Source organism: Chiloscyllium plagiosum, unplaced genomic scaffold (assembly GCF_037043375.1).
Source record: "Chiloscyllium plagiosum isolate Xiang-an unplaced genomic scaffold, Cpla_swu_hap1 HiC_scaffold_12, whole genome shotgun sequence".
Classification (NCBI taxonomy): domain Eukaryota; kingdom Metazoa; phylum Chordata; class Chondrichthyes; order Orectolobiformes; family Hemiscylliidae; genus Chiloscyllium; species Chiloscyllium plagiosum.
This window is the reverse complement of record NW_028270150.1, coordinates 85,509,389-85,797,746: the sequence shown is the minus strand read 5'-3', so window position 1 is coordinate 85,797,746 and position 288,358 is coordinate 85,509,389. Positions and strand designations below refer to the sequence as shown.

Here is a 288,358-nt window from a genome sequence, read left to right as displayed (position 1 = left end):
GTGCTGTACTGTTCTACGGTCCTGTGCTGTACTGTTCTACGTTCCTGTGCTGAACTGTTCTATGATCCGTTGCTGAACTGTTCTACGTTCCTGTGCTGTACTGTTCTATGTTCCTGTGCTGTACTCTTCTATATTCCTGTGCTGAACTGTTCTACGTTCCAGTGCTGAACTGTTCTATGTTCCTGTGCTGAACTGTTCTACGTTCTATTGCTGAACTGTTCTACGTTCCTGTGTTGAACTGTTCTACGTTCCTGTGCTTTCCTGTTCTATATCCTGTGCTGTACTGTTCTACGTTCCTGTGCTGTACTGTTCTACGATCCTTTGCTGAACTGTTCTACGTCCTTGTGCTGAACTGTTCTACGTTCCTGTGCTATACTATTCTATATTCCTGTGCTGTACTGTTCAATGTTCCTGTGCTGAACTGTTCTGTGTTCCTGTGCAGTACTGTTCTCCGTTTCTGTGTTATATTGTTCCATGTTCCTGTACTGTACTGTTCAATGTTCCTGTGCTGTACTGTTCTATGTTCCTGTGCTGTACTGTTCGACATTCCTGTGCTGTACTGTTCTATGTTCCTGTGCTATACTGTTCTACGTTCCTGTGCTGTACTGTTCTACGTTCCTGTGCTGTACTGTTCTATGTTCCTGTGCTATACTGTTCTATGTTCCTGTGCTGTACTGTTCTACGTTCCTGTGCTGTACTGTTCTACGTTCCTGTGCTGTACTGTTCTACGTTCCTGTGATGTTTTGTTCTACGGTTCCTGTGCTGTACTGTTCTACGTTCCTGTTCTGTACTGTTCTACGTTCCTGTGCTGTACTATTCAATGTTCCTGTGCTGCACTGTTCTACGTTCCTGTGCTGTACTGTTCTATGTTCCTGTGCTGTAATATTCTACGTTCCTGTGCTGTAATATTCAATGTTCCTGTGCTGTACTATTCTACATTCCTGTGCTGTCCTGTTCTATGTTCCTGTGCTGAACTGTTCTACGTTCCTGTGCTGTCCTGTTCTATGTTCCTGTGTTGTACTTTTCTACGTTCCTGTGCTGTACTGTTCTACGTTCCTGTGCTGTACTGTTCTATGTTCCTGTGATGTACTGTTCTACGTTCCTGTGCTGTACTGTTCAATGATCCTGTGCTGAACTGTTCTACGTTCCTGTGCTGTACTGTTCTACGTTCCTGTGCTGAACTGTTCTAAGTTCCTGTATTACTCTACGTTCCTGTGCTGTACTATTCAATGTTTTTGTGCTGTACTGTTCTACGTTCCTGTACTGTATTGTTCTCCGTTCCTGTGCTGTACTGTTCTATTTTCCTGTGCTGTACTGTTCAATGTTCCTGTACTGAACATTTCTACGTTCCTGTGCTATACTGTTCTATGTTCCTGTGCTGAACTGTTCTACGTTCCTGTGCTGTACTGCTAAATGTTCCTGTGCTGAACTTTTCTCCGTTCCTGTGGTGTACTGTTCTACAGTTCCTGTGCTGTACTGTTCTAGGTTCCTGTGATGTATTATTCTACGTTCCTGTGCTGTACTATTCAATGTTTCTGTGCTGTCCTGTTCTACGTTCCTGTTCTGAACTGTTCTACGTTCCTGTGCTGTACTGTTCAACGTTCCTGTGCTGTACTGTTCTACGTTCCTATGCTGTACTGTTCTACGTTCCTGTGCTGTACTGTTCTACGTTCCTGTGCTGTACTGTTCAATGTTCCTGTGCTGTACTGTTCTATGTTCCTGTGCTGTACTGTTCTACGTTCCTGTGCTTTTATATTTAATGTTCCTGTGCTGTACTATTCTACATTCCTGTGCTGTCCTGTTCTATGTTCCTGTGCTGAACTGTTCTACGTTCCTGTGCTGTCCTGTTCTATGTTCCTGTGTTGTACTTTTCTACGTTCCTGTGCTGTACTGTTCTACGTTCCTGTGCTGTACTGTTCTATGTTCCTGTGCTGTACTGTTCTACGTTCCTGTGCTGTACTGTTCAATGTTCCTGTGCTGAACTGTTCTACGTTCCTGTGCTGTACTGTTCTACGTTCCTGTGCTGCACTGTTCTGTGTTCCTGTGCTGTAATATTCAATGTTCCTGTGCTGAACTGTTCTACGTTCCTGTGCTGTACTGTTCTACGTTCCTGTTCTGTACTGTTCTATGTTCCTGTGTTGTATTGTTCTACGTTCCTGTGCTGTACCGTTCTACGTTCCTGTGCTGTACTGTACTATGTTCTTGTGCTGTACTGTTCTACGTTCCTGTGCTGTACTGTTCTACGTTCCTCTGCTATATTGTTCTATATTCCTGTGCTGTACTGTTCAATGCTCCTGTGCTGAACTTTTCTATGTTCCTGTGCTGTACTGTTCTACGTTCCTGTGATGTTTTGTTCTACGGTTCCTGTGCTGTACTGTTCTACGTTCCTGTTCTGTACTGTTCTACGTTCCTGTGCTGTACTATTCAATGTTCCTGTGCTGTACTGTTCTACGTTCCTGTGCTGTCCTGTTCTACGTTCCTGTGCTGTAATATTCTACATTCCTGTGCTGTAATATTCAATGTTCCTGTGCTGTACTATTCTACATTCCTGTGATGTCCTGTTCTATGTTCCTGTGCTGAACTGTTCTACGTTCCTGTGCTATACTGTTCTATGTTCCTGTGCTGTACTGTTCTACGTTCGTGTGCTGTACTGTTCTATGTTCCTGTGCTATACTGTTCTACGTTCCTGTGCTGTAGTGTTCTACGTTCCTGTGCTATACTGTTCTATGTTCCTGTGCTGTACTGTTCTACGTTCGTGTGCTGTACTGTTCTATGTTCCTGTGCTATACTGTTCTACGTTCCTGTGCTGTAGTGTTCTACATTCCTGTGCTGTACTGTTCTATGTTCCTGTGCTGAACTTTTCTATGTTCCTGTGCTGTACTGTTCTACGTTCCTGTGATGTTTTGTTCTACGGTTCCTGTGCTGTACTGTTCTACGTTCCTGTTCTGTACTGTTCTACGTTCCTGTGCTGTACTATTCAATGTTCCTGTGCTGTACTGTTCTACGTTCCTGTGCTGTCCTGTTCTACGTTCCTGTGCTGTAATATTCTACATTCCTGTGCTGTAATATTCAATGTTCCTGTGCTGTACTATTCTACATTCCTGTGCTGTCCTGTTCTATGTTCCTGTGCTGAACTGTTCTACGTTCCTGTGCTGTCCTGTTCTATGTTCCTGTGTTGTACTTTTCTACGTTCCTGTGCTGTACTGTTCTACGTTCCTGTGCTGTACTGTTCTATGTTCCTGTGATGTACTGTTCTACGTTCCTGTGCTGTACTGTTCAATGATCCTGTGCTGAACTGTTCTACGTTCCTGTGCTGTACTGTTCTACGTTCCTGTGCTGAACTGTTCTAAGTTCCTGTATTACTCTACGTTCCTGTGCTGTACTATTCAATGTTTTTGTGCTGTACTGTTCTACGTTCCTGTACTGTATTGTTCTCCGTTCCTGTGCTGTACTGTTCTATTTTCCTGTGCTGTACTGTTCAATGTTCCTGTACTGAACATTTCTACGTTCCTGTGCTATACTGTTCTATGTTCCTGTGCTGAACTGTTCTACGTTCCTGTGCTGTACTGCTAAATGTTCCTGTGCTGAACTTTTCTCCGTTCCTGTGGTGTACTGTTCTACAGTTCCTGTGCTGTACTGTTCTAGGTTCCTGTGATGTATTATTCTACGTTCCTGTGCTGTACTATTCAATGTTTCTGTGCTGTCCTGTTCTACGTTCCTGTTCTGAACTGTTCTACGTTCCTGTGCTGTACTGTTCAACGTTCCTGTGCTGTACTGTTCTACGTTCCTATGCTGTACTGTTCTACGTTCCTGTGCTGTACTGTTCTACGTTCCTGTGCTGTACTGTTCAATGTTCCTGTGCTGTACTGTTCTATGTTCCTGTGCTGTACTGTTCTACGTTCCTGTGCTTTTATATTTAATGTTCCTGTGCTGTACTATTCTACATTCCTGTGCTGTCCTGTTCTATGTTCCTGTGCTGAACTGTTCTACGTTCCTGTGCTGTCCTGTTCTATGTTCCTGTGTTGTACTTTTCTACGTTCCTGTGCTGTACTGTTCTACGTTCCTGTGCTGTACTGTTCTATGTTCCTGTGCTGTACTGTTCTACGTTCCTGTGCTGTACTGTTCAATGTTCCTGTGCTGAACTGTTCTACGTTCCTGTGCTGTACTGTTCTACGTTCCTGTGCTGTAATATTCTACATTCCTGTGCTGTAATATTCAATGTTCCTGTGCTGAACTGTTCTACGTTCCTGTGCTGTACTGTTCTACGTTCCTGTTCTGTACTGTTCTATGTTCCTGTGTTGTATTGTTCTACGTTCCTGTGATGTATTGTTCTACGTTCCTGTGCTGTACTGTTCTACGTTCCTGTGCTGTACTGTTCTAGTTTTCTGTGCTGTATTGTTCTACGTTCCTGTGCTGTACTATTTAATGTTCCTGTGCTGTACTGTTCTACGTTCCTGTGCTGTACTGTTCAATGTTCCTATGCTGTACTGTTCTACATTCCTGTGCTGGAATGTTCAATGTTCCTGTGCTGTACTGTTCAATGTTCCTGTGCTGTCCTGTTCTACATTCCTGTGCTGTAATGTTCAATGTTCCTGTGCTGTACTGTTCTACGTTCCTGTGCTGTACTGTTCTACGTTCCTGTGCTGTACTGTTCTACGTTCCTGTGCTGTGCTATTCAATGTTCCTGTGCTGAACTGTTCTATGGTCCTGTGCTGTTCTATTCGAAGTTCCTGTGCTGTACTGTTCTACATTCCTGTGCTGTACTGTCCTATGTTCCTGTGCTGTACTGTTCTACGTTCATGTGCTGTAATATTCTGTGTTCCTGTGTTGTACTGTTATACGTTCCTGTGCTGTACTGTTCTACGTTCCTGTGCTGAACTGTTCTACGTTCCTATACTGTACTGTTCTACGTTCCTGTGCTGTACTGTTCTCTGTTCCTGTGCTGTACTGTTCTACATTCCTGTGCTGTGCTGTTCTATGTTCCTGTGCTGTACTGTTCTACGTTCCTGTGATGATTTGTTCTACAGTTCCTGTGATGTACTGTTCAATGTTCCTGTGCTGTACTGTTCAATGCTCCTGTGCTGTACTGTTCTACGTTCCTGTGCTGAACTGATCTATGTTCCTGTGCTGTACTGTTCAATGTTCCTGTGCTGTAATGTTCTGTGTTCCTGTGCTGTAATTTTCAATGTTACTCTGCTGTTCTGTTCTACGTTCCTGTGCTGTACTGTTCTATGTTCCTGTCCTGTATTGTTCTACGTTCCTGTGCTGTACCATTCTACGTTCCTGTGCTGTATGGTTCAATGTTCCTGTGCTGAACTGTTCAATGTTCCTGTGCTGCACTGTTCTACGTTCCTGTGCTGTACTGTACTATGTTCCTGTGCTGTACTGTTCTACGTTCCTGTGCTGTAGTGTACTATGTTCTTGTGCTGTACTATTCTACGTTCCTGTGCTATACGGTTCAATGTTCCTGTGCTGTACTGTTCCACGTTTCTCTGATGTATTGTTCTACGTTTCTGTGCTGTACTGTTCTACGTTCCTGTGCTGTACTGTTCTATGTTCCTGTGCTATACTGTTCTATGTTCCTGTGCTGTACTGTTCTACGTTCCTGTGCTGTACTGTTCTACGTTCCTGTGCAGTACTGTTCTCCGTTTCTGTGTTATACTGTTCCATGTTCCTGTACTGTACTGTTCAATGTTGCTGTGCTGTACTGTTCTATGTTACTGTGCTGAACTGTTCTATATTCCTGTGCTATACTGATCAATGTTCCTTTGCTGAACTGTTCTGTGTTCCTGTGCAGTACTGTTCTCCGTTTCTGTGTTATACTATTCTATATTCCTGTGCTGTACTGCTCAATGTTCCTGTGCTGAACTGTTCTGTGTTCCTGTGCAGTACTGTTCTCCGTTTCTGTGTTATACTGTTCCATGTTCCTGTACTGTACTGTTCAATGTTGCTGTGCTGTACTGTTCTATGTTACTGTGCTGAACTGTTCTATATTCCTGTGCTATACTGATCAATGTTCCTTTGCTGAACTGTTGTATGTTCTTGTGCTGTACTGTTCAATGTTCCTGTGCTGAATGTTTCTACGTTCCTGTGCTGTACTGTTCAATGTTCCTGTGCTGTACTGTTCCCTGTTCCTGTTCTGTACTGTTCTACGTTCCTGTGCTGTACTGTTCAATGTTCCTGTGCTGTACTGTTCCCTGTTCCTGTTCTGTACTGTTCTACGTTCCTGTGCTGTACTGTTCAATTTTCCTGTGCTGCACTGTTCTGTGTTCCTGTGCTGTACTGTTCTATGTTCCTATGCAGTACTATTCTGTATTCCTGTGCTGTACTGTTCAATGTTCCTGTGCTGTACTTTTCTATGTTCCTGTGCTGTACTGTTCTACGTTCCTGTGCTGTACGGTTCTATGTTCCTGTGCTGTACTGTTCAATGTTCCTGTGCTATACTGTTCTACGTTCCTGTGCTGTACTGTTCTACGTTCCTCTGCTATATTGTTCTATATTCCTGTGCTGTACTGTTCAATGCTCCTGTGCTGAACTTTTCTATGTTCCTGTGCTGTACTGTTCTACGTTCCTGTGATGTTTTGTTCTACGGTTCCTGTGCTGTACTGTTCTACGTTCCTGTTCTGTACTGTTCTACGTTCCTGTGCTGTACTATTCAATGTTCCTGTGCTGTACTGTTCTACGTTCCTGTGCTGTCCTGTTCTACGTTCCTGTGCTGTAATATTCTACATTCCTGTGCTGTAATATTCAATGTTCCTGTGCTGTACTATTCTACATTCCTGTGATGTCCTGTTCTATGTTCCTGTGCTGAACTGTTCTACGTTCCTGTGCTATACTGTTCTATGTTCCTGTGCTGTACTGTTCTACGTTCGTGTGCTGTACTGTTCTATGTTCCTGTGCTATACTGTTCTACGTTCCTGTGCTGTAGTGTTCTACGTTCCTGTGCTATACTGTTCTATGTTCCTGTGCTGTACTGTTCTACGTTCGTGTGCTGTACTGTTCTATGTTCCTGTGCTATACTGTTCTACGTTCCTGTGCTGTAGTGTTCTACATTCCTGTGCTGTACTGTTCTATGTTCCTGTGCTGAACTTTTCTATGTTCCTGTGCTGTACTGTTCTACGTTCCTGTGATGTTTTGTTCTACGGTTCCTGTGCTGTACTGTTCTACGTTCCTGTTCTGTACTGTTCTACGTTCCTGTGCTGTACTGTTCTACGATTCTTTGCTGAACTGTTCTACGTCCTTGTGCTGAACTGTTCTACGTTCCTGTGCTATACTATTCTATATTCCTGTGCTGTACTGCTCAATGTTCCTGTGCTGAACTGTTCTGTGTTCCTGTGCAGTACTGTTCTCCGTTTCTGTGTTATACTGTTCCATGTTCCTGTGCTATACTGTTCTACGTTCCTGTGCTGTACTGTTCTAGGTTCCTGTGATGTATTGTTCTCCGTTCCTGTGCTGTACTGTTCTATTTTCCTGTGCTGTACTGTTCGATGTTCCTGTGCTGAACATTTCTACGTTCCTGTGCGATACTGTTCTATGTTCCTGTGCTGAACTGTTCTACGTTCCTGTGCTGAAATGTTTTACGTTCCTGTGCTGTACTGCTAAATGTTCCTGTGCTGAACATTTCTACGTTCCTGTGCTGTCCTGTTCTACGTTCCTGTTCTGTACTGCTCTACGTTCCTGTGCTGTACTGTTCTACGTTCCTGTGCTGTACCGTTCTACGTTCCTGTTCTGTACTGTTCTATGTTCCTGTGCTGTACTATTCAATGTTCCTGTGCAGTACTGTTCTACGTTCCTGTGCTGTACTGTTCTATGTTCCTGTGCTGTACTGTTCTACGTTCCTGTGCTGTACTGTTCTATGTTCCTGTGCTCTACTGTTCTACGTTCCTGTGCTGTGCTGTTCTCCGTTCCTGTGCTGTACTGTTCTATGTTCCTGTGCTATACTGTTCTATGTTCCTGTGCTGTACTGTTCTACGTTCCTGTGCTGTACTGTTCTACGTTCCTGTGCTGAACTGTTCTATGATCCGTTGCTGAACTGTTCTACGTTCCTGTGCTGTACTGTTTTATGTTCCTGTGCTGTACTCTTCTATATTCCTGTGCTGAACTGTTCTACGTTCCAGTGCTGAACTGTTCTATGTTCCTGTGCTGAACTGTTCTACGATCTATTGCTGAACTGTTCTACGTTCCTGTGTTGAACTGTTCTACGTTCCTGTGCTTTCCTGTTCTATATCCTGTGCTGTACTGTTCTACGTTCCTGTGCTGTACTGTTCTACGTTCCTCTGCTGTCTTGTTCTATATTCCTGTGCTGCACTGTTCAATGCTCCTGTGCTGAACCTTTCTACGTTCCTGTGCTCTCCTGTTCTACGTTCCTTTGCTGAAGTGTTCTATGTTCCTGTGCTGTACTGTTCGACATTCCTGTGCTGTACTGGTCTATGTTCCTGTGCTATACTGTTCTACGTTCCTGTGCTGTACTGTTCTACGTTCCTGTGCTGTACTGTTCTATGTTCCTGTGCTATACTGTTCTATGTTCCTGTGCTGTACTGTTCTACGTTCCTGTGCTGTAATATTCTACATTCCTGTGCTGTAATATTCAATGTTCCTGTGCTGTACTATTCTACATTCCTGTGCTGTCCTGTTCTATGTTCCTGTGCTGAACTGTTCTACGTTCCTGTGCTGTCCTGTTCTATGTTCCTGTGTTGTACTTTTCTACGTTCCTGTGCTGTACTGTTCTACGTTCCTGTGCTGTACTGTTCTATGTTCCTGTGATGTACTGTTCTACGTTCCTGTGCTGTACTGTTCAATGATCCTGTGCTGAACTGTTCTACGTTCCTGTGCTGTACTGTTCTACGTTCCTGTGCTGAACTGTTCTAAGTTCCTGTATTACTCTACGTTCCTGTGCTGTACTATTCAATGTTTTTGTGCTGTACTGTTCTACGTTCCTGTACTGTATTGTTCTCTGTTCCTGTGCTGTACTGTTCTATTTTCCTGTTCTGTACTGTTCAATGTTCCTGTGCTGAACATTTCTACGTTCCTGTGCTATACTGTTCTATGTTCCTGTGCTGAACTGTTCTAAGTTCCTGTGCTGAACTGTTCTACGTTCCTGTGCTGTCCTGCTAAATGTTCCTGTGCTGAACTTTTCTCCGTTCCTGTGGTGTACTGTTCTACAGTTCCTGTGCTGTACTGTTCTAGGTTCCTGTGATGTATTATTCTACGTTCCTGTGCTGTACTATTCAATGTTTCTGTGCTGTCCTGTTCTACGTTCCTGTTCTGAACTGTTCTACGTTCCTGTGCTGTACTGTTCAACGTTCCTGTGCTGTACTGTTCTACGTTCCTATGCTGTACTGTTCTACGTTCCTGTGCTGTACTGTTCTACGTTCCTGTGCTGTACTGTTCAATGTTCCTGTGCTGTACTGTTCTATGTTCCTGTGCTGTACTGTTCTACGTTCCTGTGCTTTTATATTTAATGTTCCTGTGCTGTACTATTCTACATTCCTGTGCTGTCCTGTTCTATGTTCCTGTGCTGAACTGTTCTACGTTCCTGTGCTGTCCTGTTCTATGTTCCTGTGTTGTACTTTTCTATGTTCCTGTGCTGTACTGTTCTACGTTCCTGTGCTGTACTGTTCTATGTTCCTGTGCTGTACTGTTCTACGTTCCTGTGCTGTACTGTTCAATGTTCCTGTGCTGAACTGTTCTACGTTCCTGTGCTGTAATATTCTACATTCCTGTGCTGTAATATTCAATGTTCCTGTGCTGAACTGTTCTACGTTCCTGTGCTGTACTGTTCTACGTTCCGGTTCTGTACAGTTCTATGTTCCTGTGTTGTATTGTTCTACGTTCCTGTGCTGTACCGTTCTACGTTCCTGTGCTGTATGGTTCAATGTTCCTGTGCTGTACTGTTCAATGTTCCTGTGCTGAACTGTTCTACGTTCCTGTGCTGTACTGTACTATGTTCTTGTGCTGTACTGTTCTACGTTCCTGTGCTGTTCTGTACTATGTTCCTGTGCTGTACTATTCTACGTTTCTGTGCTATACGGTTCAATGTTCCTGTGCTGTACTGTTCTACGTTTCTGTGATGTATTGTTCTATGTTCCTGTGCTGTACTGTTCTACGTTCCTGTGCTGTACTGTTCTAGTTTTCTGTGCTGTATTGTTCTACGTTCCTGTGCTGTACTATTTAATGTTCCTGTGCTGTACTGTTCTACGTTCCTGTGCTGTACTGTTCAATGTTCCTATGCTGTAAAGTTCTACATTCCTGTGCTGGAATGTTCAATGTTCCTGTGCTGTACTGTTCAATGTTCCTGTGCTGTCCTGTTCTACATTCCTGTGCTGTAATGTTCAATGTCCCTGTGCTGTACTGTTCTACGTTCCTGTGCTGTACTGTTCTACGTTCCTGTGCTGTGCTATTCAATGTTCCTGTGCTGAACTGTTCTATGGTCCTGTGCTGTACTATTCGAAGTTCCTGTGCTGTACTGTTCTACATTCCTGTGCTGTACTGTCCTATGTTCCTGTGCTGTACTGTTCTACGTTCATGTGCTGTAATATTCTGTGTTTCTGTGTTGTACTGTTATCCGTTCCTGTGCTGTACTGTTCTACGTTCCTGTGCTGTACTGTTCTACGTTCCTGTGCTGAACTGTTCTACGTTCCTATACTGTACTGTTCTACGTTCCTGTGCTGTACTGTTCTCTGTTCCTGTGCTGTACTGTTCTACATTCCTGTGCTGTGATGTTCTATGTTCCTGTGCTGTACTGTTCTACGTTCCTGTGATGTTTTGTTCTACAGTTCCTGTGATGTACTGTTCAATGTTCCTGTGCTGTACTGTTCAATGCTCCTGTGCTGTACTGTTCTACGTTCCTGTGCTGTACTGATCTATGTTCCTGTGCTGTACTGTTCAATGTTCCTGTGCTGTAATGTTCTGTGTTCCTGTGCTGTAATTTTCAATGTTACTCTGCTGTTCTGTTCTACGTTCCTGTGCTGTACTGTTCTATGTTCCTGTCCTGTATTGTTCTACGTTCCTGTGCTGTATGGTTCAATGTTCCTGTGCTGAACTGTTCAATGTTCCTGTGCTGCACTGTTCTACGTTCCTGTGCTGTACTGTACTATGTTCCTGTGCTGTACTGTTCTACGTTCCTGTGCTGTAGTGTACTATGTTCTTGTGCTGTACTATTCTACGTTCCTGTGCTATACGGTTCAATGTTCCTGTGCTGTACTGTTCCACGTTTCTGTGATGTATTGTTCTACGTTTCTGTGCTGTACTGTTCTACGTTCCTGTGCTGTACTGTTCTAGTTTTCTGTGCTGTATTGTTCTACGTTCCTGTGCTGTACTATTAAATGTTCCTGTGCTGTACTGTTCTACGTTCCTGTGCTGTACTGTTCAATGTTCCTGTGCTGTAGTGTTCTACATTCCTGTGCTGTAATGTTCAATGTTCCTATGCTGTACTGTTCTACGTTCCTGTGCTGTACTGTTCTACGTTCCTGTGCTGTACTGTTCTAGGTTCCTGTGCTGTACTGTTCTACGTTCCTGTGCTGTGCTATTCAATGTTCCTGTGCTGAACTGTTCTATGGTCCTGTGCTGTACTATTCGAAGTTCCTGTGCTGTACTGTTCTACATTCCTGTGCTGTACTGTCCTATGTTCCTGTGCTGTACTGTTCTACGTTCATGTGCTGTACTATTCTGTGTTCCTGTGTTGTACTGTTATACGTACCTGTGCTGTACTGTTCTACGTTCCTTTGCTGTACTGTTCTATGTTCCTGTGCGGTACTGTTCTATGTTCCTGTGCTGTACTGTTCTACGTTCCTGTGCTGAACTGTTCTACGTTCCTACACTGTACTGTTCTACATTCCTGTGCTGTACTGTTTTATGTTCCTGTGCTGTACTGTTCTACATTCCTGTGCTGTGCTGTTCTACGTTCCTGTGCTGTACTGTTCTACGTTCCTGTGATGTACTGTTCAATGTTCCTGTGCTGTACTGTTCGACGTTCCTGTGCAGTACTATCCTACGTTCCTCTGCTGTCCTGTTCTATGTTCCTCTGCTGAACTGTTCAATGTTCCTGTGCTGTACTGTTCTACGTTCCTGTGCTGTACTGTTCTATGTTCCTGTGCTGTACTGTTCTACATTCCTGTGCTGTCCTGTTCTATGTTCCTGTGCTGTACTGTTCTACGTTCCTGTGCTGTTTTATTCTGTGTTCCTGTGCTGTACTGTTCTACGTTCAGGTACTGTACTGTTCAATGTTCCTGTGTTGTGCTGTTCTACATTCCTGTGATGTACTGTTCAACGTTCCTGTGATGTATTGTTCTACCATTCCTGTGATGTGCTGTTCAATGTTCCTGTGCTGTACTGTTGTACGTTCCTGTGCTGTAATGTTCTATGTTCCTGTGCTGTACTGTTCTACGTTCCTGTGCTGTACCGTTCTACGTTCCTGTGCTGTACTGTTCTAGGTTCCTGTGCTGTACTGTTCTACGTTCCAGTGCTGTACTATTCAATGTTCCTGTGCTGTACTGTTCTATGGTCCTGTGCTGTACTATTCTACGTTCCTGTGCTGTACTGTTCTACATTCCTGTGCTGTACTGTCCTACGTTCCTGTGCTATACTGTTCTACGTTCCTGTACTGTACTGTTCTACGTTCCTGTGCTGTACTGTTCTATGTTCCTGTGCTGTACTGTTCTACGTTCCTGTGCGGTACTGTTCTATGTTCCTGTGTTGTACTGTTATACGTTCCTGTGCTGTACGGTTCTGTGTTCCTGTGCTGTACTGTTCTACGTTCCTGTGCGGTACTGTTCTATGTTCCTGTGCTGTACTGTGCTACGTTCCTGTGCGGTACTGTTCTATGTTCCTGTGCTGTACTGTTCTAGGTTCCTGTGCTGTACTGTTCTCCGTTCCAGTGCTGTACTATTCAATGTTGCTGTGCTGTACTGTTCTATGGTCCTGTGCTGTACTATTCTACGTTCCTGTGCTGTACTGTTCTACATTCCTGTGCTGTACTGTCCTACGTTCCTGTGCTGTACTGTTCTACGTTCCTGTACTGTACTGTTCTACGTTCCTGTGCTGTCCTGTTCTATGTTCCTGTGCTGTACTGTTCTACGTTCCTGTGCGGTACTGTTCTATGTTCCTGTGTTGTACTGTTATACGTTCCTGTGCTGTACGGTTCTGTGTTCCTGTGCTGTACTGTTCTACGTTCCTGTGCGGTACTGTTCTATGTTCCTGTGCTGTACTGTGCTACGTTCCTGTGCGGTACTGTTCTATGTTCCTGTGCTGTACTGTTCTACGTTCCTGTACTGTACTGTTCTAAGTTCCTGTGCTGTACTGTTCTATGTTCCTGTGATGTACTGTTCTACGTTCCTGTGCTGTGCTGTTCTACGTTCCTGTGCTGTACTGTTCCACGTTCCTGTGATGTTTTGTTCTACAGTTCCTGTGATGTACTGTTCTATGTTCCTGTGCTGTACTATTCTACGTTCCTGTGCTATCCGGTTCAATGTTCCTGTGCTGTTCTGTTCTAGTTTTCTGTGATGTATTGTTCTACGTTCCTGTGCTGTACCGTTCTACATTCCTGTGCTGTACTGTTCTATGTTCCTGTGCTGTACTGTTCTACGTTCCTGTGCGGTACTGTTCATTGTTCCTGTGCTGTACTGTTCTACGTTCCTGTGCGGTACTGTTCTATGTTCCTGTGCTGTACTGTTCTACGTTCCTGTGCTGAACTGTTCTACGTTCCTATACTGTACTGTTCTACGTTCCTGTGCTGTACTGTTCTATGTTCCTGTGCTGTACTGTTCTATGTTCCTGTGCTATACTGTTCTACGTTCCTGTGCTACACTGTTCTATGTTCCTGTGCTGTACTGTTCTACGTTCATGTGCTGTAATATTCTGTGTTCCTGTGTTGTACTGTTATACGTTCCTGTGCTGTACTGTTCTACGTTCCTGTGCTGTACTGTTCTACGTTCCTGTGCTGAACTGTTCTACGTTCCTATACTGTACTGTTCTACGTTCCTGTGCTGTACTGTTCTCTGTTCCTGTGCTGTACTGTTCTACATTCCTGTGCTGTGCTGTTCTATGTTCCTGTGCTGTACTGTTCTACGTTCCTGTGATGTTTTGTTCTACAGTTCCTGTGATGTACTGTTCAATGTTCCTGTGCTGTACTGTTCAATGCTCCTGTGCTGTACTGTTCTACGTTCCTGTGCTGTACTGATCTATGTTCCTGTGCTGTACTGTTCAATGTTCCTGTGCTGTAATGTTCTGTGTTCCTGTGCTGTAATTTTCAATGTTACTCTGCTGTTCTGTTCTACGTTCCTGTGCTGTACTGTTCTACGTTCCTGTGCTGTTTTATTCTGTGTTCCTGTGCTGTACTGTTCTACGTTCCTGTGCTGTAGTGATCTACGTTCCTGTGCTGTACTGTTCTACGTTCAGGTACTGTACTGTTCAATGTTCCTGTGTTGTGCTGTTCTACATTCCTGTGATGTACTGTTCAACGTTCCTGTGCTCTACTGTTCAATGTTCCTGTGCTGTTCTGTTGTACGTTCCTGTGCTGTAATGTTCTATGTTCCTGTGCTGTACTGTACTGTTCTACGTTCCTGTGCTGTAATGTTCAATGTTCCTGTGCTGTACTGTTCTACGTTCCTGTGCTGTACCGTTCTACGTTCCTGTGCTGTACTGTTCTAGGTTCCTGTGCTGTACTGTTCTACGTTCCAGTGCTGTACTATTCAATGTTGCTGTGCTGTACTGTTCTATGGTCCTGTGCTGTACTATTCTACGTTCCTGTGCTGTACTGTTCTACATTCCTGTGCTGTACTGTCCTATGTTCCTGTGCTGTACTGTTCTACGTTCCTGTACTGTACTGTTCTACGTTCCTGTGCTGTACTGTTCTATGTTCCTGTGCTGTACTGTTCTACGTTCCTGTGCGGTACTGTTCTATGTTCCTGTGTTGTACTGTTATACGTTCCTGTGCTGTACGGTTCTGTGTTCCTGTGCTGTACTGTTCTACGTTCCTGTGCGGTACTGTTCTATGTTCCTGTGCTGTACTGTGCTACGTTCCTGTGGGGTACTGTTCTATGTTCCTGTGCTGTACTGTTCTACGTTCCTGTACTGTACTGTTCTACGTTCCTGTGCTGTACTGTTCTATGTTCCTGTGATGTACTGTTCTACGTTCCTGTGCTGTGCTGTTCTACGTTCCTGTGCTGTACTGTTCCACGTTCCTGTAATGTTTTGTTCTACAGTTCCTGTGATGTACTGTTCTATGTTCCTGTGCTGTACTATTCTACGTTCCTGTGCTATCCGGTTCAATGTTCCTGTGCTGTACTGTTCTAGTTTTCTGTGATGTATTGTTCTACGTTCCTGTGCTGTACCGTTCTACGTTCCTGTGCTGTACTGTTCTGTGTTCCTGTGCTGTACTGTTCTACGTTCCTGTGCGGTACTGTTCATTGTTCCTGTGCTGTACTGTTCTACGTTCCTGTGCGGTACTGTTCTATGTTCCTGTGCTGTACTGTTCTACGTTCCTGTGCGGTACTGTTCATTGTTCCTGTGCTGTACTGTTCTACGTTCCTGTGCGGTACTGTTCTATGTTCCTGTGCTGTACTGTTCTACGTTCCTGTGCTGAACTATTCTACGTTCCTATACTGTACTGTTCTACGTTCCTGTGCTGTACTGTTCTATGTTCCTGTGCTGTACTGTTCTATGTTCCTGTGCTGTACTGTTCTACGTTCCTTTGCTACACTGTTCTATGTTCCTGTGCTGTGCTGTTCTACGTTCCTGTGATGTTTTGTTCTACAGTTCCTGTGATGTACTGTTCAATGTTCCTGTGCTGTACTGTTCAATGCTCCTGTGCTGTACTGTTCTACGCTCCTGTGCTGTACTGATCTATGTTCCTGTGCTGTACTGTTCAATGTTCCTGTGCTGTAATGTTCTGTGTTCCTGTGCTGTAATTTTCAATGTTACTCTGCTGTTCTGTTCTACGTTCCTGTGCTGTACTGTTCTACGTTCCTGTGCTGTTTTATTCTGTGTTCCTGTGCTGTACTGTTCTACGTTCCTGTGCTGTAGTGATCTACGTTCCTGTGCTGTACTGTTCTACGTTCAGGTACTGTACTGTTCAATGTTCCTGTGATGTTTTGTTCTACAGTTCCTGTGATGTACTGTTCCATGTTCCTGTGCTGTACTATTCTACGTTCCTGTGCTATCCGGTTCAATGTTCCTGTGCTGTACTGTTCTAGTTTTCTGTGATGTATTGTTCTACGTTCCTGTGCTGTACCGTTCTACGTTCCTGTGCTGTACTGTTCTGTGTTCCTGTGCTGTACTGTTCTACGTTCCTGTGCGGTACTGTTCATTGTTCCTGTGCTGTACTGTTCTACGTTCCTGTGCGGTACTGTTCTATGTTCCTGTGCTGTACTGTTCTACGTTCCTGTGCTGAACTGTTCTACGTTCCTATACTGTACTGTTCTACGTTCCTGTGCTGTACTGTTCTATGTTCCTGTGCTGTACTGTTCTATGTTCCTGTGCTGTACTGTTCTACGTTCCTGTGCTACACTGTTCTATGTTCCTGTGTTGTACTGTTATACGTTCCTGTGCTGTACTGTTCTACGTTCCTGTGCTGTACTGTTCTACGTTCCTGTGCTGAACTGTTCTACGTTCCTATACTGTACTGTTCTACGTTCCTGTGCTGTACTGTTCTCTGTTCCTGTGCTGTACTGTTCTACATTCCTGTGCTGTGCTGTTCTATGTTCCTGTGCTGTACTGTTCTACGTTCCTGTGATGTTTTGTTCTACAGTTCCTGTGATGTACTGTTCAATGTTCCTGTGCTGTACTGTTCAATGCTCCTGTGCTGTACTGTTCTACGTTCCTGTGCTGTACTGATCTATGTTCCTGTGCTGTACTGTTCAATGTTCCTGTGCTGTAATGTTCTGTGTTCCTGTGCTGTAATTTTCAATGTTACTCTGCTGTTCTGTTCTACTTTCCTGTGCTGTACTGTTCTATGTTCCTGTCCTGTATTGTTCTACGTTCCTGTGCTGTACCATTCTACGTTCCTGTGCTGTATGGTTCAATGTTCCTGTGCTGAACTGTTCAATGTTCCTGTGCTGCACTGTTCTACGTTCCTGTGCTGTACTGTACTATGTTCCTGTGCTGTACTGTTCTACGTTCCTGTGCTGTAGTGTACTATGTTCTTGTGCTGTACTATTCTACGTTCCTGTGCTATACGGTTCAATGTTCCTGTGCTGTACTGTTCCACGTTTCTGTGATGTATTGTTCTACGTTTCTGTGCTGTACTGTTCTACGTTCCTGTGCTGTACTGTTCTAGTTTTCTGTGCTGTATTGTTCTACGTTCCTGTGCTGTACTATTAAATGTTCCTACACTGTACTGTTCTACGTTCCTGTGCTGTACTGTTCTACGTTCCTGTGCTGTACTGTTCTAGGTTCCTGTGCTGTACTGTTCTACGTTCCTGTGCTGTGCTATTCAATGTTCCTGTGCTGAACTGTTCTATGGTCCTGTGCTGTACTATTCGAAGTTCCTGTGCTGTACTGTCCTATGTTCCTGTGCTGTACTGTTCTACGTTCATGTGCTGTACTATTCTGTGTTCCTGTGTTGTACTGTTATACGTTCCTGTGCTGTACTGTTCTACGTTCCTTTGCTGTACTGTTCTATGTTCCTGTGCGGTACTGTTCTATGTTCCTGTGCTGTACTGATCTACGTTCCTGTGCTGAACTGTTCTACGTTCCTACACTGTACTGTTCTACGTTCCTGTGCTGTACTGTTTTATGTTCCTGTGCTGTACTGTTCTACGTTCCTGTGCTGTGCTGTTCTACATTCCTGTGCTGTACTGTTCTACGTTCCTGTGATGTACTGTTCAATGTTCCTGTGCTGTACTGTTCGACGTTCCTGTGCAGTACTATTCTACGTTCCTCTGCTGTCCTGTTCTATGTTCCTCTGCTGAACTGTTCAATGTTCCTGTGCTGTACTGTTCTACGTTCCTGTGCTGTACTGTGTTCCTGTGCTGTACTGTACTATGTTCCTGTGCTGTACTGTTCTACGTTCCTGTGCTGTACTGTTCTATGTTCCTGTGCTGTACTGTTCTACATTCCTGTGCTGTCCTGTTCTATGTTCCTGTGCTGTACTGTTCTACGTTCCTGTGCTGTTTTATTCTGTGTTCCTGTGCTGTACTGTTCTACGTTCCTGTGCTGTAGTGATCTACGTTCCTGTGCTGTACTGTTCTACGTTCAGGTACTGTACTGTTCAATGTTCCTGTGTTGTGCTGTTCTACATTCCTGTGATGTACTGTTCAACGTTCCTGTGATGTATTGTTCTACCGTTCCTGTGATGTGCTGTTCAATGTTCCTGTGCTGTACTGTTGTACGTTCCTGTGCTGTAATGTTCTATGTTCCTGTGCTGTACTGTACTGTTCTACGTTCCTGTGCTGTAATGTTCAATGTTCCTGTGCTGTACTGTTCTACGTTCCTGTGCTGTACCATTCTACGTTCCTGTGCTGTACTGTTCTAGGTTCCTGTGCTGTACTATTCTACGTTCCAGTGCTGTACTATTCAATGTTCCTGTGCTGTACTGTTCTATAGTCCTGTGCTGTACTATTCTACTTTCCTGAGCTGTACTGTTCTACGTTCCTGTACTGTACTGTTCTACGTTCCTGTGCTGTACTGTTCTATGTTCCTGTGCTGTACTGTTCTACGTTCCTGTGCGGTACTGTTCTATGTTCCTGTGTTGTACTGTTATACGTTCCTGTGCTGTACGTTTCTGTGTTCCTGTGCTGTACTGTTCTACGTTCCTGTGCGGTACTGTTCTATGTTCCTGTGCTGTACTGTGCTACGTTCCTGTGGGGTACTGTTCTATGTTCCTGTGCTGTACTGTTCTACGTTCCTGTACTGTACTGTTCTACGTTCCTGTGCTGTACTGTTCTATGTTCCTGTGATGTACTGTTCTACGTTCCTGTGCTGTGCTGTTCTACGTTCCTGTGCTGTACTGTTCCACGTTCCTGTGATGTTTTGTTCTACAGTTCCTGTGATGTACTGTTCTATGTTCCTGTGCTGTACTATTCTACGTTCCTGTGCTATCCGGTTCAATGTTCCTGTGCTGTACTGTTCTAGTTTTCTGTGATGTATTGTTCTACGTTCCTGTGCTGTACCGTTCTACGTTCCTGTGCTGTACTGTTCTGTGTTCCTGTGCTGTACTGTTCTACGTTCCTGTGCGGTACTGTTCATTGTTCCTGTGCTGTACTGTTCTACGTTCCTGTGCGGTACTGTTCTATGTTCCTGTGCTGTACTGTTCTACGTTCCTGTGCTGAACTGTTCTACGTTCCTATACTGTACTGTTCTACGTTCCTGTGCTGTACTGTTCTATGTTCCTGTGCTGTACTGTTCTATGTTCCTGTGCTGTACTGTTCTACGTTCCTGTGCTACACTGTTCTATGTTCCTGTGCTGTGCTGTTCTACGTTCCTGTGATGTTTTGTTCTACAGTTCCTGTGATGTACTGTTCAATGTTCCTGTGCTGTACTGTTCAATGCTCCTGTGCTGTACTGTTCTACGTTCCTGTGCTGTACTGATCTATGTTCCTGTGCTGTACTGTTCAATGTTCCTGTGCTGTAATGTTCTGTGTTCCTGTGCTGTAATTTTCAATGTTACTCTGCTCTTCTGTTCTACGTTCCTGTGCTGTACTGTTCTATGTTCCTGTGCTGTATTGTTCTACATTCCTGCGCTGTACCGTTCTACTTTCCTGTGCTGTATGGTTCAATGTTCCTGTGCTGAACTGTTCAATGTTCCTGTGCTGCACTGTTCTACGTTACTGTGCTGTACTGTACTATGTTCCTGTGCTGCACTGTTCTACGTTCCTGTGCTGTTCTGTACTATGTTCCTGTGCTGTACTATTCTACGTTTCTGTGCTATACGGTTCAATGTTCCTGTGCTGTACTGTTCTACGTTTCTGTGATGTATTGTTCTACGTTCCTGTGCTGTACTGTTCTAAGTTCCTGTGCTGTACTGTTCTAGTTTTCTGTGCTGTATTGTTCTACGTTCCTGTGCTGTACTATTTAATGTTCCTGTGCTGTACTGTTCTACGTTCCTGTGCTGTACTGTTCAATGTTCCTATGCTGTACTGTTCTACATTCCTGTGCTGGAATGTTCAATGTTCCTGTGCTGTACTGTTCAATGTTCCTGTGCTGTCCTGTTCTACATTCCTGTGCTGTAATGTTCAATGTTCCTGTGCTGTACTGTTCTACGTTCCTGTGCTGTACTGTTCTACGTTCCTGTGCTGTACTGTTCTAGGTTCCTGTGCTGTACTGTTCTACGTTCCTGTGCTGTGCTATTCGAAGTTCCTGTGCTGTACTGTTCTACATTCCTGTGCTGTACTGTCCTATGTTCCTGTGCTGTACTGTTCTACGTTCATGTGCTGTAATATTCTGTGTGTCTGTGCTGTACTGTTCTACGTTCATCTGCTGTACTATTCTGTGTTCCTGTGTTGTACTGTTATACGTTCCTGTGCTGTACTGTTCTACGTTTCTGTGCTGTACTGTTCTACGTTCCTGTGCTGAAATGTTCTACGTTCCTATACTGTACTGTTCTACGTTCCTGTGCTGTACTGTTCTCTGTTCCTGTGCTGTACTGTTCTACATTCCTGTGCTGTGCTGTTCTATGTTCCTGTGCTGTACTGTTCTACGTTCCTGTGATGTTTTGTTCTACAGTTCCTGTGATGTACTGTTCAATGTTCCTGTGCTGTACTGTTCAATGCTCCTGTGCTGTACTGTTCTACGTTCCTGTGCTGTACTGTTCTATGTTCCTGTGCTGTACTGTTCTATGTTCCTGTGCTGTACTGTTCTACGTTCCTGTGCTACACTGTTCTATGTTCCTGTGCTGTGCTGTTCTACGTTCCTGTGATGTTTTGTTCTACAGTTCCTGTGATGTACTGTTCAATGTTCCTGTGCTGTACTGTTCAATGCTCCTGTGCTGTACTGTTCTACGTTCCTGTGCTGTACTGATCTATGTTCCTGTGCTGTACTGTTCAATGTTCCTGTGCTGTAATGTTCTGTGTTCCTGTGCTGTAATTTTCAATGTTACTCTGCTCTTCTGTTCTACGTTCCTGTGCTGTACTGTTCTATGTTCCTGTGCTGTATTGTTCTACATTCCTGCGCTGTACCGTTCTACTTTCCTGTGCTGTATGGTTCAATGTTCCTGTGCTGAACTGTTCAATGTTCCTGTGCCGCACTGTTCTACGTTACTGTGCTGTACTGTACTATGTTCCTGTGCTGCACTGTTCTACGTTCCTGTGCTGTTCTGTACTATGTTCCTGTGCTGTACTATTCTACGTTTCTGTGCTATACGGTTCAATGTTCCTGTGCTGTACTGTTCTACGTTTCTGTGATGTATTGTTCTACGTTCCTGTGCTGTACTGTTCTAAGTTCCTGTGCTGTACTGTTCTAGTTTTCTGTGCTGTATTGTTCTACGTTCCTGTGCTGTACTATTTAATGTTCCTGTGCTGTACTGTTCTACGTTCCTGTGCTGTACTGTTCAATGTTCCTATGCTGTACTGTTCTACATTCCTGTGCTGGAATGTTCAATGTTCCTGTGCTGTACTGTTCAATGTTCCTGTGCTGTCCTGTTCTACATTCCTGTGCTGTAATGTTCAATGTTCCTGTGCTGTACTGTTCTACGTTCCTGTGCTGTACTGTTCTACGTTCCTGTGCTGTACTGTTCTAGGTTCCTGTGCTGTACTGTTCTACGTTCCTGTGCTGTGCTATTCGAAGTTCCTGTGCTGTACTGTTCTACATTCCTGTGCTGTACTGTCCTATGTTCCTGTGCTGTACTGTTCTACGTTCATGTGCTGTAATATTCTGTGTTTCTGTGCTGTACTGTTCTACGTTCATCTGCTGTACTATTCTGTGTTCCTGTGTTGTACTGTTATACGTTCCTGTGCTGTACTGTTCTACGTTTCTGTGCTGTACTGTTCTACGTTCCTGTGCTGAACTGTTCTACGTTCCTATACTGTACTGTTCTACGTTCCTGTGCTGTACTGTTCTCTGTTCCTGTGCTGTACTGTTCTACATTCCTGTGCTGTGCTGTTCTATGTTCCTGTGCTGTACTGTTCTACGTTCCTGTGATGTTTTGTTCTACAGTTCCTGTGATGTACTGTTCAATGTTCCTGTGCTGTACTGTTCAATGCTCCTGTGCTGTACTGTTCTACGTTCCTGTGCTGTACTGATCTATGTTCCTGTGCTGTACTGTTCAATGTTCCTGTGCTGTAATGTTCTGTGTTCCTGTGCTGTAATTTTCAATCTTACTCTGCTGTTCTGTTCTACGTTCCTGTGCTGTACTGTTCTATGTTCCTGTCCTGTATTGTTCTACGTTCCTGTGCTGTACCATTCTACGTTCCTGTGCTGTATGGTTCAATGTTCCTGTGCTGAACTGTTCAATGTTCCTGTGCTGCACTGTTCTACGTTCCTGTGCTGTACAGTACTATGTTCCTGTGCTGTACTGTTCTACGTTCCTGTGCTGTAGTGTACTATGTTCTTGTGCTGTACTATTCTACGTTCCTGTGCTATACGGTTCAATGTTCCTGTGCTGTACTGTTCCACGTTTCTGTGATGTATTGTTCTACGTTTCTGTGCTGTACTGTTCTACGTTCCAGTGCTGTACTGTTCTAGTTTTCTGTGCTGTATTGTTCTACGTTCCTGTGCTGTACTATTAAATGTTCCTGTGCTGTACTGTTCTACGTTCCTGTGCTGTACTGTTCAATGTTCCTGTGCTGTACTGTTCTACATTCCTGTGCTGTAATGTTCAACGTTCCTGTGCTGTACTGTTCTACGTTCCTGTGCTGTACTGTTCCACGTTCCTGTGCTGTACTGTTCTAGGTTCCTGTGCTGTACTGTTCTACGTTCCTGTGCTGTGCTATTCAATGTTCCTGTGCTGAACTGTTCGATGGTCCTGTGCTGTACTATTCGAAGTTCCTGTGCTGTACTGTTCTACATTTCTGTGCTGTACTGTCCTATGTTCCAGTGCTGTACTGTTCTACGTTCATGTGCTGTACTATTCTGTGTTCCTGTGTTGTACTGTTATACGTTCCTGTGCTGTACTGTTCTACGTTCCTTTGCTGTACTGTTCTATGTTCCTGTGCGGTACTGTTCTATGTTTCTGTGCTGTACTGTTCTACGTTCCTGTGCTGAACTGTTCTACGTTCCTACACTGTACTGTTCTACGTTCCTGTGCTGTACTGTTTTATGTTCCTGTGCTGTACTGTTCTACGTTCCTGTGCTGTGCTGTTCTACGTTCCTGTGCTGTACTGTTCTACGTTCCTGTGATGTACTGTTCAATGTTCCTGTGCTGTACTGTTCGACGTTCCTGTGCAGTACTATTCTACGTTCCTCTGCTGTACTGTTCTATGTTCCTCTGCTGAACTGTTCAATGTTCCTGTGCTGTACTGTTCTACGTTCCTGTGCTGTACTGTGTTCCTGTGCTGTACTGTACTATGTTCCTGTGCTGTACTGTTCTACATTCCTGTGCTGTACTGTTCTATGTTCCTGTGCTGTACTGTTCTACATTCCTGTGCTGTCCTGTTCTATGTTCCTGTGCTGTACTGTTCTACGTTCCTGTGCTGTTTTATTCTGTGTTCCTGTGCTGTACTGTTCTACGTTCCTGTGCTATAGTGATCTACGTTCCTGTGCTGTACTGTTCTACGTTCAGGTACTGTACTGTTCAATGTTCCTGTGTTGTGCTGTTCTACATTCCTGTGATGTACTGTTCAACGTTCCTGTGATGTATTGTTCTACCGTTCCTGTGATGTGCTGTTCAATGTTCCTGTGCTGTACTGTTGTACGTTCCTGTGCTGTAATGTTCTATGTTCCTGTGCAGTACTGTACTGTTCTACGTTCCTTTGCTGTAATGTTCAATGTTCCTGTGCTGTACTGTTCTACGTTCCTGTGCTGTACCGTTCTACGTTCCTGTGCTGTACTGTTCTAGGTTCCTGTGCTGTACTGTTCTACGTTCCAGTGCTGTACTATTCAATGTTCCTGTGCTGTACTGTTCTATGGTCCTGTGCTGTACTATTCTACGTTCCTGTGCTGTACTGTTCTACATTCCTGTGCTGTACTGTCCTATGTTCCTGTGCTGTACTGTTCTACGTTCCTGTACTGTACTGTTCTACATTCCTGTGCTGTACTGTTCTACATTCCTGTGCTGTGCTGTTCTATGTTCCTGTCCTGTACTGTTCTACGTTCCTGTGATGTTTTGTTCTACAGTTCCTGTGATGTACTGTTCAATGTTCCTGTGCTGTACTGTTCAATGCTCCTGTGCTGTACTGTTCAACGTTCCTGTGCTGTACTGATCTATGTTCCTGTGCTGTACTGTTCAATGTTCCTGTGCTGTAATGTTCTGTGTTCCTGTGCTGTAATTTTCAATGTTACTCTGCTGTTCTGTTCTACGTTCCTGTGCTGTACTGTTCTATGTTCCTGTCCTGTATTGTTCTACGTTCCTGTGCTGTACCATTCTACGTTCCTGTGCTGTATGGTTCAATGTTCCTGTGCTGAACTGTTCAATGTTCCTGTGCTGCACTGTTCTACGTTCCTGTGCTGTACAGTACTATGTTCCTGTGCTGTACTGTTCTACGTTCCTGTGCTGTCGTGTACTATGTTCTTGTGCTGTACTATTCTACGTTCCTGTGCTATACGGTTCAATGTTCCTGTGCTGTACTGTTCCACGTTTCTGTGATGTATTGTTCTATGTTTCTGTGCTGTACTGTTCTACGTTCCTGTGCTGTACTGTTCTAGCTTTCTGTGCTGTATTGTTCTACGTTCCTGTGCTGTACTATTAAATGTTCCTGTGCTGTACTGTTCTACGTTCCTGTGCTGTACTGTTCAATGTTCCTGTGCTGTACTGTTCTACATTCCTGTGCTGTAATGTTCAATGTTCCTGTGCTGTACTGTTCTATGTTCCTGTGCTGTACTGTTCTACGTTCCTGTGCTGTACTGTTCTAGGTTCCTGTGCTGTACTGTTCTACGTTCCTGTGCTGTGCTATTCAATGTTCCTGTGCTGAACTGTTCTATGGTCCTGTGCTGTACTATTCGAAGTTCCTGTGCTGTACTGTTCTACATTCCTGTGCTGTACTGTCCTATGTTCCTGTGCTGTACTGTTCTACGTTCATGTGCTGTACTATTCTGTGTTCCTGTGTTGTACTGTTATACGTTCCTGTGCTGTACTGTTCTACGTTCCTTTGCTGTACTGTTCTATGTTCCTGTGCTGAACTGTTCTATGTTTCTGTGCTGTACTGTTCTACGTTCCTGTGCTGAACTGTTCTACGTTCCTACACTGTACTGTTCTACGTTCCTGTGCTGTACTGTTATATGTTCCTGTGCTGTACTGTTCTACGTTCCTGTGCTGTGCTGTTCTACGTTCCTGTGCTGTACTGTTCTACGTTCCTGTGCTGTGCTGTTCTATGTTCCTGTGCTGTACTGTTCTACGTTCCTGTGATGTACTGTTCAATGTTCCTGTGCTGTACTGTTCGACGTTCCTGTGCAGTACTATTCTACGTTCCTCTGCTGTACTGTTCTATGTTCCTCTGCTGAACTGTTCAATGTTCCTGTGCTGTACTGTTCTACGTTCCTGTGCTGTACTGTGTTCCTGTGCTGTACTGTACTATGTTCCTGTGCTGTACTGTTCTACGTTCCTGTGCTGTACTGTTCTATGTTCCTGTGCTGTACTGTTCTACATTCCTGTGCTGTCCTGTTCTATGTTCCTGTGCTGTACTGTTCTACGTTCCTGTGCTGTTTTATTCTGTGTTCCTGTGCTGTACTGTTCTACGTTCCTGTGCTGTAGTGATCTACGTTCCTGTGCTGTACTGTTCTACGTTCAGGTACTGTACTGTTCAATGTTCCTGTGTTGTGCTGTTCTACATTCCTGTGATGTACTGTTCAACGTTCCTGTGATGTATTGTTCTACCGTTCCTGTGATGTGCTGTTCAATGTTCCTGTGCTGTACTGTTGTACGTTCCTGTGCTGTAATGTTCTATGTTCCTGTGCAGTACTGTACTGTTCTACGTTCCTGTGCTGTAATGTTCAATGTTCCTGTGCTGTACTGTTCTACGTTCCTGTGCTGTACCGTTCTACGTTCCTGTGCTGTACTGTTCTAGGTTCCTGTGCTGTACTGTTCTCCGTTCCAGTGCTGTACTATTCAATGTTCCTGTGCTGTACTGTTCTATGGTCCTGTGCTGTACTATTCTACGTTCCTGTGCTGTACTGTTCTACATTCCTGTGCTGTACTGTCCTATGTTCCTGTGCTGTACTGTTCTATGTTCCTGTGTTGTACTGTTATACGTTCCTGTGCTGTACGGTTCTGTGTTCCTGTGCTGTACTGTTCTACGTTCCTGTGCGGTACTGTTCTATGTTCCTGTGCTGTACTGTGCTACGTTCCTGTGCGGTACTGTTCTATGTTCCTGTGCTCTACTGTTCTACGTTCCTGTACTGTACTGTTCTACGTTCCTGTGCTGTACTGTTCTATGTTCCTGTGATGTACTGTTCTACGTTCCTGTGCTGTGCTGTTCTACGTTCCTGTGCTGTACTGTTCCACGTTCCTGTGATGTTTTGTTCTACAGTTCCTGTGATGTACTGTTCTAGGTTCCTGTGCTGTACTATTCTACGTTCCTGTGCTATCCGGTTCAATGTTCCTGTGCTGTACTGTTCTACGTTCCTGTACTGTACTGTTCTACGTTCCTGTGCTGTACTGTTCTATGTTCCTGTGCTGTACTGTTCTACGTTCCTGTGCGGTACTGTTCTATGTTCCTGTGCTGTACTGTTCTACGTTCCTGTGCTGAACTGTTCTACGTTCCTATACTGTACTGTTCTAAGTTCCTGTGCTGTACTGTTCTGTGTTCCTGTGCTGTACTGTTCTATGTTCCTGTGCTGTACTGTTCTACGTTCCTGTGCTGTGCTGTTCTATGTTCCTGTGCTGTACTGTTCTACGTTCCTGTGATGTTTTGTTCTGCAGTTCCTGTGATGTACGGTTCAATGTTCCTGTGCTGTACTGTTCAATGCTCCTGTGCTGTACTATTCTACGTTCCTGTGCTATACGGTTCAATGTTCCTGTGCTGTACTGTTCTACGTTTCTGTGATGTATTGTTCTACGTTTCTGTGATGTAATGTTCTACGTTCCTGTGCTGTACTGTTTCTGTTTTCTGTGCTGTACTGTTCTACGTTCCAGTGCTGTACTATTCAATGTTCCTGTGCTGTACTGTTCTATGGTCCTGTGCTGTACTATTCTACGTTCCTGTGCTGTACTGTTCTACATTCCTGTGCTGTACTGTCCTATGTTCCTGTGCTGTACTGTTCTACGTTCCTGTACTGTACTGTTCTACGTTCCTGTGCTGTACTGTTCTACATTCCTGTGCTGTGCTGTTCTATGTTCCTGTGCTGTACTGTTCTACGTTCCTGTGATGTTTTGTTCTACAGTTCCTGTGATGTACTGTTCAATGTTCCTGTGCTGTACTGTTCAATGCTCCTGTGCTGTACTGTTCAACGTTCCTGTGCTGTACTGATCTATGTTCCTGTGCTGTACTGTTCAATGTTCCTGTGCTGTAATGTTCTGTGTTCCTGTGCTGTAATTTTCAATGTTACTCTGCTGTTCTGTTCTACGTTCCTGTGCTGTACTGTTCTATGTTCCTGTCCTGTATTGTTCTACGTTCCTGTGCTGTACCATTCTACGTTCCTGTGCTGTATGGTTCAATGTTCCTGTGCTGAACTGTTCAATGTTCCTGTGCTGCACTGTTCTACGTTCCTGTGCTGTACAGTACTATGTTCCTGTGCTGTACTGTTCTACGTTCCTGTGCTGTCGTGTACTATGTTCTTGTGCTGTACTATTCTACGTTCCTGTGCTATACGGTTCAATGTTCCTGTGCTGTACTGTTCCACGTTTCTGTGATGTATTGTTCTACGTTTCTGTGCTGTACTGTTCTACGTTCCTGTGCTGTACTGTTCTAGTTTTCTGTGCTGTATTGTTCTACGTTCCTGTGCTGTACTATTAAATGTTCCTGTGCTGTACTGTTCTACGTTCCTGTGCTGTACTGTTCAATGTTCCTGTGCTGTACTGTTCTACATTCCTGTGCTGTAATGTTCAATGTTCCTGTGCTGTACTGTTCTACGTTCCTGTGCTGTACTGTTCTACGTTCCTGTGCTGTACTGTTCTAGGTTCCTGTGCTGTACTGTTCTACGTTCCTGTGCTGTGCTATTCAATGTTCCTGTGCTGAACTGTTCTATGGTCCTGTGCTGTACTATTCGAAGTTCCTGTGCTGTACTGTTCTACATTCCTGTGCTGTACTGTCCTATGTTCCTGTGCTGTACTGTTCTACGTTCATGTGCTGTACTATTCTGTGTTCCTGTGTTGTACTGTTATACGTTCCTGTGCTGTACTGTTCTACGTTCCTTTGCTGTACTGTTCTATGTTCCTGTGCGGTACTGTTCTATGTTTCTGTGCTGTACTGTTCTACGTTCCTGTGCTGAACTGTTCTACGTTCCTACACTGTACTGTTCTACGTTCCTGTGCTATACTGTTTTATGTTCCTGTGCTGTACTGTTCTACATTCCTGTGCTGTGCTGTGCTGTTCTACGTTCCTGTGCTGTACTGTTCTACGTTCCTGTGATGTACTGTTCAATGTTCCTGTGCTGTACTGTTCGACGTTCCTGTGCAGTACTATTCTACGTTCCTGTGCTGTACTGTTCTGTGTTCCTGTGCTGTACTGTTCTATGTTCCTGTGCTGTACTGTTCTACGTTCCTGTGCTGTGCTGTTCTATGTTCCTGTGCTGTACTGTTCTACGTTCCTGTGATGTTTTGTTCTGCAGTTCCTGTGATGTACGGTTCAATGTTCCTGTGCTGTACTGTTCAATGCTCCTGTGCTGTACTATTCTACGTTCCTGTGCTATACGGTTCAATGTTCCTGTGCTGTACTGTTCTACGTTTCTGTGATGTATTGTTCTACGTTTCTGTGCTGTAATGTTCTACGTTCCTGTGCTGTACTGTTCTGGTTTTCTGTGCTGTATTGTTCTACATTCCTGTGCTGGACTATTCAATGTTCCTGTGCTGTACTGTTCTACATTCCTGTGCTGTACTGTTCAATGTTCCTGTTCTGTACTGTTCTACATTCCTGTGCTGTAATGTTCAATGTTCCTGTGCTGTACTGTTCTACGTTCCTGTGCTGTACTGTTCTACGTTCCAGTGCTGTACTGTTCTAGGTTCCTGTGCTGTACTGTTCTACGTTCCTGTGCTGTGCTATTCAATGTTCCTGTGCTGAACTGTTCTATGGTCCTGTGCTGTACTATTCGACGTTCCTGTGCTGTACTGTTCTGCATTCCTGTGCTGTACTGTCCTATGTTCCTGTACTGTACTGTTCTACGTTCATGTGCTGTACTATTCTGTGTTCCTGCGTTGTACTGTTATACGTTCCTGTGCTGTACTGTTCTACGTTCCTGTGCTGTACTGTTCTACGTTCCTGTGCGGTACTGTTCTATGTTCCTGTGCTGTACTGTTCTACGTTCCTGTGCTGAACTGTTCTACGTTCCTATACTGTACTGTTCTACGTTCCTGTGCTGTACTGTTCTTTGTTCCTGTGCTGTACTGTTCGACGTTCCTGTGCTGTGCTGTTCTACGTTCCTGTCCTGTAGTGTTCTACGTTCCTGTGATGTTTTGTTCTACAGTTCCTGTGCTGTACTGTTCTATGTTCCTGTGCTGAACTGTTCAATGTTCCTGTGCTGTACTGTTCTACGTTCCTGTGCTGTACTGTGTTCCTGTGCTGTACTGTACTACGTTCCTGTGCTGTACTGTTCTACGTTCCTGTGCTGTACTGTTCTATGTTCCTGTGCTGTACTGTTCTACATTCCTGTGCTGTATTGTTCTATGTTCCTGTGCTGTACTGTTCTACGTTCCTGTGCTGTTTTATTCTGTGTTCCTGTGCTGTACTGTTCTACGTTCCTGTACTGTAGTGATCTACGTTCCTGTGCTGTACTGTTCTACGTTCACGTACTGTACTGTTCAATGTTCCTGTGTTGTGCTGTTCTACATTCCTGTGATGTACTGTTCTACGTTCCTGTGATGTATTGTTCTACCGTTCCTGTGATGTACTGTTCAATGTTCCTGTGCTGTACTGTTCTATGTTCCTGTGCTGTAATGTTCAATGTTCCTGTGCTGTACTGTTCTATGTTCCTGTGCTGTACTGTACTGTTCTACGTTCCTGTGCTGTAATGTTCAATGTTCCTGTGCTGCACTGTTCTACGTTCCTGTGCTGTACTGTTCTACCATCCTGTGCTGTAGTGTCCTAGGTTCCTGTGCTGTACTGTTCTACGTTCCAGTGCTGTATTATTCAATGTTCCTGTGCTGTACTGTTCTATGGTCCTGTTCTGTACTATTCTACGTTCCTGTTCTGTACTTTCTACATTCCTGTGCTGTACTGTCCTATGTTCCTGTGCTGTACTGTTCTACGTTCCTGTACTGTACTGTTCTACGTTCCTGTGCTGTACTGTTCTATGTTCCTGTGCTGTACTGTTCTACGTTCCTGTGCGGTACTGTTCTATGTTCCTGTGTTGTACTGTTATACGTTCCTGTGCTGTACGGTTCTGTGTTCCTCTGCTGTACTGTTCTACGTTCCTGTGCGGTACTGTTCTATGTTCCTGTGCTGTACTGTGCTCCGTTCCTGTGCTGTACTGTTCTACGTTCCTGTGCTGTAATGTTCAATGTTCCTGTGGTGTACTGTTCTACGTTCCTGTGCTGTACTGTTCTACGTTCCTGTGCTGTACTGTTCTAAGTTCCTGTGCTGTACTGTTCTACGTTCCAGTGCTGTACTATTCAATGTTCCTGTGCTGTACGGTTCTATGGTCCTCTGCTGTACTATTCTACGTTCCTGTGCTGTACTGTTCTACATTCCTGTGCTGTACTGTCCTATGTTCCTGTGCTGTACTGTTCTACGTTCCTGTACTGTACTGTTCTACGTTCCTGTGCTGTACTGTTCTATGTTCCTGTGCTGTACTGTTCTACGTTCCTGTGCGGTACTGTTCTATGTTCCTGTGTTGTACTGTTATACGTTCCTGTGCTGTACGGTTCTGTGTTCCTGTGCTGTACTGTTCTATGTTCCTGTGCTGTACTGTTCTACGTTCCTGTGCGGTACTGTTCTATGTTCCTGTGCTGTCCTGATCTACGTTCCTGTACTGTACTGTTCTACGTTCCTGTGCTGTACTGTTCTATGTTCCTGTGCTGTACTGTTCTACGTTCCTGTGCTGTGATGTTCTACGTTCCTGTGCTGTACTGTTCTACGTTCCTGTGATGTTTTGTTCTGCAGTTCCTGTTATGTACTGTTTAATGTTCCTTTGCTGTACTGATCTACGTTCCTGTGCTATACGGTTCAATGTTCCTGTGCTGTACTGTTCTACATTCCTGTGCTGTACTGTGTTCCTGTGCTGTACTGTACTATGTTCCTGTGCTGTACTGTTCTACGTTCCTGTGCGGTACTGTTCTATGTTCCTGTGCTGTACTGTTCTACGTTCCTGAACTGTACTGTTCTACGTTCCTGTGCTGTACTGTTCTATGTTCCTGTGCTGTACTGTTCTACGTTCCTGTGCTGTGATGTTCTACGTTCCTGTGCTGTACTGTTCTACGTTCCTGTGATGTTTTGTTCTGCAGTTCCTGTTATGTACTGTTTAATGTTCCTTTGCTGTACTGATCTACGTTCCTGTGCAGTACTATTCTACGTTCCTGTGCTGTACTGTTCTACATTCCTGTGCTGTACTGTGTTCCTGTGCTGTACTGTACTATGTTCCTGTGCTGTACTGTTCTACGTTCCTGTCCTGTACTGTTCTATGTTCCTGTGCTGTACTGTTCTACATTCCTGTGCTGTACTGTTCTATGTTCCTGTGCTGTACTGTTCTACGTTCCTGTGCTGTTCTATTCTGTGTTCCTGTGCTGTACTGTTCTACGTTCCTGTGCTGTAGTGATCTACGTTCCTGTGCTGTACTGTTCTACGTTCCGGTACTGTACTGTTCAATGTTCCTGTGTTGTGCTGTTCTACATTCCTGTGATGTACTGTTCTACATTCCTGTGATGTATTGTTCTCCCGTTCCTGTGATGTACTGTTCAATGTTCCTGTGCTGTACTGCTCTACGTTCCTGTGCGGTACTGTTCTATGTTCCTGTGCTGTACTGTTCTATGTTCCTGTGCTGTACTGGTCTACGTTCCTGTGCTGTACTGTTCTAGGTTCCAGTGCTGTAGCGTTCTACGTTCCTGTGCTGTACTATTCAATGTTCCTGTGCTGTACTGTTCTATGGTCCTCTGCTGTACTATTTTACATTCCTGTGCAGTACTGTTCTACAGTCCTGTGCTGTACTGTCCTATGTTCCTGTGCTGTACTGTTCTACGTTCCTGTACTGTACTGTTCTACGTTCCTGTGCTGTACTGTTCTATGTTCCTGTGCTGTACTGTTCTACGTTCCTGTGCGGTACTGTTCTATGTTCCTGTGTTGTACTTTTATACGTTCCTGTGCTGTACGGTTCTGTGTTCCTGTGCTGTACTGTTCTACGTTCCTGTGCGGTACTGTTCTGTGTTCCTGTGCTGTACTGTTCTACGTTCCTGTGCGGTACTGTTCATTGTTCCTGTGCTGTACTGTTCTACGTTCATGTGCGGTACTCTTCTATGTTCCTGTGCTGTACTGTTCTACGTTCCTGTGCTGAACTGTTCTACGTTCCGATACTGTACTGTTCTCCGTTCCTGTGCTGTACTGTTCTATGTTCCTGTGCTGTACTGTTCTACGTTCCTGTGCTGTACTGTTCTATGTTCCTGTGCTGTGCTGTTCTACGTTCCTGTGATGTTTTGTTCTACAGTTCCTGTGATGTACTGTTCAATGTTCCTGTGCTGTACTGTTCAATGCTCCTGTGCTGTACTGTTCTACGTTCCTGTGCTGTACTGATCTATGTTCCTGTGCTCTACTGTTCAATGTTCCTGTGCTGTAATGTTCTGTGCTCCTGTGCTGTAATTTTCAATGTTACTCTGCTCTTCTGTTCTACGTTCCTGTGCTGTACTGTTCTATGTTCCTGTGCTGTATTGTTCTACATTCCTGCGCTGTACCGTTCTACTTTCCTATGCTGTATGGTTCAATGTTCCTGTGCTGAACTGTTCAATGTTCCTGTGCTGCACTGTTCTACTTTACTGTGCTGTACTGTACTATGTTCCTGTGCTGCACTGTTCTACGTTCCTGTGCTGTAGTGTACTATGTTCTTGTGCTGTACTATTCTACGTTCCTGTGCTATACGGTTCAATGTTCCTGTGCTGTACTGTTCTACGTTTCTGTGATGTATTGTTCTACGTTTCTGTGCTGTAATGTTCTACGTTCCTGTGCTGTACTGTTCTGGTTTTCTGTGCTGTATTGTTCTACATTCCTGTGCTCGACTGTTCAATGTTCCTGTGCTGTACTGTTCTACATTCCTGTGCTGTACTGTTCAATGTTTCTGTTCTGTACTGTTCTACATTCCTGTGCTGTAATGTTCAATATTCCTGTGCTGTACTGTTCTACGTTCCTGTGCTGTACTGTTCTACGTTCCAGTGCTGTACTGTTCTAGGTTCCTGTGCTGTACTGTTCTACGTTCCTGTGCTGTACTGTTCTAGGTTCCTGTGCTGTACTGTTCTACATTCCTGTGCTGTGCTATTATATATTCCTGTGCTGTACTGTTCTGCATTCCTGTGCTGTACTGTCCTATGTTCCTGTGCTGTACTGTTCTACGTTCATGTGCTGTACTATTCTGTGTTCCTGTGTTGTACTGTTTTACGTTCCTGTGCTGTACTGTTCTACGTTCCTGTGCTGTACTGTTCTACGTTCCTGTGCGGTACTGTTCTATGTTCCTGTGCTGTACTGTTCTACGTTCCTGTGCTGAACTGTTCTACGTTCCTACACTGTACTGTTCTACGTTCCTGTGCTGTACTGTTCTTTGTTCCTGTGCTGTACTGTTCTACTTTCCTGTGCTGTGCTGTTCTACGTTCCTGTGCTGTACTGTTCTACGTTCCTGTGATGTTTTGTTCTACAGTTCCTGTGATGTACTGTTCAATGTTCCTGTGCTGTACTGTTCGACGTTCCTGTGCTGTACTGTTCTACGTTCCTGTGCGGTAATGTTCTATGTTCCTGTGTTGTACTGTTATACGTTCCTGTGCTGTACGGTTCTGTGTTCCTGTGCTGTACTGTTCTACGTTCCTGTGCGGTACAGTTCTATGTTCCTGTGCTGTCCTGTGCTACGTTCCTGTGCGGTACTGTTCTATGTTCCTGTGCTGTACTGTTCTACGTTCCTGTACTGTACTGTTCTACGTCCCTGTGCTGTACTGTTCTATGTTCCTGTGCAGTACTATTCTACGTTCCTGTGCTGTGCTGTTCTACGTTCCTGTGCTGTACTGTTCTACATTCCTGTGATGTTTTGTTCTACAGTTCCTGTGATGTACTGTTCTAGGTTCCTGTGCTGTACTATTCTTCGTTCCTGTACTATACGGTTCAATGTTCCTGTGCTGTACTGTTCTAGTTTTCTGTGATGTATTGTTCTACGTTCCTGTGCTGTACCGTTCTACGTTCCTGTGCTGTACTGTTCTAGTTTTCTGTGATGTATTGTTATACGTTCCTGTGCTGTAATATTCAATGTTCCTGTGCTGTACTGTTCTACATTCCTGTGCTGTACTGTTCAATGTTCCTGTGCTGTACTGTTCTACGTTCCTGTGCTGTAATGTTCAATGTTCCTGTGCTGTACTGTTCTATGTTCCTGTGCTGTACTGTTCTACGATCCTGTGCTGTAATGTTCAATGTTCCTGTGCTGTACTGTTCTACGTTCCTGTGCTGTACTGTTCTACGTTCCTGTGCTGTACTGTTCTAGGTTCCTGTGCTGTACTGTTCTACGTTCCTGTGCTGTACTATTCAATGTTCCTGTGCTGTACTGTTCTATGGTCCTCTGCTGTACTATTCTACGTTCCTGAGCTGTACAGTTCTACATTCCTGTGCTGTACTGTCCTATGTTCCTGTGATGTACTGTTCTACGTTCCTGTACTGTACTGTTCCTGTGATGTTTTGTTCTATCGTTCCTGTGATGTACTGTTCAATGTTCCTGTGCTGTACTGTTCTACGTTCCTGTGCTGTAATGTTCAATGTTCCTGTGTTGTACTGTTCTACGTTCCTGTGCTGTACTGTTCTACGTCCCTGTGCTGTACTGTTCTAAGTTCCTGTGCTGTACTGTTCTACGTTCCAGTGCTGTACTATTCAATGTTCCTGTGCTGTACTGTTCTATGGTCCTCTGCTGTACTATTCTACGTTCCTGTGCTGTCCTGTCCTATGTTCCTGTGCTGTACTGTTCTACGTTCCTGTACTGTACTGTTCTACGTTCCTGTGCTGTACTGTTCTATGTTCCTGTGCTGTACTGTTCTACGTTCCTGTGCGGTACTGTTCTATGTTCCTGTGTTGTACTGTTATACGTTCCTGTGCTGTACGGTTCTGTGTTCCTGTGCTGTACTGTTCTATGATCCTGTGCTGTACTGTTCTACGTTCCTGTGCGGTACTGTTCTATGTTCCTGTGCTGTACTGTTCTACGTTCCTGTGCGGTACTGTTCTATGTTCCTGTGCTGTACTGTTCTACGTTCCTGTACTGTACTGTTCTACGTTCCTGTGCTGTACTGTTCTATGTTCCTGTGCTGTACTGTTCTACGTTCCTGTGCTGTGATGTTCTACGTTCCTCTGCTGTACTGTTCTACGTTCCTGTGATGTTTTGTTCTGCAGTTCCTGTTATGTACTGTTTAATGTTCCTGTGCTGTACTGTTCTACGTTCCTGTGCTGTACTGTGTTCCTGTGCTGTACTGTACTATGTTCCTGTGCTGTACTGTTCTACGTTCCTGTGCTGTACTGTTCTATGTTCCTGTGCTGTACTGTTCTACATTCCTGTGCTGTACTGTTCCATGTTCCTGTGCTGTACTGTTCTACGTTCCTGTGCTGTTCTATTCTGTGTTCCTGTGCTGTACTGTTCTACGTTCCTGTGCTGTAGTGATCTACGTTCCTGTGCTGTACTGTTCTACGTTCCGGTACTGTACTGTTCAATGTTCCTGTGTTGTGCTGTTCTACATTCCTGTGATGTACTGTTCTACGTTCCTGTGATGTATTGTTCTCCTGTTCCTGTGATGTACTGTTCAATGTTCCTGTGCTGTACTGCTCTACGTTCCTGTGCGGTACTGTTCTATGTTCCTGTGCTGTACTGTTCTATGTTCCTGTGCTGTACAGTTCTACGTTCCTGTACTGTACTGTTCAATATTCCTGTGCTGTGCTGTTCTACGTTCCTGTGCTGTACTGTTCTACGTTCCTGTGATGTATTGTTCTACAGTTCCTGTGATGTACTGTTCTATGTTCCTGTGCTGTACTGTTCTATGTTCCTTTGCTGTACTATTCTACGTTCCTGTGCTGTACTGTCCTATGTTCCTGTGCTTTACTGTTCTGTGTTCCTGTGCTGTACTATTCAATGTTACTCTGCTGTACTGTTCTACGTTCCTGTGCTGTACAGTTCTACATTCCTGTGCTGTTATATTCAATGTTCCTGTGCTGTGCTGTTCAATGTTCCTGTGCTGTACTGTTCTACGTTCCTGTGCTGTACTGATCTATGTTCCTGTGCTGTACTGTTCAATGTTCCTGTGCTGTAATATTCTGTGTTCCTGTGCTGTAATTTTCAATGTTACTCTGCTGTTCTGTTCTACGTTCCTGTGCTGTACTGTTCTATGTTCCTGTGCTGTATTGTTCTACGTTCCTGTGCTGTACCGTTCTACGTTCCTGTGCTGTATGGTTCAATGTTCCTGTGCTGTACTGTTCAATGTTCCTGTGCTGCACTGTTCTACGTTCCTGTGCTGTACAGTACTATGTTCCTGTGCTGTACTGTTCTACGTTCCTGTGCTGTACTGTACTATGTTCCTGTGCTGTACTATTCTACGTTCCTGTGCTATACGGTTCAATGTTCCTGTGCTGTACTGTTCTACGTTTCTGTGATGTATTGTTCTACGTTTCTGTGCTGTACTGTTCTACGTTCCTGTGCTGTACTGTTCTAGTTTTCTGTGCTGTATTGTTCTACGTTCCTGTGCTGTACTGTTCAATGTTCCTGTGCTGTACTGTTCTACATTCCTGTGCTGTACTGTTCTAGGTTCCTGTGCTGTACTGTTCTAGGTTCCTGTGCTGTTCTGTTCTACGTTCCTGTGCTGTACTATTCAATGTTCCTGTGCTGTACTGTTCTATGGTCCTGTGCTGTACTATTTGACGTTCCTGTGCTGTACTGTTCTACGTTCCTGTGCTGTACTGTCCTATGTTCCTGTGCTGTACTGTTCTACGTTCATCTGCTGTACTATTCTGTGTTCCTGTGTTGTACTGTTATACGTTCCTGTGCTGTACTGTTCTATGTTCCTGTGCTGTACTGTTCTACGTTCCTGTGCGGTACTGTTCTATATTCCTGTGCTGTACTGTTCTACGTTCCTGTGCTGAACTGTTCTACGTTCCTATACTGTACTGTTCTACGTTCCTGTGCTGTACTGTTCTATGTTCCTGTGCTGTGCTGTTCTACGTTCCTGTGCTGTACTGTTCAATGTTCCTGTGCTGTACTGTTCTATGTTCCTGTGCTGTGCTGTTCTACGTTCCTGTACTGTACTGTTCTACGTTCCTGTGCTGTACTGTTCTATGTTCCTGTGCTGTACTGTTCTACGTTCCTGTGCTGTGATGTTCTACGTTCCTGTGCTGTACTGTTCTACGTTCCTGTGATGTTTTGTTCTGCAGTTCCTGTTATGTACTGTTTAATGTTCCTGTGCTGTACTGTTCTACGTTCCTGTGCAGTACTATTCTACGTTCCTGTGCTGTACTGTTCTACGTTCCTGTGCTGTACTGTGTTCCTGTGCTGTACTGTACTATGTTCCTGTGCTGTACTGTTCTACGTTCCTGTGCTGTACTGTTCTCTGTTCCTGTGCTGTACTGTTCTACATTCCTGTGCTGTACTGTTCTATGTTCCTGTGCTGTACTGTTCTACGTTCCTGTGCTGTTCTATTCTGTGTTCCTGTGCTGTACTGTTCTACGTTCCTGTGCTGTAGTGATCTACGTTCCTGTGCTGTACTGTTCTACGTTCCGGTACTGTACTGTTCAATGTTCCTGTGTTGTGCTGTTCTACATTCCTGTGATGTACTGTTCTACGTTCCTGTGATGTATTGTTCTCCTGTTCCTGTGATGTACTGTTCAATGTTCCTGTGCTGTACTGCTCTACGTTCATGTGCGGTACTGTTCTATGTTCCTGTGCTGTACTGTTCTATGTTCCTGTGCTGTACTGTTCTACATTCCTGTACTGTACTGTTCAATATTCCTGTGCTGTGCTGTTCTACGTTCCTGTGCTGTACTGTTCTACGTTCCTGTGATGTATTGTTCTACAGTTCCTGTGATGTATTGTTCTACAGTTCCTGTGATGTACTGTTCTATGTTCCTGTGCTGTACTGTTCTATGTTCCTTTGCTGTACTATTCTACGTTCCTGTGCTGTACTGTCCTATGTTCCTGTGCTTTACTGTTCTGTGTTCCTGTGCTGTACTATTCAATGTTACTCTGCTGTACTGTTCTACGTTCCTGTGCTGTACAGTTCTACATTCCTGTGCTGTTATATTCAATGTTCCTGTGCTGTGCTGTTCAATGTTCCTGTGCTGTACTGTTCTACGTTCCTGTGCTGTACTGATCTATGTTCCTGTGCTGTACTGTTCAATGTTCCTGTGCTGTAATATTCTGTGTTCCTGTGCTGTAATTTTCAATGTTACTCTGCTGTTCTGTTCTACGTTCCTGTGCTGTACTGTTCTATGTTCCTGTGCTGTATTGTTCTACGTTCCTGTGCTGTACCATTCTACGTTCCTGTGCTGTATGGTTCAATGTTCCTGTGCTGTACTGTTCAATGTTCCTGTGCTGCACTGTTCTACGTTCCTGTGCTGTACTTTACTATGTTCCTGTGCTGTACTGTTCTACGTTCCTGTGCTGTAGTGTACTATGTTCCTGTGCTGTACTATTCTACGTTCCTGTGCTATACGGTTCAATGTTCCTGTGCTGTACTGTTCTACGTTTCTGTGATGTATTGTTCTACGTTTCTGTGCTGTACTGTTCTACGTTCCTGTGCTGTACTGTTCTAGTTTTCTGTGCTGTATTGTTCTACGTTCCTGTGCTGTACTGTTCAATGTTCCTGTGCTGTACTGTTCTACATTCCTGTGCTGTACTGTTCTAGGTTCCTGTGCTGTAATATTCAGTGTTCCTGTGCTGTACTGTTCTACGTTCCTGTGCTGTACTGTTCTAGTTTCCTGTGCTGTACTGTTCTACGTTCCTGTGCTGTACTATTCAATGTTCCTGTGCTGTACTGTTCTATGGTCCTGTGCTGTACTATTCGACGTTCCTGTGCTGTACTGTTCTACATTCCTGTGCTGTACTGTCCTATGTTCCTGTGCTGTACTGTTCTACGTTCATGTGCTGTACTATTCTGTGTTCCTGTGTTGTACTGTTATACGTTCCTGTGCTGTACTGTTCTATGTTCCTGTGCTGTACTGTTCTACGTTCCTGTGCGGTACTGTTATATATTCCTGTGCTGTACTGTTCTACGTTCCTGTGCTGAACTGTTCTACGTTCCTATACTGTACTGTTCTATGTTCCTGTGCTGTACTGTTCTACGTTCCTGTGCTGTACTGTTCTACGTTCCTGTGCTGTACTGTTCTACGTTCCTGTGCGGTACTGTTCTATATTCCTGTGCTGTACTGTTCTACGTTCCTTTGCTGAACTGTTCTACGTTCCTGTGCTGTACTGTTCTATGTTCCTGTGCTGTACTGTTCTACGTTCCTGTGCTGTACTGTTCTATGTTCCTGTGCTGTGCTGTTCTACGTTCCTGTGCTGTACTGTTCTACGTTCCTGAGATGTTTTGTTCTACAGTTCCTGTGATGTACTGTTCAATGTTCCTGTGCTTTACTGTTCTGTGTTCCTGTGCTGTACTATTCAATGTTACTCTGCTGTACTGTTCTACGTTCCTGTGCTGTACAGTTCTACATTCCTGTGCTGTTATATTCAATGTTCCTGTGCTGTGCTGTTCAATGTTCCTGTGCTGTACTGTTCTACGTTCCTGTGCTGTACTGATCTATGTTCCTGTGCTGTACTGTTCAATGTTCCTGTGCTGTAATATTCTGTGTTCCTGTGCTGTAATTTTCAATGTTACTCTGCTGTTCTGTTCTACGTTCCTGTGCTGTACTGTTCTATGTTCCTGTGCTGTATTGTTCTACGTTCCTGTGCTGTACCGTTCTACGTTCCTGTGCTGTATGGTTCAATGTTCCTGTGCTGTCCTGTTCAATGTTCCTGTGCTGCACTGTTCTACGTTCCTGTGCTGTACAGTACTATGTTCCTGTGCTGTACTGTTCTACGTTCCTGTGCTGTACTGTACTATGTTCCTGTGCTGTACTATTCTACGTTCCTGTGCTATACGGTTCAATGTTCCTGTGCTGTACTGTTCTACGTTTCTGTGATGTATTGTTCTACGTTTCTGTGCTGTACTGTTCTACGTTCCTGTGCTGTACTGTTCTAGTTTTCTGTGCTGTATTGTTCTACGTTCCTGTGCTGTACTGTTCAATGTTCCTGTGCTGTACTGTTCTACATTCCTGTGCTGTACTGTTCTAGGTTCCTGTGCTGTACTGTTCTAGGTTCCTGTGCTGTTCTGTTCTACGTTCCTGTGCTGTACTATTCAATGTTCCTGTGCTGTACTGTTCTATGGTCCTGTGCTGTACTATTCGACGTTCCTGTGCTGTACTGTTCTACGTTCCTGTGCTGTACTGTCCTATGTTCCTGTGCTGTACTGTTCTACGTTCATCTGCTGTACTATTCTGTGTTCCTGTGTTGTACTGTTATACGTTCCTGTGCTGTACTGTTCTATGTTCCTGTGCTGTACTGTTCTACGTTCCTGTGCGGTACTGTTCTATATTCCTGTGCTGTACTGTTCTACGTTCCTGTGCTGAACTGTTCTACGTTCCTATACTGTACTGTTCTACGTTCCTGTGCTGTACTGTTCTATGTTCCTGTGCTGTGCTGTTCTACGTTCCTGTGCTGTACTGTTCAATGTTCCTGTGCTGTACTGTTCTATGTTCCTGTGCTGTGCTGTTCTACGTTCCTGTACTGTACTGTTCTACGTTCCTGTGCTGTACTGTTCTATGTTCCTGTGCTGTACTGTTCTACGTTCCTGTGCTGTGATGTTCTACGTTCCTGTGCTGTACTGTTCTACGTTCCTGTGATGTTTTGTTCTGCAGTTCCTGTTATGTACTGTTTAATGTTCCTGTGCTGTACTGTTCTACGTTCCTGTGCAGTACTATTCTACGTTCCTGTGCTGTACTGTTCTACGTTCCTGTGCTGTACTGTGTTCCTGTGCTGTACTGTACTATGTTCCTGTGCTGTACTGTTCTACGTTCCTGTGCTGTACTGTTCTCTGTTCCTGTGCTGTACTGTTCTACATTCCTGTGCTGTACTGTTCTATGTTCCTGTGCTGTACTGTTCTACGTTCCTGTGCTGTTCTATTCTGTGTTCCTGTGCTGTACTGTTCTACGTTCCTGTGCTGTAGTGATCTACGTTCCTGTGCTGTACTGTTCTACGTTCCGGTACTGTACTGTTCAATGTTCCTGTGTTGTGCTGTTCTACATTCCTGTGATGTACTGTTCTACGTTCCTGTGATGTATTGTTCTCCTGTTCCTGTGATGTACTGTTCAATGTTCCTGTGCTGTACTGCTCTACGTTCATGTGCGGTACTGTTCTATGTTCCTGTGCTGTACTTTTCTATGTTCCTGTGCTGTACTGTTCTACGTTCCTGTACTGTACTGTTCAATATTCCTGTGCTGTGCTGTTCTACGTTCCTGTGCTGTACTGTTCTACGTTCCTGTGATGTATTGTTCTACAGTTCCTGTGATGTATTGTTCTACAGTTCCTGTGATGTACTGTTCTATGTTCCTGTGCTGTACTGTTCTATGTTCCTTTGCTGTACTATTCTACGTTCCTGTGCTGTACTGTCCTATGTTCCTGTGCTTTACTGTTCTGTGTTCCTGTGCTGTACTATTCAATGTTACTCTGCTGTACTGTTCTACGTTCCTGTGCTGTACAGTTCTACATTCCTGTGCTGTTATATTCAATGTTCCTGTGCTGTGCTGTTCAATGTTCCTGTGCTGTACTGTTCTACGTTCCTGTGCTGTACTGATCTATGTTCCTGTGCTGTACTGTTCAATGTTCCTGTGCTGTAATATTCTGTGTTCCTGTGCTGTAATTTTCAATGTTACTCTGCTGTTCTGTTCTACGTTCCTGTGCTGTACTGTTCTATGTTCCTGTGCTGTATTGTTCTACGTTCCTGTGCTGTACCGTTCTACGTTCCTGTGCTGTATGGTTCAATGTTCCTGTGCTGTACTGTTCAATGTTCCTGTGCTGCACTGTTCTACGTTCCTGTGCTGTACTGTACTATGTTCCTGTGCTGTACTGTTCTACGTTCCTGTGCTGTAGTGTACTATGTTCCTGTGCTGTACTATTCTACGTTCCTGTGCTATACGGTTCAATGTTCCTGTGCTGTACTGTTCTACGTTTCTGTGATGTATTGTTCTACGTTTCTGTGCTGTACTGTTCTACGTTCCTGTGCTGTACTGTTCTAGTTTTCTGTGCTGTATTGTTCTACGTTCCTGTGCTGTACTGTTCAATGTTCCTGTGCTGTACTGTTCTACATTCCTGTGCTGTACTGTTCTAGGTTCCTGTGCTGTAATATTCAGTGTTCCTGTGCTGTACTGTTCTACGTTCCTGTGCTGTACTGTTCTAGTTTCCTGTGCTGTACTGTTCTACGTTCCTGTGCTGTACTATTCAATGTTCCTGTGCTGTACTGTTCTATGGTCCTGTGCTGTACTATTCGACGTTCCTGTGCTGTACTGTTCTACATTCCTGTGCTGTACTGTCCTATGTTCCTGTGCTGTACTGTTCTACGTTCATCTGCTGTACTATTCTGTGTTCCTGTGTTGTACTGTTATACGTTCCTGTGCTGTACTGTTCTATGTTCCTGTGCTGTACTGTTCTACGTTCCTGTGCGGTACTGTTATATATTCCTGTGCTGTACTGTTCTACGTTCCTGTGCTGAACTGTTCTACGTTCCTATACTGTACTGTTCTATGTTCCTGTGCTGTACTGTTCTACGTTCCTGTGCTGTACTGTTCTACGTTCCTGTGCTGTACTGTTCTACGTTCCTGTGCGGTACTGTTCTATATTCCTGTGCTGTACTGTTCTACGTTCCTGTGCTGAACTGTTCTACGTTCCTGTGCTGTACTGTTCTATGTTCCTGTGCTGTACTGTTCTACGTTCCTGTGCTGTACTGTTCTATGTTCCTGTGCTGTGCTGTTCTACGTTCCTGTGCTGTACTGTTCTACGTTCCTGTGATGTTTTGTTCTACAGTTCCTGTGATGTACTGTTCAATGTTCCTGTGCTGTACTGTTCAATGTTCCTGTGCTGTACTGTTCTACCTTCCTGTGCTGTACTGATCTATGTTCCTGTGCTGTACTGTTCAATGTTCCTGTGCTGTAATGTTCTGTGTTCCTGTGCTGTAATTTTCAATGTTACTCTGCTGTTCTGTTCTACGTTCCTGTGGTGTACTGTACTATATTCCTGTGCTGTATTGTTCTACGTTCCTGTGCTGTACCGTTCTACGTTCCTGTGCTGTATGGTTCAATGTTCCTGTGCTGAACTGTTCAATGTTCCTGTGCTGCACTGTTCTACGTTCCTGTGCTGTACTGTACTATGTTCCTGTGCTGTACTGTTCTATGTTCCTGTGCTGTAGTGTACTATGTTCCTGTGCTGTACTACTCTACGTTCCTGTGCTATACGGTTCAATGTTCCTGTGCTGGACTGTTCAATGTTCCTGTGCTGTACTGTTCTACGTTCCTGTGCTGTATTGTTCTAGGTTCCTGTGCTATACTGTTCTAGGTTCCTGTGCTGTTCTGTTCTACGTTCCTGTGCTGTACTATTCAATGTTCCTGTGCTGTACTGTTCTATGGTCCTGTGCTGTACTATTCGACGTTCCTGTGCTGTACTGTTCTACATTCCTGTGCTGTACTGTCCTATGTTCCTGTGCTGTACTGTTCTACGTTCATGTGCTGTACTATTCTGTGTTCCTGTGTTGTACTCTACTATGTTCCTATACTGTACTGTTCTACGTTCCTGTGCTGTACTGTTCTATGTTCCTGTGCTGTACTGTTCTACGTTCCTGTGCTGTGCTGTTCTACGTTCCTGTGCTGTTCTGTTCTATGTTCCTGTGCTGAACTGTTCAATGTTCCTGTGCTGTACTGTTCTACGTTCCTGTGCTGTACTGTGTTCCTGTGCTGTACTGTTCTACGTTCCTGTGCTGTTCTGTTCTATATTCCTGTGCTGTACTGTTCTACGTTCCTGTGCTGTACTGTGTTCCTGTGCTGTACTGTTCTACGTTCCTGTGCTGTTCTGTTCTATGTTCCTGTGCTGAACTGTTCTACGTTCCTGTGCTGTACTGTGTTCCTGTGCTGTACTGTTCTACGTTCCTGTGCTGTTCTGTTCTATGTTCCTGTGCTGAACTGTTCAATGTTCCTGTGCTGTACTGTTCTATGTTCCTGTGCTGTCCTGTTCTACGTTCCTGTGCTGTTCTATTCTGTGTTCCTGTGCTGTACTGTTCTACGTTCCTGTGCTGTAGTGATCTACGTTCCTGTGCTGTACTGTTCTACGTTCAGGTACTGTACTGTTCAATGTTCCTGTGTTGTGCTGTTCTACATTCCTGTGATGTACTGTTCTATGTTCCTGTGATGTATTGTTCTACCGTTCCTGTGATGTCCTGTTCAATGTTCCTTTGCTGTACTGTTCTACGTTCCTGTCCTGTACTGTTCAATGTTCCTGTGCTGTGCTGTTCTCCGTTCCTGTGCTGTACAGTTCTACGTTCCTGTGATGTATTGTTCTACAGTTCCTGTGATGTACTGTTCAATGTTCCTGTGCTGTACTGTTCTACGTTCCTGTGCACAACTGTTCAATGTTCCTGTGCTGTACTGTACTATGTTCCTGTGCTGTACTGTTCTACGTGCCTGTGCTGTACTGTTCTATGTTTTTGTGCTGTACTGTTCTACGTTCCTGTGCTGTACTGTTCAATGTTCCTGTGCTGTACTGTTCTACATTCCTGTGCTGTACTATTCTGTGTTCCTGTGTTGTACTGTTCTACGTTCCTGTGCTGTACTGTTCTACGTTCCTGTGCACAACTGTTCAATGTTTCTCTACTATATTATGTTCCTGTGCTGTACTGTACTATGTTCCTGTGCTGTACTGTTCTACGTGCCTGTGCTGTACTGTTCTATGTTTTTGTGCTGTACTGTTCTACGTTCCTGTGCTGTACTATTCAATGTTCCTGTGCTGTACTGTTCTACATTCCTGTGCTGTACTATTCTGTGTTCCTGTGTTGTACTGTTCTACGTTCCTGTGCTGTACTGTTCTACGATCCTGTGCTGTAATGTTCAATGTTCCTGTGCTGTACTGTTCTACGTTCCTGTGCTGTACTGTTCTACGTTCCTGTGCTGAACTGTTCTAGGTTCCTGTGCTGTACTGTTCTACGTTCCTGTGCTGTACTATTCAATGTTCCTGTGCTGTACTGTTCTATGGTCCTCTGCTGTACTATTCTACATTCCTGAGCTGTACAGTTCTACATTCCTGTACTGTACTGTCCTATGTTCCTGTGATGTACTGTTCTACGTTCCTGTACTGTACTGTTCCTGTGATGTATTGTTCTATCGTTCCTGTGATGTACTGTTCAATGTTCCTGTGCTGTACTGTTCTACGTTCCTGTGCTGTAATATTCAATGTTCCTGTGTTGTACTGTTCTACGTTCCTGTGCTGTAATTTTCAATGTTACTCTGCTGTTCTGTTCTACGTTCCTGTGGTGTACTGTACTATATTCCTGTGCTGTATTGTTCTACGTTCTTGTGCTGTACCGTTCTACGTTCCTGTGCTGTATGGTTCAATGTTCCTGTGCTGAACTGTTCAATGTTCCTGTGCTGCACTGTTCTACGTTCCTGTGCTGTACTGTACTATGTTCCTGTGCTGTACTGTTCTATGTTCCTGTGCTGTAGTGTACTATGTTCCTGTGCTGTACTACTCTACGTTCCTGTGCTATACGGTTCAATGTTCCTGTGCTGGACTGTTCAATGTTCCTGTGCTGTACTGTTCTACGTTCCTGTGCTGTATTGTTCTAGGTTCCTGTGCTATACTGTTCTAGGTTCCTGTGCTGTTCTGTTCTACGTTCCTGTGCTGTACTATTCAATGTTCCTGTGCTGTACTGTTCTATGGTCCTGTGCTGTACTATTCGACGTTCCTGTGCTGTACTGTTCTACATTCCTGTGCTGTACTGTCCTATGTTCCTGTGCTGTACTGTTCTACGTTCATGTGCTGTACTATTCTGTGTTCCTGTGTTGTACTCTACTATGTTCCTATACTGTACTGTTCTACGTTCCTGTGCTGTACTGTTCTATGTTCCTGTGCTGTACTGTTCTACGTTCCTGTGCTGTGCTGTTCTACGTTCCTGTGCTGTTCTGTTCTATGTTCCTGTGCTGAACTGTTCAATGTTCCTGTGCTGTACTGTTCTACGTTCCTGTGCTGTACTGTGTTCCTGTGCTGTACTGTTCTACGTTCCTGTGCTGTTCTGTTCTATATTCCTGTGCTGTACTGTTCTACGTTCCTGTGCTGTACTGTGTTCCTGTGCTGTACTGTTCTACGTTCCTGTGCTGTTCTGTTCTATGTTCCTGTGCTGAACTGTTCTACGTTCCTGTGCTGTACTGTGTTCCTGTGCTGTACTGTTCTACGTTCCTGTGCTGTTCTGTTCTATGTTCCTGTGCTGAACTGTTCAATGTTCCTGTGCTGTACTGTTCTATGTTCCTGTGCTGTCCTGTTCTACGTTCCTGTGCTGTTCTATTCTGTGTTCCTGTGCTGTACTGTTCTACGTTCCTGTGCTGTAGTGATCTACGTTCCTGTGCTGTACTGTTCTACGTTCAGGTACTGTACTGTTCAATGTTCCTGTGTTGTGCTGTTCTACATTCCTGTGATGTACTGTTCTATGTTCCTGTGATGTATTGTTCTACCGTTCCTGTGATGTCCTGTTCAATGTTCCTTTGCTGTACTGTTCTACGTTCCTGTCCTGTACTGTTCAATGTTCCTGTGCTGTGCTGTTCTCCGTTCCTGTGCTGTACAGTTCTACGTTCCTGTGATGTATTGTTCTACAGTTCCTGTGATGTACTGTTCAATGTTCCTGTGCTGTACTGTTCTACGTTCCTGTGCACAACTGTTCAATGTTCCTGTGCTGTACTGTACTATGTTCCTGTGCTGTACTGTTCTACGTGCCTGTGCTGTACTGTTCTATGTTTTTGTGCTGTACTGTTCTACGTTCCTGTGCTGTACTGTTCAATGTTCCTGTGCTGTACTGTTCTACATTCCTGTGCTGTACTATTCTGTGTTCCTGTGTTGTACTGTTCTACGTTCCTGTGCTGTACTGTTCTACGTTCCTGTGCACAACTGTTCAATGTTTCTCTACTATATTATGTTCCTGTGCTGTACTGTACTATGTTCCTGTGCTGTACTGTTCTACGTGCCTGTGCTGTACTGTTCTATGTTTTTGTGCTGTACTGTTCTACGTTCCTGTGCTGTACTATTCAATGTTCCTGTGCTGTACTGTTCTACATTCCTGTGCTGTACTATTCTGTGTTCCTGTGTTGTACTGTTCTACGTTCCTGTGCTGTACTGTTCTACGATCCTGTGCTGTAATGTTCAATGTTCCTGTGCTGTACTGTTCTACGTTCCTGTGCTGTACTGTTCTACGTTCCTGTGCTGAACTGTTCTAGGTTCCTGTGCTGTACTGTTCTACGTTCCTGTGCTGTACTATTCAATGTTCCTGTGCTGTACTGTTCTATGGTCCTCTGCTGTACTATTCTACATTCCTGAGCTGTACAGTTCTACATTCCTGTGCTGTACTGTCCTATGTTCCTGTGATGTACTGTTCTACGTTCCTGTACTGTACTGTTCCTGTGATGTATTGTTCTATCGTTCCTGTGATGTACTGTTCAATGTTCCTGTGCTGTACTGTTCTACGTTCCTGTGCTGTAATATTCAATGTTCCTGTGTTGTACTGTTCTACGTTCCTGTGCTGTACTGTTCTACGTTCCTGTGCTGTACTGTTCTAAGTTCCTGTGCTGTACTGTTCTACGTTCCAGTGCTGTACTATTCAATGTTCCTGTGCTGTACTGTTCTATGGTCCTCTGCTGTACTATTCTACGTTCCTGTGCTGTACTGTCCTATGTTCCTGTGCTGTACTGTTCTACGTTCCTGTACTGTACTGTTCTACGTTCCTGTGCTGTACTGTTCTATGTTCCTGTGCTGTACTGTTCTACGTTCCTGTGCGGTACTGTTCTATGTTCCTGTGTTGTACTGTTATACATTCCTGTGCTGTACAGTTCTGTGTTCCTGTGCTGTACTGTTCTATGATCCTGTGCTGTACTGTTCTACGTTCCTGTGCGGTACTGTTCTATGTTCCTGTGCTATACTGTTCTACGTTCCTGTGCGGTACTGTTCTATGTTCCTGTGCTGTACTGTTCTACGTTCCTGTACTGTACTGTTCTACGTTCCTGTGCTGTACTGTTCTATGTTCCTGTGCTGTACTGTTCTACGTTCCTGTGCTGTGATGTTCTACGTTCCTGTGCTGTACTGTTCTACGTTCCTGTGATGTTTTGTTCTGCAGTTCCTGTTATGTACTGTTTAATGTTCCTGTGCTGTACTGTTCTACGTTCCTGTGCAGTACTATTCTACGTTCCTGTGCTGTACTGTTCTACGTTCCTGTGCTGTACTGTGTTCCTGTGCTGTACTGTACTATGTTCCTGTGCTGTACTTTTCTACGTTCCTGTGCTGTACTGTTCTATGTTCCTGTGCTGTACTGTTCTACATTCCTGTGCTGTACTGTTCTATGTTCCTGTGCTGTACTGTTCTACGTTCCTGTGCTGTTCTATTCTGTGTTCCTGTGCTGTACTGTTCTACGTTCCTGTGCTGTAATGATCTACGTTCCTGTGCTGTACTGTTCTACGTTCTGGTACTGTACTGTTCAATGTTCCTGTGTTGTGCTGTTCGACATTCCTGTGATGTACTGTTCTACGTTCCTGTGATGTATTGTTCTCCTGTTCCTGTGATGTACTGTTCAATGTTCCTGTGCTGTACTGCTCTACGTTCCTGTGCGGTACTGTTCTATGTTCCTGTGCTGTACTGTTCTATGTTCCTGTGCTGTACAGTTCTACGTTCCTGTACTGTACTGTTCAATATTCCTGTGCTGTGCTGTTCTACGTTCCTGTGCTGTACTGTTCTACGTTCCTGTGATGTATTGTTCTACAGTTCCTGTGATGTACTGTTCTATGTTCCTGTGCTGTATTGTTCTATGTTCCTTTGCTGTACTATTCTACGTTCCTGTGCTGTACTGTCCTATGTTCCTGTGCTTTACTGTTCTGTGTTCCTGTGCTGTACTATTCAATGTTACTCTGCTGTACTGTTCTACGTTCCTGTGCTGTACAGTTCTACATTCCTGTGCTGTTATATTCAATGTTCCTGTGCTGTGCTGTTCAATGTTCCTGTGCTGTACTGTTCTACGTTCCTGTGCTGTACTGATCTATGTTCCTGTGCTGTAATATTCTGTGTTCCTGTGCTGTAATTTTCAATGTTACTCTGCTGTTCTGTTCTACGTTCCTGTGCTGTACTGTTCTATGTTCCTGTGCTGTATTGTTCTACGTTCCTGTGCTGTACCGTTCTACGTTCCTGTGCTGTATGGTTCAATGTTCCTGTGCTGTACTGTTCAATGTTCCTGTGCTGCACTGTTCTACGTTCCTGTGCTGTACAGTACTATGTTCCTGTGCTGTACTGTTCTACGTTCCTGTGCTGTACTGTACTATGTTCCTGTGCTGTACTATTCTACGTTCCTGTGCTATAAGGTTCAATGTTCCTGTGCTGTACTGTTCTACGTTTCTGTGATGTATTGTTCTACGTTTCTGTGCTGTACTGTTCTACGTTCCTGTGCTGTCCTGTTCTAGTTTTCTGTGCTGTATTGTTCTACGTTCCTGTGCTGTACTGTTCAATGTTCCTGTGCTGTACTGTTCTACATTCCTGTGCTGTACTGTTCTAGGTTCCTGTGCTGTAATATTCAGTGTTCCTGTGCTGTACTGTTCTACGTTCCTGTGCTGTACTGTTCTAGTTTCCTGTGCTGTACTGTTCTACGTTCCTGTGCTGTACTATTCAATGTTCCTGTGCTGTACTGTTCTATGGTCCTGTGCTGTACTATTCGACGTTCCTGTGCTGTACTGTTCTACATTCCTGTGCTGTACTGTCCTATGTTCCTGTGCTGTACTGTTCTACGTTCATCTGCTGTACTATTCTGTGTTCCTGTGTTGTACTGTTATACGTTCCTGTGCTGTACTGTTCTACATTCCTGTGCTGTACTGTTCTACGTTCCTGTGCGGTACTGTTCTATATTCCTGTGCTGTACTGTTCTACGTTCCTGTGCTGAACTGTTCTACGTTCCTATACTGTACTGTTCTACGTTCCTGTGCTGTACTGTTCTATGTTCCTGTGCTGTGCTGTTCTACGTTCCTGTGCTGTACTGTTCAATGTTCCTGTGCTGTACTGTTCAATGTTCCTGTGCTGTACTGTTCTACCTTCCTGTGCTGTACTGATCTATGTTCCTGTGCTGTACTGTTCTATGTTCCTGTGCTGTGCTGTTCTACGTTCCTGTACTGTACTGTTCTACGTTCCTGTGCTGTACTGTTCTATGTTCCTGTGCTGTACTGTTCTACGTTCCTGTGCTGTGATGTTCTACGTTCCTGTGCTGTACTGTTCTACGTTCCTGTGATGTTTTGTTCTGCAGTTCCTGTTATGTACTGTTTAATGTTCCTGTGCTGTACTGTTCTACGTTCCTGTGCAGTACTATTCTACGTTCCTGTGCTGTACTGTTCTACGTTCCTGTGCTGTACTGTGTTCCTGTGCTGTACTGTACTATGTTCCTGTGCTGTACTGTTCTACGTTCCTGTGCTGTACTGTTCTCTGTTCCTGTGCTGTACTGTTCTACATTCCTGTGCTGTACTGATCTATGTTCCTGTGCTGTACTGTTCTACGTTCCTGTGCTGTTCTATTCTGTGTTCCTGTGCTGTACTGTTCTACGTTCCTGTGCTGTAGTGATCTACGTTCCTGTGCTGTACTGTTCTACGTTCCTGTACTGTACTGTTCTACGTTCCTGTGCTGTACTGTTCTATGTTCCTGTGCTGTACTGTTCTACGTTCCTGTGCGGTACTGTTCTATGTTCCTGTGTTGTACTGTTATACATTCCTGTGCTGTACAGTTCTGTGTTCCTGTGCTGTACTGTTCTATGATCCTGTGCTGTACTGTTCTACGTTCCTGTGCGGTACTGTTCTATGTTCCTGTGCTGTACTGTTCTACGTTCCTGTGCGGTACTGTTCTATGTTCCTGTGTTGTACTGTTATACGTTCCTGTGCTGTACGGTTCTGTGTTCCTGTGCTGTACTGTTCTATGATCCTGTGCTGTACTGTTCTACGTTCCTGTGCGGTACTGTTCTATGTTCCAGTGCTGTACTGTTCTACGTTCCTGTGCGGTACTGTTCTATGTTCCTGTGCTGTACTGTTCTACGTTCCTGTACTGTACTGTTCTACGTTCCTGTGCTGTACTGTTCTATGTTCCTGTGCTGTACTGTTCTACGTTCCTGTGCTGTACTGTTCTACGTTCCTGTGCTGTACTGTACTATGTTCCTGTGCTGTACTGTTCTACGTTCCTGTGCTGTACTGTTCTATGTTCCTGTGCTGTACTGTTCTACATTCCTGTGCTGTACTGTTCTATGTTCCTGTGCTGTACTGTTCTACGTTCCTGTGCTGTAGTGATCTACGTTCCTGTGCTGTACTGTTCTACGTTCCTGTGCTGTAGTGATCTACGTTCCTGTGCTGTACTGTTCTACGTTCCTGTGCTGTACTGTTCTACGTTCCTGTGCTGTACTGTTCTACGTTCCTGTGCTGTACTGTACTATGTTCCTGTGCTGTACTGTTCTACGTTCCTGTGCTGTACTGTTCTATGTTCCTGTGCTGTACTGTTCTACATTCCTGTGCTGTACTGTTCTATGTTCCTGTGCTGTACTGTTCTACGTTCCTGTGCTGTTCTATTCTGTGTTCCTGTGCTGTACTGTTCTACGTTCCTGTGCTGTAGTGATCTACGTTCCTGTGCTGTACTGTTCTACGTTCCTGTGCTGTACTGTTCTACGTTCCTGTGCTGTAGTGATCTACGTTCCTGTGCTGTACTGTTCTATGGTCCTCTGCTGTACTATTCTACGTTCCTGTGCTGTACTGTCCTATGTTCCTGTGCTGTACTGTTCTACGTTCATGTGCTGTACTATTCTGTGTTCCTGTGTTGTACTCTACTATGTTCCTATACTGTACTGTTCTACGTTCCTGTGCTGTACTGTTCTATGTTCCTGTGCTGTACTGTTCTACGTTCCTGTGCTGTGCTGTTCTACGTTCCTGTGCTGTTCTGTTCTATGTTCCTGTGCTGAACTGTTCAATGTTCCTGTGCTGTACTGTTCTACGTTCCTGTGCTGTACTGTGTTCCTGTGCTGTACTGTTCTACGTTCCTGTGCTGTTCTGTTCTATATTCCTGTGCTGTACTGTTCTACGTTCCTGTGCTGTACTGTGTTCCTGTGCTGTACTGTTCTACGTTCCTGTGCTGTTCTGTTCTATGTTCCTGTGCTGAACTGTTCTACGTTCCTGTGCTGTACTGTGTTCCTGTGCTGTACTGTTCTACGTTCCTGTGCTGTTCTGTTCTATGTTCCTGTGCTGAACTGTTCAATGTTCCTGTGCTGTACTGTTCTATGTTCCTGTGCTGTCCTGTTCTACGTTCCTGTGCTGTTCTATTCTGTGTTCCTGTGCTGTACTGTTCTACGTTCCTGTGCTGTAGTGATCTACGTTCCTGTGCTGTACTGTTCTACGTTCAGGTACTGTACTGTTCAATGTTCCTGTGTTGTGCTGTTCTACATTCCTGTGATGTACTGTTCTATGTTCCTGTGATGTATTGTTCTACCGTTCCTGTGATGTCCTGTTCAATGTTCCTTTGCTGTACTGTTCTACGTTCCTGTCCTGTACTGTTCAATGTTCCTGTGCTGTGCTGTTCTCCGTTCCTGTGCTGTACAGTTCTACGTTCCTGTGATGTATTGTTCTACAGTTCCTGTGATGTACTGTTCAATGTTCCTGTGCTGTACTGTTCTACGTTCCTGTGCACAACTGTTCAATGTTCCTGTGCTGTACTGTACTATGTTCCTGTGCTGTACTGTTCTACGTGCCTGTGCTGTACTGTTCTATGTTTTTGTGCTGTACTGTTCTACGTTCCTGTGCTGTACTGTTCAATGTTCCTGTGCTGTACTGTTCTACATTCCTGTGCTGTACTATTCTGTGTTCCTGTGTTGTACTGTTCTACGTTCCTGTGCTGTACTGTTCTACGTTCCTGTGCACAACTGTTCAATGTTTCTCTACTATATTATGTTCCTGTGCTGTACTGTACTATGTTCCTGTGCTGTACTGTTCTACGTGCCTGTGCTGTACTGTTCTATGTTTTTGTGCTGTACTGTTCTACGTTCCTGTGCTGTACTGTTCAATGTTCCTGTGCTGTACTGTTCTACATTCCTGTGCTGTACTATTCTGTGTTCCTGTGTTGTACTGTTCTACGTTCCTGTGCTGTACTGTTCTACGATCCTGTGCTGTAATGTTCAATGTTCCTGTGCTGTACTGTTCTACGTTCCTGTGCTGTACTGTTCTACGTTCCTGTGCTGAACTGTTCTAGGTTCCTGTGCTGTACTGTTCTACGTTCCTGTGCTGTACTATTCAATGTTCCTGTGCTGTACTGTTCTATGGTCCTCTGCTGTACTATTCTACATTCCTGAGCTGTACAGTTCTACATTCCTGTGCTGTACTGTCCTATGTTCCTGTGATGTACTGTTCTACGTTCCTGTACTGTACTGTTCCTGTGATGTATTGTTCTATCGTTCCTGTGATGTACTGTTCAATGTTCCTGTGCTGTACTGTTCTACGTTCCTGTGCTGTAATATTCAATGTTCCTGTGTTGTACTGTTCTACGTTCCTGTGCTGTACTGTTCTACGTTCCTGTGCTGTACTGTTCTAAGTTCCTGTGCTGTACTGTTCTACGTTCCAGTGCTGTACTATTCAATGTTCCTGTGCTGTACTGTTCTATGGTCCTCTGCTGTACTATTCTACGTTCCTGTGCTGTACTGTCCTATGTTCCTGTGCTGTACTGTTCTACGTTCCTGTACTGTACTGTTCTACGTTCCTGTGCTGTACTGTTCTATGTTCCTGTGCTGTACTGTTCTACGTTCCTGTGCGGTACTGTTCTATGTTCCTGTGTTGTACTGTTATACATTCCTGTGCTGTACAGTTCTGTGTTCCTGTGCTGTACTGTTCTATGATCCTGTGCTGTACTGTTCTACGTTCCTGTGCGGTACTGTTCTATGTTCCTGTGCTGTACTGTTCTACGTTCCTGTGCGGTACTGTTCTATGTTCCTGTGCTGTACTGTTCTACGTTCCTGTACTGTACTGTTCTACGTTCCTGTGCTGTACTGTTCTATGTTCCTGTGCTGTACTGTTCTACGTTCCTGTGCTGTGATGTTCTACGTTCCTGTGCTGTACTGTTCTACGTTCCTGTGATGTTTTGTTCTGCAGTTCCTGTTATGTACTGTTTAATGTTCCTGTGCTGTACTGTTCTACGTTCCTGTGCAGTACTATTCTACGTTCCTGTGCTGTACTGTTCTACGTTCCTGTGCTGTACTGTGTTCCTGTGCTGTACTGTACTATGTTCCTGTGCTGTACTTTTCTACGTTCCTGTGCTGTACTGTTCTATGTTCCTGTGCTGTACTGTTCTACATTCCTGTGCTGTACTGTTCTATGTTCCTGTGCTGTACTGTTCTACGTTCCTGTGCTGTTCTATTCTGTGTTCCTGTGCTGTACTGTTCTACGTTCCTGTGCTGTAGTGATCTACGTTCCTGTGCTGTACTGTTCTACGTTCCGGTACTGTACTGTTCAATGTTCCTGTGTTGTGCTGTTCGACATTCCTGTGATGTACTGTTCTACGTTCCTGTGATGTATTGTTCTCCTGTTCCTGTGATGTACTGTTCAATGTTCCTGTGCTGTACTGCTCTACGTTCCTGTGCGGTACTGTTCTATGTTCCTGTGCTGTACTGTTCTATGTTCCTGTGCTGTACAGTTCTACGTTCCTGTACTGTACTGTTCAATATTCCTGTGCTGTGCTGTTCTACGTTCCTGTGCTGTACTGTTCTACGTTCCTGTGATGTATTGTTCTACAGTTCCTGTGATGTACTGTTCTATGTTCCTGTGCTGTATTGTTCTATGTTCCTTTGCTGTACTATTCTACGTTCCTGTGCTGTACTGCCCTATGTTCCTGTGCTTTACTGTTCTGTGTTCCTGTGCTGTACTATTCAATGTTACTCTGCTGTACTGTTCTACGTTCCTGTGCTGTACAGTTCTACATTCCTGTGCTGTTATATTCAATGTTCCTGTGCTGTGCTGTTCAATGTTCCTGTGCTGTACTGTTCTACGTTCCTGTGCTGTACTGATCTATGTTCCTGTGCTGTACTGTTCAATGTTCCTGTGCTGTAATATTCTGTGTTCCTGTGCTGTAATTTTCAATGTTACTCTGCTGTTCTGTTCTACGTTCCTGTGCTGTACTGTTCTATGTTCCTGTGCTGTATTGTTCTACGTTCCTGTGCTGTACCGTTCTACGTTCCTGTGCTGTATGGTTCAATGTTCCTGTGCTGTACTGTTCAATGTTCCTGTGCTGCACTGTTCTACGTTCCTGTGCTGTACAGTACTATGTTCCTGTGCTGTACTGTTCTACGTTCCTGTGCTGTACTGTACTATGTTCCTGTGCTGTACTATTCTACGTTCCTGTGCTATACGGTTCAATGTTCCTGTGCTGTACTGTTCTACGTTTCTGTGATGTATTGTTCTACGTTTCTGTGCTGTACTGTTCTACGTTCCTGTGCTGTCCTGTTCTAGTTTTCTGTGCTGTATTGTTCTACGTTCCTGTGCTGTACTGTTCAATGTTCCTGTGCTGTACTGTTCTACATTCCTGTGCTGTACTGTTCTAGGTTCCTGTGCTGTAATATTCAGTGTTCCTGTGCTGTACTGTTCTACGTTCCTGTGCTGTACTGTTCTAGTTTCCTGTGCTGTACTGTTCTACGTTCCTGTGCTGTACTATTCAATGTTCCTGTGCTGTACTGTTCTATGGTCCTGTGCTGTACTATTCGGCGTTCCTGTGCTGTACTGTTCTACATTCCTGTGCTGTACTGTCCTATGTTCCTGTGCTGTACTGTTCTACGTTCATCTGCTGTACTATTCTGTGTTCCTGTGTTGTACTGTTATACGTTCCTGTGCTGTACTGTTCTACATTCCTGTGCTGTACTGTTCTACGTTCCTGTGCGGTACTGTTCTATATTCCTGTGCTGTACTGTACTATGTTCCTGTGCTGTACTTTTCTACGTTCCTGTGCTGTACTGTTCTATGTTCCTGTGCTGTACTGTTCTACATTCCTGTGCTGTACTGTTCTATGTTCCTGTGCTGTACTGTTCTACGTTCCTGTGCTGTTCTATTCTGTGTTCCTGTGCTGTACTGTTCTACGTTCCTGTGCTGTAGTGATCTACGTTCCTGTGCTGTACTGTTCTACGTTCCGGTACTGTACTGTTCAATGTTCCTGTGTTGTGCTGTTCGACATTCCTGTGATGTACTGTTCTACGTTCCTGTGATGTATTGTTCTCCTGTTCCTGTGATGTACTGTTCAATGTTCCTGTGCTGTACTGCTCTACGTTCCTGTGCGGTACTGTTCTATGTTCCTGTGCTGTACTGTTCTATGTTCCTGTGCTGTACAGTTCTACGTTCCTGTACTGTACTGTTCAATATTCCTGTGCTGTGCTGTTCTACGTTCCTGTGCTGTACTGTTCTACGTTCCTGTGATGTATTGTTCTACAGTTCCTGTGATGTACTGTTCTATGTTCCTGTGCTGTATTGTTCTATGTTCCTTTGCTGTACTATTCTACGTTCCTGTGCTGTACTGCCCTATGTTCCTGTGCTTTACTGTTCTGTGTTCCTGTGCTGTACTATTCAATGTTACTCTGCTGTACTGTTCTACGTTCCTGTGCTGTACAGTTCTACATTCCTGTGCTGTTATATTCAATGTTCCTGTGCTGTGCTGTTCAATGTTCCTGTGCTGTACTGTTCTACGTTCCTGTGCTGTACTGATCTATGTTCCTGTGCTGTACTGTTCAATGTTCCTGTGCTGTAATATTCTGTGTTCCTGTGCTGTAATTTTCAATGTTACTCTGCTGTTCTGTTCTACGTTCCTGTGCTGTACTGTTCTATGTTCCTGTGCTGTATTGTTCTACGTTCCTGTGCTGTACCGTTCTACGTTCCTGTGCTGTATGGTTCAATGTTCCTGTGCTGTACTGTTCAATGTTCCTGTGCTGCACTGTTCTACGTTCCTGTGCTGTACAGTACTATGTTCCTGTGCTGTACTGTTCTACGTTCCTGTGCTGTACTGTACTATGTTCCTGTGCTGTACTATTCTACGTTCCTGTGCTATACGGTTCAATGTTCCTGTGCTGTACTGTTCTACGTTTCTGTGATGTATTGTTCTACGTTTCTGTGCTGTACTGTTCTACGTTCCTGTGCTGTCCTGTTCTAGTTTTCTGTGCTGTATTGTTCTACGTTCCTGTGCTGTACTGTTCAATGTTCCTGTGCTGTACTGTTCTACATTCCTGTGCTGTACTGTTCTAGGTTCCTGTGCTGTAATATTCAGTGTTCCTGTGCTGTACTGTTCTACGTTCCTGTGCTGTACTGTTCTAGTTTCCTGTGCTGTACTGTTCTACGTTCCTGTGCTGTACTATTCAATGTTCCTGTGCTGTACTGTTCTATGGTCCTGTGCTGTACTATTCGACGTTCCTGTGCTGTACTGTTCTACATTCCTGTGCTGTACTGTCCTATGTTCCTGTGCTGTACTGTTCTACGTTCATCTGCTGTACTATTCTGTGTTCCTGTGTTGTACTGTTATACGTTCCTGTGCTGTACTGTTCTACATTCCTGTGCTGTACTGTTCTACGTTCCTGTGCGGTACTGTTCTATATTCCTGTGCTGTACTGTTCTACGTTCCTGTGCTGAACTGTTCTACGTTCCTATACTGTACTGTTCTACGTTCCTGTGCTGTACTGTTCTATGTTCCTGTGCTGTGCTGTTCTACGTTCCTGTGCTGTACTGTTCAATGTTCCTGTGCTGTACTGTTCAATGTTCCTGTGCTGTACTGTTCTACCTTCCTGTGCTGTACTGATCTATGTTCCTGTGCTGTACTGTTCTATGTTCCTGTGCTGTGCTGTTCTACGTTCCTGTACTGTACTGTTCTACGTTCCTGTGCTGTACTGTTCTATGTTCCTGTGCTGTACTGTTCTACGTTCCTGTGCTGTGATGTTCTACGTTCCTGTGCTGTACTGTTCTACGTTCCTGTGATGTTTTGTTCTGCAGTTCCTGTTATGTACTGTTTAATGTTCCTGTGCTGTACTGTTCTACGTTCCTGTGCAGTACTATTCTACGTTCCTGTGCTGTACTGTTCTACGTTCCTGTGCTGTACTGTGTTCCTGTGCTGTACTGTACTATGTTCCTGTGCTGTACTGTTCTACGTTCCTGTGCTGTACTGTTCTCTGTTCCTGTGCTGTACTGTTCTACATTCCTGTGCTGTACTGATCTATGTTCCTGTGCTGTACTGTTCTACGTTCCTGTGCTGTTCTATTCTGTGTTCCTGTGCTGTACTGTTCTACGTTCCTGTGCTGTAGTGATCTACGTTCCTGTGCTGTACTGTTCTACGTTCCTGTACTGTACTGTTCTACGTTCCTGTGCTGTACTGTTCTATGTTCCTGTGCTGTACTGTTCTACGTTCCTGTGCGGTACTGTTCTATGTTCCTGTGCTGTACTGTCCTATGTTCCTGTGCTGTACTGTTCTACGTTCATCTGCTGTACTATTCTGTGTTCCTGTGTTGTACTGTTATACGTTCCTGTGCTGTACTGTTCTACATTCCTGTGCTGTACTGTTCTACGTTCCTGTGCGGTACTGTTCTATATTCCTGTGCTGTACTGTTCTACGTTCCTGTGCTGAACTGTTCTACGTTCCTATACTGTACTGTTCTATGTTCCTGTGCTGTACTGTTCTACGTGCCTGTGCTGTACTGTTCTATGTTTTTGTGCTGTACTGTTCTACGTTCCTGTGCTGTACTGTTCAATGTTCCTGTGCTGTACTGTTCTACATTCCTGTGCTGTACTATTCTGTGTTCCTGTGTTGTACTGTTCTACGTTCCTGTGCTGTACTGTTCTACGATCCTGTGCTGTAATGTTCAATGTTCCTGTGCTGTACTGTTCTACGTTCCTGTGCTGTACTGTTCTACGTTCCTGTGCTGAACTGTTCTAGGTTCCTGTGCTGTACTGTTCTACGTTCCTGTGCTGTACTATTCAATGTTCCTGTGCTGTACTGTTCTATGGTCCTCTGCTGTACTATTCTACATTCCTGAGCTGTACAGTTCTACATTCCTGTGCTGTACTGTCCTATGTTCCTGTGATGTACTGTTCTACGTTCCTGTACTGTACTGTTCCTGTGATGTATTGTTCTATCGTTCCTGTGATGTACTGTTCAATGTTCCTGTGCTGTACTGTTCTACGTTCCTGTGCTGTAATATTCAATGTTCCTGTGTTGTACTGTTCTACGTTCCTGTGCTGTACTGTTCTACGTTCCTGTGCTGTACTGTTCTAAGTTCCTGTGCTGTACTGTTCTACGTTCCAGTGCTGTACTATTCAATGTTCCTGTGCTGTACTGTTCTATGGTCCTCTGCTGTACTATTCTACGTTCCTGTGCTGTACTGTCCTATGTTCCTGTGCTGTACTGTTCTACGTTCCTGTACTGTACTGTTCTACGTTCCTGTGCTGTACTGTTCTATGTTCCTGTGCTGTACTGTTCTACGTTCCTGTGCGGTACTGTTCTATGTTCCTGTGTTGTACTGTTATACATTCCTGTGCTGTACAGTTCTGTGTTCCTGTGCTGTACTGTTCTATGATCCTGTGCTGTACTGTTCTACGTTCCTGTGCGGTACTGTTCTATGTTCCTGTGCTGTACTGTTCTACGTTCCTGTGCGGTACTGTTCTATGTTCCTGTGCTGTACTGTTCTACGTTCCTGTACTGTACTGTTCTACGTTCCTGTGCTGTACTGTTCTATGTTCCTGTGCTGTACTGTTCTACGTTCCTGTGCTGTGATGTTCTACGTTCCTGTGCTGTACTGTTCTACGTTCCTGTGATGTTTTGTTCTGCAGTTCCTGTTATGTACTGTTTAATGTTCCTGTGCTGTACTGTTCTACGTTCCTGTGCAGTACTATTCTACGTTCCTGTGCTGTACTGTTCTACGTTCCTGTGCTGTACTGTGTTCCTGTGCTGTACTGTACTATGTTCCTGTGCTGTACTTTTCTACGTTCCTGTGCTGTACTGTTCTATGTTCCTGTGCTGTACTGTTCTACATTCCTGTGCTGTACTGTTCTATGTTCCTGTGCTGTACTGTTCTACGTTCCTGTGCTGTTCTATTCTGTGTTCCTGTGCTGTACTGTTCTACGTTCCTGTGCTGTAGTGATCTACGTTCCTGTGCTGTACTGTTCTACGTTCCGGTACTGTACTGTTCAATGTTCCTGTGTTGTGCTGTTCGACATTCCTGTGATGTACTGTTCTACGTTCCTGTGATGTATTGTTCTCCTGTTCCTGTGATGTACTGTTCAATGTTCCTGTGCTGTACTGCTCTACGTTCCTGTGCGGTACTGTTCTATGTTCCTGTGCTGTACTGTTCTATGTTCCTGTGCTGTACAGTTCTACGTTCCTGTACTGTACTGTTCAATATTCCTGTGCTGTGCTGTTCTACGTTCCTGTGCTGTACTGTTCTACGTTCCTGTGATGTATTGTTCTACAGTTCCTGTGATGTACTGTTCTATGTTCCTGTGCTGTATTGTTCTATGTTCCTTTGCTGTACTATTCTACGTTCCTGTGCTGTACTGCCCTATGTTCCTGTGCTTTACTGTTCTGTGTTCCTGTGCTGTACTATTCAATGTTACTCTGCTGTACTGTTCTACGTTCCTGTGCTGTACTGTGTTCCTGTGCTGTACTGTACTATGTTCCTGTGCTGTACTGTTCTACGTTCCTGTGCTGTACTGTTCTCTGTTCCTGTGCTGTACTGTTCTACATTCCTGTGCTGTACTGATCTATGTTCCTGTGCTGTACTGTTCTACGTTCCTGTGCTGTTCTATTCTGTGTTCCTGTGCTGTACTGTTCTACGTTCCTGTGCTGTAGTGATCTACGTTCCTGTGCTGTACTGTTCTACGTTCCTGTACTGTACTGTTCTACGTTCCTGTGCTGTACTGTTCTATGTTCCTGTGCTGTACTGTTCTACGTTCCTGTGCGGTACTGTTCTATGTTCCTGTGCTGTACTGTCCTATGTTCCTGTGCTGTACTGTTCTACGTTCATCTGCTGTACTATTCTGTGTTCCTGTGTTGTACTGTTATACGTTCCTGTGCTGTACTGTTCTACATTCCTGTGCTGTACTGTTCTACGTTCCTGTGCTGTACTGTTCTCTGTTCCTGTGCTGTACTGTTCTACATTCCTGTGCTGTACTGTTCTATGTTCCTGTGCTGTACTGTTCTACGTTCCTGTGCTGTTCTATTCTGTGTTCCTGTGCTGTACTGTTCTATGTTCCTGTGCTGTAGTGATCTACGTTCCTGTGCTGTACTGTTCTACGTTCCGGTACTGTACTGTTCAATGTTCCTGTGTTGTGCTGTTCTACATTCCTGTGATGTACTGTTCTACATTCCTGTGATGTATTGTTCTCCTGTTCCTGTGATGTACTGTTCAATGTTCCTGTGCTGTACTGCTCTACGTTCATGTGCGGTACTGTTCTATGTTCCTGTGCTGTACTGTTCTATGTTCCTGTGCTGTACTGTTCTACGTTCCTGTACTGTACTGTTCAATATTCCTGTGCTGTGCTGTTCTACGTTCCTGTGCTGTACTGTTCTACGTTCCTGTGATGTATTGTTCTACAGTTCCTGTGATGTATTGTTCTACAGTTCCTGTGATGTACTGTTCTATGTTCCTGTGCTGTACTGTTCTATGTTCCTTTGCTGTACTATTCTACGTTCCTGTGCTGTACTCTCCTATGTTCCTGTGCTTTACTGTTCTGTGTTCCTGTGCTGTACTATTCAATGTTACTCTGCTGTACTGTTCTACGTTCCTGTGCTGTACAGTTCTACATTCCTGTGCTGTTATATTCAATGTTCCTGTGCTGTGCTGTTCAATGTTCCTGTGCTGTACTGTTCTACGTTCCTGTGCTGTACTGATCTATGTTCCTGTGCTGTACTGTTCAATGTTCCTGTGCTGTAATATTCTGTGTTCCTGTGCTGTAATTTTCAATGTTACTCTGCTGTTCTGTTCTACGTTCCTGTGCTGTACTGTTCTATGTTCCTGTGCTGTACTGTTCTATGTTCCTGTGCTGTATTGTTCTACGTTCCTGTGCTGTACCGTTCTACGTTCCTGTGCTGTATGGTTCAATGTTCCTGTGCTGTACTGTTCAATGTTCCTGTGCTGCACTGTTCTACGTTCCTGTGCTGTACTGTACTATGTTCCTGTGCTGTACTGTTCTACGTTCCTGTGCTGTACTGTTCAATGTTCCTGTGCTGTACTGTTCTACATTCCTGTGCTGTACTGTTCTAGTTTCCTGTGCTGTACTGTTCTACGTTCCTGTGCTGTACTGTTCTAGTTTCCTGTGCTGTACTGTTCTACGTTCCTGTGCTGTACTATTCAATGTTCCTGTGCTGTACTGTTCTATGGTCCTGTGCTGTACTATTCGACGTTCCTGTGCTGTACTGTTCTACATTCCTGTGCTGTACTGTCCTATGTTCCTGTGCTGTACTGTTCTACGTTCATCTGCTGTACTATTCTGTGTTCCTGTGTTGTACTGTTATACGTTCCTGTGCTGTACTGTTCTATGTTCCTGTGCTGTACTGTTCTACGTTCCTGTGCGGTACTGTTCTATATTCCTGTGCTGTACTGTTCTACGTTCCTGTGCTGAACTGTTCTACGTTCCTATACTGTACTGTTCTACGTTCCTGTGCTGTACTGTTCTATGCTCCTGTGCTGTGCTGTTCTACGTTCCTGTGCTGTACTGTTCTACGTTCCTGTGATGTTTTGTTCTACAGTTCCTGTGATGTACTGTTCAATGTTCCTGTGCTGTACTGTTCAATGTTCCTGTGCTGTACTGTTCTACCTTCCTGTGCTGTACTGATCTATGTTCCTGTGCTGTACTGTTCAATGTTCCTGTGCTGTAATGTTCTGTGTTCCTGTGCTGTAATTTTCAATGTTACTCTGCTGTTCTGTTCTACGTTCCTGTGCTGTACTGTTCTATGTTCCTGTGCTGTATTGTTCTACGTTCCTGTGCTGTACCGTTCTACGTTCCTGTGCTGTATGGTTCAATGTTCCTGTGCTGAACTGTTCAATGTTCCTGTGCTGCACTGTTCTACGTTCCTGTGCTGTACTGTACTATGTTCCTGTGCTGTACTGTTCTATGTTCCTGTGCTGTAGTGTACTATGTTCCTGTGCTGTACTACTCTACGTTCCTGTGCTATACGGTTCAATGTTCCTGTGCTGTACTGTTCTACGTTTCTGTGATGTATTGTTCTACGTTCCTGTGCTGTACTGTTCTACGTTCTTGTGCTGTACTGTTCTAGTTTTCTGTGCTGTACTGTTCTACATTCCTGTGCTGTACTGTTCAATGTTCCTGTGCTGTAATGTTCAATGTTCCTGTGCTGTACTGTTCTACGTTCCTGTGCTGTATTGTTCTAGGTTCCTGTGCTATACTGTTCTAGGTTCCTGTGCTGTTCTGTTCTACGTTCCTGTGCTGTACAATTCAATGTTCCTGTGCTGTACTGTTCTATGGTCCTGTGCTGTACTATTCGACGTTCCTGTGCTGTACTGTTCTACATTCCTGTGCTGTACTGTCCTATGTTCCTGTGCTGTACTGTTCTACGTTCATGTGCTGTACTATTCTGTGTTCCTGTGTTGTACTCTACTATGTTCCTATACTGTACTGTTCTACGTTCCTGTGCTGTACTGTTCTATGTTCCTGTGCTGTACTGTTCTACGTTCCTGTGCTGTGCTGTTCTACGTTCCTGTGCTGTTCTGTTCTATGTTCCTGTGCTGTACTGTTCTACGTTCCTGTGCTGTACTGTGTTCCTGTGCTGTACTGTTCTACGTTCCTGTGCTGTTCTGTTCTATATTCCTGTGCTGTACTGTTCTACGTTCCTGTGCTGTACTGTGTTCCTGTGCTGTACTGTTCTACGTTCCTGTGCTGTTCTGTTCTATGTTCCTGTGCTGAACTGTTCTACGTTCCTGTGCTGTACTGTGTTCCTGTGCTGTACTGTTCTACGTTCCTGTGCTGTTCTGTTCTATGTTCCTGTGCTGAACTGTTCAATGTTCCTGTGCTGTACTGTTCTATGTTCCTGTGCTGTCCTGTTCTATGTTCCTGTGCTGTTCTATTCTGTGTTCCTGTGCTGTACTGTTCTACGTTCCTGTGCTGTAGTGATCTACGTTCCTGTGCTGTACTGTTCTACATTCAGGTACTGTACTGTTCAATGTTCCTGTGTTGTGCTGTTCTACATTCCTGTGATGTACTGTTCTATGTTCCTGTGATGTATTGTTCTACCGTTCCTGTGATGTCCTGTTCAATGTTCCTTTGCTGTACTGTTCTACGTTCCTGTACTGGACTGTTCAATGTTCCTGTGCTGTGCTGTTCTCCGTTCCTGTGCAGTACAGTTCTACGTTCCTGTGATGTATTGTTCTACAGTTCCTGTGATGTACTGTTCAATGTTCCTGTGCTGTACTGTTCTACGTTCCTGTGCACAACTGTTCAATGTTCCTCTACTATATTATGTTCCTGTGCTGTACTGTACTATGTTCCTGTGCTGTACTGTTCTACGTTCCTGTGCTGTACTGTTCAATGTTCCTGTGCTGTACTGTTCTACATTCCTGTGCTGTACTATTCTGTGTTCCTGTGTTGTACTGTTCTACGTTCCTGTGCTGTACTGTTCTACGTTCCTGTCCTGTACTATTCTACGTTCCTGTGCTGTACTGTTCTACATTCCTGTTCTGTACTGTACTATGTTCCTGTGCTGTACTGTTCCACGTTCCTGTGCTGTAATGTTCAATGTTCCTGTGGTGTACTGTTCTACGTTCCTGTGCTGTACTGTTCTACGTTCCTGTGCTTTACTGTTCTACATTCCTGTGCTGTACTGTCCTATGTTCCTGTGCTGTACTGTTCTACGTTCCTGTCCTGTACTATTCTGTGTTCCTGTGTTGTACTGTTACACTTTCCAGTGCTGTACTGTTCTGCGTTCCTGTGCTGTACTGTTCTACGTGCCTGTGCTGTACTGTTCTGCGTTCCTGTGCTGTACTGTTCGATGTTCCTGTGCTGTACTGTTCAACATATCTGTGCTGTACTATTCTGTGTTCCTGTGTTGTACTGTTCTACGTTCCTGTGCTGTACTGTTCTAGGTTCCTGTGCTGTACTATTCTACGTTCCTGTGCAGTACTGTTCTACATTCCTGTTCTGTACTGTACTATGTTCCTGTGCTGTACTGTACTACGTTCCTGTGCTGTAGTGTTCTACGTTCCTGTGCTGTACTGTTCTACATTCCTGTGCTGTACTGTTCAACGTTCCTGTGCTGTACTGTTCTATGGTTCTGTGCTGTGTTATTCTACGTTCCTGTGCTGTACTGTTCTACATTCCTGTGCTGTACTGTACTATGTTCCTGTGCTGTACTGTTCTACGTTCCTGTGCTGTACTATTCTGTGTTCCTGTGCTGTACTGTTATACGTTCCTGTGCTGTACGGTTCTGTGTTCCTGTGCTGTACTGTTCTACGTTCCTGTGCGGTACTGTTCTATGATCCTGTGCTGTACTGTTCTACGTTCCTGTGCTGAACTGTTCTACGTTCCTGTGCTGTACTGTTCTACGTTCCTGTGCTGTACTGTTCTATGTTCCTGTGCTGTACTGTTCTACGTTCCTGTGCTGTGCTGTTCTACGTTCCTGTGCTGTACTGTTCTACGTTCCTGTGATGTTTTGTTCTACAGTTCCTGTGATGTACTGTTCAATGTTCCTGTGCTGTACTGTTCTACGTTCGTGTGCAGTACTATTCTAAGTTCCTGTGCTGTACTGTTCTATGTTCCTGTGCTGTACTGTTCTACATTCCTGTGCTGTGCTGTTCTACGTTCCTGTGCTGTACTGTTCTACGTTCCTGTGATGTTTTGTTCTACAGTTCCTGTGATGTACTGTTCAATGTTCCTGTGCTGTACTGTTCTACGTTCCTGTGCAGTACTATTCTACGTTCCTGTGCTGTACTGTTCTACGTTCCTGTGCTGAACTGTTCAATGTTCCTGTGCTGTACTGTTCTACATTCCTGTGCTGTACTGTTCTATGTTCCTGTGCTGTCCTGTTCTACATTCCTGTGCTGTACTGTTCTATGTTCCTGTGCTGTACTGTTCTACGTTCCTGTGCTGTTCTATTCTACGTTCCTGTGCTGTACTGTTCTACGTTCCTGTGCTGTAGTGATCTACGTTGATGTACTGTACTGTTCTACGTTCCGGTACTGTACTGTTCAATTTTCCTGTGTTGTGCTGTTCTACATTCCTGTGATGTACTGTTCTACGTTCCTGTGATGTATTGTTCTACCGTTCCTGTGCTGCACTGTTCAATGTTCCTGTGCTGTACTGTTCTACGTTCCTGTGCGGTACTGTTCTATGTTTCTGTGCTGTACTGTTCTAGGTTCCTGTGCTATCCTGTTCTAGGTTCCTGTGCTGTACTGTTCTACGTTCCTGTGCTGTACTATTCAATGTTCCTGTGCTGTACTGTTCTATGGTCCTGTGCTGTACTATTCGACATTACTGTGCTGTACTGTTCTACATTCCTGTGCTGTACTGTCCTATGTTCCTGTGCTGTACTGTTCTACGTTCATGTGCTGTACTATTCTGTGTTCCTGTGTTGTACTCTACTATGTTCCTATACTGTACTGTTCTACGTTCCTGTGCTGTACTGTTCTATGTTCCTGTGCTATACTGTTCTATGTTCCTGTGCTGTACTGTTCTACGTTCCTGTGCTGCTCTGTTCTATGTTCCTGTGCTGAACTGTTCAATATTCCTGTGCTGTACTGTTCTACGTTCCTGTGCTGTACTGTGTGCCTGTGCTGTACTGTTCTACGTTCCTGTGCTGTTCTGTTCTATGTTCCTGTGCTGAACTGTTCTACATTCCTGTGCTGTACTGTGTTCCTGTGCTGTACTGTTCTACGTTCCTGTGCTGTTCTGTTCTATATTCCTGTGCTGTACTGTTCTACGTTCCTGTGCTGTACTGTGTTCCTGTGCTGTACTGTTCTACGTTCCTGTGCTGTTCTGTTCTATGTTCCTGTGCTGAACTGTTCTACGTTCCTGCGCTGTACTGTGTTCCTGTGCTGTACTGTTCTACGTTCCTGTGCTGTTCTGTTCTATGTTCCTGTGCTGAACTGTTCAATGTTCCTGTGCTGTACTGTTCTATGTTCCTGTGCTGTCCTGTTCTACGTTCCTGTGCTGTTCTATTCTGTGTTCCTGTGCTGTACTGTTCTACGTTCCTGTGCTGTAGTGATCTACGTTCCTGTGCTGTACTGTTCTACGTTCAGGTACTGTACTGTTCAATGTTCCTGTGTTGTGCTGTTCTACATTCCTGTGATGTACTGTTCTATGTTCCTGTGATGTATTGTTCTACGGTTCCTGTGATGTACTGTTCAATGTTCCTTTGCTGTACTGTTCTACGTTCCTGTACTGTACTGTTCAAGGTTCCTGTGCTGTGCTGTTCTCCGTTCCTGTGCTGTACTGTTCTACGTTCCTGTGATGTATTGATCTACAGTTCCTGTGATGTACTGTTCAATGTTCCTGTGCTGTACTGTTCTACGTTCCTGTGCACAACTGTTCAATGCTCCTCTACTATATTATGTTCCTGTGCTGTACTGTACTATGTTCCTGTGCTGTACTGTTCTACGTGCCTGTGCTGTACTGTTCTATGTTTTTGTGCTGTACTGTTCTCCGTTCCTGTGCTGTACTGTTCAATGTTCCTGTGCTGTACTGTTCTACATTCCTATGCTGTACTATTCTGTGTTCCTGTGTTGTACTGTTCTACGTTCCTGTGCTGTACTGTTCTACGTTCCAGTGCTGTACTATTCTACGTTCCTGTGCTGTCCTGTTCTACATTCCTGTTCTGTACTGTACTATGTTCCTGTGCTGTACTGTTCCACGTACCTGTGCTGTAATGTTCAATGTTCCTGTGGTGTACTGTTCTACGTTCCTGTGCTGTACTGTTCTACGTTCCTGTGCTGTATTATTCAATGTTCCTGTGCTGTACTGTTCTATGGTCCTGTGCTGTACTATTCTACGTTCCTGTGCTGTACTGTTCTACGTTCCTGTGCTGTACTGTTCTACATTCCTGTGCAGTACTGTCCTATGTTCCTGTGCTGTACTGTTCTACGTTCCTGTCCTGTACTATTCTGTGTTCCTGTGTTGTACTGTTATACTTTCCAGTGCTGTACTGTTCTGCATTCCTGTGCTGTACTGTTCTAAGTGCCTGTGCTGTACTGTTCTGCATTCCTGTGCTGTACTGTTCTACGTTCCTGTGCTGTACTGTTCGATGTTCCTGTGCTGTACTGTTCAACATATCTGTGCTGTACTATTCTGTGTTCCTGTGTTGTACTGTTCTACGTTCCTGTGCTGTCCTGTTCTAGGTTCCTGTGCTGTACTATTCTACGTTCCTGTGCAGTACTGTTCTACATTCCTGTTCTGTACTGTGCTATGTTCCTGTGCTGCACTGTTCTACATTCCTGTGCTGTAGTGTTCTACGTTCCTGTGCTGTACTGTTCTACATTCCTGTGCTGTACTGTTCAACGTTCCTGTGCTGTACTCTTCCAGGTTCCTGTGCTGTACTGTTCTACGTTCCTGTGCTGTACTATTCAATGTTCCTGTGCTGTACTATTCTGTGTTCCTGTGCTGTACTGTTATACGTTCCTGTGCTGTACGGTTCTGTGTTCCTGTGCTGTACTGTTCTACGTTCCTGTGCGGTACTGTTCTATGATCCTGTGCTGTACTGTTCTACGTTCCTGTGCTGAACTGTTCTACGTTCCTGTGCTGTACTGTTCTACGTTCCTGTGCTGTACTGTTCTATGTTCCTGTGCTGTACCGTTCTACGTACCTGTGCTGTGCTGTTCTACGTTCCTGTGCTGTACTGTTCTACGTTCCTGTGATGTTTTGTTCTACAGTTCCTGTGATGTACTGTTCAATGTTCCTGTGCTGTACTGTTCTACGTTCGTGTGCAGTACTATTCTAAGTTCCTGTGCTGTACTGTTCTGTGTTCCTGTGCTGTACTGTTCTACATTCCTGTGCTGTGCTGTTCTACATTCCTGTGCTGTACTGTTCTACGTTCCTGTGATGTTTTGTTCTACAGTTCCTGTGATGTACTGTTCAATGTTCCTGTGCTGTACTGTTCTACGTTCCTGTGCAGTACTATTCTACGTTCCTGTGCTGTACTGTTCTACATTCCTGTGCTGTACTGTTCTATGTTCCTGTGCTGTACTGTTTTACATTCCTGTGCTGTACTGTTCTATGTTCCTGTGCTGTACTGTTCAACGTTCCTGTGCTGTTCTCTTCTACGTTCCTGTGCTGTACTGTTCTACATTGCTGTGCTGTAGTGATCTACGTTCCTGTACTGTACTGTTCTACGTTCCGGTACTGTACTGTTCAATGTTCCTGTGTTGTACTGTTCTACGTTCCTGTGCAGTACTATTCTACATTCCTGTGATGTACTGTTCTACATTCCTGTGCTGTACTGTGTTCCTGTGCTGTACTGTACTATGTTCCTGTGCTGTACTGTTCTACGTTCCTGTGCTGTACTGTTCAATGTTCCTGTGCTGTATTGTTCTACATTCCTGTGCTGTACTGTTCTATGTTCCTGTGCTGTACTGTTCTACGTTCCTGTGCTGTAGTGATCTACGTTCCTGTGCTGTACTGTTCTACGTTCCTGTGCTGTACTGTTCTACGTTCCTGTGCTGTAGTGATCTACGTTCCTGTGCTGTACTGTTCTACGTTCCGGTACTGTACTGTTCAATGTTCCTGTGTTGTGCTGTTCTACATTCCTGTGATGTACTGTTCTACGTTCCTGTGATGTATTGTTCTACCGTTCCTATGCTGTACTGTTCAATGTTCCTGTGCTGTACTGTTCTACGTTCCTGTGCGGTACTGTTCTATGTTTCTGTGCTGTACTGTTCTATGTTCCTGTGCTGTACTGTGTTCCTGTGCTGTACTGTACTATGTTCCTGTGCTGTACTGTTCTACGTTCCTGTGCTGTACTGTTCAATGTTCCTGTGCTGTATTGTTCTACATTCCTGTGCTGTACTGTTCTATGTTCCTGTGCTGTACTGTTCTACGTTCCTGTGCTGTAGTGATCTACGTTCCTGTGCTGTACTGTTCTACGTTCCTGTGCTGTACTGTTCTACGTTCCTGTGCTGTAGTGATCTACGTTCCTGTGCTGTACTGTTCTACGTTCCGGTACTGTACTGTTCAATGTTCCTGTGTTGTGCTGTTCTACATTCCTGTGATGTACTGTTCTACGTTCCTGTGATGTATTGTTCTACCGTTCCTATGCTGTACTGTTCAATGTTCCTGTGCTGTACTGTTCTACGTTCCTGTGCGGTACTGTTCTATGTTTCTGTGCTGTACTGTTCTATGTTCCTGTGCTGTACTGTTCTACGTTCCTGTGCTGTACTGTTCTACGTTCCTGTGATGTATTGTTCTTCCGTTCCTGTGCTGCACTGTTCAATGTTCCTGTGCTGTACTGTTCTACGTTCCTGTGCGGTACTGTTCAATGTTTCTGTGCTGTACTGTTCTATGTTCCTGTGCTGTACTGTTCTACGTTCCTGTACTGTACTGTTCAATGTTCCTGTGCTGTGCTGTTCTACGTTCCTGTGCTATACTGTTCTACGTTCCTGTGATGTATTGTTCTACAGTTCCTGTGCTGTACTGTTCTTGGTTCCTATGCTGTACTGCTCTACATTCCTGTGCTGTACTGTTCTACATTCCTGTGCTGTACTGTTCTACGTTCCTGTGCTGAACTGTTCTACGTACCTGTACTGTACTGTTCTACGTTCCTGTGCTGTACTGTTCTATGTTCCTGTGCTGTACTGTTCTACATTCCTGTGCTGTGCTGTTCTACGTTCCTGTGCTGTACTGTTCTACGTTCCTATGATGTTTTGTTCTACAGTTCCTGTGATGTACTGTTCAATGTTCCTGTGCTGTACTGTTCTACGTTCGTGTGCAGTACTATTCTAAGTTCCTGTGCTGTACTGTTCTATGTTCCTGTGCTGTACTGTTCTACATTCCTGTGCTGTGCTGTTCTACGTTCCTGTGCTGTACTGTTCTACGTTCCTGTGATGTTTTGTTCTACAGTTCCTGTGATGTACTGTTCAATGTTCCTGTGCTGTACTGTTCTACGTTCCTGTGCAGTACTATTCTACGTTCCTGTGCTGTACTGTTCTACGTTCCTGTGCTGAACTGTTCAATGTTCCTGTGCTGTACTGTTCTACATTCCTGTGCTGTACTGTTCTATGTTCCTGTGCTGTCCTGTTCTACATTCCTGTGCTGTACTGTTCTATGTTCCTGTGCTGTACTGTTCTACGTTCCTGTGCTGTTCTATTCTACGTTCCTGTGCTGTACTGTTCTACGTTCCTGTGCTGTAGTGATCTACGTTGATGTACTGTACTGTTCTACGTTCCGGTACTGTACTGTTCAATGTTCCTGTGTTGTGCTGTTCTACATTCCTGTGATGTACTGTTCTACGTTCCTGTGATGTATTGTTCTACCGTTCCTGTGCTGCACTGTTCAATGTTCCTGTGCTGTACTGTTCTACGTTCCTGTGCGGTACTGTTCTATGTTTCTGTGCTGTACTGTTCTAGGTTCCTGTGCTATCCTGTTCTAGGTTCCTGTGCTGTACTGTTCTACGTTCCTGTGCTGTACTATTCAATGTTCCTGTGCTGTACTGTTCTATGGTCCTGTGCTGTACTATTCGACATTACTGTGCTGTACTGTTCTACATTCCTGTGCTGTACTGTCCTATGTTCCTGTGCTGTACTGTTCTACACTCATGTGCTGTACTATTCTGTGTTCCTGTGTTGTACTCTACTATGTTCCTATACTGTACTGTTCTACGTTCCTGTGCTGTACTGTTCTATGTTCCTGTGCTATACTGTTCTATGTTCCTGTGCTGTACTGTTCTACGTTCCTGTGCTGCTCTGTTCTATGTTCCTGTGCTGAACTGTTCAATGTTCCTGTGCTGTACTGTTCTACGTTCCTGTGCTGTACTGTGTGCCTGTGCTGTACTGTTCTACGTTCCTGTGCTGTTCTGTTCTATGTTCCTGTGCTGAACTGTTCTACATTCCTGTGCTGTGCTGTGTTCCTGTGCTGTACTGTTCTACGTTCCTGTGCTGTTCTGTTCTATATTCCTGTGCTGTACTGTTCTACGTTCCTGTGCTGTACTGTGTTCCTGTGCTGTACTGTTCTACGTTCCTGTGCTGTTCTGTTCTATGTTCCTGTGCTGAACTGTTCTACGTTCCTGCGCTGTACTGTGTTCCTGTGCTGTACTGTTCTACGTTCCTGTGCTGTTCTGTTCTATGTTCCTGTGCTGAACTGTTCAATGTTCCTGTGCTGTACTGTTCTATGTTCCTGTGCTGTCCTGTTCTACGTTCCTGTGCTGTTCTATTCTGTGTTCCTGTGCTGTACTGTTCTACGTTCCTGTGCTGTAGTGATCTACGTTCCTGTGCTGTACTGTTCTACGTTCAGGTACTGTACTGTTCAATGTTCCTGTGTTGTGCTGTTCTACATTCCTGTGATGTACTGTTCTATGTTCCTGTGATGTATTGTTCTACGGTTCCTGTGATGTACTGTTCAATGTTCCTTTGCTGTACTGTTCTACGTTCCTGTACTGTACTGTTCAAGGTTCCTGTGCTGTGCTGTTCTCCGTTCCTGTGCTGTACTGTTCTACGTTCCTGTGATGTATTGATCTACAGTTCCTGTGATGTACTGTTCAATGTTCCTGTGCTGTACTGTTCTACGTTCCTGTGCACAACTGTTCAATGCTCCTCTACTATATTATGTTCCTGTGCTGTACTGTACTATGTTCCTGTGCTGTACTGTTCTACGTGCCTGTGCTGTACTGTTCTATGTTTTTGTGCTGTACTGTTCTCCGTTCCTGTGCTGTACTGTTCAATGTTCCTGTGCTGTACTGTTCTACATTCCTATGCTGTACTATTCTGTGTTCCTGTGTTGTACTGTTCTACGTTCCTGTGCTGTACTGTTCTACGTTCCAGTGCTGTACTATTCTACGTTCCTGTGCTGTCCTGTTCTACATTCCTGTTCTGTACTGTACTATGTTCCTGTGCTGTACTGTTCCACGTTCCTGTGCTGTAATGTTCAATGTTCCTGTGGTGTACTGTTCTACGTTCCTGTGCTGTACTGTTCTACGTTCCTGTGCTGTATTATTCAATGTTCCTGTGCTGTACTGTTCTATGGTCCTGTGCTGTACTATTCTACGTTCCTGTGCTGTACTGTTCTACGTTCCTGTGCTGTACTGTTCTACATTCCTGTGCAGTACTGTCCTATGTTCCTGTGCTGTACTGTTCTACGTTCCTGTCCTGTACTATTCTGTGTTCCTGTGTTGTACTGTTATACTTTCCAGTGCTGTACTGTTCTGCATTCCTGTGCTGTACTGTTCTAAGTGCCTGTGCTGTACTGTTCTGCGTTCCTGTGCTGTACTGTTCTACGTTCCTGTGCTGTACTGTTCGATGTTCCTGTGCTGTACTGTTCAACATATCTGTGCTGTACTATTCTGTGTTCCTGTGTTGTACTGTTCTACGTTCCTGTGCTGTCCTGTTCTAGGTTCCTGTGCTGTACTATTCTACGTTCCTGTGCAGTACTGTTCTACATTCCTGTTCTGTACTGTGCTATGTTCCTGTGCTGTACTGTTCTACATTCCTGTGCTGTAGTGTTCTACGTTCCTGTGCTGTACTGTTCTACATTCCTGTGCTGTACTGTTCAACGTTCCTGTGCTGTACTCTTCCAGGTTCCTGTGCTGTACTGTTCTACGTTCCTGTGCTGTACTATTCAATGTTCCTGTGCTGTACTATTCTGTGTTCCTGTGCTGTACTGTTATACGTTCCTGTGCTGTACGGTTCTGTGTTCCTGTGCTGTACTGTTCTACGTTCCTGTGCGGTACTGTTCTATGATCCTGTGCTGTACTGTTCTACGTTCCTGTGCTGAACTGTTCTACGTTCCTGTGCTGTACTGTTCTACGTTCCTGTGCTGTACTGTTCTATGTTCCTGTGCTGTACCGTTCTACGTACCTGTGCTGTGCTGTTCTACGTTCCTGTGCTGTACTGTTCTACGTTCCTGTGATGTTTTGTTCTACAGTTCCTGTGATGTACTGTTCAATGTTCCTGTGCTGTACTGTTCTACGTTCGTGTGCAGTACTATTCTAAGTTCCTGTGCTGTACTGTTCTGTGTTCCTGTGCTGTACTGTTCTACATTCCTGTGCTGTGCTGTTCTACATTCCTGTGCTGTACTGTTCTACGTTCCTGTGATGTTTTGTTCTACAGTTCCTGTGATGTACTGTTCAATGTTCCTGTGCTGTACTGTTCTACGTTCCTGTGCAGTACTATTCTACGTTCCTGTGCTGTACTGTTCTACATTCCTGTGCTGTACTGTTCTATGTTCCTGTGCTGTACTGTTTTACATTCCTGTGCTGTACTGTTCTATGTTCCTGTGCTGTACTGTTCAACGTTCCTGTGCTGTTCTCTTCTACGTTCCTGTGCTGTACTGTTCTACATTGCTGTGCTGTAGTGATCTACGTTCCTGTACTGTACTGTTCTACGTTCCGGTACTGTACTGTTCAATGTTCCTGTGTTGTACTGTTCTACATTCCTGTGCAGTACTATTCTACATTCCTGTGATGTACTGTTCTACGTTCCTGTGCAGTACTATTCTACATTCCTGTGATGTACTGTTCTACATTCCTGTGCTGTACTGTGTTCCTGTGCTGTACTGTACTATGTTCCTGTGCTGTACTGTTCTACGTTCCTGTGCTGTACTGTTCAATGTTCCTGTGCTGTATTGTTCTACATTCCTGTGCTGTACTGTTCTATGTTCCTGTGCTGTACTGTTCTACGTTCCTGTGCTGTAGTGATCTACGTTCCTGTGCTGTACTGTTCTACGTTCCTGTGCTGTACTGTTCTACGTTCCTGTGCTGTAGTGATCTACGTTCCTGTGCTGTACTGTTCTACGTTCCGGTACTGTACTGTTCAATGTTCCTGTGTTGTGCTGTTCTACATTCCTGTGATGTACTGTTCTACGTTCCTGTGATGTATTGTTCTACCGTTCCTATGCTGTACTGTTCAATGTTCCTGTGCTGTACTGTTCTACGTTCCTGTGCGGTACTGTTCTATGTTTCTGTGCTGTACTGTTCTATGTTCCTGTGCTGTACTGTTCTACGTTCCTGTGCTGTACTGTTCTACGTTCCTGTGATGTATTGTTCTTCCGTTCCTGTGCTGCACTGTTCAATGTTCCTGTGCTGTACTGTTCTACGTTCCTGTGCGGTACTGTTCAATGTTTCTGTGCTGTACTGTTCTATGTTCCTGTGCTGTACTGTTCTACGTTCCTGTACTGTACTGTTCAATGTTCCTGTGCTGTGCTGTTCTACGTTCCTGTGCTATACTGTTCTACGTTCCTGTGATGTATTGTTCTACAGTTCCTGTGCTGTACTGTTCTTGGTTCCTATGCTGTACTGCTCTACATTCCTGTGCTGTACTGTTCTACATTCCTGTGCTGTACTGTTCTACGTTCCTGTGCTGAACTGTTCTACGTTCCTGTACTGTACTGTTCTACGTTCCTGTGCTGTACTGTTCTATGTTCCTGTGCTGTACTGTTCTACATTCCTGTGCTGTGCTGTTCTACGTTCCTGTGCTGTACTGTTCTACGTTCCTGTGCTGTACTGTTCTACATTCCTGTGCTGTGCTGTTCTACGTTCCTGTGCTGTACTGTTCTACGTTCCTGTGATGTTTTGTACTTCAGTTCCTGTGATGTACTGTTCAATGTTCCTGTGCTGTACTGTTCTACGTTCCTGTGCAGTACTATTCTACGTTCCTGTGCTGTACTGTTCTACGTTCCTGTGCAGTACTATTCTACGTTCCTGTGCTGTACTGTTCTACATTCCTGTGCTGTACTGTGTTCCTGTGCTGTACTGTACTATGTTCCTGTGCTGTACTGTTCTACGTTCCTGTGCTGTAGTGATCTACGTTTCTGTGCTGTACTGTTCTACGTTCCTGTGCTGTACTGTTCTACGTTCCTGTGCTGTAGTGATCTACGTTCCTGTGCTGTACTGTTCTACGTTCCGGTACTGTACTGTTCAATGTTCCTGTGTTGTGCTGTTCTACATTCCTGTGATGTACTGTTCTACGTTCCTGTGATGTATTGTTCTACCGTTCCTATGCTGTACTGTTCAATGTTCCTGTGCTGTACTGTTCTACGTTCCTGTGCGGTACTGTTCTATGTTTCTGTGCTGTACTGTTCTATGTTCCTGTGCTGTACTGTTCTACGTTCCTGTGCTGTACTGTTCTACGTTCCTGTGATGTTTTGTTCTACAGTTCCTGTGCTGTACTGTTCTAGGTTCCTGTGCTGTACTGTTCTACATTCCTGTGCTGTACTGTTCTACGTTCCTGTGCTGTACTGTTCTAGGTTCCTGTGCTGTAATGTTCTACGTTCCTGTGCTGTATTATTCAATGTTCCTGTGCTGTACTTTTCTATGGTCCTGTGCTGTACTATTCGACGTTCCTGTCCAGTACTATTCTACATTCCTGTGCTGAACTGTTCTATGTTCCTGTGCTGTACTGTTCTAAGTTCCTGTACTGTACTGTTAAACGTTCCTGTGCTGTACTGTTCTACGTTCCTGTGCTGTACTGTTCTACGTTCCTGTGCTGTACTCTTCTACGTTCCTGTGATGTTTTGTTCTGCAGTTCCTGTGATGTACTGTTCTACATTCCTGTCCAGTACTATTCGACATTCCTGTGCTGTGCTGTTCTACGTTCCTGTGCTGAACTGTTCAATGTTCCTGTGCTGTACTGTTCTACGTTCCTGTGCTGTACTGTGTACCTGTGCTGTACTGTTCTACGTTCCTGTGCTGTACTGTTCTACGTTCCTGTGATGTATTGTTCTACCGTTCCTGTGATGTACTTTTCAATGTTCCTGTGCTGTACTGTTCTACGTTCCTGTGCGGTACTGTTCTATGTTCCTGTGCTGTACTGTTCTATGTTCCTGTGCTGTACTGTTCTACATTCCTGTGCTGTACTGTTCTACATTCCTGTGCTGAACTGTTCTACGTTCCTTTACTGTACTGTTCTACGTTCCTGTGGTGTACTGTTCTATGTTCCTGTGCTGTACTGTTCTACATTCCTGTGCTGTGCTGTTCTACATTCCTGTGCTGTACTGTTCTACGTTCCTGTGATGTTTTGTACTTCAGTTCCTGTGATGTACTGTTCCATGTTCCTGTGCTGTACTGTTCTACATTCCTGTGCTGTGCTGTTCTACGTTCCTGTGCTGTACTGTTCTACGTTCCTCGGCTGAACTGTTCTACGTTCCTGTACTGTACTGTTCTACGTTCCTGTGCTGTACTGTTCTATGTTCCTGTGCTGTACTGTTCTACATTCCTGTGCTGTGCTGTTCTACGTTCCTGTGCTGTACTGTTCTACGTTCCTGTGATGTTTTGTACTTCAGTTCCTGTGATGTACTGTTCAATGTTCCTGTGCTGTACTGTTCTACCTTCCTGTGCAGTACTATTCTACGTTCCTGTGCTGTACTGTTCTACGTTCCTGTGCAGTACTATTCTACGTTCCTGTGCTGTACTGTTCTACATTCCTGTGCTGTACTGTGTTCCTGTGCTGTACTGTACTATGTTCCTGTGCTGTACTGTTCTACGTTCCTGTGCTGTACTGTTCTATGTTCCTGTGCTGTATTGTTCTACATTCCTGTGCTGTACTGTTCTATGTTCCTGTGCTGTCCTGTTCTACGTTCCTGTGCTGTGGTGATCTACGTTCCTGTGCTGTACTGTTCTACGTTCCTGTGCTGTACTGTTCTACGTTCCTGTGCTGTAGTGATCTACGTTCCTGTGCTGTACTGTTCTACGTTCCGGTACTGTACTGTTCAATGTTCCTGTGTTGTGCTGTTCTACATTCCTGTGATGTACTGTTCTACGTTCCTGTGATGTATTGTTCTACCGTTCCTATGCTGTACTGTTCAATGTTCCTGTGCTGTACTGTTCTACGTTCCTGTGCGGTACTGTTCTATGTTTCTGTGCTGTACTGTTCTATGTTCCTGTGCTGTACTGTTCTACGTTCCTGTGCTGTACTGTTCTACGTTCCTGTGATGTTTTGTTCTACAGTTCCTGTGCTGTACTGTTCTAGGTTCCTGTGCTGTACTGTTCTACATTCCTGTGCTGTACTGTTCTACGTTCCTGTGCTGTACTGTTCTAGGTTCCTGTGCTGTAATGTTCTACGTTCCTGTGCTGTATTATTCAATGTTCCTGTGCTGTACTGTTCTATGGTCCTGTGCTGTACTATTCAACGTTCCTGTCCAGTACTATTCTACATTCCTGTGCTGAACTGTTCTATGTTCCTGTGCTGTACTGTTCTACGTTCCTGTACTGTACTGTTAAACGTTCCTGTGCTGTACTGTTCTACGTTCCTGTGCTGTACTGTTCTACGTTCCTGTGCTGTACTGTTCTACCTTCCTGTGATGTTTTGTTCTGCAGTTCCTGTGATGTACTGATCAATGTTCCTGTGCTGTACTGTTCTACGTTCCTGTCCAGTACTATTCGACATTCCTGTGCTGTGCTGTTCTACGTTCCTGTGCTGAACTGTTCAATGTTCCTGTGCTGTACTGTTCTACGTTCCTGTGCTGTACTGTGTTCCTGTGCTGTACTGTTCTACGTTCCTGTGCTGTACTGTTCTACATTCCTGTGCTGTACTGTTCCATGTTCCTGTGCTGTACTGTTCTATGTTCCTGTGCTGTACTGTTCTATGTTCCTGTGCTGTACTGTTCTACATTCCTGTGCTGTACTGTTCCATGTTCCTGTGCTGTACTGTTCTATGTTCCTGTGCTGTACTGTTCTACATTCCTGTGCTATACTGTTCTACGTTCCTGTGCTGTTCTATTCTGTGTTCCAGTGCTGTACTGTTCTTTGTTCCGGTACTGTACTGTTCTACGTTCCTGTGATGTATTGTTCTACCGTTCCTGTGATGTACTTTTCAATGTTCCTGTGCTGTACTGTTCTACGTTCCTGTGCGGTACTGTTCTATGTTCCTGTGCTGTACTGTTCTATGTTCCTGTGCTGTACTCTTCTACGTTCCTGTGCTGAACTGTTCAATGTTCCTGTGCTGTGTTGTTCTACGTTCCTGTGCTGTACTGTTCTACGTTCCGTGATGTATTGTTCTACAGTTCTTGTGATGTACTATTCTACGTTCCTGTGCTGTACTGTTCTATGTTCCTGTGCTGTACTGTTCTATGTTCCTGTGCTGTAATGTTCTGTGTTCCTGTGCTGTTATATTCGATGTTCCTGTGCTGTACTGTTCAATGTTCCTGTGCTGTACTGTTCTACGTTCCTGTACTGTACTGTTAAACGTTCCTGTGCTGTACTGTTCTACGTTCCTGTGCTGTACTGTTCTACGTTCCTGTGATGTTTTGTTCTGCAGTTCCTGTGATGTACTGATCAATGTTCCTGTGCTGTACTGTTCTACGTTCCTGTCCAGTACTATTCGACATTCCTGTGCTGTACTGTTCTACGTTCCTGTGCTGTACTGTTCTATGTTCCTGTGCTGTATTGTTCTATGTTCCTGTGCTGTACCGTTCTATGTTCCTGTGCTGTATGGTTCAATGTTCCTGTGCTTAACTGTTCAATGTTCCTGTGCTGCACTGTTCTACGTTCCTGTGCTGTACTGTTCTACATTCCTGTGCTGTACTGTTCTAGGTTCCTGTGCTATACTGTTCTACGTTCCTGTGCTGTACTATTCAATGTTCCTGTGCTGTACTGTTCTATGGTCCTGTGCTGTACTATTCTACGTTCCTGTGCTGTACTGTTCTACATTCCTGTACTGTACAGTCCTATGTTCCTGTGCTGTACTGTTCTACGTTCCTGTGCTGTACTATTCTGTGTTCCTGTGTTGTACTGTTATACGTTCCTGTGCTGTACGGTTCTGTGTTCCTGTGCTGTACTGTTCTACGTTCCTATGCGGTACTGTTCTATGTTCCTGTGCTGTACTTTTCTACGTTCCTGTGCTGAAATGTTCTACGTTCCTGTACTGTACTGTTCTATGTTCCTGTGCTGTACTGTTCTATGTTCCTGTGCTGTACTGTTCTACGTTCCTGTGCTGTACTGTTCTACGTTCCTGTGCTGTACTGTTCTACGTTCCTGTGATGTTTTGTTCTACCGTTCCTTTGATGTACTGTTCAATGTTCCTGTGCTGTACTGTTCTACGTTCCTGTGCTGAACTGTTCAATGTTCCTGTGCTGTTCTGTTCTACGTTCCTGTGCTGTACTGTGTTCCTGTGCTGTACTGTACTATGTTCCTGTGCTGTACTGTTCTACGTTCCTGTGCTGTACTGTTCTAAATTCCTGTGCTGTACTGTTCTATGTTCCTGTGCTGTACTGTTCTACGTTCCTGTGCTGTTCTATTCTGTGTTCCTGTGCTGTACTGTTCTTCGTTCCTGCGCTGTAGTGATCTACGTTCCTGTGCTGTACTGTTCTACGTTCCTGTGCGGTACTGTTCTATGTTCCTGTGCTGTACAGTTCTATGTTTTTGTGCTGTACTGTTCTACGTTCCTGTACTGTACTGATCTACGTTCCTGTGCTGTACTGTTCTACGTTCCTGTGCGGTGCTGTTCTACGTTCCTGTGATGTATTGTTCTACAGTTCCTGTGATGTTCTGTTCAATGTTCCTGTGCTGTACTGTTCTACGTTCCTGTGCTCAACTGTTCAATGTTCCTGTGCTGTACTATGTTCCTGTGCTGTACTGTACTATGTTCCTGTGCTGTACTGTTCTACGTGCCTGTGCTGTACTGTTCTATGTTTTTGTGCTGTACTGTTCTACGTTCCTGTGCTGTTGTGTTCGATGTTCCTGTGCTGTACTGTTCTACATTCCTGTGCTGTATTATTCTGTGTTCCTGTGTTGTACTGTTCTACGTTCCTGTGCTGTTCTATTCTGTGTTCCTGTGCTGTACTGAACTATGTTCCTGTGCTGTACAGTTCTACGTTCCTGTGCTGTACTGTTCTACGTTCCTGTGCGGTACTGTTCTACGTTCCTGTGCTGTACTCTTCTACGTTCCTGTGCTGAACTGTTCAATGTTCCTGTGCTGTACTATGTTCCTGTGCTGTACTGTACTATGTTCCTGTGCTGTACTGTTCTACGTGCCTGTGCTGTACTGTTCTATGTTTTTGTGCTGTACTGTTCTACGTTCCTGTGCTGTTGTGTTCGGTGTTCCTGTGCTGTACTGTTCTACATTCCTGTGCTGTACTATTCTGTGTTCCTGTGTTGTACTGTTCTACGTTCCTGTGCTGTACTGTTCTATGTTCCTGTGCTGTACTGTTCTACGTTCCTGTGCTGTACTGTACTATGTTCCTATGCTGTACTGTTCTACGTTCCTGTGCTGTACTGTTCTACGTTCCTGTGCGGTACTGTTCTACGTTCCTGTGCTGTACTCTTCTACGTTCCTGTGCTGAACTGTTCGACGTTCCTGTGCTGTACTGTTCAATGTTCCTGTGCTGTGCTGTTCTACGTTCCTGTGCTGTACTGTTCTATGTTCCTGTGCTGTACTATGTTCCTGTGATGTACTGTTCTACGTTCCTGTGCTATACTGTTCTATGTTCCTGTGCTATACTGTTCTATGTTCCTGTGCTGTACTGTTCTACGTTCCTGTGCTGTACTATTCTGTGTTCCGGTACTGTACTGTTCAATGTTCCTGTGTTGTGCTGTTCTACGTTCCTGTGATGTACTGTTCAACGTTCCTGTGATGTATTGTTCTACATTCCTGTGCTGTACTGTACTATGTTCCTGTGCTGTACTGTTCGACGTTCCTGTGCTGTACTGTTCAATGTTCCTGTGCTGTGTTGTTCTACGTTCCTGTGCTGTACTGTTCTACGTTCCTGTGATGTATTGTTCTACAGTTCCTGTGATGTACTGTTCAATGTTCCTGTGCTGTACTGTTCTACATTCCTGTGCGGTACTGTTCTACGTTCTGTGCTGTACCGGTCTACATTCCTGTGCTGTACTGTTCAATGTTCCTGTGCTGTACTGTTCTACGTTCCTGAGCTGTGCTCTGTTCCTGTGCTGTACTGTACTACGTTCCTGTGCTGTACTGTTCTACGTTCCTGTGCTGTACTATTTTGTGTTGCTGTGTTGTACTGTTCTCCGTTCCTGTGCTGTACTGTTCTATGTTCCTGTGCTGTACCATTCTATGTTCCTGTGCTGTACTGTTCTACGTTCATGTGCTGTACTCTTCTGCGTTCCTGTGCTGTACTGTTCTATGTTCCTGTGCTGTACTGTTCTACGTTCCTGTGCTGTACTATTTTGTGTTCCTGTGCTGTACTATTCTATGTTCCTGTGCTGTACTGTTGTACGTACCTGTGCTGTACTGTTCTACATTGCTATGCTGTACTGTTCAATGTTCCTGTGCTGTACTGTTCTACATTCCTGTTCTGTACTGTTCTATGTTCCTGTGCTGTACTGCTCTACGTTCCTGTGCTGTATTGTTCTGTGTTCGTGTGCTGTACTGTTCTATGTTCCTGTGCTGTACTGTTCTACGTTCCTGTGCTATACTGTTGAATGTTCCTGTGGTGTAAGGTTCTATATTCTATGTTAAAGGTCTTACCATCTCCCAATGCCACACCTGTAGCCAGCGAGGATTAGAAAGTTATAGGTGGAGCCGGACAATTTTCTTCTTCATTTTTCTTACCCGTCTAGGATGCACTTCATTCAGGGTTTCTAAAATACTAAGCCAATTAATATTTCCTCTGTTAACAAATTTGTCCTGTCCAATATTTCACTCCTGCTCCTTTACTGCAATGTCTGCACTGGCCCTCCCTTTTGTGATGTAATGTACTCATTGGTTGTGGTTTGGCTTCACTACTAAATGCTATTTGGATGTCTCACTGGGTAACCTGTGACCTGATATATGTTAGAAAGGTTTCCTCTATCTCAGAGTAACTATGGTGGGGCTGTGGTAGATTTCTTATAAAATACCCCTCTGATTTACACTGTAAATTTTTTTTACATTACATTACAGTGTGGAAACACGCCCTTCGGCCCAACAAGTCCACACCGACCCACCGAAGGGCAACCCACTCATACCCCTACATTTACCCCTTACCTAACACTACAGGCAATTTAGCATGGCCAATTCACCTGACCTGCACATCTTTGGACTGTGGGAGGAAACCGGAGCACCCGGAGGAAACCCACGCAGACACGGGGAGAACGTGCAAGCTCCACACAGTCAGTCACCTGAGGCGGGAATTGCCGCCCACAGTAATGCACACTATACTGTGTGATAGTACATCTCTTTCTGGTACAGCATGTTCCTTCTCTCTTCTCAGACTCCAGTACATGTCATTGTGACATTACAATGGCATTACCCTACTGTGATTAAGATATTAAGGATATCTTGCCCATATCTTCTACTTGCACACATAACCTTCTTGGCCACTATTCAATCTTATTCTTTCCTTCGTTTGCTTTTTGAGCTTATGTATTTATAAAGCAGAGGAAAGACAGAGCGTTTTTCAGACTGCATGAAGATTTGCAGCGGAGGTCTCCAGAGGTTGATATTGGAATCCTTACTTTTCCTGATGCATATATAAATTATCTAGATCCTGGTGTACAAAGGACAATTCATAATTTGTAGATGACGTGAAATTTGGGAGAACTGTAAACTTAATGGGGAGGATGGTGTAGAACTTCAAAAGGACATTGACATGTTAATGGAGTGGGCAGATAAGTGGTATTTGAAGTTCAAAGCAGAGAACTATGACCAGGTACACTTTGGTGCAAAGAACATGGACAAACAGGATAAACTAAAGGGTACTGATCTAAAAGGCAGGCAGGAACAGAGAGACCAGGGTGTATATGTGCAAACATCATTAAAGGTTGGGTTCAGGAGCGGTTGGCGAGGATGTTGCCCGGTATGGAAGGTGTGAGTTCAAAAGAAAGGCTGGACATGCTGGGACTTCTTTCACTGGAGTGTCGGAGGTTGAAAGGCAACGTTATAGAAGTTTATAAAATCATGAGTGGTATAGATAGAGGCAATGGTAGTTGTCTTTTTCCTAGAATGGGGGAATTTCAAGACCACGCGGCACATTTTTAAGGTGAGAGCAAAGAGATTTAAAAAAGACTTGGGGGATAATGTTTTACATAAAGGGTGGCTTGCTTGAGCATTGAACTTCGTGAGGAAGTGATGGATGTGGGTACAATTACAATGTTTAAAAGACATTTAGATAAGTTCATGATTTTGAAAGGTTTGAAGGGATATAGGCCAGGAGCAGGCGGATGGGACTAGTTTAGTTTGAGATTATGTTCAGCATGGACTGGTTGGGCCAAAGGGTCTGTTTCCATGCTGAACATAATCTCTATGACAGGTAGAGAGAGCTATTAATCAAGCATACAGCATTCTGAACTTCATTAATAGGGGCATAGAGTACAGGAGCAAGCAGGTTATGGTGAACTTATATAAGACACTGGTGAGACCTCAGCTGCTAAATTGTGAACAGTTTCAGGCATCGCACTATGGGAAAGGTGGGAATGCAATGGAGAGAGTATGGAAGCAGTTTGTGAGAAGCGTTCCAGCAATGAGGAGAGAGTTGAGAAGTTGGGGTTGTTTTCCTTGGAGAGAAGAGAACTAAGAGGAGATTTGATGAAACTTTTCAAAATTGTTCTATCTACATGCCACCTTTCATGACTTTTACACACAGGCACCCAGGTCTCTCTGCTGGACAGAGTGCTGGACAGACTGGCTAAGGAGAAATTGATCCCACTCATAAATAGTACCAGAGAACACAGTTTTAACTCTGGTCCACAACCCTTGCTCAGTCTCCTTTGGAACTGGTCCTGGATTCTGAACAGTCTCCTCCTCTACCTCTGTCAAAAGTTCAAAACAAAAATCTATTTTCCAATACCTTTCAGTTTTAAAGAAGAATCATAGTAGACTTGAAACATCAACTCCATCTCTCTCACCACAGGAGCTGCCAGACCTGCTGAGTTTCACCAGCATTTGCTGTTTTCAATTCAGGTTTCCGCAGTATTTTGCCTTTATATGATTCACTACCATTATATGATTCACTACCATCTCCACTTGAGGTAAAGACCAGCATTTTAACTAGCTCAGGATATCCCAAACCACTTTAGAGCCAACTCTGCTTTTGATAATCATAGTAGTCTGTAGGAGAGAAATGTGGCAGCTAGTTATGTACAGCAAGCTCCCACATTGAGCAATGGTTGGATGGTCTGTTTCACTCAACTGGGAAAAATCCCAGCCTCTTCGAATAGTGTCACAGAGTTAGTTACATTCAGTTGTTTGCAAATCATCAAAAATTCATGTAGAAAGAGCAAGATGATATTAAAGGGCAGCTTTCAGAGTTATTATCCATTATCATAACTGTCAACACCAGGGATGGAAACATGAGATAAAAACTTGCTTCCACACTCTCTCCAATGCATTCCCATCCTTCCCATAGTGTGGTGCCTGAAACTGATCACAATTCACCAGCTGAGGTCTAACAAGTGTCTTATATAAATTCATCATAGCCTCCCTGCTCCTGTACTCTATGGTCCTGTTAATGAAGCGCAGAATATTGTATGCTTTATTAATAGCTCGTTCTATCTACATGCCACCTTTCATGACTTTTACACACATGCACCCAGGTCTCTCTGCTCTTGCATGCCTTTTACATCAATAGTACTGGAGGAATTCAGCAGATCAGGCAGCATTTGTAGAGAGAGAAATGGAATCAACATTTCAAATCCAATGTGACTGTTCCAAATAAGAGATGCAGTCAGACCCATTGAATTTCTCTAGCATTCCCTGTTTTTATTTAGATTTCTAAAATGCACAGTATTTTCCTTTTATTTGAGATGGAAATATGAAGTAGACTCCTGGGATTCCATTAGTTATTGGAAATTTAATCGTTATTCAGGAAGGAAGAATTTTAAACACTTGCCTTGGAGGTGTGTTTGGAAGCTGTCCCTTTCTTGTTAGATTTGCAAGGCTTTGTTGATGCAGAGCACGGATCTGGGCCATTCTCCTTACACTTGTTGAGGTTACTGACAGACTGGTATTGTTTGCGCAGGAATATCAGATCCTGTAGGTACTGGAGACAGTCTTGTGTCCTTGACAACATCCAGACCGGATCTTCAGCCGTGATGTTGTAGAGAGTGGAGTGCACATTTACATCACTCTTGCTCCGTTTCAGAGAACTACCCAGGTTCTGGTGACATTCCCCCATCAGGTAGAGGGAGGTACTGCGGACCAACCTGATCTCACACTCTTCTCTCTGCCACTCCTCATTTCCTCCGGGCTCAATCAGTTTTCTCTCCTCATGGGGACGAAACATGGAGTTCAGCTTCTTCAACATGACCCTCCTGCAGTGTCTCTATCCACCTGAGTCAACAAACCACAGAGCTGCTAAGAGTCAGTGGCTCACAAACTTGAGAGGCAGGAGCTTAGGTGGCACTCATCGAGAGGTTCATCGTTTCAACAGCACCATGGAGAAAGAGGCTTCTTTCACACTCCTAATGTGTGCAGCGGTTGGCCCATTGGTTAAAAACCCATCTGTTCGAAAATTCTTCTTTCAGCTCAATCCACGATTGGTCACAGATGTTTAGCCATGATCACTGCACCAAAAGACCAGGTACTGACCAAGGTGCTGAAAGAACATGTGGGAAACACAGACCTTGAAGCAGCCCAGAATAAAAATGATGCTAACTAGTCCACAGCCCCCCCAACTCACAAGACACCCCACTCTGCATGTGTCAGGATCAATGTAGAAGACAGAAAAGTGACAGGGGCCAGTTGGTGCTCCAATAACAGGCTGAAGGGTTGTAATCTGATAGTATCTCCTTCCATGTCACACGAGTATTTAGGATCATGTGTCTCCCTGTCCCTCTGCAAACAAAAGTTTTACCTTCGCCGGCCAGTCAAATATCATTAATCCAAATAGTAGCAGTCAGGAGAAATGGAGGCACTGACAAGTTTTATGCTAAACAGCTCATATATCAATACTGACAAACAGAAGGTACAAAGTGGCACATTTTCTGCTGGATCAAGAATATTTAGGGGAAAGAAAACAACATTTTGCAGCAATTCTGGGAAGAAATAAGATGTGGCTGTGTTTTAGTTACATCAGCGCTGAACATGTCAAAGGAGCTGAAGTGCTAAATCATGAATGGGATGGGATAAGGTTACTGTGTACATGGACCTGTCTGTTTCTCCTTGCACAATGGGCTAGGTTTCATTTATTAAAACGGTTATATAGAAGAGTACAAAGCAGTAACAGAACTTTACTGTGAGCATTTAGTACTTTCCTGCTCCACTAGAAATACAAGATTAGATTTTAGGCAAAGAGAGCAGTTATTCTGAGCACAAAGAGTGAGAGTTTATTAAAGTGTATTCATGAGGATCTCTTCAACAATTGGTGGGTCAACACAAAGGGATTTTACAATGCAAAGTCACACCTACATTTGGCATTTGGTATAGTTGAGTTGAAAGATGAACATTGAACAAACACCAGACATCAATCTCTCCTCAGAGAAAAAAACTGTCATCCTAGCAATCAGTCTAGTGAAACCTCAGTGCACTTTCTTTTCGAGAAATATGTCAGGTCGAGTGCAAGTCCTAACAAGAATCTCTTAGGAACTCCACTGTAAATCTCCTTCAAATATGAAAAGTTCCCATTCACTATTACTGTCTGCTTCCTATCAAAGAGTTATAGTCATAGAGTCAGCAGTTCAGAAAAGACTCTTTGGACCACTGGGTTGCACCAGTAACAAACAAGGACCTAACTGATCTAATCCCATTTTCTAGCACTTGGTTCCATAGCCTTGCGGCATCACAAGTGCACATCTAAATACTTCTTTAATGTTCTGAGCGTTTCTGCCTCTACCACCTTTATAAGTTGTGAGTTCTGGATTCCCACCACCCTCTGAGTGAAACCAAATTTTCTCACATCCCTCTAAACCTCCTCTATAATCCATGCCCCCAGTCATTAATCCCTCTACCAAGGGGAAAGTTTCCTTCCTGTCAATCCTATCCAGACCCCTCGTAATTTTATATATCTCAATCATGTCCCCACCCAGTCTCCTCTGCTCCAAGGAAAGCAACCCCAGTTCTCCCAATCTCTCTTCGTAAATAAAAACTCTTCAGAATGAGAACCATCATGGTCAATCTCCTTTTCATCCTCTCCAGTGCAATCACATCCCTCCAATAATGTGGATTCCAGAACTACACACAGTCATATAGCTGTGTGCCAACCAGCTTTTTATACAGTTCCAGCATAACCTCCCTGGTTGTAAATTCTCAACTAATAAAGACATGTATTCCAAATGGCTTCTTAACCACTTCATCTGTTTGTCTCTCAAGGGACTGATGCACATGCACACCAAGGTCCTTCCTATCCTCGGTGTTTCCTAGGGTCCCACCATTCATTATGTTTTCCCTTACCTTGTTTGTCCTGCCCATGTGCATTACCTCACATTTATCCAGAGCAAATTCTATTTGCTTCTGATCAGCCTATCAGACCAGCCTGTCTCTTTCCTCTTGTACTCTAAAACTATCCTCCTTACTAATTACCACTGCACCATTTTTTTAATCATCTGTGATCAACTCTCTGACATTCAAGTCTAAATCACTTATATAGACCAGAAACATCAAAGGCCCCAACGCTGATTGCAGTGGAACCCTAGTGGACATAGATTTCCAGTCCATCATCCTCTGCTTCCTACCTCTCAGCCAATTCTGGATGCAATTAACCAAATGTTCTTGGATTCCATAGGTCCTTGCCTTCACTATCAGTCTCCCATGCGGACCCTTATCAAAAGACTTGTTGAAATCCAAGTAGACTATGTTAAATGCATCACCCTCATCTACACACCTCGTCGCCTCATTGGAAAATTTAATCAAGTTAGTCAGACATGACCTTCCCTTCATAAAACCATGCTGACTGTTCTTGATTACTCCCTGCCTCTCCAAGTGCAGAATAATTCTGTCCCTCAGAATTGCTTCCAACAATGTCTCCATCACTGAGGTTAGACTGGCCGATCTGTAGTTGCCTGAATTATCCCTGCTTATATAATGGTACCATACTGGGTGTCCTCCAGTCTTCTAGCATCTCTCCTGTGGCCAGGGAGGAATTAGAAATTATTGCGAGTACCCTTGTTATTTCTTAACAGTCTGAGATACAGTTCGCCTGGTATTGGAAATTTATCTAATTTTCAGATCAGTCCGAACCTCCTCTCTGCCTATGTTAATCTCTTTAACAATATCACAGTCCTGCTCCCTGATTTCTATATCCATATTGTCCCTCTCACTAGTGAACACCAAACACTCAATTAATTTTGTATGCATCATGATTAGATCACTTTTATTCCATGACCTCCAACTTTGCTCACAAGCCAGTTTATTTAAGTGCCTTTTGAAAGTCCATGTACACCACATCAAAAGGATTACCATCATCAACCCTCTCAGTTAATTCATCAAAATACTCCAGCAAGTTAATTAAACATGACTTTCCCTTAACAAATCCATGCTGGCTTCCCTTAAGCAATGTGCAATTGCCCAAACGTCTATTAATTTTGTCTCAAATTGTCACTTCCAGAAGCTTCCCTCTTTGCCATTTGTCCTCAGCAAATGGGGACAGTACATTTAACCTTCTCATTGATTTATAGGTGTGGCTTTGCTTTACTGCAGTGAGGCAGGGTGCTCAACTCTGGGAATTTGCTAAATGGGGAAATATTAAGAATTGCTGTCCTTCTAAAATCCAGTCAACTTTGTATTTCACATTTAATTTAACTGCAACAGTAATTATTATTTTCTTCTAATCTTTCAGTGAAAAGTAATTTCCTTGCCGAGAGGCAATTGTAGAATTAGTTAATTGCATAACTAGTAAGAACTGGTTCCCCACCGAGAAGCAACAGACTCAGATCACTGGAATCTCAGCTAATGTAAAAGTAGCCTCGCAAAGTAACATAAAGGTGAAGTTTCCAATTAAGAAAGGTAGAGTGATTAATTCCAGCAGTTTAGTAATTGGAGGAAGTTGGAGCAGTGTGGGAAGTATTGATATCTCATCTTCTGTTTAAAAAAGGAATGCTCCCAGAAAGAAAGCTGAAGAAAGTGAGAGCTGAGAGCAGAAGCCTTGCAGTATTAATCAGGAAAGCGGGTAAGTGATTGGTGAGTTTAAATGTGTTCCCTCTCTCTAAACTGGAACAGTGTTTTAGCCGATATTGCAGGTACAAATCATTCATTGAATGATAAAATATACAGTTAAACATGTACAGAAAACCTGATGAGTTTAATAAAATATAATAATGTTGGCAGGGCAGATGATGTATGTCAGAGCTGGTGAACACCTGTGTGATCCATGGCAACTACATTTGCAGTCTCTATAGCTCAAGGAGCTTCGGCCAAGCTTTGAAGAGCTGAAGGCTGAGCTTCCTACACTGCAATGTATCAGGGAGAAGGTGAGTTACCTGAACACTTTGTTTCAAGAGACAATCACACCCCTTAGGCTAGGTACTGCAGATTTATTATGTGGTCAGGAGAAGGAGGCTGTAATTCCAAGTAAGGTATGGGGACCCAACAGGTTTGATGTTTTTGCAATATTTGCAGGACAAGAGCAAGGGCTAAAGGGAGGATGGCCATGGAACTGTGATGTAGGGGCCATTCAGATAGGGGGAGTGGGGGGGCAATAAAAAGGCATGTAATTGTAGTGGAAGACAGTTTTGTTACCGAGATCAATATAGTTCTGGGATGCCACATGCATTAGTCCGAAGGAATTGTTGCCTATCCGGTATCAGGGACATTTCCTTAGGTGTGGAGAGGAACCTACAGAGGGAGCAGAAAGGTCTAGTCTTCATGATCCACACAGGTACCAATGATGTAAGAGTGAATATGAAAGAGTCTCTGCTCAGGGAGGATATGTAGTTGGGGGCTAAATTAAGAAAGCACAAAGGTAATAATCTCTGGGTTACCACCAAAGCCACATTCAAATTGTCATCGGATAAATAAACTCAGAGAGTTGAATGCATGGCTGTAAGGTTGGTGTGGGAAAAGTGGGTTTTGGTTTGTGGGCCTCTGGCATCAGTACTGCAGTAAGAGGGAGCTGCACTTTTGGGATTGCCCTCACCTTAATCATGTTGGGAACCAATGCTCCAGCAAATCAGATAAATAGGGCTGTAGTGGCAGTTTTAAACTAAATATGAATGGAGTAGGGGAGGAAGCCCTCATATGAGGGCAGATTTGAAAAGTTAAAGTTGATGGACAAGGCAGCATCATAGTGCATCAGCAAATAAAATCATATAGGGATTAATATTAAACAGGCAGGTTTAAATATTCTTTACCTGAATGTATGCAGCATTTATAACAAGGTGAATAAATTGCTGGCACAAATTGCTGCCACTGTGGGCGGCACGGTGGCTCAGTGGTTAGCACTGCTGCCTCACAGCGCCAGAGACCTGGGTTCAATTCCCGACTCAGGCGACTGACTGTGTGGAGTTTGCACATTCTCCCCATGTCTGCGTGGGTTTCTTCCAGGTGCTCCGGTTTCCTCCCACAGTCCAAAAATGTGCAGGTTAGGTGAATTGGCCACGCTAAATTGCCCGTAGTGTTAGGTGTAGGGGAATGGGTCTGGGTGGGTGCGCTTCGGCGGGTCAGTGTGGACTTGTTGGGCCGAAGGGCTTGTTTCCACACTGTAAGTAATCTAATCTAAATGAGTATGAAATGTTAGCCATTACAGATAGCCATTACATAGCTGCAAAGTGACCATGGCTGGATCGTGAACATTCCGGGGTATTTGACATCTCGGAATATGTTAGATATGTTAATAAAGGATGGGATCAGTGCAGCAGTGAGAAATTATCTTAGTTCAGAGGATCAAGGTGTAGAATCAGTTTTGCTTGTGGTAACTAGTGTGTCACCACGTTATTTAATATGGATTATCAATTAACAAATTTCATCATATGATTTAACGCCTGGGACTTCCATGGGCTGAAATTATTTTGGAAAGGGACAGAAAATGCTGATTTGAAATGGCCAAACATCACCCGACTCACACAAGTTGGCCAAATTCATTAAACCAATATGGAATACGCAAGTGACAATTCTGAACTAAAAATAACACTGTGTACCCAAGAGAATTAAACCAGTCAATCCCTGCCACATCCAGCACTCACCTCCTGTACCCAGGGGAAGATCCTCCTTTCCCATTGGATTTGCTCCATCCTGAGTTCTTTCACATGTTAGAGGTGAAACATGCCCAGACACAGTGAACTCAGCCCCCAAAATTTATCAACTGGTTGCTATTTGAAGAGGCTGTGGCAGAAGCAAAGGAGATGAATGTTTGACTATGGAACTGAAGTAAGCTAGAGAAGCTCACTCTCTCTCTCTTTCTCTCCTCGCCCCTGAAGAAGGAAGACCCAATCACCCAATGATAACTGGACTGGAAAAAATGTCAGGAAATCAACAACTTAAAAGTTAACTATAATATTCTCTGCTGTTGGCCATCAATTGTTTTAGGTTTAAAACCTTATAAAAACAGAAGGACCTGGGATTCAGGTAAATAATTCCTTGAAGTTGGCATCACAGGTGCTTAAAAAGGCATTTAGCATGCTTACCTTCATTGCTGAGTCCTTTCGCTATAGGAATTGAGATGTCATGTTGAGGTCATACAGGATGTTGGTAAGGCTTTATCTGGAATACTGTGTCCAGTTCTGGTCACCCCATTATAGGAAGGATATTATTAAAGCTAGACAGGGTTCAAAAGAAATTTACCAGGATGTTGCCGGGTATAGAAGGATTTAGTCATAAAGAAAGACTGGATTGGCTGGGATTTTTTCTCTGGATCATAGCAGGTTAATAGATTATAGATTTATAGATTAGATTACAGTGTGGAAACAGGCCCTTCAGCCCAACAAGTCCACACCGACCCGCTGAAGTGTAACCCACCCATACCCCTTACCTAACACTACGAGCAATTTAGCATGGCCAATTCACCTGACCTGCACATCTTTGGACTGTGGGAGGAAACCGGAGCACCCGGAGGAAACCCAAGCAGACACGGGGAGAACATGCAAACTCCACACAGTCAGTCGCCTGAGGTGGGAATTGAACCCGGGTCTCTGGCGCTGTGAGTCAGCAGTGCTAACCACTGTGCCACCATGCCGTTAAGAGGTGACCTTATAGAGGTTTATAAAATAATGATGGGTATGGTTAATGGTAGGTGTCTTTTCCTTAGGATGAGGAATTTCAAGACTAGGGGTCATATTTTTAAGGTGAGAGGAGAGAGATTTTAAAAAGATATGAGGGTTAAATGTTTTAAACAGGGTGGTTCACATGTGGAATGAACTTTGTAAGGAAGTGTTGGATGTAGATATAGTTACCGCATTTGAAAGATAAGTTCATGAATAGGAAAGGTTTGGAGGGAAATAGGCCAAACGCAGGCAGGTGGGACTAGTTTAGTGGGATCATGGTCAGCCTGGACTGGTTGGAACGAAGATATATGACTAAGACTCTATGATAGTCAAAGGATTCTAGCCTGTACTTTTATTTTTCTCTGTTTTGTAAGGCACCCTATCGAGCTGATGGGTTGGAAGTGGACTCTGATTAATAGTGGTGTGGATTCTATCAGTCAGAGTCTACTTGCCAGTCAAGCAACACTCTCTTCATATACAGCATAAAATGCTGCTGTCTCTTTACTTTGGTATTTCTTGCAAATTGTCCTGATGTGTGCAAGACAAAAAGGTGTTTCAAAATGTATTGTTTCTCCAATATTACAAGAATTTAGTGAATTTTGACTTAGTGCATAATATCCATAATATTTCATTGATTGCTAAAATATCCTACTTGATTGCTCAACATACAGATCTAGAAAATTACCTTGAATTCATTCCATCAACTCTTCCTCCACAGTGTTCTTCTTTGGTTAGTTCTCTTCCCAGATCAGTGGCCCATGGTATGTGAGGCAGATAAAGCAGACTCATGCCTGTTCCCATGGCTACTTATTCTGGAATAGGTCACCAGCCTGTTGCCAAAGGCTGAAGACTGAAGGGCACCACTCTGCATCAAACATGGCTGGCTAGGAGACTCTCCTGTTCTTGCTGCCTATTGGAAGTGTTCCTGAAGGAGTTACAGATTGATATTCAATCCTGTTGGCCATATTGTGAATGCATCTTCCGTGGCTATGGGAGTGGGACTCACACCCAGAGCTTCTGCATGTACCAGTGTGCCTCAAGATCCCACCATAGCTCTTTGGATTGATATGGACAGCTTCTAATTGGAGATGATTTAAACAGATTCTATTTCTAATAAATGGACCTATGTGGACTTAAAATAAGGAAGTCAGTAAATTATGCATAAGTTGAGAAAAAGGCTACTTGGAAAGATCTATCATTAAGCTAGCCCCTTTCATGGTGTGGGACATTCCTGAAGCAGGGATGATTTTTAAAATTGATCTTTACTTTGGAGCATAGTATCTACTGTAAGATAAAATAAATTCCTATATAGTCATAAAACAAGATTCCAAAAGCAGCAATGAAAAGGATGACTAATTTTGGCGATGTTAGTTGAGGGATGAATGCTCTCTTTCCTGCTTATCTTTAACTTCTACATCCACCCTACCAACCAGACATGATTTAATATCACAGCTAAAAATAAAACTACACCTCCAACAATGCAAGGTTCTCTCAGTACTGCACTGGAATGCTCATGTAGGTGTGGATCCAACTTTGAGGTGAAGATGCTACCACTGAGCTAAGGTGGTGCTCAAAATGAATGGCTGTTTAATCTTCAGAAAAGATACATTACGAAGAGGAGATGCTTTTTATTCCTGCTTTCGACATGGGCATTTATTGTTGGAAGGTGGTGTCAGGCTTTTGACTTGCACTGTATAGTAAAGGTAGCTCTCCAATATTGTGAGCTAGGGAATTTCCAGACTTGGGCCTAGAGATGATGAAGGGACAGCAATATATTCAGCAATTCAACTCAATGAAAACAAGTCAGTAACAACAGGAGATGGAAACTGGATTTTGTAATGTCATCAGCGCCTTGTTTTAATGCTTAGTCCTAACAGTGGGGAACCCGTTCCACTGTCCACTGGAAATGTCAGAAGTCACACGCCACCAAGTTATAATCTGATAGGTTTATTTGAAATCACAAGCTTTTGGTGTGCTGCTCCTTCATCGGGTGAACTGGAAATGATGGCAGGGAAATCAGGCCATAGTCATGAACCTTTGTCTTATCCCCTTCCACCTGATCATTGTCCCAGAATCAGCAGTAAAATCTGCAAGTGTCTTACATTTCTATTAAATCAGCATTATTCGGAAGTAAGGCAAAGAATGGAAAATGTCAAGCATTGTAAGAACAATTTACAGTTTGGTGAATTTGATATTTTTCTTGCCACCCTGTTGACAGTTCAGAAAATAGCAGAATTGTTCACTATAAAGCACTTTCTTTTCCACTTACAATAGGATGACTTACTTTAAGATCCAGGAAAAGGAGTGTCATTGCCTGGTGCAGCTGCCTGTGTCTGTGTTCCACACCAGACAGAGGTTAGAGTTACTCAGTGTTGGAGGTTAGGAGTTGAAACCTGATAGACTGTGTATTTATTTGAAGACTCACTATATTTAAATCATTGCATTCCAAATGTCTGACAAATGTCACGCAACACTGATACAATGCATTGAAGGTTTACATTCTAGATAGACTTTATCCTCATCCCAGAGGATGTTGTTTGTCTGTTTGAGATATTTGCTTCCTTTAGCATCCTCGCTAACCCTCCCCACGAAGGAGTTTACTCATTGAAATGTGTCTGTGGCCTTTGAAAAATATTCTGTTTCCTTCAATTCTAGGAGCAGAATAGAAAAAAATACAAAAGAGAAAGCTGGCATTTATAAATCATCTTTTAACCTCTCAAAGTGCTTTATGGACAATGAAGTAAACTTGAGATGTTGTCGTTGTTTCTATGTGGGAATTACCGAAGTCCATTTGCACACAGCAAGATCCCACAAACAGCACTGTGATATTGGCCAGATAGTTGGTTCTTGGAATAATGTTACGCGGAGATGCAACAATGTCATCTGAAAGTCCACCTCACCTCTGACAGTGCAGACTGTCAGAGGGCTACGGGGAGAACGCTGGTAAGTGGAGCTGAAATGCGCATCAGCCATGATTGAATAGCGGAGTGGACTCGATGGGCCGAATGGCCTTACTTCCACTCCTATGTCTTATGGTCTTATGGTCTTATGCAGCACTCCCTCAACACTGTCAGCTCAGATTGTATTCTCAGGTCCACAGCAGAACTCGAATCCACAACCTTCACATTCTGGGCTGATGATGGTACCTTAGTCACTCACTGATATGTTTCAACCCTTCACCTGCTCCCATTTCTGACATACCATGGCTGTCTGTACTTCAACACCATTTACCCCAACTAACTCCACATTCCTCAATACTCTCACCCCAACCAGAAATAACTTTACTTTTGAAAATATGCCTGAATTCCTTCACTATATCAATTATTTTCTTTATACTGGCCCTGCTGAGATCCTTTTACCTTGTCAGAGATCTCCAATTCTGAAGAAAGTACCTAAGCTTTAGATATTTTTAATCAACCTGTTTAGATATGTTGTGACCACATCTGGGGCAGGTGGGACTTAAAACTGGACCTTCTGGACCAGAGATAGGGACATTACCATTGCACCACAACAATGGGTAGAAAATGAGGGCTTGTCCAGGATTTGAACACAGGACCTCTTACATCATTGTACAATAGATCCCAAAGCAAGAATCACACCGTGAGACTAGCAGGAAAACTATAATATTCAGATTTATATCCATGGCTTTTTCTTTACTGTTTCATGGGATGCTGGTGTTGCAGGGCAATGCAACATGTGCTGCCCCTAATTACTCTTGAATAGAATGGTTTGCTAAGGCACACGGAGGATCATTTGGTTTGATTTATCATTGTCACATGTACCTAAGTACAGTGAAGAGTTTTGTTTTGTGAGTAGTACAGGCAAATTATAGCAAAGAAGGACATATAAATCATAGGGTGTTCAGATAGAGTGAGCCATACAAGGAGAGAGCTGCACAAAAGGTACACGTGAGGGAGGTCGACATTTGATTTGAAATTGGAGAGATCCATTCAGCAGTCAAATAACAGTAGCGAAAAAGCTGTCTTGAACCTGTTGGTACGTGTTCTGTATCTTCTGCCTGATGGAAGAGGTTGGAAGAGAGCATTGCTGGGGGTGGGAGGGGTCTTTCGATGATGTTGGCAGTCTTTCTGTGGCAACAATAAGTATAAATGGATTCCATAGATGGGAGGTTGGCTTCCATGAGGGGGGGGGGGCTGGGAGGTGTACATAATTCTCTGTAGATTCTTATAGTCCTGGGCAGAGCAGCTGCCATGCCAAGCCATTATACACTGTCTACCCAAGTCTTTGAGCTTGGTACCTGGATTACTAGCTCAGTAATAGTATTACTGCAAAAACATCTTCCATTATTAATAGGAAGATCCATGTAAAAGTTTAAAATGCACATTTATTGCTTGTGATTCTACAAATAGAGTCTCTTTATTTGAGATCTGCGATCTGTCCTTCAAATAAGGTGCAAGATAATATTCAATTATCTTGGTCAAAATGGTGGCCTCTCTTTCCCTTCTCTACAATGACAATGTTCATTAATAATAACAAGAGAGACAGAACTTGTATTTATAATTGTACCTTGTCATGACCTCAGAATGCCCCAAATAATTTATGGACATTGAAGTACTCCCGAAGATCAATTAACCTTGTAACCTGGACAAACACAGCAGGACACTCTGTGATTAGTATTTTCCCACAAACAGCAAATGAATGGATAATCAGATGATTTGCTGACAAGGTGCTGGTTCAGGAAAAAAAGCTCACAGTAACTCGGTGGTGGGAAAGTTGCTCAGTTGTGTGTGATAACACCTCTGGGTATATAAGAAAAAAGATCAAGGTGTTGGTATAGTGCGGAACGTTAACCCGAGCACTGGGAAAACTCAATGCTCTTATTTGAAAAGATTTACGGAATCTTGCACGTCTCCTAAAAGGTCAGACAGAACCTAGATTTAACATCTCATCAAAACAAAATGCTTCTTCAAAGATGCAGCACTCGATCGTTCACTCACTGCTTAAGAAAAATGACGATCATTGTCAGTATGTGAAAAAGAAGTTTGCATTTGTATAGGATCTCGCATAACCTCATGCTGTCCTAAAGTGTTTTTACTTATCGAAGGGCACATGATGATATCCTATTCCACTTGCTAAATATGGGAATGCATACTTGTATAGGAGTGGAGTCTGCTTTGATAATGGTTCTTACCCATACATTACCAATTGCCACATTTGATAATGACAGTAAAACATAAATGAATTAACATTTTCTCATTCAAGAACACAAGTGGAAAAGCAAGCATATGGACCTTCTCTGTAAACACAATACCTCCCTGTTGCTGTCTGATCCTCTTTAATCCCCATCCTGTCCCCCTAAGCAGCTGTGATGCAGAATAATGAACATTTCGATAACAGAATGAAGCTTTCTGCCTATAAAAGATTTGACACTAACCTCAGGCCCATGGAAGGGAAGGCGTTAGGGTTAGGGGGGTTAGGGTTAGTCTTATCATTGCTAGCCTATTAGTTCAACAAGCCAGCTAATGTTCTGGGGGCCTGGGTACAGATTCTGCTATGGCAGGTAGTGGAATTTAAATTTAATAAAAATCTGGAGTCTATTAATGAAATGAAACCATTGTTGATTGTTCAGGGGAAACCCCATCTTGTTCATTAATGTTCTTTAGGAAGGGAAATCTGCTGCCCTTACCTGGTCTGGCCTACATATAACTCCAGACCAATAGCAGAGTGGTTGATGCTCAATTGCCCTCTGGGTTATTAGGGATAAATGAATAGAACAAAACACTATTACAGCTCAATCCAATATCCAATCATTTCCCTATTGGAGCAATATTTGGTCTTTGGAGAAGCAGGAGACTGAACTGGTACTTGTTTGAATGAGTAACATCTTGTAGATTCACCATTTATTTTAAACATAGCTTCAACCAAGACAAGAGATCAAGAGAAGTTGAATTACAGAGGCTACAGGATATAGACAAAGCAAGGTCCAGCATGGCTCAGTGGCTCAGTGGTTAGTACTACTGCCTCACAGAGGGGTAGTGCTATGGCACAGTGGTTAGCACTGATGCCTCACAGTGCCAGGGACCTGGGTTCAATTCCAGCCTTGGAGTTTGCATGTTTCTCGCCTTCTCTGCATGGATTTCCTCCAGGTGCTCTGGTTTCTTCCCACAGTCCAAAGATGCGCAGGTTAGGTGGATTGGCCATGCTAAATTGATCCGTAGTGTCCAAGGATGTATGGGCTAGGTGGGTTAGCCATGGGAAATGTGGGGTTACTGGGACGGGGGGGGAGGGGGCTAGGTCTGGGTGGGATACTCAATGGTTCCACACCGTAGGGATTCTATGCTTACACAGCACTTTCTTTCTCATCCTATTTGTTCACTTGAACTAGCACCATTGTGGAGAATAATTCCACACCACTTGAGAAACGAAAAGCAGCATTTGAAGAGTAAAAACAGCCTTCCTCTGATTCACGAATTCTTATCCTAAGACTAGGCCTTACCGATGTAGTGGAAGTGGAGGCCAGGGTCGCATTCATTGAAAAGTAGGCAAAATTCAGCACAGACCTCCTTCCCCAATCCAGCTTCAATCCAAGGACTGCTTCTGATCGTTGGGACTACTGTGGAAAGAATTCTTCTGAGAACAGAAATTCCTACCTGCTGTTTGCAGCAGCTCAAGTCCTTCAAATGCCAACAGGACTCAGCTCGGAGCGGCACTGAGGACAGCGTGAAGAGAAAATGGGTTGAAATAAATATGAGGGGGTGGACGAACAGATAATATTGAATGGTAAGGAGAAGGTGGCAATAAATAAGAGAAAGATAGGGAGAAATCATGCTACTGAGGGGACAAATAAACGGTAAACTGAAGTGAGGAATGAATAGTAAGATTGAAAGTGAGTGAGAAAGGAACAATAATTCTAAATGAGGTGGGAAACAAAACAATAATTGAGAAAGGATGGAGAGTGAAAAATTATTAGTTCGAGTTGGACAATAGAGAGAAAATGTCTGTTTGGGCTAAGGGAATGAGAAAGGGTAGGGAAAGTAACAACTCTTTTAAGGTTGTAGGGGGAAAAGTACCAAATGAGATGGAATATGCTGGTGTGAGCTGCAAGGAGTGACACTGTAACATGTTTCAGGAGCAGTTGGAGAGTTGAATGTAGATCCTGTGCTTTCTGGGGAGCAGATCCTGTGAAGCCAAAGAATAGAAAATGATTCAACGATTTGGTTCCTCCTGGTAATGAGTTTCAGAATCCAAGCAAATTGATCTTATTTTTATGTTGCTTATTTCAAACACGTGTGTATGTGTGTGTGTGTGTGTCTGTGGATTTTTGACCAGGTCCAGTTGATGGAATGGTGTTTAGTTTTATGCTGGTCTATTATGAACTTTGACATGGAACACATTCACCATTTTGGTGGTGAGGGGCCGAACCCTTATTTGAAAGTCCTCTCTGAGCAGCAGATGCCTAATACATGCTCCTGACACAGCACATTGGGTTACGAAGTGAAAGTAAAGTCCCTGAGGGTCGTGACAGCAGACAGTGTGGTATCCTGGGCTTCACTCCTGCTCCTCGGATGCTCACAGAAGTGATTGAGTATCTAGCTCTGGCTGGGCCTCCTCTCTTCCACCGTGGTTTGTGTTCCAATCGAAAATGGCCATTGTCTTTATGTCATGGGGCCTTGATTTCTTCATTAATGCCTGAAGGGGACGGACTCTTTAGACAGCAAGCACAAAAGATGTCCTCTTTAAAATGGAGCCTGACACATTGTAGATTAGATTCCCCACAGTGTGGAAACAGGCCCTTCAGCCCAACCAGTCCACACCAACCCTCCAAAGAGTAACCCACCCAGACCCATTTCCCTCTGACCAATGCACCTAACACTATGGGCAATTTAGCATGGCCAATGGGAGGAAACCGGAGCACCCGGTGCAAACCCACGCAGACACGGGGAGAATGTGCAAACTCCACACGGACAGTCGCCCGAGGCTGGAATCGAACCCAGGTCCCTGGAGCTGTGAGGCAGCAGTGCTAACCACTGAGCCACCATGCTGCCCCGATGGTCATGGTGCTGCAGGATTACCCATCCCAATTCCAGACTGGCCGCTGCCACTTTAACTCCAGGAGAATCTAGATTAGATTAGATTAGATTCCCTACAGTGTGGAAACAGGCCCTTCGGCCCAACAAGTTCACACCGACCCTCCGAAGAGTAACCCACTCAGACCCATTTCCCTCTGACTAATGGACCTAACACTACGGGCAATTTAGCGTGGCCAATCCACCTGACCTGCACATCTTTGGACTGTGGGAGCAAACCGGAGGACCCAGAGGAAACCCACGCAGACACGAGGAGAATGTGCAAACTCCACACAGGCAGTCACCCAAGGCTGGAATCGAACTATCCACTGAGCCTCCGTGTCACCTCAAGAGCCAGTGAAAATTGACTCCTTGGTGACCTTACGGCTTCGGTGAAGAGAAAAGTAAGTTCTCTTCCTTGGAAATAACTCTGTCTTTACACCTTTTAATTTGTCAGGAGATGCACACCATTGTGTGTACCATTTATAAAGATACACTGTAGAAATTCACCTTATACAGCACCTTCCAAACCCATGACCATGAAGGGCAAGGGCACCAGAGACATGGGATCACCACCACCCTGCAAGATCCCCTTCAGGCCATTCACCATCCCGACTTGGAAATATATCGCTGCTCCTTCACTGTTGCTGGGTTAAAATCCTGGAATTCCCTCCCTAAGGACATTATGGGTCAACCTACAGCAGGTGGGAGTGCAGCGGGGTGGGAGTGCTGCAGTTCAAGAAGCCAGCTCACCCCTACCTTCTCCAGGGGCAACTAGGGGTGGGCAATAAATGCTGGGCCCAGCCAGCAACACCCACGTCCAACCATTTAAATTAAAAAGCAGTCAAATAGCTGCAGTCACTATCAATGTAACACCCTTTAGATCATTACTAAATGCATATTAGAGAACTAAAAGTGATGAATATATTCCTTCAAAACCCCGGCTCTTGGATGCATCCTTACTGTTGCACCAGTTGTGTTGTCCTGCCCCAGTTTTCAGTCCCACCCGCCCCTATTACTGCACTGGCAAGGTTAGCTCCCACAGGACTGGGCTGTCCCACTGTGTGAGGGCGAGCCCAGCCCCAGTGCCCCAGAGCCAGCGAGGCGGAGCCTGCTTCCAGCAGGGGAGGTGAGGGCACGCCTCGGAAGGGAAGCGGGGAGATGGAGAGCAGCAGTCCCAGGGAGCTCTCGGAGCCAGAGAGCAGAAGGTAAGCGGCTCAGCAAAATGGGCAAATGTGTAACGGGGGAAGTATTCAACGTTGCCGCGTGTGTGTGATTGTCAGCTTGGCTCTGGGTGTGTGTGAAAGTCAGAGAGCCAACAAACCTGGGAAATCGTGTTACCGGGTCCCTACTGAGTCTACTGTGGGAGAAGTGTGGGCTCCCCGTTTGATCCGTCCAAAATAATAATAGAACAGTCCACAGGAGCAAAGACTGTGTGCTTCTCTGTAATTAGAGGATGTGCTTTTCATGAGTGTATTCGCACAGAAATACTTCTTACTATCTCTCTATTTCTGTCAATCTCTTCAATCTGCAGCCTGTAAAAGTGGTGACAAGTTAGGCTTGTTAAAACGAATCACAGCTATCTGTCACTGGCAGATGTGAGGTCTTAGGTAATCTCTGGAGCATGTCATGGGGTCAAAGCTGTGACTAAATGGCTATGTGAGAAACAGGATGGTTGAGAGTGAACATAGGGGTTAGGTTTCACTGTTAAGAATGAGTGGCACAACTGTCTAAGTAAAATACTATCAGGAACATGAAGTACACACAGACAGATAACAGGCCCGCACTTCAGACTCTGTAACTCAAAGGTAACCTGGCACTGACTGGCAGGCAATTCTGAACATACTACTGTTGTATCTGTTAGAGCTTTTTGTTCAATAGTGCTTTTGTTGTCTCCAAACTACTCCCAGTGTTTTCCCAACCAACCTCTTATCTCCCAGCCTCCAATAACATCAACATTGCGACGTGCTGATGTCTGTTTCCTCATTCATACTGAGTCCTCTTTACCAAACATCTCTGAAATCACTGATCTGCATTAGCTTCTCAGTCCAGGGTTTAGGAATTCTGCTTTCTGATACTCCGATAGCCTTCCACGTCTCTGTAGTCTCCTCCAGCTCCACAACCCTGTGACACCTCTGCATTCTTCCAATTCCAGCCTCTCCTGACCCCAGCACCTGCTTATTCCCAGAATTGGTTGCAATTCCGTGAGCTATCTATGTCTGAAACTCTGGAATTCCCTCTACTGTCTCTCTTCCATCTACTAGAAATTTATTAAAAAGTTGTCAATTTAACCAGCTTTCTGTCCTCTTCTTTGGCTCACTTTTTGTCTGATTACAATCTAACCAGCTTGTGTGTTGGAGGCTGAGGGGTGACCTTATAGAGGTTTACAAAATCATGACGGCTATGGTTAGGATAAATAGACAAAGTCTTTTCCCTGGGGTCAGGGAGTCCAGAACTAGAGGGCATAGGTTTAGGGTGAGAGGGGAAAGATATAAAAGAGACCTAAGGGGCAACTTTTTCACACAGAGGGTGGTACGTGTATGGAGTGAGCTGCCAGAGGATGTGGTGGAGGCTGGTACAATTGCAACATTTAAGAGGCATTTGGATGGGTATATGAATAGGAAGGGCTAATGCCCGAAACGTCGATTCTCCTGTTCCCTAGATGCTGCCTGACCTGCTGCGCTTTTCCAGCAACACATTTCCATCTCTGATCTCCAGCATCTGCAGACCTCACTTTCTCCTCTATGAATAGGAAGGGTTTGGAGGGATATGGGCCGGGTGCTGGCAGGTGGGACTAGATTGGTTTGGGATATCTGGTCGGCGTGGACAGGTTGGACCGAAGGGTCTGTTTCCGTGCAGTACATCTCTATGACTCAGTGACTCTATGAGCATTGTTGAGTCATTTTCTTGTGATATAAAATAGTAATGTAAAAAGGTAAGATTCATGCATTTGTATCTGCACGCTAGTTGGTTCAAGTTGTTTCTTAAGCTGACAATAATGAATACCTGGAAGGGAGACTGGGAATTTGACAAAGGGATTTGATTCTGTCATTAGCCACATAAGGAAAACGAGTATCATCTGGAAGTATTATCTGAAGCCAGGAATTCAATTACGGCCTCGGAAATCATTTCCTCACAACTATTGCCTTAAAAATAATATTGTAAGCAATAAGCTTATGGGTTTCTCATGACATCACTGTCCTGCAGCCTTTGAAACCACTGTGTTTAAGGAATTACACGGGGAGCTAATACATCCCGCAGTTCAGCTTCAGCATCTGGTCCACTAGTGCATTCTTACCAATGTCCAAGCACCACTGTGGGCTATGGTTGACTCTAAGCTAATATCAAAACATTGGGAAAAAATGAAGTTATCACTTACAAAAAAAACAGTAAGAAAGACTTGTTTGTATAGAGGTTTCAGGAGCATCCACTCTCTGTGGTTTACCAACAATGACGCACTTGTTGCAATGGAGTCACTGTTATAATGTAGATATCATAACCAATTTGCACATAGAAAGATCCCACTAACAGCAACGGTGTAATTGGCAGAGAATTTATTTTAGGGATGTCAATGGAGCAATAAACAGTGGCCTGGATACTACGGGAGATGTCCCCAAGCTTTGAATAGTGATGTGGAATCTTTCATGTCCAACTGAGAGAATGGACAGCCCTCAGTTTAATGTATGATTGGAAAAGTGACAACTCTCCCACCCCACCACTGCATTCCCCACTTCATAGCCCCTCCCAACTGTGCAGCACTGGATAGAATGCTCAAGATCCTGGATTGGAACAACAACCCATGATTTCTAACTTGAGGAAAGATGGATAAGTGTCCAAAAATGATGGCCTGAGACTGACACGTATACTGCTAGTGCAGAGTCATGTAGGTAAAACACACACCGATACAATCAAAGGTTATTATTGGTGATGTACACCTTGAACATATGAGAGTACTACAAAATGATGGATGAATATGCCAAAGTCTTTGAAGACAGTTTCCCTTACTAATGCATTGAGAGAGTGCCAATTCAGATTTCCCTGAATGATAATACCAAGACTTTAGAGTTAAATGATGAAGACAAGTTACTCAAAAAAAAAGCTTGCATTCTTTGAATATAGAAGGTTGAAGGCTGATCTGATCGAAGTACTTAAAATGATTAAGGGATTTAAATCAATAGGAACTATGTCCCTGGTTGGGGAATTTCAGAGGGCACAAGGGGGCACAACCTTAAAACTGGAGCCAAGACATTCAGGACTGAAAGCAGAAGGTGTTTTACCACATGAAAGATAGACGATAAATATCTGGAATTTTCTGACCTCAAAAGTCTCTGAAAGCGGGAGGGCACTTGGAATTTCAAAGAGTGAGGTTAGTAGATTTTAGTTTGGTCAGGATAATAGGGACTTGGAGCAAAGGTGGGTCAATGGAGTCAAGATCTTGATCTAATTTGAAGGTAAAACATGCCTCAAGGGACTGAATGGCTTCCTGCTGTTCCTCATGATATCTTTTGGAGGTAGCTGCTGATCCCCATTCAGTTGAATGATGAGAATAAAGAACCCTGGGACATCTTAAATTACTTCATAATGGCTTTGAAAATGGAACCTGAAAGCTTGTTGCAAGTTGAGATCTGCTGCAAGGACTTGACTTGATATCTGACCGAAACCCCTAGGCAAGTGATCTACCATGAGAGCTGCTACTTTTTGGTGATAGACCTTTTGTCATAATGCATTTAATTTACACAGCTGACCAAGCAGGTTTAACATAGCAGATCAAAACAAAGGTAGACTCTCTGGAAGGACATATATCGGTACAGAGAGAAGGTGAGGACTACAGTTGCCAGAGATCAGAGTCGAAAAGTGTGGTGTTGGAAAAGCACAGCAGGTCAGGCAGCATCTGATGGACAGGAGAGTTGAAGTTTCGGTCATAGGCTGTTCATAAGGAGTGTACATATAATCAAGGGTCAATTGTTCATACAGAATAATTTACCTTGCATAGCTATGTACTAGTATAATGCAAATGATGATGGGTGTCTTCAATTCATTATCCATTGTAATTTATTGTAGAGTCATGGAGTCATAGAGATATACAGCATGGAAACAGACCCTTCAGTCCAACTCGTCCATGCAGACCAAATATCCCAACCTAATCTAGTCCTGTCTTCCAGCACTTGGCCTATATCCCTCTAAACCCTTCCTATTCATATACCCATCCAGACCTTCTAAATGTTGCAATTGTACCAGCCTCTACCACTTCCTCTGGCAGCTCATTCCATACACGTACCACCACAGGTAGCCCCTTAGGTCTCTTTTATATCTTTCCCCTTTCACCCTAAACTCATGCCCTCTAGTTCTGGACTCCCCACCCCAGTGAAAAGACTTTGTCTATATATCCTATCAATACTTAAACATTTTAATACTTCACAAAGCAAGTGCAGTGATTTTAAAATCCTTAGGGTTGTGTTAAAATCCCTCCATGTTTGCTCTCCTCCCAATCTCTGCAACAATTTTCCAGCGTGACAATCCTCTGAGAATCTCTTGCACATCCCAGGTTTTAACTACATCATCACCACTGACAGCCAAGCCTTCAGCTAGTTAGGCCCTAATCTCTTGGTTTGCCTCACTAAACCTGCATACCTCAATCTCTCGATATATAATATATTACATACACCCTTTAGCTGCTCTTTTAAAACCACTTCTTTGGGCACTAGCATAACATACCTTTACATCTTCAGCGTGAAATTTTACTTCATAGTGCTCCTGCTATTTCGAAGGTGCTATATAAATGCAACTTATTTTTGTAAGGCCATTTTAAAGGATGGAGGTTATGAACTGCAATAACAAGAGAACCAATACTGCCACACAATAGGTATTACAGTCAACTGAGCTGAGAGTTTCAATGTGCTAACTGTATTATGCAGGTGGTTCCCACTCAGTTGGTGCTGATTTTGTGTATAAGAGGTTAGCAACTCTTGAGGTGAGCTCAGTATCTGAAGGAGTCGTTTCACTCTGAAATTTGTGACTTTTCTCCATTCACAATTCACAAGATTGAGATTACTTAAAGAATAGACACCATTCTATACAAAGTAAAGAAGAGTTGGAGGCAAAGAGCAAGTTTCAGGTTGTGATCCAACCCCATGTGTCTAATGATCTTTACTGGCCATCCCAGCTTTTCTTTTTATAGGTGGCAACATTCCTTACATTTTTTTATTGCAAAATATACTTTATTCACAAAAGGATCTCTTTATGGACATATACAGTTAATAAAGCCATTCAGATCTATACTGTCTTTACTTATAGAGACATAGAGGTGTACAGCACAGAAACAGCCCCTTCAGTCCAACTCATCCATGCCGACCAGATGTCCTAGCCTAATCTAGTCCCATTTGCCAGCCCTTGGCCTATATCCCTCTAAACCCTTCCTATTCATATACCCATCCAGATGCCTTTTAAATGCTGTAATTGTACCAGTCTCCACCACTTCCTCTGGCAGCTCATTCCATACACGTACCACCCTCTGCGTGAAAACATTGCCCCGTCGGTCTCTTTTATATCTTTCCCCTCTCACCCTGAACCTATGCCCTCGAGTTCTTGACTCCCCCACCCCAGAGAAAAGACCTTGTCTATTTATCCTATCCACACCCCTCATGATTTTATAAACCTCTATAAGGTCACCCCTCAGTCTCCGACACTCCAGGGAAAACAGCCCTAGCCTATTCAGTCTCTCCCTATAGCTCAAATCATCCAGCCCTGGCAACATCCTTGTAAATCAATCTTTTCTGAACCCTTTCAAGTTTCTGTTGCACAGCATTTAATGAAATGCATTTCAGAAGCATGTCAATATTACCCTAACAACCAATTTTATTCCCTCATCAAAAATATAAGGTCGTTAAATATGAATTGTTTAGATATGATGGCTCTCCTTAATTAATCCAAATGTGTTCAAGCTACTGTTCTCCAGCCTTTGTTGATAATCCCCAGTCTCAGGGAGATTGGAAACTTAGTCTTTGCCACTATAATTTCCACTGTTACTGTCTTCAGTAATCCTTGGATGCATCTCATCAAGTCTGACTCACAGCTTCTTCATTCTATATCCTCTACAACTTTAAACCTTTCAGGTGTCTTAATTTCCTTCTCTTTTTCTATAGCCTGAAACCATTTTCTTCTTTCATACAAAGGTGGACAAAAAATCTGTATTTGAAATCTCAGCCATCTCCTCTGCTTCCTTTTCAGTTCCTAACTGGATCTACTTCTGCTTTTATGACATTTTTACTAGTTATATGTGGACTGAAGACATTTTGATTCGCGATTATATTAATTTTGGCCTCTTTTAGTACTTCTGCTGTGCATCTGATATTTCATCATTTGATTCTCCCTGAACATTCCAAATTTAGCCTGGATATCGGTTGAACTAGCAACCACATCTTTGTCATAAGTGCATTTTCCTTTTCCTTCATAATTTATCTAATTTGTTATCCAGGGAACTTTGGACTTGTGTGCCCTTACTCAATGGAATATATTTTGACAAGGTCAGAACTATCTCTACTTAAAAGCAGCACAATGTTCACTTGCAGGTTTCATTCCAATTTATCTGAGTCAGATCCATTCATACCCAATTGAAGTTTGCTTTCTCCCAATTAATTACTCGAATTCTTAGCTGAAGTCTTTGCCCACAGACAGAAGATACAAATGCTTGCCTTCCAGTTTTAAAACTTGATGCTCAGATCTTGATGAACTGAGTGACTCTCTGACAGATTTTGATGTGATACTTGATTGCAGTTTCAAAGAGATGTACAACACAGAAACAGACCCTTCAGTCCAACTCATCCATGCCGGCCAGATACCCTAACATAATCTAGTCCCATTTGCCAGCACCTGGCCCCATAGCCCACTAAACCCTTCCTATTCGTATACCTATCCAGATGCCTTTTAAATGCTGTAATTGTACCAGCGTCCACCACTTCACTGGCAGCTCATTCCATACACGTCCCACCCTCTGTGTGAAAAAGTTCCCCCTTAGGTCTCTTTTATATCTTTCCCCTCTCACCCTAAACCTATGCCCTCCAGTTCTGGACGCTCCCACCCCAGGGAAATTACTTTGTCTATTTATCCTATCCATGCCCCTTATGATTTTATTAACCTCTATGAGGTCACCCCTCAGCCTCCGACGCTCCAGGGAAGACAGCCCTAGCCTGTTCAACCTCTCCCTATAGCTCAAACCCTCCAACACTGGCAGCATCCTTGTAGATCTTTTCTGAGCCCTTTCGAGTTTCACAACATGTTTCTGATAGGAAGGAGACCTGAATTGCACACAATATTCCAAAAGTGGCCTAACTAATGTTCTGTATAGCTGTAACATGACCTCCCAACTCCTATACTCAATACTCTGACCAATAAAGGAAAGCATACCAAACGCCGCCTTCACTATCCTATCTATCTGTGATTCTACTTTCAAGGAGTTATGAACCTGCACTCCAAGGTCTCTTTGTTCAGCAACACTCCCTCAGACCTTACCATTAAGTGTATAAGTACTGCTCTGATTTGTTTTTCCAAAATGCAGCATCTCACATTTATCTAAATTAAACTCCATTTGTCACTCCTCAGTCCACTGGCCCATCTGATCAAGATCCTGTTGTAATCTGAAGTAACCTTTTTCGCTGTCCACTACCTCTCCAATTTTGGTGTCATCTGCAAACTTACTAACTATACCTCCTATGTTCACATTCAAATCATTTATATGACTGATGAAAAGCAGTGGATCCAGCACTGATCCTTGTGGCACATCACTGGTCACAGGCCTCTAGTCTGAAAAGCAACCCTCCACCACCACCCTCTGTCTTCTACCTTTGAGCCAGTTCTGTATCCAAAGTTCTCCCTGTATTCCATGAGATCTAACCTTGCCAGTATATTAATCCCCTTCCAATTCAGGTGCAATCTGTCCTTCTTGTAGAGGTCACTTCTACCCAGAAGAGATTCCAATGGTCCAAAAATGTGAGTCCTTCTCCCCTGCACCAGCTCCTCAGCCATGCATTCATCTGCTCTATCTTCCTATTCCTGCCCTCACTAGCTCATAGCACCAGGGGTATTCCAGATATTATTACCCTTGAGGATCTCCTTTTTAAATTCCTGCCTAACTCTCTCTAATCTCCCTTCAGAATCTCATCCTTTTCCCTTCCTATGTCGTTGGTTCCAATGTGTACAATGACCTCCTGCTGGTCCCTCTCCCCTTTGAGAACATTCTGCACCCTCTCTGAGACATCCTTGATCCTGGCACCAGGGAGGCAACACACCATTCTGATTTTTCGCTACTGGCCACAGAAACGTCTGTCTGTGCATCTGACTAGAGAGTTCCCTATCACAATCAATCGCTTAGAACCCAACTTACCCCTCATTACATTACAGCCAGCCTCAATACCAGAAACTTGGCTGTTGATGCTACATTCCCCTGAGAGTCCATCACCCCCTACATTTTCCAAAACAGTATACTTGTTTGAAATGGGGATAGCCACAGAAGAATCCTACACTACCTGCCTACCCCTTCTACCTTCCTGCAGACATAATCATCAGTAACATGAAAACTCTCTCTAAATGCCCACATCCAACAGAAAGAGCACAATACTCTACTAAAGGCCATTTTTGCTCCTTTACAATCTATAGACCCAGAAAATAGCATCATCTCTTTGCTCTAAAACGTGCTCCAGGCTAACTTAGTACTTAAGTTTTACATTTTTAAAATTTATTTGAAACAGATCTCAATAAAACATATAATCAAGAAAGAACCCACTCTACTCGCTACTGTAGACTTACAGCAAGGTTACATGTTAAAAACTATGCACTTATCTGCTCCTGTGCTGTGAGTTCTCCCACACAGGTTCCTCCAATGTCAGCTGTGAATTCCGCTGTTTGTTCATTTTTCCGAGATGCACCGATGTCCAGCGATACATGAACTCAAACAGCAAAGGCAGTAACTGTGCAGATTCACTACCGTGTCAGTTAGCAGCGTAGGTTTCTTTCTCTCTCTCCTTCTCTGACCATGTGATCACTGGTATTGTGCAACGAACCAGAATTGATCAGGGACCTCGAAGTGAAGGAGCCATTGGGAAGTAGTGACCATAATACAATAAGCTTCAATCTGTAATTGGAGAGGGAGAGGATACAGTCGGAAGTGACAATATTTCTGTTGAATAAAGGGAACTATGGAGCTATGAGGGAGGAGCTGGCCAAAGTTCAATGGTGCAATACCTTAGCAGGGATGACAGTGGAGGAACAATGGTGGATATTTCTGTGTATAATGCAGAAGTTGCAGGGTCAGTTCATTCCAAAAAGGAAGAAAGATCCTAGGAGGAGGCATGGGCGGCCGTGGCTGACGAGGGAAGTTAAGAAAAATATAAAGTTAAAAGAGAAAAAGTATAACATAGCAAAAATAAGTGGGAAACAGAGGACTGGGAAGCTTTTAAAGAACAACAGAGGATTACTAAGAAGGAAATACGCAGAGAAAAAATGAGATACGAAGGCAAACTGGCCAAAAATATAAAGGAGAATAGTAAAAGCTTTTTTAGGTATGTGAAAGGGAAAAAAATTGTTAAGACTAAAATTGGGCCCTTGAAGACAGAAACAGGGGAATATATTACGGGGAACAAAGAAATGGCAGAAGAATTGAATTGGTACTTCAGATCTGTGTTCACTGGAGAAGACACAAGCAACCTCCCTGAGGTAACAGTGGCTGAAGGACCTGAACTGAAGGGAATTTATATTTGCCAGGAATTGGTGTTGGAGAGACTGTTAGGTCTGAAGGTTGATAAGTCCCTAGGACCTGATGGTCTACATCCCAGGGTACTGAAGGAGGTGGCTCGAGAAATCGTGGATGCGTTGGTGATTATTTTCCAGAGTTTGATAGATTCGGGATCAGTTCCTGAGGATTGGAGGGTGGCTAATGTTGAACCACCTTTTAAGAAAGGTGGGAGAGAGAAAGCAGGAAATTATAGACCAGTTAGTCTGACCTCAGTGGTGGGAAAGATGCTGGAGTCTATTATAAAGGATGAAATTACGACACATCTGGATAGTAGTAACAGGATAGGTCAGAGTCAGCATGGATTTATGAAGGGGAAATCATGCTTGACTAATCTTCTGGAATTTTTTGAGGATGTAACTCTGAAGATGGATGAGGGAGATCCAGTAGATGTAGCGTACCTGGACTTTCAGAAAGCTTTTGATAAAGTCCCACATAGGAGGTTAGTGAGCAAAATTAGGGCGCATGGTATTGGGGGGCAAAGTACTAACTTGGATTGAAAGTTGGTTGGCTGATAGGAAACAAAGAGTAGTGATAAACGGCTCCATTTCGGAATGGCAGGCAGTGACCAGTGGGGTACCGCAGGGATCAGTGCTGGTACCGCAGCTTTTTACAATATATGTTAATGATATAGAAGATGGTATTAGTAATAACATTAGCAAATTTGCTGATGATACTAAGCTGGGTGGCAGGAGGAAATGTGATGAGGATGTTAGGAGATTAAAGGGTGACCTGGACAGGTTAGGTGAGTGGTCAGATGCATGGCAGATGCAGTTTAATGTGGATAAATGTATGGTTATCCACTTTGGTGGCAAGAACAGGAAGGCAGATTACTACCTAAATGGAATCAATTTAGGTGAAGGGGCAGTACAGAGAGACCTGGGTGTTCTTGTACGCCAGTCAATGAAGGTAAGCATGCAGGTACAGCAGGTAGTGAAGAAGGCTAATAGTATGCTGTTCTTCATAACAAGAGGGATTGAGTATAGAAGCAAAGAGATCCTTCTGCAGCTGTACAGGGCCCTGGTGAGACCACAGCTCGAGTATTGTGTGCAGTTCTGGTCTCCAAATTTCAGGAAAGACATTCTGGCTATTGAGGGAGTGCAGCGTAGGTTCACAAGGTCAATTCCTGGAATTGGCGAGACTACCTTACGCTGAAAGACTGGAGCGACTGGGCTTGTATACCCTTGAGTTTAGAAGACTGAGAGGGGATCTGATTGAGACATATAAGATTATTAAAGGATTGGATACTCTGGAGGCAGGAAACATGTTTCCGCTGGTGGGTGAGTGCCGAACCAGAGGACACAGCTTAAAAATACGGGGTAGACCATTTAGGACAGAGATGAGGAGAAACTTCTTCACCCAGAGAGTGGTGGCTGTGTGGAATGCTCTGCCCCAGAGTTCAGTGGAGGCTCAGTCTCTGGATTCATTTAAGAAAGAGTTGGATAGAGCTCTCAAGGATAGTGGAATCAAGGGTTATGGAGATAAGGCAGGAACAGGATACTGATTAAGGATGATCAGCCATGATCATATTGAATGGTGGTGCAGGCTCGAAGGGCAGAATGGCCTACTCCTGCACCTACTGTCTATTGTCTATTGTCTGCCTTTTGTTTGTCTTCCTCCTTTTTAAAGTGCTGTTGTTTTGATCTTTTTTCCCCAATGTTCCAAAACAATGCAACAGCTTGTAAAATAGGAATTGGTGCTCCTGGGATTCGAGGAAGTCACCTCCAACACCTAAAATACCTCAGAAAAGGAGCAGCTCTTAGTGCCACCATTTTTTTTTTGTCCTCCATCTTCACTTACAGAGGGAAAAACAAACATTGTGGTTTGGCTTTCTCTATATGTACAATTAGCCAGTAGGCATTTATCTGAGGTACCGGGAGGGTCTGATAACTGAATAGACCCTCGTTATGTTTTAGCAGAATGACCTCAAACAGTGGTTGTTCCCCACTGCCTTGGTAGCAGCTGCCTCAAGCTTTAGTGCGTCCCTCAGCACGTAGGCCTGGACTTTGGAATGTGCCCGTCAGCAACATGCAGGTCAACTCTTTACACTGGAAGATCAACAAGTTTCAGGCAAACCAATAAACATCTTTCACCAGGTTGATGGTCCTCCAGGCATAGCTGATGTTTGTCTCTGCGTGTGTCCTGGGGAACAGACCGTACAGCACAGAGTCCCGCATTACGGAGCTCACCAAACAACCACTGCATCTCTCTGCAGACTTCCTTTGCAAAGGCATATTCCAGAAGGAGGTATGTGACAGTCCCTACCATCCTGCAGTTGCTTGGAGAGCAGTATGCAGTGGTACAGAGAGTCTGTGCTTGCATAAAGGTCTCACAGGTAGTGCCGTTCTCACTACCAGGCTTGGTACTAGCAGAATCATAGACTATAGAGTCATCCAGCATGGAAGCACACCCTTTGGTCCAACCAGTCCATGCCGACCATAACCCTAAATTAAACTAGTCCCACCTGCCTGCTCCTGGCCCGCATCCCTCCAAACTTTTCCTATTCATACACTTATCCAAATGTCTTTTAAACGTTATAATTGTACCTGCACCCACCACTTCTTCTGGAAGTTCATTCCAAACACAAACCACTCTCTGTGTAAAATATTTGTACTTCACATCTTTTTTAAATCTCTCTCCTCTCACCTTAAAGATGTGTCTCCTAGTCTTGAAATCCCTCATCCTTGGGAAAAGGCAACTGCCATTAACTCTATCGACACCCCTCATTATTTATGAACTCCTATAAGGTTGCCTCTCAACCTCCTATACTGCAATGAAAAAAGTCCCAGCCTATCCAGCCTTTCTTTATATCTCAAACCTTTCATCCCCAGTGACACCCTAGTAAATCTCCTCTGAACCCTATCCAACTTAATAATATCCTGCTATAGCTTGTTGCGTGATTTCAACTGCCCATCACCATCTGTTGTCCTGCAATTTGACAACCCAGCAGAATGGGACTATGCCCCTTCTATTAGTATGTGTTGACTAATTTTCCAGAAAGTGACTTTCAGTAATGTTAATAGTCTCGAGCTTTCAAATGACCGATGTGAAGCACTAAAACTATCACTGCTTCCATTTCAGATCAGACCACAGCCAACTGTCCTCAACAAGCTGTAAGTATTAAGAAAATGTATTTATTTTCCTCTTGTCATATACAGTCCATTGATTGGACAGTTTAACTGACTAAATTGAGGACAATCAAAATATTCTTGCTCATGGTGGCTCAGTGGTTAGCACTGCTGCCTCACAGCACCAGGGACCTGCGTTCAATTTCCACCCTCGAACCACTGTCTGCATGGAGTTTTCACATTCTCCCTGTGTCTGCGTGGGTTTCCTCCGAGTGCTCTTGTTTCCTCCCACAGTCCAAAGATGTGCAGGTTAGGTGAATTGGCCACGCTAAATTGCCCATTGTATCCAGGGATGTGCAGGCTGGGTGGGTGACTCATGGGAAATGGAGGTGCGGTGGGTCTGGGTGGGATGCTCTTCAGATGGTTGATGTGGACTTGATGGGTTGGACAGCCTGCTTCCACATTGTAGAGATTCGATGATTCGATGTACAACTGGAAAACTGGATAATATATTTTGTATCCATATTAAATACAGTTGGTTCTGCCATAACACGTGTGTCTTCAATGCGAATTGGCTTTAATACAATTGAAGAATTTAGACTGTTATTTGCAGTATGCAAACTTTCCTGACCTGTATTGGCTATAATGCAATTCTGGTCCCATCAGTTTTAATAGCGTGGCCAATGTGCAATTTTCTTATAGTGTGAGATAACACGAGGACAGAACAATCGTGTTATTATCAGAACCGACTATATTGTGAATTTATTAAGGACCGTAGAATGAAAGAACGAAACACTTTTGGAATTTTCTCCCCAGAGGAACCTGACCTTTCAGTCGTTGAGTGCATTCAAGGCTGAGATAGATTTTTGGTCTCTAAGGAATTGCAGGCTGCGGGGATCAGGTAGAAAAACAGAGTTCAGAGATCAAGGATCAAATATGATCTCAGTGAATTGTGGACCATACACAATGGGCTGTGTGGTCTGCTCCAAGTCCTGTACCTTATAGCGTTGCATCACATTTGTGTAGCACCTTCTGTGACACTCGGGCATTCCAAAGTGCTTTACAAAAAAATGGCAGGGTGCAACCATGACAGATCGATTAACCGATTTATGATTCAAATAGACCAGAGTGACAGAAAATAAACTTGCAAATGGCAGGACTGAACTTTCAAATTAGCACTTTTGCTTGTGTTACAGTGGGTGACAGCAGCCTGTCCTTGTATATTGCCAGTGGTGGGATTTGAACTCACGTTGGGGTGATCATGTTCCAAACTGCCCTCAAGGGCTGTCAAAGCAGATCATGAGGTTGATGCAAGGTCAAGGATTGGCAGCAACTAACAAACCAGATGAAGGTGGTGTGTTTTCGGAATCCAAGTTGTTGTAGCAATGTGCTTTTACCTGCGTGTTGTAATCTGGATGCAAGGATTGTGATGGGAGAGGCTCCCACATAATTCCCATTGTATGGTTGACCAAGAATTGCTCTTGCTATTACTGCTTCCTATTGGAAAGATTTGCAGGTTGGCTCTCAGCCTCTTTGGTTGCATTTGGAAAGCACCTACTTTGGCCTCCAAGTGCTGGCTCAGAGGTAGGATCACTGCACACTGCACCGCAAAGTAAACCCAACATACACAAACCAAATCCCCAAACAAAATCAGGAAGCAAAGTGACTTTTGTCCATTACTAAGCATCCACTTTGACTGCAGTGTGCACTGGTGGTGAGAGACAGCTCTAGTTAAAAGAATCACCTAGACTCGAATCATTAGTTTGCTCTCTCTCCATGGATGCTGTAATTTCCAGCATTTTTTTTGTTTTTAGTACAGATTCCAATATCTGCAGTGGTTTGCTCCTGGTCTGTGTCAAAAGAGTTGACATAGTCCAGAGCTGAAATGTCTAATTCTAGGAGGCTGCATTTAAGGTGAGAGGGGGAACGTTCAAAGGACATGTGAGGGGCAAGGTTTTTACACAGAGAGTGGTAGGAGTCTGGAATGCATTGCTAGGAGTGGTGGTGGGAACAGGTAACATTAAGGACATTTAAGGGACTTTTAGATCAGCACATGAATATGCAAGGAATGGAGGGGTATGGACCGAGCGCAGGCAGAAGGGATTAGTTTAATTTGCCATCATGTTCGGCACAACCTTGTGGGCCGAAGGGCCTGTTCCTATGCTGTACTGTTCTATGTAAAAGCTGGAAGCTGCTTAAATTGAGAGTTCAACAGAGGATTTTACAATAAGAGGAAAAAGTAAAGATAAGAGAAATAAAGAGTGAACTTGGCGTTCTTCCTGAAGCCAGTTTATGTAAACAAGCCCCTACAAACAGCTATAGGGTAATAATAGACTAGCTGCTTTAGCAAATAAATAATTGACCAGGACACAGGGGAAATAATACTACAGGAAATTTTACACTCACCCGAAAGTTTACATCTCACCCAAAAGACAGCATCTTTGATAGTCGAGCATCCCCTCAGAACTGTGCTGGAGTGTCAGTAGGCTGATGAAAAGTTCTCAGAAATATGAAGTTAGCAGGGAATGATCGGGGCTGGCTGCTCATTTGTTCAGTGCTCTAAAGGTCAGTGCGAATGAGTCTGAATATCAGCAATGTCTGGGAGCAGGCTGTGTCTTAATATCCACAGTGTCTGGGAGCAGGCCAAGAGGGAGAGTTGCTATACAAATATTTATACTTAGTGTTGACCAAACTGCTTGGGAAAAGTGGGGGAGTTGGTTTTATGGTCTTGTTTTCTCTGATCGTTCGATGTGATGTTCTTGGCTGTCGGAAAATAGGGAATTCTGACCAAAACACCTCAGGAAAGCTGCCACCTGGAGATTTCTGGCTCTCTAAATTTAATTCATCCCATACCCTGCCCTATCCCCTTTACATGCGATAACCATGTTGCTTGGCATCTCCCTTCAATGGCATGGCAGCAGTGGCAGAGCCCGTTGACGAGGTGTTGGTCGGGGAGCAATTATAACTTTGAATCGTTGTGCTCAACAAGACTTTGGAGGATCAGCTTCGTTTTGCTCTATCAGCCATCTTCAGCCACCAGATCCATCTTGTGAGTTTGTGTGTGGTCACACTCAGGCTCTGGGCCATCTACTTTGGCATTGCCCAGTTCTCCCTTTAATGCCAAGTCAGCCAAAGCTCGAGCTCTGCCATCATCCTGGACACTCCCAGTCAGCTCACCCCTCATCCAGCAGGGAACAGAAGATTACTGGGCAAAGGAAATGATGTGGGCCTTTGTCCTGTCAGTGTACAGTGGATTACGTCAGAGATCCGTTTGAAGCACATGCATTGATATAGCAGTTTGCACGACCTTAGGATGTTCCAGAGTGTTTCACAGTTAATGAACTAGTTTTGAAGGGTAAGACCATAAGACATAAGAGCAGAAATTAGGCCATTCAGCCCATTGAGTCTGCTCTGCCATTCAACCATGACTGATAAGTTTCTCAACCCCATTTTCCAGCCTTCTCCCCATAACCCTTGATGCCCTTGATACTCAAAAACCTATCTATCTCTGTCTTATATATAATCAATCACCTGGCCTCCACAGCCTTCAGTGGCAATAAATTCCATAGGTTCACCACTCTCTGGCTGAAGAAGTTTCTCCTTATTTCCATTCTCCTTATTTCCATTTCCATTTACTCTAAGGCTGTGCCCTCGGGTCCTAGTCTCTCTTACCAATGGAACCATCTTCCCAACATCCACTCTGTCCAGGCCATTCGTATTCTGTATGTTTCAACTAGATCCCCCCTCATCCTTCTAAATCCCATCGAGTATAAACCCAGAGTCTTCAAACATTCAAACTTACTATTGGGAAGCTTGACACCATCCATGACAAAGCAGCTTGCTAGATTGGTACCACATCCTCAAACATTCACTCCCTCAATTGCCACTACACTGTAGCAGCAGTCTATACAAGATGCACTGCAGAAATTCACCCAAAATCTTTAGACAGCACCTTCCAAACCAGCAACCATCTCGAAGGACAAGGACAGCAGGAACATGGAAACACCACCGTGTATCTGCAAGTTCCCCTCCTAGCCACTCACCATCCTGACTTGGAAATATATTGCCGCTCCTCCACTATCGCTGGGTCAAAATCCTGAATTCCCTTCCGAAGAGCATTTTGGTCAACCAACAGCACACGCACTGCAGTGGTTCAAGAAGGCAGCTCACCACCACCCTCTCCAGGCCAGCTCAGGATGGGCTATAATTTCTGGCTTTGTCCTGATGAATTTTTAAAACTATCCCTGAGAATCTTTCACCCTGTTGCAACGCGACCATCCTGCTGAAAAATGTTCAAAGGATCAGCTTCCTCTACCTTTTCAGGAAGGGAGTTCCACAGACCTGTGAGAGAGAAAGGGCTGCCTCACCTCTGTCGTAAAGCTCAGGATTTGCCACTACAATTAATTTCTATTCTACTCTATTCTGTTGGTATGACAAGAAGTTCAGCAGGTCTGTAGGAACACGTGATACTCAGAAATAATTATCTGTGGAAAATGCATGAACTCACATCCTAACCTGTCCAAGTCCCTTCCACTATAACTTCTGTGCTACTTAATCCACATTGGCTTGCAGTCCACCATAGCCTAAATTTTGAAAGTTCTCATCCTTGAGTTCAAATCCCCCATAGTCTCACTTCTCCCTATCTCTGGGACACTTGCCAGCCCTACAACCTTCTAAGATCTCTGTGACCCTCTAACTCTGGCCTTTACCCAACTTGCTTTGCTTCATCAACTGAGGGTGTGCTTGTGACTTCAGTCATCGAGGTCCTAAACTTTGGAACACCCTCACTAAAAGCCTCTGCATCTCTCTGTCATTTGGGATCCTCCTTTAAACATATCACTTTGATCTCATTTTTACACACCCATTCTCATGCCTGCCATAGAGTCATAGAGATGTACAGTGCAGGAATGGATCCTTTGGTCCAATTCGTCCATGCCAACCAGATATTCTACATTAATCTAGTCACCCTTGCCAGCATCTAACTCATGTCCCTCCAAACTCTTCCCATTCATATACTCCTTGAGATACCTTTAGATGTTCAAATTGTACTGGCCTACATCACTTCCTCATAGCTCATTCTATACCTGCATCACCTCTGTGTGAAAAGGTTTCCCCTTAGGTCCATTTTAAATCTTCCACTCTTGCCTTAATCCTATATGTACTAGTTTTGGACTCCCTTACCCCAGGGAAAAGACCTTAACTATTTACGCTATCCATGCCCCTCATGATTTAATAAACCTCTATAAAGTCACCTGTCAGCCTCCTGTGCTCCAGAGAAAATAGCCCCAGCCTATTCAGCCCCTCCCTATAGCGTTAACCCTCCAACCCTGGCAACCTCCTCATAAACCTTTTCTGAACCCTTTCAAGTTTCACAACATCCTTCCTATAGCAGAGAGATTAGAATTGAACACAGTATTCCAAAAGTAGTCAAACTAATGTCTTATACAGCCGCAACATGACCTCACAACTCCTATACTCAATGCCTCTTTAACTCAACATTGAATTTAACACCAGTGGGTGATCTTGGAGTATTTTGTTGTGTAGAAGATGCTACACAAATGCAAGTTGTTGTTTATTAATGTTGTGACGTGGATAAGAGAAATGATCTTTTGCAGTAGATTTAGATATTTCTAGTTGAAATCTACCAGACCGACAGATTGTGTGCACATGAATTGGATGGGGTGACTGCAGTGCATGTGCGGCGAGCAGTGATAATTTTATCCAAAAACTCTGGCCATCTCAACCTTCGATGAGTAATCAGTATGTTTCAGAGCTCGTTAAAGATTTATGACTTAAATCATTTTGGATTTAGCGAAACAGAACAGACAGTGACCAAATTTAAAAACTTTGCAATGTAATGCAGATCCGGTGTAATTGGAATTGTTAAAACAGGCTTTCTAAATATCTTATTTGTGCTAATTAGTTAGAACAAAAAAGAAATGTTTAATTTGTTTAGTTAATGTCTGTGAAGCGAAGTGGGATGCTATGTGCATCTGGATGTCCGGATAAAGACTGGGCCTTGTCTAAAAGTGATGACTGTATCGGTTCTCTGAGCTGTGGGTTTGGTGCTTGTTGGTTGCTCACCCTACCATCGCTTTAGTGTTCACTGTCATCCTTCTCAGACAAAGGATGTTGTTCATGGGTAACCTCCCCTTTCAAATGACTGCATTGTGCACTGTGCTTTGAACTGTGTGTCTCTGTTTGTTTTTCACTCTTTAGAGCCGGTGGAGATGGACAAACACAGGCTCTCTGAAAACAGGGGCTGCCAATCTCTCCCTCCAATGAAAGACCAATCACAAAGGCACACAGAGTGAAGACACAATTGATAATGGCTAAATTCACAAGACTAGTGCATTGATGTATGCTGCAGATTAAAAGATTTGGCTTGTGTGGCTGTATCTCCCACAGTGAAGGCTGGTCCAATGGGAATGAGATATCAGCCATCAGCTCCCAACACACTTGCCTCAAGGTTAGAAGATCATGAATTCTAGTCCCACTCCAGTTACTTGAACACATAAAGAAACACCATCACACCATCAGAAATAGGAACAGGTAAGGCCATTCAGCCCCAAAGTCTGCTCCACCATTCAATAGGTTCATTCCACACGTCCACTTTCCTCCCCTTTCCCTGTAACCCTTGATTTCCCCATCCTGATGAAGAATCTATCTATCTCAGCTTTAAGGACTCTGCTCCCACAGCTCTCTGTGGCAAGGAGTTGAAAGACTCTCAACCCTCTGAGAGAAGAAATTCCGCCTCAGCCCAGCCTTAAATCAGTGGGCCTCTATTCTGAGACTATGCCCTCTGGTCTTAGACTTTCCCAAAAAGGGAATCCTCTCAGCATTTATCCTGTCAAGCCCCTGAAAAATCCTATATGTTTCAATTAGATCTCCTCTCATTCTTCTAAACTCCAGTGAATAGAGTCCCAACCTGTTTAGCTTTTGCTCCTAAGACAATCCCTTCATACCGAGGATCATCCTAGTGGATCTTCTTTGAACTACCTGCAATGAAATAATGTCTTTCGTAGAGTCATACAGCATGGAAACAGACTCTTTGGTCCAACTTGTCCAAGCCAACCATTTTCCCAAACTAAACTAGTCCCTCCTGTCTCTGGTTGGCGCATATCCTTCCAAACTTTTCCTATTTATGTACTTATCCAAATGTTGTAACTGTACTTGCATCCAACACTTCCTCCGACAGCTCACACCCACCACTCTCTATGTAAAATCATGTCCTTTATAAAACGTTAAAATGTGCTCCCTAGTTTTGCTTTCCTTAAATAAGAGGACAGAACTGCTTAAGGTGCTCCAGGTGTGGTCTCACCAGCACCTTCTACAGTTGCAGTAAGACTTCCCTATTCTTACCCTCCAACCCTCTTGGAATAAGGGGCAACATTTCACTCGCCTTCCTGATTAGCTGCTGCAGCTGTGTGATAGTTTCACGAACAAGTACCCACAAGTCACTTTGTGTAGCAGCTTTCTGAAGATTTTCCTCCATTCAAATAATACTTTTTTTTTGTTCTATGTTCCAACTTCATCTTTTTCCACATTATACAGTACTCCACTCGCCGGCTTCTTGTCTGCTTTTACCTATCATCGGAGTTGGCATCTTTTGGATATAACTTTAAAATGATGCTAAGTCTGATCTTTTAGGTGACTGCATAAAAGATCTTCTTGAAAAACGGCTGCATTTTCCCAGTTATTCCAGCCACTCTTAATCCCTCAATCAACATCACAAACAGATGAGCCGCTGGTAATTGCATTGCTGTTGGTTGGAGCCTGCGTGTCACGTTTCCGACACGGCTATAGGCTACAGTTGTAAATACATCATCGGCTACTAAGCATTTTGGAACATCCTGAGATTAAGACAGCTTTAGAAATTTCTTTCTTTTTCCTCCAGCCCTGCAATTATTAGATAAGCCAGCCGCAGAGTGTGAAGGAATGTCGGATATCCTACAAGTGGGAGGCTCAGCCCTTCACTTCCTAGGCACTGAGTTCAGACTTAACACCAAACTGCACTAAACATGTGCAGCACTAACACTCCACCACAAGCACTCAGTACTGTCACAAACGGTTGTATGAAGGATCCCCTGATAGCAAATCCCAGGCTTTTTTGGGAAGGCATGCTAAACAAGGTTGGCAGTGTCAAGCTTTGAGACTCAAAAGGTGGGAAACGTTGAACAGACCAGGATAATCCCCTTGATCTCTCCTGTATTCGATCCCCTCTGACAGAGCATCAGTTGAATATAAGACATGGATGCCAAGCCAGCATTTCACTGAGTGCTGCACCAAGGAGCCCTGGTTATGTTGATATCAATGGGAATCTGGGAGAAAGCTTGCTGCTGAATGGAGTCATACTGTCCAACAAATGAAGATAGTTGTAATTGTTGGACACCAATCAGTCATCCCAAGGTCATCTCTGCTGGGGAGTGGGGAGAGGGTGTGGCCTAGTTCCAAACATCTTCAGCTAACTCATCAATGACCTTCCCTCCACCAATGTGTCAGAGTGGGAATGTTCACTGTTCGCGTGGTGTACAACATGATTTACCACTCATCTAATACAGAAGCAGACTGTATCCATATGTAGAAAGATTTGGATGATATTCAGCCTTGGAATGATTAGTGACATGTATCATTGGTGCCACACAAGTGCCAGGCAATGACGATCTCCAATAAAATTGCGTCTAACCATCTCCTTTGGACATTCAAGTGGTATTACCCATCACTGACTCCTCCCCCACTATCCATTTCCTGAAAGATTATCATTGACTAGAAACTGCACAGGAACAGCCATGTAAATGCTGTGACTACAAGAACACGGTCAGACATTGGGAATTCTGCGATGGGTTACTCATCCTCTGACTCTGAAAGCTTTTCCACCCTTTACATAGTGCAAGTCAGGAGTGTGACAGAATTCACTCCACTTGCCTGAAGTAGTGCAGCTCCAACAGCACTTGAAACATGACACAGCCTTGATGATGGGCTCTAGAGCCAAAATTGCTCAGGGACATATGAAACTTTTAAGTAAGCCAGGTTGTTTGTTTGTTTTTTGAAAGGACTTACAAGCCAGAGATGTTTGAGAATGCAATTCAGTAAGTGTCTGGAAAGAAAGCATTATACCCAAGCTTGAGGGAGACTTTGGAATGTGGTAACTGAAAGGAATCTCAAAAATACATTTCAAAGGAAGAAATAAAGTGCATGGATCTGGGCCTTCTCCTGTGAGTTACGTTCACAGACTGTGGACACAGTTTAAGCTAAGAGCTATGACTGTCCAATGTGAGCTAATAATCTGAACGAAAGACATCTCTGTGATTTTCTTCAACAGGAATATTTAAGACAAGGAGGTTAAAAACCAACTGAGTCTCTGGTATGTGTGTGTGCTAGTCTGCCATTCTAGTGCTATCGAGTTAGTGTGTTGTGTGAACATTACAGCTAAATACAACACTACATGCCCCTGTGTTTGCAAATGAAAGGGAAAAGAACAGGATGTTTCGCTCTCTGCTCAAAGCAAGTCACAGTGGAACAGAAAACTAGACAACATGCCTTAGAGAATCTGCAGAACCCAGAATCTCCCAACCAACTACTTAACTGCCAGAGTCAATGCCATAGAATCACCCCACTTAACAGCAATGACCTCTCACCATCTACTCTGAACAGACAAACCACATAGCAAAACAAAAACCCCCAAAAAGAACTGCGGATGCTGGAAAACAGAATAACAAACAGAAATTGCTGCAAAAAACTCAGCAAGTCGGGCAACATCTGTGGAGAGAAACAGAGTTATGCTTTCAGTGGGAACCTATACTTCGAAATTGCAGAGACTGCAGGCCCTTTGTGCTCTGTCCCTTCTCACTGGGCAACCATCACACCTCGGGAATTTGATCTAAATGTATATTCCTTGCAAGAATCTCAAGGAAATCTAAGTAGGAACAGCCGTAAGTAATAATGATAACTAAAGTAGGAAAATGGCTTGGGTTGTTACCTCACAATGGAAGCCACGTTAAGAGAAATGAGTACAAATGATCTTCAGAAGCTAGCTCATCAAGTGAGGCTAGAAGAAGAAGGAGGTCAAGGGAAACAATTCTGGAGTTTGGCACCAGGCCAGATGAGTAAATGACTGCTCATGGGGGAGAAATGAAAATTGGGGCGCTCAAGAAACCAGAATTCAGAGAAACACACAGTCTGATTGGGAAGGGCTGTGAGGCGTCGTCACAAAATGAGTGATAAGTCTCCCTCCTATAGGAAGGATGCTTAGAAAAGATTTACAAGGATGTTGCCAGGGTTGGAGGATTTGAACTATAAGGAGAGGATGAGTAGGCTGGGCTGTTTTCCCTGGAGTGTCGATGGCTTAGGGGTGACCTTATAGAGGTTCATAAAATCATGGGAGGCGTGGATAAGGTAAATATTCAAGGTCTTGGCCCCAGCGGTAGGGGAGTCCAAAACTAGAGGGCATAGGTCAAAGGTGAGAGTGGAAATATTTAAAAGGGACCTAAGGGACAATATTTTCAAACAGAGGTTGGTGCATGTGTGGAATGAACTGCCAGAGGAAGTGGTGGAGGCTGGTACAATTACAACATTTAAAAGGCATCTGGATGGGTATATGAATAGGAAGGGTTTAGAGGGATATGGGGCAAGTGCTGGCAAATGGCACTAGATTAACTCAGTATATCTGGTTGGCATGGAGGAGTTGGACCGAAGGGTCTATTTCCGTGCTGTATATCTTTATGACTCTGTGTCTCTAAATCAGTAGCACCATTCACACCGATCCCAGTTTGCCATCAATGTGTAAACTGGGCTGCAGATCTGCATGAAGTTCCTGATGAAGGGCTTTTGCCCAAAATGTCGATTCTTCTGCTCCTCGGATGCTGCCTGACCTGCTGTGCTTTTCCAGCATCACACACTTGACTCTAATCTCCAGCATCTGTAGTCCTCACTTTCGCCTTGCAGATTTGCTGTGGCCCAATACAAATTGCTACTTCATTGAGTTAATGTTCATGTGTGTCTCTCGCTTAATTACGGCCCCTGCTCTGCCAGCCAGAGCGCAATGGAAATTCATGGCTTGTACCAGTCACCATTTTCAGAAGGTGTTTGGCACATTCTGATTTCATAGTCAGTCCTTGTAGATCTTCAGGCCAGGTCAAGTGCAGTCACGGAAGGAAGGCTACATTAAGGGGCAGTCCAAAAGTAGGGGAGGGAAAGTGGCCAAAAAAATCTTTGAGGTTGTGGAGCAGCTATGATGCTACATCTGCAACCCAACTGTTTCTATCTCTGTTGATTTTACCTGGAACCAGACCCTTGCATTTAAATAGTGATGAAGAAGAAGCAGCAAGGTGGGAGAAGAACGAAAGAGTGTTTTTCAACAATCATTGTTAGATTTCCCAGCCCCACATACACTCTGGGAACACTCATTCAGACAAGGGTGGCTGTTAGACTGACATGCTCATTCCTTGTGGAATTGATTCAGTGCTGGCGGGGAGAGTATTGATATAGAATATAGATATAGAATCCCTACAGTGTGGAAACAGGCCCTTCGGCCCAACAAGTCCACCCCAACCCTCTGAAGGGTGTCCCATCCAGACCCATTCCCCTGCCTTATTACTCTACATTTACCCCTGACAAATGCACCTAATCTACACATCCCTGAACACTATGGGCAATTTAGCTTGGGCAACCCATCTAACCTGCACATCTTTGTGACTGTGGGATGAAACTGGAGCACCCGGAGGAAACGCACGCAGACACGGGGAGAATGTGCAAACTCCATACAGACAGTCGCCCGAGTCAGAAATCGAACCCAGGTCCCTGGCGCTGTGAGGCAGCATTGCTAACCACTGAGCCACCGTGCTGTCCCCATTCTCAAAGACCACATTGTGCTCAAATCAACTTTGAAAACTGCCCCTGGAACGTCAGAGGCTGAGGGGTGACTGTATAGAAGTTTATAAACTCATGAGGGTCATGGGTGGGGTGAATATTCAAAGTATTTTCTCCACGGTGGGAAAACTAGAGGACATAGGTTTAAGGTGAGAGGGGAAAGATTTAAAAGGGACCGAAGTGGCAACTTTTTCACACAGAGGGTGGTGCGTGTATGGAATGAGCTACCAGAGGAAGTGGTGGAGGCTGGTACAATTGTAACATTTAAAAGGCTTCTAGCTGGGTATATGAATAGGAAGGGTTTAGAGGGATATGGACGAAGTACTGGCAGGTGGGACTAGATTGGGTTGGGATATCTGGTGGCATGGACAGGTTGGACCGAAGGGTCTGTTTCCGTGCTGTACATCTCTATGACTCTATGAGTCAAGAGTGAGAGATCCTAGGCACAAGATTAACTGTCAGAGATTGAGGACAGAAGAAACTCCTTCATACACGGTTAAGAAGCAGAAGGATTTACTTTGAAAGTAACTGTGCCAAGAGTGGTTCAACTCTGTGGTTGGAAGAACACAAAATGGGAACAGGGCAGTTACAAGCAATCGAAGCTGTCAGTGTGTCAGGTGAGTGGTTGGATAACTGTTTTCTGTAACTGTTGCGTATTTAGATGCTGCATTGACTTCATATTGCTATTGTGAACCTAGGATGTAATCTCAGCACCAAACTGGAGATTAGCTACAGAACTTATTCCAGCTCTGCCACCAAATGGAAAGGACATGGTAAACCTCCAAGCTTTTCTGTTTTATTAATTCTTGCTTGTGGTTGCATTGATTGCACCTGACGGGAGTGGATTTTCAATTCATTTACCCTGACCGCGAGCTCTCACAGGTCAGGTGTTTTTATTGGTTGAATCCACTTAGAGTGAATGATTGCTTACTTTTCCACTTGCCCCAGAGGCATTGCCAGGGCTGGACCACAGTGGCTCAGTGGTTAGCACTGCTGCCTCACAGCGCCAGGGACCTGGGTTCGATTCCAGCCTCGGGCGACTGTCTGTGTGGAGTTTGCACATTCTCCCCATGTCAGTGTGGGTTTCCTCCCACAATCCAAGGATGTGCAGGTTAGGTGAATTGGCCATGCTAAATTGCCCATAGTGATGTGTAGGTTAGGTGCATCAGTTAGGGGTAAATGTAGAGTAGTAGGGGAATGGATCTGGGTGGGTTACTCTTAAGAGGGTTGCTAGGCCAAACGGCCTGTTTCCATACAGTAGGGATTCTATGGTTCAAGTTCCGGTGAGATTTGGTGCGATCGGGAATTCTCTGCCTAGACAAGTAACCTTCGTAAAGGTGCCAGATGTAAGATTGAAAAGGACACATGGGTATCAGGAGGCAGCAGGAATGTGTAACAACTTTCAAATAACCAGCCCAGGCATGATGTGCTGAATGGTCTCTTTCTGTGCTGTGAGATTCTGCTGCCCCATTGACTCATTGTTTCCCCTTCTTGTGCTTTCTCCCTGAACAGGCATGGCAGATCCATTCCTGGTCACCTTGCATGTCATCACCAACCCGGGAGATGCAGCGGCCCTGCAGGGCGCAGTCGACAACCTCGTAACGTGGATTAATCCCGAGCTGCGGCTCTTCATCGCCTCCGAGCGCGGCTCCTCGCAGCCCCGAGGGGTGAGGAGAGGCAGCGGCGGCAGTGGTGCACACCCGGCTCTAGCTGTCATCATCTTTGTCCACGAGGAGTGTGGGCAGCAGATCTCCCAGCTCCATGAGCGTTTCCTCCACCCACCATGGGAGTACCACCACACCGAGATGGTCAAGGGCCGAATCCTTCCCTACATGCCCCGGAACCAGGACTTCTTCACTCTGGCCAATCACAACGCCCTCTGGGCTGTCAGGCAGGTGCACTATGGGAAGGAGATTGTCCGCTTCACCATTTACTGCAGCTTCGAGAACTTTGTGGACATGGCGAGGATGTATCAGCTGATCCTGAGGAGAGAGTCGTCCCAACGAAAGCCGGACTTTGTGTTCTTCACCGTCTACTCCAACACAGAGGTCGACGTTCAGCTCTCGCTGAAGAGGCTCCCAAAGGGTCAGGGCCCTTCCCCCACCGAGTTGGCCCTGTTGGAGTTCAGAGTTCACGACATCGGACACCTCATCCCTCTACTGCCGAACCCCTGCAGCCCAATCAGTGACCTGAGGTGGCAGACGGAGGACTATGATGGAAACAAGCTCTTGTTGCAGGTAACCCACTTTCTTTTCCTGTGGGTGCAGCAAATGCTTTGTCTATTGTTTAAAAGGAAAGAGAATGCAGTTGTCCCATAATCAGCCCCTTTAAAAGGAAGGGTGAGATTTCTAACTCTAATGGAACCCTACAGTGTGGATCCATCTCACAGACAGGAGCCACCAGCACCTTGTTGTGGTTCTGTTCGCTGAGCTGGAAATTTTTGTTGCAAACGTTTCATCCCCTGTCTAGGTGACATCCTCAGTGCTTGGGAGCCTCCTGTGAAGTGCTTCTGTGGTGTTTCCTCCGGCATTTATATTGTCATGGATTGTATTGATCACAAAATCCTTACAGTGTGTGAGGAAGCCATTCAGCTCATACCAAACCCTCCAAAAAGCATCCCACCCATATCCAGCCCCCAACCCCATAGCTAATCAAGTAGGTAAAAACAATGACTGCAGATGCTGGAAATCAGATTCTGGATCAGTGGTGCTGGAAGAGCACAGCAATTCAGGCAGTATCCGACGAGCAGCAAAATCGACGTTTCGGGCAAAAGCCTGATGAAGGGCTTTTGCCCGAAACGTCGATTTTGCTGCTCGTCGGATGCTGCCTGAATTGCTGTGCTCTTCCAGCACCACTGATCCAGAACCATAGCTAATCAACCCAGTCTGCACATCCCTAGACACTATGGGGCAATTTAGCATGGCCAATCCACCTCACCTGCACATCTTTGGACTGTGGGAGGAAACCCACGCAGACACTGGGAGAATGTGCAAACTCCACACAGACAGTCGCCCGAGGTTGGAATTGAACCTGGGTTCCTGGCTCTGAGAGGCAGCTGTGCTCATGACTGAGCCACCATCTCGCCCCAGGGTCTCACTGTACTCAGCTGCCCTGTCACCCCACCCCTGGGGAAAACCACCCAGTAGTTCAGTGGGTCATTTCATAGTCTGTGGTGCAGTTGGTAATGTGTGTGCCCATGTGGCAGCTAGGTGCCCTCCTCCATGACCAAACACATCAGGAAAGGCCCGTGTCTTGTGGGAGACCCTGCAGTTTGGTTGATGATAATTCACACGATCAACTGAAATTTGCCGTTAAAGCCACTGTGGGAATCGTTGACATTAAGAAAGAGAGTTGCTGCAATGATCAGGGATCAGTTTAAGCTTACCTCGACTCTCTCAGATTGTCATAGAGTCATAGAGATGTACAGCACGGAAACAGACCCTTCGGTCCAACCCGTCCATGCCGACCAGATATCCCAATACAATCTAGTCCCACCTGCCAGCAACCAGCCCATATCCCTCCAAACCCTTCCTATTCATATACCCATCCAAATGCCTCTTAAATGTTGCAATTGTACCAGCCTCCACCACATCCTCTGGCAGTTCATTCCATACACGTACCACCCTCTGAGTGAAAAAGTTGCCACTTAGGTCCCTTTTATATCTTACCCCTTTCACCCAAAAACTATGCCCTCTAGTTCTGGATGCCCCCACCCCAGGGAAAAGACTTTGTCTTTTTACCCTATCCATGCCCCTCATAATTTTATAAACTTTAATAAGGTCACCCCTCAGCCTCCGACACTCCAGGGAAAACAGCCCCAGCCTGTTCAGCCTCTCCCTATAGCTTAAACCTTCCAACCCTGGCAACATCCTTGTAAATCTTTTCTGAACCCTTTCAAGTTTCATAACATCCTTCTGATAGGAAGGAAACCAGAATTGCACACAATATTCCAATAGTGGCCTAACCAATGTCCTGTACAGCCGTAACCTGACCTCCCAACTCCTGTACTCAATACTCTGACCAATAAAGGAAAGCATACCAAACACCTTCATTGTCTGAGAATTCTCCTGGAATTAAAGATTACCTGGACATTCCTGGTAAACAGACGAGGAAGACAAGTGGTACATTGCGTTTCGCTGCAAGAGGATTTGAGCTGAGAAGTAGGGCTGTCTTACTGCAGTTTGACAGGGTCAGGATGAGACCACATCTGTAGAACTGTGTGCAATTTTGGTCTGCCTACCTAAGATAGGATATAATTGAAGTGTCACGAGACTGATCCAGGGATAGCAGGGCTGCCCTATGAGGAGAGATTGGTTCTACTGCACCTGTGTTCAGAAGGACAGCAGGAAATCTGATTGAAGTCTACTAACAGGGATGGACTGACGAGGTGTGGGAAGGATATTTCCCCCATATCGTCTCAGGATATGGGATAGACCGTTTAGGACTGAGTTGAGGAGACATTTCTGCATTCAGACCGTGGTCAACCTGTGGAATTCTGTTCCACAGAAGGTGGTGGAGGCCGGGTCACCTGAGTACGTTCAAGAAAGCGATAGGTGTTCAGATATTAAAAGTATTGAGGGGCATGGAAAGAAAGGGAGAATATGCCATCGAGAGAGAGAGGGAGGACTGGGCATGATCAATTTGAGTGGCAGAGCAGCCTTAAAGGGCCGAATGGCCTACTCCTGGTTTCTCTGTCCATGCATCAGCACGGGGAGGTGTTTGAAAGCAGTTTTGTTTTGAATTAGTGGCAGGAGAAATGGCTGGGCTGAGCAGTTTGAGGCAGGAGGGCCACCGACAGTGTTTGCTGTACCTTCCTTTAAATACAATCCATTCTCTGTCCTCCCCCCAGTACTTGCGCTCGAAGTGGCTCCATCATTTGTGTGACTCTGTCATTAGAAACGTTCAGCTCTGACATTGCATTATCCAGCCACTGGAAAGACCAATTTATGTAATGCACTAAATAATAAAAACCAACAGCCCTGACTCCTCCAGATTTATTGTGGTGAGGGAAATAAACATATATACAACATGCAAGCTTCTACTGACTAGTAGCAGCATGGCAGTATTACTGGGTTAGTAAACTGGGGACCTGGCTCGAATGCTGCAGAGACAGAGATCAAATCCCACCATAGCAGCTGAAGGAACTTAAATCTGGGAGGAAATGCTCCTCTCATTGATAAACGATCATGGCATTGTCTTCTTGGCAATGATCGCAATTCTCAAGAGCAAAATTGGGATGTGCGTATGCAGGATCGACAGACCACTCTCACAATTGTACTGAAACATGTGTACTGTCACATGTACAGATACTCACACTTATTCATGTGTCTCCTTATTGTGTCTAGTGTCCATTTGGTGTAATTTTTGAAAATGACTAAAAGCTGGGGTTGGTTAGGCCTATCGGAAAGATGTTGTGAAACTTGTACCGGTTCAGAAAAGATTTATAAGGATGTTGCCAGGGTTGGAGGATTTGAGCTATAGGGAGAGGCTGAACAGGCTGGGGCTGTTTTCCCTGGAGTGTCGGAGGCTGAAGGATGACCTTATAGAGGTTTACAAAATTATGAGGGGCATGGATAGGGTAAATAGACAAAGTATTTTCCCTGGGGTGGGAGCATCCAGAACTAGAGGGCATAGGTTTAGGGTGAGAGGGAAAAGATATAAAAGAGACCTAAGGGGCAACGTTTTCACACAGAGGGTGGTACGTGTATGGAATGAGCTGCCAGAGGAAGTGGTGGTGGTTGGTACAATTGCAACATTTAAAAAGCATCTGGATGGGTATATGAATAGGAAGGGTTTGGAGGGATATGGGCTGAGTGCTGACAGGTGGGACTAGATTGGGTTGGGGTGTCTGGTTGGCACAGATGGATTGGACCAAATGGTCTGTTTCCATGCTGTACATCTCTATAACTCTATGACACTAGGGATCTAGTTGTCTGTCTTCTCAAATCATTATTTAGTGGTGTTCAGGTTTGAAAAGGCTAACTCGAGCAGCCTTTTGATGGGCTTTCAAACTTGCACACATTACTGAATAGTGGGAGCTCAGTGCTATGATTGGATAGTCAGGCTAGACCAGAGCCAGAGCACAGCATTTCAGAGAGTTGACTGACCTTGGAACAGCTGCTGGTTCACTGGCATGAAACCAGGGCTTAAAGGGTTAAATAATGAGGCTACAATTGGTTTCTATTTCCTGGAGTTTCCACAGTTGAGGCATTCAATTGGACAAAGAGAGAAACTAGTCCCCCTGCTGGCGGAATCCAGAACCAGCAGAACAAATTTTCCAACAAGAGGTCAGGGTATTTAAGGGTGAAGTCCTTTCTCACGCAAAGCAGACAGTTGGATGATCCGGAAATCTTTCCCTCCAAAAAGGCGGTGGATGTTGGAAGTCAGTTAGAATTTTTAAGAGGTGGTGGCTGAGGAAATCAAGGGAACAAAGCAAGTCAAATGAAGTCGAGATACAGACAGTATTGAAAGAAAGATGTGCATTTACATAGCACCTTTTCATGGGCTCAGGAATTGCCAATGTGCTTTACAGCCAATGCAATGTTTTTAAAGTTTAGTCGCTGCTGTCATGTAGGGAAAACAGCATCCAATTTATACAAAGTGCGGCTTTTCATAATAACTGGATAATCTCATTTTGTGGGTGTGTGTGTGTGTGTTGTTCATTGGGGGATAAATATTGGCCAGAACTCCAAGGAGGGCTCCCATGATGCGTTATGTCTATCTTAGAGAGCCGATGAGGGTCTTGATTGAAAAGTCTCATTTGAGAAATGGCATTTCAGTCAGTCCGGCATCTGGTCAGTAGTGCACTAGAATGCTAGCCCAGGGTTTTCTGCCCACGTGTAGTACTTGGAGTGGGATTTGAAAGCACAACTTGGGTGGAAGTGTTATCAAGCTAAACCATGACTGATGCTATCACTCCTGTGTCCCCCGCGTAGGAATCACATCCCAGGAACATCAACACCCACAGGAGGGTCACGAGACGGGAGTACCACATGTTAGCTTGGCATGGCACAGCCTCCCTCTGCAATTATAGTGAGGGCCATGGATTCAAAATGGTGGCTGTTGAGGGGGGATGGGCTCCCACTGCTGAGTAATGGCCCTGTGTCCTTACCCAAATGGTCAACCAATGGCCAAAGTAAACTCTGATTTAGTAAACACCTGGGGTTCCATTTATCAGTTAAGTGTTGTCTTACAATTAGCTATGCTGAACAGGAGAAATAATTCAGAAACCCAGCCTGCTGTGGGCCTGGTCTTTTGATAACAGCTTTAAGTCGTCGCTAAGTCTCTCTGATGTCACTCCTTGTTGACTGAGTGGATTCAGTGGCCAAGTAGACAAATGGTCTTTGTTGTTTCAGGCAGTAGCCATGTTTCTCTGGCACACACGAGTGGGAGATACCAGGCAGTGCTAGGTAACCCTGAGGGAGGTAATAGGCTTTAAAGGCTTTGGCTGTGGAAGGGAACCAATTTATACATCACGTAGCGAACACTTAGCACTGACAGCCTTTTGCAGTGAAGCTAAACAAAGTCCCCGTTTTGAAATGAGAGCCTCTTTCTGAATCCGCTGCCCCACCGTAAGGTATTGTGGGAGGGTGCTCTCTCCACAAGGGATAGTAAATCAGGCCATAAAGATGGGACCTCAGTATCGGCTGTGAAATGGTACAAGCTGTCCCTCTGATGGACTTGTAGACGTAGGGAAAATAAACCAACCTGCAGAGCATGAGAAGGCAAATATCGGCTCTATGCACCCAGTCACCTTCAGGTTACAATCCAGGGTAAAGGTTACTTGAGAGACAAAAAAGGACACTTTTTCTTTGAACAGTCTTAACCCTTCACGCTGATCTTTGTTTCTGACCATGCAACATTCACTGCTAGTTTTAAAGAGACAGTTAATTGAATGCTATACAGGTTACATTAACGAAGGAAAAGAACTTGCATTTTTTTGTAGCACCATTCACCACTTCAGGGCATCCATTAACACTTCAAAACTAACTAAGGATTGTTAGGCTGTTAGCATTATTGTCACACAGCAGCCAACGGTCACAGTCCAATCCCAGAGGCAGCAATGTGGAGTAGATTTCCTCTTTTTATGAACCGGTCTTGACATGGAGGTAAATTCACCTGTTTGTCTTAGAATAAGGCCACAGACCCTTTTACGTGCACCTGAGAGGGCAGGTGGGAACTCAGTTACATGTCTCAGTCAGTAAAGGCACTTGAGAGTAGTGTCGCTGGCAATTCAGCCTGATTTTATACTCTCATCTCCAGGATGGGATTTGAAACTGCGGCCTTTCACTCAGAGGCAGAAGTTGGCATCACTGAAGAAGGGCCCATGCCCGAAACGTCGATTCTCCTGCTCCTTGGATGCTGCCTGACCTGCTGCGCTTTTCCAGCAACACATTTTCATCACTGAACTAATGCTTCACACTGAATCACTCTCTGATAGTAGACTTTTGAAAAGCAAAGCAATGGACTAACAGGATAGTAACCAATACGTACATGTTTACACTGTTGACAGAATGATTAAACAGAGGAGTGGGGAGCAGGTTAATCTCACACCTGTCTGGTTTGCACTCACCGTAATGGAATGGCCCAGTCTGAATCAGCTGATGATTGCAAGCTGGTCAGCTCAATGCCGGAAGAGGGGTCACCTCATAGTAACCCTGAATCTTAAGAAAAAGCCGCATATCTCTCCGACAATGTATCAACCAACCGATCATTTCCAATCGAAGTAAATGCAAACGAAAGGAAACTTGGCCAATTCTGTGAGGTTCTCCAATTCATGTGTTACTGTCTAGAATCATTTCCATTGCCTTCCACATGCGGCTTATATCTCTTTTGTCAGAAAGCCATCTATCAGGACAGGTATAAAGAAATCACTGAAACGGTCAATGGAACCTCGCCGAAATGTCAAAGGGATTGCAATGTAAAAGAATGTGAGATATATTCCAGGTTTACCGTGTTCTGCTGCCCTGGATGCTGCAATGCCAGAAGCAAGTGTTGGCCTTGGGGGATGTGCGGTGTTGGCCTTGGGGATGTGCGGTGTTGGCCTTGGGGGATGTGCGGTGTTGGCCTTGGGGGATGTGCGGTGTTGGCCTTGGGGGATGTGCGGTGTTGGCATTGGGGGATGTGTGGTGTTGGCCTTGGGGGATGTGCGGTGTTGGCCTTGGGGGATGTGCGGTGTTGGCATTGGGGAATGTGTGGTGTTGGCCTTGGGGGAGGTGCGGTGTTGGCCTTGGGGGATGTGTGGTGTTGGCCTTGGGGGATGTGCGGTGTTGGCATTGGGGAATGTGCGGTGTTGGCCTTGGGGGAGGTGCGGTGTTGGCCTTGGGGGATGTGTGGTGTTGGCCTTGGGGGATGTGCGGTGTTGGCATTGGGGGATGTGTGGTGTTGGCCTTGGGGGATGTGCGGTGTTGGCATTGGGGGATGTGTGGTGTTGGCCTTGGGGGATGTGCGGTGTTGGCATTGGGGAATGTGCGGTGTTGGCCTTGGGGGAGGTGCGGTGTTGGCCTTGGGGGATGTGCGGTGTTGGCCTTGGGGGATGTGCGGTGTTGGCCTTGGGGGATGTGTGGTGTTGGCCTTGGGGGAGGTGCGGTGTTGGCCTTGGGGGATGTGCGGTGTTGGCCTTGGGGAATGTGGGGTGTTGGCCTTGGGGGAGGTGCGGTGTTGGCCTTGGGGGAGGTGCGGTGTTGGCCTTGGGGGATGTGCGGTGTTGGCCTTGGGGGATGTGCGGTGTTGGCCTTGGGGGATGTGCGGTGCAGACACACCAGAATGATGTTGGTGCGAACTGTGTTAAAATTGAGCTGTGGTGCGCATACATGTTTAAGAGGATATACTGTACATTGCTGTCAATTATTACTGTCTTCACCAGACAGAATGTTCTAGTCCCATGTCTGATGGTCAGTTTGCAAATAGTAGAAGTAGGATATTAGCATAGTAGTTTCCCAGTTAGTGTATTCTTACTCTTGACTACCCATATCCTGTTCTACCAATCCATGTTATATGGTTGGTGCGTTTATCCCTAATAGAGAAGGACATACCCTGTGGTAAGCTGAAATCAATATCCAATCTCACTCCACCTTTTATGGGTGGCTTTAGTTCAAGCTTAGCCCATCACTTCAAACACAATCAACATGTATGGTGCCAGTGTCTTTGCTAATCTCGAAGACCTGAGTCTGAGCACTTTGCAAGAGTCCGCGCAGGGTATTTCTCTCCTTCCCCACTTGGGCGATAAAACCAGCAGAGCAGAATATCAGGAGTAAAACTGGCCAATTTCCAGTTCCCATCTCCCCTGCAAGTGCATGGTCCCCGTTGTAATAAGTCCATGACCTCAGACCTAGGGTCATCCTTGCCTCCCTTCAATGGGGGCACAGTAGCCCTCATGAGGTGGAATGCTCAAAAGTAACATGAGGAAACACTGGAATTCCCCAGCTCAGCAGGAACAAGGTGAGCTTTTGATCCCTCGGGTGGGTTTCTCCAAAGAACATACAGTTGGTGCCATGAATGAGGTTGTTCCAAACTTTATTATAACGGGAGGGGAGGGAGGATGGAGTCCCAAGGTGGCAAGGGGACAGACTCGGTGCTTGGGGATACAGACCCAGAAAAGTGATTTGATATTTAACTTGGACTGGCCCATTTTGGGAAACTGATAGACCTTAACTGGCAGGCATCGTCCTGTTCGCATCGCAGGACCTGCATCTCCACCTTTAAACAGATCTCTCTCCCAAAACAGACAGGTACTTCAGACACCTGTCTGAAGGCCCCTTTCAAAATGGTACCAGTCATAAGAAGGCATCAAGGCCACTAGTGCCCACCTTGAGGCCATTACTACTAATCAACACAGGAGAGCAGTGGAAATCAATGTTGACCCAACCTAGATCAGATGCGGTGTGCCCATGAAAGATTATTTCTAATGTTTGTTTTTTTACAGGTACACAGTGTGTCCAGGAGCTCTTGGAAGAGAAGTGTTGTTGCCCAGTCCACTGCAGCAAGGAACAGTTCTTGCCGTCCTCCACGCAGCGTGCTCCCCCAGTGTCTGGGATGTTCTCCTGACAGACACCCCCGGCGGCGCTGGCAGGCTAACCACAAACCGCAGCACACCAGCGGCTTCAGCCGCTTCCGAGGGACGTCTCAAGAGGACATCTGGATAGCTTGTCGAGGGGATTCAGGCAACCTCACCTCGAGGGTTTCCCGGGTTGCTCAGCGCAGCAAGTCCTTATTCTGTCTGCCGACCTTCAGCAGCTCGTCATGCTCTTCATCATCTTCGTCGCCACTGGGAGAGCTGGCCCTTTCATTGGCTGACCGTGGGCAACAGGTTGAAGACCCAGCACTGGACATCACCTCAGGGATGGTAACCGATGGCCTGGAAGGTGCGGCAGAGACCAATGTCGACACCGGTTTGACCACGTCATGCTCTGACCTCTCTACCCTGACCATGTACTCGACGCTGAATGGCTTCGGCAAAGAGTTAGGCGCTGCTCTTCCCCAACTGGGCGATCGCAGCACCCGGAAAAAGGCGGGTCTCTTCAGGTCTTCATTGTCCACGGACACCTCGCCTCCTTCCTCCTCCGGCCTTTCCTCCAGGTCTTCTCCTGGGTTCCAGGAATTCTCTTCCTGCCCTTTGACCTCACGCACAGCACCTCCGCGTGCCTTCACTGCAACATCATGGATCTGGCCCAGAACAGACCGATCCTCCTCCTCAGAGAATGCAACTAGAAATAAGAGCTGCCGTGAAGGCAGACAACCCAATGCTATCCTGGAAGGAGAGCAGGAATTTTACATTTGACCCGGTCTGTGAGGCAGAATTTGCATGTAATTTGTCACTAAATATCAAGCTGCATGTACAGATGAGACAATGGATGTTCATGCTGACGACTAACAGAACTGGAACAGGGTTGGGTTACCATGCTGCTGGTGTCAAAGTGAAAATCAGAAACATATTGGAAGACTCCAAAACCAATTCTTCATCCTTCCCACCCTGGTCTTTGTGTCAGAGTGTGTTAAAGTTTACAGCAGTGAAAGCCATGAGGTATCATGTAAAGCAAAACAGCTCAGAACCTCTGGGTGCCAGCACTTAAAACTGCTGATGACAGGAGTTGCCATACCCTTGTTCAAACATGCTTCACATGTTCCTGAAAAGCCAGGACAGAAACACTTCCATTGCTTCACTGAGCCACGAAAGCACAGGACCTTTAGTTGATGTAACTGCAGTCCCATTTCACATTAACGCCAGTGTTAAAATGAAGCTAATCTAGATGTAGGTTTGCTCGCTGAGCTGGAAGGTTCATTTTCAGACGTTTCGTCACCATACTCAGTAACATCTTCAGTGAGCCTCCGGATGAAGCTAATCAGAACATCGGTGCCCTCTTTGAGGTGCATTCAGCTAGTAACAGTAAGATTACAAAAACATAGAAGCAGGAGTAGCCATTGAGGCTGTTCAGCCATTCAGTAAGATCGTGGTTGATCAGATTAGGGACTTAACTGCACTTCATGTCTGCCACCTCGTAACTTTTAACTGCCATTGATCTGCCTAACTCAGATATATTCAATGACCAGGTCTCAAATATTCTCTGTGGATGAAACTTCCATAGCCGAACAATCCTCTGGGTGATGAAATTCCCATGTTCATCTCAAGGGTTATAACACAGAGTGAGGATCCTGGAGGTGCAGCCTGAGTGAGTTGACTGTGTGTGTGTCCCTGAGCACACTGTCCTTGCTATGTGAAGGGGTTACACTGAGAGTTACCAGGGGGCAGCCTGAGGTACCCCACTGAAGTGCAGAAGTGTCCTGTAAGTGGATAAGAGGTGTGCCAAGAGGATTCAGAGAGGCTAGCAAATGTCAGATGCCAATATCCATTGATGTGGGGTGTGCTTGGCCAATGCCCATTGAGGGTGTCCTAAGATGCTGGTGCCCGTTGTCCCAACATGCTCTTCGGAATAGGTGGTGAGCTGAGGTTGCCAGGTACCCTCGTCGATTTCCCATCCTGGGAAATTCTCAATACCTAGCTTGCCTGGCAAGTTTGGATGCTGAGTATGAACGAGATGAGTCGAGGTGTTAATGAGGCATTTAACCAGGTAAAATCCCCCTTATCTGACACCTCACTGCTGTGAATGGAGAACTCACCTCACCACTCAGCCAACGCAGCAACAATGGGGTGAGTTGCTGTCCGTGTCGAGATAATTGTCCACTTCTGCCACGAATCTTGCCAAGGCCTACATCATCCAGACTCTGTATGCACTTATATGATTCTGCCCATTGTCTCAGCAGCCACCGTTGTCAAATCCCTTCAGAACCTTACATGTTTCAAGATCACCTTTCCAGTGGCTATCGGCCCAAGGTTGTCCTCCTGAGACAAGGCCTTCATCCCAAGAATCGGCCAAATGGACCTTCTGTGAATTGCTTCCAGGGATTACTATCGCTGATGATGCTGCTCCCAGTCAGAATAAGGCTGACTGTTCCTTCCGTCACTGTAGATCGATGTCTGAGACATTCCCATGGACCAGCGACACACATGACAGCAGGAGTTCAAGGAGCAGAGCTCAGGGATGATTCAGGATGGATAATCAAAGCCTGTACATCCTTCATCCCAGCAGCAAATGCGGCCATGCGGGCGCTCCTATTTTATTGTTTATTAAGACTTGGGTTGTTTGTGATTTTAGAAATGCAATAATCATTCATTGATTAAATTCTAAACATTAATCTTGGTTTAAAGCATCATCTCATGAGCTGTTAACTCAAATGTATTTGTAGATAGCATTATTGCCTGTTTAGTCTTGCGTGCATTAAGAATGAAGTGTTATGGCACTATTTATTGCAGAGCTTAAAAATGGAGTCTATTGATAAAATATACTATTATAAGACATTAAACTAATATATATATGTGTGTGTATGTGTGTTAATAACTGGAGATGCACTGAAGATAGCAGAAATGGAATTCCAAGCTTTGAAATGTGGCTGCCTCCCATGAGTCTTGGCCATCAACCACTTCTCTATCAGGAGATCATGCAACACCTTTCCAGAATCAATGCCAGATTCTCATCATTAAAATGGCCCTTATGTTCTCCCTTCCACCTTCTCTCACCATATTTCACACTCGTGAAAATAATTCCTCAGTTCGTTGCTGGAGTGAAACGTAAAGTAAGAGTAGGCCATTCAACCTATCCGCTATTCAATATGCATCTGGCTGATCTGTTTCTTAATTCCTATGCATCTTTCTTTCATTACCCTGAGTACAGAAACACTTGGTAACTGTGAGAAGTGCAGCTATTTCCCAAACATTCCTACCTCCCATCAACAACAAACGCCCATGCATCTTTTCGGGAACTGGTGACATTGGTAAACTGCATCATAATCATAAGGAAACTGCAAATGTCAGCACCATGTTATTTGACATGTTTCTGCTTTTGGATAACTAGGTCCTGGCTTCATGTAGAGTGAGATACGCATTATCAGGCTTGCTTTAGTGTTGAGCTTGTGAGGAGCTCCTCACAAAAAATGGAATGCCAATGATGGTGCAACATGCCATCTTCACTTCCTGGGTGAAACCGTGCATGGATTTCTGGCAGTGGGGAGCTGCCCAGCAGTTTTCTGCAGTGGAGTAACAGTTGTCCCTTCATTCTCCATAGGGTTCATTTCCACACTCCTCCTTTGCCAAAGTTTTACTTCGACACTTTGCTGATCTCTCGGCCAAATTCCTACTGCAAAAGATTTTTGAAGCAGTAAGTTGTAATATTATCTGACACAAGACTAGGTATGGGCCACAGCTGATGAAAAGAGGCATTACTTTTAGAAAAATTGTATGTTGAAGGAGGCTATCAGCCTCAGCTCATACCTGTGCCAACTCCATCAGGGCTGTTTCCCAATTCTCTTACTCAACCATTGAACCTGTTTCCGCTCCACTTTTAGACAGTGTGTTCCCACTCATCATAACTGACTATATATATATTTTTAAAAACCTCCATCTGTCCTCTTGCTAATCATCTATAAGCTTTTTCCCAAACATCCCAACAGTAATAACAGATTTCCTACACTATTAAGTAGCACCTATACTTTGTCCACTCCCATAACCTACACTGCTCTCGGGTCCCTACTTCTCTCATCTCCCCACATAATTCATTCCTGTTTGGAATAATTGCTTTTTAAGGTTAGAACTCAGCCAATAACAGGAAGCCTTGTTCTATCCTCATCATGACCTCAGCATAAAATGGCTGTAGAATGACATATTGTGATACAATTGACTCATTAGGCCAAATGAACAGATGCTGTGTTCATATTTGGAGTCTCACCCCTTAATAGTCTCTGACAAAACTCACTTCGGTGCCATGTGATTGGGTGGCAACACGGTGGCATAGGCCTACCAATGAACTGAGGGTGGTCAGTCACCATGGTGACACTCTATAGCCTTCCAGGGAAATAAGCCAATACCACAGCATACAGTGTGCACTGGTTTCTACAATTAAAGTATTCACCTTTTCTTTGACAGTACACATTCATGTCCTTAATTAGAATTAGTTAGTGCTGTTGATATATGCATAATCGGTGATGTAGGAGCAATAGGGTAAGATGTTAAAGCTTTGTTCAGCGGTTGTTATCTTCACGCTGCAATGTATTGAATTTTCAATAAATTGTTTTCAAAAGGGTTTATTGTGGTCATTTTAAAACAGCCACTTTCGAGTCTTGGGTCCAATTAGTGTGCATTTTACTGAGGCATATGCTGGGATCACGGTTCACCTGCTTGCCCAGAATCGCTTCTCTGCAGATACAAACGTTTCAATACTGTTTATGATCGGTGATGCACGGTCCCCCCCTCTTATCCCTCAGCCTTTAGTCTTCTGGCTTCAGTGGTAACCTTCAGCTTTCCCTCTGCTCTGCACAGCCAGGGATAATTGTTACAACTTACAATCTTCACTTGGTTCCCACAAGAATGGCAATATATCCCAGCATTCCTACAGTATTGACTACAATTCCCATCATGCCTCAAGAAAGTGCTCACAGGTAGATTTGTCTATTCTAAGGTGTTTGTGTGTATTTAAATATTGATTGTAATCAATTGTCTTATTTCAAGCTTGTGACAAATTTGTGACCTTGGTAAGTAGCGGAGTGACTGGAGAGGAAAGTGCCTTAAAGTTGGGAAAGGGAAACCTTCCTCCTTATTCCAGTCTATTTGTGACATGAATCCCAGTTATTCTGCCCCAACTTGGTTGACTCTTGACTGCTGTCTGAAAGGGCCCAGCAAGTCCCCCATTTATATTAGCACATTACAAAAATAGCTACAAGAAACTTCATTAGCTCCCGGGAGCACTGAGGGATGAGCAATAAATGATAGTTTTCCCCAGGAGTGTCTTTAACCTGACAATGAACGTAGCACAAGGTACAGTGCTCATGACGACCTTTGGCTTAGTGTGAATATAAATCAATACCTCACTGTGGCCATTGCATCAACTATATGGCATACTGTTACATGAAGAAACGGTAGCCTCTGGCACACGAATGGTTTGCTCACTGTCAGCTCCAAGGTGGTGGCATGGCCCCAGCCTGAGTATTGTGAGAGTGGGTATAACTTGGAGTAAGTGCTAGGGGGAGGGACGTGCTGAAGAACATGCGGTTAAGCCACAGAGAAAGTGGCTGTTTGGAACTGAAGAATATGTGTCTTTGCCTCACAGCCAGAAGGGGAGGTAGATTGCAAGAACAGTCTATCTTTCTCATCATAGACACTAACTACAGAGCATTTCATTTTCACTGTTTGTTTTCTTGGATGTACTTTCTCATTTTCCGCTTGCATCTCCTCCCCATTTATTGGAGTGAAAGTAATGTGCAGTCCCTCGTTCTCTGACCAGTGAGTGGGAAAGTGCTGATATTCAGTGCTTTGGGCAGTGCCTTGTCAAAGTCTGGATTTTTACCAGAGCATTGAGAATATAATGTGTCCACCACATAGAATGCAGGTAAAATGTCGGTCGCACAGTGACACAGTTGCTCACAAAACTTCCCTTTTGCTCTCTGTCTTCTCTTCCATCCTGGTTTCCAAATGTTGAGCCATGGATGTCCTTTGGATTGGTCCACACTTGTGGACAAAGCCCTGCAGTGATTTACCATTGCCTCCTGCAACATGGCTGACCAGGAAACACTCCCATTCTTAGATCGGAAGGACTTACAGGCTGATAGCTAATCTGTTTAGATTAGCGAGGTGCTGGAAAAGCACAGCAGGTCAGGCAGCATCTGAGGAGCAGAAAAATTGACGCTTTGGGCATTCCTGATGAAGGGCTCCTGCCCGAAGCGTTGATTTTCCTGCTCCTCGGATGCTGCCTGACCTGCTGTGCTTTTCCAGCACCACTCTAATCTTGACTCTAATCTCCGGCATCTGCAGTCCTCACTTTCGCCGAGCTAATCTGTATAGCCATGTTATGAATGCACCTCCCCATGGCAACTGCATCCTAGCACAGGACTCAAACCATTTGTAGCACAAGAACTCATTTTCCCTCCTCCATGGTTCAATCTCTTCTAGAAATGCACAGATGGCATGGTACTTGTACTTCCAAATAAACCTGTTGGGGCTATAACCTGGTGTTATACGATTTTTAATTCTGTCCGCCCCAGTCCAACACCGGCACCTCCACATCATGGTGAGGTTAACCATCCCAGTCACAAGCATTTCAACTTGAGACCCTCAGCTTAAAACTCTCCCACCTCTTGACGCAATGTGGTCCAACAGTGGAAATCAAGAGAAGTTATATATTTAAAACGATGGACTTCAAGGATTTTAACCCAGCATCTTGGGAGGAATGGTAATATTTATCGACATCATGGTGGTGTTTTAAGGGCACACAGTAAAACTTCCATTGGACCTGCTGCCTGTTCCCTTCTCAGTGGGAAACACAATGAGGTAAAAAAGCAGACTGAAGCATTTGTGCTGTTACCTAGCTGCATTTTAATAGCACCCAGAAGGGTACTAACCCTTTGCAAATGAAATATATTTGCTGTTAACCTTCTAAGTATCTAAGCAATTTGCTGTGAATTTGCTGTTTTACATTTCTTTGCAGTGACTTGAGAAGCCCTGCGATAATCCATCCATCCATCAGAGCTCTGATGGAGAGTCACCTCAACTCGAAACGTTAGCTTGCTCTCTCTCCATGGATGCTGTCTGACCCGCTGTGATCTCCAGCATTTATTGTTTTCAGTACAGATTCCAGCATCTGCTGTACTTTGTTCCTACAACCAGCCTATCGCCTTCAACTGAATCAAGGTATTCACAATTACGAAGGGCCTTGATAGAGTACATAAGGAGAAAACATCATCAATAGCAGAGGAGCCAGGAAACCAGAAAATGCAATTAAAAGATAATTGGTGAAAGGACCAGTGGGGAGATAAAAAGCATTTTGTTAATGTAGTGACTTATTATGAATTGCAATGCATTCACTCAAGCATGTTCAATAGTAACTTTTAAAAAGACGTTTGCTACATATGAAGATTTTCCAGCACTCTGAGGAAAAGGTAGGAGAAAAGGATGAATTGGATAGCCCTACATCACCGATAATCTTTTATTCCCTTGATTACCAAGATAGATTACCAAGGGGCGACACGGTGGCTCAGTGATTAGCACTTTGTGGAGTTTGCACGTTCTCCCCATATCTGCATGGGTTTCCTCTGGGTGCTCCGGTTTCCTCTCACAGCCCAAGGATGTGCAGGTCAGGTGAATTGGTCGTGCTAAATTGCCCATAGTGTTCAGCGATCTGTTAGGGGTAAATGACAGGAAATGAGTTTGGGTGGGATACTCTTCAAAGGGTCAGTGTGGATTTGTTGGGCTGAAGGGCCTGTTTCCACACGGGAGGGATTCTAGGATTCTATCTACTTCTGCCTTAAAAATATTTAAATATTTGGCATAAACCGCCTTTTGAGGAAAGGAGACTCCCAAATCTCAGAAAAGGTTGATTTCCTCATCTCTGTATTAAATGGGCATCCTTTATTTTAAAACCTTTCTTAAACCTTGAAGTGAAGTGTGCAGCAAACTATCAGAGTTTGCTCAATCTTCGGTTTGTTACAGAAACAGTGTCAAAAGAATCCAAAACCAGAGAGTGTAGGTTTAAGGTGAGAGAGGGGAAAGATTGAAAAGAGACCTAAGGGGCAACTTTTTCATGCAGACTGTGGTACGTGTATGGAATGAGCTGCCAGAGGATGTGGTGGAGGCTGGTACAATTGCAACATTTAAAAGGCATTTGGATGGGTACATGAATAGGAAAGGTTTAGAGGGATATGGGCCAAATGCTGGCAAATGGCAAACTAGATTAATTTAGGAAATCTTGTCATCATGGACAAGTTGGACCAAAGGGTCTGTTTCTGTGCTGTATGTCTCTACGAGTGGTGATTCTGAATAATGAGGGTCAGAAGATGGCAGCCAGTAACAAGTGGTGTGCTGCAAGGATCAGTGGTGGGGCCTCAACTGTTTACAATGGATATGAATGATTTTGATGAGGAGAATGAATGTATTATAGCCAAGAGTGTGGATGGAACAAACATAGGTGGGAAGGTGGGTACATGAAACGGAAGGGTTTAGAGGGATATGGGCCCAATGTTGGCAAATGGAATGAGGTCAGGTTGGGGTGTCGAGTTGGAGCAGCTGAGCTGGATGAAGGGTCTGTTTTCATGCTTTCTAACTCTGTAACTGCAAACTTCAAGGAAACGTTGGCGCACAGTGTCCTGTGAATGCCTTCAAGTTGAAATCGAATCAGTTGTGCTCCCAATTAATAAACACTGCAGACAATTCCCCGGGGAGCACAAGGTGCTGAGTGAATAGGACTTGATGTGAAGCTAGGACAAGGGATACAGATGGTATATTTCTCCCAAGTTTGAAGCTTAAACTCACTCCCTCTCTGGAGAATGTGACTGATCAGGATTTCACACTTTGCCTGCTGGGTCATGGAAAGCCACAGCTGACCATGTTCACACAGCAAGATCCCACAATCAGCACGGGGGAGGCTGGATATTGTCTAAGCAACCTGTTTGGAGAAACATCAGGAAGGTAAGTGAATAATTGGTTGGAGAGGAATTGGTCATTTCAGACACTGGCGCCCAGGGGAAATGGTAGATTTGTTCATTTTCAATTAGAAACTCCCTCCCTCTCCCCTATAATTAAACATCAGGAATGTCAGGCCAGTGGTGAACAGCCTCAATCTCAACTGCCAAAGAACCTCTCAGTCACTAACAGCAATCAAACCCTTTGTCTCTGCCTAATGACTGGGAATTTGTTTGTGGGTTCATGCTTTTATGACACTAACGCTTCCTGCATTCTACGACACAGCAGTCAGCTTCCAGTAAGTGACACTGCTGCCCCACCTGGGTCCCAGGTTCGATACTAGCCTTGGGAGACTGTCTGTGTGGAGTTTACACATTCTTCCTGTGTCTGCATGGGTTTCCTCCGGGTGCTCCGGTTTCCTCCCACAGTCCAAAGATGTGCAGGTCAGGTGAATTGGCCATACTAAATTGCCCATAGTGTCAGGTACGTTAGTCAGAGGGAAATGGGTCTGGGTGGGTTACTCTTCGGAGGGTCGGTGTGGACTGGTTGGGCTGAGGGGCCTGTTTCCACACTGTAGGGAATCTAATCTAATCTAATCTAATCTAATCTAATCTAATCTAATCTAATCTCCAATGAAATCTCACATCCTGCAACCAAGTTAAAAATCACACAACACCAGGTTATATTCCAACAGGTTTAATTGGAAGCACTAGCTTTCGGACAGTCCTGCTACCAATTAGCAAATTCTGGAGATTAAAACAATATCCATTAGCCTAGACAAAGGAATGAAATACCTGGTGTCACCACCCACCCACCCCTCCTATCAGCCACTGGCTCTGCATACAAAAGTCCTGGGAACGCTGGGGCTATTAATGAGAAGCGGGGGGAATGCAGTCAACATTGAGCAGCACTGTACATGTTTAGTTTTTGTAATTAGAATCTCTACAGTGTGGAAACAGGCCCTTTGGCCCAGTAAGTCCACACCAACCCTCTGAACAGTAACCCACCCAAACCCTAACCTATTCCTCTACATTTCCCCCTGATTAACACACCTAACCTACACGCCCCTGAACACTATGGGCAATTTAGCAGGGCCAATTCACCTAACATGCACATCTTTGGATCTGAGATGTTTAGATTGAATGAAAAGGGATAACAGACATTTTGGTAACCCTGTCATTCATGGGACTACTCAATTTGCACTTGGTTGAGGTCAAAGTACAGGCCAAGGTCAAAAAATGACCACAGTCTCTCTCTGGGCTAATCAGTACCATGTTGGAGATGCTACACGCAATGTTTGCTTTGCAAGAGGTGTCCTGCATCACTGCTGATGCCTTGTCCCATTGTTAAATCCAGGGTTTCCCCAGTTTCTTTTTGTGTTTTTAAACGACTTTTGTCAATTATTTGAGTTAAATTAAAACTATTTGTTTTTCATTATCCGAAAGTGCTGTTACGCAGAATCAATTTTTTTTTGTCCTCATGGCAAAATCACCATGACTTTTTTTTTGGTTTTTAACTATCCACCACCACCAGTAAAACACCCATGGTTAGAGCGACAGTTGAAGGCAATGAGGAATTTACAAGAGTAAGGGGATGTGATGGATGGCAGTTATAGGAAGGGGAGAAAAGCCGCAGGTACAGTCACATAGATGGATTAACTCCAGGAAAGGTAAGAGAGGTAGGCAGGTAGTGCAGGAGTCTTCTGTGGCTATTCCCATTTCAAACAAGTATGCTGTTTTGGAAAATGTAGGGGGTGATGGATTCTCAGAGGAATGTTTCTCATATTGAGACTGGCTGTAATGCAATGAGGGGTACATCTGGTTCCAAGAGATCAATTATGTTAGGGGACTCTCTAGACCGAGGTATAGAGAAATGTTTCTGTGGCCAGTAGCAAAAAATCAGAATGGTGTGTTGCTTCCCTGGTACTAGGATCAAGGATATCTCAGAGAGGGTGCAGAATGTTCTCACAGGGGACAGAGGGCAGCAGGAGGTCATTGTCCACATTGGAACCAACGATATAAGAAAGGAAAAGGTTGAGATTCTGAAAGGAGATTGCAGAGAGTTAGGCATGAATTTAAAAAGGAGATCGCCAAGGGTAGTAATATCTGGATTACTCCCAACGCTACGAGCTAGTGAGGATAGAGCAGATAAATGCATGGCTGAGGGGTTGTTGTATAGGAAAAGGATTCACATTTTTGGACCATTGGACTCTCTTTTGGGGTAGAAGTGACCTGTACAAGAAGGATGGATTGCACGTAAATTGGAAGGGGACTAATATACTGGCAGGGAGATTTGCTAGAGCTGCTCGGGAGGATTTAAACTAGTAAGGTGGGTTCGTGGGACCGAGGGGATGGTGAGGAAAGAGATCAATCTGAGACTGGTACAGTTGAGAACAGAAGTGAGTCAAACAGTCAGGGCAGGCAGGGACAAGGTAGGACTAATAAATTAAACTGCATTTTTTCAATGCAAGGGGCCTAACAGGGAAGGCAGATGAACTCAGGGCATGATTAGGAACATGGGTCTGGGATATCATAGCAATTACAGAAACATGGCTCAGAAATGGGCAGGACTGGCAGCTTAATGTTCCAGGATACAAATGCTACAGGAAGGATAGAAAGGGAGGCAAGAGAGGAGGGGGAGTGGTGTTTTTGATAAGGGATAGCATTACAGCTGTACTTAGGGAGGATATTCCCAGAAATACATCCAGGGAAGTTATTTGGGTGGAACTGAGAAATAAGAAAGGGATGATCACCTTATTGGAATTGTATTATAGACCCCCCTAATAGTCAGAGGGAAATTGAGAAAAAAATTTGTTAGGAGATTTCAGTTATCTGTAAGAATAATAGGTTATGGTAGGGGATTTTAACTTTCCAAACATAGACTGGGGCTGCCACAGTGTTAAGGGTTTAGGTGGAGATGAATTTGTTAAGTGTGTACTTAATTTTCTAATTCATTAAGTGATGTACTACTAGAGAAGGTGCAAAACTTGACCTACTCTTGGGAAATAAGGCAAGGCAGGTGACTGAGGTGTCAGTGGGGGCCAGTGATCATAATTCTATTAGTTTTAAAACAGTGATGGAAAAGGATAGACCAAATCTAAAAGTTAAGTTCTAAAGGGTGGCACAGTGGTTAGCACTGCTGCCTCACAGCACCAGAGACCCGGGTTCAATTCCCGCCTCAGGCAACTGGCTGCGTGGAGTTTGCTCATTCTCCCCGTGTCTGCGTGGGTTTCCTCTGGGTGCTCCGGTTTCCTCCCATAGTCCAAAAATGTGCAGGTCAGGTGAATTGGCCATGCTAAATTGCCTGTAGTGTTAGATAAGGGGTAAATGTAGGGGTATGGGTGGGTTGCGCTTCGGCAGATCGGTGTGGACTTGTTGGGTCAGAGGGCCTGTTTCCACTCTGTAAGTAATCTAAATTGGAGAAAGGCCAATTTTGACGGTATTAGGCAAGAACCTTCGAAAGCTGATTGGGCAGAAGTTCGCAGGTAATGGGAAGACTGGAAAATGGGAAGCCTTCAGAAATGAGATAACGAGAATCCAGAGACAGTATATTCCTGCTAGGGTGAAAGGAAAGGCTGGTAGGTATAGGGAATGCTGGATGACTAAAGAAATTGAGTGTTTGGTTAAGAAAAAGAAGGAAGCATATGTCAGGTATAGACAGGACAGATCGAGGGAATCGTTAGAAGAGTATAAAGGCAGTAGGAGTACACTTAAGAGGGATATCAGGAGAGCAAACAGGGGACATGAGACAGCTTTGGCAAATAGAGTTAAGGAGAACCCAAAGGCTTTTACAAATACATTAATGACAAAAGGGTAACTAGGGAGAGGATAGGGCACCTCAAAGATCAGCAAGGCAGCCTTTGTGTGGAACTGCAGGAGATGGGGACGATACTAAACAAGTGTTTTACATCAGTATTTACTGTGGAAAAGGATATTGAAGATATAGAATGTAGGGAAATAGATGGTGACATCTTGAAAAATGTCCATATTACAGAGGAAAAAGTGCTGGATGTCTTGAAATGTATAAAAGTGGATAAATCCCCAGGACCTGATCAGGTGTACCCTAGAACTCTGTGGGAAGCTAGGGAAGTGATTGCTCAGCCTCTTGCTGAAACATTTGTATCATCGATAGTCACAGGTGAGGTGCTGGATGACTGGAGGTTGGCTAACATGGTGTCACTGTTTAAGAAGGGTGGTAAGGACAAGCCAGGAAACTATAGACTGGTGAGCTTGATGTCGATGGTGGGCAAGTTGTTGGAGGGAATCCTGAGGGACAGGATGTACGTATTTGGAAAGGCAAAGACTGATTAGGGACAGTCAACATGGCTTTATGCGTGGGAAAACATGTCTCACAAACTTGTTTGAGTTTTTTGTAGAAGTAACAAAGAAAATTGATAAGGGCAGAGCAGTAGATGTGATCTACATGGACTTCAGTAAAGTTTTCGACAAGGTTCCCCATGGGAGACTGGTTAGCAAGGTTAGATCTCATGGAATAAAGGGAGAACTAGCCATTTAGATACAGAACTGGCTCAAAGGTAGAAGACAGAAAGTGGTGATGGAGGGATGTTTTTCAGACTGGAGGTCTGTGACCAGTGGAGTGCCACAAGGATCGATGCTGGGTCCACTACATTTTACCATTTATATAAATGATTTGGATGCAAGCATAAGAGGAATAGTTGGTAAGTTTGCAGATGACACCAAAATTGGAGGAGCGAAGAAGGTTACCTCAGATTACAATGGGACCTTGATCAGATGGACCAATGGGCTGAGAAGTGGCAGATGGAGTTTATTTTAGATAAATGTGAGGTGCTGCATTTTGAGAAAGCAAATCTTAGCAGGACTTATACATTTAATGGTAAGGTCCTAGGGAGTGTGGCTGAACAAAGAGACCTTAGAGTGCAGGTTCATAGCTCCTTGAAATTGGAGTCGCAGGTAGATAGGACAGTGAAAAAAGCGTTTGGTATGCTTTCCTTTATTGGTCAGAGTATTGAGTACAGCAGTTGGGAGGTCATGTTGCGGCTGTACAGGACATTGGTTAGGCCTCTGTTGGAATATTGCATGCAATTCTGGTCTCCTTCCTATCGGAAAGATGTTGCGAAACTTGAAAGAGTTCAGAAAAGATTTACAAGGATGTTGCCAGGGTTGGAGGATTTGAGCTATAGGGAGAGGCTGAACAGGCTGGGGCTGTTTTCCTTGGTGCATCGGAGGCTGAGAGGTGACCTTATAGAGTTTTATAAAATCGTGAGGGGCATGGGTAGGATAAATAGACAAGGACTTTTCCCTGAGGTGGGGGAGTCCAGAACTAGTGGGCATAAGTTTCGGATGAGAGGGGAAAGATATAAAAAGGACCTAAGGGGCAACTTTTTCACGCAGAGGGTGGTGTGTGCATGGAATGGGCTGCCAGAGGAAGTGGTGGAGGCTGGTACAATTGCAACATTTAAAAGGCATTTGGATGGGTATATGAATAGGAAGGGTTTGGAGGGATATGAGCTGGGCACTGGCAGGTGGGACTAGATTGGGTTGGGATATCTGGTCGGCATGGACAAGTTGGACTGAAGGGTCTGTTTCCGTGCTGTACATCTCTATGACTCTATGACGCATGCTGTTAATTGGACACTTACATGCAAAGGCCATTATGGGAAACTAAAACCATCAGGATGGTGGCACGGTGGCTCAGTGGTTAGCACTGCTGCCTCATAGTGCCAGGACCCAGGTTCGATTCCAGCCTCAGGCGACTGTCTGTGTGGAGTTTGCACATTCTCCCCGTGTCTGCGTGGGTTTCCTCTGGGTGCTACAGTTTCCTCCCACAGTCCAAAGATGTGCAGGTTAAATGGAGTGGCCATGCTAAATTGCCTGTAGTATCCAGGGATGGTCAGGGGCGTTAGCCATGGTAAATGCAGGGTTACAGGGTAGGGGAGTGGGTCTGGGTGAGATGCTCTTCGGAGAGCCAGTGTGGACTCAATGGTCTGAATTCCCTGGTTCCTCACTGCAGGGAGTCTATGGAAATGAGGGAGGAGTAGGGAGAGTGGGAAGGGGCTAAATCAAGATGGAGCTGAAGGGATAAATAAAGCACCTATCTCGCTCTAAAGGCATCAAGAGCATTGATGGACACTATCCGCTCCCTCTCCAATGACCCCTAGGTTTGAATGTAACCACGGAAAAGAGGCAGGCAGTCAGCAGAGATAAACCCCTCCCCTGCCTGGATCTGTTTATTGCCAGCTTGACCAGGCCCAGAAACCAGCGTTTCCACACCGGATGTCCAAAGATCAGGAGGGCGGGGCTGAAGTGCAGCCAAACACAAACACGAAAGATTTCTCAACTAGCTAAAAAAAAGGGTACCCCTGCCTCTGAGCCAGGAGGTAGCGTCAGAGATACGGAATAACATCTCAGGATAGGTTGATTAGAAAATATCTCAATATAAGGAGCAGGAATTCCTTCAAACCATTTACCGACAGCATGGCCCTTTAGCCCTTTCTCCCTTGATTTCACGAGACTGCAAAGAGCTATCCGTGTCAACTTTCAATAATCCACAATCCTATGGATTTGGAGAACTTCAAAGCTTCATAATTTAGTGAAGAAATTGCTCTTCAACCTTATGTTAAATTGTCATAGCCCTATCTGGAGACTATATCCCATCATCCAGACTATTCCAGCCATGGGAGAGACAACCTCTTAGTGGGTAGCCCCTCAGAGTTTTCTGTGTTTCAACAAGGTCACCCTAATCTTCATACTTTATAATCAACCGGTTCAGAACTGTTATTACACATCTCTGGAGCTGGTGGGACATGATTCTGGGCCTTTTGACTCAAAGGGAGGGGTACTACCCCAACACCACTACAGCCTCTAACTCATCCTAAACTCCAGAGAGCCCACCTATTTCCAATCCATTGTGGGAGCTAAATTTGCAGAGGATACCGAGATGGTTGAGAGATTAAGTCATTACGGTAGATGGGGACAATGTGAACTTCAACAGATATAATGGGAGTATGGAACGTGCTATTTAAATGTAGTACTAATAAATGAATAATTACTCCTAAACGAAAGGGCCACGTAATTGCAGTACAGAAAGTGTGCGCACTTGAAATGCAGTAACCTACAGAGGATGGGACCAGATAAATGGAGCACCCTTCTATAGCAGATACCTTGGCAGCACTGTTACACGGTGAAATGTCAAAATGCAACAGAAATACAACATTCCCGGGTTGCAAATCAATTCCTTTATTTTTAAAGAAAGTGTCTTAGTCCTGAAACGCCCAATGCACACAGCTCTGAGAAGTTAACATTGCTGACACCTTCGCCACGTCTCAGATTCAGAACAGAACGGTGCAGCTAATACTGTGGCTGGGAGACACTGAGCTCTGCAGATGCTGGAGATTAGAGTTGAGGGTGTGTGGTGCTGGAAAAGCACAGCAGGTCAGGAAATGAAGGGCTCCGGCCCGAAGCGTCGATTCTCCTGCTCCTGGGATGCTGCCGGACCTGCTGTGCTTTTCCAGCAACACTCTCTCAGTTAATACTCTGAAAGGTCACCTGGGGTGCGCTGCACTTCGAACGGGTCTTTGACCTCAAATACATCTGCTTTGCAATACTTCCGAGGCGGTTAGTGAGCAGAAAATGAAAAAGAGGTGGGGGGTGGGTGGGTGAAGAGAACTTTAGCAGCGTGCAAGAAGCCCCCAAGCCAAGGTGGAGAGTGGGCTGTTTGAGTGGACGGTAGTGTGTGCAGTTCGGTTGTGGCTATGACGTGCTGAGTGCCCACTGGAGTAAGTGTCGCTTACAGGAATCCAGCACGAGTGGTACAGATATCGCCGAGAGAGTGAGGCTTGCAGACACAGTCTTATGACTTTGTTCAGCCGGGCATGAGAAAGAACGGGAGACAGGGGGAAAAGTGAGCCAGTGGGGTAAGTAATTCAAATCACCCTTGGCGATTATCACTTGCTGCAAATATCAATTTGACAGAGGAATGAAGTAACATTTAAGACTGTTGAAACCTCACTCTAAATTTACTGTTCACCTCTCCTGGCAAAGGCGAGGTATCGTGTTAACCAAAGTTGTGGACTATTTTATTGCTTAAAGAATTAGATTGAAGTCAGTGGAGGGGGGCAAACGAGAAATGTGAGGCCAACATTTAATGTTAGCTGCAAATATACAGGAGATGAGAGCTGGTTGGTTTTGTAAAGAGAGGGGAACAGTTAGATCAACCCACTGTTGTGTGTCTGTTTCTATCCCAAAAGGATTTTGAGCACTTTGAAGCAAAGATCCAATTACTTAATAAATCGCTGACAAATTCAGTCCTCCACCCTCACTGATCTCTTTCTTATTTACAGTCATAATCCAAATGTTCTTTCGTGAGCACTTCACATTTCTATTCCCCTGGAAAGCTACCCAACCACTGTGATCTCAGGTCAGATTTGCTTAATTTTTGATCAAAGAAATTTTGGACCTTACACCGAAAGCTCACTGTGGGTGAATTTTTCTACAACCTTATGCCCCTTATTCAATTGGCTTCTACTCAGACCCTATTGGACATGATCCCCATTGACTGATCCCCACGCAAAATAGCACAAAATGCAAGTTTCTTGAACAGGTATAAATTTACCTGACTTCAAAATCAAAGTCAGTGTTTCTAATGTTTTATAACAGTTTTTTTTTCAAACTTTTAATACTACTTAGAGCTGCAATATATTTCTGTACCTTTAAATACATGTTTTAATATCAGAATCGTGTTAAAAAGAGATTGCAGAAGCACATTCTAAATCGTGCTGTACTTAACGTACATAAAGGAGTGTTTGATTACTTTGAGCATTTATTTTATTAACATCAATAAGACAAGAATGGATGTGGAAAGGATATTTCTTCTTGTGGGCGAATCTGGAACTGGGGTCACTGTTTAATGATCAGAGATAAAAGACAGATAACAGGATGGTGTTCTGTCAGAGGTCATGTATCTTTATAACACACTTCCTCAAAGCTGGTGGAAGAAGGGTCAGGACAGAGATACATGGTCCTTGATAGGCAAAGGGGTGAAAGGTTATTGGGATTAAGCAGGAATGTTAAGTAATCAGCTTAGTCATGACCTTATTGAACTGAGTAGCATGTTCAAGTAGGGCCCAAAGGCCTACTCTTGCTCTGAATCAGTATGTTCATCTCGGGCTTCAAGTTACATCAAAGGGATGTTGGCCAGTTACTCAGGCTTACTACTGGTGGTTAAAATGATTGGTCAGATCAACTTTGCACCCTTGTTTAACTTCTGATGAATGAATCTTTGCTATATGCCCCCCACCACCTCCCCACCTCCCCCACCCCCAACCTACATCCTTCCCCACACTCTCAGAAGTAGTTTTTACAAAACTCCTTATTGGACTTATTTAAGAACCTCAGAATAGGAGTCGGCCATTCAGCCCCTCGAGCCTGATCCACAATTCAATAAGATCATGGCTCATCTGTGATCTAACTCCATATACCTTCTTTTAGCCCATATCCCTTAATATCTTTGCTTAACAAAACTTTATCCATCGCAGATTTAAATTAACAACTGATCCAGCATCCACTGCCATTTGTGGAAGAGAGTTCTAAACATCTACAACCCTTTGTGTGCAGAAGTGCTTCCTAACATCTCTTCTGAATGGTCTAGCCTTAATTCTCAGAGCATGCCCCTCGAATTAGAAACTCCAGTCAGTGAAAATAGTTTATCATCTACTCGGTCTTTTCCTTTTAACATCTTGAAGACTTTGATCAGATCACCCCTGAACCTTCTAAATGCTAGAGAAAACAGGCCTAATTTGTATAATCTCGCCTCAGAACATAACCCCTGAAGTCCAGGTCTTGTTGTAAACCTATGCTGTGGCCCCTCTAAGGCCAATACACCCTTCTTAAGGTGTGGTGTCCAGATCCGCTCCCAGTACTCCAAGTGGGCTGTAACCAGGGTTTATATATCTGCAGCATAGCTTCTGCATCCTTGTACTCCAATCTTCTAGAAATAAAAGCCAGCTTTCCATTGGCTTTCTTGATTATTTTTGGCACATGTTTGTGACATAGACCTACACACCTGAACCCCCAAGTCTCTTTGGATCTCTACTATATTTAACTTCATACCATCTAGAACGTACCCTGATCGATCCTTTTTTTGGTGATAGCGGAAACAGACACTTCAGTCCAACTGAGTTATGCCGACCAGGTTTCCCAAAGTAATCTAGTCCCTTATGCCTGCATTTGGCACATATCCCTCTAAACTTTTCCTGTTCATGTACCAGTCCAAATATCTTTTAAATGCCCATAATTGTACCAGCCTCAACCACCTCTTCTGGCAGCTCATTTCATACACGCACTACCCTCTGTGTGAAAACGTTGCCCCTCAAATCTCTTACATCTTTTCCCATGTGTCGTAAACCTACGCCCTCTAGTTTTGAACTCCCCAACCCTCGGGAAAAGATCTTTGTTATTCACCTTATCCATGCCTCTCATGATTTTAGACACCTCTATAAGATCACCTCTCATCTTCCTACATTCCAGGGAAAATGTCTCAGCCTATCCAGCCTCTCCTTATAATTCAAACCCTGAAGTCCCATAACATTCTTGTAAACCTTTTCTGCACCCTTTCCAAATTAATAGCATCCTTCTTATGACAGGATGTCCAGAATCGTATGCAGTGCTCCAAAAGTGACCTCACCAATGTCCTGTAAAGCTGTAACATGCTCCTCAATGCTCTGACCAATGAAGGCAAGCATGCCCAACACCTCCTTTACTCCCGTCTACCCACGATGCCACTTTCAAGTAGCTATACACCTGAACCCCTAGGTCCTTCAGTTCAACAACACTCCCCATGGCCCTCCATTAACTGTGTAAGTCCTGTCCTGGTTTGTATAACCAAAACACAACACCTCGCAATTATTTAAACTAAACTCCACCTGCCACTCCTTGGTCCATAGGCCCATCTGATCAAGATCTACTCTGAGATAACCTTCTTCACTGTCCATTATACCAACAATTCCAGCATCATCTGCAAACTTACTAACCATGTTTCCCATATTCTAATCCAAATTTATATAAGTGAGAACAGTGGACCCAGCATCAAATCTTGCAGAACACTACTAGTCACAGGTCTCCAGTTCGGAAAACAACTGTCCCCTACCATCAAGCCAATGGAGAATCTCACACTTGCTTACAATGAACTCTATCTGCCACAGTTTTGCCCATTTACTTAGTTTACCAATACCCTGTTGTAATTTTATGCTATCATCTAAACTATCTATGCCACCAAACTAAGTCATTAGCAAATTTAGATACATGACTTGCTGTGCCATTATCCAAGTTGTAACTGTGAATAATTGAGGCCCTAACACGGATCCCAGTGTCACATCATTGGAGTACTGCATATAATTCTGGTCATCCTGTTATAGGAAGGATGTTATTAAATTGGAAAGGGTGCACAGTGGCTCAGTGATTAGCACTGCTGCCTCACAGAACTGGGGACCTGAGTGCAATTCTAACCTTAGCTGACTGCCTGTGTGGACTTTGCACATTCTCCCTGTGTCTGTGGGTTTCCTCCAGGTGCTCCAGTTTCCTCCCATTGTCCAAAAATGTGCAACTTAGGTGGATTGGCCACACTAAATTGCCTACAATGTTCAGAGATGTGTAATGTTCAGCCATACAAGGGCAACGTTAGGGAGATGGGTCTGGTGGGATGCTCTTTGGAGGCTTGGTGTGGGCTTCGGACTTGTTTAGCCGAATAGCCTGTTTTCACACCATAGGGATTCTATGATGGTGACCCTGCTAATTTGAGTACTAATTATCTAGTGAATATATTAAACCCATGGCTATTAGTTTTGAATTTCCTGTAAATAAAAAATATTGACTGTTCTCAACCTTGTCATTATCTTAAAGACCTCCATCAGGACTCTTCTTAACCTTTGTGCTGATGTAAAGCATAAGAACACGCAAGAGTGTGGTGCTGGAAAAGCGCAGCAGGTCAAGCAGCGTCAGAGGAACAAGAAAATCGATGTTTCAGGCAAAAGTCCTTCATCAGCCCTCATTCCTGATGAAGGGCTTTTGCCTGGAACGTTAATTTTCCTGCTCCTCAGATGCTGCCTGACCTGCTGTGCTTTTCCAGCACCATTTTCTTGACTCTAATCTCCAGCATCTGCAGTCCTCAGTATCACCCATAAAAACAGGCAGTCAGCTACTGGCTGAGATATGGTTTTAGGAACAGAAACAGACCCATGATTCTGCCTCGCTTTTCTATGTCTAATGAGTGTCTCTTCCTAATTGACCCACCATTTTTCACGTGATAGAACATAGAACATAGAACATAGAACATAGAAGAATACAGCGCAGTACAGGCCCTTTGGCCCTCGATGTTGCGCCAATCCAAGCCCACCTAACCTACACTAGCCCACTATCCTCCATATGCCTATCCAATGCCCGCTTAAATGCCCATAAAGAGGGAGAGTCCACCACTACCGGCAGGGCATTCCATGAACTCACGACTCGCTGAGTAAAGAACCTACCCCTAACATCTGTCCTATACCTACCACCCCTTAATTTAAAGCTATGCCCCCTCATAATAGCTGACTCCATACGTGGAAAAAGGTTCTCACGGTCAACCCTATCTAAACCCCTAATCACCTTGTACACCTCTGTCAAGTCACCCCTAAACCTTCTTTTCTCCAATGAAAACAACCCCAAGTGCCTCAGCCTTTCCTCATACGATCTTCCTACCATACCAGGCAACATCCTGGTAAACCTCCGCTGCACCCGTTCCAGTGACTCCACATCCTTCTTATAGTATGGCGCCCAAAACTGCACTCAATACTCCCAATGCGGCCGCACCAGAGTCTTATACAACTGCAACATGATCTCAGGACTCCGGAACTCAATTCCTCTACCGATAAAAGCCAGTACGCCATATGCCTTCTTCACCGCACTATTTACCTGGTTGGCAACTTTCAAAGATCTGTGTACATGGACACCAAGATCCCTCTGCTCATCCACACTACCAAGTATCCGACCATTAGCCCAGTACCCCATCTTTTTGTTACTCTTACCAAAGTGAATCACCTCACACTTAGCTACATTGAACTCCATTTGCCACCTTTCTGCCCAGTTCTGCAGCATATCTATATCCCGCTGTAACCTGCCACACCCTTCCTCACTGTCAACAACTCCTCCGACTTTCGTATCATCTGCAAACTTGCTCACCCAACCTTCTAGCCCCTCCTCCAGGTCATTTATAAAAATGACAAACAGCAATGGTCCCAAAACAGATCCTTGCGGAACACCGCTAGTAACGGCACTCCAAGATGAACCTTTACCATAAACTACTACCCTCTGTCTTCTTCCAGCCAGCCAATTCCTAATCTAAACCTCCAACTCACCCTCAATGCCATACCTCCGTATTTTTTGAAGTAGCCTACCATGGGGAACCTTATCAAACGCCTTACTAAAATCCATATACACCACATCTACCGCTTTCCCCTCGTCCACCTCCTTAGTCACCTTCTCAAAGAATTCAATAAGGTTTGTGAGGCACGACCTGCCCTTCACAAAACCATGCTGACTATCCTTGATCACATTATTCCTATCCAGATGTTCATAAATCCTATCCCTTACAATTCTCTCTAAGACTTTGCCCACAACAGAAGTGCGACTCACCGGCCTATAGTTACTAGGGTTATCCCTACTCCCCTTCTTGAACAAGGGAACCACATTTGCTATCCTCCAGTCTTCTGGCACTACTCCTGTAGACAATGAGGACATAAAAATCAAGGCCAATGGCTCTGCAATCTCCTCCCTTGCTTCCCAGAGAATCCTAGGATAAATGCCATCAGGCCCAGGGGACTTATCTATTTTCACCCTTTCCAGAATTTCCAACACCTCTTCCCTACATACCTCAAAGCCATTCATTCTACTTAATTTGACTCAGTATTCACATCGGCAACAATGTCCTGTTCCTGAGTGAATACTGACGAAAAGTATTCATTCAGTGTCTCCCCAATCTCTTCAGCCTCTACACGCAACTTCCCACTACTATCCTTGACTGGACCTATTCCTACCCTAGTCATTCTTTTATTCCTGACATACCTATAGAAAGCCTTAGGGTTTTCCCTAATCCTACCAACTAAGGACCTTTCATGTCCCCTCCTTGCTGCTCTTAGCTCTCTCTTCCTGTCTACCTTATAACTCTCAATCAGATCCTTCCTGGCTACCTTATAACTCTCAATCGCCCCAATTGAACCTTCACGCCTTATCTTTACATAGGCCGCCCTCTTCCATTTAACAAGGGATTCCAATTCCTTATTAAACCACGACTCCCTCACACGACCCTTTCCTCCTGCCTGACGGGTACATACTTATCAAGGACACTCAATAGTTGCTCCTTGAACAAGCTCCACATATCAATTACGCCCTTGCCTTGAAGCCTACTTTCCCAAGCCACGCATCCTAAGTCATGCCTCACCGCATCATAATTTCCCTGCCCCCAGCTATAACTCTTGCCCTGCAGTGCACACTTATCCCTCTCCATCACTAGAGTAAAAGTCACCGAATTGTGGTCACTGTCCCCAAAGTGCTCACCTACCTCTAATTCTAACACCTGTCCTGGTTCGTTACCTAGAACCAAATCCAGTATGGCCTCACCTCTTTTTGGCCTATCAACATATTGTGTCAGGAAACCCTCTTGCACACATTGGACAAACACCGACCTATCTAACAAACTTGAGCTATAGCTTTCCCAGTCAATATCTGGAAAGTTAAAGCCCCCATAACAACCACCCTATTACTTTCACTCTTCTCCTGAATCATCCTCGCAATCCTTTCTTCTACGTTTCTAGGACTATTAGGAGGCCTGTAAAAAACTCCTAACAGGGTGACCTCACCTTTCCTATTCCTAACCTCAGTCCAAACTACCTCAGATGGCGAGTCTTCATCCATCGTCCTTTCCACCGCTGTAATACTATCTTTGACAAGCAATGCCACACCTCCCCCTCTTTTACCCCCACCTCTGCCCCTACTAAAACATTTAAACCCTGGAACCTGCAACAGCCAATCCTGTCCCTGTTCTACCCATGTCTCCATAATAGCCACAACATCAAAGTCCCAGGTACCAACCCACGCTGCAGGTTCACCTACCTTATTTCGTATACTTCTTGGATTGAAGTATACACACTTCAAGCCACTTTCCTGTTTACAGGCACCCTCCTTTGAGATTGATGCCATGTTCCTAACCTCCCTACACTCCAGGTCCTGCACCCTAAAGCTACAGTCTAGGTTCCCATGCCACTGCAGAGTTAGTTTAAACCCCCCCAAGAGCACTAGCAAACCTCTGTTTTATAAATTCTCAAGGATCGGGTTCGCAGGAGAGTAGTCTGACACAGACCAGGAGAAAAGAACTGAGAGACGAGTTTGCTAGAATATAAGTATTTTATTCCCCGCAGTGTCGCCTCAACCAGGTCTCGTACTTACAACGGGTCTGGTTTATACTCACTCTACATGTTACCGGAACTGGGAGCCATCAGTTCTCGTAGAGCGGTTGCCAACAACCCACGCTCGGTGGTTAAACGTAACCCGGAGCAGACTCTACCGAACTGGGGACTTTCCCAGCTTATATACTCTTTCGAGATCTAAACATTCATGCGAACAACAGGGCAAGACTAAGCAACACCTTCCATTCCGGTAACATATTCATAATAAGATTCACACATGTATTGGGACATAATTTTAACCCTTTCACCACATTCCACTGATTGGCCCAATACATGTGTTACATCATGCCCATATATATTTTTTCCAACAAGCGTCTACGTACACGCCAAATATACAAGCAAGTCAGGATATTACAGCATGTTAAGATCACCAGGACTCCTACCAGGATCGATAAGGGTGGGAATAGGAACTTCCCCGCAGTGGAGGACATACCACTCAACATATCCCACCAATGATGAGCTGACTCTACTTCCACTACATGGGCAGCGTGTACTACCTCCTGTCCATGTATAAAGGTAGACACTGTAACCTTGGTGACATTGGTTTGATGCTTTCGTAATATCTGCTTAAGCTCCTCGGATCGGTCCAATGCTTGCTTAAACCGATCCAGGGAAATGTTCCAAGGATTCATCAGCACTTTCCACTGCACCTTGGTAAAGTGGTGAGCACTGCTATAATTGGTTAACAGATAGGTCTGATTCTGCCATTGCTACTGATAGACATTTGAGAGGCATCCCGAGAACGGTACTGTGGGAAGCGTAGGATGTGGGTTATTGGTAGCCACACAGAGCGTGTGTGGCCCAATCTGCCACATCATGTCCCTTGGAGTTTCAACAGTCCATTCGCACAGGGCCGTTCCCTTAGTCAAGCAAGGGTCCCGATATCTGTCCATCAGTAGGCAAGTTTTTCCCTGATCAGTCTGTTCACAAGCGGACAGATCATAGGTAATATTGGTATCTGGGCTAAACCACTGCCCCCTTGTCTTCAGAAAATAATATCCAGAAGATGTAATCACTGGTAATACATAATATCGACAGACCGTAACAGTGTGGGTTACATTCATGGTAACAAAGTATCCTCTACACATAGTTGCGTTACACCATGTTCTTTCTGGATGGGTTATCATCCACAATTTCTCAGATACATTCCATATACCCCTCCACGCTTGTACATTGGGGGATGTTACCACACGCAAAAATCGTTCTTTCTGTATTTGTGCATGCAACATTTGAATATGACAGGCAGTCCAATTTAACTGAGCTGTAATGTTCTCAAACAGTTCCTGGGTGGCACCCCAGACATCTAGTTCCCATTGCAGGGATTGTATCAATATTTTAGCTGTTTCTCCTTGAGTCATCATTACGGATGGCATCCATCTTCCAATAGTGTGTAGTCCTTGTGAGGTGGCTTGTCCCATGTTAGATAATTTAGTACGGGTTACCTCAGAGTCAATAGCATTCGAGATACCCATAACAGTTCCTGCACCTCCCAGCAGGGTGTTGTACCACGCTCGTCGCCTCCTCTTATGTTGGCATTCTGGGATAGCCGGCAGCCGCACCTGCCAGTGAACATCAGTGTGCAGTACTGCCTGGGCCATCTGCTGACAAGTTGACATAATGGGAGCCAACTGTGTGCGGTGCGCGTCAGAGACGTTAGGGCGCACCAAGATCAGCCATAACATTCGAGTCCGGTTTTGAATAACTGTTCCATTGCTGATCCAGATGTCCTCATCTCCAGTCGTGATGTTCCATCGTGTCCCGTTTGAGCTTTCACATTCACGAGCGGTTATATTCCAATGACACATATTCACCGTTGCATTCAACATCAATGTACAGTTAGGGGTTATCAAAGTTACATTTCTCCCCTTATAACATCGTACACAAGTATACATTTGACAATCACTCGTGAGATCTAAAATTGTACACCATTGATTTGCCGCGCACTTAAAATCATCTTGCTGTCGTTCCTCACTACTAATTTTCCAACCTACATTTTGTTTCGATAAGGATACCAACGACTGAGCTGGCACACTCCTCCAGACTGATTCCCCAGGATACATAATGGTGACCAGACTGTCTTTTCCTTGGGCTATGATCTCTGCCGGTTTGGGGGGACCAGTTGTCTGGCGTACCCATACCTTGGCACCCTTAGTGTCAGTAGACCCAAATCCCCCTGTCCCACGCTCAGTAACCTTAACGGGAGCTCCCGTCTCTTCCACCGTTGTAAGGTTACATGGTTTAATAACTAATTGTGCTATTCTGTCTCCCTTCTGTATCACATAAGGTTCAGATGTGATGTTGACCAGGACTACTCTCAATTCTCCTTGGTAGTCCGCGTCAATTACTCCTGCCATTACATCAATCCCCTTTAGTGACAATCCCGATCGCGGGAGGATATGCCCATAGGTCCCAGGGGGACAAATCAATCCTAATCCGGTCTTAATCACCGTAGGTTTTTGTTGGACCAAAGTCTGTGTAGTTAACGCTCGTAAGTCCAGTCCAGCCGAAGCCGGTGTGGCCCTTACGGGAATATTAGCTTCCTTAGCAAATTTCCACATTTTAATAGGCTGTGCCTTTGGGGTATCACACACCCGTATCATCCGATTCAAGGGCGTCACCCCGTTTCCCAATGGGCGGTTATTAATTTGCTTTACTACCCGAATCAATTGTTTCTTCCAACCTGTTAAATTATTACATCCTCCTGCCTTTCGCAGGGAGGATTTTAGAAGCCCGTTCATTCGTTCAATAAGTCCCGCAGCTTGCGGATGGTAGGGCACGTGATAAATCCACTCCACATGGTTATCATGACACCACTGCTTCACCATCCCTCCTGTGAAATGGGAGCCATTGTCACTCTGGACCTGTATGGGCAATCCATAAAATTGTTCGATCAAATCTAAACACCGTAAGGTAGCCTGTTGATTGTTGTGACGACAGGGATGGGCTACCAAAACCCCAGACATAGTGTCCACAGCTGTACATATATGGTTACATCCTTGTGAGGAAGGTAATGGACCCACAAAGTCCATTTGCCAGCTCTGTCCCGGTCCCTCTCCTCAGTGTATATGTCCCATCATGTGTTGGGGCACTCCCTGCCGTTGATGCTGACACTGCTCGCATTGATTTACTGCAGTCTTGACATCATCTACCATAAGATCTATTCCCCGATCTCGAGCCCACTGCAAGGTTCCTTGCACTCCCCAGTGTCCGGCCTTAAGGTGTGCCCATCTAGCCAAGTCCACTGAGGTGCCCCTTTGTACACTCATGGCTCGGACAATGCCGTCTACATATCGGTTATGTAAAGCTTCCACATCATTTCGGGATGTATGAGCGTCTACATGGGTAATATATATATCTAGATGTCGAGCCTTCTCCCATATATCTTCCCATAATTGTTTACCCCATACCTCCCTATTCTGAATCATCCACTGATTGGCCTGCCAAGTTGGCATCCATTGGGTCATGCCATTAACCACTGACCAGGAGTCAGAAAACAAATAAACTCCCATGACCCCCGCTTGCATGACTACCATATGTACTGCTTTTAATTCTGCCCACTGACTACTTTTCCCCTCGCCTAGTTCTTCTAGGGTTATACCTTGTTTCGGATTAAAAGCGGCAGCTTTCCATCTACGTTGTCCTGCCTTCCATTGGGCTGACCCATCTACAAACCAAGCCGTGGTTTGTTCATCCAGGGTCAGTTCATCATACCGTTTGCCCATCTTGACGGGTGATTCTTTATACTCAGTCACCTCAAACCGCTTTTCCCCTTCCTCAGGGGCCTCCGCCACTTGCTCATGCAGGACTGACACTCCCTTTTGTCCAGTCCGCACTCTTTCTGACACGTACCATTTCCATTTGATAATGCTGCTCTCTTGGGCAGTTCCTATCCTGTGGGTAGTGGGGTCACTGAGTACCCACGGGAGGATAGGAATAGCTGTTCTCATGATCACTTCATGTCCAATAGTTAGAGCTTCAGTTTCCACCAAGCTCCAGTAACATGATAACAATTGTTTCTCAAAGGGGGTGTATCGTTCCCCTGCCGGGGGCAATTTCCGGGACCAAAATCCCAATTCCGCAGGAGGCTGAGTCCGCGGTAATTCATGCATAATTGCCTCCCCCTGTTCATTCCGTATGGGATTCCCTTCCCCATCTAACATTACTTCCCGCTGCACCGGGAGGCGTCTCTGGACTTGTTTTCTCCTAACTACTGGTTTAGCCTGGAGTACGGGTGGGTCATCTTCATACTGATCATCTGAATCTCCCCAAATGTTTCCATCCCAATGATCGATATCCCACCGATCCCCGTTATTTAACTGGGCTACAAACGCCCGTACTTGTACTGGGTCCGGGGTTCGAGGGACCTTCCTTTTCTCTTTCCGTTTCTTAGCAGACAGATACATAATAGTTCGTCCTGCTAGTTCAGTTAATGCTGTCAATTCAGCCTTTAACTTCATAATTTCCTGCCTCAACATAGAGGCATCTCCCGAACTGAGTCCCTGCTCATGTTTCAGGAGGGCTAATTCTGCTTCAGCTTTTTGGCGCTTGTCTGACTGTTGTCTACAAGCCGCCGCACATGCCCACATCCTCCACTGTACCCCAGGCAAGGGGTTCTTCGGCAGGACTGAGATCTTCTCAAGGGTGGACAGCAGCGACACTGGGGTTCCTACGCCCTCGGCTTCCCAGTTTTCCGGTCGCCCCCCACCATTTGCCCACATCCTCCGCTGTACCCCAGGCAAGGGGTTCTTCGGCAGGACTGGGTTCCTCTCAAGGGTAGACAGCAGCGACACTGGGGTTCCTACGCCCTCGGCTTCCCAGTTTTCCGGTCGCCCCCCACCATTTGCCCACATCCTCCGCTGTACCCCAGGCAAGGGGTTCTTCGGCAGGACTGGGATCCTCTCAAGGGTAGACAGCAGCGACACTGGGGTTCCTACGCCCTCGGCTTCCCAGTTTTCCGGTCGCCCCCCACCATTCCTCAAACAAACTGCCACGTCATGCCACGGTCCCTGCCATCCCGGGACGGTTGGGACCTCCACAGTTTGTTCTTCTGGTTTCTTAGTCCTTTTCCCAAACATTGTTCTGTATCAAAATCTCTCCCCAATTGCGATTGATCCTGCCTACTACGCCAAAATGTTTTATAAATTCTCAAGGATCGGGTTCGCAGGAGAGTAGTCTGACACAGACCAGGAGAAAAGAACTGAGAGACGAGTTTGCTAGAATATAAGTATTTTATTCCCCGCAGTGTCGCCTCAACCAGGTCTCGTACTTACAACGGGTCTGGTTTATACTCACTCTACATGTTACCGGAACTGGGAGCCGTCAGTTCTCGTAGAGCGGTTGCCAACAACCCACGCTCGGCGGTTAAACGTAACCCGGAGCAGACTCTACCGAACTGGGGACTTTCCCAGCTTATATACTCTTTCGAGATCTAAACATTCATGCGAACAACAGGGCAAGACTAAGCAACACCTTCCATTCCGGTAACATATTCATAATAAGATTCACACATGTATTGGGACATAATTTTAACCCTTTCACCACAACCTCCCCCCAAGGATACTGGTGCCCCTCAGGTTCAGGTGTAGACCATCCTGTTTATAGAGGTCCCACCTTCCCCAGAAAGAACCCCAGTTATCCAAATACCAGAATCCCTCCCTCCTACACCATCCCTGTAGCCACGCATTTAACTGTTCTCTCTCCCTATTCCTCGACTCTCTATCACATGGCATGGGTAACAAACCAGAGACAATAACTCTGTTCGTTCTAACTCTGAGTTTCCAACCTAGCTCCCTGAAAGCCTGCCTAACATCCTCAGCCCTCCTCCTACCTATGTCATTGGTGCCAATGTGGACCACGACTTCGGGCTGCTCCCCCTCCCCCTTAAGGACCCGGAAAACACGATCAGAGACATCACGTACCCTTGTACCTGGGAGGCAACATACCAAACGTGAGTCTCTCTCGCCCCCACAAAACCGCCTATCTGTGCCCCAAACTATCGAGTCCCCAATTACTATTGCTCTGCTCTTCTCCACCCTTCCCTTCTGAGCAACGGGGACAGGCTCCGTGCCAGAGGCCTGAACCCCATTGCTTACCCCTGTTAAGTCGTGATAACTAACTCTTCTCAAATAATTATTTTCATATGCTTCCCTGCCACCGCTGTTATATCTAGCCTGAATATCTAAGTAACTCATACTCTAATCCAACTGCAATAAAGTCCATTTTAAATTTCCAATACTCTGTGTGAATATCAATAACCACAAGTTAAAAATCACACAACACCAGGTTATAGTCCAACAGGCTTATTTGGAAGCACTAGCTTTTGGAGCACTGCTCTGTCATCAGGGGGTTGTGAAAGCTAGTGCTTCCAAATAAAACTGTTGGACTATAACCTGGTGTGGTGTGATTTTTAACTTTGTCCACCCCAGTCCAACACTGGCATCTCCAAATCATAATAACCGTACGAGCTAACTTGACTGGGGCTCTCAAACCTTGTCATTATTGATACCTGTGGGACCTTGATCTACACAAATTGACTGCAGCATTGTCCCCTATATTGTAACAGTGACTACACCTCAAAGAAATTCTACATTGGCTACATAAAGCACTTTGGGATTACTGAGCTTGTGAAAGGTATTGGATAAATGCAAGTTTTCTCAGATGATACTATATGTGCATTAGGAACATATTTATATTGCTTTGGCTGCCTCACCAAACACTTCAGAGTTGTTTTCATTGCAATTACTGTGGTTAAGACCCTTTATTATGTTACTTACCCCCCTCCCCACCATTTGTGTTGATAGATATTGCATCTTTGATCCTGGCAGAATCAAAGCTCACGATAAGCATCATCATGTGTTCCCTCTCAATCCTCAACTTGTTACTGTACTTCCTGTTCACCGTGAGAAGGGCCTGTCCTTTTCAGGACTCCATCAGGCAACTGAACACAGAGTTTGCTCGAAACCTTTACCGAAAATTGACAGAGGGCGAGGAATACCGCAACATCATCATATCCCCAGCAGGGGTCAGTATCGCACTAGAACTGCTACAGTTGGGAGCGAAAGGAAACACCTTCATGCAGTTGGAAAACGCATTGGGATACACTGTTCACGGTACTGGTGAATCTTTATGTCTGCTATATATTATATATATATATATATATATATATAGTGACTGAGCTTTTGTAAAGGAATCAAATTATGTTTCTATTGAAGTATATAAGCATATAATGGTTTGATCGGTGCAATGCAAGTGAATTTTGTTGAAACTGCAGCACAAATTGGGGATTTTAAAATGTAAAGTACATCAATTGTAAACCACATTGAACACAAGTTGGGCTTGCATGAAATTAAACTCTGGTTTAAAATCATTTGCCTGAAACTGGTAAATCCCCCACAAATAAAGAGAACGGTTTAAAAAGCTCATCAAATTGCATTTGTTTTAATTTTAGACACGAATATAGACATATTTTCGAAGTTATGACATACTAAGAATGATTTACCTCACTACAAAATGAATTAGTATATAACAATAAAACTAGTAAACCATTGCAGGGGATGAAAAGTTGAGCTCACTCATTAAGAATGTTTTTCCTGGATTAGCAAATTACCAGCTGCATTAATAAAACTACATCAAGGTTATCACTTAAATAAATAGTCATGCATAAGAACAAATATACTTTATTATAATGACTATTTCCATTACATTTCTGAAAGACTTTCAGTTTGTCACCTACAAGTGTCTGTTGGCAGTAACTAGGGTTAGAGTTAGGGTTAACCAAATCAGTCCACTATGAGTTCAGTGTGCTCCCAAATTTAGCACTGAACTCGAGTGAAGTGAAAACTAAGCATCCTGAGCTGCAAGAATTGATTTTGGGAAACTCGTGTTCCGCTCGGAAACCGATGAGCTTCTTCAGTTTCTGCACATTGTGGAGTCCCCCATCCGTGTTAAAATTCTAGTAAACGTCTCTGCGTGCTTGAGTAAAGTATCACAGACGGTGAAAATCTGAAGCAAAACACACCCAACACTGGAGACGCTCAGCAGGTCTGGCAGCATCTGTAGAGAGAGAACCTTTCAAGTCCCGTATGACACCACTTTTTCAGTCATGGTCTCCAGTTGGTGACATGGTCACACTTGGTTTTTCAGTTGGATAGATGGTACAAGAGGTGCGGAGTTAAGCCGTCATTCTTGTTGTGTTGTGGAGAAGCTGGGATTCCATATCCTCCCAGATGAATGAGGAGCAAGAGTTGACCATTGAGCTCCTCAAACCTGCTGCACTATCAGTAAGGTTGGGGTTAATTTGTCATCCTAACATGCCCTTCCGTTCCTCCTCCTCCACCACCTCCTCTCACCTGGCCTTCCTTCGTCCATCAAGAATTTATTGACCTCCACATAAGAAATGTCCAGTGGTCCTCACCACTGCTCTCGGCGAAGAGAATTCAACAGACTCCGGATCCTCAGAATTTCTCCTCATCTGTCTTAAAAGGATTGCTCTTTATTTTTAAAACTGTGATCCATCCAGCTCTAGTCTCTCCAACAACAGCAAACACCCTGCCCGTGAAAGGGGGGCTGTTCAGATATATAGAATGTTTAAGGAATAGAGTAAGGTCAAAGCTTCTACCTATGTCAAGATAAAGGAACAATGGGAGAAAGTGGCACGAAAGTTAAAGACAGAAGTTAAAAGTTTAAGAGGTGACTTGTTTCAAACGCACGGGCCAAGTGCTGGCAGATGGGACGAGATCAGTTGAGGATATCTGGTCAGCATGGACGAGTTCCATGCGGCACATCTCTGTGACTCTATGTTCATATGGAAGCGAAGTTGCCAAGCTCTTGACTAGTATTACGGTGGCTCTGCCTTAATCTGGTTCGAATAGTTTTATTCGACTTCCAATTTATACGAAAATGCAGAAGAAGCATTAAGATTTCAATGTTTATCGATATTTGGTTCGGGTTGATCGGTTTTCCCGGTTTCTGGATGTATTCGCTGCTGCTATGACCTCAGCCACCCTTAACCTCGGAATGTGTTTTGCAGACGCGGGGGTACGACGTTTCTTGCAGAGTGTGTACGGGGACCTGGCAAACTCCACTCTCAGCCCCGCAGTCCGAGTCGCCTGCGGCCTGTTTGTGGAGGCCGGCATGCAGCTTTCTTCACCTTTCTCGGACGACACAGCTGCCTGGCTAAACGGAAGCTTACACCGAGTGAATCTCGGCAATCCCAACGAAACGGCAATGCTGATCAACAAGTGGGTCACCACCGAGAGCCAAGGTAACAAAGGGCTAGCCTGGAGGCTTTAGCATGCAATATGATCTTGCATAATACACCTGTAAAGTTATTTCATTTGATCACAAATTAAAATGACTTAATGATCTGATTTAGGGTTGGACAGTGTCACAGATGGAATAGCAGCAGACTAAGAGAAGAAAGACTTGCATTTGCATAGCACCCTTTATGATTTTGGGACTTTACATCTACTGATGCACTTTTGTGACGTGTAGTCACTGCTGCAATGTAGGTAACACAAACAGCCAATTGGAAGAGAACAAAATCACATGAACATCAATGCCAAAAGGATCTGATTATCCAATTTATTTAAGATTTCATTTGAAAGATGAACATTAGCCAGGATAGCAAAGAAAATTCCTCAGCCCTTCTCCAATATACTGGCACAGGCCCACCTGAGGGGGTAGGTGGACTTTTAGTTTACAATCTTTATCTGAAAGATGGCATCTCTGACAATGCAGCACTCCCTCAGGGCTGCCACTGCGAGATCAGGCTGATAGTGTGTATGTACGTTCAAGAATCTGAAACAGAACCAAAACATTCTGCCTTCTGTCTCTGGAGTGAGAGCACTGCCATTGAATGCAGCCTGAAACACACTGATGCAGTTTTGAAGATTTAAATTGTTTAAATGCCTGGTCTCAAATCAAAAGCCTGCATCGATAAAAAAATGACCATGAAGCTACTGGATTGTAGTGAAAACCCATGTCGATCACTTTGAGGGACACAGAGCTGCTGTAATTAGCCAGGCAGGACTATATGCAACTCCAGTCCACAGCAACCTCATTGAGTCATAGGGGGCCTCACAATTGGCAGAGAAAATCAGAGTCATAGAGACGTACAGCATGGAAACAGACCCTAAGATCCAACTTGTCCATGCTGACCAGATATCCTAAATTAATCTAGTCCCATTTGCCAGCACTTGGCCCGTGTCCCTCTAAATCCTTCTTATTCATATACCCATCCAGATGCCTTTTAAATGTTGGAATTGTACCACCACTTCCTCTGGAAGCTCAATCCACCCTCAGTGTGAAAACATTGCCTTTAGTCCCTATTAAACCTTTTCTCTCTCACCTTAAATCTATGCCCTCTAGTTTTGGACTCCCCTATCTTGAAGAAAACACCTAGGCTATTCACCCTACCCATGCCTCTCAATGATTTTATAAACCTCTACAAGGTCACCCCTCAGCCTCTGACACACCAGGGAAAATAGCCTCAGCCCCATGGTGGCATAGTGGTTAGAACTGCTGACTCTCAGCGCTGGGGGGGGGTTCAGGATCAGTTCCAACTTTGGATGACTGTCTCTGTGGAGTTTGCATGTTCTCCCAGTGTCTGGGTGGGTTTATTCCAGGTGCTCTGGTTTCCTCCGAGAGGCCAAAAATGTGTAGTTTAGGTGGAATAGCTATGCTAAATTGCCCATTGTGTCCAGGGATGTGCAAGTTAGTTGGAGTAGTTATATAAAATGCAGGTTTACAGGGATAGGGTAGGAGGGGTGAGTCTGGGTAGGGTACGCTTCAGAGAGTAGGTATGGACTTGTTGGACTGAATACCCTGTTTCCACACTGTGGGGATTCTATGATTCTAGCTGAACATGTGTTGCTGGAAAAGCACAGCAGGTCAGGCAGCATCCAAGGAGCAAGAGAATCGACATTTCGGGCATGAGCCCTTTTGCCCGAAACGTCGATTCTCCTGCTCCTTGGATGCTGCCTGACCTGCTGCGCTTTTCCAGCAACACATGTTCAGTTCTGATCTCCAGCATTTGCAGCCCTCACTTTCTCCTCCCATTCTATGATTCTACTCCACCCTATTCCTCAAACCCTCCAACCCTAGCAACATTCTCATAAATCTTTTCTGGATGCTTTCAAATTTCACAAATCTTTCCTATAGCAAGGAGACTAGAGTCAGTTGTATCAAATTGCTACAGACAAGGGCTAAGGGTTCTAGAAGGTGGCTCACTCCAATCTGTTCATAGCAGGTAGATGGCAGTGTTACCATGGAAATGTAAAAAAAATTCATCATTATATGATGGTGTGATCTTGCAGACATTTCCCAGTATATTTTTGAATTTGAGTCTCCAGTAAACATTGTATAAGTGTTTTTATTTACTGTGTAACCACAAGAAGTTGGGTCACCTTGCTGGGGCAGAACGCACATTCAATTCTCAAAGCTGCAGAGTTCCTCCTGTCCACCCCATGTCTGTGAGAAAGTGGGGACTTTAGGCCCAGAGTCCTGGCTCAGAGACAGGAACACTAACCCAGCCGCAAAGAGGGCTGAAGGAAGGCTTGGGAGCAGGTCACCTTCAGTTAGAGATACGGTTTGGGCCCAGAGGTTATTTGAGGTTTGTACAGCAAGCCACTTGAATTCAAGCAATGGCCCATAACGTTAAAACAATTATTAATAAAAACAGCATTTGAATCGGGGATTTGGTCTTGTGTGGAACTTCGGCAGACTGAGATTCCAGGAGCAAGCCCAACCCGGTGATGGAATTTCCCAACATGTGTAGCGATGCTGGAAGGTGGCAAGATCAAGTCAGTGTGAGGAAAACATGCCAAAGAGGAGAAGACCGAGCCGCTGTAGGAAGAGTGGTCCTGGCAGAGTTCAGCACTTAAGACAGACCACAATAGTTGGACTTTTATTTCTGACATTTTAATGAGTGATTGTAATGTTTACCTTTTACCTTCGTTCCTTATTTTTTTCTACCTTGTTCTTAAGCTTTTGTACCTAAGATGGCGCCGTGTGCCAATATTGAAAACTTTTCACTGTACTACTGTTCTTGACAACAGGTGACAATAAAGTCTAAATCTCAAATCAGATAAGTAGGGAGCACAAATCGAAATTAATCAGCCAGTGAAATGATGGGGAGGTGAGAATTAATTTCTGAGACATTCACAATGACCTGGCTTGCACTGTTTGAAAGGATGGTGGGAGCAGACCAATAGTAACAAAGAACAATTTTTGAAGGTTTATTGGCAAAGAGTGTGAAACAAATTCAGTAGCTTTTTCTTTGTTGATAGAGCATACAGCCTTTAATGATTCTGCAAAAAGTTGGAATAGAGATGGGGCAATTATTCCCAGCTAAGTCTAACTTTAACTTGTTTAATGTTTCACTCTGAAGTGAGATTGAGATGCGCTGCTCCTATAGGAAGGATGTTGGGAAACTTGTTCTTACAAAATGTTTGAGTTGTTGTGGGGGTTCAGAAAAGATTTACAAGCATGTTGCCAGGGTTGGAGGGTTTGAGCTATAGGGAGAGGCTGGACAGGCTGGGGCTGTTTTCCCTGAAGCGGAGGCTGAGGGGTGCCCTTATAGAAGTTTATAAAATCATGAAGGGCACCGATAGGGTAAATAGCCAAGGTCTTTTCCCTGGGCTGGAAGAGTCCAGAACGAGAGGGCATAGGTTTAAGGTGGGAGGGGAAGATTTCAAAGAGACCCAAGGAATAACTTTTTTATGCAAAGGGTGGTGCATGTATGGCATAACATGCCAGAGGAACTGGAGGAGGCTGGGACAATTACAACATTTAAAAGGACATCTGGATTGGTATATGGATAGAAATGGTTTAGAAGGATATGGGCCAAGTGCTGGTAAATGTGACTAGATTAAATTAGGATATCTGGTTGGCATGGACAAGTTGAACTGAAGGGTCTGTTCCCGTGCTGCACATCTCTATGAATCTATGACAGTCACCTCAAGTTAATTTCAGCCTCCATTAAATGTTTTTAAAAAGAGTTATTTCAATTACACTCTCTAAACATCACTTTCAGGTCTGCTTATATAGTTAGCAGTGATCGTCTTGTGTCAATCACGTAACCAGCAGTCAATGGCTTACACCACAGAGACTGTAGAGGGTTTTTCACCTCCCCACTGGCAGGTTGAGTGTTCTTAAAACATATGCTTAAGTTCCTGATTCACGTTGCTACCCCAATGCAGCAATAAGGAGCACTGTACTGAAGGAGAAACTATTTCGAGCATCGTATCAGAGGCACTGCCCTCCCGCTCATGTGGATCTAAATGAGTCCCCAGCTGAAGAATTGGAAAGAACGTCTCCCTGGTGGCTTGATCAATATTTCTCCCTCTACCAACATTTAGATTTACCAATCATTTATGTTGATGTTGTTTGAGGGACCTTGTTATAGAGCACCACATTCCTGCCTTTACAGCGATGGTTGAAATAAAGCATTGCACTGGCAGTTAAATGCTTCAAAATATCCTGAGGATATTAAGAGGTGCTAAAAAATGCAAGTCTTCCTTTTTCCATGACCTGCCTTTGAAATACATGTGGTCAAGCAACATACACCAGGTAGTGCATGGAGTTATACAATTACATCCAAATATGTGTAACAGCACAAAATGTGAAATTTAGTGTCCTATAACACACTGTTCTCTTGCAAGGTCTTTTCTAAAGGAAGTGATTCCAAGATTCAGTACATTAAATAAAGCCAGTCCACAAAACCAATAGGGATGTGACTGCATTATAAAGTACAGTGAATACATTACAGTCCAACAGCAATGGGCTTACTTCACAATAGAATGAGAGCATCACAGTCTGCTTCCAATTACAGACTCCAACTGTTTTCTGAATATTCCAGTCAGTGGGTTTTGCTCCTTTTTCTCACAGGAAGTATCTGAACTGAGTGTTTGTGAACCAGGCAAGAAGCAGCAAAAATCATTGCAAATCCAGATGTCCCATGACTGGAAAAGCTGTATAGTCTTGGAGTTAGGGGAGGAACTTGCAATGAACCACACATCAGCCTAGTAGGAGTTTATTGGCTTCACTATTGAAAAGTCAACCAGTAAGAAAAACGTGCTTCCAACAATCCAGCGACTATATTAATAAGATAACTTGCATTTGGATGAAGCAGCTGTAGCCTGTATGAGGATAATTTCAGTCATAGTTATTGATCAATGATGGTAAGAGTTAATATTTTCCCGATGCACATTTCCAATGTTGCCCAATTTTTAATGCACTGCCATTTTGAAAATGCTTGCCAGCTAAGATACTCTATCACAGTATAACCCTGGCCTTTCCTGTCACTACAGGTGAAATTAAAGATTTCATGCCACAACCCATGGCAAGTGCATCACTTACACAGATTGCTGTTATTAGCACCATGTATTTTAAAAGCACGTGGGAGAATCCATTTTCAACATTGCAGACCCGGCAGCTCTCATTCACCAGGGCAGATGGCTCTGTCATTAAAGTGCCCATGATGTATCAAACCTCAGCAGTAAACTATGGTAAGTATCTTAATATTACTGGTAGTTGAAGAGTTAGCTGACAGGATTAGTGGCTGCACTGGCTCTCAAAACAAGCATCATGACTTGGTGCCAATCTTGTGCCTTAACCCATACCCATGACACATGACTTGAAACAAACCAATCACCCAATACCTCGATTGAACTTGCCTCTATTACGTTCCAGTCTTAAATTATTCACCATGCATAAGAGGTTTTACTCAAACCACATTTATGATATTTGCAAATCCTTTCAACTCTGTGCTGTGTCATCCTTGATCCTTCTGAGTGGGAGCAATTTCTCCAAATTTACTATACTCAGGTTCCAGTCTCACCTGCTTCAGAGAAATGTATCAACATCTCTGAACAAGTCAATTTTAGAAACAAATCTTTTTTTAAAAAAAACCAAAAGAATATTTCTGAATGCATGATAAGAACAAATGCTCCATTGATGAAGACACAGGTTTTGCCCCAAGTTGGAGCTCTTGACCTTGGTGTGCCACCAAGGAGTTGAGTGGAAATCAGAGGATGTTGTGCAAGCCGTAGAGAACTAAGGAAACATCGCCAAAGAATCCCCAACAATGAATCAGCTTCCTTCCTTCGTACCCTCACCCAAAATAATCAGTGACTTAGGGCTATCTGGCCAATATCAGTATTGCAAACTTGAGCATTCATATAGGAGAAAAAATGTCACGTGACCACCATTTTAATGCATATCCGCAGAACCCTTTCTGAAGCCCAATTAACTCTTGGTTAATATTCGCCATAATTTGAGAAAATGGGACAGATTATTTTATGTTTTTGAAAAAGAAAATCACCGTTTTGACCAAAAAAAAAGTTGGTTCAGCAACCTTTTGTTTCAAATGTGTCAGTCAGGTCCTTTGTGGCAACTGAGGACTAAAGGTTCCAGTTTCCACTTAGCTAACTTTTGAAAAATCTGCCACTGTCTGTTTTTTGTAATTCTATCAATCTCTTTCTGAAACTTTGACTCTTTCAAACAGCTGGCTCCATGACAATAGGGTGAATGGCCTCCTCCTGGATTGTGTATTGCATTTGTTTCTCAATCTACCATTTCTTTACTTGGTTTCAACATTCTGAAAGAAATGTTGTAAATCACCTTACTGAGTCATCCAATTTTTGCCTTATAAAGTTTAAGGCCCTACTATCCCTTATTTTGTCTAAAACAGTTCATTATTTTATCCAGAGAAAACAACCGCTTTTGTTTTTCAAATCAGCAAGTTGCAGCTTGCTAGACCTGCTCCCCGCAGAGGATTATTCCAGTAACAGATGCATCTGTCAGCACCTTCTTATTAAAGCATAAAGTTTACAAAAGAAGAGAATATTTGCATCTGAGCCTGTGAATCCTCTGTCGCTTTCCTACCTTCCTGAAAGTAAAAGCAGTTGATGTACTGTATACAGAACCATCTCGGTAATCCAAACATCAATTACATGTATTTTGCATTATTCGAACAAGATCTCAAGGCCCCGTAAAACCATTATCCAAACAGTTATCCAAACAAAATACTCCCCGCATGTCCTGTTCGGATAATCAAGGTTGTTCTTTATAGACAACGTAGAAGTCAAGTTTAAGGCTAAACATTTAATCAACGTGTGCACTGCAAGGTGGTAACCTTGAGACCACATTGATGTGCAGACACAAAGGTCTGAGTAGCCATCTTCACCAATGTATTATTTTATGATCCTATTAATGAGATGACTTGTCTAGGGTGAATTTAATTTCAGCAGTGACTGAATGTTAAGTACAAAGAATTTTAAAATGTTTTTACCAGAAGTTGGGCATTGACTGATACAAAAGATATGATAAGTGACATTTCTTTTGATCAAATGTTGAGGGCTAACAGTAACACGAGGTAGATTATCACTTGGGCATGTACAGCGTGTATTTGAGGTAAACCTGACCAAGAAGATTTTTTTCTTTGTGCTTTTAATACCGATACCTAACCTTTACCTAATAAATTACAGGCCAATTTAAGACTGGGAGTAATCAGAGGCTTAAAGTGATTGAACTCACCTACCTGGAACATGCAGTAAGCATGCTCATTGTCATTCCCAGTGAAAGAGAAAACCCCATCTCCTCTGTAGAACCACAAATCACAGCTCACACACTGTCAGCATGGACAAATAGCATGAGAAGAATGAAAATGGAAGTTTTCTTACCCAAGTAAGTTTGTTCCTTATTATAATTCCCAATGGGATTCTCAATAACCTCATTTTGTCAATTCCTGTCATTGCTCTCAGGGACCAACTCCAGAAATCTATGTCCAATTAGAAGAAATCTAAACTCTTGCAGTGGCTGAACTGTAAAACATGACAGGTTCACTCAAATCACCTCCAAACATATTTATCTGCTGGAAATGATGCACTTATTATAAAGTGGGTTAGATAGGGTGGACAGTGAGAGCCTTTTTCCTCAGATGGTGATGGCTAGCACGAGGGGACATAGCTTTAAATTGAGGGGGTGATAGATATAGGCCAGATGTCAGAGGTAGCTTCTTTACTCAGTAGTAGGGGCGTGGAACATACTGCCTGCAACAGTAGTAGACTCGCCAACTTTAAGGGCATTTAAATGGTCATTGAATAAACACAGGGACGAAAATGGAATAGTGTAGGAGAGGTGGGCTTCAAATTAATTCCAGAGGTCGGCGCAACATTAAGGGCCGAAAGGCTTGTACTGCGCTGTAATGTTCTATGTTCTCAAGCAACAGGGACTACAATTCTATCATTACATTTTAAAACCAAGTCCTAATTTAGCTTATGACGAGCTTCCAAATTGTACTAATAGCAATTTCAATGCTGAAGACTCATGAATAAGTCTTAGGTATAGACAGGAGAGATTGAGTGAATCCTAAGAAGAGTACAAAGGCAGTAGGAATATACTAAAGATGGGAATCAGGAGGGCAAAAAGGGGACATGAGATAGCTTTGGCAAATAGGGTTAAGAAGAATCCAAAGGGTTTTTATAAATACATTAAGGACAAAAGGGTAACTAGGGAGACAGTAGGGCCCCTCAAAGATCATCAAAGCAGCCTTTGTTGTGGAGCCGCAGGAGATAGGGGAGATACTAAACGAATATTTTGCATCAGAGTTTACTGTGGAGAAGAATACGGAAGGTATATAATGTAGGGAAATAGATGGTGACATCTTGAAAAATGTCCAGATTACAGAGGAGGAAATGCTAGATGCCTTGAAATGCAGAAAGGTGGAAAAATCCCCAGGACCAGATTATGTGTACCCTAGAACTCTGTGGGAAGCTAGAGAAGTGATTGCTGGGCCTCTTGCTGTGATATTTGTACCATCGATAGTAAACAGGTGAGGTGTCAGAAGACTAGAGGTTGGCTAACGTGGTAGCATTATTTAAGAAGGGTGGTAAGGATAAGATAGGGAACTGCAGACCAGTGAGCCTGACATCAGTAGTGGACAAGTTGTTGGAAGTGATACTGAGGGACAGGATTTAAACATATTTGGAAAAGCAAGGACTGATTAGGGATAGTCAACATGGCTTTTTGCATGGGAAATCATGTCTCACGAACTTGATTGAGTTTTTTGAAGAGGTAACAAAGAGGATTGATGAGGGCAAAGCAGTAGATGTGATCTATATGGACTTCAGTAAGGTGTTCGACAAGGTTCCCCATGGGAGACTGGTTAGCAAGGTTAGATCTCATTGAATACAGGGAGAACTAGCCATTTGGATAGAGAGCTGGCTCAAAGGTAGAAGACAGAGGGTGGTGGTGGAGGGTTGTTTTTCAGATTGGAGGCGTGACCAGTGGGAGTGCCACAAGGATCGGTGCTGGGTCCACTATTTTCGTCATTTACAGAAATGATTTGGTTATGAACATCGGAGGGAGAGTTCGTAAGTTTGCAGATGACACCAAAATTGGAGCAGTAGTGGACAGTGAAGGAGGTTACCTCTGATTACAATGGGATCTTGATGAGATGGGCCAATGGGCTGATGAGTGGCAGATGGAGTTTAATTTAGATAAATGTGAGGTGCTGCATTTTGGAAAAGCAAATGTTAGCAGGACTTATACACTTAATGGTAAGATCCTGTGGAGTTTTGCTGAACAAAGAAACCTTGGAGTGCAGGTTTATAGTTCCTTGAAAGTGGAGTCGTAGGTAGATAGGACAGTGGAGGCAGTGTTTGGTGTGCTTTCCTTTAGTGTCAGAGCATTGGGGGGAAGAGTTGGGAGGTCATACTGCAGCTGCACAGGACATTGGTTACGCCACTTTTGGAATGTTTCATGCACTTCTTTGTCCCCTTCCTATCGGAAGCATGTTGCGAAACTTGGACGGGTTCAGAAAAGATTTACAAGGATGATGCCAGAGTTGGAGCTATAGGGAGAGGAATAGGCTGGGGCTGTTTTCCCTTGAGCATCATGTTAAAATCACGAGGGGCATGGATAGGATAAATAGACAAGGTCTTTTCCCGGGCGGGGGGCGGAATTGGACCAAAGGGTCTGTTTCCATGCTGTACACCTTGATTTTGTTGGTTTGGTTATCACCCTCTAACTTTGAATAGATACTGGACTCTTCATTACTAGAGTTCCATCAACATGATCGCCCAGATCAGAAGTAGCACAGCCAGACATTCAACAGAACTGCCTCTACACTGCCTGAGACAATCATAGTTCTATACCCTGCCCAAGCTATCATTATATGACATGGTGGCTCAGTGGTTAGCACTGCTGCCTCACCGCACAAGGGACACTGGTTCGATTCCCACCTCAGGCGACTGTCTGTGTGGAGTTTACACACTGTCCCCATGTCTGCGTGAGTTTCCTCCCACAATCCAAAGATGTGCAGGTCAGATGAATTGGCTATGCTAAATTGCCCATAGTGTTAGGCACATTAGACAAGGGTAAATATAGGGTAGGGGAATGGATCTGGGTGGGTTACTTGTCAGAGGATGGTGTGGACCTGTTGGGCCAAAGGGCCTGTTTCCATACTGTTGGGAATCTAATCTAACCTGTACCACTCAGTGAGATTGCTATCTAAAAATGTTGCATGGCCCTTTAGAGTGGATTAACATCTAAGAATAGGCAGGGACAAAGGTTACTTTCATCCCCCAATAGCATGAACAAGAATCTACAGGAGGTAAAATTAAAGAAATATAGCCACAGGTTGTACCCTAACATGAAAATTTCATTTTTTCACCAGGGGGGCATGGTGGCTGTGGTTAGCACTGCTGCCTCACAGTGCCAGGGAGCAGAGCTCATCTCCACTCTCTGGGTGCTCCAGTTTCCTCCCACAGTCCAAAGATGTGCAGGTTAGGTGGATTGGCTATGCTAAATTGCCCATTTTCAGCTGGATGTGTTAACCATGGGCAATGGGGGGGGGGGGGGGGGTGAGGGTGACAGGGAAAGGATAGGAGAATGGGTCTGGGTGGGATGCTCTTTGGAGGGGTTAGGTGTGGACTCATTAGGCCAATTGACCTGCTTGCACTGTTGGGATCCTATGGATTTGTCTATCCATCCATCAGTCTGCTCTTCAGCTTTGCAGAGAAATATGCACAAGTCAGCAAGGTCAGGGGATTTTCTCCCACTACTTTAGGTGATTCTTTTACTTGAATTCTTAACAAATAAAACTCTTCACAAAACAGGCATATTGCTTCACCAATATGGAATCATTAATACTGGAATATCTCTGGAAATATAGTGCTTGAACATCCAAGCATTCAGTAATGCCAATTTTGTCCTCCTACTTGTCATCCTCTCACAGGATACAATTTAGTTTTTGAAGCAAATGATGTATTCAATCCCAAGATTAATCCAGCAGCAGATGACCATTAATGGTAGGAGTTCTGCATTTCTCTCTGTAGGAAGCATACGTACAACAGGTAAGTAAGGTGAGAAATCAAACCTGCATCTTTCCACTCCATGACTGCACATGCGCATACAGACATGCTGTTGGAATGACCCTCACTTTGAAACACATACTTCCTGGCCTTATGAGTTTAGATTCTTTTTTCATGAGACATTAGCTGAGATTCACTGTCCAGCCTAGTTGCACTGTAATTAAAATTACTCCCATTACAATAGCATGAAACTGACTGTTTCCTGTCCCCCAGATTTAAAGTTCAAAGTAAGTTCAACCTTAAGACGGTACTGACCACTCTGGGAATCACTGACATTTTTGATCCTACCAAAGCAGACTTCAGTGGAATTTCTGGTAAGCCAGACTAAGTTATTGTGTATTGGTTAAAGCCTCAACATTTTAATAAGGCTTCTTTCAATACCGTATTCTATACTAACAGTCTAGGTCTCATGTCAAAATCTTCAACTCATTCAGCGATTTAGCTGCTGACATTTTAACTTTCCTTTTCCGACAATAACAAAAGCAAACCTCTTTCTGGCTAACACCAGTGAATGAAACCAAAATTCTAGTTCCAATAGTAAATGTAAAATGAGATTCCAGTAGTAACCGGTGCTGCTTCGCAATTTTAGAGCAGGAGAAGCTGTTTGTTTCTGAAGCTATCCATGAAGCAAAAATAGAAGTAACAGAGGATGGCACCGAAGCAGCAGCTGCTACAGGTATTTACTGTTTCAAAGAAGCATTCCCAGAGTACCATGAACAATTTCTTCAACAGTGATATAGATCTTTAGCTCACATGTACAAAATTTTAGGTCAAGCCAGTTCCCTTGACATTGAAATGTCAGGTACAGCACTCCGATGACAAGAGACATTGTGTTGGTCAAAAGGTTAGCATGTCAAATTTACCTTAAATCCATGTATCACCATGGATTTTACTCTAGTCTGTGTCAGAAAGCTCAAGTTCCGTTCCAGGCACTAGAGCACCAAGTGTGTGTTGATACTCAGACGGTTCTTGAAACATCTGGCCTTTCTGGTGACCGTAAAAGACGAAGATCTCTCAGTATTGTACTGAACAGCAGCAGAACAAGTCATGACCCTCATTTCCTCCACCGCCCCCCCTTTCCTGTTTGTAGGACCTTACGGGCTCTTTGCCCTGGACAAGGGCATTCAGACAACCATTTCTGTTTGTGTAAAGCCATAAAATAATCCTGGCATATTTTTGAGAACATACGGGCTGTGCTGAAAATTTAAATGGGTTCTAATTATTACCTTAAACAGTAAAACTGACAGTTACTATGAGAAGAGAAATTGAGCAATTTGTTTTCCACTTTTGCAACCCTCTCCTCAAACTGGATAGTGCTGGCACACCAGCACGTGTTGCCCATTGCTCTTCCTCTTGAACACAGTGGCTTGTTCTAGCCATTTCAAAAAGGTGGTTAAACATATTGCGTGGTTCTGGAGTTACATGCAGGCCAGAGCAAGTAAGGTCAATAGATTTCCTTCCCTAAAGGACATTAGTGAACAAAGTGGTTGTTTCATAATCACCACTAACATTAGTTTACAATTCCAGATTTTATTAATTTAGTTTAAATTGATTAGCTTTTGAGGTAGAATTTGAACCTTTGTAGCCCAGAGAATTAACCACAGCATTTGGACTACAAATCCAACATCACCACAAATCCATCTTTTCTTCATCTGTCCTGTATATGACAAAGATCTTTTGCCATGTTTAAAATTTGTCAAGTTTAGGGTACAATGTCACTTCAGTTTATAAAGGGAAATAAAACACATGGCAGAAAATTATAGAACATGAGATTCCTTCAAGGAAGCAAAAGGAAAGTTGTGTAAAGGTCTGAAGAGAGATATAAAGGATAAATCCACTCTCAGGCAGCAAGCATAGACCTAACTACAAGGGCATTTACATAGAAATAAAAGAATAGACTCAGGCAATCTCAGCGGGTGCAGCAGACACCAAGATGAGGCAAGTGCTTGGGTTTCTTTTGCGAGAGAGAGAATTCACTTGTGTAGAAAATTTGCGGATCGTAATTGCAGCCAAACGTGTTTCCCAGAAGCCTGAATTTCAGAAATAACACTAGAGTGATGCCTTAGAGGCTGGGTGCACATACAAAACTTCAGATTCAAGTGATGGGTACAGGGATGGAATAGTTTAAGTAGTGGGAGAAGAAATACAAAAGTTTAAATATTATTCAAACCTATAAATTATTTAATCAATATGTTCCACAAATCATTTTGAATGACACAGTTCAGACCATAATCTTAATAAGTATACTTAATTTTGTTTTAGCTGTGGTTTTATTGAAAAGGTCTCGAGCCCTGGCTTTTAAGGCTGACAGGCCATTTTTCTTTCTCCTGCGGCAGACCACAGGTAATTTATTTACACTATTGATATACATCGGTAATATAATTAATCTTCAGTTATAACAGCTCAAGATCAAATTACTGCACATTTCGCACAGTAATTCTGTGAATTGCAAAAATGGGTAGGTAGATTTGACAGTATCTCCCATAGAACGTGCTTGATTCTCAGCCACTGGAAAAAAATCTACACTAATTATAGCCTCATGCAAAAAATCTATAATGCAGAAGAATGTGTCAGGGCACAGCCAAGAATGGATATTGAACCAAATAAACAGAAAATAGCAGGACTAAGTAAACTCTTGGTCAAGAGAGACTTTAGGAAGGATTCCTCAAGGACAATCTTGCCAAAAAGATTTAGGTGGCTTAGGGTATGATTGTTGATTGTAAGGCAAAGGGAAAAATGATGCAACATAGGCTACAGGTGGAGAGATGCAAAGCAGTTACGGAAGTTAGGAAGTGTCAAGATTAACAAAAGGATAAGTATGTATGAAGGAGTCAGGATTGTGTCAAAGAGAACATGAGTGATGGGGTGAAAATGACTTGGTCCAGATTAGGATGGGAGTTTTAGATAAGCTCAAGTTCAGAGAAGTTGCAAAATGGGACACCTGCCCATGAAGTTGAGGTAGCAAAGGCGCATTTGGGAGTTTCAGCAAGTCAGCTCAAGTAGAGATGAAGAAAATCCCATTCAAGTTGACAAGAAATGCAGAAAGCTAGATTTTCATCCATGTGCTGACAAGAACACTGCACATAACATGGCTAATTCTCACAGCAACACTGCTCCGTGCTTTACAGGTGGACCTGTAGGACAGAAATGAACACAGCCATGTCACTTCAGACTATGTATCTTTTTTATTTTTTTTTATCTTTACAGCACAGTACAGGCCCTTCGGCCCTCAATGTTGCACCACCCTGTCATACTAATCTGAAGCCCATCCCACCTACACCATTCCATGTACGTCCATATGCCTGTCCAATGACGACTTAAATGCACTTAAACTTGGCAAATCTACTACCGTTGCAGGCAAAGCATTCCATACCCTTACTACCTCTGACATCTGTCTTATACCTATCACCCCTCACTTTAAAGTTGTGTCCCCTCGTGTTTGCTGTTCCCATACTTGGAAAAAGGCTCTCCCTGTCCACCTATCTAACCCTCTGATTATCTTGTATGTCTCTATTAAGTCACCTCTCAACCTTCTAATGAGAACAGCCTCAAGGCCCTCAGCCTTTCCTCATAAGACATTCCTTCCATACCAGACAACATCCTAGTAAATCTCCTCTGCACCCTTTCCAAATCTTCCACATCCTGCTTATAATGCGGTGACCAGAACTGTACACAATACTCCAAGTGTGGCCGTACCAGAGCTTTGTACAGCTGCAGCATAACTTCCTGGTTCCGGAACTTAATCTCTATTAATAAAGGCCTAAACACTGTATGCCTTCTTAACAACCCTGTCAACCTGGGTGGCAACTTTCAGGGGTGTGTGTACATGGACACCGAGATCTCTCTGCTCATCTGCACTCCCAAGAATCTTACCGTTAGCCCAGTACTTTGCATTCCGATTAATCACCCCACACTTGTCCACATTAAACTCCATTTGCCAACTCTCAGCCCAGCTCTGCATCCTATCTATGTCTCGCTGCAACCTATTACATCCTTCGTCACGATCCACAACTCCACTTTCTAGTGTCGTCCGCAAATTTACTAACCCACCCTTCTCAGCCCTCATCCAGGTCATTTATAAAAATGACAAACAGCAGTGGACCCAACACCGACCCTTGCGGTACGCCGCTAGTAACTGGATACCAAGATGAACATGTTCTATCAATTACAACCCTCGGTTTTCTTTCAGCAAGCCAATTACTGATCCAAACTGCTATGTCGCCCACAATCCCATCCCTCCGCATTTTGTATAATAGCCTACTGTGGGGAACCTTATCAAAAGCCTTGCTGAAATCCATATACACCACATCAACCGGTTTATTCTCATCTACCTGTTTGGTCACTTTGTCAAAAAAGTCAATAAGATTCATTAGGCACGACCTACCCTTCACAAAACCGTGCTGACTGTCCCTGATCAGATTATTCTTTTCTAGATGGTTATAAATCCTTTCTCTTATAACCTTTTCCAACACTTTACCAACAACTGAAGTGGGACTCACTGGTCTGTAATTACCAGGGTAGTCTCTACTACCCTTTTTGAACAAGGGAACCACATTTGTTATCCTCCAATCCTCAGGCACTATTCCTGTAGACAATTGATGATTTGAAGATCAATGCCAAAGGCTCAGCAATCACTTCCCTTGCTCCCCAGAGGATCCCAGGATAGATCCCATCCGGCCCAGGGGACTTGTCTATTTTCACACACTGCAGTATTTCTAATACCTCTTCCTTGTGAACCTTAATCTCCTCTAGTCTAGATGCAAGTATCTCTATCTTCTTCGCCAACATTTTCATTTTCTATAGTGAACACTGTCGAAAAATATTTATTTAGTGCTTCCCCTATCTCCTCTGACTCCACACACAACTTCCCACTATTATCCTTGATTGGCCCTAATTTAACTCTCGTTATTCTTTTATTCCTGACATAACTATGGAAAGCCTTCAGGTTAACCCTGATCCTCTCCGCCAACAACTTCTCATGTCTCCTCCTGGCTCTTCTGAGCTCTCTTTTTAGGTCTTTCCTGACTTCCTTGTAACCCTCAAGCGCCCTGAGTTTTCATATTTTGTCCTAACATTTTGTCGTCTTCTTGACCAGGGATTCCACTTCCTCAGTAAACCACGGCTCATGGGTTCTATATCTTCCTCCCTGTCTGACAGGTACATACTTATCTAGGACACACATTAGCTTTTCCTTGAATAAGCTCCACATTTTTAATGTGCTCATCCCCTGCAGTTTCCTTCCCCATTCTACGCTTCCTAAATCTTTCCTAATTGCATCGTAATTTCCCTTCCCCCAGCTGTAACTCTTGCTCGGTGGAGTACACCTATCCCTTTCCATCACTAAAGTAAACCTGACAGGATTGTGCTCGCTGTCTCCAAAGTGCTCACCTACTTCCAAATCTAACACCTGGCCAGGCTCGTTACCCAGTACTAAATCTAAAGTGGCTTCGCCCCTTGTAGGCCTGTTTACATACTTTGTCAGGAAGCCCTCCTGCACACATTGGACAAAAACTGACCCATCTGTAGTACTCGTACTGTAGTGATCCCAGTCAATATTTGGATAGTTGAAGTCCCCCATGATAACTACCCTCCCCTCTCTCTCCTATCGAGAATCATCTTCGCTATCCTTTCTAGCTTAAACCACTTTAGCATTAAGTCAACTACCGCTGATGACAATAGACCATATGCCACCCATCATCTTTCATCTGTAGGTCTTTAAGGTTCCATCTTGACAAGACTTTGCTCCTCAACTCAGTATTAGAATCACAGAGCATAGGAAGAGACCAGTCAGCCCTGTGCTGGTTCTTACCAAGAGTTTAATTAGTTTCACTCTCACCTTCCATTCTTTATTAGAAAAGTCTAATTTCCTTTAGGAAATGACAATTAAATCTGATTTTAGCATCTAGAATGCCAAGTAAAAACAAAAATTCTCATGGGCCTGATTATTTTGCTCAATGTTTTAAATCTACTTCCTCTGGTTATGTATCCCGCTGCTAGTGGAAAATGTTTCACCTATCTACTGAACCAAACCTCCTCCTTTTGAGCACCATTATCAAAATTGTTCAATCTTCTCTGCTCGGAGAACAATCCCAGCTCTCCAGATTGAACTGGAGTCCCCGAACGAGTAAGTATAATCTGGACCAAAGCCATGACAGCTTTAAAAATGGACCCCTGAGTTACTTACCACCCTCCAGCTAATATCTAAACAATGGGTAGGTGGGGTATAAAAATTCCTTGCATGTTTTTGGCAATTGTATCAGTTCCATCTTGCGTATAGACTAGAATTAAAGCAAACAGTTCCTCATTTGTAACTGCAGTTCAAAAACAAAATACTTAAAACTAATACAGTACATCGTATTCAAATTGAACAATCTGTACAAACTTGATTTTGATACGAAAGATGTAGATGATTAATATTAATATTGTCCGTTTAATTCTACAGGAAGAATTCTTTTCATGGGCCGAGTAATGGATCCTCTCGAGTAAATACATTTCCAAGTGTTTTACTCCTCCTGGTCTGAATTTATAAATAAGATTTCTGGCCTTGGAGAAATTTATAGTCCTCTATTTATGAACTAGATATCTTGTCAACTTGAACAGCAAATAATAATCTACCTTGGAGTGATTATACATTAACGATGCAGAATTTTTGTTAAATGAATTTGGAGTGACAGACTGAGTTTGTATACATGTACAGCCATCCTTATTTAAACTACAGCATTGTGATACTAAAGAATGCAGCTAACATGTACACAGGAGATGACGAGTCCCATACACCAATATAGTGTCAGATGACTTCTGATTTTTCAGCACTTGTTAATAGCATTTGACACCTGAACATGAAACAGTAGTAAAATAATAGAGCCACAGGAATTTTAAATGGTCAAGACTTTACATACACTTCTCCCAAATATCATCCCTGCTCCATTCATTCCACTTCAAAACATATCGGCTGCCTTGTGTAAAATGGAAATTCAATCCGAAGCTGGTGCTGTGTGTGTACACACTGTAAAGGGTCATAACATGGTTAAGACAACAAATAGTCAATAATTATACATCTGGCATCCGATGCAGCAGAGCTGTCACTTCACTTGTGGCCAGAAGGCACCTACAGTCCAATTAACTAGTTACATATGCAATGAAACAAGTCAATGTAAAATAGACTTTTTAATGCAGGAAATTGTAACAAAAGCATTTTAAATAATTTTCAAAATATGGCCATTTACAACACACAGTGTTCCATTCAAAAATAATTTGCTCTCGACAAATCTTAGCTTTAAGACAAATGTCCGTATATTGAGTATTCAGTTGGTTTGGCAAGGGCCAGTTCCCAAGGATTGACTGGAAGGGCTGACCTGGGGAAGCTAAGCCAGGCTAGAAGGAAACTGTGATAAATTGAAGACAAGACAAAAACACATTTCAAAAGTCAGTGGATGCAAAAGGCATTTCTTCCTTCAATTCCAACGTAACAAAATCGAAGATGGTTCAATCTTTTGCCAAAATGATCTAACTTATCACTGAAGCAAGCTGCTTCAACACAAAAACAAGGGTTAATGAAGAAAGCATGTGTTGCTACAAAATGGCGGCTTTTAGAAGGTAAAAATTACATACAAGTCATCTGCTAGGGTAGTGAAGTGCCCCTTGCGCAGTGTGCTGAATGTATTATACAAACATCTTAGTAGCCAAGTGGCAGATACACCATCAGATGGCACGATTTAAAAAAGACTCCTTTTGCCAAGGTCCAGATAGTTTAACGGTGCAAAGAAAAGTTAAAACAAATTTTAGCATAGACCAGTGAATGTATAGTAAAAATAAGCTTGAGGGGAGTCCAAATGGGGCTTTCTTGGGTGCTGAAAGAGAATACCAACAAAGTCCAGTCTCATGGTTTCTCAGGATTCATTATCGGTTATTGATATGATTTGCTCGACTGGATTTACTTTGTATTTCTTCCAAAATTCCTTCCAGCTCTTCAATTAATACTCGCTTTTTAAACCTGTGTAAGAGAATAATGAGAATTATTAGTGTGACATTATAAGTATCCATAATCAACTTGCTGAACCCATAAAAGACATGGATAAAACAATCAATTTAGAGGAGCGTAGGAGTGTCTAATATTGATAATGCTCCGTTCCTGAAAGAGGGACCTCAGCGCTCATTCCCACAGTAGTCTGTGCCAGTTGTTGGGCATCACACTCTTACAGTTCACTTTTCTGCTTTCTGACCTCTGGGCAATACAAAAATAGTTCAATACGTTATTCTGGATAATTTTTCTTTCCTCCACCTATCTCTATCAGACACCATTAATCTTAGGCATCTCTACTATTCAGAATCACAATCATGCATCATTCTTTGAAAATATATCAGTTAAACAAGTCCCTCTTCCTCACTCTTCTCCCAACTCCCAAAAACAAAAACATTAAAGCATACTTCTCAAAATTCAAACTAATTTACTTATAATGGTGCATGCTCCCGACTTTAAAACTATGCCCTGTGATTCTGACTTTTTCCAGAAGTCATTCATATTAATTCTATATTCACAACAGCATACCCTGTGGGTGCAACAGTACCATGTTTTGTGTCCAAACCTAGCCTGTTGATCATAGTACTTTAACCTTTGTGGCCAGGACACGTGAAAAATCAAAGACATGGTTTGACTTGAACTGCTTGACAAATAACGTTTTTTTTTTTAAAAATTACCTTAATGTAACAGACTAAAAACAGTTACTTTCGTACCTCAACAAGTCATCTCGTGACTCAAGTGAGACCATTAATTGTCCAGAAACATTGCTATTCAAATCAAGACAAATACCCTCAGCTTACTATTCCAAACTTTGACCAACTGCAGCTTTTATCATCCTTTTCATAGTCGGAAAGGTATCCAAATCCTTCCAACATGACTGACCACTCATTACCGTTTGTGACCAAACCTACTTGCGTTAACTTTGTCTAGGTGTATTTTCAAATAAAAACTTTAGCTTCAATGTCCAACATTGAAATTAACTTTCTCAAAGTCTGCAAAAAAAAAAAGATTTTTAAGATTACAAGTGGCCTTCCTTGCCATTTTTGGGTTCAGCATTATGTCAATACTCATTAGTACCCCCAACGGAATAACTCTGCTAAACACAATCAGCTGGTCCACTTTACCAAAGGCTAACCTCCTGAGAATCCTTTCCTTTCCTCTTACTGTCCTGCACCAGTCTACCACTGGCCCCATCTGCAAACGCAGTTTGACTCGCCAAAATCTTATAGAATCCCTCACTCAAAAGGCTCACAAATCTTTTCCCAGAAACCTGACTGATGGGCAAGGACTCCTTTCTCTCTGACGCCTCCTGACTCATTTTACATTCCAGAACCTAAAGCAAAGCTCTCAGGCCATTTTTAACCTTATTGGTGTCTGCCCCTTGCGTGTGGCAACTTCAGTCAGCTCACCCTTTTCTAAACTTTCAGGGAAATTAACTGTCCCCTGCATACTATTTCTTTTTTTTTTGGAGTTGCCGTTAGATTGCTCAACTCTTTGACAATCTCCCACAGAAACCAACTTTCCTACAAAGAAGTGTACCACCTACCCTTCTACCAATGCCCTCAGTTCTACCAAACCATTCAATACATCTCAGCTGGTCAATAAAAAGTGTGAAATCTTGGAACCCGTAATACAACTATACTGATCAATAATATACCTGTGGAAGAATTATAAAAGAGCTTCTGTCATGCCAACCACACAACCTTGCACAGCTGTCTCTCATGACTAGTGACCAATTTATGATATGCACACTGATGTATTGTGCAGCACTCAGATGGGAGGACAAACCATTGGGTTACCCAGATACAACCGACTCTCATTGAGACGGCACAAGATAACAGCAGGGCTCAATTTTAAGGATTCCAACCAGAAAGGCTGGAGCCTGAACCAGTTGGAGAACAGCACAAAATCCTCATGATGTAAAGAGTCTATCAGTCTCCTCAAATCAAGTTGCTAGTCATCTGCTTCATGTAATAAGGACAGAGGTTTTTTTCCCCCAAGTATTAATCTGTAATGAACTGAAAAAAGAGGGGGCTGGTACAAGCAGAGCACAATAGTCACAAACCCTACAAATCTACATAACTGCAGAAAGCATTAAGAGGCGAAAATGTGGAAAAGGAGGATGTGACAACAGTACACCAGAATTCTCCAGCTTCATGCTCCTGCCTGGATGACTTGTTCTACACCAGAATCCACTGCTTAAACTGGTCAGAGGCAAGCCAAAAATGATTGCAATTCCAAAACCTCAATGTTCACTAATTTCACTACTTTCTGCTTGTCTTAAGATCTTTAAGCATCTGTCCTCCAATGCACAGCTCTGGAAATAGATATCAACCAAATCTATTTCTGTTAAGTGGCACTGCAAGTGATCAAGTTCTGGTATTTCACCACCGACACAAAATGGCTTCCAGAAGAAAATGACAGATAAGCAACTGAATGGCACTGTGCCTATGATACAATATGGCACTGGCCTGCTCCTACACATGTCCAGATTTGTTCCAACCCAGTCATTGAAACATTCCTGTGCAACAGAAGATTTAGTTCACTTTGGTCAATGGTGAAATGCATTGAGAAAACTTGTCAATAGCCCACTGCAGGGCTCAATCTCTGCACTTCTCTACCACTTTATGATGACCTGTTCAATCTACTTGCTGCCAGCTTTCCATCTCAGTGCTTTTTGGAGCAACCTCCTGAACAAGGTCAATCACCACACATTCATTTACAAGGACTGGGAAATCTAAGAAGGCACAAGCTCCTTACAACAAACTCCATCTGTAGCATGGAAAGCTGTGAACTAGTGAGGGAGGAATGCTTATTAAATAGGTTCATGAGAAGTCAGGGCACATGTACAGCTAAGACATCAATACAACCCCCAACCACTTCTGGAGAGACATAAGGAATGCTGCACATTACCAAGGGGTGCTCACTCCCCAGATTAATCACCTTAGACACAGAAAATGTGTAAACTATGGCTGTTTTGGGGACTTGCACTCACTAAGTACATCCAAGCTTGCTGCCCAATACAATTCCTGGAAAAACTGCAACAGTATACTTTTCAAAGACCAGTTAGCCCTATTATTTTCCTGGACAGCAGTTCAGTATTCTGGATCAGTGGTGCTGGAAGAGCACAGCAGTTCAGGCAGCATCCAACAAGCAGCGAAAGAGACGTTTCGGGCAAAAGCCCTTCATCAGTTCAGTATTGTCTAGAGGAAGTGTTACTCAAAATTCACACAGCTTAAGTACATGCAAAAGCATATACTTAAGATGACATTTCCAAAAGTTGTTCATTTCGGATAGAATTGGCCAAAATGAAAAGGCATCCACAAGACTGCAGATGCACTAGAAGTAAAATAAAACAAATACAGGCTATCTTCAGAATCAGGATCAATGTCACTTCATTCCTATGCTATTTTCATTAGGCTGACTCACTGCACTGACCCTCCTATTTGGTGCATAGTTCGAAATGATCAGTAAGGAATTATAGAGCTCAAATGCCAAGTAGCAAAATACATTCAGACTACGCAATCAACCCAAAAAGAAACTATCCTCTACTCTGGTCTCCCTGCTATAGGAAAGAGGTTGATGGAACCTGAGGGGGCTCAGAAAAGATTTAAACATATTGCCAGGGTTAGAGGGTTTGAACAACAGGTAAAAGCTGAAAAGGCTGGAGCTATTTTCCCTGGAACATCAGAGACAATGGCATGACCATATAGACGCTGATAAAATCATGAGGGTCATGGAGAGGGTAAATAGCCAAGTTCTTTTTCCCCAGTGTAGGGGAGTCCAAAACTAGAGGGCATATGTTTAAAGGTGAAAGGGCAAAGATTTTAAAAGGACCTAAGGGACAACTTTTTCATGCAGAGGGTAGTGCATGGATGGAACGAGCTGCCAAAAGGAAGTGGAGAAGGTTGGTACAATTACATTTAAAATGCATTGGGATGGGAATACAAATAGGAAGCATTTACAGGGATATGGGCCAAATGTTGGCAAATGGGACTAGATTAATTTAGGATATCTGGTTGGCTTGGCAAAGTTGGACCACAGTATGTTTCCACGTTGTACATCTTTGACTCTTCTGTCCTTTAAGACAACCTCACTATCTCCAACCTCCTTTTCCTCATCAACGTTCTTGAATATAATGTCACCTCCCCAAACCCATGCCCATTTTAACTGAAACTCTGTTAGGGTTTCCTCAGTCACATTTTCACCCTGCCACATTACCAAAAAGGCCGAGAGCCCTGCAACATTAACTGAAAACAATTTCAGAATGGGCCCTTATGACCCCAGTTCTACCTTACTGGATGTCTCTCGAATAGTCCACAGACTTTTAGGTTGATGTACTGCTTGTTGACATCCAGTACAGGTTGAACAGAAATTTCCCTAGCCCAGGTAACTTTCTGAAGTTGAATCGAAGCTTTGGATCATATATCCACTCCATCACATTTATTACATAGTTCCAAATTTCATAGTTTCCAAATTGCTTCGACTTTACCTAACCTCAGTTCATCTGTTACCAAAACTATCATCCAGGCCATTTTTCTTAGACTTTATTATTTCCACAGTATACTGGAACATTCCAACATCCCATTGTTTACCTTCCATTAATGAGAGCTCACTAATTTCCGCTTATGCGTCTTCATTCACCAAGTCCAGGTCATCTATCACTCTCATTGACATTAGTTCTGGTCCAACAGCTTAAATTTAAGGTTCTTACGCAGGTTTTCACATCCCTACATGGCCTCAGCTCACCACCCCAACCGCCCATGATTCTGATACTTCTGGTCACTGATGGAGTGGAACCTGTCAGCTCCTACAGACCCTTAGGTTCTGGATCAGTGGTCCCCATGGTAAGCCAATAATGCTGCATAAATTGGCTAGTTATGCAGCTATTCAACTGGAAAAAAAAATCAATTAATTTCTAGCATAGCACATCTACATAATGCTAATTATATTATAGATATCCCATCTGGGAACCTAGAATGAGCTGGAGACAATACTAATTGCAACACAATGGTATCTTTGTACAGGGCGGGGTGGAACGTTGACTGCAGATCTGTTTGTGACTGATGGCATGATTCTGCAAATTCCACAAGACTGTGGTAAAGTGGCTGTTTTACTGAACTAATGAATCAAATGCCTGGACTATTGATCAGAAGCATCAACTTGAGATTTCTTAAGGCAGCAACAGAACTTAAATTCAATTTCACTAATTTCAGTTCACACATGTCCTTTAGGGAAGGAAATCTATTATCCAGTTTGGCCTATGTGACTCTCGAGGCCATATGTAGCTGATTGCACTTTGAAATGGCCTACAAAACAACAGCACCATTTCTAAGATAGTAAGTCATGAGCAGTAAATGCTGGCTACATCCTGTTAATGAATGTGAGGAAATAAACGATCATTCAATTCCAAAACTGGAAAGGGATCGTCAGTGGCATTGTAAACATAACTGTTGTAGTAATGGCAACACTGACTGATCTGAAGCAGCTCTAAGGTATTTCTTGGCCAATCTTGCAGCATCCACTCTTTGAAAGCTGCTTTTTTACCAATCCTTACTTGAAAAACAGACCAATCATCGATATGCCCAGCCCAAATCACCGAGTCCAAAAACTAAGAAGATCCAAATCTATCAAGGATTTGCTCGGCTCTTGTCAACTTTGAGGTAGCCTACTAGTAAACACTACCATTCCACAAATTAGAATTGGAGGTCTACTTAGAAGGATGAGAAATTCTGAAGATAGCTACTTCGGTTGAAATCCAGCTGACAGTTGACTGTTCCTTTAATGTTGAGTGGGCTGGAGTCATTTCGTTTGACCCAACTGGGACCTTGGGTTCATGTCACACAACAGGTGATCCCACTGCACTGCACGCACACACTTACAGACCCATACACTCTCACACACAAGCTCTTTCTCATACGCTCACATGTACACTGCCACACACGTGCCCTCTCAGACTTATACCCCTATACCCCTTTACTCATACATACACCCACTCTCTCAGACACTCATAACCCCCTCAGAGGCGCACACAAATGTTTGAGGGATGAATTTATACTTGCAGAATTAAATTTTATTTTGCTCAAAAACTACACGAATCCATGGAAGATTATGTAAGTCACTTTTTTAAAATAGAATCGGTCTGAACAGTGGGGCACAAACAGCCTCACACAGGGCACCTCACACCTTCAATGCATTATCTGAGCCAACATGGCACCTATTGTTAAATATCACTTGAGAATCTAACTTTAAATAAAGTTTTTCAATTTACATATGAAAGAACTGAAACCAACATGTTCATTCTAAAAGATGAGAGACTTAAACAATCCAGGTCTTTTTCAATTTATGATTTCAGTTGCATCCCATTGTAAACTTCTGCTAGAAATCCTGTCTTACCATCTTATACTCTACAACCACCTGATGAAGGAGCAGCGCTCAAAAAGCTAGTGCTTCCAAATAAACCTGCTGGACTGTATCCCAGTGTTGAGAGATTTTTTAAACTTTGAGCCATTTAAAGTCACTTTCTTAAACAGTAGCAGAAAAAAAAATGAGGTTCAAGGGGGAAAAACAACATTTAAAGTTTCAAATGGATTGTAAATAAGAAAACAAAATGGATCAGCCTAAAATTTGAATGGAAGCTTCATTTGGTGAAAACCAAAATGGCCTGACTGAATTGCTACTAATGCATGCTTTTTCAGCTTGGCTGCTTTTGGTTATTTAATCAAGGTTTAACAGGTTTGGAAGTCATTTGGAATCGCAGTGCAATGCCATTTCATCATTAATTAAGGTATTACCTTGCTGCTTCTTTGATGACATTTTGCACAAATACCATCCGGGTTTCCAAACTACCTTGCACCAGTCTTAATAAATAGAAGATATTTTCATAATCTGAAAAGGGGAGACCATAATCAAATTAGCAACATGTAAAAGAAAACATTTATTCCTTCAGAACACAACATAAGCACTATACATTTGGAGCAGGTCATTATTGTGACATATTAGGATGGCCATTGTGAGATTCCCTCTAATTAATCTGACATTTGTTTAAAGTGAATGAAATCATGCTGAGATTCTGACTGAAGATAGAAATTGCAAAGTGGAAGGGGCTTGATTTTTACCATTACCATGATTGATTATGAAGATCAGTTCACTACTTGCACGCCACCATCCAATTGGTGACAGCAAGATGCAAAATTATGAATATTAGAGCAAATCACTTCAGTAACAGCAAAATGTTACAGGATACTTGGCCCTTTCAAAAGAGCTTTGTCCATTTCAGATTCCACCAATGAATTGCCCAAACTTTACCTTGGTTTCTTACCTACAAAGTTTATTAAGTATTAGAAAACAAATGGAATTAGTGCTCTCCTTTTCTAAAGCAAACATAGCTGTAACAAAAATGCTGCTTTCTGGAATCATGAAGAGTAGGCCATCCGTATCATATTGAGTTTTAGGCTCCAAAAAAAAAGTCAGCAGGTGCTTAGTCTCTTTGGGAGGCTTGAAAACCACATGAGATTTGCACACGATTTTAAGTCATTACCAATGGTTTAATCATAATGCTGGATATCTTGTAAACCCTCCAAACATCAAAGGGAAGAATATGTTCAAAATAAGCATCGCTGAGTGGCTAGCAGTGCAGCCCCATACAAATCTAATGAGCAGGTGCCACTTGCGTTGGGAGTAACATATTTCAAGAAACTGCTTTTGGAAAGTGGGTTGGGAGAACAATGGATTTGAACAAGCAGTTTCTGCATTAATACCATGTGCTATGCACTGCCTTGTTAATATTTGGATTTTGCAATTTTCCAATTGCAAAAACTGGATTAGCTCAAGGCTGTAAGAAATACTACAGTACAAGATAGGAGTTGTGGTAGGCTGAGACTGAGCAACTGACTATGAATAGGTTTAATCACAAAACCACAGGTTTACCACCACTGCACAACAGATAGCAAATAGTGAATAGTTTCGATTTTACACAGTCGGTTTAAGAAAGCAATCAACTCATCTGAAGAAGAATGATGATGCTGGAAAATACCTACTTATAAATGACCCAGATTGCTTCTTCAGTTGCTTGTGCTCATTCCTGGCCAATGATTACAGTATATATCAAAACTTACAAGCATAATCAAAAGCAGCAAGATTACTCAGTGCCTCATTTCTGTGTATCAAAATGTGCCACCTTTCCTACAAGAATCAGTTTTCAATTAATAACACTTGAAACACTTGACAATTGCAATTTAGCACTTTTCCAAAAAATTGCAAACCCCAAAATAAGGCCCTATTCTAAATCTTCAAATTGTAGTCATTTACCGACCTTGACAGTGATTAGGTTTGGTTTTACACAAACAATAGATTGGCTCATCTGCAGTTCTTTTATTGAACAACTGAACAATATCACCTAAATACTGTTGTGACAACTTAGGCACAAAATCGCCTCTGATTGCACTACACCCAAGAAAGCCTAGACTGCCCAGAGCACACATTCACATGGGAAAAGGAAAGGAATACAGTCTTGGAGCGAACTGCCATTGAAAATTTATTTTCTTCAGCTCTCCAGGTAAATTCATAGCAACTTTGGCAGATCCAATACATACATGCCCAGGATATCTCAAGAGCTTCAGAGTTATAATATGGCCTTCCATATAATCAATAATGACAAACTGCATGGAGTTCTGCCAAATACTTTACTGAAAAAACGGGCTTGGGAGCAGAGAATTCTGCAAATCAATACAATAAAACCTGTTGGTGCAGACTTTGGTCAGATTCCAAACATTATCTTATTCAGAAGAAACCAACATCAAGTGACAATGGGGTGCAAAGGAGGTCATCCTCTACGGTGCAACACTTCCACAAGAAAGGTATGACGGAGAGTCAGAAATATTATAGCGCAAATGCAAAGTACACAATGTCAACCCCTGGCGTTTGTTTCCATTGACTGCAGGAATTTCCTCTCTCCTAGAAAGGGTGCAATTACAGTCTGAGGGGATAGCATGCAAGAATGGACTACTCATTGGATGGGAAAATTCACTGCATGTCGACAAAAAACAAGTGCTGGGAATAGACACTGGTCTGACTTTCAGTAACTGTGCAAATAAAACCTGCACACTCCTTTTACAATTTCGGCAAGATAATCAGTTCCTGGAATTTCGTGTTATGCCTAATCAATAGTCTTGCCCAAGTGTATTCAAATCATACCTTTCAAGCTCAAAAATCTAAAAGCACCAGTCCAAGCTCTGAGCAAAAAAACTGGATCTCCCAATTTAAGATCATAAAAGCTGTTGCAAAAAACTGGGGCAGGGCCTGCACAGTTAATGGCAGGGCCACCTGGGGAGTGTTTTTGAACAGACAGAGTCCAGGTACATAGTTCCTTGAAAGTGGTATCATAGGTAGACAGGGTGCTGAAGTTGGCTTTCGCCACGCTTTGCTTCATTCGTCAAAGCATTAAGCTTGGGAGTTGGGAGTCATGTTGCAGCTGTACAGGACACTGGTGAAGTCATTTTTAGAATACACATACAATTCTGGTCACTCTGCTATAGGAAGATTATTACGTTGGAAACAGTATGGAAAAGATTGATAGGATGTCACCTGGACTGGAAGGTTGGAGTTTAAAGAGAGGCTGAATAGGCTGGGACATTTTTCCTTATAATCCAAGAGGTTGGGGGGGTCACTTATAGGATCATCAACTCGGTGAAGGACGCTCTCTGGATAGTCCGAAACCTGTTGATCTTCCACCTGGAGGAGGTGACCCCGACTGAGTGTTGCAGACTGGCACATTCCAAAGTCCAGGACTACGTGTTGAGGGACACGCTGAAGCTTGGGGCAGCTGCCGCCAAGGCGCGGTGGGGAAAGACCACTGGGTAACATCTGCCTGCTTAGGAAGAAAAGGGGGCCCACCCAGTCACCTGGGCTCTGCTGACGCCTCAGCAGAAGAGCTGGATAGTTAATGTACAGACTTGTATATAGGAAAAATAAATTTCAATGTATGTAAAGCAATGTAATGTGTGCACAAGAATGGTATGACCAACTGTACAGAGATACAAATAATTTTATGAATAAAGTATATTTTTGAAATTAAAAAAAACTGTGAGGGGCATAGATACAGTGAATAGTAAACTTCTTATCTCTAGGGCAGGAGAGTCCAAAACTAGAGAGCATAGGTTGAAGGCGAGATGGGAAAGATTTAAAAGGGACCTGAGGGGCAACCTTTTCACACAGAGGGTGGCGCACATATGGAATGAGCTGCCAGAGGACATGGTAGATGTAGGCACAACATTTAAGAGGCTTTTGGACAGGTACACGAACAGGAAATGTTGAGGGATATGGGCCAAATGCACAAGTCCGACTAGTATAGTTTCAGAAACCTGGCTAGCATCGAGGAGTTGGACCAAAGGGTCTGTTTCCATGCTGTACGACTCTAAGGAGACTGATCCCCTGTCCTTGATCATATTTGCCACAAGAAAGCTTTCTTTGCTTCACTGATACATTCAGTAGTTGGCAGGAAAGAAAATAATTGCTGGATGCAAAAACAAACTCACATCTTACCTAGTCATCACTGCTTTAGTCAACAAGGGTGTAATTCAGCAGTGCTAGGTTAACTTGGCTATTGCTTTTGTTCCTCCTCTTGCTGTCTGGCTGTAGAAAACAACTTTCTGTCATCACTAAATTTCAGACAAGGCAAAGCAAGACCTGACCCCTGCTTAGTCTGGTGATGGAACTTCATAAATTAGAGACCAGAATGCCCAGAGATTGATTTAACTGTCCCTGTTCAATTAAACATTAGAACTGAAATTCAAATTTTATAATTGATTTCAGTGTTCCAGGTTACAGAATTGACAAAAAGCAATTACTACTAAACTATCCAGTGATTCAGAAGAGAAAATGACAATCAAGAAATGAGATAACCAGAGTTCAGAGACAGTATATTTCTGTTAGAGGTAAAAGCTGGCAGATATAGGGAATGCTGAATGACTAGGGAAATTGAGGGTTTGGTTAAGAAAAGAAGGAAGCATATGTCAGGTGTAGACAGAATAGATCGAATGAATCCTTAGAACAGTATAAAGGCAGGAAGAGTCTACTTTAGAGGGAATCAGGAGGGCAAAAAGGGGACATGAGATAGCTTTGGCAAATAGAATTAAGGAGAATCCAAAGGGTTTTACAAATACATTAAGGACAAAAGGGTAATTAGGGAGACAATAGGGCCCCTCAAAGATCAGCAAGGCGGCCTTTGTATGGAGCCGCAGAAAATGGGGAGATACTGAACACGTATTTTGCATCAGTGTTTACTGTGGAAAAGGACATGGAAGATACAGAATGTGGGGAAATACATGGCGACATCTTGAAAAATGTCCATATTACGGTGGAGGAAGTGCTGGATGTCTTGAAACGCAGAAAGGTGGATAAACCCCAGGACCTGATCAGGTGCACCCCAGAACTCTGTGGGAAGCTAGAGAAGTGATTGCTGGGCCTCTTGCTGAGATATTTGTATCAATAGTCACAGGTGAGGTGCCAGAAGACTGGAAGTTGGCTAACATGGTGCCAGTATTTAAGAAAGGTGGTAAGGACAAGCCAAGGAACTATAGACTGGTCAGCCTGATGCAAGTTGTTGGAGGGAATCCTGAAGGACAGGATGTACATGTATTTGGAAAGGTAAGGACTGATTAGGGGTAGTCAACATGGCTTTGTGCGTGGGAAATCATGTCTCACAAACTTGATTGAGTTTTTTGTAGTAGTAACAAAGAGGATTGATGAAGACAGCGGTGGACTTGATCGATACGGTCTTCAGTAAGGCGTTCGACAAGGTTCCCCATGAGAGATTGGTTAGCAAAGGTAGATCTCATAGAAGACAAGGAGAACTAGCCATTTAGATACAGAACTGGCTCAAAAGGTAGAAGACAGACTGTGGTGGTGCAGGGTTGCTTTTCAGCCTGGAGGCCTGTGACCAGTGGTGTGCCCCAAGGATCGGTGCTGGGTCCACTACTTTTCCTCATTTATATAAATGATTTGGATGTGAGCATAAGAGGTATAGTTAGTAAGTTTGCAAATGACACTAAAATTGGAAGTGTAGTGGACAGTGAAGGTGGTTACCTCAGATTACAATGGGAGCTTGATCAGTTGGGCCAATGGGCTGAGGAGTGGCAGATAGAGTTGAATTTAGATAAATGCTGCATTTTGGGAAAGTAAATCTTAGCAGGACTTATACACTTAATGGCAAGGCCCTAGGGAGCGTTGCTCAACAAAGAGACGTTGGAGTGCAGGTACATAGCTCCTTGAAAGTAGAGTTGCAGGTAGATAGGATAGTGAAGGCAGTGTTTGGTATGCTTTCCTTTGTTGGTCAGGAGTTGGGAGGTCATATTGCGGCCGTACAGGACATTGGTTAGGCCACTGCTGGAATATTGTGTGCAATTCTGGTCTCCTTAACATCAGAAGGATGTTGTGAAACATGAAAGGGTTCAGAAAAGATTTACAATGATGTTGCCAGATTTGGAGGATTTGAGCTGTTTGGAGAGATTGAACAGGCTGGGCTGTTTTCCTTGGAGCATCAGAGGCTGCGGGGTGACGTTATCGAGGTTTATAAGACCATGAGGAGCACGGATAGGGTAAATAGACAAGGTCTTTTCCCTGGGGAGTCCAGAACTAGAGGGCATAGGTTTAGAGTGAGAGGGGAAGATCTAAGGGCAATATTTTCACGCAGAGGGTGGTGCGTGTATGGAATGAGCTGTCAGCGGAAGTGGTGGAGGCTGATACAATCACAATATTTAAAAGGCATCTGGATGGGTATATGAATAGGACGGGTTTGGAGGGATATGGGCCGGGTGCTGGCAGGTGGGGCTAGATTTGGTTGCGATCTCTGATCGCATAGATGAGTTGAACCAAAGGGTCTGTTTCCATGCTGTACATCTCTATGACTCGGAGTCGAAGTAACATGTTCAAGTTCACCTGAACGCTCCACTTTTAACTAGCTTAACAGTCAAAAGCACAGTTTCGCACACAAAGATACCGAACAGACCTGCAGAACAGTGCCAAACCAGTCTGCATGTGACGTGCAGTGGAGCAAGTCTGTTTTATATCAAATATCAATGTTGAATTTTGGTCAGATTCACACATCTGGCTTTTAACAAGAAAGTATCAAATGGGAAAAGATTTCTGAGAAGTACGGGGGATCGGATATTAAAATGGTTGCCCATTTCCAGCGTTAAGTAATTGCATTTCAATATAGAGATGATAAACTCCAGAGGTGCTACTAACAAGGACTTGAGAAAAGCTGCTGAAATATAACATGTCAAAACAGGTTATGAAAATCTCATCACCCAGCACCTAGCACCATGAAAGGTAAGCCGTACAGGTGTGAACTGATCAAATTCACTTGTGGAAGAGACAATGGATTTCTGAACTAGTAACAGCTGTTGAAAACAGTCATCTGACCATCCATCCATTTACTTGGCCTTACAATTTGAGCTCTGTCTGCTGACTTTTGAACGGTGTCTCAGTTTGCTGGCTGAAATATATTGTGACTGGAAAGTGCTCAATTTCTGTAACAGCCTTAAGGTAAAAGGGATATTCCAGCCACATTCTGAACAGAGTTGACGACTGAAAACTTTCAAATCCTACAGTCAGGCCAGATGACCAGCTATAACATAAACTGGACTCATTTTTTCATGCCTTCATATTTGACCAGTAACACTCATATCCTTTCCATTTGTAGTCGTGTGAGGATTTTGAGTACATGCTTAGTGTTTCTGAGACTTTGATAAACATTTTCATGTTTCAGGCAGATCTGTTAATAACAATGAAAATAAAGACAGACTAAGAAAACATGTCCTGCTATTGCTCACAAACAGCATGCAAACAGGTAAGCCCCTACACTGGATTAGCAAATTCTAAAACTTCTCAGCTACAATCAAAGAGGAGAAAGGAGAGGGAAGCTATCACACCCTTCCTCACTTTGAGAGGGAAGGAACAGAATCACAGGGAAAAGCTCCACCACATTTCGGATGACCTCCTGATTACTTTTTATTGAGCTACTGCTTAAGATATCTTTTTTGGCAACTTAAGTCAGAAAATACCTCTTAAGGAACTCGACTTGTGTACACCATCGACAAAATGCAATAAAGTAATTCACCAAGCTCCTCCAAAAGCACCTTTTAAACCCAAGACTACTCCCACCTTGGAGGACAAAGGGCAGCTGATCACAGAAACAGGCCATTTGGCCCAACAAGTCCAAACCGAACATTTGAAGAGCATCCCACCCTAACTTATTGTCACACACAGGATAGCAACCACTTCAAAGTATCTTGCCAAGACCCACACTATCTTAATTTGGTACAGTAGTACCATTCTTTCACTGTTACAGGGTCAATACCCTGGAATTTCCTTCCAAATATCACTTGTGGGTATACCTATATTTCATGAATTGCAGCAGTTTAAGATAGCAGTTTAACACCATTTTCTCCAGGGTAATTAAGAATGGATAATCAATGCTTATAGAGCCAGCAATGCTAACATCCCATGAATGAAGAAAGAAATATACTCCCCAGTCAAGCAGTATGTGATTATAATGACTGGGAACAGCAATAATTAGTATTTGTGTCCAAGTAGCTGACAAGAACTAAATGTAAAATCTTGTGTACTTGGAAAGAGTGGAATCTGACTTCCAACACAAGACAGTGACTTTGTATGATTGAATCAGAGTCTTGCCAAGTGGAAGAACACCTCACACGTTGAGCAATATACATTAAGATCCTGAACATCCAAGCCCAACAGCTCTGGAGCAGGAGCACAACATTGCTGAATTTGCCTATTGCTGTCAACAATACTCATTTGGAATAGTTCCAACAAGCAGCAGATTGGCTCAGATACTTATGCCCATAAAGTGGAAAAAAGTACATTTTACCCTTAAAAGATACTTACGTCTGCCTGGCTTGCGAATCTCCTTAAAAATTTGTGCCCTTAGCTCTGTATTAGTTTCCTGTTGTTTTGACCTCATAAGTGTTTTAATGGCATTTGGTGAAGACCTGTTCAAAAGTCCATCCTGACATATCTCACTGTCCTTTGATTGTTCATGGTCAAGTTCAACACTGCCGATACAATTATTGTTGACTACTAAAAGACCACTGTCCATCTCATGATTTACTAGTTCTTTTGTGGACTCCACACAACCAGCTGTTGAATGGATTGGAGATGGTGCTGACTCAAGTCTCTGGGCTGCAATTTCAACTGGAATTGTGTCTGCAATATTGTTTTCAACATAGTCAACACAGACAGCCTGGTTTTCTTCAACCTCTGGAAGAGAGAAATACGATAATATAACTTTCTAATGCACATTTAATAAACATACCTACAAAATGCACTTTTAAACATTACATTACTCATGGTTCTTTCCAAATGTCAGCTTGATTCAGCTTTAGCACTCTCACCATTAAAGGGTTCAAGCCAGGAAAGACTTTTACATAGTCTAAATCATAACGAAATTATGCATGACCAATAGTGCTGCCCTTTGAAAGGCATATTGACAAGAGGTCACATCTGCCTGTTCAGACTTGAGCTTTCAGACATATGTTATTGTCTAAGAGTCAGTAGTTCGCCCAGTATCCTCATCAACATTTGGCCCTCAATCTAACATGACCAGAATACAGTAATTAATCACCTGTTGATTTAAGAATCTTGCTGTGAATGAACAGTTTATGAGCTCTTGTGACACAATGGCAGTGTCTCTGTCTCTGAGCCAAGAGACCCAGTTTCAAATTGCATCTGTGCTGTCGTTGCATAATAAGATCTCATGGCAGGCGGGACTAGATTGGGTTGGGATATCTGGTCGGCATGAACGAGTTGGACCGAAGGATCTGTTTCTGTGCTGAACATCTCTATAATTCTACAACTGGATACTATGTTTGTCAACTGAACCAGAACAACTACACTTGAGGTGATTACATTGTGAAGGTTTTGGAACGCAGACCAAGTGTTATGCATATACAAATTCTCTCAGATCTATACGATAGATATAACCTATCCATAAATATTTCATTTTGCCTTGGGTATGTGCCCATCGATTTCTTTGTTCTAACACATTTGGGATCAGAGATCAGGTTCATTTGAAATAGATGACCTTGTTCTGAACACCTAAGTGTAACAGGCATCCAAGGCAAGGTCAAGTCATTTGATTTAATGAAACTGTGCTTTGTAAACATCTGAGCAATTGGCAATTCTACTTCACTTATATAGAATCAGATTCCTTAGGTCAAGAAATACATAAATGTTTCAGGGTGAATGAAAATTTGGGGACTGTGTTGACCTGTTTTGTTCTGATTAAAGAGTCCATCTGAAACCAGAGAAATAAATAAGAGTGAGTAGTCAAGGAAATCCCCAAACTAGGTTGACTGAGATTGACTGAAATAAGTTGTGTGTGACAGATAGCAGTGTTTTTTCCCCCTATCTCCCAAGCAGGCATGGTAGAGTGGGCCAAATGACCTACCACAGCTCCTAATTCATATGGTGTTCTCTCAGCTATTAACCGAAAGCTCAAGTATCTTGAACAAGGTTTTTGGCCTCTCGGAAGATCATCGGACAATGACCAAAAATCCATTTAGTGACAAGGACACCCATTCTGTCTGGGCCTTTACAAGGTAGGAATGGCACTGTACTGGGATTTGAAGAATCCTTTTCACACACTAATAAAAACAAGAGCTTATCCTCAGACGATTATGCCAAATGGTAGCCCTGTCTTGAGCCTGATAGGAGGCCATCAGTTTCCTAAGTAGCATATGCACAAACTTTAATATGCTTCATCCTCAGATCAAGACAAGAAACTCTGGCAAAAAGAGTCATCACATTTTAAATTTAAATTTAGGTGACCAACAGGTTTAACAGCATGAACACTGTATTCTAAAGTAGCTTAGACAGTCACACAACCAATGTCGCATGGCATTACATGGTCATGAAGTAGTGTACATTTTAAATAGGTGGCCTGGTTTTTTTAAACCATCTTTGTGAACTTAGAAATAATGTTGCATTCCTTTTAGTTACTCCCATGCACTTGTAGAGTGTTTGGTACACCACTCAAGCTGGCATTAAGCTCTTTAACATAATGTAAGCAACTGTCTCCATTTCTGATTAACATTAAGTACATAATTGATTATTCTGATTGTATTGCATAAATCCACCTACAAACTGTAAATGTCCAAGTGACAATCTGCAAACATTAGAGATCACTGACAATTCAGTGCATTGCCACCAGACATTATATGCCTCTAAGTCAGCATGGCAGAGTTAGCGGCCCTAAGATTACAAACAACATAAAAGGCTTTGAGATCAATGAGGAGAAAGCAAATATCCCAGGTTTAATGTTAATCTGTGCTAAACTAGTTGATTTCATAGGCAGAAGGGGTGTAAAGAGTGTTCTCAAAACTCTTGGAATGAGGAAACAAGGGGGTCATTCAGGGTTGAAGCCACAAGTGAAACACTGGGCATGAAAAAATTATAGTCAAACAATTCCGAGTACGATATTACAAGGAAGGCAGAGGTGACAAGCAAAATTACGAAAATGAGCAAAACAGTCTCTAATATACTCAACAAAAGGAACTGTTATGAAATAAGCATCTCGAGTAAGTTACAGATCACAAGCTACTATATAGCTTAGTTGAAAAATGTGTTGCTGGAAAAGCGCAGCAGGTCAGGCAGCATCCCAGGAGCAGGAGAATCGACGTTTTGGGCATTCCTGAAGAAGGGCTTATGCCCGAAACGTCGATTCTCCTGCTCCTGGGATGCTGCCTGACCTGCTGCACTTTTCCAGCAACACATTTTTCAGCTCTGATCTCCAGTATCTGCAGTCCTCACTTTGTCCGACTATATAGCTTAGGCAGACTCATTTCTGTATGTTGCGTTTAGGAACTGAGGATTTAACAAAACTAATCAGTTTTTGCCTTTATTACTTTTAGCAGCAGCAATGTTGTGTCAATCTTTCAACGGTTGCAACAGGCAGTCACAGACATGTCAACTTCCTTCTCCTGAGTAGTATGGCACATCTATAATAAACCAGCAGAGTAGAGCATATGGATTGCATACCACCTTACCCTGAAGAACAGCTACTGGCTTTGTAAGGTCTGGCTGTGGAACTGGTGAAAAAGAAGGGCCCTTTCCTCCAATGTAATTAGTTGCTGTTAGTGGACGCCCTTTTAATAATGGTGACATACACCGACGCCTTTTTGGAATCCCTAACATGCTCTGCTCCATCGGTCGTTTGTTTCTGTTCTGTGGCCCAGACACAAACTCATCTGCTTCATCAATCATCATTCCCTGCAATGCAAAGAACCGCAATCTTTAATGCTCACAAGTAAAAACATTTTGCAATATAGTAATTATCATCATAATGCATTTTGCTAAGTATCAGCAGATACTGACTTCTCCGGTTAAAGCATAAACTCTTCCTTTGAGTGACTTTTACTTTGAAGAAAAAATGTTTTTAAAAATGTTAACCCTGAAGTAGAAGTTATTTTGCAAGGTGCAGATACTGAATTTCATATTAGTGTGGTATTGTAGCTCAACAAAAGTCTCACTGTTAACAAGAAAGATTTTTTTCTAATGAAAGCTGTAAGTTGCTGTTGCTAATCAAAAATGTATTTTTACTTAAAATTAGTTAGTTGTTAAAAACTGAAATACAAATGCAAACAAAATGAATCCAAGAAAGAACCAAGCATTCATTGAAATGCAAGAATACAAAGTGAGTGAATAGCATTACAAGTTCTGTTAAGATTCCTCAGATTAATCCACTGTACAAAAGTATAAATACAGCACAGAGATTATTAAGTAACCTTACAAATAGTCATTTGGCAGGACAGAGCTTGAACACTGCAAAAATGACATTTCATAGCAACATTTTGTCTTACGCTTATCAGGACAATTAACAAAATTTCAAAAACTAACATTTTTATTTCAAGAGGAGAGTACCGGCTGATTGTTGGCAAGTAAATTCTGATTAGTTGAATCTTTGCCATGAAGAATGCACCAATTAATGACAATTGACTGTTATAAATGCCAGGTTTTGTTTACATTTTAAATCAGGTAATTTGACGCTGATCGGGAAGGGAACTATTCTGAAAATTGAACCAATGAATGGTTGTCACCTTTCTTCTTGAGTTTGGCCAGGGTCGGTAAATATTGCTCTTGTATAAGGCTGAGATGAACAGATGCTTGATCAGTAAAGTTATCAAGAAAGGGCAGTAAAATAGACATGAGCAAAGTCAGATCAGCCATAATTTTACTGAATGGCAGAACAGGCTCGAGAAACTGAACAGCCTACTTCTGTCTCCATTTCTTACGGTCTTAAACTCCACAGCTTCATTTTCTCATATTGGTAAATTACATCAGGTAATCAGACTTCGTGCAATATGGAGGCTGTTTTTAGTCCACAGTCTCTTATCTGCCACTTTTAAATCACTGTACATGACAGAGATTTCACAAACTTCTGTGATTGTTTTCCTCCATAAAGTCAAGCAGATTAAGTTAATAGGAACCTCCAATCAATTATCCTCAACAAGGGGAAATGCTTATCAGTTCAAGTGGATCATGCTTGGGAGAAGCTTTTGCCCTCGGAATTTTAACTTGGCACAGGCTTGTTGTTTGTCGGCAGCAAAGGAGAGGTCATTTATTCCAACATCACTGAACCAGTTCATTGAAAGAGTTTCCCTATTAGCCACATACCCTTGTTCTTCACCACCTCCATCCCCCACACTACAATAGTTTGCATTTTCTTCCTTTTCAAGAGTAATATAATGAAAGTTTATGAAGCAACTCCTATTGGGAGTATCATGGGGTGTGTCACATGGGCATTGCTATGTGGCAAGGATGAAGTCAGCCACGGTGACTGATCTGCAGTTAAGTAACCCATCCACCATCACCTGGGGACTTGCGTTCGTGAGAGAGTACCCTGTGCTTACTGATTTACTGATTTATTTTCTACCAGTATGTAATGAATAGTTTCTGTGGGAAGAAACTGACTAAAGGTCATTCGATAGGATTGTCATTGTGGTCCAAAAATTGAAGAGTTCTTTTGAACAGACGGCTGATGGACTTTGGCTCAAACAACATTGAGATCATGAATTCAACAACCAATTCAGCACACTATTTCATAAGAACTTTAATTAAGAACATATTTGGAATACTTCGAAGAAAATTCTAAACCCAAAATATAAAGAGAGGGGAAAATGAGCATTTAAGTGACTTCATCGTCATGAAGGGCTATTTTGGCAATGTTTAGGTGGCACTGTGACAAAGTGCTTTTTTATTCTTTGAAATGATGGCAAAAACACACATGGATCAATGACTTATCCATACCTTCAAATTTCCTATTGCAACCAAGGTTCTGCTCCAAATATTGTGGCAAGTTTGTGCTACTTCCAAATACAATCTACATAAACAGTCTGCATAGATCATGTCACCATTTACCATTGATGCTCACTTGTATTTTATTTGCTGCACTGAATAGAGGTCGCATATGAATATCATTGGGTTGATGACATTTGTGAGGCAACGTTTTAACTCAGTCAGAACAGCTAAAAGACAGGGCTGGGGAGACGTTAATGTCTCTACTAAATTATTTATGCTATTTATGGTTCCATTGCCTTAAACATCTGAAAAATAGTACTGGAGTAAAAACAGCTGAAGACATTTGGACTACAGTACAGTACAGCAATAAACATGTATTTATGTACCTTCCAGGAACATAGCAATCCACAAATTCAAGTGAAAGTAAGGGACTGTAGTCTAGTTGCAATATCCAGCTACACCATGAGACATTTACATACCTTCTTATCCAATTTGAAAGGATTTCCAAATGTATGCAATCGTCTGGGTTGATCAGGGTCAAGTTCACGTAGAGGAGAAGGCACATGCTTTAGGAACTCTTGGTAGTTCCCCATCTGTGCAATTGGGACACTGTGCACTTGATCTACAGGGATTAGAAAGTCATCACACTCTGTCACATACAAAGCTTTTCACAAATTCACTGTGACCCTAAGTAACCACAAAGAAAAGCAGCATTACAAATCAGTATGACCAAAACAAATAGATACCCCCCACTTTTCCAACGTTCTCTTCACGCAATTTCGCTTTTACGAAAGAGCTACATTAGTACCGGTCTTCGTGAATCCGAAGAGGATTTGCACTTTTATGAAAAATGGCGATAGTTTTTCCCATTTAAAATATGCACCTTCGCTATGTGCCAATTTTGGCTTGCAAAAGGTTTCCCGAGAATGCTCTACGTTCGGATAGCAGGGGCTACCTGTACTAATCACTTACAACATTTCATTAGTCTAGTACTCAATGTCATATCATAAACTAATTAAACAAAAAATCAATTACACATACATTTAAAAAGGTACATGATAGATAGATGCTGGTCATACTTTGAAAGGAGTGACAACTATAGAGAAAAGACAAATTCCAAAACTTGCAGGCATTCAGGACAGTGAGTCAATGCTTACAAATAAACAAACATGCTCTGAGAACTATTCACATTTCCAATATTGCAAAAAGGTTTCATCAGGTTCTGATAATCTGATCAAGTTAAAGGTCCAGGAAATGTATACAAAAAAAGGATGCACATGAAATTTGATTGAGTTTGTGGGAGGGTTGGGGTCATTAATGTAAAAACAAACTACATTAATTCTTCAAAGATAAGAGATATTAATTCCAACCCTTCACTCTCTTTCCTTTTTATACCAAGATATCAACTTACATTTAAAGTGTCTTGGAAACGAAGACATTTCACATGCTAAATACTGGATAAACTGCAATGCCACATACAGACTTACAGGCTACGCCGCAAAGATCACAGGCCAAAAAAGCGGAACTCCTAACAAACCAGTCTGCAGCCTGCAGTTACCCATTTTATTTCTCTACCTAACCTCACGACTGAAAAGTCATACGAACCTTAATAAACAGGAAATAAATACTGTTACTAAATGGATAGTATTTAATAACATTAATATGCTTCCTCTGACTTTATCAGGATACCATGCATTATTATATGAGAGAGATTTAGGGACAAATTAGGGTACAAGTCTGCAAAGATTTCAAGCTGCATTACTCAGACTTGCAATTATGCTTTTGCATTGTGGTATCCGAAGGCTGTGAATTCACCCCCCAAGTCAAGTACTGAACACACCCGGGACTCATTCTTCTGGGCAATCCTGAGGGACAGCTGCATTGCAGCCAAGACACTGACCAAATATCCCATCAGCATGTTCAAGTGGATGCACACAACCCATGGCACTGAACCACAAAGGGCAGGAAATCTTCCTTGCACCTTAACTAACAGTCTTGCACCAGTTAACAGCAGCAAAAACTGACATTTTATTTAAAGCTGTCTCATTTGATGACCATCTGCTCAACTTCAATCGGCTACAAATTTCAGCACATCCAAAGCTCTGCTGCCTGTATATATCACATATCAAGTTTCAATCACCAGTCAGTCAATCTGTGCTTGCTCACCTCCAAGGGCTTTCCATCAACATGTTTTTTTAAAATATATTCATTCGTGGGATGCACACGTCTTCAACAAGGCTGACGTGCCAATCCCCAGTTGCCGTTAGAGTGGCTTGTGAGGTCATTTCAGAGGCAGTTAAGGGTTAACCACATTGCTGTGTGTTTGGAATCACATAGGCCAAACCAGGTAAGGTCAACAAATTTCCATCTCAGTGTATGAGTGAACTGGATGAGTGTTCACAAATTACAACAGCTACATGGTGCAGGAGGCTGGAAATTTCAAATTGTGGATTTTTGTTGAATTCATATTTCACCATCTGCGATGGTTAGATTCATGGTGGAAATCACATCCCCAGAGTATTAGAATGGGGTTCTGGATTACTCATCTCGTGACCTTATCCCTATAACTAATGCCTCCAAGGAAAATTTTCAGCTCAGAACCCTTTGTGGGTGCACACTTTTCCATCTCTGGAACCACCTACAGCCTCACAGCACTAACTTTCTCCAACTTTAGCCTCTTGTGCAAGCCAACCTTACGCACCATTTTCTGGGCTGCTTATACCATACACTCTTCAATTTTATCCTGAAATGCTCCGCTTCTACACTGTTTCCTTCACTCAATTTCTCCCGAAAAATTGAACTCTTCAACAAAGCACTGAGTTACACCTCCTCACATCTACTTTTTTGGGGTCAGTGACCATTGTTATTTGATGACTTTCCTGAGGCACATTGAAATATTTTTCTTGATGAAAGGAACCATGTAAATGTAAACTGTTGCTGTCCTGTTAGCTGATATAGCAACAATGGCAAAACATGGTCTGAAGTTTAATCCCAACAACTTGTCAAAGCTCCCAGCTCACTAAAGTCAAACAGATGAAACTACAGAAAACAAAGCATGCACTGGGCAGTTTGTTAGCTAGTATGTTAATATTCAAGGCACCCTACATTACCTGCATTAGTACATTGGAAACCATACAAAAGCACTGACAATCAGCAATAACTTAGTGAATCAGTATTAAGTACAGGTCAACAGTAACAGAATAATAACTAATGGTTAGTTACCAGCTGTAGCTCAAGGAAGGAAAACAAGAATGATCTACATGTGAATCATTTAAATATGAAACCTCTTAGCTTTTTTTACAACTGAAAAGGTGGTGTTCGGTCAGAGAAATGGTGCAGTTGCCCATTACTATGACACACATTCAAATGAGCATACAAACCAGTAAGCCACATCGAGTAACTTTTCATCTTACCTTCATCTTGCCCTTTCAATGCAGCATGTGTTGTTTTCAACAAGTTTAACCTCATGCGTGTAAGTTGATCCAAAAGATTTCGCCTTGGTATATCATAGGCATTCTTGTAACTTTGAGGCTTCAAATCCTTAAAAAGAATGTGTGTATAATGGGTACCAACAAGATAATAACTGCTTTATTTTTACCATTGGATTACACTCTCAAAGATGCATCTTAAATTGAAATAACTAAATTCTGAATTTATTCTAGGCTGAGTTTGGTTAATGTTGGTAGTCAAGGGAGTCCACAGATGAGCAGCAGATATGGAAATAAGGGTTCAGACCAAAATTAGATGAGCTATGTTACTGAAAGCAGAGCAGGGCAGAAGGATAAATGGTCTACTCCTGCAGCCCATGTTTCTATACAGGAGAGATTTGTTACCTCTGCATTAAGGGAAAAACGCATGTCCTTGACCAGGCACAGAGAGATACAGACAGCCCCACAATAAATCAGCCATCTCAGTCAAGTTTGTTCTTCTCAAATCAGAAGTGCTAAGCAGTTGGTTGCATTACAAATGTCATTCTTCACTAAATTTGCTTCACTCCATGAGATCATGAAATGGCTGAATGCCTAGGAACAGTATAACTGACAAGGCCAGCCCCGCTTCAAGCCACACACTATTTTGGCTTGGAAATATCTCACCACAAATTCAGCAATTTACTGGCCCAAAACGCTTTACTCTGTACACTAACTACATGGATTACAATAGTTCAAGGTTGCAGCTTACTATCCCCTTCTCAAAAACTATTAGGGATGGGCAATAAAACTAAGCTTTGCCAGTGACGCGCACATCTATGAAGAGCTTTTTTTTTTAAAAAAAATGTTCAAGCAAGGAAGTGGCTGAAGATTCTATGTTGGCAGTTCATGCTATGGATTCAGAATCAAATACAATTACAACTGGAGTAAATGAAATGCCTCTTTTTCTTCAAATTCAAAAAGATCGCTCTCGGACATTTTGCATTCAAATGTAGCATATTATATTGGCATATATAACCAGGATATTACTGGCTAACTTAGCTTTAACTAATGCATAGCTGACAACCTATATTAAACTATGTTCTATGCTTTCATAACTGAAGGTTGAACATAGGGGTATAGATCAATTCAGATAGGTATTATGGGAACAAGTACATCCATTTGATTAAGGCAATACAACAAGATTAGATTAGATTACTTACAGTGTGGAAACAGGCCCTTCGGCCCAACAAGTCCACACCGACCCGCCGAAGCGCAACCCACCCAGACCCATTCCACTACATTTACTCCTGCACCTAACACTACAGGCAATTTAGCGTGGCCAATTCACCTGACCTGCACATCTTTGGACTGTGGGAGGAAACCGGAGCACCCGGAGGAAACCCACGCAGACATGGGGAGAATGTGCAAACTCCACAGTCAGTCGCCTGAGGCGGGAATTGAACCCGGGTCTCAGGCGCTGTGAGGCAGCAGTGCTAACCACTGTGCCACCGTGCCGCCCACCACGATGGAGTGCAGGAGAACTGTCATGCCTAATGACTACACAGGAGTTAGTACTAGATTTAAAATGGGATCCAGCCCTGTGTTCAATTTAGTCTTGCAGACGTTGTCAGCAAGCTCTGCAGCTGAAATCTCCATCTGAATTTCAGACATTTCAGCTCAAGAAGATATGGTAGAGTGATGGGAGAAGATTCCAAGATCATCTCATAGTAGCACCAGGTTCAACAGAGTCTAGTGGTTTAACAATCCAGCCAGTTCCTCCTCGCCAGTATTTAAAATCAGTGGAGGACAGGGTAGGTGATTCCCTTACTGCTCTCTTTCCTAACAGACAGCTTCAATGCCTTCCCCTTAAAGAATCGGATGTGCTGTCTCTTTACAAGGCAGCTCTTCCTCCGCATCTCAACTGAGCACTGCCCCTTGAAAGTTTGGGCCAAGTTTTCTGGGTTCTGAATTTAACATGAGGCTTAGCAAATGCCACAGACAGAAAACACTTCCGACATTCAATCCATTGATCTATGATTCGGTCTCCAACAAGTCCAAAGGACTTGCAATTCAAAGTGGACAATTTAGTACATAAATTAGCTTCCTGCTGGTTGTGGTGGGTTTCCCATTTAAGTATCTCCCCAGTCCAGTTTGCCTGCTGCCAGGAATCTGATTCTCCCATCCATCATTCTGCTCACTCCATATTATCCAGCCCATCATGGTCAAGTTTGCATTAAAGTTGACAATCACTAGGGTTATTAAACACAAAAGGCAAAATATGAGGGAGGCTCAGAAATTGGCACTGAATGAATGCAATTAACAGTGAAATGATCAGCAAGTTAATTGAAGCTGATAATATTCTTCAAAATAATCTATAATTCTTAAGAATGACAACATAAGAAACAGCTCTGATTCAGCAAAACTGAATGGCCATTGGTTGCAGCAACAATTTGGGAAAATTATTCCTTGCTTTAAATTGCCCCTGTTTAAGTTGCTTTAATTTAAGCTGTGTTTGTAATACAACTGGCATTTGTGCTCAGTTGCAGATGTAATGCTATTTTGCGTTAGGAGTAATGTAACACTACATTCCCTCCCACTTGGCTTTACCCCCATGATTGTGATGGAAAAAAAAAATCGGATTTCTTAAGCACTGGTTCTTTCAAGTTCTCACATGCAACTACAACATTAAACTAATAATTGCTGTATGTAACGCCTATAAGCAAGTTTGTCAAGCTTGAAAAGAACGTCGTCAGTAAGAAATGGGCATTGGGTTGATGGACAACTGGTTTATTCAGTAATTATCACTTACTTTTAAGTAAACCAATAGGCACCATACATTATGCCTTTCTTTGCATCAGCCATTTCCCAATTTTGGACGTGGAAACTAAAAATTAGGCCCCATGATTTGTGGGCATGGCATGACTGACATTCTCATACACCATATGCTGTAAATGAGAGCTTAGTTCGACCTTTAAATCTTAAAGATAAGGTTAGTTTATTGATCACAGTAGTGAGAATTATGTATGATATTTGAGCCCAGTACAGATATGGAAAATTTGCATGATGCCTAAATTAAACAGTGTCAGCCAAAGATAAACAAATAGACTTAAGCTTGCTGAACTCCAGTATTTAATTATCTACGTCTCAGTTCACATGATCAGAACTGGCTTTCAACAATTGGAAAGGACACTGCTCAGGGAAAGATGACTTCAAAATCATGAAAAATTACAAAGACTTCAAATGGCTCGGAAAACTATATTGTCACTAAATCATGATCACAGGGTCAAAAACTGACATCAATAAATGACTAAAGATGCAGAGATTCACTGCAACAGCACTAATACACTACCAACCTGTTCAGATTTTAAGGTCCCGCAGTGCTCACAATGCAATGAGAATGCAAAAGTGATCAGGCATAACATCAAAATTTTCAAACGGACCAAGAATTATTTTTGACAATGTAAATAAAAACAAAAGGATAGTGGTGGAAGGTGGACTACACTTATCACTATTCTGCAGCAGAGCCTTCTTTCCAAAACCCATACACTTGCCATTCAGAACCTCTCATTTCCAAAAATATAATTGTGGTGCCATGATCATTACCTGAACAGGACCTAAATAACAGCTCCTGCAGGGAAATAACACTCCTCTTTGTCCCACATTCAAGATTTGTTAATTTCTGTCCAGCATCTGCTCCCCCAAAGACGTTTAATTTCAACAACCAGAAATAAACACACAGTTTGTAGAATTGCAGACTTTGAGATTCCAATTCAACATTTCCATCACATAGCAGGCAATGCGATATACTTGACACTCCATTGTACAGAGTTTTGCAAATTCTTAAAATAAGTAAGGAAACAAATTTCAAGCATTCACTAAGTTTGCCAGTTCAGTTTTGAACCAAACAGTGGAAATCTGAGGTGGGGATCAGAGAATTGCAAAGCCAAGAGACAGCACTTTTCTTCAAACATAAAGCAACAACCAGTCTTTGGCAGTTACATGAAAAAAAACATTGCAATTGCTGCCTTTAACACTGAAAATAAAAAAAACTGTTTTGCAAAAATAATATATTTGAAGCGAGATTCAAATTAAAAACATTTTCAAGGAAGGTATCTCACCTTGTTCAGGATTCCAATCTGGAATCCAGCAAACTCCTTCACATTTAAATCCATAAGTCTGTATGGAAGCTCCCCTGTGATCCCCATCATGATTTGCTTCAAGTCTTTGCGATGAGCTAAGGAAAGGCTGTTGCTTCTGTTCTTCACTTTAATGGAAGACTCTTGAACTGGTTTCTTACCCACTGAACTTATGATTCTGTCAGATTCGACCTTAGCCTGAAAATTGGAAAGGACACTGCTCAGGGAAAGATGACTCCAAAATCATGAAAAATTACAAAGACTTCAAGTGGCTCGGAAAACTATATTGTCACTAAATCATGATCAAACAAGCAGATCAGTTTTCTCCTCCATTAAAAACCTGTAAAAGATAGATTCATACATGCACATCAAGAATAGATGGAAGCATCCTTTCAAAAACCAGAAGAAATAATTTGAATTGATATACTTGATATAACTGATATATTTAAATTGGGCGGCACGGTGGCTCAGAGCGCCAGAGACCCAGGTTCAATTCCCGCCTCAGGCAACTGTCTGTGTGGAGTTTGCACATTCTCCCAGTGTCTGTGTGGGTTTACTCCAGGTGCTCCAGATTCCTCCCACAGTCCAAAGATGTGCAGTTAGGTGAATTGGCCATGCTAAATTGCCGGTAGTGTGAGGTGAAGGGGTAAACGTAGGGGAATGGGTCTGGGTGGGTTGCTCTTTGGCGGGTTGGTGCGGACTTGTTGAGCCAAAGGGCCTGTTTCCACACTAAGTAATCTCATCTAATTTACTGTTTTCCCCCAACCTAGGATAGGCCAAAAACAAAATCACTGCGCTACTCAAACTCAGTTATAGCATTTATTTAAAACAACAAATCGGGCTGAAAATCTTAAAGTTGGCAAGTTTTTGGAATCAACTACAAATATGTAACCACCTCCATCTGGTATGCAGCAGTGCCAGTTTTTAAAGGTGTACTTGGCACTAGCAGTCTCGAGAGCAATTTGCAACACGAAGCCACAAAGCCAAAGAAAGAAGATGGAGGCACTGGAGAGAGCACAAAAAATGTTCCCAAGGGTAATACCACAAATCGCAGATTAGATTCATCAGAAAACAAACTGGATAGGTGTCTCTTCTCTTGAAAATAAGCGTTTGAGGTGAACAAACAACTTGAATCCTCTATATAATAAAACGTCCAAGGTGCTTCGCAAAAAAATGATCAAATAAAATCTAATTCTGGAGTAGCACAGAAATTAGACAAGATGCTTGGGCAACAATTCAGAGTGCAGAGGAAAGAGTTAGAATGGCAGAAATGTTTAGTGAAGTGAATATCAGAGATCTGGGTTTGGAAGCTAAAGACACAGCTGCTTGTACTGGAACAACTAGAAAAAGCAAAGATCAGAGGGCTCGAGGGCTGAGGATTACGGAGACAGGGAGCTGCAAAGCAAATCGGAAAGCAACAATGAGATTGCAAAAACAAAGCAATACTTTACTCAGAGCCAAAGACAAAGCAAGCAAAGATGATAGATAAACTGGACTTGGTGCTGAAACATGGGCAGTGCCTGCACAATGTAAATTTCAGGACAGAAGTGGGAGTTCAGCAGCAGGAGCTGAGGCAATGGCAGAGTTGTGGAATGTTACAGTCGTAGAAATGGTTAGAATTTAAGTGTGAATACATGGTTGAAAGGAGATCTCAGGGTAAAATAGGACACTAAGGTTACAAACAATAGTCTGGTTCAGAATGAAGCAGAGTGGTGAGAGGGTAATGCCTCATGTGAGAAGCTATGCTGTGTTTTTGGAGAGGTTCGAGGAGCAGTACATAAACAAGAAATAGGTGTTCCGACTGAATGGATCAGAATGAGATCAGGAAAGGTTATTTTTATTCATTCATGGGATAATGGCATCATTGGATGGGCCAATATATGTTGCCTGTCCCAGTGTCTAGAGAAGGTCTGGTGAGCGGTCTTGAACTGCTGCAGTCCATTTGGTGCAGGTAGACCTTCAATACTGTTAGGGACAGTATGCTAGGATTTTGACTCAGTGATAATTCAGAATCGGTGATTTATTTCCAAATCAGAATGATGAATGGCTGAGGGGGGAACTTGGAGGTGGTGTTCCCACACCCTTCTTGATTCAAATAGTTATGAGTTCGGAAGGTGCTGTCTGAGGTGCCTTGGTGCACATTGTTGCCACTGGCATTGGTGATGGGGGGATTAAATGTTAGCAAAAGTAGTGCCAATCAAGCAGGCTATTGCGGTGGATGGCATTGAGCTTCTCAATTGTTATTGGAGCTGCATTCATCCAGATAGACTTCACAAAAATAGCCAGAGATTCTCCTCTTACCTGTTGACTAAGTTTTTTGAGGTAAGAAATGACGCTGTAGCTAAGACCATAATCCACACCTTCAGCAATCAGGTTAGGAGCTCCCATCATCCTTAGTGCCTTTTTCAAAGGCTGTTGGTGTAATACAAAATATTTATTTAAACGTTAAGCTCATCAATTCACTTGCATGTGATGAGAAAAAAAAAATCACTTAATTACCTCCTTATACAATGCAAAAAACAATTGCCCAAATAATACAAACATTATACTCGAAGTTTGAACTGGCATGCTTAAAGGATTAATTAACTAAAATTAAGGCTTACAACCTAAGTCAATGTTTGAAACACACTGTGGTTCTCAACTGTAATCCAAATATTTGAATCAACCACAAACTACTCTGACAATGCTGAATAGCTATTTAAATATCACAATAATCTGCTTTTGAATGCAATTTTGTACAAATTATTCATTTGAGAAAAATTTGGAGGTCCTCAACAAAACAGTTTATAGTCTCTTTACAAGCAGTGATTGCGTACTCCAGTACTAAGACAAGGGCTCCAGCGCTTTTCTTACGCTAGTCCTTAACCCAAATTGTAGAGTGCAAATCCAAAGTTTAGTGCAGACAAGTGGAGCTAGTGAACTGGTCTAAGTGGACAATAACTGTACCCTAACGTAGGTAAAAAACAAACAATCAGGTAAAAAAATAAAACACTCCTTATACACCAAGATTAAATATTTATGAGCATAGTCAAACTGCGGAAGTATTCACTTACATTTTAATTCACATCAGTCCCATTCATCATTCGAACGAATTTAAACCAAACCATCATCTGTTCTTCACCGAAAATCAGTCAGAAAGTTGTACACTACTACAGCTGAGAATTTGAGGCCAATTCATAGTAAATACAGGACATAATCTGAAATTTTACACAGGGATCAAGGTGGTCTTAGCTTTAGAATTTCAGGCATGACTTTGCAAGTGGGAAGAAGGGAATTCTAGCCTGAAGCAGACCGACTCTGGCAACCCATGGCTGATTGAACAGCCACACATTCCAGATACTGTCAGAACACATCCTGATCTTTGTTTACTTGAAGAGGCAGATGGGAGAACCCCAAACATCTAATTAAGTTAATCCTATCTGCTTAGTAAGAACTCTGCAATTCCTGGAAACCTGGTGACATTTTCCAAAATCTGGTGCAATGCGAGATTCCAGGTGCCCCAACTGCAAGTAGCTTCAGAAAGTAGTAATGCCAAGTTACATCTTGACTGAAAAAAGATTATGCTCTACCAAAATTCTCATTCTACCCAGCATTTGTAAGCTCTCAGCTTAAAATTGCCTCCAAAACTCAAACATGCTCAAATTCCAACCTGTTGCCAACCTCTCCACTATTTAAGAAGGGTGGGAAGGACAAGCCAGGGAACTATAGACCAGTGAGCCTGACATCGGTGGTGGGCAAGTTGTTTGAGGGAATCCTGAGGGACAGGATGTACATGTATTTGGAAAGACAAGGACTGATTAGGGATAGTCAACATGACTTTATGCGTGGGAAATCATGTCTCACAAACTTGATTGAGATTTTTGAAGTAGTAACTAGGAAGATTGATGAGGGCAGAGTAGTAGATGTGATCTATATGGACTTCAGTAAGGCGTTCGACAAGGTTCCCCATGGAAGACTGATTAGCAAGGTTAGATCTCATGGAATACAGTGAGAACCAGCCATTTGGATACAGAACTGGCTCAAAAAGGTAGAAGATACAGGGTGGTGGTGGACGGTTGTTTTTCAGACTGGAGGCCTGTGATCAGTGGAGTGCTACAAGGATCGGTGCTGGGCCCTCTACTTTTTGTCATTTACATAAATGATTTGGATGAGAGCATAAAAGGTATGGTTAGTAAGTTTGCGAACGACGCCAAAATTGGGCAGCACAGTGGCTCAGTGGTTAACACTGCTGCCTCACAGCGCCAGGGACTCAGGCTTAATTCCATTTTTGGGCGACTTTCAGTGTGGAGTTTGCACATTCTTCCCATGTCTGTGTGGGTTTCCTCCGGGTGCTCCAGTTTCCTCCCACAGTCCAATGATGTGCAGGTTAGATGAATCGTCCATGCAAAATTGCCCGTAGTGTTAGGTGCTGGGGTAAATGTAGGAGGATGGATCTGCGTGGGTTGCCCTTTAGAGGGTCGGTGCGGACTTGTTAGGCCTAACGGACTGTTTCCATTCTGTAGGTAATCTAATCTAAAACTTGCTCCAGGTCAATGGTCAAAACATGACTGCAGCCTGGATACAAAATAAAGGTCACCAGCAAATAATGAAGCACTGAAGATACAGACAGCAGCATATCATAACTACAATCTGTAGTAACATGCATAACAACACTGAACTTACCATATAGCTTTACACAAGTATGGGTTTATGAAATAATAGGTATTCTGATAGTCATGGGGAGAAAGTGAGGTCTGCAGATGCTGGAGATCAGAGCTGAAAATGTGTTGCTGGAGAAGCGCAGGTCAGGCAGCATCCAGGGAACAGGAGAATCGACGTTTCGGGCATAAGCCCTTCTTCAGGAAAATTCCTGAAGAAGGGCTTATGCCCAAAACGTCGATTCTCCTGTTCCCTGGATGCTGCCTGACCTGCTGCGCTTCTCCAGCAACACATTTTCAATTCTGATAGTCATCTCTCACGTAACCGTTTGGAAATCAAATTGTCAAGCCAGATCAACTGTTGTAGTCAGCCTAATGCCTGTCCCTGACTGCCTGAAACAGAGACAACCTGCAACAAATTTACAGGAGCCAAACACAATTCTTTACGTTTGCTCACAGAAGGTCGAAACTCACAAATCTACAACATTTCTAAAATCCTTGATTTTCTTCCTCCATAGAGTCATAGAGATGTACAGCATGGAAACAGACCATTCGGTCCAACCCGTCCATGCCGACCAGATATCCCAACCCAATCTATTCCCGCCAGTACCCGGCCCATATCCCTCAAAACCCTTCATATACCCATCCAAATGCCTTTTAAATGTTGCAATTGTACCAGCCTCCATCACTTCCTCTGGCAGCTCATTCCATACATGCACCACCCTCTGAGTGAAAAAGTTGCCCCTTAGGTCTCTTTTATATCTTTCCCACCTCTCCCTAAACCTATGCCCACTAGTTCTGGACTCCCCCACCCCAGGGAAAAGACCTTGTCTATTTACCTTATCCATGCCCCTCAATTTTGTAAACCTCTAAGGTCGCCCCTCAGCCTCCGACGCTCCAGAGAAAACAACCCCAGCCTGTTCAGCCTCTCCCTGTAGCTCAAATCCTCCAACCCTGGCAACATCCTTGTAAATCTTTTCTGAACCCTTTCAAGTTTCACAACATCTTTCCAATAGGAAGGAGACCAGAATTGCACACAATATTCCAAAAGTGGCCTTACAGCCGTAACATAATCTCCCAACTCCTGTACCCAATACTCTGACCAATAAAGGAAAGCATACCAAACGCCTTCTTCACTAGCTTATCTACCTGCGACTCTACTTTCAAGGAGCTGTGAACCTGCACTCCAAGGTCTCTTTGTTCAGCCACACTCCTTAGGACCTTACCATTATGTGTAAAAGCCCTGCTAAGATTTGCTTTCCCAACATGCAGCACCTCACATTTATCTGAATTAAACTCCATCTGCCACTTCTCAGCCCATTAGCCCATCTGATGAAGATCCTGTTGTAATCTGAGGTAATCTTCTTCGCTGTCCACCACACCTCCAGTTTTGGGGTCATCTGCAAACTTACTTACCGTACCTTTTATGCTCGCATCCATCACCACCCTCTGTCTTCTACCTTTGAGCCAGTTCTGTATCCAAATGGCTAGTAATCCCTTATTCCATGAGATCTAACCTTGCTAATCAATCTCCCATGGGGAGCTTTGTCGAACCCCTTACTGAAGTCCATATAGATCACATCTACTGTTATGCTTTCATCGATCCTCTGAATGTTTTGAAGTAACAATCAAGTTTGAGAGACATGATTTCCCATGCACAAAGCCATGTTGACTATCCCTAATCAGTCCCTGCCTTTCCAAATACATATACACCCTGTCCCTCAGGGATTCCCTCCAACTTGCCCACCATCGACATCAGGCTCACTGGTCTATAGTTCCCTGGCTTGTCTTTACCACCCTTCTTAAATAGTGACACCACCTCCAGTTGTCTGGCATCGCACCTGTGACTATTGATGATACAAATATCTCAGCAAGAGGCCCAGCAATCACTTTCCTAGCTTCCCACAGACTTCTAGGGTACACCTGTTCAAGTCCTGGGGATTTACTCACCTTTATGCATTTCAAGACATCCAGCACTTCCTCCTCTGTAATATGGACAGTTTTCAAGATGGAGAAAGTGAGGACTGCTGATGCTGGAGATCAGAGCTGAAAAATGTGTTGCTGGAAAAGCGCAGGTCAGGCAGCATCCAAGAAGCAGGAGAATCGACGTTTCGGGCATAAGCCCTTCTTCAGGAATGAGGAGGGTGTGCCAAGCAGGCTAAGATAAAAAGGTAGGGAGGAGGGACTTGGGGGAGGGGTGTTGGGAATGCAATAGGTGGAAGGAGGTTAAGGTGAGGGTGATAGGCCGGAGAGGGGGTGGGGGCGGAGAGGTCAGGAAGAAGATTGCAGGTCAAGAAGGCGGTGCTGAGTCCGAGGGTTGGGACTGAGATAAGGTGGGGGGGGGGGGGAAGAGGGGAAATGAGGAAGCTGGAGAAATCTGCATTCATCCCGTGGTTGGAGGGTTCCTAGGCGGAAGATGAGGTGCTCTTCCTCTAGGCATCGTGTTGCCATGGTCTGGCGATGGAGGCGGCCAAGGACCTGCATGTCCTTGGCGGAGTGAGAGGGGGAGTTAGCCTGCTTGGCACACCTTCCTCATTCCTGAAGGGCTTATGCCCGAAACGTCGATTCTCCTGCTCCTTGGATGCTGCTTGACCTGCTGCGCTTTTCCAGCAACATATTTTTCAGTTTTCAAGATGTCACCATCTATTTCCATACATTCTATATCTTCCATATCCTTTTCCACTGATGCAAATACTGATGCAAAATATTCGTTTAGTATCTCCCCCACTTTCTGCAGCTCGATACAAAGGCTGCCTTGCTGATTTTTGAGGGGCCCTATTCTCTTCCTAGTTACCCTTTTGTCCCTAATGTATTTGTAAACACCCATTGGATTCTCCTTGCCCCTATTTGCCAAAGCTACCTCATGTCCCCTTTTTGCCCTCCTGATTTCCCTCTTCAGTATAGTCCTATTGCCTTTATTCTTTAAGGATTCACTCAATCTATCCTGTCTGTACCTGACATATGCTTCCTTCTTTTTCTTAACCAAACCCTCAATTTCTTTAGACATCCTGCATTCCCTACACCTACCAGCCTTTCCTTTCACCCAAATAGGAATATACTTTCTCTGGATTCTCCAATTCAAGGACCATGACAAAATCATTCTAGATCGTCTAACCTATTACAACCAATAGGAATCTGTACAGCTCAGTGTACAGGCAAGTATGCCGTAAAGGTACAGAAACTTGTTAAAATATATACCCTGTACATTTTTAAAAACCCTCAAACTGTTAAAACCTCCAACGCTAAATATTCAAATTGAGGTGGTTGGCACCCTCCTTTTCCTCCCCTACCACATAATGTCTACCCTATCATACTTGGTCTATTCAAACATACCACCCAAATAAAGCTGCCATTTCAGTTTGTGGCTTACAGTACTTTGAGTTTCCCAGGTACGGATGGGGAGCTCTTGTTAGTGCATTTAAACTAAATCAAAATTTAAGATAATACAATGTATTGTGAAGATTTTGTTTTGTATGAGCACTGGACTATTCAAAATGTAGAAGTAATAATCAACTCCGTTTCCTCCTACCATTGTTCTTGACAGCCCGTCAGCATGGTTTCTGTTTGTCCATATATCTGCTTTTCACTTCAACTGCTCTTTATTGGAATAAGTTCCATATACTAACCACTCTCCAGGTAAAAACAAATTCCTCAATTTCCCATTTGATTTATTGTTGAGCATTTCATATTTATTGGAAAGTTTTTAGATCTAGTCTCCCCCACATCTAGCTTATCAAGACCACAGATAAATTTAATTTTAAAGATCTCTGCCAGGTTTGAAGAAAAAATGATTGAGAAGTTTTACACAATATGAATACAGCAAATGTCCTAATCAGCAAAAATGAAAAACCCAGCCTCAATGACATGCTGACGTGGACCCCATGGTTCATGAGTTCCCATATTTAACGGAGTTGTACACTTTGTAGTATGACAACAGTAAAGCCACAATGGAAGAGCTCAAGGGAGAGTTTGCGATGCAGCTTAACCTACTAATCGCGCATTAATCTCATTTGGATCAGATTTCCAGCATTATCCAAATATCTAACTAGACAGGCTTAAGAAAACATGCAGATTCAGTAGATGCTGGGCATGGCAGGTTTCTGTTCTGCATCATTTTAAGAAAAAACATGCAGAGTGAAATAAAAGTTTCCATTTCCAAATTTTTGGAATATAAAAATGCAAAAATTTGCACTTCAGTGAAAGAAGGTTATGGTTCCAAGTCTCATTGAGCAGGGCCTCCAAACATCAGGGCCAGAACACCCCATGTGGTCGCCAACTGAAATGTTAGGGCCCTGAATGCAAAGAGGGGAAAGACTGCCTTGGATTTCCAAACAAGTTATAAAAGCTGTGCCCCATCTCTATAGTAAGCCTCTGCCCTCGCAGCTCAAAGCCCCAATCCACACTCTTAATTCTCACTGAGGAGCTACAACAAATCTCAAATGTGAAATGGGGATCAGTGTTAAATTGCTTGGGAAGTATAGCTCCAGAGTTTAAAGCTCAATATCAAGTGGACACTTCAATGGAGTAGAGGGAATGCTGTACTGCTGAAGGTCTACTTCAGCAGAGGCCTCATCTGCACTTTTGGGTGGACAATCTCATGGCTGCACCCTTCTCAGCCAAGTGGGCATGTTCTCTTTGGTGTCCTTCATGATATTGTTACATCAGATTAAAATTGCTGCTTGTGGGAACCTGCTCACTTCGAGGATGATACATTGGTGTTTCTTATACCAGCAAAGTAACTGCACTTCAAACATGCTTCATATATTCCAGTTGCACAACTGACTAAAAAGACATTATTTATGAGAAATTGAAGAGAGTGAATGCTGCTGGTGAGTAGCTCATACCAATCTTGTTCTTTGGCCTAGTGGTTTACAATGCTGCTTGACAATACCCATTTCACCATAGTTTAAATCACTATTAAGCCAATTATTGTTGATACCTGCTAGCAACACACTATGCCACAGTACCACGACAGCATCCTCTCACCACCTTATCTAGATTCCCCAACTGTAACTGTACCACAGAATCTCTACAGTGTGGTCCATTGAGTCCACATCAACACTCCGGAGCATCCCACCCAGACTCAGCCCACCTACCCTATCCCTGTAGCTGTGCATGGCTGATTCACCGAAACCTGCAAATCCGCAGACACTGTGGGCAATTTAGCATCATCAATCCACATGACCTTTGGACTGTGGGAGGAAACCTGAGCACCTGCAGGAAACTCATGCTGATATGGAGAGAATGTGCAAATTCTGCCTGAGGGTGGAACTGAATTGGGTCCCAGGCACTAAAGCAGCAGTGCAAACCAGGGACCCAGGAAATTTTTCAAGGTTTTTTTTGATTCTTAGTGAGATGAGGGCATCACTGGCCAGACCAGCACTTATTGTCCATCCCAGGGAGCAGTTACAATTCAGCCATATTGCTGTGGGTCTGGGGTCAAAGGCAGGCCAAACCAGCTAAGGACAGCAGTGTCCTTCCCCAAGGGACATTAGTGAACGATATGAGTTTTCCCCCACAATCGACAATGGTTTCACTGTCATTAGACACTTAATTACAACTTTTATTAAATTCAAATTCCACCATCTGTCATGGGAAAATTCAACCCTGATCCCCAGAACACTACCTGCGTCTCTGGACTCTCAGTCTAGTGATAATACCATGAGGCCATCACTTCCCCCAGTGCTCTGGGGCAATGGTTTGAATCTCACCACGGTACACAGAATTTAAATCTTAAAACATCTTGAAATGGGAGTCTAATGATGATTATGATGGATGCCATATTAGCTCATCTGGTTCACTAATTCCATGCACTAAAGACCATAAGTAGTGTGAACAGGGAAGAGGAAATTGGCTCAAGCTTGCTCCACCATTCAATATGATCAAGCATAATCCGACATTCCTCACGCCCACTTTCCTGCCCTTTTCCTTTCACCCTCGATTCCCCCACTAGTCAAGAATCTATCTCAGCCTTAAATATACCCAAGGACTCTCCCCCTACAAAGACACAATCCTCAGAAGAAATCTCTCGTCATCTCAGTCCTGAAATCATTGCCCATTTATTCTGAAGCTATGCCCTCTGGTCCTAGACTCTCCCTTGAGGGGAATATCCTTTCAGCATTTCATGTCAGGCTCCTTGAGAATCCTGTATGTTTCAATGAGATCACTTCTCCATTCTTCCAAATTCCCCTGAGTAGAGTCCCAGTCTGTTTCGCTTTTGCTCTGAAGACAATCCTCCATACCATGGTTCACCCTCGGGAACCTTCTCTGAACTGCCTCCAAAAACAATTATATCTTTCCTTAAATAAGAGGACCAAAACTGCTCTCAGTTCTTCAGGTGTGGTCTCACTAGCACCTTTTACAGTTCCATCAAGACTTGACTACACTTACAATTCAACCCCCTTGAAATAAGGGTCAACATTCTATTCGCCTTCCTGATTACTTGCTGCACCTGTGTCCTAGCTCTGTGTTTCGTGCACAAATATCCTCAGGTCGCTGGGTTTTGCAGCTTTCAGCAGTTTTCTCCCCATTTAATATTGCTTTGTTCTCCCTCCCAAAACAAACTTCACATTTTTCACTACATTTGCCACTTGTCAACTTTTTGCCCATTCAATCTATCCACAGCTTTGTAAACACTTTTTACCCCTGTCACAACCTATCTTGCAACCCATTTTTGTGTTGTCTCCAAATCGGGCTGCAGTACATTCACTTCCTTCCTTGACCGCCCCCCGACCCCCACACACACAGTTTAGTGATCAGTTGAGGTTCAGCATTGATCCTGTGGAATCCCATTGGTCACAGGTCACCAACACGAGAAAGAACACCTTATCTCCACTCTGGGCTGTTTCCTGCCCTTTATCCAAATCAATACACTACTTCTGACATCTGGGCTCTTATTTCATGTCTCAAACTTAGGACGTACCTTATCAAATGCCTTCTCAAAGTCCAACTATAACATGTCTACTGGTTCCCCTCTATCCACTCGGCTGAGATTTCCTCAAAGAACTCTCATGAGTCAGACAGAGAAACTAAAACTGTTGTCCTTACCTGGTCCAGCTTATATGGAAATCCAGGCCAACAGCAACATTATTTCCTGTTAATTACTCTCTGAAATGACCTGGCAAGCCACTCCATTATATTAACCACGATAAAGTCGAAAGGAAGCAGTGAAACTGGACAGACCACGTGGCATTGACTAAGGCACCTGAAATGGCAACAGCATACATAGTCTGTTGACCCTTGAAAGTCTTCCTTACAAACATGGGTGAGCTAATGTAAAAACACATCTTACAATGCACGTTCATGACAATACCATAAATGTAGAGATGTCAGTGTTGGACTGGGGTGGACAAAATCACTTCACCTGATCAAGGAGCAGCACTCAAAGTTTGATACTTTAAATAAACCTTGGATAAAACTTTTAAATATTGAATTATAACCTGGTGTAGCGTGACTTCTGAACATGACAACACAGTCATCATCGCTGGCTATGTCCTGTCTCACTGACAGAACAATGGTGAAAGCACAATGGCATACAATCAGGAGGAAGTTGCCCTCGAAGTCCTCAACTTTGACTGATTGAAACTTACAGAATACTGACTGGCCTGGACAGTGGACATTGGGAAGATGTTTTCATTGGCAGGAGAGACAAGGACCCAAGGGCACAGCCTTAGACCCTTTGGAATGGGGAGAAACTTCTTTAGCCAGGGTGGTGAATCTGTGGAATTCATTGTCACAGAAGGGTGTGAAGGTCAGGTCATTGAGCATATTTAATACCGAGATAGCTAAGTTCTTGGCTATGGGAAGAAAACAGGAGAATGGGGTTGAAAAACTTATCAGCCATGCTTGAACGGTGGCGCAGAATCAATGGGCTGAATGTCCTAATTTCTGATCTAATGTATGTAATTATTTACTCATACAACACAGTGTAGCCAATTGAAAGGATCTGGAAATCTGAGGAGAAAAATAGAACTAATATTTCAGATCTGTGAACTTTTTGTTGAAATATTGGCTCTAGCCCTCTTCATAGATGCAGTCATGAACTGCAGAGTACTTTGAACATTATCAATTTTTCAACATTTCAATTTCCAAGTCTTGTAGTAATGAAGTTAGGAAATGATTTAAGAGTGAAGTTAATATTTAATCCCTTGACACCATGAACAGAAAGAAAGAAGCCAATATCATATGGAATTTTAAAATCATTGTTTTGTGCTTGCCCTACTACTCGACAGAACAGCAAGATAGAGCTATTAGTACAACTAAAACCCACAACCAAAAACCTCTAAGCATTAACATTCAGCAATAAGTTCAAATACAAGCTTTCTCTCCCACTTTCTCCAATTCAAGGTTAAAGTACAAAAAGATACCATGCTTTTAAAAATTAATTCTTTTAACTGTGTGAAGTATTAACTGGCTGCAGGCAAAGTACCTCACCTTGAGCATTTAACCTAAATACCTACTGTTATGATCCCATTTGATGGTATTATTGAACAAGTCAGATTCCAGAAAGCACTCTAGTTAAGAGATTTTTGTTTTATCTCTGTTAACATAGTGGTCAGTCACTGAAAGTGTCACACGAGTCTGCAGAGTGTCTTGAACACCAGAACGGAAGTTTATTACACAAAAAGTGAAAACAAAAAAATGTTATTTAGATATAGAATACAGAAAAATCTTAAATTGTCTAGCTGAACAAAATTTCAACCTATTTCTCAACACCATCACTTGTCAGTAACTCAAATTCAGAGAATTCCAATCTCTACCAAATGACTAATTCTTCCCAGTTTCTATCCTCTGAACTGGGGAGGCTTCTTACAATAGTCTGAATCTGAACTTCTGACAATTTCAAAGCAGATTTCAAAGCAAACACTCCTAGTCTAGAAACAGCACAAACTAAACTCTTCTATTTAAGTAACTCATTCCGTAAACTGGTCTGAAATAAAATCATCTCATTTTTGGAGACAGCTTACATTCACTTCTGACCTCAGCTCAGTCTCCTCCAAATGCCCTAAAATAACCAAGCAATAATAAGTCCTTGATTATTCTATACTGAAAAAAAGTTCATGGATTTGAATGTTTACTCTACCAGCAATAAACCAGAGAGAAAAACTGTTGGATGTCTGGGCATTCCATGGGCTGACAGATTGCAGATTAAGTCCCTGTTCTGAAAGGATTGTCTTATCCAAACAAAAAACTTTACAAAGTAACAACACCCATATGCCATTATTTTGGCATCTATAGCCTCAAATTGATGAATCACATATCTCTAACCACATTAGCCATGTGCAAAATATCAAATGAAGCGTACCCCGATATAATAGGGAGGCATTGTCTTCAAGTAATTTTCAAATGCTTGCCGCCATTTCATAACTGGCTTCAGTTTATGCACTTTGAACAAATCATCTGCAAAACAAAAACCAAACAATGAATTGTAATTCAGACAAAGTCAAACAAGAAATACTCTATTGTGCAATTTGATCTAGATTTTAAAATCAGTGTTATTTTCTAGTGAAGCAGATGGATCTTTTTTTTTAAAAAAAGGATCCTACCCTCCTGCCAATAGGAAGGCAACCTGCTTAAAAACCTTACTCTGTTGTCAGAGCAGAAAGTGAATAATGGGAAAGAAGTTCAAACCTGCTTCAACCCATTCAATGGTATTACAAATCACAATCCACTGTACGCTCCAATTTATTTTTAGGTGGGCTAATCTTTAATACCAGACTCAAGGTTTTCAATGGAGCATTAATAATTTATGCAACAAAATCCACATTTCAAGTAAACAAGTAATTGGGAACTGTGGAAAAAGGGTCTTGGAATAAAAATAAATTGAGTCACAGTTTGGAGATTTTCATCTCTTCTGGCTGTCAAAACCCCAAAGATTAATTTAGGCAATTTCTCCAATTCCAACTGTGTTTGAATCCACATTACAAGCCACTTAGGTCCTCATTTAAAATCAAAGAAAACTGCTTATTTTACCCATTCTCACAACTGTGTAGCAGGATTTAGCTTCCATTACGAAAGCAGCACAACCTAGTCTCCTGGAAACCAAGCATCAATTGAAAAGTACATCAAGGATGGCTCGTGTGCAATATCTTTTTTTTGGGGGGGGGGGGGCAAGAAGCGAGTTTCTGATGATGGTGGTGGTCAAGAGGTGGTGAGATTTTGTTGTTCAGTTACAGTTTCATTTTGTGGCTGCTCACACCTATATCATGAGAATCCAAACCATCACACACCAAAATAATCCAAAAGTCTAGGGCACCAAATAGTCATACATTCAATAGTTTGAGTAAGAGTTAACTGCTAACTGTAAATTTAAAACCAGAATTGAAAAACTTAATTTATAAAAACAGGACCATAATAAGCTCATATATGTGTGTAACCAGATTCTCCCTTGATTATGATATTAGTTGATGGAAGATTTTGTCATATTTAGAGTCAGGTCACTCTATCATTTAACACAACAATACCATAGGTTTGCAGGGCCAATAAGGCGGCCACTATAAAGGCACTACAAATATTAATTTGTATGCTCCATGGAATCACCAAGCTAAAGCAGCTTTATTTTGTTCCAGATGGGTGATCTGAGTATTGAATATCTGTAGCAGCTAGCCTGAAACCATGAAAAATCACTTCGGTCTTCCACCTATGACTCAGGACAGGAAGCAGATACAAAGTCAATCAGTTCTGAACTTAATGACTGCTTGTTTGAAAATGGAAACCTGCCATTCCAGCTCAAGTTATGCTGTGATGGAGAGAGTGAGCAGGTTTGAAAATCTGCTGTGTACATACTTTATAGCAGTGTGCCCATGTCACCACATTGTTTTCCACCACAATAGAAACATGCTGAACAGAAAGTTGGAATAGAAGCATTCTGTTCAGTTCTTCCAGCCTGTTTTCACATTTAGTAAGACCATGAACTAAATCTGTATACCCCACCTTGGTCCCATATTCCTTAATATCTTCTGATAACTAAAATAGATGAATCTCCAGGTTTTATTTTACAATTGGTTACCCATCAACCGTTGTTTGCAGAAGAGAACTGCAAACTTGGGTATTTACTGGTGTTTTCCAATTTCACTCAAAGTTCAAGCTGTATTTTTTGGACTACTATTGAGTCCTAGACTCCTCGAAGATTGGGAATAAATTTTATGAATACCATCAGTTCCCTTTCATATCTCAAAAACTTGGATTGAAGCACCACTCTAACCTCCATAGAGACCAGGCATCAATCTGGTAAACATATGCTGCCTCCCTCAAAGCTTGAAGTGCTCAGCCAATTCAACAGGCTGCAGCAGCAGGCCAACGCAGTGGCAGGAAATGGCAAGTCACAGGAAGTGGGTCTCTTGCAAGGCAAGAAAATTAAAATCAGTTCACTGAAAATAAGGTTTTCTGAGCAGAGCCAGAATTAGTAAGGATAAACTTAACAGTGGCAGCATTCAGTACGGTTTTTTTTGAGGCGGGGAGGTGGAGGAGTGAGAAACAGGGTAGAGAAAGCTAATATCCACAGTTTATAGCTGTGGTTAAGTAGCTCAGAGATTGAGAACCATTTTCAAAAATCTTTATCGTTACATGAAGCAGCTCAGGAAATAACCAACATATCACAAGTTGGAACCATTGGTTGGAATGCAAAAGCCATTCTTGTTAACTAGGAATACAGGATTTGGGATTGTATTGTTCAACTAATGCATAACTTTTAACAAGTTCAGGAGCACTTTAGAACCACAATAATATTCTCAGTGAGATTAGAACATCTGCAACACTACAAGTACCATCAACAGTCTCCTGAAATATTGGAGTAAAAGTGTACAGTTCCATAACAATCCAATATGAGGTCGTAGTTTAAATGATCCATCATACTACACGACTCCCCTCATTCTAACCCAATTCCTCATGGTGAAACTACCCAAAAATTAGACTGCTTATTTTTGAAAAGAGACACAAAGAATTTTACATTTCTTGTCACTATCTGAACTTAAACATTATTTAAGATTTGCCAAAAAGATAACCAATTTGAAACCAAAATGTTCAGTGTGGTATGACATAATCCAAAGCCATGACTGTGAAACAACAATTTAATTTGCCTGTTACTAATAGAGAAAATAATATGATCATTCTATAGTCCCTTTGGAAAGAAAATTGGGATAAACAAGAGGAAGCAGTCGTCACATGATCACAATTGTTCAACTCTGTGGTGCAGGGTCACTTCTGCATCAGTGAAGCCTGAGGAAATATGATTAACATTTAAGAGGAGATGTTTTTACATAACACCTTAAACAATGAGTTTATGGTAAAACATCCCAAAACACGTCGAGAGGGTGCCAGATAAAATGAGACCCTGGGACAGATAACAAAATACTTTGTCAGAGGTAGATTCGAAGGAGCATCATGAGGGAGAGGCTGACATCAATCCAGAGCTTGGATGAAGTGAGAATCCAAAAGAAACCACAGATTTAAAGACTGCAGAGCTAGAGAGGAGAGATCACAATCCAATTTGAACACAAGATTGAGATTCTGGATGTAGGTTTGTTCGCTGAGCTGGAAGGTTTGTTTGCAGACGTTTTGTCACCATATTCGGTAACATCATCAGGGAGCCTCCGCAAGAAGCATTGGTGATAATGGACCACTTTCTATTTGTGTTTCCGTTTCCTTAGGTTGGTGATGCCATTTCCTGTTGTTTATGCCAGGGGGCGGTAAATGGGATCCAAGTCAACTGTTTGCTGATAGAGCTCCAGTTAGAATGCCGTGCTTGTCGGAATTTGCGTGCATGTCTCTGTTTGGTAAGTTGCCACAAAAAGACATGACCCACTCTCACTAGTATGCTAACATAACGCTGAGAAGGACGTCACTCCAACTGGGACAACACATCCATCCTCAGACGAGCCAAACAGAGACACACACAAGAATTCCTAAACGGAATTTCAAATGGAATTCTATCAACAAGCACGTTGACCTTGGATCCCATTTACCACCCCCAGAGAAAAAGAACAGAAAATGACATCACCAATCGAAGGAAAGCGAAACATAAACAGAAAGCAGGTCTTACCACCACTGCTTCATCCGGAGCCTCTGATGTTACCTAGTATGATGACAAAACGTCTGAAAACTAACCTTCCAGCTCAGTGAGCAAACCCACATCCAGAACCTCAACCTGAGCTACAAATCTTCTCAAAACTCGCTGACAAGATTGAGAATTTTAAAATTGAGACATTGCAGGACCAATGTAGACCAGCAAGAATAAGGGTCATAGGTGAACAGAACTTCCATGTGAGAAACAAATCAATTTTAAACATTACATTATCAACCAAATATTCCATCTGCTCCTCTAGATGTTACACTAACTCAAGCTTGCAGAGAGACAGGCAATGAAATGCAGTCCACTTGCTGATGCAGTATCATCCCAATAGGTTCAGTACATGCTATCAGTAAACTACAATAAATAACTTAAAATGTTACGTGAAGAAATCCAAATAAGCAGGGTAGAAGCAATTGCACGAGAAAATGTCACATAACACCCGAGTTTAGCAAAAGTTACCTACCCATGAAACAATGCAACAGCAATGGCGGGCCTTGGTGTCGACCAATGAACCATGTTTTCTGACTGTCAGAGGAAGTCGAGAGAGAGGCTTATTGGTCAGGCCCAGTTGGTGCTGATTGCATTTCTCCGGACATGTAAAAACACACATATATACAACCATCATTAGATTCATGTACAACAAACAAAATGCAACATACAGTAATACCAAGGCTGAGAAGCAAAGACTGTTTTCTCAGTGACGGCACAAACTTAGGCTTTTAAGTAACAGCCCCATTAACTTTTCAAGCACAAAAGACCAGTGATGAGCAACTCTGCCAATTTCCATGTCAGATATACTGCATGTTCCTTCTATTAAGAAATAATTAACACTGTGATTGTTTAACAGCCCAAAATGGCCTATTTTTGGGGTTAATTAGCACATGACTGCAGGTTGGCCAGAGCAGTCATATTTTTCGTGCAAAAATGCTTCATTTGTGCTGCCGAGTTCAGAAGAGAATATTTAATTGTTCATTTGTACGTGACCCACACCCCATCCTGTCCACTGTTAAACATCTCGACTTCGAGAACATTCTTTCAAACAAACAACAGCGAGATTATGCATCCATGAGATTTTGCTTTGTAGATTCCAGATCAAATGGAAAAGCAGACATGATAGTGATCTCATTGTATATCAATTTTATGAACATGGTCAGAACGTGTGGAACTGAAGTCTCATTTTGGCAGGAGAACAGCTGCAGCTTGGTCAGCCCATCCCGTCAACCTGTCAAGTGGTGGGCCTTTGTCCATGCCAACAAAGACACTTTATAAAAATGGTACCTAATGTTCCACAATTTGCAGTAAGCAACAAAACATCATTACTGGGACATTTTAGATTCACTGTAGCCATGTTGTTAGGACTTATTCATTATAATAGAAATGTTATCCCCATGGCAAAAGCTTAGGTAAGGTATCTATGCATGTTTTATGATGCGCTGAAGAGATGCTACAAATGAATAGAGCAGTCTTTTCCATCCATCTTAGGAAGGCTGTTGATTCCACTGACAGCACTCTTTCAGTCATAACTGAACACCAACCACATCAATGCACTGTACTACTCAAATTATCTATTAAATTTAACTCAATTTTCTCCAGTTTCCAAATGCCTCCAATTCCAGCTATTTCCCAACATAGTAAATGCAACAATTTTTTTGCAAAACATTTATCTTCAATTCGTTGAACTGAAGATCAACTAACTTTAACCAACTACTTGTTTTGAATGCAAACAATAGAATTTTTGGTCAATGCGCAATCAGTAGCCAAAGATGACAAAAAGACAGGCACCCATTCAGAGTGTATCAGTGCATTATGCATTGGCCGAAGCGGTGTCAACTCATGCCGTCGCAGCACAGCTGAGCTTAACCTGAACAGGAGCTAGAAGGTTATTTCTATTCTAAGGATTATACTCAACATAAACAAAATGAAGAACCCTGATTGCAGTACCTAGAATGTGCTTACAAAGATGCATACTGACACAAAACCAAACAAGTTAAACTGCCTATAGCTATATGCCTGCCAGCAAATAAAAAGGCCCCAATCTGTTACCCTTCATTTTAACGTGCAATGCTTTGAGATTATAACTGCATTACTCGGTAACACTCAAAGGTTAGCAGACAATCTCAACTTTAGAGGACAAGTCAACACTTCTTTGAAGGATTATTATTTTCAATTGGTCTTAAAATATGTAAGAAATGATCATATGATTCTATTTCAAAAGGCATTCTTATTAAATTACAAAGCTAGCCCATTATAAATTTGAAAGGCATAGGTGGCACGTTTTGCTGTACTAGAACCTTTGGCTCAATGGCACAGACACTAGAGAAGTTATTTCAATTCAAGTAACTTCTTAGCTACCAATTCTCATTTGTAATCAGAGTAATTGGATTTGGTGACGTGTTCATAGCAAAATTACAGTTGAAACATTTTACCTTGTGACACAAAAATGCAAAATAAACTAATGCAGGCACTTTCACTGTTAACCTTAAAACGTGGAGTTCCATTAAATTCCTTGTAAAATGTTATACTTACCTAGGAGTGGAAGCAGTACAGGATAGTTGTAAGGCATCACAAAAAGGTTAACACAATTCAAAGCTGTACTAGCTTTTAGGTAACCAAAAGGATGACCCAGGTCACTATATTTCCCACTGTTGTTCACATATACCTGGAATGACAATTTGATGGGTTAGTGTTTGTTATGTAGGTAGTCTGAAGTCAGGTTCGGAACTTAGCTGCCTAGATAGCTATCAACTGATATTTTTCAATCAACAAAAATGAACATTTATCAGATCAGTGTTACAGCAGGGAACATACACTACGTTAAAAGTAACTGAAGTAGGAAAAACAGAACTTTACGAAATGACAACAGATTCTCACACTCCTGCTTTGCTTTGCTTTTCACTCATGAATCACTTGTTATAATAGAGTGAAAGAAACTCAGGGAGGCGGCAATGTGTATTTATGGTTATAATCACATCAGTCACTATCTTTTTAAATGGCAGAGCAGGCTCAAGGGGCCAAATGGCTTACTCTTGACCCTTTTTGTATGTAAACTTGCCAGTGATGGCTCCAGAGTCTGTGCCTCTGGGAAATCCATACCTCAAATCAAAGATTTTACAAAATACATTACCTGTATATCCGCTGATTAACAAAGGTGATACGGTGACAGTCATATCACCGCACTAATAACCCAAAAGCCCAAGCTGATGCCCTGGGCAAGTGGACTCAAATCCCATGATGGCAGCTCCAGTGCCAATGGTGGACTCTTAAATTCCCTCTGGAAGCACTGTTTCAAATCATTTAGTTTCAACGGTGATGCCAGATGGGCAATAAATAGTGGCCACACCAGTGATGCTCACATCCCATGGATGAACAAAGGAAACAATATACACAAACCAGAGAACACATTAAGAGATTTAGATCATTTACCTCAAGCCAATTCAGCAAATATGTGTTCCTCAACTTCAGCTACTCAGCTTTGCTGCATGTGTTGATGTCCTAATCCAAAAAATCTTGTAATCTCAGTTCAGAAAGGTTATTTGACCCCCTCAGCAGCCCACAGCCTGGCTAGTTCTTGCTATCCAGGCCAAGGCTAGGCTCTGTACATCCTAATGATATCCTACTCACTTCTGAGCTCTAACCACCTTCAGGTGAAGGCCAACATGGCATTAAGTTTTTTTACTTGGTCATCAGAAGTAGAAAAACCTGTAGGACAGGTGGTCATTCAGTCCATTATACTTCTTTCAAAGAGCTAGCCAGGATAATCGCTGTCCCAAGTAATGCCTGACGCAAGTGTAAAATGTACCTCTGATACATATTGGGGACAGGCAAGTGTCAAATACAAATCTTACCTAATGGCTACCAAAAAAAATTAATTCAATGTCCTTTCGGGAAATCTGCTACCCTTACCTGGCCTGGTCTATATGTTACTCCAGACCCACAGCAATGTGGTCCACTATTAACTGCCTTTGGGCTTTCAGGGATAAATAATAAATGCTGGCCTGGCCAGCTTCATCTCAGGAATGAACAAAAATTTAGTTTCCTTTGAAGGGTACTATTAATCATCTCTCCACCCATCCAGCAATTTATGCATATTAATTAATTTGGCTCTTTTCACCGAGAAGAAAATATCCTTATTTATCTTGATCAGATTCAGCACAAAAGACTTCAAGAAATAAAAGTCCACACTGAACCGCATCTCTCATGGCTTTGCCCACATACTCATTCTGTACATATCACTTCACATTTAACATCTACCATTCACAACTCTCTACACCTCCAAAACTGACAGATATGCAAACTCACAAACAATTGCCTCAATTTTAGCTCTTAGTAGAGGGATCAAGTTTCAGAACCATGAGGTCATGCTGCAGCTGTATAAAACTCTGGTGCAGCCGCACCTGGAGTATTGCATGCAGTTCTGGTCACTGCATTAAAGGAAGGATGTGGAAGCTTTGGAAAGGGTTCAGAGGAGATTTACCAGGATGTTGCCTGGTAATGGAGGGAAGGCTTTACGAGGAAAGGTTGAGGAACTTCAGGCTGTTTGTGTTCGAGAGGAGGAGGATAAGAGGTGACTTAATTGAGACATAAGATATTCAGAGGGTTAGATAGAGTGGACAGTGAGAGCCTTTTGCCTAGGATGGTAATGGCTAGCATGAGAGAACAGAGCTTTGAGGGGTGACAGATTTAGGACAGATGCCAGAGGTAGTTTCTTTACTCAGTAGTAGATGCATGGAACGTACTGCCTGCAAGAGTTGTAGATTTGCCAACTTTATGGGCATTTAAATGGTCATTTGACAGGCATGCGGACGAGAATGGAATAGTGTAGATTAGATGGGCTTCAGATTGGTTTCCACAGGTCAGCACAACATTGAGGGCCTAAGGGCCTGCACTGCGCTGTAATGGTCTATGTTCTAATTGTCTCTTCCTCCAGAGTATTACAACATGCAGTTAGAAGCTAATGTCCCAGAACAGAGATTTGGGAAATCCAATTTAATCACTTCCCATCAATCAAGAAATTTTCAAGAACAGAGAATTGTCATAATGCTACCTCCAATTCCAAGTACACTTATTTTTGACAATCTTGTGTGGAGCATTCTCAGATATCTTCTGGAAGTGCATATGCGCAATGCATCCCACTGGCACTTTCCATTATCTACATCAGCGACCTCCACAAAATGTCCAACTAAATTAGTTAAGACATGTTCACAAAATATTCTGGAAATTCTTTGCAAATTCAACTGTTTTGTTTCTCCCATCAGAAAAATAAGATGTCTAATTAGAATCACCTTGCTATGTTTCTCTGATAGAATATCATGGCAGATCTATAAATAGGGCTATCAAAAATATCACAATCAAAATCAACTCTCTTAATGTCGTCGCACTATTTTTTTAACCAAACACATGGTATTTCTAGCACTATATAAACAGAGGTTATAAACAGAGGTCATGTAGACTTTTTTTTTTTCCAGTTGTTCTTGCTGTACTTCAGATTTTTCTCTGAAGCATATTTACTTTTCAGTGTGGCAACCAACAGCTAAACAAAATGGAAAATTCAACCAAAAATGCAAATTCGAATTAGGCGAGAGGAAGCACCGAAAGGCTCACCATAAGCAAGCTGTGAACACGGAGGTGCGAGGAATAAGGGAGATTACACCTCAAGCTAAGTGATGGAACATTATTTAGCACTCATTCAACTGGCATAAATTATTTGTGACACAATAACAAAATAAAAAGGAATGTGGAACACTGACTTATCAATGACATCAACTTAAGTGGTCAAACCAAGAGTGTACTGCAATTGTGCTTATTTCCTCGTCTCTATCACCCCCAACCCCTATTTTAGTTTATGGCGTTGTGGTTGGAGTGCCAGGCCTCTAGGAATTCTCTGGCATGTCTTTGCTTAGGGGAAAGTGAGGACTGCAGATGCTGGAGATCAGAGCTGAAAAATGTGTTGCTGGAAAAGCACAGCAGGTTCAGGGTGTAGCTTTGCTCGCTGAGCTGTAGGTTTGATATCCAGACGTTTCATTACCTGGCTAGGTAACATAAGTGGCGACCTCCAAGTGAAGCGAAGCTGTTGTCTCCTGCTTTCTATTTATAAGTTTGTCCTGGATGAGGATCCTGGGGTTTGTGGCGATGTCATTTCCTGTTCGTTTTCTGAGGGGTTGATAGATGGTATCTAGATCTGTGTGTTTGTTTATGGCGTTGTGGTTGGAGTGCCAGGCCTCTCGGAATTCGCTGACATGTCTTTGCTTAGCCTGTCCCAGGATAGATGTGTTGTCCCAGTCGAAATGGTGGGTTTTTTTTCCTCCGGTGTGTAGGGATACAAGGGAGAGAGGGTCATGTCTTTTTGTGACTAGCTGGTGTTTGGGTATCCTGGTGGCTAACTTTCTTCCTGTTTGTCCTACGTAGTGGCAGTCCTTGCATGGAATTTTGTACATGACGTTGGTTTTGTCCATGGGTTGTACTGGGGCTTTTAAGTTTGTTAGTTTTTGTTTGAGAGTATTGGTGGGTTTGAGTGCTACTAGGATTCCGAGGGATCTTCGTAGTCTTGCTGTCATTTTGACTGGACAACACACCTATCCTGGGACAGGCTAAGCAAAGACATGCTGAAAATGTGTTGCTGGAAAAGCGCAGCAGGTCAGGCAGCATCCAAGGAGCAGGAGAATCGACGTTTCGGGCATGAGCCCTTCTTCAGGAAAGAAGGGCTCATGCCCGAAACGTCGATTCTCCTGCTCCTTGGATGCTGCCTGACCTGCTGTGCTTTTCCAGCAACACATTTTCAGCTCTGATCTCCAGCATCTGCAGTCCTCACTTTCCCCTAAGCAAAGACATGCCAGAGAATTCCTAGAGGCCTGGCACTCCAACCACAACACCATAAACTAAAATAGGGGTTGGGGGTGATAGAGACGAGGAAATAAGCACAATAACTATCAAAGAAAACATTTTAAGGAAACTAATGGAGCTACAGGCTGATAAGTGCCTAGACCTGATGAGATGCATACTAGGATTTGCAAGGAAGTAGCTGGAGGGGGAAGATGCACTGGTAATAATCTTTCTAGAATGCCTGCCTTGTAGAAAGGTCTGAGACGATCAGAAAACTACCCTTATTCAAAGAACAAGGGGAGAGGATAAAACAGTCAACAGTAGGTGTGCTAGTTTAACATCTGACATGGGGAAATGTTAGCCCCTAATGTAAAAGATGTAATAACAGGCTCACTCATGTCCTACAGGGAAAGAAATCTGTCATCCTCACCTGGTTTTGAATATGACTTCACACCTACAACAATGTGGTTGACTCTCAACTGCCCTCTGAAATGGCTGCCCAAACCATACTGTTGCATCAACTGCTACGAAGTCTCAACAAGGAGATGAGACGAGACAGACCACAGGGCATCGACCTATGCACTGGAAAAAAAAAGTGGAAACAGCTGTACCAACCTTGCAAAGTCTGCCTTACTAACATCAGGGGTTTGTGTCAAACAACAGCCTGATATTGTTTGTAAGGTATGATTCCATGTGTATGACAATATCCCAGACCTCACCATCACTGGATATGTCCTCACCTAGCAGGACAGACCCAACACTGTGGTGACACAGTGGTGCACAGCTGGGTGTGAGTTGCCCTGGTGCCCTCAACATTGACTTCAGACCCCACGAATTCTCACAGCTTCAGGTTAAATGTGGAAAAAGATTTCTGCTGCTCTCCCTTGACTGAAATTAGTGTTGAACACTTCAGGGAAACACTTGAGGATGGCAAAGGTGAAAAACGTACTCTGGGTGGGGGATTTGAATATCTATCACCAAGACTGGCTCAGCAGCATCATTACTGACCAAGTCAGCCAGGTCCTGAAGGATACAGTAGATGGTGAGGGAACCAGCAAGAGGGAAACATAGGTGACTTCATTGTTACCTATCTGTTGACTGTAGGTGCACCTGTCCATGACAGTAAGAGTGACCACTGCACAGTCCTGGTGAAAACAAAGCCCAATTCTCACACTGAGAATGTCCTCCCTTGCGCTGTGTGACACTATCACCATGCTAAATGGGACTGATTTAAAATAGATCTAGCAACTCAAAACTGGACACCATCAAGAGCATCTGAACTGCACTCCAGTACAGTCTGTAGCCTCAGAACTTGACCCCCAATCAGCCATTACCATCAAGGAGGGGATCAACCTGGTTCAAAGCAGAGTGCAGAGGGCATGCCATGAGCAGCACCAGATCTAACCAAAAATGAGGTGCCAACCTGTTGAAGCTGCCAAACAGGCCTATTTGCATGCCAAGCAGCACATGACAGACTGAGCTAAGCAATCCCACAACCAGTGGATCAAATGTAAAGCTCTGCAGGCACACCGCATCCAGTTGTGTATGGTGGTGGACAATTAAACAATTCACTACCTGAGGAGGCTCCACAAAAACCCTATCCTCAATGGCAGAAAAGTTCAATAAAAAGATAAGGCTGAAGCATTCATAGCAATCTTCAGCCTGAAGTCTCACAGCCACAGATATGTACAACACAAAAACAGATAACAAAAAATGGCAGGAGACGGTAAAGGTTATGGGCCTGAAACACTCCAGCAATAGTAGTGAACACATTTTCCAAAACTTGCCACTCCTCTAGCCAAGCTCTCCAGGAGAGTTATAATACTGGCATTGGACAGCGGGTGGACAATGGCACACTGGCTAGCATTGCTTCCTCTCAGCACCAGGGACCTAGGTTCAATTCCAGCCTTCACTGAGTCTGAGTTTGCACGTTCCCCTAAAGTCTGCGTGGGTTTCCTAATACAAACCAAAAATGTGGAGTTTAAGTCAATTGGACATACTAAATAGTCCTGTAGCGTCTAACATTGGGCAAGCCACATGGGTTAACCATCGTAAATGCAGGGCAATGGAGATAGATAGGGTTGGTGGGTCTCAATGGGCCAAACAGCCTGTCTATGCACTGTAGGGGTACTATGAACTACCTGCCAATTTGAAAAGTTGCAATGTGGAAAGTTGTCCTTCAACTAAAAGCAGGACAGATCTAATTGCCACTCCATCAGCTGACACTTGATCAGTAATAGGATCAAACTACTATCAAGCAGCACTTGCTCACTTGTAACCAGTTTGGGTTCTGCCAGAGCCATTATAGCCATGGTTCAAGCACAGACAAAACAGCTCACTGAGGAGAGTGACAGCCCTTGACATCAAGATCTCATTCAACCAAGTGTGGCATCCAGGAGCTCTAGCAAATGGACATCAGGGGCAAACTCTGATGGTTGGAGTCATACCCGTCACACAGGAAAATGGTTGCTGTTATCAAGGTCAGACATCTCAGCTCCAGCTCACGTCTGCACAAGTTCCTCAGTCATGTCAGAGGCCCAATGATCTTGAGATGTTTCAATGATCTCCCCTCCATCCCAAGTTTCGTGTTATTATCTGAAAGACCCTCGCAGATCAATCAATTTCACTATTTAAGAGAAGGGGTACTACGCTGTAAAAAGCACTGGCTCTGGGAGTAGAGTGAAGGACAGTGAGAGGAAGAAGGAGAAACAGACAGACAAAGAAGGAGGGAGTGAGTGAGATAGGCAAAGACGGACGGGGGTGGGGGGGGGGGGTGGAGGAGAGCGAGAGCGAGAGAGGGGGGAGAAGAGCAAGAGTGAGATTGGAGTAAATTTATGCCTTCGGCATCATTCTGCATTGCAATCTAGCCATGAACTAAACTAACCAATCTTCACAAAGGTATCACAAACATCAATGTGCACCCAGCCACGATTACAGCAACAGATGATTGGTGATCATACCAGTACCATCTGCACAGCTGTGCTAACACCCACGCCTAGTTATGGGACTGTTTGAATTATTAATTCCCATATAGTGATTCATTCCCATATACTGATCAAATGTAACATAGCATGCTCCAGCAAGCAGCGAGGGAGCATGCCAGAAAATGGAACCTTCTCTTAAACAGATCAGAATTACAAGTAGTTGCCAAAACATTGTTAATAAAAGTGTTTGAGTGTCATAGAGTCACAAACGTACAGCACAGAAACAGACCCTTTGGTCCAAGTCATCCACTTCAACCAGATATCCCAACCCAATCTAGTCCCACCTGCCAGCACCCGGCCCATATCCCTCCAAACCCTTCCTATTCATATACCCATCCAAAAGCCTTTTAAATGTTGCAATTGTACCAGCCTCCACCACTTCCTCTGGCAGCACATTCCATACACGTACCACCCTCTGCATGAAAAAGCTGCCCCTTAGGTCTCTTTTATATCTTTCCCCTCTCACCCTAAACCTATGCCCTCTAGTTCTGGACTCCCCGACCCCAGGGGAAAAAAAACTTTGTCTATTTACCCTATCCACGCCCCTCATGATTTTATAAAACTCTGTAAAGGTCACCCCTCAGCCTCAGACGCTCCAGAAAAAACAGCACAGGACAGTTCAGTCACTCCCTATAGCTCAAATCCTCCAACACTGGCAACATCCTTGTAAATCTTTTCTGAACCCTTTCAAGTTTCACAACATCCTTCGGATAGGAAGGAGACCAGAACTGCATGCAATATTTCAACAGTGGCCTCACCAACGTGTTGTGCAGCCACAACATGACCTCCCAACTCCTGTACTAAATGCTCTGACCAATAAAGGAAAGCATACCAAACGCCTTCTTCACTATCCTATCTACCTGCAACTCCACTTTCAAGGAGCTATGAACCTGCACTCCAAGTCTCTTTGTTCAGCAACACTGAGGGACAGTTTCAGCTGTGGTCACACCACCATGCAAAAAAAAAATGACAACTCAACCTTTGTATCTGGCTCAATGAAATGGCAGTCCCTCCACTGTGTCCCATGAGCAGACACTCAACCACCTTACCATTGCTTTTGAAAACTGAACCGCAACAGTAAAGGTAGGATACTGATTTAGTGGCAAGTTAAATACACAGCCTTAATGCCTCCTCAGCCACAGCCCGATATTCAGCAATTTCTCAAGTGCGCTCTGCCAAACAGTTATTACAACATAGACACGTCAAATTGTCAAGTACATCATGGCATTTCAGATCTGAGTTGCATACACAAGGTGGCAATGCAGTCAGTTATCACCAAGAGTTTTTAAACTTCTAAGCTGAACTACTTTGCATTTCCTGAACACGCCTGTCTTTTTATGAGTTATTTGTCTCTGACACAGCAAACATTTAATACAGCAATCAAACAGTCTCCGTAAATCAACCGGTCTTCACCTCAAACATAAGGTGCCTGAGAAAAGGCCTAAATATTATTTTCTTTGCTCATACATTTAAAACATGAAACAATAACCAGTAATCTTTACAAACAAGAAAATTAAAATTTCTAATTCATAATTAATCATGAGGACATTCTTCAATTATTTCTAGCAGGATTTCATCTGAAAGTTACTTTCAAGTGTAGGTAAACCAAAGACAAATTGTACATGGTTCTCTTACCTGCCAGCAGACATGAGGAGATTTACGTTCCAGAATAAACTGTGTTAAAGGTGAAGGTTCCAGCTCATATTTATCAAACGGCAATTTATCAATAACCATTGGGTCACAATCAACGCAGGAAAATTTCACCACAGGATGAGCGTTGCGAGGTGGCTGATTTAAGAAAGTGGATAGAAATGAAACAAGCCATGTCCAGTATCAAAATTTTACAAAACAAACCAAGTAAGCCCCAAAACAGTTTAATTTGCTACAAGACTCATTTGGTAATACAAAACTTGTGCAATGACAAAAGATTTCTTTTAAGCAAAGTTTTTCATCTCACACTCATCAGTACAACTCAAAAGAATACCAATGAAAAGGGAACATGTTTAGTCTGTATGAGAAGAGTGTGCTGTTTGATTAGCAGAAGTATTGCCATGGAGAACGCAAATTAAAACATGATTGAGTGTTAACTGTCAAACCTTATTTAAATTTAAACAGACAACAGTTATTACCCATTTCTTTCAGTTGAAACAGGCAGAGAGTACACATTATTTTAGTCTGCAAAGGACAGGTCCTGTGTATTCATTACTGTAGCTACCAGTACATAATGAACCACATTGTGAGCCCAACAGACAATCTGAATTTGTTGCCAGTCTAATTGTTCACACACAAGAGATTATTAATGAAATCTTGTCCAATTACAAAATCTCACCAAGCAATGGACCCATTAAGCATGAGCTGGTTGGAAACAATACATTGCCTGTTTGGAATAGCACAATGGATATGCTGGTTAACAATTATCCAATTTTTGGGGCACATCACCTACATACCACATAAGCATTGAAAATCACCTTCTGACTATTCAATTATGCATCATGTAGAATATCTTTTTGGCTCTATAGCTGTATCCAATTAGTGGTGAACTCAACTTACATTGCTACTTCACTGGAGCAGTGTGAAACATTATGCTTCACCTATTGATCAAACCTGCGAGAGACCTTACTCTTGCAGGAAAAATGTGCATTTTTTTCTGAAGCAAAACTGGCAACCTTAGACTTGTTCATCAATTTGAATGATAGATAGTGAGCTGATGAACAAATCAGGGGAGCAATCATCAAAGAGGATGGCTTTGATGTGAGCTGAGCATCTATTTTGCAAGGTCAGCAAATGGTTTCAGCCCAACTTACAACGTTGCTGATAGGGACTGTTATAGTGCATGGAACTGCAAGAATCCCAAACTATATGCAATCCATGCTTGCAGTTGACAGAAGAGGAAAAACCCCTGGCTGGGAGTGAAGATAGTCCAGTGGTAATGTCACTCCACTAGTAACCCTGCAGTCAAGACAAATGGTCTGAGTACATAGGTTCAAATTGCACAACGGCAGCTGGCCAAATTTGAATTCAGTCAACAAACCTGGAATATTGATGGTGAGAAAGTGAACGATTATTGACCCTCGTTTACAAAACAAAAAAAGAGTCCTTCCCAGTGAAGGATATTTGCTGTTTTGCCCTGATCGGGCCGACAAGTAATTTCATATGTACATAAATGTGGTAGACTCTTAGTTGCCCTCTGAAAGGATCTTGCAAGCAACTCAGTTCCAGAGCAATTAGGGACAGGCAAGAAATACTAATCTTGCCAGCCATGTCTACATCCCATCAGGAAAAAAAAAGTATTTGACTGGTCCATTTCAAAAGGTGAATTTGAGCACATGATGGAGTCCTTAAGGTGTGAAAGAAAGTACTTGCACGCAGTTACAGATTCACAATGCAAATGCATCACCTCCATATCAGGAGTATCTAAGGTGGATGAGGTAAGCTGTCATTTCCTCAGACAAGTTTCTCTTGGAATCCAATGAAGTTGGTTGACAGCACCAGACCTAGAAGGGATCACATTGCAACACTACCTCTGTGTATACATGATGTCATTAAAACCGCACTCAAATGCACATGATGTTCCCTTTTCTATTGGTGTTTCTTCAAAATCATTCTGATGAACCCAAGATGAAAATCTTGAACAAAATGGTTTTTCTTCCCACAATTCTTTCTAACAGTCATTCTAGAATTTGTGTACGCATATTAAGCCTTTTAAGTATTTCGTTTAAGGATCAAAGAAAAAAATCAAATGGGCTTTGCAATATTTACACACATCACATTTTGCAGGAGCTCTTTTTAGGAGAATCTCAAACGTGAGTAATAAACTGAGCTTAATTTGTTATATTAGAGGTACCAGAGAAGTCTGCAAGAATTTGTTCTACTTTGTTTTCCAGATGGCAAGATTTGGAAGTGGTGTGCATACAGAGTGGGAAACCTCAGTCCAAACCTCTGGTAGCAGTAGGATAAAAGTGGTTTGGGGGGTCTCATATACACACACAAGCAGTCAAACATTGCAAGATAGGAAGGCAAAAAAAAGTAGCATTCTTTCAATTGCCATTTTAGATAAAGATATACACACGAATACAGTACTTGAAGTTAATTAGTTAATATATAAAATGTTTTGGAGGCAAATAGATGTATTAGTAGATTGGCAAAAACTTACTAGGGTTGGTGAGTTTTGGTCTGGCCAGAATGATTCTGGGATCGGCCAATGTCCAACTGGAACACCAGTTTTGTGGTTGGGCCGTACATAGATGAGTTTGTGACAACTGTGCCAAAGTTGTGATCCAAACGGAGGGGCAGATTTAAGAGCATCAAGAATACCATCTAGACAAGATTAATAAAATGTAAGTGACAGACAACCATACTTACAATTATTTGGTTTAATTTACTGTAATAGGTTCCTTAATGATAACGTGTTAAATCAGAGTTTGTGAGAAGATTTGTAGCTCGGGTGCTCGTTGTTGTGGTTCTGTTCGCCGAGCTGAGAATTTGTGTTGCAGACGTTTCGTCCCCTGTCGAGGTGACATCCTCAGTGCTTGGGAGCCTCCTGTGAAGCGCTTCTGTGATCTTTCCTCCGGCATTTGTAGTGGTTTGTCTCTGCCGCTTCTGGTTGTCAGTTCCAGCTGTCCGTTGCAGTGGTTGCTATATTGGGTCCAGATCGATGTGCTTATTGATTGAATCTGTTCAGATTCAATCAATAAGCACATCGATCTGGACCCAATATAGCAACCACTGCAACGGACAGCTGGAACTGACAACCAGAAGCGGCAGAGACAAACCACTACAAATGCCGGAGGAAAGATCACAGAAGCGCTTCACAGGAGGCTCCCAAGCACTGAGGATGTCACCTCGACAGGGGACGAAACGTCTGCAACACAAATTCCCAGCTCGGCGAACAGAACCACAACAATGTGTACAATCATTTTCTACACTGACTCACTTCTAATTACAAGGGAGTTGGATAAACTAGGCGACTCAATGAACAAATTAACTGAGAAATTTGAGAATCTTGGGCTCAAATCTAACCCAAGCCTAGACAGTCAATTAACCCTCAATGCTGATTTTAAGGAACTTCTGAAGTGTAAGAGCTGTCTCTAGTTTTAGAGAATGTAGCAAAAATTTAGCACTAGCAATTCAACTACATTTTTGAATATAACAGCTTAAAATAAAATAATATAATTAGAAAAGACGATTAAGAATTAGATAAACAAACCAAACATAAAAGGAAGATCAAACAAGGCCAGATTTAATTAGCTTACATCATGTTACAAGTTAAAAGTTCATAGTGTAAAAAAATTTAGCAATTAGTCACACATTTCTGGGTAAGCAGGGTCTTTATTATCTTCACAAATTAAGTTAGCAATTCTGGGAAAGAGAATTATAAAATGCTATTATGATATATAGACTGATTCCTGTAACTGACAGGAATAAAGATTGTATTGCAGGAAAATAGTTTATTTGCATTTCTATTTGAACCACCCCTTCTTATGAAGCCATCCAGATAATTCAAGGTGGAGCTTTGTCTCGAATATATTTTTCCTGACAGAAGGAAACAGTCCAGTTTGAGAAGAGATGTTTTGGCCAAGGTGTTTGCTGCAGCTCCATGAATTGACAGCCAAGAAAATAAATGTTAGCTAGCCCTACATTTCAAGGAGAGAAAATATCAACTTGATTGTGCACCTCGTAGAATGCAGAATAAAGTTCTATATCCCCATGGAAGAATAAGTCAAAGATCTATTCCAGCTTGAGGAAGAAATCTGAAGTGGCCCTTAGAGCCTGAAAACAGTCACACAACCTAGCTTTGAAAGCTATGGAAAGGGCAATTGGATATGTCAGCAACCCAAACAAGGTGCAAGACATCCCCATTCAGGTCATCTGTGAACATAAAGTGTAAGATCGCCTCAAGAAAATGTGAATGACAGCAGAGGAAAGCAGAAACAAAATAATGTCAGAATCATTTCAGAATAACATGCCATCTAAGAGGATTCTTGAGGAAGTGAATAAACTAGGAGCTCATATTAAACAAACTGAGGAAACTAACAAATTGAAGTGATTTTATAATCCACGTTTGACAAAACTACAGGTACTAGAGCTGCCTTTGGTAAGCTTTGTTTTTGTAAGAACATAAAATATTCTGTCTTTGATCCAGTGTTCAAATTTCTCCTTTAAACATGAACAGTACCTAGTGGGAAATGTAGTCCAAAACTATTCCTTACAAAACATTAAATTTGACCCGTGTACTTGTGTGTGGGAAATGCTTAATATGTTGGTGCACAACATGGTTATGTCTGAACTGGGTGCACTTGTGGACAAAGTGTGCCTTGAAATGCAGTGAATTTTATTTTCCAGCATTAACAGCCTTAAAGAGCACAAGAACATTAGAAATTTCATGAACATCAATTAGGCGTCCTATAACAATGGAGGAAATTCATTCAGTGCTATTCACTTGCCTACGAACGAAGACAATTGAGAATTAATGGCACACCACAACGTGTGTCTCAGTGAAGTATTAGGACAACATGGGGCATCAAGCAATTCAAAACAGAAATCAAAAAATCCTCAATTCTAAACAACAAAAAGTTAGCTTTTATGTTCCATGTCAAGATGCTGTGCATTTTTAACAATTTCTTTGCATTATAAACATCCTCTCTTCGACAAAAAGGCATAAGACCATGTGTTATCAAGGTAAAATGAGTAAATTAACAGAAGGTGAAAACATATCTTGTGGAATAAGTGATTACCTCGTAGGTAATTTCACCGTTTTTGACAGACCAAGTATCTTTTTCACGTGCTTCATCAAGGCAGAGGTGTTTCAAAAAGTAAACAGTACAAAGGAGGCATTAGGTTTCAATGCAATTCAAGATGGTTTTCGAAAGGGTTTAAAAATCTGACCTAATGTTGAGAAAACTTTTGTTCAAAATCAGGAAAACCATTTAACTCCAAAATGAAAACATGCAGAGTTGAAGTGATTTCTACATTCTAATGACTCCCAAAAAAAGTTTCCTGATCAATTGACTGATGCACACAAACACCCTACAATTTAAGTCAAATGCAGATGTCTGACACTACATACAAATTGTCTTTCTCTAACGGAGACAACTGAAGTTCTTTGTGGACTATGGCTAATTAATATCAACGACTGATCAGCAAAGTTTGTGAGGAGATCGAGAATCAATGGTAATGGTTTCTCCCTCAATCCCGAATTATTCTAAGAACACTGCTGTGGCCATCAGTTGAAACAGTTGAATTATAGAGCCGTATTGAATTCAAGTACCTCAAAAGAAGTACTTCTCACAAAACTGTTGCTTCACTCCTTCATATTCACTCCAAGTAACAGTGCTGCTTCAACATTTCTCTTGGGTAGTTCTCAATTATGATCTGTCTTTTTTAACAGAACGGTCGAGAATGATTCAAGTGTTACCCTGCTGCCACTAACCTCGACCTTTTGTGCATGCGTGCAAATTATGGAATTTGTACTCCCTATAGACTTAGAAATATAATCTACAAAATCGTCACACACCAAGCATAAAAGTTTTAGGAACCAAAATATTGAAGGAAACAGTTCAAGAAGGTAAACACAGCTTAGAAAGGCTATTTATTCTGTGGTATTTCAAAGATCCATGAACCCCCCTAAATGTTACTAAAACTTGGTTCTGACCTAACTCCAAATACTCAACTCCACTACTCAAATCAGAAATCTGTTTTCCATGCTACTTTGATCTTGCACTGGGTCTTTTAATTGGAGTTAATTTTCCAGATCTACTTCTTGACCATAATAAGGGCACCATGTGCCTCTACTAAATTTAATGTCAGTCACCTTCCTTTGATTCTCAAGTCTTTCCTACAAGTTCAGAGGAGACTCCTCTTTTGAATGGCTCATTCTGATTAATAGACTGAATTGAACACTAACTAGCATGCTCTTGTTGGAGCTAATTGATGAATTCTGAATGCATTGTACTGATACTGCTGGTATGACACTTAGACCTTATTTACCTCAATTATTCGTCTGCACTGATTTGATGACCTTACTACAGCTTCATATCTTTGATCTTCAGCCATTATTTTGACACCATAAAGAGAATGAAGGGCCTTTTCCCTTACTTGCTAGAAGCAGTACTTGACATTTACTCCAAGAGGCTCCGTTAAGTTTTGTCTTATACACTCCATCAATCCAACTTCCTATGTACTGCACAGCAGCATTCAGCCTCTGGTTTCCTTGTTAACTTGCACCATAAATCGCAGGATCCCTGCAACATGAATTACTAAGCTCGATATAGCTGCAGCAAGATTAGAACGGATTAAGGTTGATGCACTAAATTCACCAATTTCTGATAATTAACTTCAGTAGGAAGACTAAGGGGTTGCAACTGTTTCAGCTTTGACAACACTAACAACAAAGTGGTATAAACTATCTAAAAATGTGTCAAGATTGCACATCTTCTTTATAACAATAAGAAACGTAAGAAATTGGAATAGATTTGGGCTTTTCAGCCCCTTGTGCCTGCTATCCCCTTCAAAAGAATCGTCTGACCCAACATTCCTAACATCATATCCTGCCCTTTGTCCCATAAACATTGATTGCCTTACTGATCAAGAATCTCAGCCCTAAATACAGGTATCACCAACCTTTCGAATGTTCGCTTTAACGAAAGACTGACATTAGTACCTGTTTTTGCAATTTTTGCTTATATGAAAATGGCGCTACTTTCTCCATTTAAATAATGCAATTTGGCTTTACGTTGTTTCTTGGGAACACTCTAGTTTCGGATAGCAGGGGGATTACCCGTATATATACAAGCACTCTGTCCCCACAGCTTTGTGTGACAAGGAGTTCCAAAGACTGTCAACCCTTAAGAAATTCCACTTAGTCTCATAATAAAAGGGATACTCATTTAAGACAGAGATGATGCCCTATAGTCCTCGACTCTCCCATGTGGCAAATGCCCTCTCAGCATTTACCCTGTCAAGCCTCTTCAGAAACCTGTAGGTTTCAACAAGTTCACCTTTCATTCTTCTGAATTCCAGTGAGAACAGTCCCAACCCTAAACCTTTGCTCCTAAGACAATTCCTCCATTCCTGGTTTCATTCTAGTAAACATACACTAAACATACTCTGACCTGTATTGAAATTAATACTTTTCCTTTGGTAAGGGGACGAATCTGTTCACAATACTCCAGGTGTGATCTCACCAGTCACTTGTACAGCTATGCCAACACTTCCCTTCCCTTGAAATAAAGGGCCAACATGCCATTTGCCTATCTGACTACCTGCTGCACCTGTATCCTAGCTTTCAACGTTTCATGCACTGGTTCTGCTCTTTTGTTCTCCCTTCCAAAATCAACTTCACATTTTCCCCACCATTATACTCCATTTGCCAATTCTTTTACACACTTATTTTAAGCCAGTGATAGCTCTCTGTAAAATGTTTGCATTCCTCTCGCAATCTGCCTTGACATCTATTTTTGTGTCATATGCAAATTTGGCTCAGTACATTCACTTCCTTCCTCCAAGCCATGAACTAACATTGTGAAGAATTACAGTCCCAGCATTGATCCCTGTGGCACCCCAGTGATGACGGGTTGGTAACCTGTGAAAGAACCCCTCATCCCTATTCTGGACTGTTTCCTGTCTGTTGGCCATTTCTCTATCCACATCAATATACTACCCATGTCTACTGATTCCCCTCTACCCACTCTGGTTGAGAGTTCCTCAAAAAACTCGAGATGGAAAGGACTTTCCTCTCATGAATCCATGCCCACCCTGCTTGATTAGATTATGATTTTGCAAATGTGCTCATACATCCTTATTAACTGATCGTAACATTTGTCTACCAACTCATGTTTGGCCTATCAGACTATAGTGATCTCCTTTTTGCCTCTCTTCCATTTTGAATAGGAGTATCACATTGGAAGTTTTCCTGGCCTCTGGTGCTTCTCCAGATCCAAGGATTTTTGGAAAATTACAACCAATGCATCCATATCACTGCAGCTACTTGCTTTAGGCTCTTAAAATCTAAACCATCAGGTCCAAGGGACTTAAGCCCTTTACCCTATTATTTTGTCTTATGATGGTTTTTCATTCCTACCAGACATTCTTTACTATTAACAGGATGTTTCAAGTATCTTCGACCATAAAGACTGATGCCAAATATCTGTTTGACTTCTGTGCCACTACTTTGTTCCGCATAACTATCTCCCCAGATTTATTTGCTCAGAAGCCTATGTTCACCAAGGCCACTTCCTTTTTATATATTAGAAGAAGCTCTTTTTGTCAATTTTGATATTCATTACTAGTTTGCCCTCGTACTTTATTTTCTCTCTCTATCTTCATGAATTGTTGGAATTATTTTTAGAATCTATTAGATGTGGTGAATACCTACAAAACTTATTTTTCCGGCAATTTCAAGGCAATACGTATTTTACATGGAGGACACTGAATTTCAATAAAAAAGCAGAAGCATCTTCCACCTTGAAAATATTGCCATGTGCCTTAAACTTTAGTCCTGCATAACATTATCTTAGAATCAAATGAACACTCGCCACAGCAGTTCCAATGCCCCTTTATTGCATCACAAAACAAAGCAACCATCACATTCACATGACCAGTGAGAATACACAATATTGAATGGTGGTCTGAAACCAATTCAACTTTGTGGCTTGCTGGACAGAATGGCAGGCAAGCTCAAACACTGCATCCTTGTTAAATAATTTAATAATAGGGTACATACAGGGAAACTTTTCTTTCCTCTGTGAGGTGTATCCAGAACAAGGGTGACTAACTGTGCAATTAGAGGCTGATGGTAAAAGCATTTCCACAACAGAAAGGGAAAATCTGGAGTGCTCTCATCTGCTGTGCCTCAATCAGTTGAAACTTTCAAAATTAAGATGGAAAGGTTGTTGTTCAGCTAGTATACTCATGGTTATAGAACCAAAGCAGCAGGTCGAGTTAAGATCCCGATCAGACACAATCTAACCAAATAATGGAACACATTTGAGATGATTTTGCTGTTCCTATGCTCTGACATTCAACCAATCCATTTTTAATGGCACCCTAAGTAGATAAAACTTCGGAGAGCTAATCTCAGCCTCGGCTTGTGGAACAAAATCATAAATACAAATTATTTAAGTATGTTCATTTAGGTAAAAGGCATAACTTACCTTCTCCAACAGGTGCTGGATCTGGGCCAGTTTTTTCAAAGTTAAGCACCACTCCACTTTGCACTTTCTGCACAAGTGATTCCAGACACTGGAGTAACATTCGCTGGGTGCACACACAATATGAACGACCTGAATAATTTTTTTAAAAGAATGCTTTTAAGAACTTGTACAAATATTATTTCAGACATACGAAATACACATTTGATCAGTTTCCAGATTTCTACATTAACAATTTCAGCCATTCATTGAGAGTGGACCAATTTTTATTTAAAAATCAGTGAAATGACAATTTTATAGGCAATACTCAAAAAGCTCACTGGAAAGATTTACCATAAACAGAGGTGAAATAGAAAACTCACATGTGCATCAGAACCTCATTCAATAAATGATATTCAGAACTGAAAAGCAATCAAGTAATCTTCAACTAAGGCTCAGTCGAGCACATGAAGTTAAAAGCATCATTCTGGTATTTTTAATTATCAAAAAGGTCTGAAACACCAAGGATAGTGCAAAAATGATTTGCTGGAATGATCTAGAACTGGGGGACCTAGACTGAGAATTATGGCCAGACCATTCAGGAGAGACATTAGATAGCACTTCAACACACCGAATGACAGGTGTTTGGGACTCTCCTCCACAAACAGCAGTTGATGCTTGATCATTTGCTCATTTTAGATCTGAGTGGGAATAACAAACACCTGGATATTTGACCCTTTGAAAACAATGCTTCCCACGTCACTGTGTAACAGTAGCAACCTCAAGTCGACATCAGTGCTGTGGAAGACAAATCAATTATCCACAGGTACATCTTAGAGCAAAATTACAGCCATGTGCACTACTGGTAGGCAATGCCTTATAAATTTATCTACTAGGGGTAGAGTATTTATGTACTCTGAAAGTGGACATCTCATCAGGACCAGATGAACTTTATCCCCAAGTTCTGAAGGAGATAGCAGGGGAGATTTTGAGGTATTTGTGAAGCTCATTACCAATCACTGGAGTGAGAGTCCCAGAGGACCAGAAAATGGCTATTGTAACACTCCTGTTTAAGGAGGGTGGTGACAGGCAGAAGATAGGAAATTGTAAACTGGTAATTCCCGACCTTAGTCATTGGTAACATTTGAATCCATTATTAAGGATGAGATTCTGAAATGTACATCATTTGTTAAAACAGAACTGAGTCAGTACACTTCTGTCAAGGAGAAGTCACACCTGACAAATTTATTACAATTCTTTGAGGTGGTAATGAGCATGTTCGACAAGGCAGAACCAGTGGACATGATCAATTTGAATTTCCAGAAGGCTTTTGACAAGGTGTCACACAGAAAAGAATCCATGGTGTTAGGGACAAGGTACTGTCATAGATCGAAGATTCGCTGACTGGCACAAGGCAGAGAATGCTGGATAAAGGGGTTTTCCCAGAATGGCAGCTGGCGACTAGGGACGTTCTACTCTGAGCACAATTGTTCATGTTATACATCAATGATCTAGAAGAAGGAACGGAGGGCGTTGTTGCTAAGTTTGCAGATGACACTAAGATGGGCAGAGGGACAGGTAGTATTGAGGAAGCAGGGAAGCTGCAGAAGGACTGGGACAAGCTAGGACAGTGGACAAAGAAGTGACATATGGAATATAGCACGGGCAAGCGAGAGGTTATGCACCTTGCAAGGAGGAATAGAGACATTAACTATTTTCTAAACAGAGAAAAGCTTTGGAAATCCAAAGCGCGCAGTGACTTTGGAGTTTTTGTTCAAGATTAGAGACTAACATGCAGGTTTTTTGGGCAGTTGGGAAGGCAAATGCAATAGTAGCATTTATTTCAAGAGGACTAGAATACAAGAACAGGCTTGGACTGCTGAGGCACGTCTAAGGCTCTGGTCAGACTGCAATATTGGAATATTAAGCGCAATTTTGGGCCCTGTATCTAAAGAGATCCATAGGAGGTTTATAAGAATAATCCCAGGAATTAAAGGCTTTCCTTATAAGGAGTAGTTGGAGTCTCTGGGTTTATACTCCATGAACCTGAGAAGGATTTGGGTGGGGGTGGGAAGGTAATTTCATGGAAATGTGTGAAATTCTGAGAAACTTGGATAGTGGACATGCTGCACTAGTAGGAGAGACTATTACCTGATGGCAGAGCCTCAGAGTGAAGGCACTACATTTTAAATCAAGATTGAGGAGGAATTACTTCAGTCAGAAGATGATTAAGCTGTGGAACTCATTACTGCACAAGGTTGTGGACACCAAATCACTGATGATATTTAAGACAGACAGGATCCTGATAAGCAAGAAATCAAGGGTTACAGAGAGAAGGCAGGAAAATGGAGGTTGAGGAACATATCGGCCTTAATTCAATGGTAGAGTAGACTCTATGGCCTAATTCTGCTCATGGATGTCGGCTAGAGTCACAGATGTACAGCATAGAAACAGACTCTTCGGTCCAACTTGTCCATGCCAACCAGATATCCTAAATTAATCTAGTACCATTTGCCAGCATTTGGCCCCTATCTCTCCACACCCTCCCTATTCTTATAACCATCCAGATGCTATTTAAATGCTGTAATTGTGCCAGCCTCCACAAATTCGCCTGGCTGCTCATTCCATACACGCACCACCCTCTGCAGGAAATTGTCGTCCCTTAGGTTCATTTTAAATCTTTCCTCTCTCACCTTAAACCTATGCCTCTAGTTCTGGACTCAATCATCCCAGGGAAAAGATCCTGTCTATTTACCCTATCCATGCTCCTCAATTTTATAAACCTCTATCTCTGACACTCTGGGGAAAACAACACCATCACCAGACCATGGCAACACGACGCCTGGAGGAAGAGCGACTCATCTTCCGCCTAGGAACCCTCCAACCACAAGGGATGAATGCAGATTTCTCCAAATCAACAGACGTGAGAATATATATGTTATTAAAGGTGTATTCATGACAGCAGTGATGAAATTATTCCTCTAACTTTTCCACTCTTTGACAAAACAAGTTTTTACTCATTTTAGAGAATGGGTTTCGTCAATTCGGAGTATCCCACTATTTATATCTAAAAAGATTTGAGAGCTTACTCTTAGGTTTCTTCAAGAACAAACAGTTCACAAACATTTTCTCCCCAGAGCTAAGGCAGAAATAAGATAATATACATCTGGCCGCACATTTGTCAGAGCCAAATACACACATACTATTGGCAGACCAAGAGCACAGGCTGGCAAAGATTTTTCAGTTCATGAAAATTAAAGTGATAGTGTTAGTTGTTCCTTGACAGATCTCTATATGATAAGCCAAGGTTTGGGCCATTTAGTTCAGCTGCTTTCCTGGGTATAGGTGTACAGCGTAGAATTCCTTGATGAAAAAGATCTCATTTGCAGTCACTTTTCTCTCAGGGTGGATAACTTTTGCTGAAGTGGACATATGGGAGAGATCGCACGAGACAGACAGCTTGTCAGGATTGTTGTCAGTACATATTCTCAGACTCTCCCCACCTACTCAATGAGGCCCTTCAAATCTCTCATTTGCATATTTCAGACAGAGATTCTATTATTTCATGTCTGCGACAGGTTTTGTCTGCCAAATAGGTGATTGCACTTAATGTCTCATCTCAGAAACTCAAAATTTCAGGGCTGTGCCAATCAACAGGAAGAGAGATTTTGCACGCTCATTGGTTTGACTGGATTATTTTTAAACGTCACTTCACAGAATGCAAAGTTTTAAGAATTGCAGTCGTGAGTCTGGACAGCTTTTCTTTTCCTGAAAAAAAGTTCTGTAAAGAGACTGATGTTTTAAAACACATTCAGCCCGTGACAAGGTGAAGGCAATTTATTAAGTTTTTTTGTTTCAAGCAAATTGAAAATCGTCAAGAGATATTCACCACAAGTTCAGATATCAAGACTATGCTGCTGACAAGGCCCCATAGATGAATGATAGCAGTTGGTAACTGCACGGTTGGCCTAGCCATCTATCAGACCTGGTCTGACATCAAGCAATCTTCTTAAAAGTAGTTCAATATTTAATAATCATTCTCGAAGATAGTGATAACCTCAAGATCTTTTTATTCACAATCAAATACCACCTTCAAACCCTTTCATCCAATCTGCCAAGCATGAAGTGTGGGGAACTCCCATGATAAAGGTCTTTTTCCACAACAATTCAAGTCAACAATCATTATTCTTATTGTTACATTTTTCGATCCTCACAGCAATTTCCCCAAGCCCACTATCATATTACGCAAACTCTCAATGTCAAACAATTCTGTTTTTGCCTTCGAATAGGAAAACTTGCAAATTCCAAGTTCCCCCAGTGCATGACTCTTTCCCTTCTTTAACTTGTTCGAAGAACATGTGACCAAACAAGCTTTTGGTATCTGCCTCCTTTTTTTGCCTTTCCAAGTTTGACACTCATTTCACACCTGCCCAATTTCAAAATATTTCAGATGCTCATCCACAGGGATGAATGTAAATGCAGGTGTACTGTGGGTTATAAGCACAAATTAAACTTAATTGATTCTATCTGAAACATTACAGCAAATTGTACACCAAAAGTCGACAATGATGCATACTGAACTTACAAGAAATTTATAAAGTGTTCTGTGACAATAGTCTCACTCTTGCCTGGAGATGCAATTAACAAAGCAAATAGAATGCTGGGTTTGTTCACTGTACCAAAGTACAAATCCCTGGAGATCGTGCTTGGGTTGGACGATTGCAACAGAAATCCATGGATGAGAAAAGTTCCATCAATTTTGTTCTTGCGCCACTAAAATGGCACACAGAGGAGAAGAGTGCTTAAGTGCAAAAGCTATAAAAGCTATAAAACAAGTTTGACATATTCAAACTTGACCATCTGCAAGGCTACTCTGCTTGGACAACATCTGCATGTGCAGAGACCCTTCACAGCCTAGAAAGACAATTTTGAAATGTCAATGTTGTAATACAAGAAATGGGACAGCCATTTTGCAGACAGCAAAGTCGCACACAACAGCCATGTGATAGCTACCAGATACCTTGCTTTTGGTGATGTCGGTCAAACGATAATTATTAAAAAGGGGAATGGGTTGAATTTGGCCATTCACTTGGCAAATTCTGCCTTAGGATCTTTTGCCTCCACCCAAGGGCATAACTGAAGTTAACATCTCATCTAAAATACACTACCTCTAGCTGTATTACTTACAGAGGGAATGCAGAGGAATACAATCTGCGTCACTACCACAGTGAACAAGTGTCAACCTGGATTTTGTGGTGCTATCTTACAGCAATATTTGCCAATAAACCATGGCAGACACTATTGCGAAAATAATGTTTTTTAATATTGCAAAGCAACCCAGAAAAGGATGATTAAAGGATAAATTCATAATGAAGAGTTCAAATTAATTATCAAGAAAGGTTTTTCACCCAAATGAAAAATAATAAGGTTAATTAGCAAAAGCAGAATAAGGTTAATATGAGCTCTTGTAGTACAATGATAAAATCCCTTCTTCTGAACCAAGAGGTCTGGATTCAAGCCCCAACTGATCCAGAGGTGTGCAAAACGCCTCTGAACAGGACACGTAAAAATGTTACTCGTCTAACGGGAAATTTAGGATACCTTTGGAATTAGTTGCAATGAACTGATTTACTTTTTCTCATCCTGCACTTGTTTTGCTCCTCAGGGAGACAGCAGCCTAGCTGGATACACCCATGTTGATGATGAACTAAGAGAAGTCAATCCCAGAAGGGAGACAGAAACAGCACACTTGCCAATTATATGGCAATTAACCAAGAATAACATGATCATACTACTTTAATTGTCAAAGTTACTTAACTAATTAACTTTGTCAAGATCTCAATAGTTGTCTCACATAGGAATATTAGGCTATTATACAATTTAGAAGATCACACCTGCAACAATATTTAATTAAATGCATCTTTTGCATTGTTAAACTTGAACTTTACATAACAAGTGTTTGCAACAAGGTTTCCATTCACTTTTATTAAACAAGCCCACATTCAAACAGAATGATTGTGAGGGCAGCATACAAGATAAGAAATCAAGTGGTCAGCAGAGCATTACAAGATACTGCACAAAGCCAAAATCACAAGGGATACTAATATGGTAGGAACAAATTACAAGGCAATAATATGAATAGATAAAATGTCAAACTGCAAGAAAAATGCTACAATAGCACACTAGTTATTTGAATCTGGAGTCAAATTATACCTTGCAATTTTGTGGTCCAAACTTTTTATTTTGTCACTATTATTTAGCAAAGCAAAATGGCTTTCACTTCATGTCAGCACCATTTTCATCTAGAATGGAGATGATAGCCAAGTAACCCATCATACATGTCTCAGAGTGCAACGATGAAGGTGACAGATTAAAGTTTACACATGATACATTACTAATCTTTACTAGAGAACTCACTCTGCTTTTAGTAGAAGTTGCTGAGTTTTGACCATCTATTCAGTTAATTTCACAATAAAAATATAAATTCTGTGACCAGTTTGTTGAATGGTATTTTTTGAAATTAAGACTGTTGGGTAACTAATTTTGCTTTGCTTTGCAACTTGCAGTCTTTGAATCCTCAAATTCTGCCTCACCACCAGAGGCACAAGTAACAGGGACAAAACACAACAGAACATCACGAGCAAAACAAAGGATCTGCGATGGCTAATTTTAGTAACAAATCAAAGGCAACTGTTCTTTAAAAAGAGATGGCCCATTTAAATGATCAACTGCATTCAGCATTCACCTCACCTCCTGTAACTTCACACATGGGTGTAATGGCAGATTCGTCAGATGGCACACTACCCAACTGTTCTGCTTCGGGAGGCATCAATCCAGGAAGTCGTAAGACAAGGGAAAATAGTCTCTGATCCCATCGAAAAGGCTCCTTGGTTAACTCACTTCCTGGCAAAGGAGAATTGAGTGGTAGGTGGAGCTGGAATGGCATAAAGAAACAGTTTACTGAATGTTTTACTAGTTTGATGGACAAGCTTCACTTCTCACCGAACAGTTAACTTTTCAATAATCATTTTTATTACTGAAGTGTCCAATGCAAAGGGTCTTCATAAGCAATCATTTAAAAATAAACTGAAAATCAAATTGAGGATATATACTTCACTTCTATGCAAGACCATACAGAGAGAATCTAGCCTGTGTTAAATCAACCAGTCATGAGCAGCATGGTCAATAAAGTGGTCCATCACCCATGTCAAGAACAGGCAGTGTGAGCGGAAAGATTGATGGGATCATTTTGTTAATTTATAAATGGACAGTCACACTGCAATTTTTAATCACTACCTTTTTTTTTAAAAAAAGTGAGAAGCATACAGGGTGTATGTCAACTTACAGCATGATTTTGTAACAAACAGTTTCATTATCACAACCCATCAGGTCAGGAAGACAAAAATGTGTTTTTTGCATAAATATGAAATTTTAAACCAGGCATTAACATACAAGGAGTCTGAGGTAACTGAACCACCTTAACAGCAGGTTAAGAGGTGCATATTTTCGTAATTTAAACATCATTTGCCTTTATTGCTCATGCTTTTAAATAATGCAAAGGCGAGTTCATCCATCACAGTTAGAAATAACTAATGCATATGGAGTTTGAGCCTAAAACAGCTTGTGAAAGGGCTAAAGGGGTTCATACAATTTGCGTGAGAAGTCACTCATCCTGGTTTTATTTGAATTTCAATAATTCCTACCACTGTACAATGACAGTTCCTTCAGTACACACAGAGCACTTAACCTATCAGCTACATTATGGTGGAGTTTGCCGATGTATGCAAATAACTACGCACAAGAATAGTCCTCCAAGGTTGGATAATGTGTGCTCAGTCCATGTTCACATGTTATGATGTTTCACATTGTAATACTTGAGAACAGACTGATCAAATGATGGGGATACTAAGCCAAACCAAAATCAGAACGATTGCATAATCACAGGGCTACCCCCGTATCTGCGGAATAGTTTTCTGCAGATTTGGTTACTCCCGGAAGACATGATAGGGAACGTTCCAGAGTCAGGGGCCAGCAGGTTGCCAGGAAGATAAGTTTCCCATTTAAATGAATGGGTTCACTCCTATCCACGGTTTCAGGCTTCCACAATAGGACCTGGAACATATCCCCTGCGGATATGGCGGGGGGATGGAACTACTGTATCGTCACAAAGTCAACTCAGATGTCTGCGAAAGAGATGGTTCGGATTTTAAATGCAGTCTCAACTTACTTTAAACAAGGCTGAAGCACTGGTCTCAAGATGATAAACTTTTTTTCAGCATGTTTTACTCCATTTCAAAATGAATATGCTGGTGAATAAGTTAACTGAGATACCACAGGAGAAGCCTGGTCAGCATAAAGGGGAGGGGATTTGAGCTAATTATCAAATTTACTTCTAATCGGAGTTAAAGTCACGAACTTTTCAAAGCATTTTTAATGTCCAAATTGATACATATGATCAAATGTCAATGCCAAGTGATATAAATGTGATATCGGCCATGGAAATTCAGAATTGTCTCAATTTATTGCATTTAATAAACAGTTCTGGCCTTTGAGGCAATCAAAAATACCATTCTATGAACAGAAACACCATGAGGGAAAACGGTCATTAAGAAACTATTGATGAATACCATGATAGAAACACTTGCCTCATCCTGTATCCCGCTACTGTTTGTCAATTTGTTTCCATCAGTAATTGTAACAATAATTGATGGTTCCAGAAAGAAAGGATTTCGCCCCTAAATAAAAGCAAAAGAAAACATTCTAAGTAATTCATAATTTAAAGAAGCCATAAAGCTGCTAATTATCTTATCAATGTTGTTGTTAACATGAAATACAAGCTAGCTATTACTTACACCATGTTTAGGATCAATGAAAACATTCAACAACTGTGAAACCAACTGTTATGTACTGTAAGTAACAATAAGTCATTTGGACTTGGAACGCCAATACTTTGACGACATTGACTCGTTTACCTTCAACTGCTCTCCTCAAGCTTCACTGCTTTTTCCAAGAAACAAAATTTAATCTGCAAAATGCAAGATTTCCATGTAAGAGCGCTCCTGACAGCCCCAGTGACTTGGGAGGTACCACCATACTGAAAAGTCTGGGTTCAAAACTCGTACACGACAATCACCACATTCAGGTAATCAAACTTTAAAAAGCATTCCTGATAATGTCCTGGACTTGAAACATTATTTCTCTCTCTCTCTCCACTGATGTGCCAGATAAAATCTCAATTTATACAGTGCAGGAAGACGACATTCAGCTTACGATGTCTGCATTAGCTCTCGAAATCAGCACCTCAATTCATGCCACTGTTAGACCAGAGAACCAACACTGGTCAGAAAACACTAAGGTGATGGGTGAAAGACATGGCGCAAACTAGGGCATGGGCAGCAGAGCCCAGATGGGCACAGTTTATAGAGGGGTAGATGTTTGGTGGCTGGAACAACACTGGAATGGGCAATAACCAATGCTTGAAGGACAGCGGAGTTAGGGGCACAGACAAGCAAAGTTCTGTAGTGAAGCCAGCAGTGTCTGTGATAGAGAAAATGGGGTCAAAAGCCCAGCACCATCAAATTAATGGTTCAAGGAAAGTCCTTGCTCCATACTCTCCAAAGAAAAATAGGAAAACACTAATTCATGCCAAATGAACAGAAAGGTATTAAAATGGGAAATTGTTTTATGTTAAACGTTCCCCTGCACCTTTCTGTCATAAGGTATTTTACTTCAAGATTCAGGTTTAGAAGTGAACTGGAGTCAAGAGGATTGTCAACCTTTGGAATTCTCTTCGACGGACAGCTGTGGAGTCTCAGTCTGAGTATGTTTACAGTTTAAGTGAACAGATTTCTGATTATCAGTGGCATGCAGGCTTAGGGGTAGGGTGTGAGTAAAAGGTTTGATCAGCCATGATCATACGAAAAACAGGCCAGGTTCAACAGGCTGAACGGCCTACACCTGTTCCTATTTTCCTAACATCAGAATTAGTACTTGTGCTGAGGCTAGTGCTCCCATGGTGTTGCAGTGCTGTATGTTAAAACCCCAGTCTGTGCTCCAACTGCACAGGACGCATTCTCAGACCAACAGGTATATCCCCCATCAGAGATGGATCAAAGCAGGATAGGGAGTTTAGAATGGCAAGCGATATCCATGCCAGAGATGTGACAGCAAAAAAACCACAATGGATTGTCTACAGAAGGAAAATACACATAAGAAAGCAGACACACACAGTCCTTCCCAATACAAATAATCACCAACACATGCCTGGGCACTCAGGTATTCAGATTTAAAATGTTTAGACTTGAGACTTTTATTTTTTCAATGAATCTTTGACTTGCATAGGCTGGTCCACTAAATGAATGAATCGAGTACAGCATTGAGTGCCCAGAGGGGAACCCATCCCATCAAATTTGACTGCCACAAAAGATACAAAGGTCCCATAATATGAATTTGTTGCAGTTTGGGAGGAGCAAGGGAGGGCAGTTAGCTTTCGATCAGAGAAAATCCAGAAGAGCAAAAGGTTTCAGGTTCAGTGAATATGCTCCACTATTTCATTAGCCATGATAGCTTCTAAATCAAAGCTTCCACCCCCTACCCCCCTCAACAAATTCAACACCATTACTCCACAATTAACAGTCTCCCCATCTGAAGTGATGTTTTCTGTGTGGTCTGCTGCAGCAGCTCATTCAAAATACCCACAAATGCCTATCAAAAAGAAAATGGATTTTTTGCTTGAATTTACTTTTAGGATCTCTACAACCAATTTCTAAAGTTGCCCCATGTATTTTGGACTCTTGTCAGAGGGAAAAACCCTTCTCCATTTTGACACTTTCCTTCCTGATTTTCGATACATGAATAAAGATCACTTGTGACATCAAGGGATGGGTTATTTCACATATGACTGTACTTGCTGCAAGGCCAGTATAGGCAACCACACAGTGAGCAAGCTCTTTCAACAAAGCTTTTTTTCAACCCCATTTAAATCAATTCAGCAACTCTGACCCCATAGCCTCCGCACCGCCTCCTGTTCAAACATGAATAAAAAGAAACTTGGTTGAAAATTAAAATTAACCATAAAAATGGTTAGCATTCACCAATCTTCCAGTATTATTCCCACATTCACCATGCCTTACAGGATTAATGACAATACACTTCATCTCATTTATTTCTTGTTATAATCCCAACAGGAAGTCATGTAAAGCTTCCATGTACATTTTACCTTTCAGGGTTGTATCAATAACCTCTTCTTTGAACGGATTACATCTGGAACTGCATATTTCCCATGATTGGGTCCGGATAGGTAACCTGACCGTTCATTCTCGGGATTATTGGATCTGTATAGATAACCTGGCTTCATATAACTTGAGATAAGGAGCGGTCTGCTAATGAATGTTACTACAGCAAGTATGGAAGTGCCAAGTATTGAGGTAGGATCTTACCAAGTACCTCTGGCCACACTTTATGCACCAAAGCCTCAATACACACTGCAATGCTCAGAAACTCCTGGCAATGCCACAAAGCACTGCAGCTCAGTCAGGTTCTGACAGTTTATCAGAATATTGGGGAAAAGTACTACAAGATTAAGTGGTGAATATTACCTCACTTTTAGATTGACTTTAATTCACTGGAGGATCAAAGGTCTTAAACGGGTTGACACATTCCCAGTCTAATTTTGCACCTATAGGCTGCACTTCGGCAACAAAGAAACATAGAAAACAGGAATCAGAGACCATTTTGTCCATCGACCTTGTTCCATCATTGAACAACATCATTCTGATCATTCAACTCCGTTCCCTGTTGTTTCTTAAGCTCCATACCTTTTAATCCCTTTCGCTCCAAGAACTATGTCCAACTCCTTCTTGAAAACATTCTAAGTTTTGGCCTCCAGTGCTTAATATGGTAGAGAATTCCACAGGTTCACCACTCACTAGGTGAAGAAATTTCTCATCTTAGTCCAAACAGCATCCTTAAACTGTGACACCCAATTCTGTATAATGACATCATGCAACAATCACATCTGAGTCCACAATTACACTGATGACATCCAGCCACACCTTACATTTAACACTACCTTCTCTTTGTCATGATCTTTAATATCTAATATAGTAATAAACAGAAACTACCTCTAATTAAACATTGTGAAGATTAAAGCCAGGATTATGACCCTATACACACACACAGTTCCAAGCCATAATTTCACTACTTTTTTCAGTCATTGGAATATTCTACCACCATTGATAACTCTGGGGTTCTATTTGACATTGAGCTTAGTTTCCAAACCCACATACTTTTGATGATCAAATATCTTACCCATCTCTGTCCTTGGCTCTAACAGTCTCCTACCAAAGTCCTCACCGAAGTTTACTTCTTCCCAACTCAACTATTCCAACTTTCCAGTGGCATCTTCTATACAGTGAACTTCTGATCACAGCTGTCTGCTTCCTGACTCCAAATAGTCTGTTCATCACCTTTCCCTGAACTAACTAGATTCCTATCAAGAAATAGCTCAAACTTAAAATTCCTATCCGTGTTAAAAACTTTCCAAGGCCTTGCCTTATCTAGCTCTGTAACCTCCTCCAGTCCCTTAACTTGAGAACTCTTCCTTTAACACTCCTTACAGTATTCTGATTTCCTTGATTCCACCATTGGCACCTGTATTTTTAACGTGATCAAAGATTGCAGCAGGACTTTGATCAGCTGGGGAAGTGGATCAAGAAACAGAGTTTAAGATAGATGAGTATGAGGTCTTGCATCTTTCAAAGTCAAAACAAAGTCAGAGTTTCATGGTGAATGGTAGGATCTCAACAAGTGTAGTGGAATAGACGGATCTCGGAGTTCAGGTGCACAGTTCTCCAAAAATGGAGTCACAGGTAGTCAGGGCAGTGAAGGTGGCTTTTGGCACACTGATCTTCATTGGTTAGGGCACTGAAGTTATGTTGCAGATATACAGGAGATTGGTGATGGCGCACTTACGAGTATTGTGTACAGTTTTGGTCACCTTGCTATAGGAAGGTTGTTATTAAACTGGAAAGAGTGAAAGAACAATTTGTAAGCATGTTGCCAGTACTCAAGCATCTGAGTTACAGGGAGAGGTTGGACAAGCTGGGATTTTTTTCTTTAGAGCATAGGAGAACAAGGAGGGGATCTTATATAAAAGTGTAAAAGATCAAGAGGGTGAATGCACTAAGCTTTTTTTCCCAGGGTTGGGGAATTGAGGACTAGAGGGCGTCAGTTTAAAGTTAGAGGGAAAAGTATAAAAGGCAACCTGAGGAGCAACTTTTTTTGAAATACACAGAGGGTGGTAAAGACATAGAATGAGCTACCAGCTCAAGTGGTTGAGGCTGGTACAATAACATTTAAAAGGCATTTGGACAAATACATAGATAGGAAAGGATTAGAAAAATATGGGAGAAGTGCAGAAAAATGGGGTTAGCGTGGATGGATATTTTGGCCAGCATGGACAAGTTTGGGCCAAAGGGGTGGTCTTTGTGCTGTAGGACTCCATGACTGTATTGTATAGGTCCTAAGCTCTGGAGTTCACTTCACTAACCTTGGCTCCTTTAAAACAATCATTGACCAAGTTTTGGCCACTTTCCCAAACTCTTGTATGATTCAATGTCAAATTATGTCTGATAAGCTGTGAAACCATAAGCTTCAATCTGAATTGAAGATTATATGGATCTGTAGTCTGTAGACAATGACCAGTTCCTATTCCCTGGTGTTGTCATTGGCTTACTGAGGAAGTTGAAAGTGTTAATTTGCCTTAGTGTACTCAATGGTCTAATGCTTTAACAAATCAGATGGGGACTATATTCACCTTAATGAAGGAGGTAACAATTTGCCATAAGTAAGGCTGCAAGTTCAAAGCCAGAATACAGGTTAACATTTTAATTTATGCTCACAAAGCTTTCCAATACTCAAAGCCCTCGTTTTAATTGCTCCTATCCATTCAGGTGATCTGGTTGACGATGGTCAATCGGACATGTTTAATAAGATCTGCCAGTCATTAGGAAGTGCTGCATATAGCCTACATTCCTGCTTCGCGCAAGCACTGAAACCTGTTTCACATTATAAATTTTGTGGTTGACACAAAGTGGTTTTGACTTGACAGCAGCATCACGCTCGTGGAGAAAAACACTGCAAAGGAGCTGCGTGAGACAGGTGGATTAACCAGACCAGTGTGTTTCACCATTAGCTGTGATTCTGCTCTCATTCTCCCACTTACACATCTTTTTTTCCACAAATTTAAATCTCCCTCATCTCCTACTATCACAAAAGGTTAATAATGTTATTGAAGAAAAATTGAATCCCATTTTTGTTACATGCTTAAAACTCTACCTAGAAACGGATCACAAGTGAGGCTTGACTCAAGTAGTTCGGTCCTGGGGCCTCTTTTTCAAAGTCACTGAAATAGTACAAAGTCATTACAGTGTTCCCAAGCTGTTCACCAGCCACATGAAGCCAAGCATGAAACAGTCTAAGCTACAGACTTCATATCTAACCCCAGCGTTCAGAGGAAACAGCTCAAGCTGGACAACCAACCTAGAGTGTTGAAACTTTATTGCTGGAACAGCACAGCAGGTCAGGCAGCATCCAGGGAACAGGAGATTCGACGTTTCGGGCACAGGCCCTCTCATTCCTGAAGAAGGGCCTGTGCCCGAAACGTCGAATCTCCTGTTCCCTGGATGCTGCCTGACCTGCTGTGCTGTTCCAGCAATAAAGTTTCAACTTTGATCTCCAGCATCTGCAGACCTCACTTTCTCCTCGAAGAACCAACCTAGAGACAAGTGTACACCTTAGAGGGATTAATGTGCGTTTTTCTAATCACTAGTTTAGCAACTGTTTCCTTAGACTGGGTTTAATGAAGCACTGAAAACATCAGGAAGTCATTGCCTGACAGACACTCTGTCTATAGGACTTCTCAGCACCGTGAATTATTATTTAATCACCAACTTCAATGTTGAATACCATTTGTATTAATGTGACCAGTTATCTGCATTACTCACTCACTGAGCATGCTCAAAGACTTAAATACTGCAGCACAAATCACTTATAAACTAAATCAGGAGAGGAAAGCTCAATTTATATTTCATTAAATAGCTACAAAACAACCAAGAACAACACAACACAAAACTTAGTAGTAAAGCTTCAAAGCCTCCTTTGCTTTCAAGTAACAGCTTCCAACAGGCCCAGTTTCTGGCCAGCAATCATTTTCTGCTGTCTTGTTTTAAACAAATAATTTGCTTTCATAAAAATCGCACAATGTGATGACCTACTGGTGGCACAAAATCCTTTCCAGACATCTAATTCCCAAATTAGGCAAGTCTTATATTTAACTCACTAAGCAAAGACTCAATGCAATTTCACATAGTTGTCATTCCAGTTATTGTCGACCCACATATTTTGTGCTTCAGCAAACAAGGTTTTGCATTAAACATTCTTTAATGGCCTTATGTTTCTCTAGAGTAAGGCCAATTTCATATTATACAATACCCTTTTGCTGGAAATTGAACAGAGCAAGGAAGTAACCCACGTAGTGGAGAATCTTGCTCACAATTTTATAACCCCCAGTGAACTGTATGTAGCATATTAATAGCCCAGTGCATTGCTCCAAGGAAGAAGCAGGTTTGCGGAGTTTTACACACAGCAAACTGCTGACCTCAGCTGGGCTGTTGCAGAATCGCTTTGCTTCCCTGCAGGACGAGAAACAAGGATCAGCTGTGTGCATCCAAGAAGCCAGCTTAGAATATATTGGCAGGCTTGATAGACAGACCATTCAGTAAGAGAAAAAGTGTACTGGGAAATGTGGGGTAGGGTTTATAAGTTAAAGATTTGGGAAATTAAACAAATACGATTTTGTCGCATTTACTGTGTTGATATTCTGGATGGCAGACCTGATAGGGAATTAAGTATCAGTACTGTATTCCCATTTTGCTATTTACTTTCTGAATCGAGTCTCAAATCATTCTTTCATTTACCATGAGACATCAAATTAAGGCCATATCTGAGATCAATGTAAATGATCCCCTGGCATGGTTACATGGATCAAAAGCACTGGAACTCTCCTCAGTGCCCTGGCTAACATCTAGCTCTAAAACAAACATCACTAAAACCAATCATCTGGCCATGATATTATTGCTGCTTGTGGAACCATGAGGTGCATAAAATTGATAATAACGTGTACCTGTATTACAACTATGGATAGATTTCTAAAAAGTACACCACTAGCTTTGAAATACTTTGGGATAAAACCAGTATTTATTGTCCACCTTGGTGCCCTAATATGGTAATACAAACTCTTAAATTTACATACCCACCTTAGCATCTATTCCTATTTGTGAGCATGAGTTCCACACTTTTGAGTGAATAAGAAGGTCTGTCCTTCTTGAGACCAGACTTAAGCTTTAAGCTATGACATCTCATGTCCTAGACTTCGCACCAGTGAAAAAGCTTATTGTAACCTGACCCAAATAATTTGTTTTTGAAGTAATCTCAAATCAATCTTTTGTATTCTATGGAATACTAGTCTCATTTAAGCAATTTCTGCTCATAATCTAACACTTGGCACTCTGACAGCATTTATGTGAATCTATATTGTACTCTATCCAAGGTCATATTTTCTAAGTGTTGTGTCCATGTTATTAGCTGAACTTTGCAAAGCTGCAGCAATACACTGACTTTATATGCACCTACCCTGCTTCAATTTATATTTTACATATTCTAACCTTTGATTGATGAAGTTCATCACTATATCCTTTTGATGTTGTTTAAGATGATTGACTTTAGTGATCGGCACACATGAACCCCAGATCTCTGGATTTCCACCGTTTATAATTTTAACATGGTGAAAAACTCAGATTTTCAGTTCTATGGTCTAAAACAGATTACCTCACATTTAAGTGCAGAGATCAATGTGTCATTATGCCCAATTAATCCATTATTGTTTCCTTGAAAGTAGTGTACACATCTACACTATTTCTATGCCGCCAATCTTCACCTCACTGTTCAATTTGACGTATGGGTCTCTTGCATTATGGGGATGTTAATTGCAAATAGTTGATGCTCTAACATCTATACTTGTAGGGCACAATTGGTTAGGTACTTCAATTGGAATGAGGTAACAATGATCCATATTCCAATCAATATTCTAAATATCTTCAACCAGTGTGTTTCAAAGGTAACAACTGTTTTAAGGAGTAGTTACAGCAAATAACTTAGGTGAAACTCGACAAGTGCATGAGGGACAAAGGAACATAAGAACGGAAGCAAATGAAATATCAGAGGACTCATCTGGAGGATAAACATAGGATTGGGACAAAAGCACATTTTTCTACTTTAAATGTCTCAACTCTCAGTTCTCACAGCCAACATGCTGCCCTTATCCACAACACATACAACACAGTAAATCATTAACAAATCATAAAATGCTGGAAAACCTCAGCAGGTCTGGCAGTATCAATGGAGAGAAAGCAGTTAATGTTTCAGGTCCAGTGACCCTTCTTCAGAAAGTAAATAATTATTTCAGTCATGACAATTTGGGGGCTGTATCAGGCAACACAATTCTAATGATACTTCAGGTGCTGCAATGCATATGAAATGTTCAATTTAAAAGAAGTTTCTAATAACTTAAATCAACATGATGTTTGAGATTACAGACTCAGATTTCTAAATACAGGAAGTCAAGAATATCTTAATGATTAGAACTTGCATTTTAAAATAGTAAAAGCTCTGAATTACTGGCTCCCCCAATGACTTACTGTGTAAATGCATGGTAGTATTGGTATGTTACAAAACAAGGCCCCTGACTGATTAGATTCTTGGTTTGGACAGAGTTGACCAATCCAACACAGTAAAAGTCAGATTTCGCAATGAACTCTCAATTGCCAACTCAGGGTGGGAGAAATGGATCAAAAAAGAGCCAAGACCAAAACCTACTTTCAGTTACTACTGGGTGAATACTTGCAGGGTATTTAATTAAATCAGCCTTGGGCCCAGCTATGAAAAATCTCTGTCATCTGTGGTGGGCAAATAACCTGTTACCATCTATCAAGCAAAACCATTTGGATAAAAGTCAGAAAGCAATGAAAACTCACCTAGGTAGTTCTTATCTCTGCTCATAATAGACCCAACCAAAGAAAATCAAACTAGGGATCAGGAGACCATTTAGCCCATCAAGTCCCTTCAGGAGGAAAGAATCTTAGGGGGTGTCAAAAACTTTTAAGTTGTAAAACACCAATATAACCAGGCATTTCACAGTATACATTGCCAGACAAAGATTTATTTCTTCCTGATCTGATCACCCAATCACTATTCCAAATAACTCCCAACCTTCAGGGCAGAATTGCAATAAGAAAACATTGCTTTAACATGATTGAACATACAAAAATCAAAGTTTGAAAAAAGGAGAGATAGGGTCCTCTTGTGGCACAGTGTTAGTGTCTCTATCCCAAGGTTCAAGTTCTAGACAGCATAATAGTGTCTCTAAACAGGTTGATTAGAAAAATCTAAGGTACAATTTTTCAGAAGTTCCCATGAACAGTGAGCAACTTACTTTTCAGAAAGAATAAGTTCAACAAGCATAAAAATTTCAGGAATATGAATTCAGTAATTTAGTTTTGTTACCGTGACAATTTTGAACACATTTTTGCCGTATGTATGGTGCATTTTGTGAATTAAACTTTTGCTGTACTTTATTGCCTTTGAGATTATAAAAATACTGAATTTTAAAGATGTGTTTTACTGTGTTCCATCTTGGGGGGGGGAAGGGGGAGAGAGAGAAAGAGATTTGGTGCTCTGTAATGAGGAGCTTAACTGAAAAACAAACTTGGATCCTTCAGGAAATCCTATGTCACGTTGCTGGCTGACAAAGTATGCCTTGGATAAAGACACCATTTAGTAACAGGAACATTTAACCAAGGCAATTCTTCAAAGTTAAACATATATTTCAGAATGTTCACCAAAAATCTATTCCAGTTAAAAACAAAGAAAGAAGTGATAAGGATAAACTGTGATTAACAAAGATTGTCAAGGAAGGCATTCAATTCAAAAGGAAGTCATACAAAACGGTTAAAACTAGCAATTGGCCAGAAGAACCAGCAGCTGATGACTAAATTGCTAATGAGGGAGAAAACTGATTAAGTAAATTGACAAGAAATACAAAAACAAACAGCAAAAGCTTCTACAGGTATACAAAAAGGAGCTGGAACAAGGGGACTTTGAACGATCCAACTGCGAAATTAATCACAGGGAAACTGCATAAAATTTAAACCAATATTCTTCATCAGTCTTCATGGTGAAGGTTCAACAAACATTCCAAAGATGGGAGGAAAGATCTTGTAACTGTCTCTAAAGAGAGAAAACACTAGGAAGTAGAGGCACTCGTCAAAATATTACAGAACTAACCAGATTTTGGGTTGGTTTCAGCAGATTCAAAAACCACTGATCTGCCAACTCTCTTCAGGAATGGAAACAATACATAGCGAAGTATAGATTATCTGCCATTGGGAAAATGCTACAGTCAATTATTAAGGATAGCTCAAAGAGTGTCATGCAAGATTCAATGTGGTTTTGTGAAAGGGAATCATGTTTCACAGGAAAGGGGAATCAGTCGATGCAAGTCATTTGATTTCTAGCAACATTCAATAAGGTGGCACAAAGTTTATTGCACAAGATTGGAGCTTGGAATATTAGAGACAATATATTAGCATGGATTGAGGACTGGTTAAGATACAGAAAAGTCATAATTAATTTGTCATTTCAAGCCAGAAAGTTAGAGCAAATGGAATACCAACATCAGTCCCAGGGCTTCAATTATTTGCAATCTACATTAATTACTTGGAGACAGCAGAAATTTATCTGAATTTGCTGAAGATACAAAAATACTTTGGTGGGCATGTTTTGATGAGGACATGAGCAATCTGCAAGGGTAATAAATAGGTTGAGCGAGTGGGCAAACAATTAACGAATGGACTTCAATGTAAAATGTGAGATCATGCACTTTGATAAAAACAAAGGCTATTATTTAAATGGACAGAGTCCAAAAATGCAGTGCAAGGGGACCTGAATGTTATCATACAATAAACATAACCATGCAGAAAGTAATCAAGGCAGCAACTGAAATTTTGGCCTCTATTACAAGGGGTTGGTGTTTAAAAATAACCAAGTCTTAGCACAAGTGTACAGGGTATTGGTTAGGCTGCACCTGGAGGACTATGTACTGTACTGATTCTTGTATTTAAGGAGGGATATATCGGCAGTTGAAGAAATTCACTAGGCAGATTCCTTTGATGAAGGGGTTGACTTATCGAAATTACTTAAACACATTTATTCATTGGAGCTTACAAGAATGTGGTGTTCTTTTATTGAAATACACAAGATTAGGAGGCTTGACAAAGTAGATTTGATAAATTGTTCCCACTGGAGAGAGAATCTCACAGGGGAACATACAGAATAAGGGGATACTCACTTAAAACTGCAGTGTGAAGGAATCTTATTTCCCTCTACAAGGTAGTGAATGCCTGGAATTCTCTACCACGGACAGTTGTGGAGGCTAAATCACAAATTAATTGGAAGTGTTAGGTAGATTTTTGAAAGATTAGGGAGTTGACAGCTATTCTAAGTTGACATAAGAGGACAAAGTTAAAAAGCACATAACACCAGGTTAGAGTTCATAGGGTTTATTCGGAAACACCAGCTTTCGGAGCGCTGCTTCTTCTTCAGGTAGCTGATGTAAGAGCAGCGCTCCAAAAGCTAGTGCTTCCAAATAAATCTGTTTGACTATAACCCGGTGTTGTCTGATTTGTAACATTGCCCACCCCAGTCCAACACCAGCTTCTCCACATCATGACACAAGAGTTGAAACCTGAGATAATAAGACCATGGCTAAACTAAATGGTGGGACAGGCTTTGAAGGCTGAATGACCTTCCCCTATTTCTTTTATCATACGTGACAATCATAACCTTTGGCCATTTAAACTGCAAGAAATACATTTTGATTCTGACTTATTCTCATTGTCAAGAGATATTACAACTGCGCACTGAATTCCTTATGATAGAACAGCAGCACTACAAAAGGCAATTATGCTATGTAACCTCATTGCTATACCCACCTCCTAGCCAGAGTCTGATTGCAGTCATTTATTTGTATCATGTCATGACAGTGAGTTCAAATTACTGCTAGAGCATTCTATTAACAGAAGCAGTCTGAATACATTGTTTTGTCCAACAATGGTATGATTCAACTGAAAAATGGCATTCAAAAATCCATTTGGAAGTCTTAGATTTAAACTAGTTAGGTCAATTTGAAGCCTGACTAGTCATGAAATTGTGGTTTATGCAAATAGTGGGCTATTACTTGTATTATGAACAACAACATATACTGGAGAAACATCAGGTTAGTAAAATCATTTGAAGAACCTACAAAGCAATGAAAAGTGACATGCATAACTAAACACTGATGTTGCATTAACGACAAATGTAAGACAAAATAAGTTGCTGTCTTAGTGCACTGGCAAACTCAGGAACACGTTTAAGTTTATTGAAGAATCTAAACATTTTAAGTTGGTATTCCTTCTTTGCTGCAGTGTTTAATCATGTCCCTACTTTTTAATATTCAATTAGTGGTTTCACAAAAGTTTTAGGGTTATGTAAAATGTAGACATCTATGAGCTGGAGTGGAAATCTAAAATTTTTAAAATATCCTTGACATTCAAATGAATCAAGGAGATTTTACAGCTACCAGAGATTAGGAAAAAATCTGCTTCACCAGTTTAAAGTCAATTTTCAATCAACTTAGTACAGGGAAAACTGGACATAGGTACTCACGGAGAACTTAAAGATACACCATGAAATAGTTTTCACACCTTGAGGCACACTGAGGCCACATTATCACCTCAGACTTGCAAGGACAAACTACGCATGCCCTATTTGCTCAAAACATGTACTTCGCCAAGAAAACTCACCTAATAGCCATTATCCACCTGCAGCATTGTGTTGCAGACCACATGGCATCTCAGCTCAACCTGATCAACAAGGACATGTATTTTAACAGAAATTTCTGTCAGTTGTCATTTTATGCCCATCACTTCATTTTTTTTTTAAATGGTCAGTATATTTTCCTAATGGGAAAAAAAACAAGGCTTTCCTGCCTTAAAGATTCCAACAGTCAGAGTTTAAACAGCGTCATTAGGCAATGAGTTGTATCACCATTTACGGCACTGGATGCATGTTTTGAATCCTGACACCTGAGCACAATGATTCAAGTTAAAATTAGGTTACTTATCACAATACAACAATAACGAAGTCAAGGCTGGGACAATTTGTAATAGCACAACTTGAATGGACCTTTTACTGAGTGTTTTTACTCCAACGGTGATTAACATTTTTCAAAATGTAGCATCAGGTCAAATAATTTCCATACCGAAGCAAAGAGGAGGAAAAGGAAATTGGAATTAAAGACCCAAGTTCTTGTACAGAAGATTGGACCACCTGCTTTGATGTCATATCTCAGCTTTACCAAACTTTAAGGGCAATAATAAATTTCTACCTAGTTAAATTTGTTTGTTTTAAATTGCTGCGGGAAGAAATTCAAGGTAACAAAAAAATTTTAATTTTCATTGCCCCTCTCAAAGAGTGGCCCTCAAGAAGGAATCAATGTCAAAACTGCTGCCTTTTCAGCTCTCAACTTTAACAGAGCGCATCAGCAGTTTCATATCTTACCCTAGCCAGTTCCACACAGACATTTCACATGGATGGATAACAATAGATACAAGTGCCCCAGCTGAACATTTTCCTCCCTTGTATTTAAGCAAAACATTGTACCCAATCAACTGTGCTGTTCCAGCACCACCCTTTTCAACTCTGCTCTCTAGCATCTGCAGTCTGCACTTTCTCCAAAACCAGTAAAGCAGAGACTGAGGTCAAACCTGGGAAACTTATCATGCAACTTAGTACCCATGACACTTACATCAGCACAGGGGTGGGGGAGGGGTGGGATGGGAGGTCAGGTTTACACTTTCGCTGTCCTTAAGGACACTGCGAAAGCAACAGGCAATAATTATACCACGATAATTACTGATGTTTGAGCAGAAGCAGATCATTCCAATGCGGGGGGAATCAAAGTCCAAACTACAACTCATAAATGCACTCAGAATATAATCCCTACTGTTTCCTGGGCAGAGATCAGTTAAACCAAGGATCCAAATTTGGATCCTGATTTGCACTTTGGATATATTTGATAAACCATCAAATCAACCCTATTTCAAAATAAATTTCCTCATTAAGCTTGCCAACACAAAGGTGTGGCAGAACAAAACTAAATACAACAGTTTCTGTAATTTATTAATTCTATTGCTCTATTTGCTCCTCATACCCAAGTGGAACAGAAATTATTTAAATGCACTGAACATTTAGTTACTAGATATTAAGTTGCAACTGCTTTAAATTAGAGGGCTGAAGAGCATGAACCGTGAACACATATTTAAAAGTGAATATGCCCAGAATCCCAAAATTCAGTCATGCGTGAGCTCGGACTCTTAGATGAGCCTATGCCTTGAAAGAGAGTCCATATTTAAATCCCTGCTCACATTCACTTCATCAAAATGTCATTAAATACTTTATCACTCTTGAACAGTGCAAACTGAAAGCTTTGCCATATTGTAGACAAATATGATCACATTACCTTTACTCACCATCACTAGAGAGGCATCCCATTTCATCTACAGGCATGTAGCTTCTACGTCTTCAAAAGGTAACAAGGAAGCAACGTAGATCATTCATGGTACTGACGCAGGAGCATTTTACACCTTCCCACATGTAACCATTAATTTTACAAAACTTGCCCAAAAGGTAAACTTGGTTTATTTTCTAAATAAAAACGAAAAAAACTGCAGGTGCTGTAAATCACAATCAAAAACAGAGGTTTCTGTAAAAGCTCAGCAGGTCTGGCAGCAACTGTGAAGAGAAATCAGAGTCAACATTTCAGGTCTGAGAAAGGGTCACCAGACCTCAAATGTTAATTCTGATTTCTCTTCACAGATGCTGGCAAACCTGCTGAGCTTTTCCAGCAACATGTTTTTGCTTTTGGTTAATTTACTAGCTAGCTGAATCCCACAGGCAGGCATGGACTCCAAATTACTCATTAGTTTATGATTACATTTAAAATCTAAGTACTCAGGGGCAAGGGCAGGTTGAAAACAAACAGGCTGGAAAAAAAAGGTAAACTCACATCTACAGTCTGGAATTTAAAATGCTTACTTCGACAAGGAAATAGAGGACACTGAAACAAGGTATAAGAATAACATTGCATGAAGAAAAAGAACAGACAAAAATCAAGCCCAGTATGCAGCCTTTTAAAGTTACTCAGATTCGAATATGGCTCAATTCACTTCAAGATATGTGAAAGGAAGCCAGTGACATGAAAATAAACTCAATTAAGCAGCCCTGATAAAACAAAATAAAACCTTATTCAAGTTGGCAAGCTTTGAACAAAAATGCCCTTCTGTGCCATCTAGACCTTCTGGGGGATTAATGCCATATCACTGTTACAAGGATTGCTTCAATTTAATATCATAACGCTAATAATGCAGGCAAAGCAGCACGTTAGGGAGCAGGAGACTTGCAAAACTCACCTTGTTCCAGGTTTTTAGGGTCAGTGGATGAATTAAAAATAAACAAATAGATTTGTGCTCAATTAAAAAGACCTTTTAAGCTATCAGTTATGATGGAACCAGTTCGAGACTTGGAAAAGTAGAAGGTCGAACAGTTCACAACTCAGGAGTGCCATGAGACGAATAATTTATTTTGACCCAAGTGAAGGGAAATATTTTATTTCATTTTTTCCAAACACACTTATGGAGGATTAAAAATCTAAGTCTGTCCCATCACTTTTGGAAATGGATGGGTCTTACTCAGTGCTGTAAATTTAAGTATTTTGCACAAGCACTTAACTATAAACTCAATCCCATCTAAGATATTACTGTATAACAACATTCATGTCAATGTTCTGTAAAGTTATTCATAAATAAGGGAGTACTTTAAACTTTTGCCTCCCATTCTTGTTTTTAAGAGGAATGTTTAAACAAAGTCAAAGCAGGATGAAAAACAAGATAAATCTATTAGGTCACTTGGACCGGAGACATAGATCTGTACTGGATTTGATCTTGTGATTAAGAGAACTGCGTACTTTATAAGATTATATCTTTCCCGTGAGTGCCTGATAACTAAGCCAGGTTGAACCAAAAAAGTCAGCATCTTTCAAGCTGCAATGAAAAACACTAAATGGTGATCAAGCATTATTGGCATTGTTGATTTGAGCATAGGAATATACATAAGACATGTCTTTCAGCCTGATCATTAACCCAAATCAACTGCAGTGATTGACACAATGAAGCCTTATAAAAACTCAAAATAGAAATAGCTGGATATTTAAACACACATACAAACAAATCTTACCAACTGTCGAGATCAATGCAAAGACAGACAGTGCTCTTTAGTTAGAAATGCCCGCCATTGTCATCAGATGGAGATCAGCAGAGGGCAATATAGACAAAAACCAACTACCTGTTCCACTAAACTAATGCACTGATTGACCACAGTATAGCTTGAGTGATCTTGGCAAACAGAGGGATAGAAACTGCGTGAGAGCAACATGTTGCGGGTCTAAATAAGAAAGAGGGAAAGCAGACTTCATGGGCCTAAGGGCCTGTTCCTGTGCTAAATTGTATTTTGTTACCGTCACCATATATCTCACTTTGGAGACTGAAAAGTTAAGAAATTGGGATAGCACGCATGCACAGAAGTAAAAGTTGAAGAACATGGTATCATGACCATGAATGGTCACATGGAATAATTTTTTTAAAAATTATTCCATTAACATTTCAGACTGTGAATTCAAAATTTTAAATCAAGCTTCAATTTTCAGTCATGTCTAGAAGAATCACCAACATTTAAGAAAAACAATTTCAAGCAGATTTCTCACTTCTCCATTCAACTTGGAAAAAGTTTTGCTTTCCAGCTTTTTTGTTTAAAGACTTGGTATCTGGGTATAGTTCTGCTATTATTCACTGCCTTCAGTAACATTACCAAGTATCCATGATTGATTCACATGCATCAACAATCTATTTAGCTGGTGAAATGGGAACCAGATCACCAAGACTAAATACACATTCACTCAACTCATGTCTATTTGATGCTGTTGCATGATAATATCAATGGGAAGACTGACTCCAAACTTGGGAGGCACTGATGCTGTATACAACCTACAACCCAGGACATACCAGAGATTGAATGAAGGATTGTACTGATCTCGAGTAGCCTTGCTGGAAAAAACTTGCTGATGTGCCAGGAGCTATAATGGATGAGGTCCAAGAGATGTGCAGGAATACCATCAAATCATCAAAATAATTGGTCAAAGCAGCACAGGGGAGTCGAGAGAGGATTTTTGACGCAGTCTGGTCTGTAAATATGCATGTGAATAATTTACAAGGCCACAGATCAGGAAATCTAAAGTGGGAAGAGGCAAAATAGCTTGTGTTTGGTCAATATGGGCACAATAGAATGAATTGCATTCTTCTGTGTTAGATATGCCAATGATTCTATGACCAATGGCCTACTGCTCTTCGTGAAAAGTTGCATCACTCATCCCAATGGATGTTTGATTCACGATTCTTCACCATCTCTCCTGTTTATATCACAAAGAAATCAGCCCACCAATGCAAACATCCATTTAGTGGCCCAAGTAGTCTCTCCTAAGTTGAAGTATATATTTTCCAAATTGCTGAGCTACGTAACTATGATGTGATTTTATTCTCAACTCCATCCATGTGGTTTCCTGTGTTGACAACTGGCAAAGGAATGATTACAGGTAATTTTTATTGCATCTACATGAGTAGAGGATTGACTTTTTTTCTGCGTTGAATGATTAGATAGTTTCGCTTGTGTTAAACATACCTGACCATAGTTGTCTATTCCAGTAACTAATCTATTTAAATTTAATAAATCAAAGGATGTCCTTAAAGACTGGCCAAGAGTTGATAGTCCTACAGCTTGAAGATTTTTCAATTCGTTCATGAAGGTTGCATGGTTTTCCTTCCAGCCAGCCTGAAAAATAAAATATTTCAGTGATGCTTTCTCTGTTCAGAACGTTTCCAAGTTTTTCATCACAAAGTTTCAGGAAACCAGTTTTTGCAGGACATTGTAGCAGGATAACATACACAAAAAAATAGACATTTGAAAGATCAGTACCTTCACCACTTCAACACAAGTCTCATTTTATAATAGACTAATTTTGAACTTGCTTTCCTTTTCCATCCAATCTCTTCTCCTTTGCCCAAGTACAAACTCTTCAACTGTGATACAGCCGTACAGACACTGTCCAAGTTTGGGTTTGCAATTATGAAGCATGGTCTGCATCAGGATTTATTTGAAAAACATTAAGTATTTATTTTCCTCACCATTCACCCAAATGTCAATTCTAACGGCCTTGTAGTGAGGTTCCATACAAAGTTTTTACCACTTTTTAAACTGACCACAACGGTAAACCAAATGCATCACAGCTATGGCACTCCAGCTTTCCCTCTTTTCATTCTAAAGTAGCTTTTACCAACCCACCCTCTTTGCCCAAATAATAAAATGTCAAAGCAACATGATCAAAATGCAAACTCTGCAGTGTCAGTTTAAGGTGTGCCTATCTCTTCCATAACACATTACTCAAAACGCTGTATTGTCTGCATCTTTTAGTTTTTCCAATTATCCAGAAACAGGTTAACTACACACAAAATGACAGGCAGGGAGCACAAGCTAGCCCATCAAGTCTTCAGCTGTCAAAGCCATAAACACTGGGAATATAGACATCACTCTTCCTCTTCCCCTCCCCCCCCTTTTTATTTAACACCCACTAGACCTCTAACATCTTATTAGCACACTCTCCCTTTTCAACACCTGTCAAGGTCAGCACTGTGCAGCTTCGCTTGGGAGAATGAATACTCCATAACAACTCAAACATCCATATCTACAATAACTTCTGTCCCGCATAAAAACTGAAATAAATCATTTTAAAAACAAAAAGTGTGCAACTTAAAACTACCCTTCCTTGAGAAAGTCTGGTTGCACATCTTAAGACAGCCACTTCCCCTTTAATAAACAAGTCTGAGCACTTGCCTCTGCTGTCCCTCTTTAAGATGTGAGACGGTCCACACACCCTTGAGAAAATGAGGCACCAAGGAGGTGAGGCACCTCTCCGGCCTATCACCCTCACCTTAACCTCCTTCCACCTATCACATTCCCAACGCCCCTCCCCCACCTTTTATCAGCCTGCTTGGCACACCTTCCTCATTCCTGAAGGGTTTATGCCCAAAACGTTGATTCTCCTGCTCCTTGGATGCTGCCTGACCTGCTGCGCTTTTCCAGCAACACATTTTTCACCAAGGAGATGCACAACTACACTTGAGCTTTACTCCAAAGTCAATTCAAACTCTGCAAATCGTGAATCAAACATCCATCGGGATGAGTGATGCAATTTTCCACAAACGTATCAATCGCATCCACCTCCAGTCTACCCTGTTCTTTTTATGCTGAAGTAGTTGTGTGTGTGTGTGTATGCCTGGGTGGGGGCAAACATCACTCCAACTCCCCAAACCATCCTGGGCAGAAGGGGCACGTCGGCCATGTTTAGTTAGGGTGCCTGAGTGAAGGGAGGTGGGGGAGGGAGGGAGACAGACAGAAAGAGAGAGAAATCTCTTCTGAAATACACCAATTTGGAAGAAAACAAAACCCCACAAGACCCTGGAGTGAGTGTGGGTGAGGGTTAATTTTTTTTTGGTTTTACCTTGATACCGTGTGGCGGGTCATCGAAGGTCACCAGCATGTACCTGTCTCCCCGGCTGGCAGGGTCCCGGGCCCGCAGCTGCTCACAGGGATGGGGGGGGCAAGAGGAGGGGGGGGGTGGTGGGGCGAGGGGGGGGGGGGGGCGGGGGGGGCGAGGGGGGGGGGGACGGGGGGGGGCGCGGGGGGGGAGAGAGAGGGGGGGGGGCGGGGGGGGAGAGAGAGGGGGGGGGGCGGGGGGGGAGAGAGAGGGGGGGGACGGGGGGGGGGGAGAGAGAGGGGGGGGACGGGGGGGGGAGAGAGAGGGGGGGGACGGGGGGGGGGAGAGAGAGAGGGGGGGGACGGGGGGGGGAGAGAGAGGGGGGGACGGGGGGGGGAGAGAGGGGGGGGACGGGGGGGGAGAGAGAGGGGGGGACGGGGGGGGAGAGAGAGGGGGGGGACGGGGGGGGGAGAGAGAGGGGGGGACGGGGGGGGGGAGAGAGGGGGGGGACGGGGGGGGAGAGAGAGGGGGGGACGGGGGGGGAGAGAGAGGGGGGGGACGGGGGGGGAGAGAGAGGGGGGGGACGGGGGGGGAGAGAGAGGGGGGGGGGACGGGGGGGGAGAGAGGGGGGGGACGGGGGGGAGAGAGAGGGGGGGGACGGGGGGGGAGAGAGAGGGGGGGGACGGGGGGGGGAGAGAGAGGGGGGGGACGGGGGGGGGAGAGAGAGGGGGGGGACGGGGGGGGGAGAGAGAGGGGGGGGACGGGGGGGGAGAGAGAGGGGGGGGACGGGGGGGGAGAGAGAGGGGGGGGGACGGGGGGGGAGAGAGAGGGGGGGGACGGGGGGGGAGAGAGAGGGGGGGGACGGGGGGGGGAGAGAGAGGGGGGGGACGGGGGGGGAGAGAGAGGGGGGGGGACGGGGGGGGGAGAGAGAGGGGGGGACGGGGGGGGGAGAGAGAGGGGGGGACGGGGGGGGGAGAGAGGGGACGGGGGGGGGAGAGAGAGGGGGGGGACGGGGGGGGGGGGGAGAAGAGAGGGGGGGACGGGGGGGGGGGGGAAGAGAGGGGGGACGGGGGGGGGGGAAGAGAGGGGGGACGGGGGGGGGGGAGAGAGAGGGGGGGACGGGGGGGGGGGGGAAGAGAGGGGGGACGGGGGGGGGGAAGAGAGGGGGGACGGGGGGGGGGGAAGAGAGGGGGGACGGGGGGGGGGGAAGAGAGGGGGGACGGGGGGGGGGAAGAGAGGGGGGACGGGGGGGGGGGGAAGAGAGGGGGGACGGGGGGGGGGGGAAGAGAGGGGGGACGGGGGGGGGGAAGAGAGGGGGACGGGGGGGGGAAGAGAGGGGGACGGGGGGGGGAAGAGAGGGGGGACGAGAGGGGGACGGGGGGGAAGAGAGGGGGGACGGGGGGGGGGAAGAGAGGGGGGACGGGGGGGGGGAAGAGAGGGGGGACGGGGGGGGGAAGAGAGGGGGGACGGGGGGGGAAGAGAGGGGGGGGGGAAGAGAGGGGGGACGGGGGGGGGAAGAGAGGGGGACGGGGGGGGGAAGAGAGGGGGGACGGGGGGGGGGGAAGAGAGGGGGGACGGGAAGAGAGGGGGGACGGGGGGGGGGAAGAGAGGGGGGACGGGGGGGGGAAGAGAGGGGGCGGGGACGGGGGGGGG

The 288,358-nt window shown here is 43.0% G+C and overlaps 5 protein-coding genes across 7 annotated transcripts; 2 read left to right on the top strand and 3 right to left on the bottom strand.

Annotated features, from left to right (window-relative positions):
* Positions 1-86,546: 86,546 nt before the first annotated feature.
* c9h13orf42 (chromosome 9 C13orf42 homolog) lies at positions 86,547-86,972 on the bottom strand. Its single transcript, XM_087992314.1, has one exon. It carries the CDS (start codon positions 86,970-86,972, stop codon positions 86,547-86,549), a length of 426 nt encoding a protein of 141 aa, XP_087848440.1.
* Positions 86,973-128,115: 41,143 nt separating this feature from the next.
* On the top strand, positions 128,116-141,415 carry LOC122554965 (protein FAM124A-like). Its single transcript, XM_087992313.1, has 3 exons — positions 128,116-128,161; positions 129,057-129,781; positions 138,469-141,415. Exons 1-3 carry the CDS (start codon positions 128,116-128,118, stop codon positions 139,321-139,323), a joined length of 1,626 nt encoding a protein of 541 aa, XP_087848439.1. The 3' UTR covers positions 139,324-141,415.
* Positions 141,416-155,275: 13,860 nt separating this feature from the next.
* Positions 155,276-190,479, top strand: serpine3 (serpin peptidase inhibitor, clade E (nexin, plasminogen activator inhibitor type 1), member 3). 3 transcript variants are annotated; one of them, XM_043700438.2, is made up of 9 exons: positions 155,278-155,437; positions 169,816-170,124; positions 172,044-172,277; positions 177,325-177,522; positions 179,503-179,701; positions 183,604-183,704; positions 183,980-184,066; positions 185,653-185,733; positions 189,833-190,474. In XM_043700438.2, the coding sequence occupies exons 2-9, from the start codon at positions 169,866-169,868 to the stop codon at positions 189,874-189,876; spliced, it is 1,203 nt and encodes a 400-aa protein (XP_043556373.2). In that variant the 5' UTR covers positions 155,278-155,437; positions 169,816-169,865; the 3' UTR covers positions 189,877-190,474. The 3 variants fall into 3 exon arrangements, with proteins under 3 accessions (XP_087849131.1, XP_043556373.2, XP_043556374.2); XM_043700439.2 differs by lacking the exon at positions 183,980-184,066 and having other exon boundaries at positions 155,281-155,437; positions 189,833-190,471; XM_087993005.1 differs by lacking the exons at positions 183,604-183,704; positions 183,980-184,066; positions 185,653-185,733 and having other exon boundaries at positions 155,276-155,437; positions 189,833-190,479.
* LOC148148559 (uncharacterized) lies at positions 163,095-164,820 on the bottom strand. The gene has a single exon (XM_087992312.1). The coding sequence runs from the start codon at positions 164,818-164,820 to the stop codon at positions 163,726-163,728; it is 1,095 nt and encodes a 364-aa protein (XP_087848438.1). The 3' UTR covers positions 163,095-163,725.
* Positions 190,480-190,542: 63 nt separating the features above from the next.
* Positions 190,543-286,807, bottom strand: LOC122554966 (integrator complex subunit 6-like). The gene is made up of 17 exons (XM_043700434.2): positions 286,730-286,807; positions 284,854-285,003; positions 266,553-266,642; positions 264,658-264,841; positions 257,932-258,060; positions 250,935-251,098; positions 248,417-248,569; positions 239,505-239,637; positions 233,214-233,308; positions 221,574-221,684; positions 219,255-219,470; positions 215,140-215,266; positions 212,206-212,348; positions 209,476-209,698; positions 206,318-206,689; positions 198,205-198,298; positions 190,543-191,383 (listed from the first exon to the last, which is right to left on the bottom strand). The coding sequence occupies exons 1-17, from the start codon at positions 286,766-286,768 to the stop codon at positions 191,290-191,292; spliced, it is 2,517 nt and encodes an 838-aa protein (XP_043556369.2). The 5' UTR covers positions 286,769-286,807; the 3' UTR covers positions 190,543-191,289.
* Between the last annotated feature and the right edge of the window lie 1,551 nt (positions 286,808-288,358).

Coding starts and splice junctions, on each gene's coding strand:
- LOC148148559 (XM_087992312.1), bottom strand. CDS start 164,820: ATGTGTCATTGGAATATAACCGCTCGTGAATGTGAAAGCTCAAACGGG.
- serpine3 (XM_043700438.2), top strand. CDS start 169,866: ATGTGTTCCCTCTCAATCCTCAACTTGTTACTGTACTTCCTGTTCACC. Junction 172,278..177,324: donor GGTCACCACCGAGAGCCAAG/GTAACAAAGGGC, acceptor CTGTCACTACAG/GTGAAATTAAAGATTTCATG. Junction 177,523..179,502: donor AACCTCAGCAGTAAACTATG/GTAAGTATCTTA, acceptor AATAAATTACAG/GCCAATTTAAGACTGGGAGT.
- LOC122554965 (XM_087992313.1), top strand. CDS start 128,116: ATGGGAACAGGGCAGTTACAAGCAATCGAAGCTGTCAGTGTGTCAG. Junction 128,162..129,056: donor CGAAGCTGTCAGTGTGTCAG/GTGAGTGGTTGG, acceptor CTCCCTGAACAG/GCATGGCAGATCCATTCCTG. Junction 129,782..138,468: donor GAAACAAGCTCTTGTTGCAG/GTAACCCACTTT, acceptor GTTTTTTTACAG/GTACACAGTGTGTCCAGGAG.
- c9h13orf42 (XM_087992314.1), bottom strand. CDS start 86,972: ATGTTGAAGAAGCTGAACTCCATGTTTCGTCCCCATGAGGAGAGAAAA.
- LOC122554966 (XM_043700434.2), bottom strand. CDS start 286,768: ATGCTGGTGACCTTCGATGACCCGCCACACGGTATCAAG. Junction 258,061..264,657: donor CATGTGTGAAGTTACAGGAG/GTGAGGTGAATG, acceptor AAAATTATTCAG/GTCGTTCATATTGTGTGTGC. Junction 233,309..239,504: donor TGTACTGCTTCCACTCCTAG/GTAAGTATAACA, acceptor TTTGTTTTGCAG/ATGATTTGTTCAAAGTGCAT.